Below are 259,711 nucleotides of genomic sequence, written 5' to 3' on the forward strand. Positions count from 1 at the left end.
GTAAATAAGTGCCAAAGAAAATAAAGAAGAGAGTGCCATCTAGTGGCCTTCCAAGTATCATGAAGACATATTATTACATTAGACTACTGCTTATTGATGGTGACTTATTTTCTTGATACATTTTTTTTATTCTCTCATCGTATGACTCATCAAAGTGATCCCTTTATGGTTGATTCTATGCCGAGCATCTCCTTTGTTCTTAAAAAACCTGCCTCCTATTTACTAGCACTGCTCTTCTATGGCAATCTCTGAGGGCTGGGTGTTTTGGTTCTATTTTAACCACATGTTTCCACACCCAGCCACAAGGGCCCTTGATCACTCTAAATATGCTTATCTGTTAGGAATTAAATGACATTTTTAAAAGTAAGAACTAGATCACCTTCGACCAGAGTGACCATTTTTGCTGAGAGTTAGTGTAGAACCTTCATGCTCAAATAACAATCAGATAATTTACATTCTTATTTCCTTTCTAAAGGACAACCAGTTATACACTGTATCGTCATATTTTATGTACTATCGTATACATTTTAGCCACTTTGTTATACATTTTAGTTTTAACATTGGAGTTCAAATCAATTATGCTACTAATTTTATCCAGAATAGAACGTATTCGAATTTTCCGGCTTCCGAATTTAGTTCTGAAGACACTTTATTTTTAAATAATATATAAACTATTTAAATATATTTAAGATTTGAGTGGAACAGAAGAAATTGTCAATATAGGGGTAATTTCCTCCAGAGGGATCTATCCATCCATCCATCCATCCATCCATCCATCCATCCAACAATCGATCATTTACCGTGTATGTAATTAGTCCTCCAAGTCAACAGGTGGCGCTGCCGCTTCGGAGAGGGACGTAAACTGAGGAAGCAACAGCGCGCGGAAAACAAAAAAAAGAGTCGGAAGAAGACGAAGAGCGATGAAGTCTAAAAACAAACGTCAGGAAGAGGATGCAGACGTTTTGCCTTTCTCTCGTGTCACTACAGTGGCTACGGGATGGGTGCTGGATTTCCTCTTCGTGAGTCTCTGTCGCCACTTTAAGGAAGGAAACGTGGAGGCGTTTAGTGAAATTCTTTCATCCTTTGAGTGTAAGTACATGCTAATGTGGAAGTAGATGCTAATGCTAGGCTAGCTCCGTAAACAAAAACAATCACCCGGGAGACGTTTATCTTTAGCCGTTATTTACGTAACTGGAATGGGGTTTTTAACTTAAAATAAACACTGAGTAAATACACTGTATGGGTGAGATTATGCTGGACCGAATCAGTTTTCACACGAAATCTACCTAAAGTTTAATTTTGTTTAATGGCTAGATTTAACGATTTGTCCAGAAGATTGTCTGTAGCCGATTTTAAACATTGTTTCCGTACTTCTTTAAATTGTCTGAAGACAATAAACAATACTTCTCACACATTTTACAAACATGCCCAACTACCAAGGCCCAAAACAATAGACTTTAAATTTCAAAATGTCCACTGCATTTGTGACTCTCTTTTTCAATTAACTCATTTACACCTGAAAAATACAACAACGTAAACACAAAATAGTGTCAGTGTTAAATTGTAGTTTTTTGCCTGTTTTGTAGTCTGTTAGTGCAGGGCAATGTGATGCCAAGCTGTCCAGGGTGTCCTCCACCTCTCACCTAATTTATCAGAGAAATGTTTCAGTTTTCTGCATCCTTATTTTTTTTAGAATATACGGAATGAAGTGATTGATTGTGTTTCTAAGTGGATCTGCAATATCTAAAGTTGTCTTGTTGTTTTTAAACTTAACAGCCATCTCCAAAAGTGCCTCGCTCAAAGGAGACATTTTTGATAAGAAGTTCCTGATAAGTGCCATGCTGGCCCGTGTCATGCATGCCAAACAGCTGGGTAAGAAATATCTCAAAGGCACCAGATGTTAATGCAACATTACTGGACCACCCTCAAAACATTTACATGTCTTTTCGGGTGTTACAATTTCCCTTAATGTCTTCTAGATGTTCTCTTTGAGGAAGACGATAAAGTGATGCCTCTGATGTCTGCTGCCCAAGTATGGTCACAGCTCAAAGGAACTGCATCAGATGACTATGAAAATATAATGACACTCCTGATAGTCCAGGTACGTGGATGTTATGTTCCTTCAATAAAGACTTTGTATTTACGTTTGGCTTTAGTAGATAGATCCAAATACTGATGATTTTTATTCCTACCTTCTCAGTCTGTGGCGGTGTGTCTGACCAATGGTGAAAAATCGTCGGCTAAATCTGCTCTAGAGTGGTTTGAAAATGGATCTTATTTTCCAAAGGTACGTTTAGTTTTTTATCTGATGTTTTATTTAATTTGAACTGCTGATTTTTTTATCATTGCCTGTAAACAGAACCTAAGAGTGAAGCTGACGACAGTTGTGGAGAAAGCCGATGCCTACCACCCCTTACTCCAGAGCTTCAGCTTCAATCGAATGATGGAGGCAGTTCAGTCCTTCGTGGACTCGTATTTGAGGAGGGATCCCTGCGACTTTATTATTAAGGTGAGAGGCCACCAAACACAATATGACGTATGTCTTCTTTTGTGAGCATTTTATCATGCCGGGTATAGAGCACATGTGTCAAACTGTGCTCAAAGTAGGTCAAATTTCAAATCAAAGTAGATTGAATTTCATGTTTATATTTTGACCTGAATTTAAGAAAGCAGTGTCAAATTCTGTTCAACCATCACATTGACTAAACTTAAAGTTTTGCACATCTTTCAATTCTCCATTGATAATCTTACAATTTAAATTTGTATGTGCGTGTCAAGATGAATACTTTTCAGTCAGTCTGTCCAATTGTAAATTCAGTTTATTTATTTTAAAAGGACAATGTGCAGTTCCATCAAAAAGATGGCTGCACCAGATTTGGCACAATGCTACTTTCCATCTGTAGTCCTCAACAAAGATGCAGACTGTTAGTACATAATAATAATAATAATAATAATCTCTGTTTATATAGCGCCTTTCTAGACCAGGGTCACAAAGCGCTTTGACAGCCATACATCACATACATAGTTGTTTGTAAAGCACCTTGTGTCAGGCGATCGTTTGATCTGTTTGTTGTTAAATCTAGTCATCATTTAAAAGTTAAAAATCAGACATGGTGAATTAATCTACTGCTTATCATGCCCTGTTGGTCATTCAATATATTCTTCCAAAACATCCTCAAATTAAAAAATTTGGCAAAATGCTGACCTTCTAGAAAAATGTTTCACACACTGTGTCCAACCTTTGTAGGTTTTAAAATGCAGCTATTATATACTGTATATGTATATATATATATATCAGTGGCGGGCCTTCTCTGCTGGCCAAAACATAATCAGAAAATAAATTCAATTGTATCTGTCTGTGTTTGTGTGTGTGTTTCACTGCAATTTAATGAGATTTTGTTTCCTAACTTAAGACATTTATTCTGGTTGATTTCATCGGGCTGTTGTGTGTCGATCATTCATATATTCGCGACTCTCAACTTGACGTTGCTGCTGAATAAATTCTAGATGCTGTTGTTCCTCCGTGTGTTGTTGTGTTACTAAGTTTCGATGCAGAGCGTGTGTGTGTGTGTCGTGGCCATGAAAACCACACAGACTGTAGTAGGAGATATGTTTTAAAATAATACACTGATGTTGTGTTCATTTGATGATAAACGTATTATTGACCTTTAACAGTACACACTCAGATCCCTCTGGTGTATAAAGAACCTTAAAGTAGTTATTGTGAGGTGTAATTATTCAAACGTGCGCCACTGAAGACCTATGTGTGAAATGCACGGCCCGCCACTGATATATATAAGTTACACATAGTGTAGCTTGGTACAAAGATACATAAACACTAATTGATTTTATCTCGTGCTGCTCACACACACACCTTGAAAGTGCAGCACTGACCAAACTTGAGTGCTTTGCAGGAGCTCATCACAGTTAAAGGGGTCAATATCCTACATTTAGTTGCACGTTCATACAATTTCACTTGATGTCATTTTAAGCCTTCTTTATTATACCTTTCTGCATGAAAGAAAATGTCTTATTTAGCACAGCCCTTTGACTGATACAATGTCTCGCTCTCTTATAAAAGGAAACTATCTTTATATCAGACACATCATTCTTAACTCTCTTAGCACAAGATGTAAGGCGTTCGTCCCCACTTCACCCTTCAGAGGGTTCTTCATCAAACACATCGTGGAGATTTAGGTCTGATTATGGCCGACCTGTTCAGTTCTTTCATTTGAGTAATGAAAAAAACGTTTAGCTTGTGTGTTCAGTCCAGTTCGTGTCCCTCTGTTCCTTGACTGATGATGTCTTGACCAACCTTAAGTGCTCACCTGACATTATCATTCAAAGTTAACGGACGATTCTTCATCAGAATTAGCCACAAGGGCAAATGAGCCGGTGCCGAGGCTTTCAAATACCTGCCCGTAGTGAAGGTTTGAAAAATGACTAGAGAGCGAGCAGTGAAGGTCAAACGCCGACAGGTCAGCGGCGACGAGCCTCATTTCTCACACTTCTGTCTCCATAACAACGCAGTAATCTGTCCTCTTTTAAGAAGCTCTCTTTTCAAAGAGGTGATGGTCGTACGCTCACGGTGCTTCTGGATCTCTCTCCACTAGGAAGCCACAAAAATGGTGCAGCAGTCACGACCCACAGAAGCCAGTGGAGACACGAGCACACACGACTCTGAGGCGGAGGATTGGGAAAATGGCGACGCAGAGTTGCCGGGACAAACTTCCAGGACGGCAGAAACGACAACTGTGGTGAAGTAAGTTCATTTTCGGGTCACTTTTCTCCTCAAATATAAATTCAAACTAATTCCAGATTATTAGGTTTGTTTTTTTCAGACGACTCACTTAGACTCAAGATTCTTATTTTGACAATCCACATCAAACAAGGTGGTTTTTCATTTGATAGTTGACTTGAACAGACAGATTTTTAAACCTTTTTTCTGTGATTTTTGTTTTTCACATGCTATTGAACACACCGTTACTGTTCCTTTAATATTGAACGCACCACACTAGTCATGATGCAGCAAAAGCCAAAAAATTTGCTGAAAAGTAGTTCAGTTCAGTTTAGTTTATTTTAAAAGGACAATGTGCAGTTCCATTAAAAAGATGACTGCACCAGATTTAGCACAATGCTACTTTCCATATGTAGTTTACATAATACATCACATACAAATAAAGCAAAAACACAAAAATATACAAAAAACACAGTACAATCTAATAATGTCAATGATGGTCAAATACCTGTCTGGGACTATTGGTGCGAGCAGGACTGTTGGTTTAAAAGCCAGTCTTTGACAGCCTGTGAGAAACGATGAAAATCTGCTTTGTTCCTTACAGTGTCTGAGAGCCTGTTGAACTAGTAGATACTACTTTTTGTCTTGTTTTTGTTTTGTTTTTTTTACCATCATTTTATACATAAAATCCTGTCTTGTTTTTTCTCACATGATAAAGGCTTGTTATGAAAATATTTTGTCGAGAATTTGGTCGACAAAAGGGGTTCAGGAGGGAATGTTAATGAACATTCCGTGGAAATCTGCGTGGTCCTTGATTCTCTGTCTGCCATGTTTTTATGTTAACCTGAGTCAGACTAAAAGTGTCGTCGACTAACGGAGTATGTTAGTCGTGTAGAACACAAATCATCGATTTTTTTTTTTTAATGTCTCGTGGTTAAAATCACAAACTATTACAGCGTTCTAGGAAAGGGTTTTGTTGTCTGTTAAGAGGAAATCCGTTTGTGTCAAGTTGAAATACAAGTTTGTCCTGTGATAAGATGGTTCTCTTTAAAAGCTCCCAGTTTTTAATTGTGTTCGATTTCAACTCAGTATAAATAGCAGCAGACAAAGTGTCCAATGTGATCAAGTATGATGAGTATGACATCATGTATGGAAAATACCTCACTAAGAAGTATCCTAGATCTGAGAAAGATAAAAACTTGATCCACTGATTATCTTTTGGCGTCACTTATTTCTAAATCAAGTTAGTAAAAGTCTGTTCAACTGTACATTATTGTGACTGAGTTCAATGGACTGAAACGATTGGTTGAATAAAAAGTGAAATAATTCCTAGTCGTTTAGATTCATTCTTTTTCGATTATCGACTCGTATTTTTTCTCATTGAAACACAAAATGATTTAATTGTAATAAGAACGTCTGTCATTTAACTTATATTGATGCCCTTCAGTGTTTAGACTCCGATATACCGTTCAAATGTTTCTGAACTCTTCCCCCGCAGAGGCAAACGGACACTCTCGTCCAAAACGCAAGAGCTGTGGAATCCTGCCTCGGCCAAGAAGCTGCATGTCCGTCTGAGTCGAGTCCCTGCGGCCGGTACGTCCAAGAACTTCTCTCTTTTTTTTTTATAAAAGACAAGTCAGTCGTTACTGTAGCCGTCGCTGTCGCTCTGTTCCTCAGTGTTAATGCAGAAGCTCAAGTCTTCGTCCCCGGAGAAGAGAAGAAAGCCTCAGGTGTGTGGAAGGAAAGATGGAGAGAGCTTTAGTTGAATCGCACTGATCAGGAACTGTCGTTTCTCTCTACAGAAGTGGACTTGGGAGCAGGACCAGAAGTTGAAGAATGGCGTTAAACGCTTCGGTGCAGGAAAGTGGGCTCGTATTCTCACGGAGTACGAATTCAGCGGTCGGACCAGTGTCATGCTGAAGGATCGATGGCGGGTTCTGGCCAAACATCAATGAGGTGAAAGAGAAAAACCTCCTGTCAAAAGAACTGAAAACACCAAGATTTTTTTTTTCTGCTTTTGCGTCTTTTTGCTACTCCTTCCTGCAGGGGGCGCCTTAGACAAAGAATACAGTTTAAGAAGATTTCATTTAAACAAGTAAAGTCTTTAAAAGTTGTTTTTTTTAAGAAAAATTGAATGTATATAAATGCTTTTTTTGGAATACATTAAAAACTCAGACATGTCCGTCCTTTATTCATGAACAAATTAAAAAAAAAATTTTTAGTCATGCTTTATTAGTTTGCATTTGTTATTTTTGTGACGTTAAACACACGGGTTGTCAGGAGCATCTATGTAATGAAAGCTTTTGACTCTATACATGTGTTTGGATTGATTTGTTTCCACGGTGATTAGATCTGAGCTGGTCATGAAGTAACTCGTCAAAGTGACACTTGGAATGTTCGCGATGGCTCTCGGTTAAATCTTTTAACCACGATGGCTGTAGGACGTTCATCTCCGCCGCCTCAGAGATTCATCCTGGTGGTTGTAAAGTGCAGCTGGTTTGATTCTCCACACGAGTCTCTCCAGACGCTCAGATGAAGACGAAGCTGTGTTGGGCGGGACAGTCGCACCGTTGTGTTCTCTGGATCTTCCTCCAGGTGCCACTGCATCGGGGGTTTCCCACCGCCTGCCAGTGCAGCAGGTCCTCCCTGTAACACATCGGCCTCATGTTTACTCTTCGCTTCACGCCCCGTCGGGCGGAGAACAGCGCGGGCGCTTCATACCCGTCTGACCCTTGACCGTCTCCCCGGCAGCGGCCGCTGTCGTTCCTCAAGGCCGGAGGTTCGCACGCCACGCACACCTTGAAGCCCTCCGTCACGTAACGCATCCACAGAGTGTGAGGCCGGTTCTCCACCGTGCAGTGGGGGGAGCGAGACTCCAGCGTGAATTCCACACAGAACCTGTGGAGGGCGGGGGTCAAGAGGTCAAGGGGAAATATCGGGGGGCGATATGAAAGCATCTCGGGGGGGAAAGGAATGTTTAATCTGGAGCTGGTGATCCATCTTTGTTCCTGAAACTGTTGTGAAAAGTCGCTCATGATCCGTGTGCAGTTGAATTTTCAGTGTTGTGGCAAGAAATATTGTGGGGGTTTTTAAGATGTTTAACCCTTGTGTTGTATCAGACCTCCCTGGCTTCTATAAATACATATGCAGTGGTCGAGGTCGTGCACCTTGACCCAGACAACACAAGGGATACCACAAACACATTTGTTTTCGGGCCTTTGGGTCACCTTGACCCTGAGACAACACAAGGGATTCCACAAACACATTTGTTTTCGGGCCTTTGGGTCACCTTGACCCTGAGACAACACAAGGGATACCACAAACACATTTATTTTCGGGCCTTTGGGTCACCTTGACCCTGAGACAACACAAGGGATTCCACAAACACATTTGTTTTCGGGCCTTTGGGTCACCTTGACCCTGAGACAACACAAGAGAACGACACAAAAATATTTATTTTAGTGCGTCCGGGTCACCTTGACCCAGAGGTAACACAAGGGTTAATTTAAATTGGCATAATTTTAGAAATAAAATAAAAATGAATTTATGAATAAAGGAATTTATTCTACATTCATTCCTATATAAGATGAAAATAAAAATGTTAAATATGTATATATTTATATTCAAAATACATAATGAAGAAAATATTGATATATCATGATATTCCTTTTCACGTTCACATCGGGTTTTCAAATTATGTTTTATCTTTATCTTATTGTTATCATTTTCGTGGCATTATTATTATTATTATTATTTGTTCATGTTTGTGTTGCAATGTAACTTCCTGCCGCTAGATGGCAGCATTCATTACATCCTGCACAGCCAAAGGAAGAATGAAGTCCGGCAAGATCCCGTCTATGACTGAGGACGAGAGGATACAGTCGACTTCAGCATCGTTGAGAATCATGTAGTCTTTGAATTCAAGTGCTCGACAATACTACAAATATATCATTGTTCCTGCAGTATCACAATATATTGTATTGTTGCCCCAGTGTCGTAGAACGTATCTCCAGATTCTTGTCAATACACAGTCATTATTAATCAGATAAAATTGCTAAATAATTTCCCCAAAATGACTAAACGCCGTTGAAACTCATCCGAAAAATCAAATTCCAAAAACCAGATTGAAACTTTTTAGAATGAAGCAACAACTTGGAAACTTTTTCATCCATCCAGAGAAAAAACATTTGAGTCAAAACGACTAAGAAACTAATATATTTGGTGACTGTGAAACGATGCTACAGCAGACTAACATGATGTCATCACATACTCACTGGAACAAGAAACTTCCAACACAAGTCTTGTTGGTTTAAGAAGATAAGAGCGTGAATCACCGCTGACGTCAACTCGTCTACTTCCGACACTGTATTTGCTTTTGTGTGTCCACGACGTTTGACATGAATGGAGGGCGGTCTCTTGTCTGTGGTGTTGTCTGCAGGTGAGCAAACACCTGCTGATGAAAGGAGCTTTTTTCTCTTCCCGTCTGTTGACCGGAACCATATGTAGGGAAGCCTTCTGTGGAAGTGATGAACTCTTCAACTCGTACTTGGCTGAACTGTAGCGACACAGTCATGTGACCAAGACCTTTTATCAAAGGAAGCTTTAGCTGTTCTATCTCTGGCCATTATACAGTAACAATTCACAATTAATTGAATGTATTTTAGTTCTACTAGTTTTCTTTTTTAAATTGAATGACTCTTTTTCAATATTTTTTCCCCATGTAAACAACAATTCTTTAATTTTTATGCATTCTCTCGCAAACTATTTGTTTTTTACACATGAAGTCAAATTCAAGAATCATTTGAATAGTAGTTTCAGTTTTTTATCTTTAGTTAAACCCTTCCCTTACGCCTTAAATGCTTTATATATAATATTTGATCTTAAAATATTAAGTCCACTTCCTTTATATTATTTAAAATATTTTCTAATTACATCTTTTCAGAAAATGTAAAAACACGTTTTTACATTTAAAGATTATATATCTCTTCTATCTTTTGAATTAGTGTATTTTTTTTCCTCTTAGGTTTTCAGTATTTCAGTACTTTTGAATCCTTCTGTTTTGTTTAGATTATATCACTTTAAATGTGATTATTTTTCTCTGCATCCTGTTTAATTAAATAAATATTTCTTATTTTTCCCCCCCTTAATATAAGGTTCAAGGAGTTATTTCCGAAAAACCTAAATATTTTTATTTTATATATTACTAAGAAAGTATTAACCATTGCGTTATCTCAGGGTCAAGGTGACCCTAAGGCGCAACCAAATGTGTTTGAGGTATCCCTTGTATTATCTCTTGAAAAAGGTGAACCACCTCCACCACTGCATATGTATTTATGGAAGTTTGACCCAGAGACAACACAAGGGATACCTCAAACTCATTTGTTTTCGGTGCCTTAGGGTCACCTTGACCCTGAGATTAAACAAGGGATGCCTAAAACACATTTGTTTTCTGGCTTTAGGGTCACCTTTACCCTGATATTACACAAGGGATACCTCAAATACATTAGTTTTCGGGCTTTATGGTCACCTTGATCCTGGGATTACACAAGCGTTAAGAATGGGTGCCTCTCAGTTGGACCTACCCAGGATTCAGCGGTGCTCCATAATGGTCGAGCTTTGGTCTGCCTTTGCTGAACTCCATGCTGGTGATGAAGGCCGGACCTGGAGAGACACGAGCCACAAACTTGACTTTTGATTCTCTTTAAGAAAAAAAAGGATCTTTCAATACTTTCTACCTGCGTCGTGTCCACACTGCTGCCCCCGGTGGTCTCTGTAGTCGCGACACCCGGCCCGCTGCTCCAGGCCCGGACACAGCTTCCCACTGTTCCCCGGCTGCCGGGTCACGTGACGGACCCTGACCCTGTGCGACGGCCGACATGGGCTGGCGCAGCCGCTCCAGAAACTCCAGTCGCCCACATAACAGTCGTGACCTGCGGACCTCCCGTCACCATCGCAGGGAGAAACGGAACACGTGAGAGGATTTCGAAAGAAAAAAAAACGTCCTCTTCAGGATCTTGAGCTCGAGCAGAGAGTGAACCCCTCACTGCACTGATGCGGGGTGACGACCAGGATTCCTTATTTGCTGTGAGCTCCAGTCAAGTGAGCGACTGATCAAGTCCTGTGATTCTTCCCGGCTCTTGAGCTCGGTTTTTGTTAATCCCACAGATTCAGATTACTGGCGTAGGAAGTACTGCTCCCTCTACTTCTTAGGAGTCTAAAAAACGTATCTGGATCAGGCTGATCTAATCCGATCTTGCAGGGAAAAGCCGGCATGAAAGCAAAAACTGAAGGATTATCTGATCCTGGTTTGCCAAAAAATGGGATTTCCAAAATCCGATCACTTTGATCCAGATTACATTTCTTGAGCCACTGGAGACAGATCAAGTCCTCAACCCTTACTTAGTTAGTTCAACCAAAATTCAAACTTCACTCATTTTCTACTCACCCTCATGTCCATTTGGGATTATTTTCAGAGTAATCTGTTCCTTTTTTAGAGTTATAGACAACATTTTTGTTCATTTTAATGTAGCGACTGGAGCTCAGTTGTCTTTGTCTTTGTCCAAAAAGACACATTTTAAACATCCAAATACCTCCATACTTCCCGTCTGTAACGTCCATCTTGTATTGAAGCCTCGACGAGAACAATTGTTCCAGAAAATACATTTAAAAGTCTAAATTTTACGTTTGTTTTTGGCAGCCGTTTTAAGAATAGCAAGCATTATAAACAGGAAGTACTCTAGATAGATATGCAAGCGCATCCACATGTTTGTCATTTTGGTCATTTTGGTCATTTTGGTCATTCGCTACATTAAAATGAACAAACAGTTTTGTCTATAACTCTAAAAAGTTAACGGATTACTTATCAACTCTGACCTAACAAAGTGGTATCATTAGCTCAAATTCAAATATGATACTAATGTCAAGTGAAACGAGAAGATTGTTGCTAGCGGTTCGCTAACATGATATTCTGCAGCCCTCCATTTATTTACTACGTTTTAATCAAGACTCCATTTGTGTTCAACGTTGTTTAAATAAAAAATATCATCACATCAAATGTTATCAATTGTATAGCTTTGGTTGTATAGTTAAGATGCGACTGAAGAATTGACCTCAGGTGACCCCTGCTAGTTTAGTTCGAGACCCCTGTTGTATTCTTGTTTTCTTCGTTCAAAATCTTGGATCCTCGTTTCTGCTAAAACATACTCGTATAAAACGTCAATTATTTTGTTATTATTTCGACCATGTTCTACTAAAGGGGTTTAAACTAGTTCTATTGGAGTCTATTCAACGGGTCATTTGAGGTCTCTGTGGATTTTAGCATCAATTTGTAGCTTGTAAGCTTTTGCTCAGACGGAATTTTCAACATGAAGGATAAACTCAACGCTTCGTTTTGCCCAAATCTTAATGATTTATTAGTCAATAGTCTGATCTGTCGGCACAGAAATAGAAGAACGGTCAATGAGACAGTGGGTTTGTCTGCTGAGTTTTGACTTTCATTTATTATTTCCCTCGTGTATTTAGGTTAGCTTCTATGCTAACTAGTGCGATCAACAGCGCCTTCTATGGGCCAGCCGTCCTTCAACTACAGCTTTTTGTTTATTTATTTTATATAATAGCACATTTTGATTCGAAAATAATCACCAAAAGACATTTTGAATGAATTTCATACATGAATTTGTATGTTGTTCACACTGATATTTGCATTGATTCACGGTCTGTTTATAATGTTTTTGTCATCATTAGTCAGATCTAGTTGCGTTTTGAAGAACCCATCGGTGACGTCACGTTTATGTAGCTCAGCCAATCATACATAAGGTTAAGGAGAAGCGTCGTCTCTAAATATGATTTTGTTGCGCTGAAAAAGGTGACCCTGATAGTATCAACACACAACGATGCACGTTCATACTATGTTACTAGCTTGTATATCTCACTTTGTAGCGCCGTTTTTGAACTTCGACCGGTTTTGTTTAGTTTAGACATTTTATTTTTACAAGTTTTTTTTTATACATATTTTTCTTTTATTAGCTGGGTGTGTGTGATGAGTGTGTAGAAAGTATTTCTGATGCCCCTGGTTCAGTCGGTTGATAATAGTTTTCATTAAGTTTTTAATATTAATTTGGTTTATTCTGTATAGTGTATATCATAGTATAATTTAATGAGTTTTCATTTAAATCTAAAACTGCATAATAAACATTATTATTCATTATCATCTGTCAAAGTGTTGATTTTCACTTGTAGTTAATATCATCTAAGTTAAGACTATGTTCGACTGATTCTTTCAATGGCAGGAAATGTCCTGGAAAAGAGCCTCACCTGGAATATTTCTCAGCAGCGTTACTGTCGTTACTGAGTTGAATCAAATCAGTTAATGGATCACAAATTAGAGCCTCAGGAACATTCACTTCAAGAAATGGAGACGGAACCGGATCAACTTATTCTGCCGTCGTCTCTAAACCAGCAGGTTTAAGAAATAAACATAATAAGCATAAGGCTTCAAAATTTAGGTTCGAAACCACCTCGGTTGAAGACTTTCTGCTCTGAGGATGAAAAAGTTCCTCACTTAAGTTTAAATAAAAGTTCCTGGTAAACAACTTTAATCTTTCCAACCCTTGCGGTTCTAGTGTAATCATCCTCTGGACTGGTATCTTTAGTGTCAAGAGTTGCCAGATAAACCTCCTCCAGGTCACATCGTGCAACACGTTATCTAACGTTGTGTAGCTGAGGTGTGCGCACACATCACACAATAGGCTGCATTCATCCTTCACCTGGGCACTCCGTGAAGTAGTCGAAGCAGCAGTCTTTGGTCTTCACGCAGCCTTCGTCGCAGTGGCAGCTCCCGAACACTCGGTCCATCCTCCAGTCGGTGGCGCCGCAGCTGGAATCCCTGCCGCGGCAACACTTCCCCGAACAGCCTCCGACCACCAGGAGGTCCCGGGTCAGAGCCGAGAGCAGCACCAGCAGCAGGAGCGTCACCTCATGAGTTCTCATCTTGGGTCCTGATAAGCTCCTACTCCACCTCTGGCATGGTCGGAAGAGGTTGGAATACCAGCCCTGCCCAAAAAAAAAAAAAAACGATCCCTTGTGACCCCGGGAATTCCTGTGCCCGTCTCCTGTGTCCAGCCCAGCCTGGAGAAGCAGGTCTGCAGCTCAGACTCCCATGTGTGCGGTGTTGTTGTGTCTCCTCACGGAGCACCTCCCTCCAGGAGATCAGATAAAGACCAGGAGGGGTGTGTCCTTCTCCTCTGCCTCCATGTAACTGATGACACTTTCCCCAACTTGTGTCCCACAAAAGGAGGCAGGAATGTGAGTCGCCTGGCAGGAGTCCAGGGTATTGTGCAAGAGGCCCAGCTGAGCGAGGGCCACCCTTTGATTCTCACCTCCGTGTTTTCATCTTTCTAATAGGCCGTTAATAATCCCCCCCTCACCTGAGGGGAGACCTGAAGGACAAATATGCGGAAGACAAAAAGTAAGTTCCAGTTTTAAGTAGTTGTTACTGTGAGAAAGACCTGGCTTTTTTATTTGTGTGTGTTTTTTTTAAAATTATATACAACATTGTGGGCTTGTGAGCCAATTAACGACCAGGTGAATTTATGATTGAGGAGATTTATTTTTATTTATTTAGGATCACAAACTAAACAGAACATTAGCACCGATGAGTTTTTCAAATATGCTACGTGGTCAAAATGTAAAAATGAATAAATAATAATAATAAATACATATTTAAATGGTTGAAAATCAGGATGTTGTGTGAACTATATATATTTTTAATAGAAACCAGAGCTAATGTTACAAACAAGATAAGTGATATTATTGAAGTTGTTCACAGGTTCTGATGAAAAGACTAAAATGAAGGAAAAACACTTGATGTCAACCTAGTTGTGAAAGACAGAAAAAAGATTTATACGATACCAGTTGGAAAACAACACCGGTCATCAAACTGTCCACTAAAACACAGATGAACCCTTGTGTTATCTACAGGGTCAACGTGACCTGAAGGCCCGGAAACAAATGTGTTTGTGATACCCCTTGTGTTGTTTCTGGGTCAAGGTGAACGACCTCCCTGGCTTCTATAAATTCATAAGCAGTGGTGGAGGTCATTCACCTTGACCCAGAGAAAACACAAGGGATATCACAAACACATTTGTTTTCAGGAGTTCAATTAAGATGAGATGGTGTGCAGGCTGAGTTCTGATTGTGATTGTGAAGTGTAACATCGTTTCTGTGGATCTCATGATCTATTTTAAATTCTACATTTCTCAGGTTTCTAAGAATAGATCAATGGCTTTTACAACTTAATATAAAACTAGGTCAAACTGGACTAATCTGTTTTTAGAATTTCCTATCAAGATTTGCTACAGCAAGTCGGTCTTCTTCACTTCCCTTCCTCTCAAGTCACACCTGTTCTCTTCATGTCCACATTAACCACATTTATGAACCTTATTGGTTCTGTAGAAAACTGAGTTTAAAAATAAAAGCTGACAGACACCATTAACTAGTGATGTTCTGGTGAAGCTTCATGAAGCAGTGTCATTATTTTTCAGAGTCCACCAGATGGCGGTCTCTGCACTACTTTCCTTTGTCTTGAACAACTGTTCTAATGAAACATCATTTTTGAACTGATGGCGCCACCTACTGACCTCTAAACAACACGACACTGTTTCATGAAGCTTCGTCGGCCCATCACTGCCATTCATTGCCATTTTTTAAAAGACATGTTGAAGACTCTTTAGATTTGGTTCTTTTTGGGAAAATGTGTTTGTATTAACCAAAACTTCCATACATTTTAAGTTTGACAGATAGTATCAATTATCCTGTGTGTTTATTTAAAGCAATGGAACATAGACGTTATATTAATAAAATAAGTCATTTATAGTTTTTGATAGTAAAGTATCCTATTACAAATATTAACTTTTGTTTTAACTGTCATATTTATTAGATTTAAATTTCATGGAACCTCAATTGAACCCGACATTCTATAGTCAAACATAAATAAATTAGATAAATGAAGTGTTGAAGCAAATCAATAAGAATAGAAGATTTTATTTTGTCTAACTTTCTTCAGGGATGTAAAATATTAAAGAATCAAATAAAAGATTACACACACACACACACTCAGGACTTGATGATGTGACGTGTGTAGTGATCCAGGACTTACGGCTGCATCACTCTGCTGTGGCCTGGGCTGCGAGAGTCGACATCAAAGCTTGTGTGTTTTACATCTGACGGACCCCCGGCCCGGACCTCCTGCCCTCACTGTGCACTTGTCAGACACAATCAGAGCCGCCGCGCTAACAAACCTGCTCGGGAGTTTTCAGAGCGTGTGCGTGAGAGGAATGAGAGTGAAACGTTCGACAACAAGTGTGTGTTTGTCTCTGGTCCAATGTTGGATCGTCTCAGAAACCGGGTTTGTTTGTGAAGAGGCCGAACCAGCAGGTGCGAGCAGGACCCGGTCGGATGTCAGAATCGATCTTCAGGGACACGAGAATGAACCGTCGCAGAGAAAAATCCGCCACAAATTGGATTTGTTTGATTCATTTATCAAAGTGTCGAAGAATAGCTGAAGAATTAATTGACTTCCTGGAGTTCCATTATTGTAGCAGAATTAAAGAGCTCGTATTACGCACGTGGAATGAAGTAAAAATGTCCTTGAGTTTGATACAGATTTGCAAAACTCCTGAGAAGTTTAATTTGATTTTATTCGGTGTCTGAAATCATTTGTTGGAACATTTCAGTCCGATTGAAAATGATCCGGTTTCAAAAGAGAAACCATCCCTAGTAAGTAAGTAAGTAATATATTTATATTACAGAGCGCTTTTCCAGACCAGGGTCACAAAGCGCTTAAGCATTCTAAATAATACTCAATAAAATATATACTTAAAAGGTCTAGATAACGCCGAGAATAACACAGGAGTTCCAGAAAATCAAGGAAAATCCTGCACGAATAAAAATGTCTTAAGATGTTTCTTAAAGTCAGTGTCTATCTGGTAGTGATGTGCTGATGAAGCTTCATGAAACAGTGTCATGTTGTTTAGAGGTCAGTAGGTGGCGCCATCAGTTTAAAAAGGATGTGATGTTTCATTAGAACAGTTTTTCAAAACAAAGGAAAACAGCGCAGAAAGTAGCACCATCTAGTGGACTCTGAAAATAGTGACACTGCTTCATGAAGCTTCATCAGACCATCGCTACTATCTTGTCCTTAAATAGATGTTTAAAAGACCTCAACGATTAGAATATTGTAGCATTAAAAATATATATTTGTAGTGTATTTTAAACCTCTAAAATACATCCATGCTTAGACGTCGAAGTCTATAGTAATCAGGTTGTTTTTTTATAGAAGTTTAAATTTATACATCATAACGAACCTACACTAAAATGGAATTAATATTTATTTAAAAGTGGACTTCTGATCCTTACCTTGATGCACTTGGAGTATGTGATTTAAATATATTTACATTGTCTTTTTTAAATCTTTTGACTAGGTTTGAGAAACACCATCACACTCATTTTAATCACCACTGGATATAAAAACATGATGTGAATGAACTAGCAAAGAAATCTATATAAATTTCATGCAAAAATAAAAGAGATCAATGTATAAATGGCTTGAATATATATGACATAAACAACAATATTATAATGTAATTTATACATAATTATTATTAAATAAACGTTTTTTCCAGATTCTCTGGTCACTCATATATTTCTTTGAATATATATTTGTCATTATGGTAATTGATTAATACTATTTTTTATTTGATTTATTTTGTTTTATTTTATTAATTTTTGTGGGTTTTCGTGTGGTTTAACTGTGAATTTAGGCCATGTTTTTTTTAGTTTATCCTAACTATATAAGAGCTATATAAATGATTTGATGTTTTTTATTAATTAACCATCTGACATTGAGAAAAGATTCAGTCTCTTGCTTGGCCTACACGCATTAAAATTATTAATCCTGGTGTTATCTCCGGGTCAAGGTGACCCTGTGGCCCGAAAACAAATGTGTTTAAGGTATCCCTTGTGTTACCTCTTGATCAAGGTGAACGACCTCCACCACTGCATATGTATTTCTTGAAGCCAGGGAGGTCCTTCACCTTGACCCAGAGACAACACAAGGGATACCACAAACACATTTGTTTACAAGGGTCAAAGAGGTTTTCAAATAAGCCACGTTTTCCGTTGTGAGTGTATTTCCGTCGCCCACTGTGCGACATTTCCTGAACTTACTTGCGCCAATCAGGTCAAGTTTGTTCCCGTCCAACGAGTGCAGCCAGTCGGCGTCTCATGAATAAAAAACTTTGTTTGCTCGCCCATGAATCTACCGCTCAGATGTCTCCTGTTTCCATCCATGTGTACATTATCTGGCCAAGGTTAGTCTGAGGGCACATTTCTCCGGGCGGGAGAGCATGTGTTCAGACATCAAAAACAAACGGCTCACATGAGTTGAAGGAGGATGTTTGACTTCGTCCAGAAATCCTTCCTAAAACAACAGGTGAACAAGGAAGGATCTATTTTCTCGCTGACCTCTTAGCGATAGCGCGCTAATGATGCGTCGTCACGGTTCGATGGTCGAAAGGCGGCGTGGACGTCTTGGAGCGGCGCCAGTGCGCTGACAGCGATCGACAGAGTTATGGATGTAAGTTTTTCCTCTCGGCTCTTACATCATCTCCGGTAATTGTCCTCTCATCGCTCTCCTGTCCGGGCGTGTCGTTTCATATCCATGTAAATGAGCTGGACGTGGAGTCGGCCTGACCCCCCGTCTCCCGGGAGACGAGAACCTCAGGTGAAGATAATGACCGGCGGAGACGTTGCATCCATCACAGCCACTTTCATAAATCAACGCGTGAAATGCCAGCGAGCGACATAAAGGGTTTGTTTCTGCTGCGGTCGCCGTGCCAAGGGCGACGTCTATTAATATCCCCCCAAAAAAAAAATCTTCACGTCAATCTCTGTCGAGTTGAACCGTCATCCTTCCCCTGCTGTGTTGTCGACGATAACCAGGAAAGATAAAAGTTGGGATTTTTTACGACACAAAGATATGTCAAATATGTTAACCTTGTGGCTGTAAAGGCTTGTTAGCAAATACTTTCTACGATAAAAAAACGTTATCTTGATGTGGTGGCAGATTGTACGAACAAAAAGGGGCTACATGTGTAGTTCACTAGATTCCACCCTCGGATTCACCCCAGTGTTTTTTTTTTAAACAACTCACTAAGAAGTTGGATCAAGTTTTCGAGAGGGTACACAAGAGTTACAAAACTTTTTTTAGTGGAAATCTCTCTTATTTATGGTTATATCCACATGGCATAAAACATTTTGAATGGAGGTCTTTTCAGTCCCCATTCTTCCCCCTTTCTTTTGACCTTATCGAGCCTTTGTTTTGGCCGGGAGATTCCAAAATAATTTAACATAACATAGAATATACGTTGCAGGTTAGTGTTTATGTTTCAGGAATATTTAGACCAAGATAAGAACATAAAAGCCCTTAAATCATACTCAAAGTTCGCCTGTTGAAAATAGAAATTTTCAACAGGGATTTTTGTTTTTTTTTATGTGTAAACTATAAAGTTCAGTTGCTGCTTATGTTGAGTCAGTGTCAGAAGTCTCCAAAAACCAAATGCTATAACTTTCTTTATCTTAATCAGGAGAATGTTATGTTTTTAACTGTTAGCTTTTACAAAACACTGAGTTTCTTACTTTGTGCAATAAAATAACGGAGAAGGGGTTTGTTTTGTTTGATGGTGGTTCTGTGACGTCACTCGTCTGTTGAACCCCAATCTGCGGCCATCTTGGTTTAGTCCGACTCTGGTTAAGACGAGGGCAGTTTGAAATTATGGTGCGTATTTATTTTATGTTATGTCGGCTAATAGACTCGCACTTTAAGTTAAAGTAATGGTTCACCCAAAATTCAAACTTCACTCATTTTCTACTCATGTCGACTAAGGGTTGAGATTATTTTCAGAGTAATCTGTTCCTTTTTTAGAGTTATAGACAAATGTTTGTTCATTTTAATGTAGCGACTTGAGTTTAGTGGACGAACTTCTTCCAAAAAGAAGCTTAAAAACATCCAAATTCATCCGTGGTGTTTGTCTGTAAAGCCATCTTGTATTGAAGCCTCGTTATAAAAAAAAAAAGTAATTACTCTATATTTATTAACCTGAAGTACCTCCGATTTATATCCCTGTTGTAAACAGATTACTCTGAAAATAATTTCAACCCTTAGTCGACATGAGTAGAAAATGAGTGAAGTTTGAATTTTGGGTGAACCATTACTTTAACTTAAAGTGCGAGTCTATTAGCCGACATAACATAAAATAAATACGCACAATAATTTCAAACTGCCCCTCGTCTTAACCAGAGTCTGAAAGAAAAGAAAGAAAATTTGGGTGAAGTTTGAATTTTTGGTGAACCATAACTAGAAATGTTTACTTGAAACTTTACTGTTTAAAACCCAAGCCGTGTTTTAAAATACGCTCTTAATGTGTTTTTTATACTGTTAAAGGGTGTGTACGTGTACACAGCCAGCCTCAAGTGGACAGTCTGTGAACTACAACTTTTTGGCTCCACTTCCCACCCTCTTGTTCCTTTAGACTTCCTGGCATCGCATCAGTAATCTACAATAGTTTGAGCCACTGTTGCTGAGTTCTGACCATCATGTTTCCACCGATATCTTCACAACAGACATCGAGTTGTGAGATCAGTGTGTGTGTGAAGGACGCCTGAGAGCAGCAACATGGCTAACAACGTTAAATTATTCTCCTCAGACTCTTCTGGGATCGTGTTTCCCTTTCGGTCTGGCCGACACGTTTAAGGAATTCGGGATTTTGAGACGAAAGTATAATCCTGCGAACTGATCCCTCGCTGGTTGGATTCACTGGCAGGACGTCAAGTCAGGTGAAACTTTATCAGGACTCTTCAGGACGAGACACGTTTACATGCTTCTGGGGGGAAAAACACGGCGATCACTTCCGAAGTCGTGCCACGCCATCTGCGCCGAACTGTTGAATCAGCAGCCGGACAATGAAGGCTTCCGGTTCAGCGGAGACGGAGTGAGAGCATAAACCACTTGTGTGCAGGCTCTTATTAAAGACCTCATTGTTGACTGGTTATTCCAGCTCATTTGGTCTGAGCTTGAAAGGGACGGAGAAACCCTTCGGCGGAGAGCGAGACCCTGAGTACGTGTGATTCTAGGTCAGCACATGTTTCCGAAACACACACCTGAGTGTGAGCAGAGAGCGAAGGCGGGACCCTCGCTGTAGATAAGTGACCGTTTCATGTCTCTGCAAATACAAACAACACAGAGATTTGTCACTTTGAACAACTTGTTTATGCTGTTACTGTTGTGTTAAACACAGGTTTAAACTAGTTATTGATATGATCAATGGTTTTGGCTCCACAAATATTTATCTTATCTACAGATTAAACAGATTCAAACTAATAGGCGGAAACTTCCTCGATGAAACATGCATGACGACGGTGAGACATGAGTTTATTGATTACTGTATTTTTAAGATATTAAAGCTTAGTTTATCTTGTGCCAAAAATATATATTTTGAAAGAATTCTACAGCCATAAAAAACACCCACAAACTGTGAAACAAATGTACAAACCTGTTCAACAATTTCTACAAAATTTGTTCATTTGATTCAATTGTTTTTCATTTTTTAAAGAGTTTATTAGTTTACTTCAGAGTTTGTTCATTTGTTTTAGAATTTGTTCAATTGTTTGTAAATATGTTTCAGCTTTTGTTCATTTGCTTCAGAGTTTGTTCGTTTACTTCAGAGTTTTAAATGTGTTTCAGAGTTTGTTCAATTGTTTCAGAGTTTGCAAATGTGTTTCAGAGTTTGTTCATTTGTGTCAGAGTTTTAAATGTGTTTCAGAGTTTGTTCATTTGTTTCAGAGTTTGCAAATGTGTTTCAGAGCTTGTTCATTTGTTTCAGAGTTTGCAAATGTGTTTCAGAGCTTGTTCATTTGTTTCAGAGTTTGCAAATGTGTTTCAGAGCTTGTTCATTTGTTTCAGAGTTTGCAAATGTGTTTCAGAGTTTGTTCATTTGTGTCAGAGTTTTAAATGTGTTTCAGAGTTTGTTCATTTGTTTCAGAGTTTGCAAATGTGTTTCAGAGCTTGTTCATTTGTTTCTGAGTTTGCAAATGTGTTTCAGACTTTGTTCATTTGTGTCAGAGTTTTAAATGTGTTTCAGAGTTTGTTCATTTGTGTCAGAGTTTTAAATGTGTTTCAGAGTTTGTTCATTTGTTTCAGAGTTTGCAAATGTGTTTCAGAGCTTGTTCATTTGTTTCAGAGTTTGCAAATGTGTTTCAGAGTTTGTTCATTTGTGTCAGAGTTTGCAAATGTGTTTCAGAGCTTGTTCATTTGTTTCTGAGTTTGCAAATGTGTTTCAGACTTCTTGAATTGTTCAGTGACAATAATCACGTCTCAATAGTTTAGTCATTTGTTTTAAGTAAACTTTATTAACCTCTTTTTATTGTTTTAGTAAAAGGGTTAAATATAGTTTTTTTCCTGTCAGATGAAAGAAGAACAAGTTGGTATTTAAGATGACAAAAGAAAACTTCATTTACTTCTTCTGAACAGAATTATATTCTATCTTCAAATCAGACGTTTAGAATGAGAGTGCTTTGTCCTACAGACCTTCATGGGTTCTTGGTTACTGACATTAACTGACAATTATGAAAGTTATTTTGCTCAACCATCTCACTCTTCCCTCTAGAAGCCCAGAAAAAAAAACACCTTGACCTCCAACTTGAAAGTCCTTTAGAGGATTAAACGGCCTCGATCTGGTACTTTCAGGCCCAGAATCCTCGGCGGACCACGACCGTGGCGACTGACTGCAGGTCACTGTCATCCTTCAGATGACACTGAGGCAGCAGTGTTTGACTGCAGCGCTCTGATTAGCTCTGAGTGAGAGTGATGGCAGCTGAGGAGCCGACACGAGTAGAGCGATAACTTTATCTCGCTCACAAACACTCTGGAATTAATGGATCTTAGCAGAAGGACCGAGATATCGGCTAATTACGTGTCGTGGCCTTCAGGTGTCACCACTGACATTTTTATTTATTTTCAAAACTCTGGTGATCTTACCTCGCAACCACAAAGATGGATGAAAGTCAAGTCAAAGTATTGAATAACTTTACGGTAAAATCAACAGAACAAAATACGACATTGTTTAATTTCAGTTTTAAAAAGACGACAAAAGCTTTCAGATTCCAATAAAATATTTTCTAATAAAAGATGGCCTAAACTTGCACACTCCAAGTTGAGCTGGTCAATTTATCTCATCTTGTTGTTTTACTGCTGTGTTACAGGTACTTCTCAGAATTTTCTTTTTATTATATAATCTTTAAAAACAGATATGTGTACCATCTTAATATCTCAGCTAAAATTCAGGTGATCTATTTTTGATTGCATCAACAGAATTATTTATCAGATAACCTCCTTGGCAGGGGTAATTATTTGAGGAAATGTACATTCTCCGCATATCAGTGTTCGGGTCGCGGGGGCAGCAGCTTCAGCAGGGGGACCCAGACTTCTCTCGCCTCAGCTACATTGTCTAGCTCTTCCCAGTAGGAGACCTAGTCATAATCTCTCCAGCATGTCCTGGGTCTGACCCCTGGTCCACTACCGGTGGGACACACGTGTCCCGAACACCTACCTAACCATCATTCTTTATTGATTGATGCCTTTGTTTCCGGGTGGTTACCGATATTTTTGTGGCTATAGTTTTCATCTGTGATACTTTTTTATTGCAGAAATATAAAGTTCCATCCATTTAGATATAAGTCGTCTATATGAATTTTTTCATTTTTACAAGACACTAAAGTTTATGACTCAATTCAGAATGAGATTTCCAAGTTTCACCAGGTTGTTAAACACTTTGAGCAGAGAACTGAATAGCTTATTTAAAGTCATAGTGGTTATTGTGTTGGATGTAAACTGTTGTTCTCTCTGTGCCGACTGGCATCCTTGTGGCTCCTGCTCCTGTTGTTTGCACAGCTTGATCACTCGCTACCTCTGGTGCCGTCTGTGCTGCAGCTGTGGCGTCCAGCTCAAGGCTTGGCTCGCCTCATAATGGACAGCAAGATGTTCTTTTTTTATTACTTAAATTAATGATAAACCAGGAGTATCCGGAAGATACAGCCCACCTACAATTTCAGCTCACATATAAGAAAGTTAGTAATAGTTATTTGTAAAGCGCCTTTTTCTAGACCAGTGTCACAAAGGCTTGAACAATCAAATCCAATACACAGATAAAAATACCTATAAATTGAAAAACTCTTAATTGCCAAGACAACATAAGACAACCACTGGAGTCCCAAAACAATCGGGGGAAAGCCTGCACAAATAAGAATGTCTTAAGATGTTTCTTGAAGGAAATGTAGATCCATGAAAACAGAGGGAGAGGAAGATCGTTCCAAAGCTTAGAAGCGTGTTCAGGAACCATCAGTAGATTCTGATCCACAGACCTCAGAGCCCGAGCTGGGGTGTAAGGCTGGATCATATCAGTGATTTAAGGAGGAGCCTGACCATTAATAGTTCTTAAAGTAAGAACCAGAATTTAAAAATTGATCCTGAAAGAAACTGGCAGCCAGTGAAGAGTTTTAAGGATCGGGGAAATGTGAGTTCTTCTACCAGAGCATGGTCAGAATTCTGGCTGCAGAGTTTTGTATCAACTGCAGGCGACACAGCTCCTTCTTGTTTAGACACCAAAATAAACTATTACAATAGTCTTAACGAGAAGACAGAAACACATGGATTATAAGCTCCAGATAGTGTTGTGACATAATTTTCCTAAGATTAGAGATTTTCAGTACGTTTTTTGTCTTGTCAAGTTTAGCACAGATGCTCATTTCAGTGATCATTTTAAGGTTGGGCGTGAAAACATTCAGATGTCCATCATTAGAGAAACAACAGAGTGGATTGGAGTTTCAGGAATGAAAGTTCTGTGACCACAAACACACATTTATTGCCTCCACTGACGCCACTCCTGCCATCTATTCCGACCTCACACAGCTTGATCTGCTCTGACCCCGTCATGGGTGAGTTGACGCCTCAATTGAAAGAAGGTCAAAGTAAACTCTAGATGTCATGCTGGCGAGAGAAAGTCCAAAGCTAGACTGTTCAAATATAGTTATTTTCCCATTCTCTAGACTTCTCGGAAGGTTTCATTGTTACATGTCAATGACAATAAAGAACTGAACATGAAAATGAACATGAAACTGAACGTTTTAAGACGTCCTTTGTTCCTCTGCCATAAGGTGCCACAACAGATCTTTCTCTCATGCTTAACATGCAATTTTTACTTTTTGTTGGCCATTTTGGAATGATTTCTTTATGCCTCATTATGTTTTAAATGTATTTATTGTATATATGCATTTATTTGATCTTGATTGTTTTCACATGTTTCTATGGATCCATCCATCCATCTATCATCTCTATCTTACTTGATAACTTTCTTCAGTATGAGTTTTTATCACCTTTTTGTTTGGTAATCTTTTTCTATTGTAAGATTTAACTTGGTTTTAAATTGTTGAGTATTTTCCTCAGTTTTTTTCGATAAGAGAAACACACGATGAAAGAGGTATTTTTTGACAAATAAATACATTTTATTGAGTCTAAGCTAAGGTCAGGTGACGGGGGAACAGTCGGAGAAATGACATCTTCATTAGTGATGGGCTGATGAAGCTTCATGAAGCAGTGTCATTATTTTAGAAGTCCACTAGATGGGGTCTCTGCACTAGCATTCTTTGTTTTGAACAACTATTCCAATGAAACATCACATAAATTTTAAACTGATAGCGCCACCTACTGACTTCTAAACAACATGACACTGCTTCATTGGCGCATCAGTAATCTTCAGCTCACTTGGTGGAATACAATTGTCTTCTCTTGCCAACCTAGAGACATGTTTTGGGTCCGTCCTGGGGCCTCCTCCCATTTTGATATGCCTGAAGTACCTCAGAAGGAATCCTTCAAGGATCACATGCCTCCCTGTGGAGGAGCAGTGATCTTCAAATCTTCCATTGTTGGAATGACAGCAGACGTTCTTGAAACCTTGAATCGGTGGAAACGAAGTTCCTTCCATTATTGCTGCGAGAGGAACTTTCATCAACTGCTCATGTGGGTTTGATCTCCTTCCTCTGAGCAAAGCTACAGTGTCGCAACATTTAAACATGAGCCGTAATATCGTCATTAAATCTCAGTAAACGTAATGACGAGCCACGTGAGGCAGAAAATTAGGACGACTGAAGACAGAAAGGCAGAGAGAACGAGCCACCGGGAAGCTCTGGGCGTCCAGAAGAAATCCTGCTCAGCTCTTGGCACAAATCCAAAAGTGTGAACTCCTGAGCACCGGGTCGGAGAAGTGGGTGATTGTCAGGAGGGGTTCCGTCGACACTTCTTCGCTTTGGAGACTTTTTCGTGCCTCACAGTCTCACACTCCAGAGTGGAAAGTTCAGAAATCCTCTGGATGAAAGAGCGTGAAGCTCCCAGCACCGGGTCCCGATACATCTCACCTACGACACACAAGTTACACGAGAAGTTCCTTCACTGGCAGCAGATGTTTCTGTTGTCGTCACTCGTTGACCTTCAGTCACTGACGATTAGAAACCAACGCCGTGTTCCCTCATTTTTCTACGGAGTAACATTTTTTATTTGTACTTGTAAACTGAAAATTGCATACGAGGTTCCATCACTCTCAGTAACGCTGACCTGCACAGCCCCGGTTATGCTTTGCCGCCCAGCCGACCGAGCACCGCCGCGATCAGTTTTGAAATTTAAACATAGACATATGATTGAAATACAGTATTATAGCGACCAATCAGCCTTCACTAAATTGTGTAGAGAGGCATCATGGGAGTTCACTGTTGTAGTTTGTGCCTCAGACTCAGTTAAGGGATTGTGTTGAAATGAATCTGCTGTTTTATAAAATGACAAATATCTTTGATGTTCCTGACTTCAGTTTGCAACAATATATTTAAATATTCAATAATTTGTACAAAAACAAATAGTACAACAGCCAGACCACAGAAGGTGAATTTATTTTTATTTAATTTCATGTTTATTATTTTTGAGGAGTCGCAGAACTCGGTTTCTCTCTCGATCTAATATGAGATCCAGAGCAGCACTTATGAAACTACACTAAACTTAATTTGGAAAAAAAGACTTTAATGTGTCGTCAGCTCCCGAGTGAGTGTAAGTATTCAATAACAATCATTTATGAAATATTAAAAACTAGTTTTGAAGATTTGTCGTCTGTTATTTCTGTTTGAGAATCTCCTCAAGATTCTCATCTATAGAGAGGGTTCAGCTGCAAACACCCATCGTCACTTTGTTAATCCATACAAAGTGAAGAAACGCTCACATTTTCGGTAATATCTCCTCTATTTAGTAAGGAAGGAGCTCAAAAACAGTTGCTTCACCTGCACTTTGGAATGTGTTAGAATCCAAAAAACATTAATTTATTAAATCTGAATCATTAAGCCATAAAGGTAGTGATGGACCGATGAAGCGTCATGAAGCAGTGTCATGCTGTTTACAGGTCAGTAGGTGGCGCAATCAGTTTCAAAATGATGTGGCGTTTCATTAGAAGAGTTGTTCAAAACAATGGAAAATAGCGCAGAGAATAGCGCCATCTAGTGGACTCTGAAAATAATGACAAAGTTTCATCAGACCATCACTACATAGAGGTCTGGAGTAAGAATCAGATCAGAGGCTGATCCAACTCTGGGAGAATTTATTTATTTTGTAACTTGTTTGAAGATATAAAGACATGAAGGCGTTTATACATTGTATTACTTAAGTTGACCATTAAAATTAGATTAAAATGTGGAACTGAATGTTTAAGCAGTGAAGCTAAAACTTATTTTTCCTGTTCAGAACCTGCAGATGTGCCTCCTTTCACCTACATGAGCCATGTTCATGTTGGAGAGCTCGACAGTACATGAGAGCAGTGCATGCGTTTAAGCGACAGGTAAGAGTGTTGAAATAACTCACCTTTTTGGTCGTCCTTCACAGCAGGTGCGCTGTAGGCCGGAGGGTTGACTCTAGGCCTGCGGGGGAGAATCGCGAGTATTTATTGGTAGTTTCTCAACACAAGATCATGTGGACGGACGGGATACCTGCTGGTTTTGCCGTGATCTACTGGAAAGGTATTTCGGCCTTTCAGCACCAACGTGGTCAGCGACAGGATGTGTGGATTGGTGTTCAGCTGGCATCCCTCGTGATTCCTGAAGGGCAATCATCAAGAACATTGAGGCGGACACGTGTTTAGTGTTTTAAACAGTACTTTAACTCATCCTTCACTTTCTAATCCAGTCACAACAGCGAGTATCAGCTGCTTCACCTTCCTACTGTGCCACCATTGGTGATCTATAATCTGACTGATGTGTGCTATGAGCGGATCCGCTCCAGCTACTGATGTGAGCACTTTAATCCAGTGGTTACCCGAGGGTGAAAGGCCGAGCCGGGGGGCTGTGGGAAAGCTCTTTGGGAAAGGTGAAGGGCTGCAGATTCCCTGCTCTGGTCACGAGGTAGTCTTTTGGCCGCCGGGGCATCGCAGGTCTGCTGCTCTCCATCACTGTGCGGACACATTGTTTATCTTTATATTTATACACGGGTCAAATGAAGAAAAGATGAAACAATTTAAGAAATTAGAGACGATTCGACCTCATGGTCATAACAGGTGATAGACCACCACCTAGCGGCTGAGATGATGTACTACAGATCTCTGCACTGACTTTTCTCTTTAGATAAACACACCAACTAAATACCCTTTTCTTTTCTTTTTCTTTTCTTTTTTACCAAAAACATTTACACGACATCGAGTGTTGAAATTCCTGTCTTACATTTGTTGTAGAAGAGAAAGTGCCTCCCGCAAATGTTCTCCTGGGGTTCACTCGTCTGCAGTCTTTCATAAGCAGATACATTAGGTGACCTACGACACACCGGAGGGAAATGACACCGTTATTCCAGATGCTCATGATGATAACATCACCACAACTAATCTAAATTCCTATATGATACATATATTGGAAATTATATTATATTATTTATTATATTATAATAAATTATATTATAATATTGGTATAGGGATCAATAAAGTTCTATCTATCCATAGTATATATATATATAACGTCTTTTTTGCCATTGACAAAAACGCAAAACTTTATTGGACAGTAATGAAAGTATTAAGTTTAATTAACTCCGATTTCCGTGTCAACAGATGTTAACATTTTCTCTATATTGTAAGAATGAAACAATATCGTCTGACTGGCAACTACATGTGGCGCAGCACGTCAGGGGTCGCAATTCTCGCGAGATCGTTTGGGAAACCTTACCGGAAGTATGAAAAAGTTTATGTCGAAACGTTTTTTTTATTTTTTTAAATAGCTTTTATTCCGTTTGACATTGGAAGGAATCAGGGAAACAGGGAATTTGAAGATACACAATTACTATTAATAAGTATAAAGAACCCACCGATCGGTGAGTTGACGTCTTACCGGCTGATAGTGAAGGACTTCCCGTCCGTGGACTCTATAAAGAAGTGACCATCAGGTAACATTCAGAGTATCGTTCCACATCAACACTTCTGCACTCACTGCTCAAGGATTCAATGGTCGGGTGTTTTCTCATGTTCGGCCTGAATCCTGCGCGTCCTCCTCCCATCTTCAGGCAGTCTGCGGGCTCATGGAGGCCGGAGAAGCGCTCACCGGGTAACGGTGCTACATTGACGGTGAAGGGTACTGGAGCACCGAGCCGGAGACTCATCGCAGAACCGTTTCCACGCGTACATGGATGCTCGGTGGATCCCGCGAGGGCATGATACAGTCGGGTACATCCGGGTGGGGAAGCTTGGCTGCAGTGTCAGTGAGAACACGTTGCCATGGAAACACGTGGACTCCGTTCAGCCTAGAATAACCGGAGTTTGGTCGCTTTAAGAACTTGTCTCCAAAAAAAAGATAAAAGAAAAGTATCCGTTATTCTATCTGATGCTGGCAGGAGTTTTAGAATAAGGATTACCGAAGTGTATAGGAATGACTAGGTACCAGTTTCAGGCACAAATAAAATATAAAGCCTTCAAAATTAATTTTTGGATAAAACATAGGCTTGTAAATAAGGTAGTTTGAACCATCAATTCCATGTGAGCCTTGACTGACTAAAAACTAGATACTTTTCTGGTTGGACACTTGGATGCGTTTATGTTCTTGAGTTTGTTTATTTTACATACTTCTTGACAGCCATTCTTTCAAGGTGACCAAATGTACTTTTGTGAGAGATATTGAGGTGAAACGAATGAATATAAAACAGGAGACGAAGACATTTTTTAACATTTTTATTGAACAGTCCATCTCTTTTGAAAACCTGCAAGACAAAACAAGGTCATCAGTTTATGCAACAAGACCAGGTTCACTAGAGGAGGAGGGCAACAGATGTGGCTTCAGTCAACTTTGGCTTATTTTCAAAGAGTACTCATCATAGTCGATAAGACGGGGAAAGAATATCGCATCATCAGCCACACCTGAAGCCTCGGTCACTTTCTTATCAACTCACCATTTCTTCAGTTCATTCTCCGGATCATTCTGTTGATCTGATCCTCACGGTTGCCGGCATCTCCACCCTCCACGAAGTGTGTCGTCTTCTTCTTCATGCCACCACGTGGTGAGGACAGCTTGAAGGGCCACACGAAGTTGTTGGCGGACTTGAAGTTCTTTCCCACTGTGTAGATCTCATGGATGAGGTCCTCCATACAGATGATTCCATATTTGCCTGCAAGTAAATACTTTCATAAATTCCAATATACTGATAATTTAACTACATTAGTAACAAATTAAATGGCTGAGAAAATAGGTTTTATTCTAACTGTCCTTTACAGTGTTTGTGGTTTCAGATACAACTGGCTAAAGTTACGATTTCAATCACCATAGTCGTTAAGACGGGGAAAAAAGTGAACATCATTAACCACTTTGAGTCTAAACCCTTTCATTAGCATGAATAAGATACTGAAGTATTTTTACCAAGAGCCTTCTCCACCAGGGCGTTCTCAGTCAGGGCGATGCGCTGCTTCTTGATTCTGCCATGTCCACGTTTGTAGATGAGCTCACGCACAGACTTCAGGTTGGGGTATCTGGGAAGGGCAGAGCAATATTTTAATCTTGGCTGCTCAACTTATAAAACACGAGGATTCAGAAATGATAGTTGCAAAGTGGTTTCAGACAAAACTGGCAATGTTACAGTCAATAGTCACCATGGTCGATAAGACGGGGAAAAAAGTTTACCATCATTAAACACTTTCCAGAGCATTAACACTTGACCATATATTACACTTTCAAAGAGCAGTCTTACCCCCAAGCAATGTAAGGCTCTGCGATTCTCAGCATGTTGATGGAAGCCTTGTTCAGCTTGACGAAGACTCCGTTGAAGATCTGACGAAGTCGCATGAGCTGCAAAACCTTGCGGACCTTGGGAGGAACACCGTTGATACTAGGAGGAAGAAAGAAACCGTCAGCATGTTCTTCGTCCACAGGATTATTCTCAACTCTGCTCATGTGTGTGGATTCAGACATCATTGGCTTATTTAAGACATTTGTATCAGCATAGTCGATAAGTCGGGGAAAGAATGTTCATCATTAACCACACAAGCTCTATATGGGTTGCAATGTTTTTCAATCAGAAATTAAAATTTGTTAAGGTCAGGATGTAAGCAAGGTTTTGATAGTTCACCCAAAATGAACTCATCTTCATGTGGATAAAGGCTTGTGATTATTTTCAGAGTAATCGGTTCCTTTAAAGTCTTATGCAAAAATGTAGATACATTTGAATGAAGCAACTGATGCACAAAGTGCAGTCTATCGTCTACGTGAGTAATCTCTGTCTGTGTTGCTTGTTATAGCTTAACAGACTATTTCCAGAACACTCATTGAAGCTTCAATTCAAGAGGGTAATTACAGACGAGCACCACAGAGGTATTTGGACATTTTAAAGCGCATCATTTTGGAAGAATATTTTAATTTTGAATTAAGACATCCGAGCTCCAGTAACTTCATTCAAATGAAACGAATTACTCAAAAATGTTAACCCTTAGTCAACATGTAGAATGAGTAGAAAATTCAAAGTGAACTTTGGGTGAACCACCAATTTAAGCCAACAGCTTTACATATCATCCAACAGTTAAGTCAAATATTAACAGATTTAATCAAATTACACAAAACTACAAAATAGGCATCTTAAAAATGACAGTCATGACTTTGTTGAGCGATGACTTATTTAATATTTTACGAACAGAAAACCTTAAGTATATTGCAACCCATGTAAATGACAAATCTGACAGTGATGCTGTGGAAACTCACCCTCTGATCCTGACGACAAAGGCCAATTTGGGCTCAGCTGGAACATAGAAGTTCCCCACCTTGCGAGCCATTCGGGACATGCGGATCTCACGCCTGTACATCTGCCTGTACTCGGCATGGTACTTCTCAGCCCTCTGGTAGATCAGCTTTCTGGTCACCTTGCGAGCCTTGAAGGAAAACACACGCAAACATAAGTTAGCAAAGAGGTCGGTTGCTCGCGTCACCAGGTGCGACGTGGTAGTTCAACTTGGAAAACGTACCTTCTTCTCAGCGATTCTCTTTTTGATGAGCCTGTTTTGCAAGGCGGCGTAGGCCTTTCGCCTTTTGAGAAGGCTCTCAGGGACCGGAGGAACTTTTCTGAAAAAAAGAGTAACGTACGTTTAGTCCAGTGGCTTGTGGTTCACTCGACAATGTGGGATTTCATTTCGACAAGCTATCCGTTAGCTAGTTAGCAAGCTAGTTACCGGCACGTTAAATTCACACGCTTGACGCTCATCGTAAAACAACATTTAACAGCAAACGTGCGATGAACGAGTACTTGTTCTCCGTGACAGTTGAAATACAACTCATTTTAGGAAAAACAGCCATGTTGTTCTCGGCTAACATGCTAGCGGCCATCTAGTCAGAATAAAAAACACTTTTTACCGATTGTGCTCTACAATACACACCGCGTTACATTGTCACACATTTAAACAACCACAATTATGAGAACCCTAGCTGATAACGACGGTTTTATTCAAGGATGGTGTTAGATTTGTCATGAGGAATATACACTCACTCTGCGTCCGCCATTGTGTCCGCCGAGTAAGAGGAATTTTTCAAGGCGCATGCGCGACTTAAAGACACAAAGTTGTGGCGCTGGCCTCGTTCGCGCCTGCATAGAAATAATCAGTATAAAGTGATAATCAATAAAACAGTTCGAAGCAGAGCCGAAAAATATCTGGCGTTATTCAAATCTGTGAAAATATTTACTTTTGCAGTTACTGTCTGATTAAGTTTTAAAGGGTACGATTTTCTGTAATTCCTGCTTCTATTACAAATAGAATTGACGAAATAAGTATTTGATTGCTTACTGTTTTTATCAATTTCACCAGTAACAAAGAAACCAATGCTCCATGCTTAAAAAACAAACAAAATAAAAGTACAAAAATATTGTAATTTTTTTTAAATTATTATTTCATTTACGGAAATATGTTTTTGATTATTCAGATTAACTTCAAAAACTATGCTCATGGAGTTGCCTAGTGGGTTTCTGGACCTAATTTCTATGAATAATCTGTAAACTGAATTTAAGCTTGTAGTTGTTGAGCGACATCCTAAAAAACCCAAAGGATTTGAAGTGGATCTGCAAAGACTAGTGGTCCAAAATCCTCCCGAGATGCGTGTTCATCATCTCCAGGGAACATCTAACCCCTGATCTTAAGGTTTTGTCCACAAAGTACTAAAGTAATGTTTTAATTAAACACTTGTTTCACTTGGAACATTAAATAATTTAAATCCATTTTTATCCATCAAATTCTGTCTTTCACTATTTCAGAAAGGGTGCCATCAAAGTGCATCCTTTATTTATTTGTCACAGGTCCAACTGGCAGAGGGGCAGTCATGTTGGAAAAACCCATTTGTTTCTGCCATAGAGCAGATAATGCATCACACTGTTGTGAACTTACATATGAGAATTTAGTAAAGACACGAGTTATCTTTCATTCATTTTCCTGACATTACAACCCTTTCTATAGGGTAGATGTTCGACAGGTCTCACAAGTAAATAATAACATAGCATGGAACGTACGGGTGGAAAAGCCTGGCTACAGTGTCAGAGACCCGGTCGCCATGGAAACATAGATTTTGGTCAAACTAGAATGACCCCGGCTTGGCCACATTTCTTCTCAAAATACACGCAGTACAGTGGAACCATCGTTGGTCGCTGATGCTGGCAGAGAAGACGTTTCACGAGAGGCCGTTGAATATAGGTATGTTTTAATGATGGAACAACTCATGAGAAAACCTTAATGTGTTTTTAGTGGCAACATAAAATTACGTATAAATAATGAATACAATTGAATACAAAATACAATTTAATTAAACAATGTTTGGGAATCTCAAACCAAAACAGCCTTTAACCTTTAAATAAATACATTTAAATAACCTTTAATAATATTAAAGTACATCAAAAGCGTTTATGAAAAATATACAGGACTAGTGAATACTATTATGGGGTTATTGAGGCCTCATAATACAGCATTGAAGTAAAGACACTATATCATGATACGTGTCATTTTGAATGGCCACTAGATGGCACACCGTGTTTGGCTCCAACCTGCTATTTATATTAATAATGTTCATACACAAGCACACAGTGAAGGCACAATTCATCTTCCACTTCCAACATTCTAAAGTTTGGTTGAACAGATCGTTGAGTATGGGCATATTTTAATGAAACAAAAATGTTGGCAATGAAAAGCAAAACAGCCTCAAAAATCGTCAAATACGAATTTTGTCTCAAGTACACAAGTTTTTTTTCCCCCACAAACGTACAGGACTTAGTTCAAGGAGAGAACATGTAAAGGTGATTCCTCAGTAAGACGCATAATGGCTCCTAGACGGCACCACTTTGGCTGCAACCAAATTATATTGAACCTTTTGATTTTTCTTCCTTTAAACTTGGTGATATCTAGTGCCCTTTACCGAGACACTTGATCATAAGCTAGTTTGGAACATTTCATGTTGAAAAAAAAAACCCAAATGTTCTGGTTGGCATTTTATGTTCTTATCGGAGTTTATTTTTGGACAGACTAGAAGTGCATCTAAAACCCAAGTCTGATCTTGAGCTTAAATTCACTGGTAGAATTACTTTTCTCAGTGTTCTGCAATGTTGCAGAATGTCAAAAATGCAAATACAAACCTCCCTACTACCACCTATTCAACCCAATGTTTACATTGAAGCTTTGTAACCCTTTACATTACTGAAACTCCCTTTACTTTGAATGTGCTTCACAGATCCTCCTCTGCAGCCATGTTATAGTAACCTGATCTTTCATCCACCTCTCCCTTGTGTCACCACAACTACAAGTATAACCAATTTAAAAATGTACTCACACTACCAGAAAACACAACTACCCTATCATTCAAGAAACTAGCCTAATTTTTTCCCTTATCTTGAAAAATGAATGTGCAATTTGAAGACAGGCATTTTTTTAATACTGAATAATTATAAAACAGAAGACAAAGACATGTTTTAACATTTTTATTGAACAGTCCATCTCTTCTGAAAACCTGCAAGACAAACAAAGTCATCAGTTTATGCAACAAGACCACGTTCACTACACGAGGAGGGCAACAGATGTGGTTTCAGTCAACTTTGGCTTATTTTCAAAGAGTACTCATCATAGTCGATAAGACGGGGAAAGAATATCGCATCATCAACCACACCTGAAGCCTCCAGTCACCTTATCAACTCACCATTTCTTCAATTCATTCTTTTGATCTGATCCACAAGCGTATCTTCTTCATGCCGCCATGTGGTGAGGACAGCTTGAAGGGCCACACCATGTATATAGGACTTCATCCATGAGATTCACAGATGATCCCACCTTTACCTGGAAGTAAATACTTGAATTAATTCCAATTTAACTAAAGTAAAAAATAAATTACTGAGAAATCAAGTTTTATCTTTTACAATGTTTGTGGTTTCAGATACAACTGGCTAAAGTTACGATTTCAATCACCATAGTCGTTAAGACGGGGAAAAAAGTGAACATCATTAACCACTTTGAGTCTAAACACCTTGCATTAGCATGAATAAGATACTGAAGTATTTTTTACCAAGAGCCTTCTCCACCAGGGCGTTCTCAGTCAGGGCGATGCTTCTTGATTCTGCAATGTCCACGTTTGTAGATGAGCTCACGCACAGACTTCAGGTTGGGGTATCTGGGAAGGGCAGAGTAATGATTTTAATCTTGGCTGCTCAACTTATAAAACATGAGGATTCAGAAATTATAGTTGCAAAGTGGTTTCAGACAAAACTGGCAATGTTACAGTCAATAGTCACCATGGTCGATAAGACGGGGAAAAAAGTTTACCATCATTAAACACTTTCCAGAGCATTAACACTTGACCATATATTACACTTTCAAAGATCAGTCTTACCCCCAAGCAATGTAAGGCTCTGCGATTCTCAGCATGTTGAGCTTGACGAAGACTCCGTTGAAGATCCGACAAAGACTTTGCGGACCTTGGGAGGAACACCGTTGATACTAGGAGGAAGAAAGAAACCATCAGCATGTTCTTCGTCCACAGGATTATTCTCAACTCTGCTCATGTGTGTGGATTCAGACACCATTGGCTTATTTAAGACATTTGTATCAGCATAGTCGATAAGTCGGGGAAAGAATGTTCATCATTAACCACACAAGGTTTAGTCTGTTATAGTCAGAATGTAAATGTTTTATTTGAATATTAAAACATCTTCATCGATAGTCTATATTAATGAACACATTTTTTAAACCCACCTTTCATAGTGATCATATTTTTTTCTCAAGAGTCCGGTTTCAAGGCGACGTTGGTTTTTCGCCTTATGAGAAGCCTCTCAGGAACCGGCGGAACTTTCCTGAAAAATATAAATGTTCATTAAGTACTGAGACTTTTTCGATCGCAAACATTTAATTTCACTTTAACTAATGGTTAACACACATAGTTAGCAAGCACGTGACGTTGCCCTGACGCTCCTTACACACGTTTTTTAATAAATACATAATTGTAACTATTAATGTACAACTGCAGTAAAGTTCATTTGTGGCATTTACCATTAAAACACAAACAATCTCAGGAAAAAACAGCCATGTTGGTCAATGCTAACATGCTAGAGGTCAAAGATCACACTTTATAACGAGTATGCTCTACGAAACAATGCCACACATATAAACACCTACATATACAAGTATGTTATTGCACAACATCTGCCTTTTTAAAGGCTGGTGTTGAATTTGTCGTGCGATGAACACTCACTCTGCGTCCGCCATCGTGTCTGTTTCGAGTCAGAGGGAAAGAGTGAAGAGGAAGCTTTCACTGCGCACGTGCGATATAAATACGCGAGTTGTAGAGCTGGCCTTGTACGCGCCTGTATAGAAATAAATAATAATAAATAAAAAAAACCGTAAGTAATGTTAACTTGTAAAGCATCTTTCTAGACCAGGGTCACAAATCGCTTTAACAATCAGAAACGATACACAGTTAAAATATATACTTTAAAAGGCCAAGACACGACAAGACAAACACAGGAATCCCAGAAAACCAGAGAAAAGCCTGTACAAAAAGAAAGTCTTAAGATGTTTCTTGAAGGAGTCAGTAGATCATCAAACACAGAGGTAGAAGAAGATCGTTCCAAAGCTTAGGAGCAACAGCCTGGAAGGATTTCTCTCCTCTGGTCCGGAAGTGTGTTCAGGAACCATCAGTAGATTCTGATCCACAGACCTCAGAGCCCGAGCTGGGGTGTAAGGCTGGATAAGATCATTGATGTAAGGTCTGAACATGAATAGTTCTGAAAGTAAGAACCGGAATTTAAAAATAAAAGAAACTGGCAGCCAATGCAGTTTTGAGGATCGGAGAATTGTGAGTTCTTCTACCAGAGCGGGTTGCTGCAGAGCTGAAAAATGATTATATGGTTCATTTCAGATCCGTATGTTTATTTAATTTTGTAATTACTCTGATTTAAAGGGTTCTTATACTTGGGATAATATTTTCAGTATGTACTTCTTCTCAAGTATTACAAATAGAATGGAGGTAGTATTTGACTCCTCACTGTTTTGGTTACAATAAAGTTTGACCACTTACAGAGAAACGAATGGTCCATGCTTTAAAAAAAACAACATAAAATCATTATACATGCATTTAAAAATATAATTCACTTTATTTCATGAAGTGAAATGTTATTTGATCCCATACTTTCACCATTAATCTGTATAAATACATCTGTCTCAAACTGTTACTTCTACAGGTAAGTCTCAGACTCATTAATTTAATGACCACCCTTTCCATCATGGACAAGACCAAAGAACTGTTTAAGGACATCAGGGACAAGAACATACACCTTTGCAAGAAGCTGGATGAGAAGAAAACAACTGTTGGTGATATTGTTCGAAAAAAGGGAGAAACACAACTTCACTGCACTGAGGGAAAGATGGAATCTACCGTAAAATCCTGGGTGACAAACCCCCTTCTTAAAGTGGAGTAGAGGGTCTCTGGACCTCATTTCTATAAATAATCTGTAAACTGGACTGAAGCTTTGAGTTGTTGAGCGACATCCTGGAATCCTGGAGGATTTGAAGTTGTTCTGCAAAGAGTGGAGGTCCAAGAGCTCATGAGAGGCATGTAAACATGTTTATCGTTTAAAGTAACATCTAACCTCTTTTTTTCATTCTCTTAGAATGTCACTGTTATAAAAAAGGATGTCATTAATAATACAGATTTAAGAGCTCAACTATTTAAGTATCAGATTGTAAAGACAGTCCATTTGTAAGTTATTTGAGACTGAATTTAGCATCCTTGTCTCCATCGACAATGGGTTCCTACATCCATTTTTCATCAACATAAAAACATAAACTAAAGAAAGTACGTAAGCAATAGTGATTTGTAAAGTGCCTTTCTAGACAAGGCTCATACAAAAATAACAAAATTTGTATTTTGTTAGGTGTATTTCAAAAGTATAAATATGAACAGGGTTCTCTCATTTTTAATCTTAAAAAAAATAATAATCTTCTTTGATCAGTTAAACATTGTTTATTCCAGCCTCTAGTTGGATTCTTGTGGCAAGTTGTTTGATTATAAATAAAAATTGGTGGATTTTAGTGGTAAATTGTTCAAATAAACTCAATAAATGTTTGATTGTAGTTTTAAATTCTACTATTGTAGTCTAAGCTGTAAACTAAACAGAAATTGTTTATAAACAAATGTATAACCTTTACATATTAACTGTAAACATTCTTTTTACATCGGACAAGGTGAGACTGAAGTCAACAATACAAATAAATATCAATGAACACAAACTTAATGCATAGCTGCCTGAATACTTTCGGCACAGCCTGCACTTCATGACCAGCAGGTGGCGCCAGAACTTTGCTTTACAAAGCGCTAGGTTCACTCGTGGCAAAGTTATTTGAATCCGCATTCCAACGAAGACTATTTAAAAAAATGTAATTTCATTCATTCGGTTTATTGCAAGAGTGCAAGTTTATTGTAAGAACCTCGACATGTTCGACTACAGATAAATATCGTATCGATCACATTCCATTTTATCAATTTAATTTTAGGTCCCGTTCGATCATTTAAGATCAGTCTACTACACATTAAACTCACTTTTTTTTATGAATCGTTTGCATCTCGTCGGATCTCGGGGATGGATCCACACTGTCACGGACACGCCCACCTCTGCTGCATACCGTTGCACAACCGCCGCGCGCGTGTTAAATAATAAGAAGATAAAACGTCTTTGCACTTTGAACAGGTGGAACAGAACAGTTTTTTTTATTATATGTGGCGAACACAACAGAAAGGTGTGATTTTATGAATGTGACGATACAACATGTAAAGAGAAATAAATTAAATTTAAAAAAAAAGCGATCAGGTGAAGTCCAGGGAATAAAAATAAATAATTAAAATCTTATTGATTAACTTCCCGCATTGCGTCCACAGAACACGGTCAGTGTCGTCTCGTGAATGTCACCGTGTTCCTTTATTTATTTAAGATGTTGAAAGACTTCATGATCAGAGAAAAAAAAAAAAGAAAAAAAAGGGGGGGTAGGTGGGGTGTCATGCACACATGATAGATGGAATCTCCCGGGTGAGCCCACATCCATCCTGACGGGCGCTCCAGTGCGATTGGACCCGGCGTGGATGGGTGGACTGAATAAATAGCGAGCGAGAAGCGGCTCAGGATGACATGAAGAGCAGCAGAGGAAGTGGGAGGACGATCTGAGGCACGAAAACTTCCAACTCTCAACTTCTGCTGCTGCTTTTTTTTTTTTCTTCTTCCATCTCCTCCTCCTCCTTCTTTCCGCGTCTTTTCTTTTTAAAAAAAAAAACAACTCAAGATGGTGATCATCATCGCGGAGTTCTTCGTGGTGATCCTGAAGGTCCTCTGGGCGTTCGTGACCGCCGGGGCGAAGTGGGTCGTGCGGCCCAAGGAGAAGAGCGTGGCCGGACAGGTGTGCGTGATCACCGGCGCCGGCAGCGGCCTCGGCCGGCTCTTCGCCAAGGAGTTCGCCCGGAGAAGAGCCATCCTGGTGCTGTGGGACATAAACAGCCAGAGCAACGAGGAGACCGCAGAGATGGTCCGGCAGATCTACCACGAGACGGACTCACCGATCAGCAAAGACGGTAAAAAATATTCATCTACTTATTTAACTGAAAAACGTTTTTTTTTTATTTTCCATTAAATCCATCCTCTGATCTGATCCCTCCAGGTCCATTAGGAGGTGTGGAGGAGGTCCCTCCTTTCCAGCCACAGGTCTACACCTTTGTGTGTGATGTGGGCAAGAGGGAGAGTGTGTATTCCACGGCGGAGAAGGTTCGGAGAGAGGTGGGCGAGGTGGACATACTGATCAACAATGCCGGCGTCGTCTCCGGCCATCACCTCCTGGAGTGTCCGGACGAGCTCATTGAACGCACCATGGTGGTCAACTGCCACGCGCACTTCTGGGTGAGTGGACCAAGCATCCCGGCATTATTTATGACCTTAAATGGCCTGTTGAGTTTTTGTTTTGTTTTTAAAAAAAAGTGTTTTCTGTTGCACTCATGTTGGGAAATCAAATTGATCAATTTTAAGGGTTTTCCTGCAATGTCTTCCCTAAAATAATCCACATTCATACATAATTCCTAATAAAAACAAACTTATCTTCTGTTTTACAATCACTAACTCTGGGTTTTAGTGAATAAAAACAAGTCTAGCAGTGAGTAATAAATCATAAATATCTTGATCACATTGGTGTCTTTTAGTGAAAAATCCCTAATGTTGTTGTAAAGATGAATCTATGCTCAAAACTTCTATTTAAATAATGAACAAAACTGTGCCTCCCTGAGTGTGTTTGGCGCCACTTTAAAAGCTGAACTTACACTTTCCAACTGAAATGTTTAACTTTTAATTCAGTGTTCTACCTCTGTGTTTATCCTAAAGAGTAAAAAAAAAGACTATTTGGGAAAATAAATCTAGTGGAAAAGAAAGCCAAGAATTTTAACACCCTAAGGAGATCTCCCCTCCAAAAAAAAAAAGAGAAAAATATTTTGTTAAATAATTGTAACTTTAAGTAAGCATGATAAATTCAGCTTGTTGGTTGTTTTATTTGTGTGTGACTTGTATATAAAATGGCTAACTCTTGCACATATCATTTTTAAATCTGTTATTGTATGATTTTAAAGTTTCTGAATTATTTTATTGCGAGAATAGAGTACATAAACATTTTAAAATAATGAACACCCTCCTTAAAATTGCAAACGTGTCGTGTTGGTGTGACTAGAAAGGGACACTTTCTTCGTCTTTATGAAGTAATTCTACTTTCATACCATTTGGATAAAGTCTATAAATAGCTACACATGAGCCTCTAAGTAGTTGTGGGTAAAATTGAAGAGGAGTTGTGACCATATATAGTTGCGTAAAGATGTTCTGGCTCATCCCGCCAGTCAAGGGTCCTTCATATCGTTTTTGTCTGCTTGGCCTCTTGGCAGCTTCACCTGCGACGATCTGCTCAGTGTTTTCGAGCTTTTTTTTTTCTCGTCAAGTCTGTGCAATTGGGCTCCGCATGAGTTCTGTGCGTGAGTTGGAATCGCTCCCATGTCAGCGCGCCACTTTTTTTTTTTTTTTTCCTCCTTTTTTATTTGGCAGTGGCTGTTCTTGTTGTGTGTTGCTCTGGCCGAGCGTCTCAGGTCTCGTCAGCCCGGACCTGCTGGAGTTAAGTGTTTGCTCTTGATGAGCCCGATCTGTGGTCTGCAAATGCATGGCGAGGCGTGTTTCAGAAGCCATTACAAAATCCAGTTAGGAGAAGGAGCTGGTGGGGCTCTTGGGATTCGCACGAAAACCCACTCTTTTCCTATCTGGCTGATCCTTAAATATCCGCTCAGCAGAATCGATTTCGAGCACAAATTGGTTTTCTGCAAGGCTTGTGTGCGTCTTCAGGTCTTTTCCTTGGTAACGTGAAATCAAGCTCCGTTTGTTTCCTTCTCCAAGGATCCTGTAATTTAGTAATTGGACATTGTAATAGTCAATCAGCTCAGACTCCGACGGACGTCTCATGGTTTCCTAGGATTAAGCATCAGGACGGGAGGTGGATTTAAAGATTCTGTAATGGCTGTCTGTGTTTGTCTTCTCCAGTATTCTGCGGCGGGCGTGCTTTCTTAAGGGGTGGGCCGGTGGTAGGGGGGGCGGGGGGGCTTAAGATGAAAGGAGGGCTTAATGAATGCTGACTGTTAGATTGAGAGGATGTGGTTCATTAGAGACACAAGCTGTGTGGACCTGTCCGCTCTCCTTTTCTTACAGAAGCTTCAGCGCCGGCCAAAGCTGATGTCACTCTTCTTGGTCGTCTCTGAACCAAGTCTTGGTTGGAAGCTTCCAGTTCAATACATCTCACTGATGTTGCAGTCAAGTTGACGCTCTGAAGGTGCATCAAGTAGAATAGCAAAGATTGGGTCACGTGACTTCTTATGAGATACCATGACAGACATCTTGTTACGATGCAGTTTTCTTACCAATATATGAAGGCTATAGGCAACGGTACCAGTTTCAAAGGTATCACCACATGTCCCTTCTTTAGTCATAATGGTGTCGACCTCTGTGGAAGAAAAGTAGCACAATGATCAGGTGCGTTGTGCGCTAGCTAGGTTAAAACCAAATTCTATTTTGACGCTAATCGACTATTTTTATAAGAAGTACCCCGCTTTCCTCTTACACTCCAAAAACACAAGTGGGTTCATTGATAAATTGACCTGTTCAAGTTTCTCCCTGCCTTCGGCCCCAGTTAGCTGGGAGAGGTACAGTTAGGACCTAGTTGTGATTGAGTTGAAAAAAAAATGAATGTTCTTTAAAACAAATGAATCCTTTTCATTTCAGCCAAATTTTAAAAACATAAAATATGTCCAATGTGGAGCAAATAGTTGAGTGGCATTGAACATGTTCAACATCGGGGGAAAATGAATGTATCTCACACAAAAACTCAAGAACAGAAACATTAAAGACTGATAATTGTATAGAAGAATCTAAAACCAGGGAAAAAAACATTAGAAAACATTGAAGTTATGAGTTTGAATTAAAACAATGACAGTGGTCTGTAGAACACATTATTTAGTTAGAAATGTAACATCAAATGCACACACATCTGGTAAGAATGGTGCTTTGGATCCATTGGTAAATGTTGGATTCATAGACCATCGTCACCTTGTCTTCCTCATGCAGTTTAATTTCAAAGAGAAGAGTGTTCAGGTTGTGTATCGTTGAGGCGGCAGGTTCTTCACTCGGATTGTTCGCTGGGAACGAGACCGGAACTGACATGCGATGGAAAATGATAGTCATGCTTTTGGTGGTGTCGCTGCCAGGAGGGCTGCAGACCCCACACTTCCATCCTCCTTCCTCAGGCCCCACAAGTCCTCCTCAGTGCAGCTGCTCCACCGTCGTGCAGGCCAACTCCGTTCCACCGCACACGGACACACACATGGATGCACGGCTGTGATTCAGGTTTATGAGGCAGGGGACCGTCGCTTTTAATTTGCCTGATGCCTCTTTAACTAGTCCGGCTGGAGACGTCTTGAGCGGTGACTGGAAATCGCCTTCAGTCTAAACCGGGGGGGATCGTCGACTCTTATTCGGAAGTCAATTAGACGAGTTCTTGCTAGCGTCGTGGCGGGAAAAGAGCAGAGGGGAAGAAGGCAGTGCCGGTCCGTCCACACAGCGTAATGGTAAGCTGCTACTGACCCACTTTATTTGACAATTGGTTTCTTGTCTGTGGATCAGCTTGACAAGATGCCAGTCGACAGGAGCCAAGTTGCGCAGGCTGCATTCCTGCTGTATCCACAGAAAGGAGGCAGCCAGGCAGAAGGGTCCTACTTGACTGGTTTTATACCGGCCCCTCCTCGGGCCCGCTGCACCTGTACTTGAGGCGGATCCTCCCGTGTCACCCTAGAAGAGAGTATCAGTTGATGATGGTCTTCAATGTCCTGAACTTGTCGGGGGGGGGGGGGGAACCTTTGATCCTCTGGTTAAAAAAAAAAGTTGTTGCTAGTTTACTTTTGTCCTCAACAGACATTTCTGTACAATTTAAAAACTTCTATTGTAGGTTTTATATTTGGTGGAAAAACTGGAGGCTGGTATGAAAATGAGTCTTGCATCAGAGGTTAACTTTTGCCACTGTGGTTGCCATGACAGCGAAACACACAGGACACAAGATATTTCCCATGAATGGATGTCTTATGGAGGGAGTCGGCTCTTAAATGGTGTTTTTAAAAAAAATCTATTTCATGTCATGGCCGGATGTCGGATAAGTTAACAAACATGTTTTATTGATGGAAGTTGTGTATTGTTTGAAGGAGAAGGAATATAGTTGAGATCAACTGGGCCTCAAGGATTGAAAATACAATGTCCTACGTTCTGTTTAGAGAACATACATTTTGTTTATCTTTAGGTTTTGGCCATGTTTGTGATTGAGTTCCACACCCCTGATCTATATGATGAAGCGCCAGTGTGACATGTAATGTTCCGGAAACATCCAGCGTGTAGTCTTGTGATCTTCACTCCATCACAACATGACCGGTCTTAAAACCCCCCCCCCCCCACTAAATCCAACCCACTGGAATTCCTGCTGCAGCATCTGACGAGTTCTTTGTGGAGTCCCTCTCTCGGCTCTTCCTCCCGTTCCCTGATTCATTCTCCAGTCCAGGGGGAAGTTTGTCTAATTAAACGGCCATCTGGTGCCGCGCAAAGGCCAATATTTTGTTCATATTCCTGATGGTCAGGCGCTTGCACTAATGCAGCCTGACACCACAGGTGCAGGAGGCTTTGTGTGGCTTAAACGCTCCTCAAATTAGGAGCTGGTCGCGGGCAGAGCGGCTCGGCGAAGGCCAAGGAGGCCTCGGCGATGTCAGCGGGTCATTTAGCGGAACAAGGGAGCGTCAAGAACCAATTACAACGGCTCTGATGTAAGACACGAGCCTCTGGTTTGCCTTCACACATTTCGTGTCGGACGGGTCAAGAGGGGTCGCACCCACGTGGAGAAACCGCCATGAGAATCAGGGCATCCGCCGAGGGGAGACGGTTCTGAATCTGGGGCTCGACCGATCCTCGTGCCAGGTGAAATGGTCTTCTCTGACGGCTGCTGTGGGAGTTTTTGAAACTTTCTTTTTTGTTTTAAAATGCCTTATTCGACTTCTTTTCCATCCTGGCTCATTGAGTGCTTCTCGTTCCACTACTCCCTTTTCCTCTGAAGACCTTGTTGATAGACTCATGTTCCCGTATACACCGGGCCAGACTTGTGGAGGCTGAGGGTGATTTGAAAGTCGACTTTCTGCTAAATGATGGGGGGAAAACATAATATTCAAGATTATCTGCTTAAATATGATGTAGAATCAATTTAGAGCCAGAATACAGCAACACAAACATAAAAATAATATTTTGGGCTGAAAAAAAACGTAACCAATTCTAAGGATTTCTGGGGGTTTTCTTGTTTGTTGAAGTCTCGGGCCAAGATCAAGATGGAAGGAATTTGATACTCCCCAGTTTGGTAAATATAAAAAAAATAGTTTGGCCTGCGATAAAGACAGATAAAAGATGTTGCCCTCTGTGTTATTAAGTTGACACCCCTGGTCTTTACCCATCATAACTAGTCTCCTGGGTAACTAAAAAGTTTCACACGCGACCGCGAAGTAGGACATCTTACTGAGCAATTTTTAATTGGAGAAGTTGATATATTTTGACCTGTGAAAACACCCTCTCAATATACATTTTTTAACCACAGTACCCGAGGAAAAAGAGATTTATTTAGCTTCATTGTAGTCCAACATGGGAGTTAAAAGGCTGTTTAAAGCAGTTTGAAAATGGACTTATAAGTTCTCAAGTTCTGTCTCACAGTTGCTTATCGTCTCTGTCAGACTCTGATAAATGTTCCCAGATACTAAATCTGTCCAGGATCTCTGAGGGTAGGTCTACATTTTTAATGAGCTTCTCCTCCCCTGGCCCGGCGGTTTCATGACTCGTACTACCTGGTACCGAGCGTGCACGGCGGCGCCGCTCCAGCTCATATCTCTACGGAGAGTGAATCGCAGCCCGAGCCGTTGCTTTATTACGACCGTCTGAAACCGTCAAAGCCGAACGAGAAACTTTCCACGGCCCCAGATCCAGAGGTACCAACTTGATTTCCCGACGAAAACCCCGGTGCTATGGGAATGTAGATTTGTTTGCACAGCACTTTTGATGAAAGCAAAAGGAGCAGGCGGCTTTCATTGTTCCTCCCCGCGGCGGCATCGCTCCCAACAAAAGGCCTGCTGGTTGTTTGTCGACCTCCCAGTGGGAGAGTGATTGGTCAGTTCCTGTCACATGTCACACCTGCTGATTTGCTCCCGCTGCTCTCTGTAGATGACACATGTGAGAAAAAGATCAAGTTAATTAAGGCTGGGGCCAGAGTTTCAGGTCAAAATCCCCGTTCTTTTGTGCCTTTTACTTGCACAACACCCAACTAGAAATGTCTTTAAGAACCTCAAGTATACATGAAAACGTTAAACTAGTGTCAGAGGAATTAAATAAACACAACAACAAACACGAAGCTGGTCTTTACTTCATGCCCTTGAATGCATCATTAAATAAAAATTAAAACCATAGAGTTGGGCTTACTTTAAATCTGTAGAATAAACTCTTGGAAAAAGTACAAGCTTATTCAAAAATAAAGTCTAGAGATTTTCTTTTCTTGATGTTCGTCCAAATCACGAGAGAATTTCATGCAGATGTGAGATAAGATGTGTTTTTATCATCAGTAATTTTTGATTTTCTTTGCTTGTTGTACTTCAACAGATTTATCCGCATATGTACTAGATGTGCTTTTCTTAAGCACGATTTATTTTTACAGATTTCAATGATCAATTCACTTGTCTGCCAAAACACAAGAATGAAAAACAATGAAAAAACAAAAAAGTTTAAGGACTCGAGTGAATGAGTGTTTTGGGTACATTTCTCAAGCGTTAGTAAACCAGTAACAAGAGTTTAAAACAGGGTCAAGGTGATGCAAAGGCCCAAAAAGAAATGTGTTTGAGGTATCCCTTGTGTTATCTCGGGGTCACGGTGACGCGAAGGCTCGGAAACTTCATCTTGAGCCAGAGACGACACAATGGATACCTCAAACACATTTGTTTTCGGGCCTTCGGGTCACCTTGACCCTGAGATAACACAGGGGTTAAAATGTCATGAAATTAAATGGTTTATAGTCAATATTTAATAATTTTACTAAGTGGATTTCTTTGTGAATTTTGAAATAATTTGTTATGACATTAATTATCAAGTGAAGATTTTTAAAGTCCAGCATTAATGTGTAAATTCTTAAAACAAAAAGATTCGAAAGCGGATGATGTTGGTATTAAACCGGTAACAAGAGATTACAACTCATCCTGGGAAAAGGCAGAAGATCTTTAAAATGGATCGACACCTCATCCAGTCTTGCTACTAGAGCTAGTTTGTTTCAAGATAACATGAAATAAGATGTAGAATTAAAAAGTGGAAATTATTAACCTCATGTTCAGGTCATTCTATTTGAATTCATCAACTTGTAACTTGGACTTAAAAGACGTAACAAACACAAATATGGTGCTGCAGTCTAGATGACTATAAATCTTAAAATGAAGCCAATGGGGGATAAAAAAAAAAAAATCTCTTTAATCTCCCGACTGATCTCTGACGGGACGTTGAGTTGTATTGTCGGAGGCGCTGAGTGAACAGAGGCCAGCTGTTGGTGTTTTCACCAGCTCTTCAGTTACGTGCACCAGATCCGTGTGGGAAAAGCGTCTACCTGCGAACCAGCACTCCTGCGCTCTCCTTTCACCCGCTCCTCCATGTTACAGTCGCAGACGTCTTCCTGCTTATGGATTCTCGATCGGACACTTCTGTCACCATGGAGAGCGGGTCGAGGAGGGGAAGGGGGTGTTTGGTGGGGATCAAAGGGGTTTGGCTCGACTAACCTTCCTCTCGTTTAAAAAAAAAAATTCTTGTGTTTTTCCCCCGCAGACCACCAAGGCGTTTCTCCCAAAGATGCTGGAGCTGAATCACGGCCACATTGTGACAGTTGCCAGCTCTCTGGGTTTATTCAGCACAGCTGGTGTGGAGGTTAGTATCACACACACACACTCGCACACACACTCATTCCCACCATCCAAAAACCAGTCCTTCACTCTGCCAGTTAGCGCTCGGAGCCAGGGGAGGTGAGGCCCCGTCCACTGGTTCTCTCTGCACCCATTAAACGAAGGGACACAGATGAGCGTCGGGGAGTCTCTTATAGAATCCTCTCTTTGCGCCAGTAGGGGTTGGGGGGGGGGTAGTGTTGCAGGCCCTACTGGGCTTGGGCCCCGGGGCCAGAATAAGCTGACAGCTCCCTCAGGGACAGAGACATCTTCATCACGGCTTTGTTTGGCTCCCGCATTCAGTTCTCAGCAGATTTCCACGCTTGGATTTTTGGATTCTCCCCCTAAAGCCCCCCCACTCGCCTTTCTACCCGCCCCCCCCCACCCCCGGAGCTGTTGTGTTATTTTAACGCATATTATAATATTTATGGGCCCATTTATCTCCTGGAACACAGAGGGGGAGTCAATGGAGAAGGTTTTGTTTTGATTTTTTTTTTTCCAGAACACAGTTTCTTGGTTCGTCCCTTTTTGATGGCGGCGATGGCGGTGTCACGTTCTCTCTTCGGGGAGCGCTTCGCCATTTCCCCCCCCCCCCCCGCTTTTGTTTTTTACCGAGCCGCGTGCTTGTCGTACAAGTGTCCCTTTCACAATGACCGGGTCCCCACTTCAAAGTGTTCCAGGCTTGCGGGTGCGACCCATGAAGGAACCCGAGTCTCTTATCTCTTAATGCGGGCGGCTGTCGGTTTGCAAAAGATGGCCTCGGCGGTCGAGACCACATCAGAAAAACGGTTCCGAGCACGGATCTGATGCAGCGCGTAAGAATGCTAATGAAACCGTAGATGACTTTGTGAGGGTTTTTTTTTTTTTTTTTTCCCGGTGGTGTCATTAACAGCAAGGAGAGTGCAGGGTGCCCGCGGGGCAGGTCTGATGATGTGGTCTGGGTTTTTACAGAGAACCTGTTCTCCCTCTCTCTCTCTCTCAGGATTACTGTGCCAGCAAGTTCGGAGCTATCGGCTTCCACGAGTCCCTGAGCCACGAGCTGAAGGCCTCGGAGAAGGACGGCATCAACATGACCCTGGTGTGTCCGTACCTGGTGGACACGGGGATGTTCAAAGGCTGCAGGATAAGGTTCGTGTCGCTCATAAAGGCTCCTTTTTTTTCTTTTTTTTTTGTTGCACCTGGTAACGGTTTTTGTCATCTGTAATTTTCACCGCATTAAAATGGCCACGCAAACACAATTTGATCTTCAAAGAAGGGGTTTGTGTTGTTTTGCGGAGACGTTGCGGTCGCTTGTGTGCCATTAGTCAGCGCAGGCCCTGGAACAAAGACCGCCACTTTCCCAGGAGGAGTCCTCGGACAGGTGCGCCGGGGCTCCGACTTTGCCACGAAAAAGAAGTCCCTACTTTGTCTGATGTTTGCGATTTCCGCGGCTGGAATGTCATTGTTGCCGGCGCTCCGGAGGGAATTAATCATTGTGTGTTGACAACTCCCTGAAATCGCTCTCAATCAAACACGTTTAATAAAACCACGGCAGGAACAATGGGATCCGCCGTCGACAGGTGTGTGTAAAAACCCAGAGACTTAAACAAACTCCACCTGATTTTAAATGACTTTGAATTTAAGTTTGAAATCAACAAATGATCTTTAACCTCGGATCATATTTCCTCCCCTTAAATCAAAGTGCCCCCCCCCCACCCCTTACCTTTGTAGTTTGGCTGCACTGAGAATTAAATTCACTAAGAAATAATGACAAAACTATTAGTTGCAGTTATATATAAGTCACATTTTGATGAATATGTTGAATCCTTTTATGGGAGAAAAAGACATATTTAAAAAAACACCTTTTCCAAATGATCTTAACACTTTTCTCAGGGTCAATGTGACCCAAAGGCCTGAAAACAAATGTGGTTGAGGTATCCCTTGTTATCTCAGGGTCAACGTGACCGGAAGGCCTGAAAAGAAATGTGGTTGAGGTATCCCTTGTGTTATCTCAGGGTCAAGGTGACCTGAAGGCCTGAAAATAAATGTGGTTGAGGTATCCCTTGTGTTATCTAAAGGATCAACGTGACCCAAAGGTCTTAAAACACATGTGGTTGAGGTATCCCTTAATATCTCAGAGTCAACGTGACCGGAAGGCCTGAAAAAAAATGTGGTTCGGGTATCCCTTGTGTTATCTCAGGGTCAAGGTGACCCGAAGGCCTGAAAATAAATATGGTTTAGGTATTCCTTGTGTTATCTCAGGGTGAAGGTGACCCAAAGGCTTGAAAACTTCACCTTGACCCAGAGACAACACAAAGGATACCACAAACACATTTTTGAGACATCGGGTCACCTTGACCCTGTGATAAAACAAGGGTTAAAATATGTTGACATTAAATAGTTGAAGGTCAATATTGAATTGTTTTATTTTATTTAGGAAAACTTCTCTGTGTATGTTGATGTAATCTGTGAGATTTTAAAAGTCTGCCATTAATCTGTAAATTCTCAAAACAAAAAGATTTGGATTTAAGGAAAACCAAAGAACGGAAAGCGAGTGTGTCATCTGTTAGGCGATGTTATGACACAAACCATATTTTATGCTCAAATAATTTAAACAGATTTTTCCGCTTGGACTTCCTGTTAAAGTCGAGCCCATTACAGGTCATTCAATGTGGAAACATCCCTGCCTTGCATCATCTCAAACCAAACCGCTTTTCACGTAGAAACAGAGCTCAGATTAAAAGACAGTCGGGCAAGTCTCACCAACGTCAAGCTATTTTCAACCGTATCTTTGTAACAAGCTGTTGGGATTGATCTTGCATCGTATCGACGCGTCCTAACCTCATGATCTTCTTCTTCTCAGGAAGGAGATCGAGCCGTTCCTGCCTCCACTGAAGCCCGAGTTCTGCGTCAAACAGTCCATGAGGGCGATCCTCACCGACCAGCCCATGATCTGCACGCCGCGCATCGTCTACATGGTCAACTTCATGAAAAGGTGAAGCTCCTTGCAAGTCTGTTTAAACCCATGACCTCTCGCTAACACACGCGTGTGTGTGCGCGTCCTCTCCTCAGCATCCTCCCCTTCGAGGCCATCGTCTGCATGTATCGGTTCCTGGGCGCCGACAAGTGCATGTACCCCTTCCTGGCCCAGAGGAAGGAGGCCATGAACAACAACGAGGCCAAGAACGGGATCTAGGACGGCGCCGGTGGAACCAGGAACCTAGGGCACATAAACCTGCCAGGAATCAACCACTGAGGCTGGAGCGGGAGGAAGGACGGCGGAGCAGACGGAGGGAAGGAAGGACTGACTCTAGACTGGTTGCATCGAAGAAGTGCAACGGTTTTACCATATTGTTCCTCTGGGACAAAGAAAGCTGTGTACTACACAAAGGATTCTATTTTGACTTTTTTGTCGTCTTTTTGTTGTTGTTACCAACGTCTATATACTGTGTCACTAGTTTTTAAAAATCATACAGAAGAGATATTCCAGTAACTATTTACGTCATGTAGTCACCAGCCTTATCTAGTGTCCTCGTGGAAGTATACAGTATGTTACTGTACAGGCAGTAAAACACCTTCTTTTTGTATTTTCTTGTAGACATGCACTGTAATTGTAAAGATTGTTCTCCACACGCACCGACACTCAACTTGTACATTCGACCCCCCCAGCCCCCCAAAATGTGGAGCTTGTCCCGGTGACCACTTCAGACAAGCTTCGACTCCCCCAATGCTCAACAACAAGAAGAAAAAAAAAAACAACCTGAGATTGTTTGTCCAGAGAGAAACTAAAGAAGAAGAAGAAGAATGTAAAAGAAAGAATTTTAATATTTGTCTCGTAGCGGTTCGTCGACTCGGTGAAATCGCGGGTCCGTCCCGACGCTGATGTCGTCTTGTGAAACTGTGTTTAAATGTAAAACTGTTGTGACCCAAACAAACAAAAAAAAAAATCTATTTTTATTTTTAGCAACATTCCAGCAGGCGTCATTCCGCCGGTCGCAGCGATGAGCCGAAGTTCTCTACCTCTACTTTATTTTTGACAGTAAATCTCCATTATCTTTTCTTTTTTGTAATGTTTTGAACACTTGCTCCGTCACTGAGCGACTATGGTTCCGATGTTTAGTGTCTCTGCCTAACTTAAATTAATAAAGTGATTTAGATTATTACATGGAGTCTCGTGTTTTGTCCGCCGCGGAATTGACTTTGATCTCGTGAATTTCGACATCTGTTCCGCTTTATTAAATCATCTTCCATGTCCCGACGTTTATTAACGTCTATCAAAGGTTTCAGTTGAAAACAAAGCTTGTTTTTGTTGGTTTGGATTTGATTTTTCCGATTATTGTGACTTGTTTTTGACAGAATTCATTATATTTCTATCCTCTGACGCACGTTCCGAGGCCGAGGAGAAATTTTAGATTCCAATCCCAGTGTGAGCTCTTGTTGCTACTTGCTGATCTTTTAGGAGTCACTGTGGGTAAAAGTTGTGATAAATAACATGGATTTGATTGCACTAAAAGAATATAGATCCACAATAGTTTTTTATTTAAATTGAATATTTGATTTAGGTTTGTATTTGTGTCTAATGGTTGTGATCCAGTGTTGGCTCACGATCTACTGGTGCAATTTCCACTTATTTTAACTTCTTTGAACCTGGTTCCAGATCAGTTGTGTCAAACTTGATCACTCAAGGGGCAGAAAATATATCAAAGTTTTAGGGAAAAAAAAGGATTTTTAGCCAACATTCTGACTGGCTAACTAAAGGATCTGGCGACAGATCACGCGTTCTAAATAATTAGAGACACATTCTTGTCATTTTGAGATCAATTCATTTTAATTCTTTTAACATTAAAATGTCCTGATTCTGTCGCTTTGCTATTTATTTGGAGATGAACAGGATTTAAGGTTTTAATCTAAAGAAAGTTGTAAGGATACAGTGTTTTTAAGGTTATTTTGACCTCAGAGTGATGCGGCTAGAAAGTTAGCATTCGGCTAAAATCACCTTTTATTTTTTTACCTACTTTAACAGTTAACACGTTATTCAAAGTTACAGGATGCCTAAGAATCTGGAGTTAAGATTAATTTTCTATTTAAAATGGGCAAATAAATCATCGAGTTAAGTGGGAAGTTGCCTGTTTGAGACCTCGGCTCCTGCACCGACACGATAAAAATGGAAGTCGAGTTGTTGTTTTGACTATTTGACAGAGAAAGTCATGAGAAACCAGCGAAAAAAGCTCACACCACAAAAGCAAAAAGATCAACTCTCAAAACCCTTCTCACTGTTGATTGACATGTTACGAGGGTCATGTGACACAGTGAAAGTTGACATCACAATATGTGATCTGCCATGATGTCATCAGCTGTACTGGAGGAAATCTGAGCTGAATTTATCTTACATAACCACACGTGAGTTGAGTGTAGCTGTTAGAAGACGTTAATGCTGAATATGATCCACCCTGTAATGATGTTTTTTGTAAAAAACAACATGTTTTTACTTTATTTTGGAAAACAATTGTGATAAACTGGTACTTCTTTTGTTATCCAAATCATAAATATAAATTATTCTTAATCACACAACTGACTGTTTCTTTTATTATCTAATTAAAAAATATAAATACAAACAATATTAACTACTAAATCAATTTAATTTAATTTAAAAAAAACTCTTATTTCATTAAAGTAAATTTCAAGTAAAAAAAATGCAATGACAGGAGAGGTCTGGTGCAGAACGTTCTCTGACAAAAGATGCCAAAAACATGTGGAGGTGAAAAGTGTTTTGAGACATTTAAAAAAACGACCATTAACTTATTCTCCAAACATTTAAAAATAAGGATAACTGTTTAAAAAAACGATTAAAAAAAAACCTAAAAGGTCAGGACTAATCACTGCATGGGAACACAAAGAACTGTCTGTAAATGCAGGTTAACTTAGGTTGATGGTTCAGTTCCAATGATTTCATGGTGAAAAAGAAACAGTCAATTCAAAAATCTTTTCCAAATGCTTGCATTTATGATCCTCAGTTTCATACGGTGCTTCAACAACATCGATAAATTCAACAAATAAACTCAGAATCTCCAGAGACTGAACACAGAATCACATGTTCCAACTGCTGACGAGAGACACTGACGACGTTAACCGGTAACAACGAGTTTGTCACAGAAATATTGCAGTCGATTTGACCTTTTGTTGACGTGTGTCGCCTTCATTGTTGTGTGTGTTGTCGTCGTAAACACACGACATGCTACGTCGTGTAACATAAACGCACTCACGTAATCACGGGGAATATCTAAAGCCGACCGCGACATCACACGTCTCCATCTAAAGTATTTACGACCTTTATGTCTTCTTCGCAATCACGGTTTCACTCTGTGGATTCTCTCCCGTCGACCTTTGACCGGGCCTGAAGCCGTACGAGCCTCTTCACGTGTCGCTGCTGCTAATGAAGGGGTCGGGAGGAGTCGATGTTTGATGATCAATGATTGGTTCTGCCGCCGGTTTCTCATCCGACGCATTGATTGCTGTTCTATTCTGAGGCTCGCGGGAGAACTCTTCATCTGGAGTCGCTACACTTCCTGACAAGATTTGAGAAAATAGATCAGCTGCCGATGAGAGCGAGCTCATCGATCAGAGCTCGGATGGATCAGCCGAGTCACCCTGCTCGAGGTGGATCCTGCAGGATGAAGGTGATGAAGGTGATGATGGATGAGGAAGATCTATTAAATAGAACGTTTAGGACAGTTTATTCCTTAGTTGGGACTTTAAATAATTCAACAACTCTTACAACAGAAGTGTTGTGTATGTGACCCTGGGGCTGCTTGAGTTTTACACTGTATTCCCAGAATGCACCAGGGTATTGTCCCTCAGGATTGTTTTAAAATGTTTACTTTAATTTTCCTGAGCCAATCAGCATCCAGGCAATCTCTGATTCTTGAACCTCCCCACATTAAATAAGCAGCAAATTTAATTTATATTTTGTTGTATATTATTTTGAGTTTCCTGTGAATTTGGGCCATTTAGTCCAATTCCTTTTATAAAAATAATCTTTAAAAAAAAAAAGCAATCTCCAATTGTACCAACAACTTAATAAAAGCAGTTTTTATCCTCTGTATTCCCACTGCCTTTCATTCGAGGTACATCTTTTGATTGCAGAAAGTGCCATCACGCTCTAGATAGAAGGCAGTTATAGTCGACAACCTTTTCTTCACGGGTCAGAAGTGACAACTCAGTTTTCACACTGGCTTGTACGACAAAAGATCTGTGATCGCAGAATGGAATGGAATTGAAAATCTGAAATGATGGAAGATGAAATGTGAAGTCGCCGAGTTCACTTTACATGGTCATTTTGCAGGCTAGCAGAAAATACACACGTCATAGATGGATGGATGGATGGATAGATTGATGGTTGGATAAATGGATGGATAGATGGCTGGATAGATGGATGGATTGGTGATGGACAGATTGTTTGATGGATGGATGATTGATGGATGGATGGATAGCTGGATAGATGTTAGATAAATGGTTAGATGGATGATAGATAGATGTTAGATGGATAGATGGATAGATGGATGGATGGATAGATGGTTGGATGGATGGTTGGATGGATGGATTGATAGATAGATAGATTGATGGCTGGATAAATGGATGGATAGATGGTTGGATTGGTGATGGACAGATTGTTAGATGGATGGATGGATGGATGGACAGATGAATAAATAGATGGATAAATAGATGGTTGGATGAATGGATAGATTGTTGGTTGGATGGAAAGATGGATGGATAATTGATGGATAGATGATAGATGGTTCATGGATAGATGGTTGGAAAGATAGATGGATGGATGAATGGATAGATGGTTGAAAAGATAGATGGATGGATGGATGAATGGATAGATGGTTGGAAAGATGGATGGATGGATGGATGAATGGATAGATGGTTGGGTAGATGGATGGATGGATGGATGGATGAATGAATGGATAGATGGTTGGAAAGATAGATGGATGGATGGTCGAATGGATAGATGGTTGGAAAGATAGATGGATGGATGGATGAATGAATAGATGGTTGGAAAGATAGATGGATGGATGGATAGATGGTTAGAAAGATAGATGGATGGATGGATGGATGGTTAGAAAGATAGATGGATGGATGTATAGATATGTAGAGAAGTCTTTCATAAAGTTCTTGAACCATCTAAAGTCATGATCGTCAGGAACCGACTGGACGTGGAAGAAAAAACCAAGAGTCAGATGTTCGTTTCCCACATGAACTGGTTGTTTTTACTGCGTGTCAGTCACACAAACTGCTTACATTAATACACAAAGCGCTCACTGCGAAGACAAGCCGAACATCCTCAGCATGGGCGACCGAGCGAGCGGAGGCGGAGGCGACGACAGCGACCCCTGCACGACGGACGCAGGCTTCGCTCCACTCCCCCCCCCCCCTCTAACCTTGCGCTTCCAAGCATTAAAAGCACCCAGTTGACGCCCGGGGCGGGTCAATACAACACTCACAATGGGTGTAGATGTGATCGACGAAACTGTGGCAGGAGAGACAGAGAGAGTACGACCCGCTGACATGGCGTCGCCCCGGAAAGACTTCACGTCGCTCCGGGGCGACGCCACGCCACGCATTCAAACGGGAGTTGAGAGGAAGTAATCGCTCCACCGGTGACTGCTACCGACAGCTTTTTTTTCCCAAACTTTTTTGTCATCCACGAGTTGGAGTGCGACGCTCGTTGCGTCCAATAGATAGATGATATTTTTTCTTTTCTTTTTAAATGTCAGCGAACAAGGTAAGCTGGTGACTATATATGAAGACAACAACTACAACTTCCACAGCACTGGCGTCGGTTAATTTTTTTAAATACAGTACTCAAGCATTGGTTAGATTCAGTAAAAATTAACGGAAAAAAAGGAACGAAAATAGAGAAACATAGTCGCCATCACACCCCCCCGGCCCACGAAATAAGCTACTGTGTTGTCCCCGTTTCTTTTGTTTCACGACGTTAGCCCCCCCCCCCCCCCACCCCACCCGGGCTTTGACTCCTGGAGACCTCATCCGCCGAACCCTCCTTTTCGTTTTGGATAGTGTTGTCTTCACATAGACTCAGTAAAATGTTCTTATAAAGTCGGTCATTTCTCGTGCACATCCACCCTATTGCATGTTGACAGGTTTTTGCAGGATACAGTGGCGATCGTGAAGGCAGGCCGCGGGAGGGAGGGATGGGAGGGAGGGATGGGAGGGGGGGGACACGGTGGGTGGTAGGTCGGGAGGGGGGATCAGGGGGGTGAAGAGGTTTGTCAGGTGTGTGTGTGCTGAAGAGGGGTCTGGGTTGTTGTCAGCTCCTTGACGACGGCCTTTGAATCCGTGCAGACCTGAGTGGTGGTGCCTGAGTTAGTCTGTTCAGTGTCCGTCCTCCCTCCCGCAGGCCTCGCTGCTCTGAGGAGACAAATTAAAGACCGTCAAGGTCAAGGGGAAAACATTTTTTTTTAAAAACTCTCCTGGATCCTTAATCGTTTAAGTGTTTCAGTGACAATCGAACACGGCTGGAACACGTCTAAGGAGACGTCTTACCAACCCATAGAGGGCACCAGTGAGCTTGGGTCGGCTCACTGGTGCCCTCTATGGTCTTTACATTCAGATCAGACAACTGTGACAAGATCCTGAGGGGAGACCGGTCTACTGAGGACAAGAGGAGGCTGACACATTTGATTCTTGTGAGGGTTTGAATTTGATTCTGATAAAAAGTAGTGTCAGAAAACCTACAAGTTATTTCAGCGTAATGAGGTTTCGTTTTACTCCTATCCTATCTATTAGAGATGATACGTCTTGTAATTGTGTCTCTTCAAGCTCTGGTTTCAAGCTCATCATCACCCCTCGCCGTGAGTCATCCATGATGGCGGCTCAGATTGTTATGAATATGCAGCCGTGACTCAGTGTGTGAGAACTCCAACACCAGGGCCTTCTTCAACGTCACGAGACCCTGAGTCCTCATATGAGCAGGGATGGATATTAATCGCCTGCAGTTAATACAAAACTTTGCAGTGAGAATTCTGACCCGCTCTAGTAGAAGAACTCACATTTCTCCGATCCTTAAAACTCTTCACTGGCTGCCAGTTTCTTTCAGGATCAATTTTAAAATTCTGGTTCTTACTTTCAGATCTATTCATGGTCAGACTCCTCCTTACATCAGTGATCTTACACCCCAGCTCGGGCTCTGAGGTCTGTGGATCAGAATCTACTGATGGTTCCTGAACACACTTCTGGACCAGAGGAGAGAAATCCTTCCAGACTGTTGCTCCTAAGCTTTGGAAGGATCTTCGTCTCCCTCTGTGTTTGATGATCTACTGACTCCTTCAAGAAACATCTTAAGACATTTTTCTTTGTGCTTTTCCTTGATTTTCTGGGACTCCTGTGTCTGTCTCATGTGTCTTGACCTTTTAAAGCATGTATTTTAACTGTATATTGTTTTTGATTGTTAAAGCGCTTTGTGACCCTGGTCTAGAAAGGTGCTTTACAAATAACTATTACTTACTTACTTACTTTACTTACTACTAGTGATGATGAGTTGATGAGGCCTCATGATACAGCATTGTGGTGAAGAACTTTATTTTAAAAGGCCACTAGATGGTCCTCTAAGTTTAAAAAAAAAATGATGCCAGGTTTCATTGAATTAGTAGTTTAGCGCCAAACATTATAAAGCAGAGAGTGCCATCTAGTGGTCATTCAAAATAAAGAAACTGTATCATGATACATTGGGAAGGACATCTTTAAATAATATTTTTCAAGTCAAGAAGACTGAACAAGAAAATAGAAATAAAACCCAGACAAGATTAGATGAAATGAAGAGGATTTAAGTCTCTGATTGAACCGGTAGAACTGACTCTGCATTCAAACTCGCCACTCATGGACACAAATACAATTTAAATTTCACAGACGGCCAATTTAAAAACTTACATAACGTAACTCTGAAGAGTTTTTATCCAAGTATTATCAATTCTAAGTTAGATTACACATTTTCATCCGGGTTTTTCTGACAAATGAACGGTTTTGGGAACCATTTAACGGCATAATTATTTAAAAAAAATACATGTTTTATGTTCATATTAGCCACATTTATGGACTGCACCATCTTGTAGGGACATTGTTACATTGGAACACAATGTCAGCAAAAGACTTCTACAGCTGCTGCCAAATGGAACCATGATGTTCATATTGTTCACACAAGAAAAAAACGGTACGTTCGTAAAATAAAGTCTACAGTTATTATATATTTTAGGTCCTTCTTATGGTGGATGCTGAGAGAAATAAAAGACCTGACCAAAATCTAAATGGGACTGAGATATGAAAAAAGAGGTCATGTTGAAACTCTCTTAATATTATCCGAGGGTCCGCCAGACAGCGTTGACCACTGGGTGCGTTTCCGAGCGTCACCGTGGAGCGATAATTGCTCAGGTGAAAGTGTAATTGCAACCATATTTCCACCTCTAATGGTGATGTAATTACGACGTTCAATTTAGGACGCTTGTCTTTCATCAGCTCCTTTTCGCTGAGAGAGAACAGGGGCAGAGCCAGAGCAGCCCGAGAAGGTTCTGTTCCCACGGCACACCTACTATGAAAATACTGTGGAAACACTGCACCGCGCAGTGATTTCCTCTCCGGTGACGAGACGTTAAGCCTAATATTTCCTTCCTCGTAGGACAGAGGGGTGTCTGCTTTTAGATGATGTCATCATTAAGAGAAAAATGTGTGGCGTAATAGACCATCCGTTTTATTTCGTATGACATTATGCGTTAAGAATGAGTCGTGAAACAGCTTGTTCGACTCCAGTGTAGCTTTGTATTATCGGATGAAAAACGATGATATTCACTTCTTGAGAAACTCATGTTTTCGCTTCCTTTTTTTTTTTACTGAGAATCACAGCCACCATTTGTTAAAGGAGGAAAAAAGAATACAATGATTGAGTCACTGTTGACGACAAGACCACATCCCACATCACAAGCAGAAGAATAAACAAGAGAAAAAGAGGGATATTTATTGGATCTTAAAAAGAATAAGATCCGAGAGATTATGAAAACTTTTTTTTGTCAGATGACACCGGAGGTCGATAAACGACATTCAATGTTCTCTGACTTTTTAAAATCGCCTCCACGAGGGGTCTATCTTGCACAAGTGTGTTCTTTCGTGAAGTGTCGATTCCAGAACCAGAGCGTGGATCGAGTCTCCCGCGACGGAGCGCCAGTCTCCGGGCGATGCTCATACCTTGATGGGGCCGTCCACCGGGTCCAGTCCCTGCTCCGACAGCTGTTTCAAGGCACTTAGAGCAGCCTGAGAAGAGAGACAAGAACAGATGGCGGAGTGAGGGAGCGAGGCAGGCAGGGGAGGAAGAGATGGATTGAGTGGGAGGAGAATGAGTGTCACCCTTCAGCTGCTTTTCAAATAACACTTACTCTGGGAAACACGATGCCAGCGGGACACTTTCCCTTTCGTCTCCCTGTTGTCTTTGGCCGCTCTCTCCGCTGACCGTTTGGTCTAAAGCCGGCGTTCCAGCTCCTCTACATTGACTTCGACGTGAGCGACGTCGTGGAACCCGGAGCGCCAGCTGCACGAGTCCGTTCAATTACAATGCCAAGCGTATGGAGATATACATCTCTCAGACTCCGAGTATTCAGGGGAATACTTATTTTCAATTGCTGCTAATCACAACCAGGCACGCGGCAATCTGCCCCTCGCAGAAATTCTGTATCATCCGCATTTTCACACACTTTCCTTTGACAATTTTTTTTTTTTTTTACAGTGTAGCATAAATAATTGTTTCCTTATGCCAAAAATAATATGACGCAATTTCCTCACTTCTCATATCTTGCCTGTCTGTGCCAGCAGCAGTAATGTAATAAATGAAGAATGTGAACAGTTGGGAGGTTTTTTATGAGCACACGCTGAAGAGTTCCACGTCGCTGTCATTGGGAAGAACCGTGTGGAGGCTTTGGAAGCACATCTTGAACTCCAACTAACAAGATCTTTTTTTTTTGTTTTGAGTCAAGACAACAAGGGTTTTTTCAAGAGACAAGGACAAAAAACAGTCCATGTCATCAGCAAGAAAAGAGGATTTTCAATGAATAAGAAGTTAAGTCTAAATCAGCCACTGTTGCTTAAAGGGACAGTTTAACCAAAATTCAAACTCATTTTCGACTCATGTCGACTAAGGTTTGGTAGTAATCTGTTCCTTTTAAGAGTTATAGGCAAGAATGTTTTTTCATTTTATTCTCATGTAGCGGCTGAAGCTTCATTTTCGTCCAAAAACATCCAAATACCTTCATACTGCACGTCTGTAACGTCCCTATTGAAGACTCAACGGGAAGAATTATTCCGATAAAACAATTAACAATTATACATTTTAAGATCGTTCGTAGCAGACGTTTAATAAAACAATTCATATACAGACAGGAAGTACTCCGGGTAAATAGCGAGGCCACTTGAGTGTAGACAGTAGACTGCATGAGCTATGAACATACATTCTTGCCTATAACTCTAAAAAGGAACATATTAATAATCCAAACCCTTAGTCGCCATGAGGGTGAGTAGAAAATGAGTGAAGTTGGGTTGAAATATCACTTTAAGCAGGCATATTAAAAATGAAATTTTAGACCCTTCTATATCTTTTTTCTTAAAACAATTAAGCTTTAAACAGTATTCTCTCTAGGTTGCATTTCCAACACCATCTAGTTTTTGATGCGCTTGAATGTATTTATGAACTCACTGGACGTAAAAAAAAAGATTGTTTTGGCTTTTGACACATGTTCTACAACACATAGTATCATCATCATTAGTTTAACAATGCAGAACAAAAAATAAAATGATATCAAGGCTCATCGCTATGTCTCCACCTCTATGCTCAGAAGACGGTTTAGCGCTACAATTAAAGCAGTGACATTGAGTCATGTTGCAACAGATGCATCAGAGAAGCCGATGTCTTTAGTGAGCAGATAAAAGTGAACCAAAATACTTGAGAATATTGGCTTTGAAGACCCACTGTTGGCAGTGAATGTCTGGTGATCTAGGCTATTCAGCGTGTAATAAGTTCCGTTCCACTGCTTTGGTCGGCATTAAAGGTTTTGCAAACACGATCCAGTGTCTTTTTAAGGTGTATCTGAACAATTATTATTCAAACCTGTTTAACATTATCAACTGAGTCTACGATAATATAGGATAAAACAGTTGTAAATAAGGTGTAAAAAAACAGAGGAAAATGGATAAATTGTGCTTTCAGATACATCTTTAAGACGACTGTGAAGACTGGCTCGTGAGAGATTTTAGAGCAGGAACTCAATCTGGCCCGCAGACAATTTATGACCCGTTAGATAATATTCTATTTCCATGCGAAGTTTTCAAGAGTAAGTTTGGGCAGAACAAGCAACTCCATATTTGTACAAAAGTCAGATGGTTAAGGAATAAAAATGACCAAAAATGTTAGTATTATTATAACTTTGATTATATAGTTAGAATGCAGCAGATTTAAAAAAAACATCTAGGGACTAAATATAAATCAAATTGGAATCAAAAACTGATTATTTTAAACTGATTATTTTTATTCTTCAAGGATTAATCGTTGTTTGTGATGTATATTCTATAAGGAAACTCATCAAGATACCAAACCAAAGGCTTTTCCAGATAAAGAAAATTCTTAGATTAGCAACAAACCATTAACCTGCGAGATTAGAAGTCGTTTTTGTAAAATTGTATTGGAATTTACTGTTACATGTCATTTAGAATACTACCATCTACCCCTGAAGATTATCCAACCACTACATTATCTATGTATTTAAATAATTTAACTGTATTTTCTTTTACATCAAGAGAAACTGTTACAAAACAAAACTAAATGAATAAGAAAATATTTAAAAATGCTACGCTGTGACCAAACCGAATGAACCGAAACAAATGAAAATATACAAATATACAAAGAGTACAACACATGATTACTTCATCTACCTGTGTCAAGGGTGAACTTAAAAACTATTTAACTTTCTTAATTTGCCAATAAAAAAAACCCAACAACTTGAACTCAAGCAACAAGATCATAAGAAATGACGACAGGTTTTTCTTCACGGGACTCCACCACGAGAAAACAGAGATAAATCACGAAAGACTCAAGGAAACTCGTACATCACGCAGGGCTCACACTGACAAGAGGCCTTCCACACGTTCTCAGGTTGAAGAGGCAATTGAGATAAGACCAATCAGGTCGGATTCATCAGGGGCTACAAGATGGCCGTCGCACGCCACAATGTGCAGGGATCGAAATACTCTTATGAGCAATAAATTGTAAACAACTTCTTCACAACGGCTGCTTGTTTGTTGTATTTATTCAATCTATTTTGGGATGATTCTCCTCCCTGAGTAAATAACAGACTCCCATCTGTTGAAGGAGGGATGTGACTGCTGATAAACAACCATAAATCAGAGACTTCGACAGTGGCCGCTGCTGATATACGACAGGCAGGCGTAAGACTCGGGAGCCCCATGCCGGACAACAGAGTAAAGGGGGGAATACTGAGGCTATCTGTGGGAATGGCAGGCAGTGAAAACATTATTTTTTTAACCAGATAAGTGGGCCATCGTTAAAGGCCGCCTCTACATTGATGCATCAACACCAGAAGAGTGTGTTTAGTCTGAAGCTGTGACATGCAAAGTGCTGGCGTTCCATCTATGTCACGTTATTAAGTGGAATAGAGATGAGTCAGAGGATGACATGATGGGAAGACACTTCCTTTAGAAGCTCTTAATGGAAAGAACAACATTATCGAAGGCAGAAAAAAAAGATTTTGGTTCATGTTACTTATTCAAACAGTCAATGTTAAGACTGCACAGGAACATGGCATCGACAAGCCTCTGAGATTGGCTTGAAATTTGAAAGTCTATCCATGATTTGCGCCAAAATATCCAAGGTTTTGCCAACACCTATCCTCCAGAAAACATACAAAGGTTTAACTCTATTGAAGCACATACATACTATGACGTTATCTATCATCCAATCGCATTCTTTCTAGATAAGGCATGTACTAAGTGAGCCTTTCCATTATTATAGTGCAATTAATGTGAAAACCCAACTCTCCTGACTCACTCACATGTTTCAAATGTTGAATCTTCCTCTCCAAGATGCATTAAGTCTCTCATCATGACCATGTTTTGAACTTATTACTTTATAAAGTTCTCCCCCATCTGAAATCTCGGCAAAGAAGAGGTTACGAGAGTCCATTATGATGTAATAATCACCTCCTCCATCCAGCTGTAATCACACCCACTTTGTTTTTTTATACAATGAGTCCAATGGAGGTGGAGACTTCCTGGATTGATGACACGTGGTCACAAACCTCGTCGTTTTTTGACAAATCACAGCAGAGTGGGTGTGGTTTATGGTAACAAGATTTTAGCTTGAGAAAGTGTTTTCAGTGGGCGGGGCTTAAGATCATTTTCTAATGTAAATATTTCAATAAACAGAGTATTTTACAAACGGACACGTACTGATGATACAATAGAGGTCTAAGATCAATCACTTTGAAATCTAAATTCATTTAACTATTTGGACAGAATTGTTAAGTCGAAATATTGCTGCTAAAAGATTATTAGTAATGTTTAGAGAATGTTTTATATCAGACTTAATTCATAAAAACATGCAATAATAAATTGGAATCTATCTTATCTAATAAACTGTTGCAGCAGGTACATTTATTTTGACCTGAATACTCTTAATTAGCACAAAAACCTCAACGTGTTCACCAGATGAAACGGCTCAGATCTTATCACCAGCTGCAGTGACACCCATTTATTTCTGCTTAGGTTTAGTTCAAAGGCTTGACAGCGCTCATTTAGCGGTGCATTCTGTGTACATGGCCGAGCTCCTGATGTGGACTGACAAGGCTGACTCATTTTTCTTGGCCTGCTGGGACCCTAATGGTTCCACCAACAGAGGTTTTGCTTCCATCAACGCCACCGCCAGACAAAGAAGCAGTTTCTCAGGAGTCGGTGGCAGAAACCTGAAGGATCTGATGGATCGGTGGATCACAACCACCATGACAAATCAAACCGCAGTGACAGCTCAAGCTGCTGGACTGCGGAAGTCTGGTCAGACATTTTGCTGGGAACAGGAGACATCATGACGGAGCGAGATAAACTGGGAGAACAAAGCGAGTTTGGCTTAAGTCTTGACAAGAAACAGATCGCTGAGAAAAAATAAATAATAGGTAAAGAAAGTTAAGAAATGCTGAGATTTCAAGGCTTCATTCGGCCTCTTTGACCATCTTGACCTTTGTCAACCATCAAAGACAACAGGCCTGTCATGAGAAAAGACCACCAGCACAAGATTTACTCCCCGCAACATGTTTTCTTCCAGGATAAGTAGACGTATGAGGTGAGCCTGGGTTAATCCGATCTATCCAACATTAGGAGGAGAACACTTTGATCTGTGCAGACATAAACCTAATGTTTAATTAAACACTACCTTAAAATAAGGATCATATTTAAACTCATGATCCCGGGCAGATATTAAAGAAAATATTTGACTTACAACAGAGTCTTGATGATCTTGTATATGGACTTTACCACACTTTGATACAAGATTTAAGTCAGTAAATTCTTATTTTTTCCAGACTAAATCAACTTCTTGTTTCTACTCAGTATTAATCAATATGAATATAGACCCACAAATATGGATGAAGTTACGTTAGAAATTACAATTCCTTTGAAAGCACTGAGACAAAAACATCTGTCAAAAGAGTATTGGCCATAAATTGAGTCTCCAATCACCTACAGAGGATGATTTATTAAAGCGTTTCAAATGCATGTCGTGTTTTTCCACCTTGTTCTGGTTCTGGTTCTGGATGGAGCATAATTCATCAGTTCACAGCCAGACAAGTGGATTAGAATTTATTGATAAAACCTTCCAAAATCTAGGTTTAACTTAAAAACACTGCCAAAAATTAACCACCTGTTGCTTGCTCCATTGTTATTTAGCTGATTTCAGTCACAAAAACATTCACAAAATGATTCATTTATTCTGAAATTGGTTCAACTTCCCTAAATCGTGATTGACATTCATATTAAAAAATAATTTTCTGGGAACTAATGACTAATAATTCTAATTATTATTTTTAGAAACTTCTAAACGTATGACTCTCCAGTTGACAAATGTGCAATGGCATTGATCAATGAAAGCATCTTTGAAATGGTTTTATTATAACTTCAAAGGAGGATCTGTTTAAAATGTGAGTCAGTTTTAGTGTCGTTTTCAACAGTCAAAGAATTTAAAGTCGTAATAGGGAACGGGTGTGGCTCGTGATGTTTGCAGTTATTTTGTTTCCACGTCCAAGCCATTAAATTACATTTATTTCTTAACAAGAGAAGATAAATTCTGTATCATCTTAACTGTAGCTACAGTCGAAACACTGTTTAACTTTCCATAATTCTATTTCAACGTTAAGTGTGTGGATGGCCTGTTACCAAAACATATTTTGGCTCAACTATAAAGTGACCAATCATCCCGCTGAAAAATAGGATAACATGGAACATAAGCAGGATCAGTTCTAATGAAGATGATCTAAGGGAGGGCCACTAGACTAAACAATGACCCGAGTGGATTTCAAACAGGGTGTTTTATAGGCAGCAGGCAGGAGCTGGGAAGTTGGAAAATGAGTGTCTTGTTGTCAGGGCTGGATATATTGTTCTGCAGAGGGCTTGTTCTGTTTTCAAAAGGCCACATAAAACCTTGACTGTGCTCCCTCTTTTGCGCCCACTCCCAGAATCACAAAGAAACATGAGATACCAGAGAAGAGAAAATCCCCGTCATCTTTCCTTCTGTGTTAACCCTCTTGGCACCCCCATGCCAGCATATCACATCACTCCGACGCTCTTTAGATGCTTTTAAAATGTTATCTTTTGTGGATTTTTTCCCCCTTGTATCATATACTCTCTAGCTTCCTCTCATCTACCGGCTTTCATATCCTGGAAATTCTTTTCCTCTATCCACATCAAACCCCTGGATCGGGATAACAGGCACATTCCCGCGCAGCTCCAGAAGAACACCTGTGCAGGCATAAGTGCTGGCAGTGTATGCATCAATCTGTTAATGTGGTGCAATATGTACATGGATTCTTCAGGAACGGCAAGAGAAAATGTATTCAGAGCCTCTCTCCAAATCTATTCCTCACTCCGTCTCCAGATTTCACATCCTCTTCAACATCAGAGGCATTGATAAAAGAGGCAGTGTGTGCCTGGCAATGGCATAGCTGTAGCCTGACATGACGTTAATTCCTCTGAAGTAGCCTTTCATATCTGCCGCCGCACTTCTTGTGCAACAGTGGATTAACTGTAGCTTGCGAACAGCTGGGAGAGCTCACGTAGTTGATACAGGCGTGCAGATGCTGCCATGAGATGGCCATCAGAAACCCCGGTCTGTGTGCATAATTGGCTGGAGACGAGCACTGACGTATAGTTAAGAGTGGAACGTCCATGACGCTCCCCAGGGGAGCGGGCCTTCTCTGACATGGGAAGCCATAAATAAGGGCCCGGGGCGCAGCGCCATGTTATGCGTCATTTGGGCCGGAGAGGCCTGCTTTATCCCCTCCTATCACCGCACGGCCGAGCATGGCACCTCCTAGGGCGTAATTCAAAACACATGGGCAAAGGCCGAGGGGCAGAAGCATCCCGGCATACCAAAGTCCTACGGTGTCAGCAGAGCATCTCAGAGGAAACACAGATACAGCTGCAGACAGCTGCTTAGATAAAAAACAAATAAGTCATCGTCGATAACGCACTCAACCGAGTTGGTGAGAAGGAATTTATAAAGGTAAAATAGAATACACAGAGTCTTTTCTGAACCTTCCACTGATCTGTTGCCAGATCAAGATCGTAAACAATTCATAAAGAGTGGGCAGAGTGGAGAGAAATGACTTGGTGACAATAGTACACGTTTGTTTAGACTGCCTCAACTGCATCAATCATCCAAATGATTCAAATGTAGTCACTCCAGCATGCAGGACAAAGTGTCTACTAAGACAAAACATGAACATTTCAACCACAGTCCAAGCTATTGAACACACAAACATTGGCAGAATAAGTAGTTTTATTCAACAGACTTCTATTTCATTCCCTCTCTTCGCCAGGGCATAGTGACAACTACAAAAACGGAGAGCGTATATCTGGGAGTAACTTTCAATGTGACTGCGAGGGGCATTTGTGGACCAGAGGAATAACTTGTTTCATTAGTGTCGACATGAAACCAAACAATTTTTTTAACCACAACACTGACTTTTATATCTCTTTGAATATATGTGGATTATGCTTATGCTTTTTTTTTAATAAGAAAACCTTACCCAAAGAAATCAAAGCAAAATATTAAAGATAAGGTTAGATTTGTCTCAACATGACTCATTATTTTATTAATAGCCCAAACCTTGACATCCCAGTATGACGCGGTCTAAGGAGAAGCAACAACCCACGGATAGAAAGTTTACCAAAGAGTATTTACAACTCATTATCTCTACAGATATACGCAGATATGATGGAATAGAAACGGTGAGTCAATGCTATGACCACAGTTCAATGTCATCTTGGTGACGAAATATATACAACTCATTTAAGACTCATGCACCAAACTTTTGTTCTAGAGTCAGGACCACCAACGGTAGTAAGTGTAGCAAACTTACAGTATATGAAAGATGACTCATGGTCGGACACTGTCCCGACACAGTCATGTTTCATCAGGTTTTTCCAGAGTTCAGAGCAGCGTAATTGCTTAATGTTCTTCTGAGATGATAAACCTTTTAATGCCCACTCGGAGAATCTTATTGAATTGTACTTAAATAGCCCCCGGGAGGAACAAACCACTGTGGGAAGAAAAGCCTGCCTTCAGACACTCGCCCTCTTATTAGCCAAGTGATACCGATCAGTCCCGCGGGGTGGCTAACTTCTCCTTTGGTGATTTTTTTTTCCAACTGTTGCATTTGTTTCCAAGATAATGATTAAACAGTTTCACTAGCCTTGCTTTTTTTTGCCAACTCTGATTGCGGAACCTAACGATGATTTGACTTTTGTTCAAATGAAGCTGACTTTGTGATGAAGTGTAAAGCCTCGTACAACTGATGACTTGTTCACCGTGTGCCTGGGAAACAAAGCACAACTCTTGTGTAACACAAAGCTTTTACTTCCAGGGACCAGTGGCCAGGTTTCTCCGAGACTCTTGCTGATAATGATAAACATCTTTAAAAGAGAGCCGCTGATCCTAATCCAGATTAAATCAAGCTTTAGAAATTGGATTAGGTGATGATTAAAAACAGGCCTTTTCCATTGATAACCCGAGTGCCTACGTGACTCTGGTTTATCTTGACCGGCTCAAATGGTTTTGACTGTCTTTTTGAATGGATGAGGCGAGACCAAATTTGTCCCTTCACCGAAGACAAAAGAAAATAAGAGACAAATCTTTTCGGCATTTTTCGCCAAGGGTTCGCAACAGTCAACATCCTCCATCCTCTTGTACTCCATAGTCAGACCTACAATCTTTATGTCCTCGTTGATTGTGTTAAACTTCTTCTACTTTATAGCTTCATTGCCAACATTATTTAGCAAACACCCCTCCTTATTATATGATATATCCATTATAATATTATCTTCCTTGTCACTCAAAATGAGTACAAGGAAATAATTTACATTTCTGTCAATGGTACTTTGTCTTAGAGAAGTGAGGGGGGAAAGTAGGTATAATTGATATATATAATATTTTATTATAGTTATTTGTGGTTTGTATTTCAAGTGTGTGTAGAATAAACCGTTCCAACAACTTAGCCGTCTTTACATCCTGCTAAACAAAAATTAAATCCTGCAAGATCCCCGCGACAACTGAGGACGAGAGGATAGTATAGAGTTTGCTCCAACAGCTTTTAAAGATGATATTTGGACATAATACATTTTTTTAGTAATATCAATTTAGCCAAAAGGGAGTGGAAAAATCAAATATTACTAAAATGCTGTGCCCCCAAAAATAATTCCAAAATCCATGAAAGTGTATCAAAGTATATGGAACCGTGTCAGATGTGAGCTGAATAAATCATATTGAATCGTATTGTGAGAATAGCGTATCGCTACAGCCACAAACAATATGGCAGGTCTTACTACTCAACTTTGATCTACCCTTTTAACTTTTCTGTCTATCATGACAGTCATATCCACCTATCTCACCGTTTCTGCGCTCTCCTCTACACCTCCCTTGATCTCTGTCCAAAGTTCAAAGCTGTTGTCGATCAATGAACTGTAATGACATCACTTTTGTCCAAATAGGTAACCAACCTTTCAGTATACAGCCTAGTTCCTACACACCATTACAACCACTAAGATCCAGTAAACTTGTGTGGGAGAAGCATAGTTAGAAACAGGCATTTTTCAGGCTCAGCTATCACGTCATTCATCTCTGCCTTCTTGTATTATAAATAACCTCTTTTTAAAATGTCATTCCGGGAAGAAGTGCAATAATTGTGAGCAAGCATTGTAGGATTTTCATCAGCCAACAACTGCCTCACAGTTGAGTCCTAGACACGGGCCAAAATCATGTTCCTAATAAACACTGTGTGATCAAATTAGGGGAACGTCTTTGGCAATAAAGACATCGGGACATAATTTGCGTGTTAAAAAAGCACATCAGACATGACAAGAAAAAGTAAACTAGAGCCGAGGAAAGCTGTAGAAACAGGGATGTAAAGGGTTAAGAGCGAGGTGAGTGTCTTACAGTTAGAAACACCAGCTGTGTGCAATAATTCCTGACAATTACCATCACAAGTATTCCTCTTGTCAAATTTAATAGTGTGTTTTTGAGTGTGTGTCGAATAGGCAATAATATCCAGGAACTCGAGAGGACACACAGTTACACAGCATTTCAGAGCTTCCTCTTCTTCTGCCGTTTGATCACCTGGAACATACCAGTGGGGTATCCTGTGAAATATGCTGCTCCGTGTTATAATTTGTTTTGGATTTTAAAAAAAAGAGATCAAGCCGAGATTGCCTCAAGCCTCACTCTGCGACTTGAGCCAACTCAATCCAATGTGCCCAGGGGAGCCCCTCAAGTGTTATGAAAACCCTACCATGTTTCCATGACGACTGGAAATGTGTGCTACAGGGACAGATTATGTCTTAAGCATGTTTACTAAAAACAATAAATTCCTGTGCTCTTATATCAAGAGGCATGCCTGGCTGAAAAAACTCCTCTTGCCAGGATTGACTCCATGAAAGAGTCCAGGGGCCACACTAACTAGCCATAGATGGTAATTCGTACTGAAAAACACATGTCTTTCTTTAAATGTTACTACCACACCATTAAGCTGGCTTGAAGAAAGCAGAGCTGTCACACAACCTTCATAAACAATTGGAAGAAACCTCCAGAGGAACAAAGTGCGTGCTTATGTGACGAGCCAAAACAGACTGATGTGAGCATGAAGGGCCCTTAAGTATGAGGAAACATTTTTTTAGGATTAACATTTAAACCTTAAAGAAATAGATAAGATTGTTTTGGAGCTTAGGTTCATTGTGAGAAAAAAACAAACACATATAAGGTTGGATATTGATGAGGTAATGAATATGATACGATATGAGTTATGACAGCTTTGTAAATAACTTTAACTTTGTTTTTGTACCGTAATTCGTAATTAATCCTGTTATCTATCCAACTTTCTATCCATCCATTCTGCTATCTATCCAGGTATCTAACCATCCAACCATCTATCCAACTATCTATACATTCACCCACCTATCACGCCATCTACCCACCCAACTATCCATCCATTCACCTATTTATCCATCCATCCAGCTATATATCTATTTATCCAAGTCCCTGTCCATCCATCAACAAATCTAACTATCTATCCATCAATCCAGCTCTTTACCCATCCATCAAGCTATCCATCCATCCAGCTATATATCCATGTATCTAGCTATCTATCCATCCTACCACATATCCATCCATCCATCCAGCTATATATCTATCTTTCTCTACAGTCAAAGACAAAACAAATTCTGATAGATTTCCAAGTATCAAATCATTAAACAATATTAAAAGTCAAACTTATGTTGTATAACTTAATCTTAGATCTTCTTAGAGCCTTGTTTGAACAACTCGACTTCCCCCCATTAATGCTGACTGCAGGTGACCTGAGGTCGTCTTACGAGGGAAGATTCTTATGTGATTCTTGCGAGTAAATCTGAAAGTGCGAGTGAGTACTTAATCCTTTGTGGGCCCTTTTTACGAGCCACCTCACACATTTTACAACACGGCCAACAGACAGTAAACACCAGCTAAGCGCTGTGCTTTAACACGTGATTAAGACACAGCTAATTAGACTGTGGCCTGTAAAACTGTGAGAAGAACCATAAAAAAAGGGAGTAGACACAGTCCTGAGAAACTGAGCTATGGCATAGCCAGGAGATGTTTAGGAAACCGCAGGCCACTGACAAATGACCAAGCTTTGGTTTCTCATTTCTGTTGCCTGCCTCCCATGAAAATGTAAATAGCAGACTTTCTCCGGTAAAAAAGTGCAACCCCCCCCTGACCACCATCCATCCATGCCTTCATTCTTCTCACTGTCTTCCTATGCAGTGGATGGTCTCATGAAAACAGAGGTCAGGGTACTAATGGAGGACCTCATGGCCTGTGAGCCTCTGGAAACAACACCCCTACTCGCTGCTCTCTTATAAATCAAGGAAGGCTTCATTGAGAGTGGCGGAGTCCTCAGATGTCCCGGCCATTTCTCAATTCAAAGTCCTCTTGAAGACTCACACGGTTCCACATTTCCCTGAGAGGTTGGGAGACGGTGTAGAATAGGAAATGTGAAACATGGAAAAGAAGAAAGACAAACGGGCTACTTGACAAGAACAGAGATCCTTTCTCGGGGACGGGTTAAATGTTGGGATTGGATTCAATCTGACGTTGGACTGACATTCGGATAGAAAAAAAGTGAAAATACAATAGCACGACCAGCAAAAAGTGCATGAAAAAACATCTCACCATAACGCTGAATCAGCAACTGCTCTGGAGTGGTTACAACAGTATATTTGCATCTATGTTTATTTGATTGTATGCAGACGATGGTGTTCTGTGTATGTGTGTCTAGTAGCTTTTATAGACTTTGTGCCAATGTGTGAGTTTGTGTTTTAGCATTATTTATATGGAATGAGGACTCTGAAACAGAAGATGTGTTTCTAAAAAGAGTTAAATATCACTAGTCAAGAGTCACGCCTCACATGCTGAAAATAAAACTTTCAGACAATAATAATCATTCAAACAGAAATTATATTTTTTCAGTGTGGCCCCATGACAAATGTCTCAGGGACCAGCATCTGTATAGATGTACTTAGACATAACTCTGCCAAGTAGATTATTTTACCTGACTTACAAAAAGTAACTAAATTTTGCCTGCCAAAAAATCAAAGTAATGGACACTTCTGACAATGTATTAATTTATTTATTGATTTTGTGTTGTCAGATTTTCCTGGTTTTCACCCGAGTTAGCAACAATGAAAAGACAAAATGAAACATGTTTTAATAATTTCTACATGTACACTTTTGTACCCAGTTCTATTCATTCACTACTTTTTCAGGCGTGTCGTGAAAGCTTTATCTTCTAAATTTAAACTTTATTGTTTTATTAAGTCTGCTAAAGATAAAACAAATATATATATATATATATTACTTTCTCTTAAAATAAATTACCAAACCAATGAAAGACTTAACTTTACAAATGAGGAGTTTATGCTTGTAAAAATATAGATAATATGATCAATAATCAAGTCTAGAAACATGGAGTACAAAGGTACTACACCTAGTACTTTTATTTATTTGAGTTCACACATGCACTCACTCACACACACACACTATTTGCTTTAACAGTTGACCGTGTGACACCTCAGTCGTAACTGGTGTTAACTCCTCTTGTGGCTGTTGTTTTGAGCGTTACAAAATGTCTGCTGAGAATGTGTTAACATCCAGATGAGAGGATGGTGGAAGCCGGCCGGGTGGAAGAGCAGGAGGAAGAGTGGGGGGTCTCAGACAGACAGAAAAACATTCCCCAGTCGTTACGCTCATCTCCATAACTCAGTACACAGAGCCACAAAGGCCTGATCCTGACATGGGACATTAATGACCCGACTCCTATGGCTAGGAGCGACGCTACGTACGGCTGAACAATGAGGGTCACTTGGTGCAAGATTCATGACCGAGACTGACCACGTATTACCTCGAAGATTTAAACACGAAGGAAGAGTTTCTATTAGGGTTTAAAAAATAAAAGGTGTTTCAACAAGTTAAGATTCTGGAGGATCTAATTTCATCGAGTCAAAAAGACAAAACAAAAAGGACACAATAGCTGCTTCTTGTGAAGACAAGTCTATACCTAAAGTTACAACGTAAGCGGTTTGGAACACTCGCCCTGTGATTATCTTCTTCTTTTTTTTTAACCACAAGATGTATCGGTTTAGTTTAATTAAAATGAGTGTTTTCAGTGAGATTCCAGAGAAGAACACAATTCAATAGTGTTTTGAAGAAATAAGAGAACATTAAATGCAAAATTATTTTATTCAAGCACTCAGTGCAAAAAGAAACTATAAATCTTTATTAATAAGGTAAAAAAAACACTGTCTGAATTATTATTTAGGAGCTGAATCACCAACAGTTTTACTTTACTTGACACAATCATCCTTTGAAGAGCCAGGGAATTAGATCTAAGTAAGTAAGTAATTTTTATTTGTATAGCGCTTTTCCAGACCAGGGTCACAAAGCGCTTAAACAATCAAAACAATATTCAATAAAGTATATATTTTAAAGATCAAGATAAAACTGATAACACAACAGGAGTTCCAGAAAATCAAGGAAAAGCCTGAACAAATAGAAGAAACATTGTTGTTTGCATTAGTTTGTAGTGCGAATATTGATCCTAGAGTTTATGCATTAATAGTTTGCAAAAATATACCTTAAGAATCGAGCAGAAAAAGCATATTCCACGTTGTTTCCAACAGGCATGTTAATTCATTGACCTTTAAAGACACAATAGGTGATAAAGTCAAAGGGTGATGTAAAAAAAAAACAGATAAAAATAAAAGTTTTTTAAAAGTACTACTTTCAAATCATCACAAAAACATGAGAAAACTCCCACAAACTGATTCGGGTTTAATTAAAACATCAAACCCATTTTACATTCGCCGATTATGAAACCTTTGTCAACGGCGAAACACATTGTGAGGTTTGGACGAAAAGGTGTTTCTCTGCAGAGGTGTCTCACATCACACATTGTCACGGCACACAGAGCTGTGGAAGAGAATAGAGCCTTATCTCTCAGACCTTTTCAGCAAGTCCAACTATCACCCGGTATCAAATGACATTAACGAACCACAGACGCCACAAAGAGGCAGGCAGCAGATTATTTGACTGCCTCGCATATGTTTCCCATTGAGGTGTGAAGTGTGATGGTTTAGAGACCTGTATCTACGACATATTTGTGTGTGTTGTAAATCACACTTAGCATAATGAGAGTGAAGATACTGGGCCACTGCCTAAACATCTTCCTCTCCTTAGCATGGAGGTGATAATTAATGTAACACCTTTGTCGAGTAACACTAGCAGGGTGTACTGAAACAACAAAGAGGGGGAATCACAATGAAAATGCCTATAAGGGCTATACATAAGAATGAATGTGGACTCTATAGGAACGGATGCACCATATGTAAAGGTGCAGTAAGTGCTTCACCAGACTGATTGAGTTTAATATGTTGTGTATATATACTGTATTAGAGCAAAAATTACTCAGGAATAATACACATCCTTTGTTTCTTCTGCCATTAGATGTTACATCAGATCTCTTCCTCATGCTTGACGTGCACTTTTTACTTTTTGTGGGCATGTTTTGGAAAGTTTATTTATGTCTTGTTGAATGTTTTGTATGTATTCATTGTATTTATGTAATTATTTGATTGTTTTCACATGTATTTGTTCATGGATGTGTGTACAGATGGATGTGTTATTGCTGCTGCTTCTCCTCTGTGGGTTTAATAAGACATCTATCTATCCATCCATTCACTTACTTATAATCTACTTTCTCATCTCTTTAATTATAAAATATATTCAATTGATACATGGTCAAACTTCATTCAGGTGAAAAAAACACATACAATATAACGTTCAAAGGTTTAAATGTACATATTAAAGAAGATAAAGTGTGTTTGCCTATAAAAAAAACTTTTTTTCCCAATAAACGTTTTACTGCAAAAGTGTGATAATACCACATCAAATTAACCGTAAAAAAACGACAACTTGGTTCTAAGAGTCCACTTGGAGCTTTCAACACGTCTCATGTGGCAAGTCCATGTTTATCCGGGCCCCACTCATCTCCGTTAAAAAGGACAGTGAGTCGTATCTCCTCTTGTCTCATTCTTCACCGTCGACAATCTTCAATCCATCAGTTTCTCCTCAGCTCGCTCTCATTTCACCAACTATCAGCTGCCTCCTCCATCATTCTTTCACTGCTCCTATCCAGTCCCATCTCACTCCGATCTACGGCACTGAAAGGTGTTTCCTGAAGAGGCCTTCGCAGGGAGATTAATGGGACGGATCGCTCCGCACATGCCTCCATCTTCAGAGGCCAAGAGTTGGACAAAGTCACACAAGTCTTTGACAAGATGGCTTTGGACGGAAAGATTAGGTTGACTCTTGCACAATGCATTCAATATTAAACATGGTCATAGAGCAGAGGTTGGTCGCATTAAAGGTATGCATTACCGCTGAATAAAGGGATCATACATCAAAAAACTAAGCACATTTTATTATTTCTTCTTATGACATAAACCCACCACCAAGGGACTCCAACATATCATTGTATCTCCAGCAAGGAATCTGATCGTCTCTGAGCGAGAATATTTGGTTTCACAACAATGACATATGAAGACGAGACGGACACGACGGACAAGAAGGGAGGAGAAGCTGTCTGACAGCTGCGATTGCAGCTTGGGTAACACTGCAGCGAGACCCCCTGAGTAGCACTGAATGTGGAAACGTCTGTGTCGAGTCAGGAAGGAGGACTTCAAACGCAACCCTATGCAGCTCCCTCTCCCGTGGTGTTCCCTAACTACATAGAGGATCCTGGTCCGCTGTCCCGCTAGTTATCTGGGGCATGAAAATATGCTTCTTGCAACCCAACAATGTGTTTTCAAGCTTCTTCATGACAACGTATGCATTTCGTTATCCGTGCCATTTCACAAATGATTGTTTACTCAACGTAGGGTACTGTTGTTATGCAAACAATCGAACAAAGATGGTCATAGATGACAACAATATTGAGTAGAAACAAAGGCGATGGTTAAAAGTGCATCAGAGTAACTACATTCTGAATTTTTACTTTCATTTTCTCTATTCAAGTCACTATCTTTGCTCATTTGTTGCCCCATCAGGCTTTTAACAGATGTAGTGAATCCATTCAATCGCTTCATATGCAATAATAAATGGCCCAGAATACACTTATCTCTTTCATACATGCATTATGTGACTGTAATACTGGGCCACACAGCTGAGAACAATGAGGTTTCTCTACCAGTAATGATCCAACTTGGAGAGATATTGAATCAATTTCTGTTGAATGTCAGCTCCCAGCATAGGATTGATGTACGGCAGAAAGTCCAGAAACATCTGAATGAGACCCCCACTTTGTCACAATATAGCCCAATTTGGGGCAATCATCTCTTTGTTCCGGGAAGAAAAGACGGGGGATTTAAGTCGTGGAATAAGTCAAATTAAAGGTTTGTACGCATCAGGAAACAATCATATTAAAACATTTGAGGAACTGAAATGAGACACGAAATCCCACGACAACAATTTTTTTAAAGTATTTACAGTTGGTGCATTTTATTCGATCTAACCAGGTGGGAACCAGAAAACTTAAGCTATCCTTTTTGGACGAAATAACAATCAAAGAACCTTCTAAGGGGAATTATTTCAGAAATCTATGATATTTTTAACTGTTATTCATCAGAATCTGCAGAGACCAAATTAAGGGCATGGAATGAGGACCTACCAGTGGAAGTGTCTGTTGAAAACTGTGAAAATACATGTAAAAGGGCCCATAAACTCTCAGCTAACACACTTTGGAAATTCATTTAATATAAATGGCTAATAAGAGTGTGTATAACTCCGGAGAAACTAAATAATTTCAGCCCAAATATCCCAGACTTAGGCAACAGATGCCAACTAGAAAAAGGACATTTTTTTATTGTGTATGGGAGTGTTCAAAGATTCTTAAATTCTTATAGAACTGTATATTTTACAAGCCAAAAAATGTATCGTTCTGACGTGGAACAGTTGCTGGTTGCAAGGACTGTCTCATTTGTTTCTGTATGAAAAGATCACCTATTCATTGAAGGACAAAGAAAAGCATTTTGGAAATATTTGGGGACATTTTCTTGAATATCTCACAGAAAAAGACGTATCGCATATAATGGAGGTACCAGATTAAAGACAATTTTTTTTTATAAATGCGTATACTTATTGTACTGAATGCAAAATGCAGCGCTTTGTGTTTTATTTTACTTCTTTATCGATTTTATTTGTATTTATTTTGTGTGTGTGTAGGGGGAGTGGGGTGGGGTCTGTTTGTTATAGTATTTTTTTGTTTTGTTTTATGTTTGTTTGTTGTTTGAATGTTTTGCAATAACTCAAAAATATAATTAAAAAGATGTTTAAAAAAAAAAAAAGTAAAGTAAAACTATCTATCTAGTACTGTGACACCTCCAATCACAATTTCACAATTTATTCAAGATTTCAACCGATTTCAGTCCTCAAACTTTTTAGTAAAATGTATTTCTTATACAAATTAATAGACTATCCAATACTATATTTTTTTAATCATTATTATTTCAACTCAACTGAGTGCACGAGTTGGGCTTTGCCTCCATCAGACAAATATTATTTTTCAACGATACATTATCAAGAAATGACGGGAGATCTGTCGGTTCTAAAAGGCAAATGAACGGTAAGGAAACTTGAATTCTCTGCTGGGATCTAATGTCAATGTTAAAAAAAAACAGCATATGGAGATGTTGTCTCTCTGACTGAGACTGAGATATCGTTTTTGGTTTGTTCACAATAGAATAGTACTTGCTGTACCAAACTGGAAACCCAATTTCCTGCAGGAGATCTCCAAAGGGATTAATAAAATCAATCTATCCATCTATCCTAAAAAAAAAAAATATTATCTATGAATTACGTCAATACATTCTCATTATTTGAAATAATAAAGTCCGTGTAGCAAAATCCGATCAGCTAGATCCGACCTTGATTTTGCAGTCCTGGACCGACCCAGCTGACAGGGAGGTCGAGCTCCTGGGACTGTGTGGCAGCTCAGCTGAGGACATTAATGCACGCAAGCTTTCGTCATCACACGCCCAAACACACAGCAGCACACAAGAGTCCAGTGGTGGACAACAGTCACCCTGTCATCTTCGATTGCAGGCCGCTCATGTCGCACCAGTGACACCTCACATACAGCTCAGTGGGCCTCGGCCCCCCTGGTGTCCCACTGCCGCCACAGACGGACGGTCAGACAGTTACTTCAGCTCTGGAGAACAAACACAGAAATCAGCTTGTCTCGGAAGCGTGCAGTCCAGTTGGAAATGAAGACTAAAAATGCCTTGCACCGGAGGGCTTTCCACTGAGCAGCATTGACGGAACAGAATGGATGTGACCTTGAAGGTGTCGGAGCAGACAGAGAGACTGGACTCTGAAATGTCCAGCTATAAAAAGATCTATTGAAAACCTTGAGAGATTCGCGAGGAAAGGCAGGAGTAATGCACTGAGAGCTGCAGCGGTTCGACAAAACCATATTATATAAACATGAAGATTTTCAAATTGAATACAGAAAGACACGAGTTCAGAGCTGTGAACGCAAAGGTTCATCCCTGGCCTTGGGTGGGTCACAGCTTACTGCCCTAAACACATGTGTGGCAGATGGTACGGAGAAGATGGCACACGGGATCAAGACGGCAATGATGTGAGCTTCTCCCACGCATACTTTCCCTCCAGGAATGTGAACGATGGCAGCTGAGCCCGGAGTTAAGGTGGAGACCTAGAGCATGATGATGTTAAAGATGCCGAACACACAGACTACATGTATTTATATTAGAGTTCACACTGAAAATACAAGGGTCATGCAGTCTGGCTTTTTAATCTTGACTCTGTGTGGCTTATATTATGACCTTACAAAGCTCAGTACAACATCTGAAGGATAACCAGGAGAAAAACAAGTCAAGAATCTCAATTTGTGCCAAAATAATAAATCAATTTCGTCCTTGGACATTATTATTTTCAAATTGGAAACTAGAAAAGCTAATACCAGAGTGACTCGGCAGGCTAGTCGGTTCAATCTACCAAAATATTTATTTTCTTTTTGTTGAATACTGTATGATGGGTGTACATTTATTTAATCTATTAAATTGGACACCCTTTTTTAGCATTTGAAATGCCATCGAAATCAATGAGCTTAATTGCAGTCGTCAGAGTTATTCAGAGTAAACTACAGCGGGCTATGAAAACAGTAGATTTGTTTAATCCGTAATAATATTGAAATAAAGGAATCCAAGTTTTGGAGGTTAAAATACAACCATATGCGGGATTCTATAAGAAGACGTAAGGTAGTAAAGATTAAATATAAGGGAAGGAGAGACGTAGCTATATATACTCTTTCAGATAAAAGTGGGTTTCTTTGCCAAAGCCAACATGTGGAATAAGAAACACATTAACTGGCGACTCACGTTGGATTTTATCAGTATTACAGGATATGTGACAACATTTAAACAGTCTTCTTCTATTAATTTAGCACCTGTTGCTTTTTTGTGTAAAACGCAGAGTTGGAATTTAATGCAATGTAATTATTTTGTGAGTCTTCAACGCACCAATGCAACCCAATTATGTGCATGAAAAATATTTTGTTTGCATTTGTAATGATAGTATGTGATGATAACGGAATTGTCATCGACATGACGTCAAGACAGGCTGTAAGGTTTGAGTTTACATCAAACAATTTCCATTAACAGTTTGAGTTGTTTTAGGGCTAAAACGCTAACTTGACCAACTGAATATTAGATCAGAGATTAAGAGGGGTTAACAAGGACTAAAATAGGGTGCACACTTACAGTGTAAGTCCGTGAAAAACCGATTGATTTGAAGACATCTGTGCGAGTTATTGTTAACTACCAGACCAATTCTCACCATGACGATCAACCGAACCAAATGTGTGACCCTTCAGACCTACTTTGTTCAAGTGTCAGTTTTCGGGGGCTGCTGATGCTGACCCTGCATTGTTAGGTACTCCCTTTGTGGCCACACTCCACACTGTACCGAGATGAGGCATAAAAAAAAAAAGACCTCCTCCAACAGTCGGTCATGCCCCAATGCTCCTGGCAACAACAGGTCCAGAGGACGCAGACCTGCATGGCCTACATCGGATGGACTCTCAGTTAGTAGCGGAGGCGCTAGCCCCCTGTCAGCTGTCCCACTCAGGACAGAGCTGACCCTTTATTAAGAGCTTTGAAGAGTGCTGAACAAAGACGCGTCCAATGTTTAGATGATAGAATGTAAGCAACTGCTTTTCTGCTTGGGCAACAGTAGACAAAGAGCCTCCGTTTGAATACATTGAGTAAGCGCGAGCGAGTGAGTGAGAAAGTGGGAGGGAGCTCCAGGAAAACACCATTAGAAAAGAGCTTTATTCACGGGTTTTCACCAACAATATCAAGGTAAACGAAAAGATGTCGGCAAAATAAAGGCAAAAAGAAGAATGAAAGTGACTCACACTGACTTTGTTCCAGTGGAGTTACAGTGCAAGAGAACATAGCCCTTGTCATGATGCTATCTGGCTAGAAGTGGCCATTATAATAATACATCATAAAGTCATAAACTGGAGCAATAAATGTTTTATTGGCAGTATAACTTTATTCATTTTGACTTTTCCAAATTTGTGTTTTTGAGTCATTTCTATGAAAGGGAGTTTTTGTTTTGTTTATTGGCAAGCGGTCTCCTAGAGAATGGACGCACAAATATTGATAAGCATTGTGTCGTTATTATGCTTCGGAGTTGTGGCAACGCAATAAGATGCTGACTTTGCGCTTTTCTAGGATATTTCAAGACGTTTTTCTCAAAGTTGAGTCGGTAGAAAAGTAGCCTGAAATAGGAATACAGCGGTACGGAGCAGGGAAAATTCACCTGAGATTCCTTGAAAAAAGTAGTTTAAAAGCATCAAGTATTAGTCGCCAATGACTGATGCTAAGACCTTAAATAAGTTAAATAAAGATACTTCTACAAGTCCAATAGACCAATATAAAGGTAAAACATTACTATAAACCCACTCAGCTTCATACTAGATGCAATAAGACGACAATTCTCAAAAGGTTGTTCCAAATTTAGGTGCATTTACATGCAGGGAAAGGAAAACATTTAAAAATATTACAATTTCCCCTCAAGTTAATGTAAAAAGGTGAATTCATGCAAGAAGTACTTGATCTTCAACAGTTTATATACCTCAACTTTGACATTATGATGGACAAATACAGTCAAAGTTGTGTCTCCAGTTATAGTTGAGTCCCTACTACTAACAATAGTTTTGAAGTGGGATTGTATGTGCGGTGTTAGCGAGACATTTACCTGGTCATGGCTGGCTTGTAGGGTGCTCCCAGTGCCGTGGAAAGTCATTTGCACCGGGGAGAGAGTCAGGTAGGTCACAAAATCTTTACCACTTTGTGCATCACTGTACTGCACCTAAAAAAAAAAACAACACAAAACAATAAATGAAAGTACCGAGCTTCATTGTAAGCATGGTTCCATGTTTGATGACTTAATAGGAAGGTATTAAATTGAACAAACACCAAAGATTAAACGGTTAATATGTATTTTTCCAAGGTATAAATGAAGATATATCCATTTATCTAATTTCAGCTGCACAAGGCACGACTCAGAAACGTCTGAGAGCTTCCCACATCAGCGTTCTTTGTATCCTCAAGTTGTTGGTCAAACACACATAATTCAAATACATCTAAGCGTCTACACGCAGACATTTTAAAGGCTTATATGATCTGTGACTGAGAGCTTCCAGAATGGCTCGAGTGTGCTTTTCAAAAGTGAATTATGCGAGGAGGAGCCAGATATAAGACAATATGCATACGAGTTACCATGGTAACCAACACACGTACATTAAAAAAACACATGTTGAGGCCCGACCAATCACCCTCTGAGCAGATCCTACCGAGGAGGATATGGGTCCGCGGTGATAAAGTGTGGAATGTTATCTGTTATGTGTAAGAATTATGAATGCAGTAAAGTGAGCTGTGCAGAAAGCATTCTCTGACAACTTAATCTCTAATAAATTTTCCAGGCTTCAGATGCTCTGAGAGGAGGAATGAGAGGAGGGGGAGTAGTTTAACTAAATACATCAGAGCGTTCTTGGCGTTTGAGTGCCGAAGAACACATTTTCTGGAGGATCTCACAAGTGCCGTTCCAGACCAGCGTGTGCATGAAGATGTTGCTTAGAAAAAAAAGGCAAGAGCCGGCGAACGCGAGTCTGTGATGTATGTCGCAATAACGCTCTCCGATCAGCAGGCACGCCACTGGCTCAATCAATTGTAAGCTGTCGGGCCTCCAGCTGAGGGTGAGGCCCGGAGATGGTGCTGAAGGAAACTTATGTGTGGTTTTAACTCTCTTTCCTTTACTTACAGGGAGATTTACGCCAGCTTCCATCACATACAGTGGGTCATCATTCTTGAGTTGTCCTAACTTCATTTGTAGGCGTCTTAGCTTCATGAAGGCTAAAATGTGCATCTACACTAAAATGTATCAATGAAAAGGCGAAAACATTGAAGAACTTGCGACAAAAGAGGTGATTTTTTAGCAGCAGACTCTGTCAAAAATCACAGTTTTACTCTTTACTTTACCCGACATAAAGGGATTCATAGATTATGCTTTAATTATATCCAGGAATTCTGTTCCACAGACACATACACAAGGATATTATTGACTTAGTCTTAGTTATATTTGTTAAAATAAGTTTGACATATTTGAGGTTAGTGTCAAACAAGCATGTTAAGGTTGAGCGTTCAGGCTTTTCAGAAAATACAAATTCATAATAGAGCTGTTCATTATACTGTATTAAATCTTTTTTTTTTGTATTTTCGCCTCGCCTGGAGTTATATTTGTATATACTGTATGTTTTCATTGCCTCACAACAAGAAGGTTGCAGGTTCAACTCCAGTTTAAAAATATGTATTTGTGGATCTTGTACTGCATTGGTTTCCTCTGAACCCTTTTTTTTACTCCCACATTCGGAATAAAGTGTTAACTAACCAATATATTCATTAAATGTTTTTGTTTCTATGCATCATATGTGAACCAGAGGAGGGAAGGTAAAGATTTATCGAGTCATTTTGTAATCAATCATCCAGAGCAATGATCATAAGTAGTGATCGGTGGATGAGGCCTCATGATACAGCATTGTAGTAAAGACACCGTATCATGATCCAGTGTCTTCAATTTGAAAGGCCAATAGATGGCGCTCCCAGATTAAAAATGATGCCACGTTTATTTCAATCCGTAGATCATGGCCAAACATTACGAAGCAGAGATTACAAGATGAAGACACTGTATCATGACACCTCATCAGCTGCTTCATGAAGCCTCATCAAACCCATCACTAACTATAGAGTAGGCAAAGGGAAGTGAAGAAGAAAGTGCAGGCAGGGTGGAACAGGTGGAGATGATGTGTGGGCTATACAGGGCATTAGCTAGATCTGTCATGGTGTTGGTTTGGAGAAGTTTAAAATAATAAAATAAGTCAAGCTAGACTTACACATGGACAGAAAACGATGTTGCCAAAAAACAATGACAGTTATTTGCATCAATTCTTCTATATTCAAAGGTTTACTTTTGCAGTTTCCACGATGTGACTGCGAACGATTGAGTTTTTACAGACTTAAATATGAAACACATCGCTGATGGAAACTGAAACATGTGATTCTCTTTCCTCGGATGCCAACTGACACACTGGTTAGACGACAACATAAACCAGCACCAGCTGCAAGCAGCCGGTAAAAAAGACAACGATTGTTTAAATGAGCGGGTTTGGCAGCTCCCCAATTATCACCTGGAGGTCTCTCTTGTGGTAAGAAAGAAAAAAAACATGATTATAGTTTGATAATCAAGCAGCAACACAGGGAAACAAAGTCATCATCACAGAGCGCCGCGGCATCATCCCGTCCCGAGATGATTGGCCGACGTGAAGCGTAATAATAACGAGTGTCTTAAAAACAAACCGTCTTTTCTTTCCGCACAGGCCCGTCTGCTCGGAGAGCATGTTTGTATGCATCTGTGAGCGTATGCATTCTAAACAGGCCTAACTAATTATCCCAGGTCCCAACTCGGGAAAACAGCCTCTAATCCACTTCCTTTAGAGACAAAGGAGCAGGAGAGTTACGCAAGGCCTGCAATTGATCGGTGGCACTAATGTGGAACGACCTTTGACATCTGTGCTCAAAAGCTCGATGGCTCTTCTTCAAATGATTCTCTTCATCTGAACAAACATGAACATGCACAAACTAAAAAGCAATCAGAGCATCAGAATATAAATGCTCGCTACGAAGAGTAGATGCTGTTTTGCATCTGGTTGATCAGTTTTCTGTTTCTGAAAACACCGTCGGCTGCAGAAAAGAGCAAACTGGTCACTTTTCCTGTAGACTGATGTAAGATCATGGGTTTTACATTTTACTACTAGTTTTTTCATACACATACTGAGAATACAAACATTTTTTTAATATAAAAACGTGTAATAAAACCTCATTATTTGCATTAATGAGTACAGTTTCAGGGCAGTGGGGTTTTGTTTTGAGGATCCAATGCACACCAACTTTGAAAAAAAAAGGAAATAGAAAAATGGATTAAAAAATAAAGAGTGAATGTTTAAGATTTTGGGAGAGATAAAATGATCAATCATTTTGTGACTGTTGCTGTGCATAGTTACTGCTATAAACTGACATCGGCGAGCACAACAGTGCTGCAAAGAAATCCACTTTTAAATTCTAGGAGAGAGAAAAAAAATGTATAAAAAAATCAGTTAAACCAATTGTAACCTTCATTTATTTTTTTACCTAAAAAAAACAAGACCAATACTGGGTGTAACTTAAACATAAAGAATCATCCTTATATTGTGCTCACTTGACACAAAGTGGGAACATTTAAAACAATTAAATAACTTTATTTTCTAAGGTTTTATATGATATCATCTGACTTAAGCAGCAAACTTTGGGAAAGGGAAAATAAAATGAAAACATTTGGAATTTGTTGGGTGAAATTATCTAATAACCAGAAAAAATGTATGGAAAAAAACCAGAACATTAAAAAAACAGAAATTAAGAATTGAACTAATGGTTTCCTGATATAAGGTGTGACTAGATAAACATCAATCAACACGCAGAGAAATCTAAGAAAATTGGAGTCGGTTTTGACATAATATTCCAGTGTTGTTTCTTGTTTCATATAATATTTCATGTCAAATTTACATTTTAACTAATTTTTAAAATCTGTATAATGGGTTTGAGGTAGTGTGACATCATTCAGTTAATGTGATTTTTTGTATGTTTGTTCTTTTCACTAATAAGTTTTCACTGATGCTTGACTGCTGCTCCAATTTTGCACCGAGAATTCAAATGTCTTTATTTATTTAGTTTATTTCTTTGACAAAATACAATAATCTGACTAAAGGGTAGTTCATTAAAACAGCTTCTTTGTAAAAGTTATCTATTGCAGGTTTGATTCTCACTTTTTTAAAGAAATTAAAATCTCCGTGACCCAACAAGTTCAAAACTAAAATAGTTTTCAAAATAAAACAATTTGTTTTCTAATATAAACGGATACTGTAACTAACTTGTATAATTTCACATTTTTATATCAAAATGTGGATTTCTTTTTTATTTTACCCAAATTGTATTAACCCTTGTGTTGTCTATGACTTAAGGTGACCACAAGGAGTGAGTCATATGCAGTGGTGGAGGTCGTTCAGCTAGACCCAGAGACAACACAAGGGATACCACAAACACATTTGCTTTCTGTCCTTCGGGTCACCTTGACCCTGAGACAACACAAGGGTTCAGAATAATACTAAAGATGCCAACGTTTAGCTCAAATATTACATAAAGAAATGTCTTTAATTTTCTATTTTTGTCTTGACGTTCATTTTTTAAAGTAAACAGTTTCACAGATAATCATCCTCAAGCAACACTAAAGCTACTGAGGATAAGAAGAAAAAAAATGGAATTTTGTTTTTAAGTTAATCTATAGAGAAGATTCTGATAAACCAAAGTGAAAACTTTGATATATTACCTTGTTTGTTGAACAATGTTTGAACAGATCAATCAACAGAAAAACCTGCGGAACCACGATTTTTCCAACAAAATTAAGATCAACTTACATCACATTTTCAGCCATTTCAGATAAATACGCCAGTGAAAGTATGTTTAACCCCATTATCGATCCAACACTGTTGCTGGTCCACTTCTTCTCTGTTCAAAGACCTCTGGTACTTGTCATTGCACAGTCTACACCGTCTACAGGTCTTTCAAAAAGCAAGTATTAACAACAAAAATATGTGCCGTCTGACAAAAAGACTATCGTCATCATAGAGCTTTTTTAATTTCCACATCTCATTCTCGGAGTCGGATTAAAAAGTTTCAAACCGGGAGGATTGTGGTGCAGAAACATGATTATTTGGACAAATGCGAGAGCACCACCACACACACTGAAGGCCACCATGCAAGCAGGATGGCTGTACAACCCCGCACACCCAAAGGCATTTATTTTGATTTATACAGCCGGGGAAAAAAAAAACTTGTTTTCAAAGATTGCTGTTCACACAAATATGCTACAGAGCACAGCTGGAAGCCATCAGCCACACTGGGGAAAACGTGGTATTAGTCTTACCGAAATGTATTTGCTGATGCAAATCCTTAAATAAACAGAGAGTTAAGAATTAAAATGATGACAAGAATTTGGACCAGATGAAGTCTTTGATGTTAATGCAGACAGCTGAGACTCGGGATGAGGAAGGGAGGAGAGAATGAAAAAAGGTGGAAAAAAAAAAGAATAAAAACAGGGAGGGTTGAAACTGCCACTCAGAGCAGATTCGGCTTACAAGTGTTTTTTTTTTTCCGACTCACAGCCGAAGAAGGAAGCAGACGGACCGACGAACAGACGGGGAGAAAGTGTGAGAAATCCTGGATCGCCGCTGATATCAACACCTGCCACCCGCCAAGGATGGTGTTTTTATGAACATGGGATTTTAAACTTATTCCAGTTCTCAGACTTCCTTCATCCCTCAATATGTTTCCCTGAGATAGATTGCAATAACCAGATAACATCGAACTGAAGATTACAATCTCCTCGTCGTTATTGCGCACAGATTTCGCAGGTGGACAGAACTGATGGACTTGATAAATCAACATGGGAACACTACAGTAGAGAGGGGCTGTATATTGCTGCCAAAAGAACATTTATCTTTTAAGTTTCCAATTTCCTGAGCCTTTAAAAGTAAAGAGAAAAAAAAACAAAAAACATACCAGTTATTATCCAAGATTTTCAGAAAAAAAAGTGAAGGCATTATTAAATATGTAATAAACAAACTTGATAAATGGTTTTGTTATATTTTCCCTAATAAAACTCATAATGAGAGGAATGGGTGTTTTTTTTTTGGTGAAAAGGTGTTACTGTTAAGACACGTGCCAGATGCTTAGAGATCTGGATTACTCTCCAAAACAGAAATAATGAGGCAATTACTTCATATTTTCCCCATGAATATCCTCTTTCCATAACTAGTGTGCAGCGTTAGGTAGCTATCAAACGTGGTTATCAATGTTCATTGTTTAAGTGATAGTTCACCCAACTTTTTAGAGGTATAGGCAAAAATGTTTGTTCATTTTAATGTAACAACTGGAGCTCAGGTATCTTCGTCTTCATCTTTGTCCAAAAATAAACTTACAAACATCCAAATACCTCAGTGGTGCTTGTTTGTAACGTCCATCTTGTATTGAAAAACCGGAAAAACTAGTAAATATTTTGAGCTTGTTTGTGGCAGGAGTTTAAATGATAACAAGCGATAAAGCGGTAAATATTACTAGCACTTCTAGAGCGCCTACAGTCTGATGTTTACAATAATTTTTTTTCCAGAATTATTCATATCCCTGAGGCTTTAATACAAGATGGACGTTATAGACGAGCAACACAGAGGTATTTGGATGTTTTTAAGTGTTTTTTTTTACGACAAAGATAAAGACGAAGACCACCGAGTATCAGTCACTCCAATAAATGGAACATACATTTTTGTCTACAACTCCAAAAATGAAGAGATTACTCTGAAAATAATCCCAACCCTTAGTCAACATGAGGGTGAGCAGAAAATGAGTGAAGTTTGACTTTTTAAACTTTAAACCATCACTTTAATATGCACGACTTTCCAACAATAAGGAGAAACCTCAACTTCATTATTTCATTAAATGCGATTATATATTTGCTAACATAGTGAGCGACTGGCATCCGTCAAAAGCGTCACGTTGACGGCAGCTAACTGGAGGAAACAGACTCAAACATGACAATTGTAGAACGAGAGGAAGAGGCTGGATCTGTTGTGTTACTCTTGCAGGGGGACCTCGTCCCCGATCCATGTGTTGTCTATTACCTCCTGCTCTTTTGTTTCTGCCCTACTTCCAGCGCACACACACCCCGTGCCAAAAACAAGCCAGCCAAATTAATAGGAAATACACACACACATACAAACACACCGGAGTGGGTGCCAGCATCTTTGCTCCCAGCTGGCGTGAGGACAACATCCAGTCAGAGCTTCCACCAGAGGCCATTTTCCAATCAAATCAAAAAGAGGGGCTTAGCAGGTAGGCCTGGGCTTTCGGTCTGTGGAGCTGCGTGGATGAAACGGACATTATGAGAATGTCCTCGGTGCTTCGGAGTCGTAATCCGACGGCGTTCTCAAAACAAAGTCACTCATGAGACCATGACTGAGTCATCAAATGACCACAAACATCTCTTGGTAGGTGTGAGCGATGAGGCGAGTGCAGCCAAGAGGAAGTTGTCATAAAACAAAGTGGTGCCTCGCATGTTAGGCGAAGAGTAAAAAGGGGGAAAATCTGCTGTGATTTATCCCACCAAAACATATAAGCCTTAAAAGGACTCCCCGAGAAGGCTGTGTAAAACAACCCGGGGTTCTCTTGAAGACCACATGATGTCAAACATCCCCTCAATGAAACACACATTGCCAGCATGTCTCATGTAAAGCCTTGATTCATTACGTGTTACATCAACAGAGGAAGGCTACACTGCATGTATCAATAGAATGTGGCAATGATTTGAGCATTTATTGGAGAATGATAACAAGGATTGTTTATTAAACACGTTGATGCCAACTCTTCTATTCCTCTAAACAGAACCTGGTGGTTGTGTGTGTGTGTGTGTGTGTTAGGGCTCGGTCGATCCGTGCTGCTCTCTCAGGTTATACAAACAGGAAGCCTCAAAGCAACAACAAAGGCATTTTAAAAGACGCCTCAGATGGTTAAGATCAAATGTTTTCTTCAAAAACTGATTGAACAAAAGCAGCTTAAATTCTGGTATCTGCAGCAGGATATGCAGGGATTGGAGATATATCAGTCCCTGATAAGTACAGGCGAAGCTTTACTTCAGAAACGTCGGAAGCATCCGTGGGATTACGCTCTCAATTCATAGTTTGTCGACGATGATATGAGCACGTCCTGTGTTTAAATCTCTAGCCACACCTACAAATGCACTCCACACCAAACAAGGCACTTTAGATGCCGCCTGGGTTCAATGACTGTGATTCAGGATAAATTATCATTATTTACATATTATAATCACTATTATTTATCATAATTATTCATTATCTTGGGGAAATCATCTGTATTTCTTATTGTATTAGAAAAGCATTATTAAAACAGCCCTGAGTTACCAATGACACTAGATGATAAAAAATACATTAATTAAATGTATAACTGAATTTTTATGCTATAAAAACAACATTTGAAATCTGTGTTAAATGAACGTTGAGGCCAAAAAACTGTGGTTACGATAAAATTTGTTGATGGAATAATGAACTTCATTCATTTTAAACCGAAACCAGTGTACACCGTTTCATGCATTTAAAGACTCATACCCCTGCTTTTATTTAGAAATCAAAACTCCTGTCTATGACTATGTTATATCCTGAGGTACTTTGTCTTACCTGGAAGCCTTGGATGTGAGCAAGGTATTCCAGCTGCTGGGCAGGTTGCACTGTGGTGCTTTTTCCCTTTACAGGTAAAGTTGCATCAGCCGTGGGCGACTGTCCATTTAGCAGCAGGTCTCTGGCCATGGTGGCGGTGGGAGTGGGTGACGATGAGCCGCTGTAATATGGAGTGTGTCCCGGGGGCAGCGGAGCAGAGCAGGAGCCCGCATCTTTGGAAGTGATGTAGTTGGATGAGCTACTGCCGGTCGCCGTCGTGCCACCTCCCTGTTTTCTACTGGCCTCCATCTCCTGGTACACATCTGGGCTGAGGTGCAGCAGACCTTTAGGGCCTGCGAAGATGGGAAGAAAACAGCCATTAGATGTATAGCAATGTAAGGGAAAAAGGAGTGGGTTGAGGTGGGGCTCTGGTATTGAGAACGTTCTAGGGTGTGTGCTGCATCCACGTCCATGGACATAGATGGCAGATTCATGTGGTTTGGCACTTTCTCAGCTCCATCAAAGACTTCCACTGGGCCTTCTTTTTTTTTCTCTTATTCACAGTGAAACACAAACACAGAGACAAATGGAGCGTCGACCAATATCAACACAAGAGCCGTGATTTCATCACTGATGGGAAACAGCAGCGTCAGAGAGCTGGAATCCTGGTTCACTTCAAACATCTCTTGGAAAACAGCTCAAGCGAAGCAGGAGGATGTTTCTGCATCCGATTAGAGTTCTTGTGAGGAAATTCTGGAATTTATTCGAATATTTTTAAGAGGAGTATCGTGGCCAATTTACTTTTTTTTTATTTTAAATTTGGAGTGGATTGTAAAAGTGTCTGCAGTACTAGAGAACTGAGGGTTATTAGGAAAGCTCAAATATTTAGCAGAATTGACAGCAGGGGAGCCGTGAGCCACGTCACACCATAGACAAGGTTAGGATGAGTGAGTTTCAAAACCATGAATAGCTTCCAAAGCCCAGTCAGGGTAGCCAGAGGGAAGATGACCAGCTGCATTTGTGTCTACACCACGTCTGGGAGCTTGTTTGTGTGAGTGCAGCAGCTGTGAGAAAGTGTTGGAATAAATACATTATTGACAGGCTGCTTCCTGTTTGATAAACACTGAGACACACACTCACCTCAAAACAAAACTCTTTTTTTTCTTTTACAATATTAAAAACCATTGCACTAAAAATGGACCAATTTCTGCATTATAATGTACAACTTTATTAAAAGACCATGTTCAGAAATCGTTAAAAGACGCTAAAAATACATTTTCTAATAACCATTATAAGAATTATACGAATTTCTACCACAAGTAAATATGTGGAACTCACCAACAGCTGAATTTAAGAAACCCAACTAGAGTGTGGGTGTAAAAAAAAAAAAATGTGACAAAGAAAACTTACAATTCACTGTGAATATATGAATATATTTTTTCACATTGATAGCAAAGAAATAAACTTCTGATTTTAACTTGTGATCTTCACTTGTCGAAGCGTCGAAGAGAATCGTAATAGTTTTACTCTGCAAACTGCGCACAATAATAAACAAAATGAGAAAAGAAAACAGCACTCAACAGGCCCAATGAGACACATCCATCAACACTTAAGGAAAAACCTAAAAGATCAACTTAAAGTCACAAAAACAATCTCCTTATGAAAGAAATCTTAAAACAACAAAAGCTGTTCTTTTAATCTGCTCCATTTAAATCTCTCCCTTATGTTTGATATACTGTTACTTATTTTGTGTCAGGTACTGTAGATAATAATGGAACTTCCTGTTTACGAATGGGATGATATTAATTAAATAAATAGTAATTATTAAATATATAAATAAAGGATTAGTCTCGACTGACTTGTTATTAAGAAATAACAAAGACTCGAGTAACTGCATTGTTTTCAAAAAAGGTTGTAGGTTGTTGTTGTTTAGAATCATCACCAGCTCTATACTCCATCAAAAATGCCAGAAAATGTCAACTTTTCTGCTAACTCTCTATCCTAACTCTTTGTCGATTTTACGATTTAAAAAAAAAAAAAAGAAGAACCTATACGCTGATAGGATCCTTATGTAGCAAAATAAATAAATACAAGGTGATCGCCAACATGACATCAGCTGTGCGTGGACTATAATGGGTTGGGGAGCCGAGAGGGCTGTGAATGTAATCCATGCGAGTCTGTGTGTTAGTTTGCCAAAGTGGGTGTGAATGTGAGGATGTTTGCATGTGACTGAGTACTTGAAGCTGGTGTCAGATGCTGTAAGAGGCGAGCAGAGCGTGAGAGCAAAAAGAGCTAAAAGCTGCACAAGTGAAGAGGAGTCATAATGGAGAGGATCTGTGTGCAGGGCAGACACACACACACACACACACACACACACACGGTTTAATTAAATCAAGTTTGAGATTAAAGAGTTGAAAAGTAAGCAACAGTGTTTGTGGTGTTTATTGCAAAGCATTTTAAAGGGGGACCCACCCATGGTCTGCGTCCAGTGGGCCAGGGGAGTTTTGGAGGGAAGCCAGAACCAAGCATGAGACTGATCGAAAACAGATAGGGCCAGAGCCCACCGCTATAAATCACCACAGTGGAGCAGGACCTTCACATAGTTCACAAATGCGCACAATGCACGGACACGCAAGCATGCACAAGCACACACATATGCACAGCAGGAAATGAAATGTGGCAACTCCAGTGAAAAGCCTGGCTGCGGTACCCATGGGAATAGAGGAAAGAAAAATAACTTCTTGATTTCTTTCTCTTTACCATTCCTGTCTTTAGGACAATTTATTTCTTGAAGAGAGTGTGTCCTGAATATGCAAGAGGAAGAGGAAACGAGGAAAACTACGTTTGTAAATTGGCTTGGATGCTAAAGAAAATTCAACTTGGCACAAGTCCTGCTTCAAGAAGCGACGCCTCAATGAAAACTGAGGATTAAAAGCTGTTATATTTGAATATGTTTTAATGACTGGAGAGAAAGAAACTCTCGTGGTACATATTCGCATACGAGACTATAGTTGTCTGAGGTTCTGAGTCGTCCTTGTAAAAAAAGAGTTTTCAAAGGAAGAAGCAGATTATATAAAAGAAGTGGAGAATTAATCAGCGCCCATGGAAGACTCCATAAAACACAGACGGATCAGAATAACTAAGTCCTGAAAGGTCATAAGTAAAAACATGTGCAAGGCTAAAATACATGTAATTTCCAATTAGTACAAACGCGTAACTCTGTGCTGAAATAAGAACTTCTCAGAAGGCTGTGTTCTAGGATCATTAGTTAACATAGGGAGCATTCACAATATAACAGTTTAAAGAGCTGTAATTCTATTGAGATTCGCTCATTTGAATCTGATAAGTCCACGTGTTTGTTTCCAACATGAAAAAATAGAGTTTATCTCCCATATACTTATATCCACAACAGTGACGGTGTTTATTTATGGTGAGAAGAGCAAAAGACTTTTGGGCTCAAGGCGCGCCTCCGAGGCATCGCAAGGAATACGATGCAGATTCAGTGCATGTGGATCCTGTTATGCAAAACCTAGTATTGAGACATTTGTTTTCTGTAAAACACTTCAAAACTTTGCTCTTCAGTAAAACAAAATGAGATGGAATGACTTGCAAAACTGCCATTATATAGGGTGAGGTTAAAAATAAAGGCATTTCTGTTTTAAGGTGGAACTAGAAACCTGATAACAGAATCAAGCTACAACAATGATGATGATGATGATAATGAGGAAGAAAGGGGAAATTAAAACATTGGACATGACTGAAGTGACCCAAGTCGAAATTCTTTGATTTTAGGGTCAATGCATTTTAATGAAACCAGCCAGACAGAGAGAAACCAACATTGCAGGACAAGTAGACGAAATTAAACCAAGAAAAGGGGAAAAAAACAGTGTATTCCAGTGAATTTTACACCAACTGAAGGCAACACTGGGATGAGAGGATCTGATTCTATCACTCTGAAATATATTCCAAAAAGATGAGTCAACTTTTAAGCAGTTGTTGTGTTTTCTGTCTGGACCAGCCCTTTATTTTGTTTTAGAAAATGCCATTAGGTCAAATAATAACAGCTGATTTGACATTTCAAAGAACGCTGGATTCAACTATTCAAAAGTTCCGATCGCATCGACCCAAATGATTCCATTCAGTGCCAGTCATCGAATATTGACACAAAATGTAAAGGAAGTCACATCTGTTGTTCAATACTGGATCGTTAGGTTAGGTGCAACAACATACATTGTAAAAATACCTTTCATTTTAACTGAACGTTTTCTATGATAGCATATCATGGCGTCATCAAACGTTAAGGGGGAACTGATGAAAGATCCGTTGGCTATTTTATTAACACAAACTCAAGTCAAACAAATGCCAGTGTCAATGGAACAGGGACACCATCACATCAAGTGAGGTTTCAAACCATCAGAAATGTTTAAAATATGTGTAAAGGTGATGTAGATGTTCTTCAAAACAGTCTGAGCAAGAAGTATTCTGAGTTCAAATGTCTAACCTCCTCTCCTCTTAGAGTTTTACTTGAAACCACACCATTTTAATGGGCTTTTTTTTTAAATAATCTTTTCAGTACTGTATGTTCCACAGGTGAGGAAAAGGTTTTTGTGTAAAAGAATTTCATTTATTGACATCAAGCGAGTTGTGAAGTGGATTCTATGCAATATAGTAAAGTAGTTAGGGAAACAGACTGAACTAAGTAAAGCATCAAATTTAGGACATTTTTAGATGCTTTGGTCAAACATTTAATTTAAAATGTGTTATTTAATGTTATGTAGATTTTCATCTAATTTGATCATATTGTTTTTATTAATCTGTTCCAACTATTTAAACACTTATATAAGTTACAACATTTTTCGTGATGATCTTCATTCCTATTCCTGAACAAAGAGCCACTGCTCAGACTGAACTCATAAAACTTGGACGCTAACACACACATCAAGTTACGACACTGAACCCAACCGCAAGTCAGGGTTGTGTAAGTGTAACTTCGGTAAACGTGGCTGTATCTTTGATGAGCCTTTTTACGTTAATCCTGACTGAAAGACTATGATTTTTTTTTTTTTTTTTTGCACAGGAAGGCCACGTCGGGGAGGAGGAGGTGGGGGGGCGGGGGACTCCCCGGTGGGCCTCAGTGTGCCGGCTCTGTAAGCCTTCGTGAATGAGCCTCAATTCGCAGGCTCCCCACGAGGACGCACGGCCAATTAAGCTGACAGTCAGAAGCCCATTGACCAGTCTCAGAGATTAAACGGCAGGCCTTCTCGGCAGCTTAAACCACCTGCAGATGGAGGGAGTGATGAAGAGAACCAGAGGAGGAGGAGAAGGAAATAGAAAGAGACGTGCGGATACTCACTGTTACTTGTTGCTTCGGTAAAAGACGCCTTTTGTCCGTTCCAGCCTTTGTTGTCCATCTGTGGAGAAACAGAGAACGTTGGAGAGGGAGGGCGACGCTAAGAGAGATGTAGATTCTTCAACAGACAGCTTTTCCACGCATGTCAGACAAGTTCCTTCCTTCTGTTTGGACCACAAAAAGACAAGTGCTCACAGGAGGGGTTGCTTAAGGAATCTGGTGTCTAAGCAGGCCCGCTACTTAATGAAGGAGCTTGTCAATGACTCGTAACTTTAAACGACTCTTTGAATGAGTTCTGTCCTGGTTTGAGAAAATGCACACGTTTAACAAACCCCAAGAAATCCCACTTAAGCATAGATCCGCCGCAATCCCATGGTCGGAGAATGGACAGAAAAGGAGGCATTAGTGGCACTCGGTGTGAAGAGAGGGATCTAAAGAGTGGGAACTATTGAACGAGGCAAACACTTTGTAGCGATTCACAGAGATAGAGGTTGTCTGAGGAGAAGAGAGAGAGAGGTAGGCAGTCAACATGGCCTTGAAAAGAAAGTTTGTTTACAGTCAAAGTGTTGCCAGAAGATCACCTACAGTGTTGTCTTCTCTTCTATTGGATTAACAACACACGTACTAAGACATTTTCAAAGTATTGATCAGAATTAAGTCAAGTATTTCATACATTTTCACTGGGGCAAAAAGGAATTTTCCCCCCTTAAAAAAAAGAGATTTTCTTACTCAATGCTTTCAGTAATGAAAGCAGGCGTTAACCCAAAACCTCAAGATATATAAACGCATTCATCCTTTCTTCAATACGGACCACTCGTTCTATCTTTGCAGAAAAGTAGCTCCAAAGCATAATTTTTTCGCTCACACGCGTCAATGTAAAAATATTTTGACGACGGATGAAAACTGTTTTACAATTTTGTTGCTATAGTTGAAAATGTCTTATTGTAGCTGAGAATTCTACGATTTATACACAAAAAAATGTGTATGACTTGTAGGATGGTTGAATTTTTTTTTAATAAAACTCACAGTTTATGTTTGATTCCAAGTGCAGGAAGTTAGGAGCTCATTTTTGCCTTGAGACAACACAATTCTTCAATCAAGGAAGTTGTTAAGATACGTTAATCAAACAATAATCTACAAATAAAATAGTTTCTTGAGGACTTAAGTAGTAGTGACTTGTTTGAACGTTAAAAATAACTTGACATATACATATTAAAACCAAGCTATTGAAACAAAGCACATCATTCAAGGAGCGTTTCTTCGTCAACATTTATCGCGCAAGGAAAACTAGACAATGTAAACGGTTGTCATGTGACAAGAAGAAGAAAACGAACCAATTCAGAGGAAAGCTTTTGGAAAACTCAAGACATTCCATGATTTAAATGACATTTCAAAATATTTTATTCATTTTTAGACCATAGAGCTCCTGACGACTTATAAGGGTTTGAGGTTGTAATTCATGTAAATTAAAATCTAATTGTCTCAAGGCGAAGTACAGTATTTTTGAATCAAGTAACAATAAAACAAAAAATTGGGAGTTGTTAAATGGGTTTGGTTAACAAGAAACAATACAATACCAATGACTACAATTTCATCAGTTTTCTTTAACAAGACTTGCACTCAAGTTTGACTAGACCAGGAAATGGTATGGGCTAAAATGACTACAAATTAAAATGAGTTAAAGAAAAGTAGACTGGAAATAAAAGGCAGCATCAGAGAGTTCGAAGAAATACATGAGCAACATGGACACATCTTGTAACTATTTCCACCCACAGAAGAAGCAAAAGGGTTGGGATTTACTGATGAACCAAAGCCCCGTCATTCAGATAAGAGCAGCAAGTCATCTTTTAGCCGTGCAATGTGTTCGCTGGAAAATATGCAGAAGAACATATCAAACTAATGAGACACCAGGGGGATGATGAACGCTCTCCAGCGAGCCCAGTTATGTAACGTCATCTCTATCTAGCTCTGCTCGCTCGAGCTTGAAAATCGTTGAAGTGTAAAGAAAAACGATGGTCAATCAATGATTGCTTGCAGAAAACAATGGGGTCAGATATAGGGATGACATTACTAGACTAGCACAGGAGCACTAAGATTCACCTGTGCATGAGTATTTTTTTTGCTCATGCCACGCTGGTCTCAGAGCCTCAGGGAAGATGATGCCGGTCGATAGGTGCATCGACCGGCATCATCTTCCCTGAGGCTCTGCGACCAGTGTGGTCAGAATAGCAATACACAGTTAACTAGTCGCACCAAGACAAAAAAGGACTTTTACGCCATTAAAAATAAGTCTTTGGCATCGTCAGGAACTGGTGATTGAATTTTTTCAAACAAATCCCTGCTTGACATGACTGTCAATTCAGAAAATATAAGCCCTAAACAAAATGCCTGTGTTTTCATTAGCCAATCATAATTCAGACAAAAAAAACCCTCTGCCTTTTGGACATAGTCTGGCGAAACCAAAAGACTTAATTTCTAATACGGCCGCGACCGCAGATTGGCTTTCAAACCGTTGCTAAGTCACGGTCACTTTCTTCCCACATCAAACAGACTTTTAAGCTTCTACTAATGACAATATAATTTGTTTACAAAATAGTTCATGTTTGTCGTCATGAATTCCTTCTCGTGTTCTTTGCTCTTTAATCTTTGGGATTTATGTCAATACAGAGTTGAATTGACACGCTGACATCACACGGTCTTGGCAGATCCAGATTTAACAATCCAAACATGTTGATCCTTGTTTTTGAATTGTCTTTTGAAATCCAGTCAAGTTGACTTATTGAATGTAATGGGAGTCCACAAAAATACAATAAATTAGACAATAACTTCAATGTTAAATCAAACTTCCAATTTGCTTTAACAGTAAGTTCCTTGATAGAGTTTTGATCTCTCTAGCTTTCCTGCCTCCATAACCACTATCTGATGGAAGCTGTGATGTTTTAGAATCGTGTCCTTCATGGAAGCTCATAATGACACGACAAAACTGACATGATTTTTCCTTTCGGGGCAATTGTGAGAGCAAAGCACAGAGTTGAAGTGCACTTGAAGGCCACATCAGAAAGACATCAACAGAGAGAGCAGCAATGCAGCAGGCGTTTGAAGGGCTTTAGAGGACGAGACAGAAAGCATCTTTATGAAAGGGAAGGTCGTACCTCAGTGGGACTCTGCGAGACTGTCGATGCTTTGTAACCCAGTTGCAGCAGCAATGCCTCTGCGGCGTTTCGCTTGGCCACCTTCTTGTTAGGTCCTGTTCCCGTGGCAACCTCATTATTCACCTTTACCTGAATGAACACGGACACGAAAAAAAAAGACTTGAATTCCGACGACACACATTCCCATGTGTGACACATAACAATGCCTCACGGCTCTCAGTGCTGCCACTCTAATGACGCACTAAAAAAGGGATGAAAGGAATACATTTTTCAACAGTGTCTGTAGACAGTATAAGTAAGGACATACGTACTAACAAGTCATTTCTGGCTTTGTTCTGTCATCCAAACAGACAATTACGTTGTACAAATAATGTTCTGCTGGCCAAAGTTGTCATTGTGCTCAAACACGCAAGCTTACTGAATATTTAGACAGGCGAGATGGTTCCAAAACATGAGCTTTAACAATCACAATGGATCTAATATTTCAATTTTACAGGCGCGGGGGATTAGTGAGACAGGATGGAACATTTTCTGTACCCAGTGATGAGTTGTGACAAAGGAATAGCAAACAGAGACTCATCTCAGCTCCATTGCTCACAAAAGCGAAACAATGTGGAAATTTTAGAAGAGCGAGTGGACGGCACAAAAGGGAACAGACATTGATTTCCCGAGTCTGATGACCATATCAAAGAGGCCCTGAGAATAGGTCTAAGGCTGAATTACCGCTGGATGCACTTTTTAAAAGAGGATTATCTCTGTGGTCATAGAGAAATATTCAACAATATGTCATTTGTTAATACTTTTGTTTTTGTAGGAACCAAACTAAGGAGGACCTCCATAAATGAAGGCTAACATTACGTTAAATTTTTCACATGAATGAAGGTGAAGGACAACACACTTTAAAAAAAAGTAATTTAAACTCCCTCACAGCAAACACACAATGCCTTTTACCTTACTTTAACACAAGGTTGAGGATGACAATAAAACTAATTCTGTTCTGGTTTGTCGGAGCTGTGCATCTTCATCGCAATAAAATAAATGCAGCCTCTCATTAACACTGGAACTTTGGAAAGGGTGAAGTGTTTATTACCTGCATGATGAACTCCCTCCGCCGGGGCAGACCTCGCTCTGAAAGCAACAGGTACTCAGGTTCCTTTTCTTTTTTGGCCTGCTGGATCTGGGCCAGTCGGCTGATGGGGTTCATGCCCTGACCATAGTCCGGCCCAGTCTGAGGAACAAATAAGAACTAAACATTGGTGAAACGGTAGCTCATCAGTCCCACTTACTGTGATACAGATTTATTGCCATTAATGACTCAATAAAAAATAGTTCAGTACAAGCAGTGGATCTGTCTAGACAATGGATAAGGTTTTTTTTTGTACCAATAAATGTAAGGATTATATTAATGGGCCGACGTTCATATAGAAGTAAAAATAAATTAGCATGACCTGCAAAAAACTACAATTAAGAGCATAGAAAACATCAGCAAGAGCTTGAGACTGGTTACAACAGGACGTTTGTGTATTTCCGTCTATGCATGTTTTGATTGTATGCTGACGATGGTGTTCTGTATGTGTGTGTCTTCTAATTTTAAGTGACTTTGTTCAAATTTGTGGGCATGTTTTTGTTTAAGCATTATTCATTTACAATGATGACTCTAAAACAGATATTTTGTATCTAGAGTTTGAGTGTTTTGCTCATTTTCACTAGTCGAGAATCACACGCTAATGTTCTTTTAGAGAAAATACATTTTCTTTTTCTAAATGAAACACCTTTATCGGGGGAAAAACAGAATAAAGACTGACACGTGTCTCTTTTCTGTGGCTGCTGTCCCTGAGAAACTGACATTGAGTAAGTTTCGTAAAATAAAGGGATGGATCTCTATATAATGTGTTAAAGGTTGAAGGTAAAGATGCTGGTTGCAAGGTCATAGTTTAATATTACTCAGAAGAGATTTGAGCTTTGATTAAAAATGAATGAATAAATACAAGAGTATTCCACACGCAATGATAATAAAAGTCATCGACCAAAACTAAGATTATTATTTCAAAAAATGCACAACCATGGATTTAGCTTTTGAGCACTTAAAACGTTGACTTACATCACATTGTCATCTTGGTCGAGCATTGAGGAAATACCTTAAGGATGGTCTTGGTGCGTTTCTTATAGTGTGTCTTGGGTTTGTCCACGGCAGGAATAAATGGCAGCTTCTTCAAGTCTTGCAGGACAGACAGGGCAGCACGTTTCTTCGACAGCTTCTTGCTGTTGCCCTCCCCTTCAGCAGAAAACTCTCCTACACTGACCCGTGTGAGGAAACTTTTCATGTGCGGCGGCCCACTCTCTTTCAACACCTAGAAACAATAACACGGGAACAAAATAATAAACATCCTCATTATTGAGTACAGACTGGTTTATCAAAGGTAATTGACTGCACATCTTTCATGTGGTTGCATTTGTACACAGTATGTAGAATGTGGTGGCAGGTGAAAATTGGTGTTGAAGTCCAAAGTGCATGATATACAGAACGTCAAGCAGTGTGTAAATCTGAAAGGCTGTCTGCAGCAGGTGGCCTCAAACATCTGTTTTCGATGGTCAGGCCGCTACCCACCCATGTGTGCTATATACATATACAAATCACACACACACACACACACACACACAGTGACGTGAGACGCACATTTGAAGAGTAACATGACAGTCTCTAGCGATAAAGGCTCAGTTTCCTTCCTCTAGACTCGGGTCACCTGGGAGATTTAAAACAAACACCGGCTGGTGTTAGGTCATGCTTCTGCAATCACAATGACTTCCTGTGAAGTCCAAGTACAGTTTCTAAGTGTGTACATGTGTGTGTGGGTGCAGCAGGTGGGGTGCACTCCTATACAAACAGTGAACACACATAGACGGTGGAGATTTCTGTTCCTTACGTGTAACAAGTATATGTTCAATCAATTTTGTTGTCTTTACTTATTCTGCCTGTTGAGATTCTGACACACAAACCCTCTACACTATTTCAGCAGAGCATAATTCCAGGTGAGGACAGCAAACACTACACAAAAATACACAAAATTATGCATTCTAGTAAGTAAGTAAGTAAGTATTTTAGATTTGTAAAGTAACTTTCACAGACCAATCTATATTTATAAAGGGTTCTTGAATCAGTTTATTACCATCTCAGAGCTCAAAATGAGCGCCATGAATTGAGCGGCCTAAGCCTGATTTTTAAGTTTTTGGCCTTCGTCTACGAAAGCCACAAAAAAGTCGTCTGCGAAATACTCCCTGAATAGGCTCCTTATTCGTATCATTCCAAATATGTTTTTATACTCAATTCTAGAAAGTTACAGCCTTTTAAAAGCCGCAAGTCAGCCAACGTTTTTCTAAATCTGTCGCGATCGTCCGAAAAAATTACGCTGCCGTCCTTTTAAGTCCATGCAATCATGTAAAAGTTACAACCAAATATTTAAAACTAAATGATATGACCTTTGAATTTGTCTTTTAAAATGTTTTTTCAGCTAGTTGTCCATGTGCATTCTTGGAGCACAATATTTCCAAATAATAAATCATTATTTTTCTCCTTATTTAATTGGATTAATAAATGATCGGCATGAAAACAAGATCAGACCTAAACCCGTCCATCTGGCAGACATGGTACATCATCAGGTTATGTAAACAGAAATAGATGCATCAGTGTTTAACAAGGGGTTTATTTGCTCATTTGTGACGCATAAAAAGATTAAGAACCTCGGTTTGTGTTTGTGTTGCTCTCTTGACTATGGCATGGAAGGTGCTTCAATAAAACTTTAGCTTGTGTCACTCATTTCTGACCCAGTGTTTGCAAAAGTCAGTCAGCGGTTCCTATAAAGAATGATGTGTGTTCAGGGGAGGATCGGAGTGCACACTATCCAAATTGGACAGCAAAGCCTCCACCAGGGGATGTCCTGGTCTCACTCATCACAATAAACTGGAAATAGAACATGGCAGCTTCTTAAGCATTACAGCACTTTGTGTGACAAGGTATTCCAAGTTTAATCTTCCCATTTCTATCCGAGGGACGTTGAGTAACATGGCTCAATCCATCATGGACGTCAACGCTGGAAGCAATTTGTTAGTGTGTATGCAATAAAGGTTGCTTCATTATTTAAGAGTATACTGGGATTCAGAGACGTGTTTGTGTATCACAGATAGATGTTCATGCGTGGGGGGGGGGGGGGGGGGGGCGTCCCTCAAAAGGTGAAACAGAGCCCTGGTATTTTTTTGTATTGGAAAAATGGACTGAATGACATTAAAGCATCTACGGACATATCAGACACTCTCTGTCCTGGATGGCGGCACAGGAGAAGCAGCGTCTCTTGGCAGACAACACAAAATCTGTGCCACCAGTATGGGATTTCAACACTTCACACACACACACATCAACATACCGTCTCCCACCCAGTGACAAGGATCAAGTTTTATGCAGGAAACGCTTTTTTTCTTCTATCTTATCTCATCTCTGTTTTTTTTTTCTTCTTTTAGATGGCAGACGGTCTAGTTGGCTTCTAATCCAGACATTAATACCCAGAGCAGTCTAGGGATACAAGCATTCAAGACCTCAGGTAATCTGGAAGAGGACGCTCTGGGAGCGGGACACTACAATAGTAGGGTCTGGATGAGAGAAAGGTTCTTTTGTGAAGTGCAGTGGATGGACAAGCCCAGAGGGAATCCACTTCTTGTAAGATGGGTGGTTCTTGGCCCAGACCGTACTACTCCTGTGTCCGCCCCAGAAAAGGAGCCTCTAATCCAACACACAAGCTGTGATTTATAGATTGGTTCCTCTTTGATGCAGACATCTGCCTGACGGGGGATTTAATGAGACAACTGGCTTTCCAGACTGGTGATGGTCTTCAACATGATGGGAGTGATGGGAAAGGAAGACAATCTTGATCATTTCTGCGAGGACTATAATGGGATGAAAAAAAAGCGGGAGTCTCCCAATCTCTAACAAGTCTTACCTTCTATCTACCTTAACAATGTTGCATTAAAAATAAAAAAAACAGTTGCCCCGACTCTCATAGAAAAGTTGAAGTCATTTTTTTATTAAGCTCAATTCAATTCAAATTCATTTGTACACATTATTGAAAAAAGTACTACAAAATAATTCAAATAGGAAACACTAACTGATCATATTCCACTAGAGTAGGTTTTAAGAGATAAAAAATAATCGAATAAAAGGAGGACGTTCGTCGATAGTTCATCAGAGGAATGCAGTCAAAGAGTTCATAGAACTTCTTCCACTGACATTAGGATCATCCTAATTGGTGAAGGTGATAAAAAAACATTGCGGTCAATAAATCACAGGGTAGATTTAGCAGACATTAATAATAGCTTTTCCAGGAAAAAACGGCTCCGTCATGCTCCGACGAGCAAATATGTGTTATAGAGTGTAGTGGGAGGGTCGGAAAGGAAAGACACTGAGCATACCAGACACATTTCCAACTTAGGATGACAACACAGCGAGGAGTGGTGCCTAAAAACCTGATTTCCTGCAACATCCGAAAACAAACGCCACATGATTTAACAAGATGATGTGGCAGGAAAGCATAACTTTTAAGGAAAAGGCGTGTGCAGAGCGGAAACATGGCTTTCATTGTCTTTGGCACTCAGCAGAGCATTGGTCAAATAATGAGGTTAATCACATTAAAAATACAACACTAAACTGATGCGAGTCACAAGCAGAAAGCCTCAAACAATTCATTTACTATTCAGGCTTTAAGCTGCACACAAGGATGTTTTTGATTCGTGACGTGACGCTACAGATATTGATCGTTTTTTCTTTGACGCATTCATGTGGAATCCAAACATGAACAAGTAGCACTGCAGCACTAAGCCGAGATCAGATTGATACAAATGAAGAAGAAGAAAAAAAAAAACAGCTGCTGGTTTCATTTTTATGTGTAATGTTTTCAAATGAAGTCATTTGATTCTTGATACAGCTGCTGGACATTTTATTATCAACAGCTTCAACTCATCTTCAGACCAAAGGGAATTGCCAGGATCAACACGACACTATTACAGTTAGCGAGAAAACACTGGTGTTTCATTCTCACTACTTTTCTTTTCTGTTCAATTCTTTTGGGTGTGGACGTGCGTGATTCTTTGAAGATGTTTGACAAAGATATAATGTACGTGTGTTCTTAATTTGATTTTATTATTATTATTATTCACAATCTTACATCAAAGTAAATATTGAAATCTTTCTAAAGTAAATCAAGTTTGTAGAATTAAGTAAATCATTATAACTGCTTAAAGGAATTACCAATGATGCATCTATGAATTCTATATTAAGGCAGAAAAACAGAGTCACATGACTGAAGGACTCGCATGTGTGCAGCAGACATCTTACGACATCAAGGCTCAAGTGTGATGAATGGATTTACGGCTTATGAGATTATCTGTCAACTGAGACAATCTAATAAAATGTAAATGAAGATCAAATAAAGCCATCCAATCTGGAACATCACCCCTTTATTTTGTTTACTGTTCACAACGTGTGGGACACACAAAGAACTACAAAGTACTTGCCACTTGTACTTGCCAGAGACGCCGACATTGATGGTCCTAATCAAGTTTCTCTCACCTCAAAGTTGACGGACAGGTTCCTCTTCAGGGCGATTTCGTAGACAAGACTGATCTCCGATTTGCTCGCATCAGCACCTTCTTCGGTTTCTTCGTCTTCCTCTGGGCTCTTGAAGAATAGAATACAAGGAGATTTTTTAGAAAAAGAGCTGGTGTGTAATTGGCCGTATAAACATGTCGTGCTCATCGTGTGAGCCACCTCTTAACCAACATCCCCACCCTCTGTGTTCCCACGGTGCACTGATGCAGTGGTTGTTAAAAAAAACACTTTCCAAGATCACAAAAACTATTGTAAACAATACGCACCAAATTGAAAACCTAAAGATCGAGCCATCTGTGAAGAAAATAGAAAAATAGACAACCAACTGTTGTTTTTTTTACGTTTGGTGAACATCTGGCTTGTTGAACAATTTTGGCCAGAGTTTACAGCATTGTCTGTCAATGGTAATAACAACCATATCCAATTTCACCCTTGCATGTGTAGCTTTTCAAAAACATGTCATAACTTTCTAACATGGGCTATCTTTCATAGCTTTTATGAAAATAGGATTTGGTGATAAACGTTTACCATGCTTGCCAAAAGTTGAAATTGTCAAGTCAAGTGTCGTCATACATTTACAAAACCAGGATGTTATTTTAACACCATAATCCTCAACCCCTTCACTAAAACGAGAAGCAACATACAATTCTGTTTACTGTGGTACTGATATGTTCAATACAAAGTATATATGTAGATTTATATTGTGTTATTTTGTCTGTTTAAGTTAGAATATTGTGAAACGATCACAGCTGTGCAAACTTTATTTCATTAACTTCTTGCAGTTTTCCATAACCTTGTAGGTTTCATCTAAAAAGGTAAAAAAAAAATGGAAATGGCTTGAATAATGTTTATATAACAGGTAAACGCTCTGAAAGAACCTTGAACATAAATGATAAAGCACATTAACCCTGTCTTGACAATGATGAATAGAGGTCTACCATGAAAGGTCTCGGGTGAATAGATGGTTTTTCCGCAACAATGTTGCTCGGATAGAAACAAGCTAGATATAGAAAATGTGTTTCCTGAAGGTTGTGCTCATTCCAGTAGAAAAATACTGCCTGAAACAGCGTTAATAAGTATTTTAGTGCAAACTGCAAACAGAGATCGTAGGATTTAATATATTTTCTTTGTCACGTTTAAATGTATGTACACACTCTATTCTGTGTACAAAGAAATGATGCATAAACATTCAAGCCAGGATCTACTGTTTATTGTCATTCTATTTGGCAGTTTAGCAGAAACTCTAAGCATAGAATTGCAAACAAATCCTACAAGTATGAATCACTTTTCCTTGCACAAGCAAACTTTTTTCATTCGCTGTCAGCAAATAAAGGTTAGACAACTTGTTGAAAATTAAAACGCTACCTCAATGTGTTGATTCATTTTCAGCATGTAGCTGCACACACTCATATGAGACAGGATGACAGGGCTGGAGACACAATGTGCTGTAATTTGTAAAGCAAGACTCAGAAGAATCGACAAACAAAGAGCTCATTTATGGAAGAAGACGCCGCAAGAAAGCGAGTCAGGCAACTGAGGAGAGCCAAAGCGTTTTGAATAACCACAGCCGATGCCAGGCGCTGAGGATATGGGGTAATTTGATTTCCGGTGGGAGATGATAACAACAGTTAGGAGCGATGCCTGGAGGGTAACTATGGAGAGGTACAGTGGCAACCAAGTAAATCCCTGACTGGAACAAACTCAAACCAGAAAGATAGCAAGGCTTAAGTTTTACATCAGAGTAATTAAACCTGCATGGATTTAGATTCAATCCCACGATAGCACACCAGGCATTCTACATATTGAAACTGAAATTCTGTCCTCGAAGACTGTCTCCATGAAGAAGGACACTAGAGCTGCTGCTTTTGAAAAAGGGATTTGATTTAAAGTCCACTAAGTTGGTTAAATTGAATGTTGGGAACTAATACTTTTAGTAAATGAAGTGAAGAGCAATAAATAAAAGGTACAAGAGGGAAGCTCGGGCCTCATGACGGAGCAGGCAGAATAGTTGGACAGCAACTGAGAGGTTCGAGTTCCTCTATCTGCTCTACTGCAGGGTCACGCTGTGTTGTGCAAGTCTCTGAACTCCTAATTACGTCTGGCAACATTGAAGCAGCGAGAATTAATTTCATGAAAAGAAATTGATACAGTGTAACCTTTCCTTTTTCTCTTTACTGCCTGTCATAGTCTGGACTTCCCTCAGGGTCTGGAACATCCATCAAATCAATTCAGAACCAGCTCACTTCTGATATTACAACAACCCTGCAGGGACACGATAAAATAGCAAAGCAAACGCCTAATTAATGCTCTTGCGAGAAAAGTCCTGTTGCATTCAGCACATGGAGAAAAAAAAAAACAGCAGATGTCTTCGAGCCTGCAATATTGTGCAATCTGTCAACCTTGCATACACCCAAACATATTTTCATCAGTAGTCACTTAACACAAATCCACAGTGTGCTGCATAAACATGAACGCTCTCTGTCGCTCTAAGCTCAGCAACAAATTTGACATGTATTTTTGTAAGCGGGTGACAAGTTTATGAAGCTTCTATTAACCACATTGAATGAATATATGAACTGGAAACAGTTACCAAACAGCTATTTGCACATTTGTTTAAAAAACACATCATACAAAAAGACAAATTAATAAAAGAAACTTCCATGATTCAATAATTGTATTGACTGAATCATTGATCTATAGCTGCACAGTTGACAGCACTGACTTAATACTTATTACTATTCTAATATCACCCAACTTTCCTGTTTTACTCGCATGTTTCAAATGTTGAAATCTTCCTCATGTCGATTGAAGTTATTACTTTATAAAGTTCTCCCCCCATCTGAAATCCCGGCGAATGAGAGGTTACGTGAGTGGAGTCCATTATAACGTAATAATGTCTTCACTCCTCCTCCAGCCAGCTGTAATCACATCTTACACATTCTTTCTCCAGATAAACATGTTTGAAAAGGGCGGGGCTTAAGAACATTTTCTAATGTGAATTTAATAAAAAAAAGTTTTATATAAACAGACACATACTGATGATACAATAGAGGTCAAAGATCTAGTTAAGAGGCACTTAAATCAACACATTAGATGCCCTTTAACTTTGCCCTAGTATCTAACGCTTGACAAGTGTTGTTTGGATACCTGTGGCGGTCGCTCGGGGATGGGTTCATCGCGGAGGGCTTGCAGGGCCTTCATAGCCGCGTTGTGTCTGGCTGCCTGGCGGGTCCGTCCCTCTCCAATAAACTCATGACTCCCAACTGAGAGTTGGACAAAAAAGATCTTAGGAACAGGATAGTGATACCTGTGGGGGAAAAGAAAACGTTAACAAAAATGACGACAGATGACAAATGTTTACTTGAAAAAATGATTTAAGAAACCAAACAAACAAATAGCACTTCATTTCATTCCAAAACAGAGAAGTAATGGGCAATATTCACATCATTTTTTGGAGTGGAACCTCCTCAATGCGAGCATAACAGAGTGCTGGCTTACCCCCCCCCACAAAGACCAGATTCCCATTTTTCTGGCCTTTTTTGTCAGAAGCAAACATATATTTTCTTTTCTTTATCCGACTCCAGACACAGATGTACTGAACTGCTACCATGGTTAATATATACAGTGTCTGCATGTCTTTGTGTGTGCACACGATACTCAGGACAAGCAAATATTCAATTTGCAAAAAAATGAATGTGTGTTTTTCGATGTATATATTTGGTTTGATTTATTTTAGGAAATCACATATTTTCCCATAATGTGAAGGTTTCAGTGGTTGTAACTGAGCTCGCATGTAGAAAATGTTTATCCACATTGTGATACATGTTATAAGGAATCAAAACAAACTTCCCTGGAGTTGAGCAATTCCCTTTCTACATGTTTACTTCGGATTAATTTCCTGTGACCTCCGATTATCCTAGTTGGCACTGAGACAGCTGTGTGATTCCAGACTTAATACTTTTGGGTGTGTGTGGTCAATTTGAGAGCCAGACAAGTAAAAATGAAAAATAGACAAAAGGCGTCTGGTCATGATGGTTAACCCTTAATCCGATGTTGTTTTATCTAATCAAGGCAGCGTGTAAAGAGAAGCTGGGAGGAAACTTGAGCTGGATGGATGGATCGGGACGACACTAACACTACAAGGGCCGAGTTGACAGAATCGTCATTTCATACAATGGAGGAGATCAGCGATAAAATTTAATTACACGTCCGGCATGTGCGGAAACACATCCCACGAGGAGAGTCTGGCCTCTAATGCTTAGTACTATGGATGAAGAAGGTTCATTGCAAGAGTTCTCAATTCTGCCGGACTAGGAATCAAGGGCCGTAACAGATTTTGAACTAGAGACTAACAGACTAACAGAACTATAAACACAAATAGTTGACTAATGTATATTCATATACATATGCATACACACAACAACAACAGCTTAATAGTGCCATAAACATTTAAACATGTGTAAAAAAAAAATTAAAAAAAATTCTATTAACATCTGTCCTTCACATCTTGACTTTCAATTCTACCCTGCGGTCCAAACTGTGAGTCAGCATTTTCACAGAAGGTCCTTCCTCAACGCTGAGCCCTCTTTTCATCCATCTGTGTTCAGCTCCCCATGGCCATGGGAGTCTTTCTTGGGCGGAGGTCTGCCTGGCCATTGCATGTCAAGCATGGCCTCAGGGTCTCAGAGGACATGCCAAGTGAAACACTTGTGTCCAGCCAACAGCACCGAGCAGAGCGAGGAGCAGCTGGAACCGAACCCCCCAGTACAGGTGCAGGGAGGAAGAGATAAGACATAAGGAGAGAGGCGAGGCGAGGATTACGTTAGACCCCACCAGAAATGATGGGAAAAGAATGACTTATACAAAAGTGTGAACACACACTACGAAAGAAATGTTTCTGAAAAAACAACCACGTGGTTTGATCCCCGAGATTTAGAGAAACGGCGCGAGCATGTAAAGTTTAATTAAATGATAACTCGTCGGCCTTTGAGCAGCAGAGAATGAAGCTCCGCTGTCGATAACGTTGGCTCTGAGGGAAAGGTTAGCATTTCATCTGTGAGTCATTTTAACATCAGTCGAATCAGACACAAACTTTCATTCCAGGAGATGGATGAAACAGAATGTCAATATAATCAAAAAACTAAATGACATTTTGCTCTGATATCTTGATGTTGAATAAAAACTTCCTCTCGCAGTAAGTCTCTCATCATGACCATGTTTGGAATTTATTACTTTGTAATGTTCTCCCCCGTCTGAAATCTCGGCGAAAGAGAGGTTACGATGATATTTCTCTAGGGTTTTGTCATAAATGAAGCGGAGTGAAGGGATGATGTTATTCTATGTTGATCTTTGTATCCTTTTCTTTGCATTATTCCCTTTGATATATGTTCTTTATATTTGCACTTTGTTATCCCTTGACCTTGTCCTTTTTAATTTGCGCTTTGTTCTTGTTTTTAATGAAACTATCATCTGCTGTGTTAGGTTAGGTTAGGTAGAACTTTATTGGAAATTGTTTTTTTCCAATTAGACACAGCAATACAGCAATTATTCATACATTAAAAATAAAAATAAAATAAGAACAAGAACAAGAACAAGAACAAAGAGAAATAAAGAGAAAGAACAAGATGATACAATCTAAGTCTAAAGATAAAGAACATAGATCAAAAATAATAACGAAGACAAAGGATACAAAGATTAACATAGAACAGAACATCATGATACCTTTACTCCACTCCTGCCCCCAAACCAAGAATTAAACAGTCTAATAACCCGAGGAAAGAATGAGTCCTTGAGTCTATTTGTATTGCACCTCGGAAGGATCATCTGCTTCTCTACTCACTGATGACGGTGTTCAGAGGATGACTGTCATCATCCATGATTGACATGATTGAATAGTTTGTTCAATGATCTCCTCTCAGCAACTGTCACCAGTGAGTCCAGCTTCATGCCAACCACAGAGCCAGCCCTTCTGATGGAAACCCAATTTCCCAAATAATGTCTCCAGAGGAATTATTAAAGTAAATCTAAATCTGAAAGTTGACTTCTCTATTCCAACAAATTCATGCCAGTTTGAAGCAAAAACACTTCACATTTGAATTGTTATTATTTTACAATATTATTCTTGTATTTTTAACATGAAATGTAAATCTAAAATGTACCCTTCAGGGTTTGGATTGAACGGGAAATGTAAATCGATAAGGAACTTGTGGTTAAATTAAAGTAACTATAAATACAAATGACTAATCTGAGCCAACAGATTACAGCTGTAAGCCAATTCAAAGATATATTTGTATCACAACAAAAAACTTCATCCATGTTAAAACCCTATTCTTACATGTGCAGCAGAAACAGAAGGAAACACAAGAACAAGGATCGGTTGGCCTGGTCTCCTTTTCAGTGTTAATGAGCTTGACCACCAAAACATCTTTTGCCAAATAAACAATTACACAGAAACAAAAACACACTGTGATTTGAAAAAGCGGACTTGGCTGCCCCTTGAGGGTAAAAAGAGTGACAGAGCTTTTGAGCGACAAAATTTGTAGCAACTTGGGCAGTCTTGCTCTCCCACCAGCTGCACACTCTCACTCTTGCCAGACTTCTTTTTTCCATCCAGCCCGTCATTCAGAAATGTATTCCTTGTGTCCGCCGCCATTGCTTTTCTTCTTTTCATCCTCACGCAACTGCAAGTGTGATGCAGCGTTGAGGTGACGAAACGGCTCATGGAGCCAACTAAACATTAACAGTTGTGGTGAGGATGTAGTGAAATTTCTTCGGACAAGTTATGACAATTGAAACCACACAGGATTTCCTGGTGACTCCCTTAGAAATTAATCATTCTCCAGAATGTTACTTGGCCAGCATGAAAAATAACATTGAATCAAATTGCAAACAATGTTCTGGTTTTCCGTGTAAAGAAACGTTGGTGGTCGATATGTGGGCATCTGCACAAACAAACATGATAACAGACAGAAACTAAACTTGCCAAGGAAACTGCTTTGTTGCTATTTTGTTTAAATGAATGTACAAAAACACAGAGTGAGATGAACATTAAGGGCAAAACTATCTTTATATAATAATCTATGACTGTAGAACAATATGTTAGCAGCACATACAAAGTAAGTAAGTAAGTAAACGTTACTTGTAAAGCGCCTTTCTAGACCAGGGTCACAAAGCACTTTAACAAACAAAAACAATATACAGCTAAAATATATACTTTAAAAGGCCGAGACACATAAGACAAACACAGGATTTACAGAAAACCAGAGAAAAGCCTGCACAAATAAGAACATCTTAAGATTTTTCTTGATGGAGTCAGTAGATCAATCAAACACAGAGGGAGAAGAAGATCGTTCCAAAGCTTAGGAGCAACAGCCTGGAAGGATTTCTCTCCTCTGGTCCTGAACCGTGTGCGAGGAACCATCAGTAGATTCTGATCCACAGACCTCAGAGCCCGAGCTGGGGTGTAAGTCTGGATCAGATCAATGATATTAGGTCTGACCATGAATTGCTCTGAAAGTAAGAACCAGAATTTTAAAACTGATCCTGAAAGAAACTGGCAGCCAGTGAAGAGTTTTAAGGATCGGAGAAATGTGAGTTCTCCTACTAGAGCAGTTCAGAATTCTCGCTGCAGAGTTTTGTATCAACTGCAGGCGAGACAGCTCCTTCTTGTTAAGACAAGAACAAAAACTGTTTATAGTAACAATAGTCTAAACGAAAAGACACAAACGCATGGATTATAAGATCCAGATCGTGTTGTGACATCACAGCCTAAGTTTAGAGATATTTCTCAGTTGAAGGAAACAGTTTCTGGTCAGTTTTCTGCAGTGTTGTACTAGAGACATGTCTTTGTCAAATACAACACCCAAAATTTTGAGGCTCAGTTTGACAGACTGGCCTAAGACGAACAAGTACTGACTCAACCCTGGAACCTTATCTTCAGGAGCAATAACCAGAGTTTTGTCCACATTTAGCGTAATCTCATTGTATGAAGACATCAGTACCCTGAAGTGAAATATGTGCACCTCAAGTTTAGTGGACTTCCAGAGACGCTCAGGAGATCTTCATTTGTCCAGGGGAACCTTTTTTTTCTGAATTTTTCAATTTCAATTTAACAGGTACTTGATAGAGTATCTCAACACAATGAGCAGTGAAACAGTGAATCAAACTGTCCACGTTAAGGCAATCATTGGAGAAAATCGGGTCAAACATAGCAGAAAAACGGTCTGCAGTATCGGCTGAGATGACACAACTCTGAGAACCTTTAAGGGTTTAGGTTCAGGGATGAAGTCCAGGTTAAACAAGACAAGAGAATGATCACTCAGATGGACATCATGTACAGATACATTAGAAATGTCCAGGCCAAGAGTAAAAACTCTAAAGTGATGCCTTTTTGATGAGTGGGTTCAGAAACATGTTGCTTAAAATTAAATTCTTCACTTAAAGTTAAAAGTTCTTTAGCAGAGCAAGATGTGACGTCATCAACATGAAGATTAAAGTCTCCAAGAATAAGAACAGATTCCATTTGAATAATGGAAGATAAAAAGTCACTAAAGTCCTGTCACTTGACCAGGCGGACAATAGATTGAAACACAATAGAAAGGTCTTGTAGAACCAACTAAGATCATCCGAGACTCAAAAGAAGTGAATTCCTGTGTCTGAATCACTTTGCATGAACAACTATCTCTATTAACAACAGCCAAACCACCACGACAGGGGCGGGGCTTCCCTTCAACAGTGCAGCCAGCAGGACAAAGTTCATTAAGACGAATAAACTCTTCCATGTGGGTAGCTCCGGAGTAAACACCGAATTAAAAAAGAGGAAATGAAAACATCTGACCACCACTCCTGCGCTTTGAAGGCTCCAAGATCTCCGTTGAGGTCCAGGCAAACGAAGGCGCTGTCGTGCTGTCATAGACTCAGACTCGAGTCTTCTCTTGACTTAGACACCAAAATGTGAACCTCTTCTTGATCTTTTTCGGAACTCACCCGGTGTCCGACAGGGCAGCAGATAATCCGGAGAGTTCGTGTCGATGACAAACAGAGGAAACGCTTGATCACAACTGTCCCGTATGTAAAAGTCTGCCATCGACTTTCTGATGCTAAACAGAGAGTCACGATCATAGATACGTAAGGTTTGATGCATATCCTTGGAGAGATAGTTATAATAATAGCGAAGTTGTGAAAACAACGTTGTTAGCACTCGAAAACAGGAGCCAAGCAAGCATTGACCAAATGTATTAAGTGTCATTATTAAAGATACATTTTGGTTCAATTAATAGTACAATGCGTTGATTTATAAAGATTTTAAAGTTTCTTCATTCACTTGTGTGGTTACAAGCTGCCACTCGAGTGTCTTGCTCAACTGACAGAAATCTATGCTTACGAATCACAAACAAATTACTAAAAGAAATCATCTTTAAGTGACGGTTTTGACAAACTCACTGGTTATTGTTGCTAGGTAAGATCACCCTTGAAAGTTGTTTTTATTCATATGATTGTTTTCTGTATGATAGATATGAACTCTTTTTAATTCTTTTATTTTTAATGTTTACATTTATTGATCAGCAAATATTATTTTGGCAATGCTTACCGATGTGAATTGAATACAGATAAAACCGTTTTAAAATAATAAACCACCAGAAAGGTTTTTTTTAATAATATTTTGTTGAGGAATTTTCTTCAAAGGCATTTAAAAAAGCTACTTATATACCAACTAGTGCAGCAAAGATTTCCCCAACAACAAGTTCAAATCATCAGGCTCCGGGAGATACGGAACATTAAACACGCGTTTTATAAGGTATTATAATTAAGCGGTTGAAACCTGATAGAGGTCATTGTTTTGAGAGTTTGTTGTGGTTTCATTTCTGTGCACGAGATTAAAGCGCTCCCTCCGTGCGAGCTCTGTAATCATTTCTCGGAGCTCTCCTTCCGAGCCGGGCTCGCCAAAAGTCCGGGTCTCATAAGCTCACCTGCTGTCTCCTGTTTCAGATTATTGCTGACTTACAGCGCTTCACTCAACATTATTACCATGTCAAACACAGTTAGAACACTGAAGCCTGAAGCCAAATGATAATGAGGTGATTTTACAAAGACTTGAGGCTAAATTGTGTCAACCAAAGACGATACTACAGAAAACTTTCACAACACAAGCGGGAAAAGATACGTCAGACAATAGACTATTTTAAAATGCTCCGTTTTTAATGTAGATTCACCAGTTCTATTACAAATAATCTTCTGAATTCTTTATAATCTATTAGTAGTTTCACATTCTATAGTTTAGATTTGAATGTGTTGACAAACACGGATGACTCTGGACCAACAATGTCCAATACTTTTCTGCACAGCTAGTATTCTACGGTAGGTAATAACTTATACTTAATTACTTAAAACTAAATGATCAACTGGACTAAACTATTTAAAAGGGCCCCTCATACTCTGTAAAAAATTTTTTCCTTCTAATGGCTAAATTAAATATGTGACCTTAAATTTAATTTGTAATCCACATTATAAGTTAATAGTTTCTGTTGCTAGTCAGTCATCGGCAAACACCTTTCCGGAGTAGTTGGCTGTCTTGGTGTAAAATAGAACCTGCTGACCTCGTTATGTTTATTTCACCACAGTCTGTCGCTTCCCCTAATTTAAAAAATACCCCAATAAAAGACAAGTTTTTACTTCATCACAGTGTGAAAACTGTGTGGAGAGTATTCGACCTGCATTCTAACTTGTTTTTCCCAGGTCAACATCATTAATTCATTGACCAATTAAACATTTGAACATGCCGACTTAATCTGGTTGGCATGAAAAACAAAGCCAGCATAGATTACTCGTTGTTTAAAAGGTCTTTTTATAGAAACGCAAAAAAAAACCCAAAAAACCATTAAAAACAAACACCTTTGAAAAGAAATTAGATGCAGATGCTTAACCTAATGTGATGACGCCGTCATTTAATGTCACATTATGGGATGCTCTCTGGCAGTTTCCGATGCTCTCTGGCAGCTTGAGTTATGTGAACTAAAATGTTAATTTATTTAGATAATTAGACAGAAGATACTGAGCGGGAGAAGCAGGAGTCAAACACTGACAGCCATACATCATATAACTTTTTACTGGACGACAACTTCGTATCATATGTTTAAAATAATCAACTAATTTAACAGACAGGAAGGCTCAGTGCTAAAGGTTACTGATAAAAATCAATGACCCTGCAGGGGTCAAAAAGCAATAGACAATTTGTTTAAATAAATAAAGGACCACTGGAATCGAATCATACCTGAACATAGAGTTGAAATTAAACAAAGGGTTATCATGTGGAGCCAATCCCAGCTACTTGAGCAGGTTAGCAGCCTATAGCAATGCCCTCATTCACCCGCTGTTCAGTCCAAAATCTTGAGCACGATACTTGACCCGTCAATGGAAGGAGCAGTGAAAATATTTAGAGCAAAAGACAATGGAGGCGAGGGCAGACCGAAGCGCCATCGAGTCGTTTTGAGCCTGAATCCATTGTTTTTGTTGGAGTTGAGTTCCACTCCTCCACCCCCGTCCTATCACCCAAAACTGTTTTTGCTCCACAAGTTTACACCCAGTTGGACAAATTATTCTTTAGACTGGCCTGTCGCCTATAGTAATTTATTTGGTCTGCAAACGGAGTCATCTGATTTACTATTCGACACAGACATGTGAGGATATTTAACGCACACACAAAAAATGGAGCGCAACAATAAAAGGTTGCTCCTCTGATGTGTTCAGCCTGTGGGCTTTGGCAGCTACCTTTGGCAACAGTGATGATGTGACGTACAAGAGAAACCATATCTCCAGTGGAAGAAAGTGCACAGCATGTCCCCGTCGAGCTTTTGAAACATGCAAATCACAGAAAGTTTTAATAAGGGAATATATATGATAGAGTAAGAGGGAAGTGTGTAGCAGGTTGTACAGTACAATACCTGTGGGTTAACACACAGATACAGGTGGAAAGGGTTCACTATAGAAAAGAATCATGGGAAGATTGTGCTTTGGTTGAGCTAATGGAAGAAGTACAAACAGACCCGTAAGCATTTGCGCTTACCTGCTACAGTCCCTATCTGATTATTCGGCTAATGCCCTACAGCAGAGGTCGGTATTCACAGTCAAAGGGTTTTTGTGTTGCAGCAAACTCTTTGCATTTCTCACATTCATACAGAGAATTCCAGGATCACGCAAAAACGCCATTGAGTCGCACAACGACAAATTATTCCGGATAAAACAAAATAACTTTGAGAGTTTTGTGCAAACATATTGAACATGATACTTCAATGTTTAAATCTGAACATTTAGCATTTACATTAGTGTTCATCAGTCATCACTTGAATTCACAACGTATTTACTTGATGATATACGGTTTTAAAGATGTGTTGTTCGAAACTGTGTCGTTCTAATTCCTACATAGAATTGACTTCAACGATAAAATAGTTCTAATTAGGATAAACGTATTGTCGCAAATCCCATGACTGGAATTAAGTGTCTCGTCTCGCAGCCATCATTGTAAAAAGTCTGTTCAACACTTTATCCAAGACCGTGAAACAATGGCTGAACAAGTATTTGATCATTTACTGGAAAGAGGTGTTGAAAAAATCCTTGAAGAAACTGGTAATTCTTGAAATTAATGACGAAACTTTACTTAAAAAAAAAAGAAAAACGTATTTTGGCTGCAAAAGAATTCTCATCATTCTAAATAGCCACTTGGAATTATGGAACGTCATCAAAAACGTTCCTAAATTTAGTTTGGAAAATGAACAATTGCATCCAAAAGTCTACGTGAGAACAGAGATGGATGGCAAGATCTAAATGTGAGCACGAATGGTAAGAAATTACTCCCGGGCTTTTGGCCATAAATAAGATTCATTGGGACACAGATTAATGCACGTCACATATTATCGCCATATTTTGTCATCGGAGCACTTTCTGAACGAATCAATACTGGTCTCGGCTGGTGATTAGAGCGCTGATGGATCAGAGCCAGGCTGCCCTTTTAATGGCTCGATGTTCCATCAACACGATCCCAGATCACTCTTATTCATCATAATAGGTAAGGACATGGGCATATGGAAACCTTAGTTTCACTATGGCGCCGTTATGATGAGGGATTATGGATATGGCCTGTCATTCTGCCACATAGTCAGTCAACTAATGAAGAGAATTCATATTGGGAAGGTCTTACTTTCATTAATTCAGAGCTCAAATACATTGATAGAGAGACCTTATGAAAACATAAGTGACCTTGAGATAATGGATGCTCTTATTTCTTTTCATGTTTCTGACACCACCACCCACCATCCTCCTCCTCCTCCTCCTCCCATGAGCCTTCACATCCACCATCATTAGCATTTCTACTGATGAAGTCGCTTCAGGAAACTAAATACAGCAGGAAGGTATAAAGCTTGTCTCTTTGAAACTTATCTCTGTGAATGACATTGACAGACAGATAGTTAAAGACAGATTTCCTTCCCCACCTCAAAAACATTTGTCTTTCACCCCCTGTTCGCTGCTGCATGGGTCAACGAGCAGAAGATGTGAGCCAGATGCTAGACTGTCTGCTGACTAGACTCCTGTTATCCAACGTTGCAGCCGAGATTCCCTTAAAGGGCAACTAACGCGTTGATGTAAGTGTGTCTTAAATAGATGTTGGACTCTTTTGTACTCATCAGAATGTCTGTTTGTTCAAAACTCTCTTTTCATTGAAATATTTACATTAGAAAATGTGCTTAAGCCCCGCCCACTGAAATAAATTAGTTTTTCTGGAGATTGTATCTTGTTTACCATAACCACACGCACCCTGCTGTGATTTGTCAAACATTCAACATTGTAAATACTGGAAGTCTCCACCTCCAAGGGACGCGTTGTATAAACAAAGCGGGGCGTGATCACAGCTGGCTGGAGGAGGAATGAAGCCATTATCATGTCATAATGGCTCTTGTAACCTCTTGTTCGCCCACATTTCAGACGGGAGAGAACTTTAAAAAGTAATAAATTCAAAACATGGTCATGATGAGAGACTTACTGCATCTTGGAGAGGAAGACTTCATTTTAAACATGCGAGTCAGGAGAGTTGGGTTTTCACATTAGTTGCCCTTTAATAATCTAAAGTGATTTAAATCTATGTGAATATGTAAGAAGCACCAACAACACACACCAAGAGAGTCGTCTGAACGTCAATGTTCTGAGAAGTAGAATCTTTGTAATCGCCTCACAATTGTTCAGGTGATGAGCTTTACTCAAGCTCTAAAGACGGGACTGAGTTTTCTGGTAAAAAAAACATGGTCATTGTTCAAAGTTTCCCAATTGTTTTGCCACAATTTAATTTCAAACGGTTGACAATCAAGTCCATAACAGATCCTTCTGCTTAATCTCACTAATCAATGCATAATAAATAACATTAACACCATGGTGTGTAAACATCCAGGTGGAAAAGGGATCTTATTAAAAGGTTTTTTATTTAGCTGCAGATGTTGGGTCACTATGAGAAACACACTGAGTTAGTTTAACGGAGACACAGCTTAAAAGAGAGAACAAAACAAGTCTCCTTGTTTGTTTCTATATCACGTGTTACTTTGAAACGTTAACTACAAATGAAAACTTGCTTAAGGTTAAATAAACTGTATTAAATCGCCTTTTGTGATCGAGGATTTGTTTTGATTCAATGTACACATAATGTATGTACATGTACATGTTGCGATGGTTAGTAAAAGGCTCTGATGTTGACAAGAACATACAAAGGGAAGACAAATGGTTTATCTGAAACTCAACATAGCAAAGACTAGGTTTAGGTAAAGCGTCATGAGAGACACATTAACTAGATTTAGAATAAACAGGCTTCAAATTAAAACATATGTTGTTATTACACTGTACAGCGCTGAGTGTGTGAACATTATATAGGAACTATTACAAGACAAAGAGAGACGGCGAATGAACTGACCATCACTGAATTAAAAGACTTTAAATTAAATGGAAGCCCCTGTCAACAGAAAACTATTCTTTTTTTCCCTCATGAGCACTTAAGTACTCACATCAAAAATGTTTTAACGAAACAAAGCAAGTCTCATCTACTCCATTTTTCGAGAATGAAAACGTCATGCATGACACTCTAGTCTTGTGTAACAGCGGACAGTTCAATCACTGTGGACAGGTCTGGGTGTTATAAAAGCGTATTACACGAGGACATACTGCCACCTGGAGGACAATTTAATTACTTCACCCAAAATTCAAACCACTCATTTTCTACTCAACCTCATGTCGACAGTGGGTTGTTTTCAAAGTAATCTGTTCCTTTTTAGAGTTATAGGCTGAAATGTTTGTAGCGACTGGAGCTTAGTTGGATCCAAAAATACACTTAAAAACATCCGAATACCTCCATGGTACTCGTCTGTAACTCTTGTATAGAAGCCTCAACGTGATGAATTGTTCCAGAAACACTTAAAATAAGTTTATATTTTCAGCTTGATCGTAGCAGAAATTTAAGGAATAACAAGCGACACATACAGGGAGTACTCTGGGTAATTATCGCGGGCACGTCCAGTGTAGACAGTATAACTGGATGTGCTTTGTTTTTGCCTATAAATCTAAAAATAAACAGATCACTCTGAAAATAATCCCAACCTTTAGTCGACATGAGGGGTGAACTGTCAGTTTTGATTTAAGATATATTTGTACACGTTGATGATGCATTTGTGAATGGTTGACAAAAAAAAGTACTATACAAGAAGAGTTAAAAGCCTTTATAATATTTAATTTTAAAAAATGCTACCAGGAACTTTACATTATATAGTAGTTATTTCAATTTACAAAAACATCATCAATAATAAAAGTAATCCAAACCTCCCAATCTCACCTTTGGTTGAACATCCCTCTGAAGTTGTAGTTGGCTCTGTAGTTGGGAATGGGTTTGGGATCCAAAGGTCTGTAGATGGCCGGTTCCCCTCTTTTCATAGCCAGACCGTTCAGCTCCACCGTGGGTGTAATACTTCCTATAACACGTCAATATTCATCATCAATAACTTATAGTGTGTATCACATCAACAGAGATGCTGCTTCTCGCCAGAGCGTCAACACCATTTCTCAGTATCAGTCGCGGGAAGAGTCGTTAATACGGCGTTGGATTTGTCGCCATGGTTACCTGGGTTGCTGTTGATGTCAACTTTAGGGGATCGAGGTGCTGGTCTGGGAAGGACACTTTCATCCAGGGCTCTGGCCGCGGTGGAATGCTGGGCCTTTTTGATGCTGGTTCCCTCTGCCTCCCACTGCTGCTCCCCCAACGTCAGCTGCACGGTGAAGATCTGCAACAGCGCCACACAGTGGACAACATTTTGTATTGTCTTTTACACTTAAAAAAAAAAGAAAACAACCCAACAACAAACCAAAAAATCTCAATAATATATAACAATGGTTGACAATGTTTGCGCCATTATTTTAGCTCAAGAAATACTCCACACATCTATTTTAAAATATACAACCCATGAATAATGTTTCAAAATGATTTGCAAAAAAACATTTGATGTTAAAAAAAAAAGAAAACTAAAAATCTAAACAGAAATCTCCCCCCGACCTTAGAATGTGCCGGGCCTCTCTCGTTGAGCAGCTTATACTGAGGCTGGATCCTGTTGAAACGGGCTAACTCATTCACCAAACACATTGGAGTTTTCTCTTTAGGGTTTGCCATGTCTTCCTGGGGCAGGCCTGAAGGAAAAAAGGAAAACGTTATTATTTATAATGAACACAAAATTGACAAAGAAAATTATAAAAATATTGATCTCCAATATTCACAAGGCACCTAACCTGATGGTTTTTTTTAACTACCACTAGTAACAACAGATCTTCAGCCAGTTTTACATTAAATGGATCCCAACACATTCTGCAGACAAACATTAACTTGTGTGTTGAGCCTTTTTTTTACAGATTAAACTGGATTGAAGTGTCAGCACTGGACAATCTTTGAATGGTTTTGAAAAAATCATAAGTCTTAGGCTGATGTCAGGGAGGCAATAATAAAAGTGGGAGGAGGGGGCAGTGTTGTCTCAAATCTGGGTTCTTAAATCCATCTATGGAATATAAATAACCTGGATTAAGAATGAACGAGATCAGTGGGTGTGTGAGGTTTCTAAGGTTGGAAGAAAATTGTTGGTTCAGAGCTCGTACCGGTCATAAAAGAAGTCAGAGAGTCTTTTACTTCCCTCTCTTTCTTGTGTTTTTATATCTCATCAGCTGCATCATGTTGACGGACAAGTGCTGGAGACGCTGCTCTGCTATTTATACACCCAGATTTAATAATCACCCTGAAGTTCATTGAAACGTTCTCTGTTGTCTGCACCAAATGTTAACATATCAAGGCATGTTTGGGGATTATTTTATTATCTGTTTATTTGCTGCTATATTCGGTATTTACATTATTATGTAGTATTTATTTTTTATTCGACATATATTTATATAATCCTCTACATGTAAATCATATAAATTGAGTATGTAAATAGTGAGAGTCGGAGCAAATAAATATATTGTTATATATATATATATATATATATAAAACAACTTTTTAATTCACTCTGTTGTATTAAAACATATCTAAATCAGATCTTTCTGTGTGTGTGTGTGTGTGTGTGTTAAATATTCCATATTAAATATGTATGATAATAACAAAAGCAGTTTAAGATATTACGTGTATTTCCATTTTAAAAAATATACCACAACTATATTAAATATTATTTTGACCCAATGAATGATCCATAAAGTAAGTTGAGAAAACAACTCCAGCAGCACTTTAAGCATCAATCTTAATAAGCCAGGAGGTTCTGAGCAGAAGGTGGTTTACCTGGTAGAACAGGTGACAGAGGGGTCTCCCCATATCCGACTGCTGGAGCGGGGCAGGCAGGTGTGGGGGCCGCGACTGTGCCGTTGACAGACGGCTGCAGACTCATGGAGCCGGGGCTGGACATGGCCGTAACACTGGTGGCGAGGCCAGGACCAGCCAGGGGTGCCGACGTCTGTACTTTCACTTGAGCCATGTTCTATCCTGCAAACACGGTGAGAAAACCATCATTAAGCTAATGTGCTGAAGAAATTAAATTCCATCTCTAGAGGGGACACACTTGTGGGAGCGAAGGCCTTCCAAATGTGCAGCCTGAAGGCCTGTCTCGGATTCTGATGCACCGAGTGCCAACACTTCCAGACAATGGAGCTTTATTATTAGACAGATCTTCGCTGATGATACTGTTGCTCGGCAGCAAGAATCCAGAGAAGTCTCATAAATGCTTAATAATCAACTACATAAATAAGGACATGTCGGACTTTACTTGCATTAAAGTGAACTGTAACAGTTGAAATGATGGGTAGAGATAAAGAGTAAATACACAAATGCACCAGAGATCAATATGATCATCATTTAGACGTGTGTTTTAGCACAGAGAGAGGAAGCCAAAGGGGTCCCAGAGGAAAACCTGCACAGGTGTGAGCGTTACCTTATGCTTTAAAAGAAATTAAAGAACATTATCCTCACAGCGAGCAGAAAGACCCAAATAATAAATCACAGTTGTGGGAGTTGAGTGGCTGAATAAAATAGGTCAGATCACAGGCTTGATTTGCAGTCTGGATTTGAAGTTGACTTAATATGCAACTTAAGTCAATAAAACATCTTTAGATCTTTTAAATAGGTCACCTGGCATCTTTCTTATGTTTCCCCCTTTAATCGAAAGAAGCTTTGGAAAATATTTGAAATCAAAATCACCATGCTATCTATATTGAAAACAAAAATCAAGGCCAGCTGACCCAATCTGTAATATGATGTATCGTCTATTGCAACAGCAAATTGTAATCATTTATATGTTAGAAGTATATATAATAGTTTGTTTGGAATCCAACATGTAAATACGATTTAATAAAATGCTACAGTGACGAGTGCAGAACTATTTTACCTTAGCTGCTAAAGAATTTTTTTTATGTATCAGAAACAAAAACATCGAGTTAAACCTGTAAAAGGAATCGTCATTATCATAATGAAATACAGTGTTCTTTTCAATAATGTCGACGGGTTAAATGTTAGAAGGCCGCTTGTATGTTTAGCAGGGATTTACAAAATAAATCTATAAATCTATGCATGATTATTGTTTTGATTATGGTTTTTCCCATGTACTACCATTAAATAACATACAGGACCGCACGCAAAATATTTGATTCATCTTGCAATAGTTAAATGAGAATGAATTTAAGGACCTTTTTAACTGAGCTCCCAGGAAACCCAACAAAAAAAAAAAAAGTTTAATCAAAATAAGTCTGGTTGTCGTTGCTCTTATCAATCAAAGGTATAAACCATTACAATTTTTTGATTTTTAAAGCTGAAAGAATGTACATTCATGATGGCAATAGTCAAATTAGTTTATAAATACTGACCCTGACTATTATCGATGTAACACGTAATGTGTTGCGTTCTCTATGAGAAGCACATCTGCATATCTGGTGGACACGTGTCAAGTCAGCTGATATGCATTTATCAGTCCGACAAATTAAAAACTTTATTATACAAGAAAGCTTGTTGGTCTCTCGCTGCACTGCATTTTGAACTATCCCTTGCTGTAATAATAATGGTTGACAATGTTTGCACCATTATTTTAGCTCAAGAAATACTACACATATCTATTTAAAATATACAACCCATGAATAATGTTTCAAAAATATTTGCAAAAAAACATTTGATGTTAAAGTTAAGTACAGAAGAATGAAAGAAATGGACGAGTGAGGGCTTATGCTTTTACTAGGAATGATAAATCTAGTTTTTTTTTCAGGATACTGTATCGATATTCGACAGCAGTGTATCGATTAAAAAAAAAATCATAACAATAATTATTTATGGTTAACAGTTCAATAAGGGGTGTTTTAAATAAAATAGTTAAAACATTTTCATTTACAATTAACACGCAGATGTCCACGACATTTTTGTGTACTTTTCGGGGACGCTAGATGGCAGCGGCCAATACATCCACCGCAGCTATAGGAATGATGACATCCTGCAAGATCCTGGCGATGACTGAGGACCAGAGGATACAGTTGACTCAAGCATCTTTTGAAGCTGATGTTTGGACATATTGTGATTTAAAACACGGGTTAAAAGATGAATCGCATTTAATCACGATATTCAAAAATGCGATTATTATACTGCAGAGGTTGCGATTTTATTTAATGTTCATTTAATTTTCAAGTAGCCAAGCGGAGAGAGACGCTTTAACCCGATGATCAGTGACGTCTAGAGAAGCTAAAGAGCAGCATAAGAAACAAACTACAGTGTTTTTCAACAACTTTACATCCTGACATCGGTTCATACATTTGAATCGAGATGTATGTCTGCGGATATTTCTGTCTGTGTGTGTGCACCCCCGGCGTGTTTGTGTGTGCTCATCAAATTACCTTATGCAATCACACAATTCAAGTTGTGTAAATGATAATATGTTATTGTGTATGACAGGAAATGCACCTAAACACACGAGACATTGTGCAACAATAGCAGGAAGAAAAAATATAATGACTGACTAGTGTTTTCTTTACTCTGCACTGAAGTTTGTAGGATTTATTAATGACTCATAAATATAAATGTTTAAATCACACTTTAAGCACATTTTTATAGTAGTTTTTAGTATTTGCAGTGAGTATTTTATGATTGTTTACAAGTGTAATAAGAGTAACTAAATAAACCTTTTCCCTTTATTTTAAGGTATGCTTATTAACCTTTATCATAAAAAAAAACAACTTAACTTTATCTTGAGAATCAAAGAGAAATACATTTTAATGTAGAGTTAATCATTTGTTGTATTAGATTAAAAAATGCATTAAAAAAAGACATGTCATAAATAATAGCAATATTTCGGGAAAATAATCGCAATTATATTTTTTCCAATAATCCTTCAGCAAACAATACCACAAATATATCCTTGCTCATACAGTACTGCAATACAACTCATCATTGTACCTCTATGGTGATACAGATTGTATCCCCAGATTATTACCAATACACATCCCATCATCTACTAATACAGCAGTATTTCTTGGGGGGGTGAGTACCACGGTTAGGTGTGTATTTTGTGAAGCTTTATTTTGGTTTAAAGGTCGATGGATTCAACCCTATAAATGGAGCTCGGGGGGTCAGACATGATAAGAGTAGAAATCAAAGCTGACACTCATGTGTATGTGGGTCGAGCCTCAGCCAGGATTCGAACCTGCAACTGTGCCTGAGAACTGTTATCTTTAGCTGCGAGCTAACGTTCTCTCCAGCAGCAGCAGCAGCAGACGACGACTGTCAGCTCCTCCAAACACACGCACAACACGCACACGCGTGCACACCGGCCGGATCCGTCTCGATCCGGACCAGACCCTGCTCTCAGAGCCGTGTGTCAGGCCGGTGTCTCGGGACTTTTTGACGGGTTTTTTAAAGCTCCAGCCATGGCTGCTCGGCCGATCAACCCCCTCAAGCTAGCATCCGAGCCGCATCCGCACAACTCTGTGCCCCCTTTTTTCAGCGCCGACACGGACCCACACTACGAATAAAGCGTAGTAGACACGCAGGACCCCTTGTGGCACCGAACCGGGAGATATTTGAGTGAATATTTTACCTTTGTCCAGGGCCAGACCCCAGTTACAGCACCAACATTGGCAAACACTAAAGAGAACTGGATGGAAGCAGGAACACACCAAGTCAATTTTGCAACTGGTCTATACGAAAATAAATCGATCGTGAGATGAATGAATTGCTTTTTTTTAATAGTTGTTTAATAAAACGAGGGAGTTGAGGTTTGATCGAAACCCGCGATTAAAAAGACGGATATTCGAAAAGGGATTTCTCATTTTTGGGACTTTGGTGAATGAATCGACCACCCCCGCTGTGTCGTAAAAATGGTTCAACCCAGGTCGACTTTCTAGTCTTACGTTTTCAAGTTGTTGAGAGACACATTTGGATTTAAATAAAAACATTACATATATTAAGTAAATATCCAAGCCACAGCAAAGGGTGTAATGTCTCTCAAATGTCATTTTCCGAAATACACAGGAGCATTACATTTTTGGATTTCCTCATATAATTTTATAATTAAACATTGTGTATTGTGGATGTGTTTAACGACATTCATTACAAAAGTAGATCTATTAATACATTTTTTCAGGGCAACATTGCAGCTAAAGGTTTAAAATTCAGTGTTATGTTTTTGGAATTTTGTTTTCATTAATCATCAAGATATTGATGACAGCGATACAAATTAAAAATACTCATAAACTCAAACCAGTGATGGTCTGATGAAGCTTCATGAAGCAGTGTCATTATTTCCGAGTCCACTAGATGGCATTCTCTGCACAATTTTCCTTAATTTAAAAAAAAACATTCCAATGAAACATCACATCATTTTTTAAGCTGATGGCGCCACCTTTAGATCACTAAACAAAATGACACTGCTTGGTGAAGCTTCATGAGCCCATCACTACAAAAAACATACCAGAAAATCATTTTGGAAATGTTTAAAAGATACTACTAGTGATGTGTTGACAAGGCCTCATGTTACAGCATTGAAGTGAGAACACTGAAGACACTGTATCATGATACAGTGGATATATTGAATAGCCACTAGATGGCAGTCTAAGTTTGAAAACTATGCCAGGTTTCATTGAATAGAACTTAGGAGCCAAACGATAAAAAGCAGTGTCATGAGGCGTCATCAATCACCGGATACTACACAGAGAACACGATACAGGGAGATAGATGAAACCTTTAGAGGAAACTGTGTGCATCAAACATTATTATTATGACATTGAACGCCACACATCCATGCTCCAGTCAAGTTGAATAAAAGTGAATCTTTGCCTTTATTACCGATTGTGAAAATGAACAGGCACCTATTACATGGAGCTTGTACATCCCAAAACAAATCTTTAAATATAATTACACCCTCAGACTTGGTCCCTCTTCCAAGTCACGATTTCAAACCACATTGAAAAGGAGAGAATCACTATATGGAAAATAAAGAAAAAAAAACAATAGTTTTCCAAAACTAAAAACAATTTAGCCTCGCTGAACAATCTCCCAACTTCTCTTAACTACTGAATTTGTTTCACAGCAGCTAGTTTAGCAAATGGGCTCAATTTGTTGGTTAAATATTTAGTACACATTATATATCATCAGTAGATCGGTGCGCTGTGCTCATCTCCTCTACAATATAATCACATTCACTGAAGTTAATTTAAAACAAAACTCAGGTAAAGAAAACGTAAATGCATGTGAAGCAACAAAAAAAGAAAAAAAAAAAGAAAGTAAAATTCAAGTATCGATTACCGGATTAATGTCGAATGAAGAAATAACATGGTCGGTCACAGGATTGTAGGTGTTACAACTGTTACATCAACCGTTACACATTTATGGAGAGTGATGGCGGTGAAAATAACGGCAATAAGAAAAGGGTCGTGGGTTTAAACTCGCATGCGTCCCACGTCACTCAAATGTTATATGCAACAGTAGCGCTTCCATGACAACCGTACGTGGTCCTAATATGAGAAAGATGCCGAACTAAACCGCTGTAAACCCCTGCTAGTGTCTGTAACAATATCCTTAAAATAATTATTTACAATAAATTGTAGACATGTAGGCCCTTTCAACGCAACAGTCTTTTTCTTCTTTTTTTTTTGGTGAAAATATAGTTGAACATTTGATCCTTTCAGAGGCGATCACTTTATTGAAAAGTACCTGAGCCAATACTCTGACCAGGGGACTCACGAAAGCGTGAATGTAAGAAGACTCTTTTCATCATTCACCGAAGAAAGTTTAAATAGCATGAAGAAAATAATATATATAGATATTTATAGACATACTGACCCAGCAACCAGTTCAACGGTTGAAAAAACTGCACCGAAAACCCAAGACATAAAAAAAAAAAAAAAAAAAAAAATCAACAGTTTTGAAGCATATATTAAAGCACAAAATAGAAAAAAAAAACTCTCATAAAAATAAAGTATATGCGACACTGCCCTCTAGCAGACATTCTTTAAATGGAAGCGAGGCCACCGGACATCAGGGCCTTTAGCAGACGTGTATTAAATATGATAACTGTTCCGTACCAACATTCCATTGAACAGCAGGCAGTATCGTGGTCTCGTGACGGAAGCTGAGGAGTTGCGTAACCTCCAAGTAAAATCATCAACTAAAATCATGTGAAAAGTAGTGGTCTGCAGTACAACTGCAGGCAGGAAAATAATCTTGTAATAGTGCTTTGAGCTTGACCTTCACAGTGCATACAATTTAATTATTGGGAAAACAAAACAAACAAAAAATAGATGAGGCATCTTATCCCGGGGGTCAAAGTGGTCCGACCCATTCCAGATATGGTGCGATTTGGATTTTCTCTGTGTAGGCCCAAGCATGCATCCATGAGATTTTATTGCACAACACAAGGAGCTAAAATGCAGCCGCACGCGAAAAAAACAAACAAAAAAACAATAGTAATCTTCAAACAGGAAACATAATAACTACAAATCCACCCTGCCAGCTCACCGCTAGCTTCCTGGACCGAAGCCGATCCATCTTGGATGCACTCAAATGTTCCAATATATTCGTTCTTGAGTTAGACTAACACATGCATCCAACAGTCCGAGGGAGGGGGCGGGGCTAGAGGGGCGGGGGGACTGCAGTCAAGAGCCTCCGACGCATGGTGTCCATAGTTCCAGTCAAAGGTCAGAGACTGAATGATTTAAAAAGTGCTTTACGTAGGTCAGTAGGACTTCTTTCCTCTACGATAACTACAAAATCTGTACATTAGCACGTATCATCTGTGGAAGACACAAAAGACAGTTCAGAAATATTGTTTTCACTAAAAGTCACTCTTAACTTCGCCAACATATACTCCATTGTTCTGGTTAAGAGGAACATTGTGACCCTGGTCTAGAAAGGCGCTATATAAATAGAGATTATTATTATTATTATTATTATTACTATTTTAAGAGTGAGTTATAGGAACGATCCGCCATTATTTCTGTCAGAGAACCAAATGGATCAAAATTAAATACTCCTGGTACTTGGAAGTAAAATAAACAAGTGACATTATTAAATCTTTACCACGTATTGCGTACAGTCTTAAAAATACAGTTTTCAGACAAATCTATTTCTTCTCAAAGTTTTATCATCACATATTTAAATATCCTACAATTATTTCTGACACATAAACATTACATTGTCGAAAACACAGGTATGTTATTACAATATCATCGCATTCTGTGAACATACAATGTGTTCAGGTGATGTACTCAAAAGGTACAAAATAGTACTTTAAAACATCTCAAGAATACTAGCTTTACTTAATCACGTGCTTTTATATTAAAGGTCCAACGTTGTATGCATCAAGTCCTCATAAAAAATGCATTATTTTTTATATCTCGATTGTACAGTATGTATAAATAATAATTGGAAATACTTCCGCGATACATTTCTACATGATGAATATTTTAGTTTTACAGTTAATTAAAAAAGTTAATTAATGTATTTTAAGGGCTTTTGATTTTCTTTCCACGATTGCTCAATAAAAGAGGTACTCACCGTGATACCACCATTTTGTCTTCTTTGGATTTTTGTTACACGTTCTTACGTAAAAAGAGTTATCGGGTGGTCGTCTCTGTGAACACAACGGGACGCCATGTAAAAAAAAACAACAACAACAACAACCAAACAGTTTGTTTGTCACAGTGTTCAGTTAAGTTCTGGCAGACATCAACTTACCTTCTCTTTGCAGCTGGACAACATGCTAATAATGCTAAGACAAACTGATTGAACGGAGAGGGCCGGCGACCAATCTTCCGTTAGGATGGACAGACAGATGTGACCGTTGCTATACACGTGAGGGTGAACTGGAATATTCTCTCCTGTGAACATTACCTGGAACAAATAAACACACAAACGTATCACAAAACAGCTCCTTGTTTGACGTCAAATGAATACATTTGAATACATCGGTGCATGAATTGGTGTTTGTGATGAGCGACGTCGATGAAATATAGTCCCTTTGTTACAAAAGTGTCTCGTAATGAACAACGAAGTACGACTTATTCGACCTGCAATACGAGTTGGAACCTGACGCTTGGAAAAGTGAACCCAACCACCTGTAGCATATCCTGCATCCTGCACGTCCAATTGTCCCTGACACGAGCTCACCCTCTATTTTAAGTTGAGCTGGCTTCTGATGAGGGAAATAAGAAGTAATCCATTTAAACACGGCTTTGGTGGCACATCTCTATCGGCGCATCAGCTTCCACAATAGACACTCGTTAAACTACCTCGCGTGCATCATTAAAAGGGAAAAGATCAAGACATCATTTTTGACGTTGAAACCAGGATCATCCGAAATGTTAAAATGTACTTAACCCTATTTTACAATATTATTTTTGATAATTCTAAAAATATCTTACAATCATGTTTCAATCAGGGTCAAGAACTCTTGTAATAAAAAAAGTGTTGATGGTATTAGTTTTACCAGATAACGATCAAGGTTTTATTAGTCATTTGAGCCTATGGATTAAATATGAAATACAATATTGAGTGGCAGTGCTGCTTACCTGAGGGGAGTCAAAGGGATATCGACTACTAAATTTGAACAGCAGTTGAAACTTCTCTCCTTCATACAGTGTGCCGGGGGCTCCCTCCATGTCTACAATCCACCTGAAAGAAAAGTTACAATATATCAGAGTATGATCGATATCGAGTAAGAACCAAGGACCTCAACAATTCTACTTGTAAAAATTGTGTCACAGACGTCGGTGTCATCGTACAGAGAAATAAAAAGACGCCTGGCTCATTCCATTGTCACAAAAATGCATCCCAAAACCTATTCAAATTCCAGTTTTAACCAACTGATGCTACAAAATACTACTATATGTTTTATTTACAATAAAAAAAGGTAAAAGGAGGAATTATTTAACTCATTATGTAGCTCTTTTTTCCATTTTACCCTTTCCAATGAAGAAATAAATTATGAATATCTTATTCTGCTGACTCTACTGATCAGATTCTATCCTCAGGCGTTCACTGACTCAAGTCAGTGAAATTCGATATTCTCCAGGGTTATAACACCAGATTGGCAACAGTTTGAAAGTGTATGGATCAAGAGACAAATATTTGTTCCACTGCGGCTGCACTGCTGCAAAAGTGAAGAAGCCAGTGGCTAAATTCGACAATATCACTCAGGTCAGAGTGACAGGAGCTACAGTAGATTACAAATAAAGCTCTCGGATGGACTTTTTTGCCATCACCAAGAATATCTGGGTTTACAAGCCATCTCCTACTCCAGCTAAATTAAAAAAAAAGTAGAATATTGCATTTGTATATTAAGGACTGAGTCATAGGGAACTATACTAGATAAATACTGTACATCCAATATCGAAAGGGCTGGAACCATAATGGACAAAAAAGGAAGCACTTACAGGTCAGTCACTGACCCAATTTTCTTGGAGAGACGTAGTAGAAAAAGAAGAGCAAGTGGACATGTAGGTTACGGTTTAGCACCGCGTGCCTTTTGTAAACACAGCCTGAGGCAGGCGGTCATACTGGCTGAACATGAGGTCAATCTCAACCATCCAGCATAAATGGCTTTATAGAAGCAAACATTGATTAAGATATCTTGTTTTCTCAAGTTGGTTTTAAACAAGAGTATAAAGTACATTACATTGAAAAATCAGTAAAAAACAAAATCAAAACAAATTGCTGTACCTATATTGGCCACAGAAATAATGACCAACCTGCCAATCCAAATTTCAAACACCCCAATTCCCTTCTGCTAGCAGTTTCTTCAAATGATAAGTTTCCATGCCGGGTGATTAAGTGTTTATAAGGGGCCTCATGGTGCATTTCCCCCTCTAATAAACTAATTGACCATCGAAATATCACTTACTCAAGCTTTTTAGAAGTTTTAAAATACACTTATAGTTAAAAAAAGAAAAACCCAAAACAAAGCATGTTTAAAGATTTTTGATTCATTTGCCAGGAAGTGTGTCATTGATTTCATATTCTTATGAAATGCTCGAACAAACTAGATTTTCTTACTTACACTACTTACTCTATTCCACACAGATAAGGTAAAACCAAGCCTAATGGGCATTGTCATTTTCTAAATGACATTTCTTTTTTTTTTTACATTCTAAACCTGTGAGTAGAAAAATCACTGTAGTCAATTTACATATAGGTAATGTTACTAATAAACTATCGCTTCAGCCACTTCACATAGTTGTGATAGTAGTCAACATTAATTATTAATTTAATATATAGCAATAATTTAGCATCACTGCTTTTACATGACATAATGACAAATTAACATAATGAATGCTATGTTTCACCTAAAGAACATCAGGCAAAGTATTGCAATGTTGCAATCAGTTAATGCTAAAAGTCCTTTCCTGACAAAAATACCATCGCAAAAGTCATCATCATGCTAATATAAAGCTTGTGCATCAATGCATCAAATGTCTGCCCACATTGGGAAAGAGGTGAGGAACATTGATTTATAAAAATACATTTAAAACAATACATAGTTGAGTATAACCCACTGATGCTCATTTAAGAAAGTAATAAAAATAATTATGAGCAAATGTGTTGCCTTGCACATAAAGTGATTGTTCACCCAAAATATACTATTCAACAATGTTCTCATCATAACGTCGACGAAGGGTTGGAAATATTTTCAGAGTAATTCATGTAATTTTGATAAAGGAAGAAATTAATTTCCATATAAAGGTCACAACCAGAGAGCTCTTTTCTCAAAAAGGCAAACTAAAACAAATATCTAAATACCTCCAGGCTCCTTGTCTGTAATGTCCCTCTAATATTGAAGCTTTGACATGAGGAAAAAATTAGTTCCAAGTTCCAAGTGTAGATAGTATACACTGGGAGCTTTCATGATATTTACCCAGTAGTTTTCCTTTCTGTATTGTATTTCAGAATTTTAGTTTGTTTACAAGTGTAATTAGAGTAACTAAATAAACCTTCTCCCTTTATTTTAAGGTATGCTTAAATTGCCTTTATCATACAAAATAATAAATAACTTTATCTTGAGAATCAAAGAGAAATACATTTTAATATAAAGTTAATCATCTATTGTATTATATTAAAAAAAAGAGGACATTGAAAAAAAGAATCGCAATCGCAACATTTCGGAAAATAATTGCAATTATATTTTTTTCAATAATCATTCAGCCCTTGTATGGAGTGAAATTTGAAGTTTGTTTGCACTACCCTTTTAAATGTAAGCTAACAATTAGCCAAAAAAAGGAGCTTAACTCAAACCTTCAAGTGTAGGAAATATAGAGAATCAAAACAAAAGTCATCGACCAATCCCAACACTGCTGAAGTCATACATGTCAGACAGAATGACACACCCTGACATACCATTATAAACAGAATGGCAGAAAACGCACTTGAGCCAGTTTAACAGGTTGGGAGACTTTTGCAAACGAATGCCGTCTCCATCCGATGTGGGGAAAGTCATGTCGGTAATGACCCCATTACCAGAAACAACAACAAGCGCACCAGGACAGAAGAGCACTCGAGAGAATGCACAGAAACCTAGACGCTTTAAGGTCACGTAAACAGCTCAATTCCTTGTCATCCCAAGAGAACCTGCTTCAATATTTCCTTGTGATGGTTAGTGACACTGCATTAAGGACTCCCTGCAGAGGGGACACACTCGGTTGAATGACCCCAATCCCTTTTATAAGTCAAAGCTGAAGCTTAAACTAGCGCTCCATCTTAATATCTTACATTATATGTATTGTTAAAAGCATTATTTAAAATGTCAGAAGGCTATTTTTAGGACCACTGGTACGCTGACGATTAATAACAAATAATCATAATAAAACTATAACTCTAAAATTTTATTTTATTTAATCCAATGTTTCATTACCCGAGTCTGGGACTCCTGTGTTTGTCTTATGTATCTTTGCCTTTTATAGTATATAGTTTTAACTATGTATTGTTTTTGATTGTTAAAGCGCTTCGTGACCCTGGTCTAATTAATTAAATAATTCCTCCTTTTCCCTTTTTTTTATTGCAAATAAAACGTATAGTAGTATTTTGCAGCATCAGTTGGTTAAAACTGGAATTGGAATAGGTTTTGGGACGCATTTTTGTCACAATGGAATGAGCCAGGCGTCTTTTCATTTCTCTGTACGATTTTATTTAATTTAAAGTGTAATATCATAACCACGTTATATCCAGACAGTTAACAGTTTGGTTGCAAACAGAAGATCACAAAAAAAGATATTGTAATACTTACTGAGTGATGGTGTTCTGTACACTTTTTTCATTTAGCGTCATTCCTTGGGGTGGATCATTTTGCAGAGCTAATAATTCCTTTTGTAATCTTTTCTGTTGAAGACACACACACACACACACACAAAAAAGGTTTGTAAGCGTTTGGTTGTTAGAATAGAAACGACTGAAACATTTAAAACCCCTTCTGTCGCGACACCAGACGTGCGTTTACGACTTACGTCACAAGCCCTAACGCCACCGAAATACTACACAAGGACACAACATGAATAAACAACTAGTCAGTGAGACTAACTTGCTAGTTGACGTTTGATCGACGTGTGTGTTTGTAGTTGACGTAGGAACAAACATTTTTACTCGACAAGCTAGCATTTCTGTTTAATGCACCTGTTCAGCCTCACGTACCCGGAACACTTTAAATCCAGCAGTTACGACCCCGAACACTTTACACTTGAGACACAATAATGGTTGCGTTTCTAGTCCATTCACGACGTTTGTCTCAGCGATAAATCCAGAAGAAGCTGGTTTGTGTCGTTGTGTGTGTGTGTGTGTGTGTGTAAGCTAGTAGTGTTGCTAGCGCTGGACGCGTCACACTTTAAATGTAAATGTCACCGCTTTCACGAACAAGACACGGTCACTTCGGATAAAAGATAGGTCGACGAAGAAGAGGAGGTGAACGATAGCGGGTCAAAGGCGGGTTTGAGCGCCAACATCCACGTCAAAACTTGCCCTGGCTATCAATTGTGCTCTTACCTGCATCGACGCCATGATGGAACCCCCCCCTCCTGCATCAGCGCGCGGCGAAGGACGTCAGCGGGTCACGTGACGACACTTGTTTTGACACAAGAGAGACGGAGGAGGAAACTCGTTTTTTCTTTCTCGTTTATTTTTAATATTTGCCTATCTTTCGCTCTTAAAAAAAATAATAATGGTGGCGAATGGTATCGGTCTCTTTAAAATGGTCAATAACAAAATGAGAGTTGACGTAAACATTTTCGCTGACGTCACTGCCCTCGTAAGTATTAATCGCGGATGCGGTAATATCCTGTGTTATAAACATCCAGATACAAATAATGAGAATTTTATGGATCTTTTCATAATTCTCGTGAAATATCACATACATAAATCAACATTAAAAAAAATCAAAAATATGAAAAAGTCGTTTGTGAATTTAAAAAGTCTAATGGAAATATTTAAAAGATTAAATTTAATAAAGCAAATTATTCATGTGATTTACTCGAGGAACCGTAAAGGAACTTGTGTCTTGTTTTTTTAAGTTGAACCTTTTTTTTTATTTACTCCAGGCACACAGTCAAAAAACATGCATATTGGGAACTTCTACAGACTGGTGTCCTGTCCAGGGTGTCCCCTGCCTCTCGCCCAGCCCTCCAGAAAATGGATGGATACATTTAAGTGTGTCCAATATTTAATTATACTATGTATTTAATGTCGTCTTATCCCTTTGTTTAAATATGCTGCGAGTGCACTATTCTCAGCTTGTACAAGACCAAAGTATAAGGGGAAAAAAAATAAGGACGTTTGATTTGTAAGGTCTTGTTTCAAATTAAAACAAAAAAGGATGTATCTAAAAGTGAAACTGACCAGAAATTGTTAAATGGATCAAAACCATTTCGGTAAAAACCGTGTTAACACATTTTATGATGGGAATTCCAGTTGATTTTACCACTGCCTAAATAATACAGCAAATGATTCTCGTGTGTCAGCAAAGTTTATTTCATCCATTTTTTTCAAAGTTGATGGCACAAAAAAGGAGCAAATAGCAGTGACCATCCAGGTGAGCAATCATCACTTTTCATATCCAGAATCCCACAGTATCACATTGTACAGAAACATTTCAGTGCACAAGTTACTCTCATGGTCTTAAGTCTGAAAGATCGTTCAGGTTGGATAGGTCGTTCTTTGAAGTATTTTACTGGGGCATCACAAAATTAACAGCAGGAGCGGTTGCGTGATCAATTTCACCGGTTGCACAAACGCGCTACAATGAAAAAAAATGTTGTAAAATCAAGAAGTCTTTTCATACAGTTTTTATTGGGCAGACAAGGAAAGGGACATTTGGAGGAGGAGGGATAACAGTTTTCTTATTCAAGTGATGCAGTCTGCCATTTTCACACATACTAAAATGAAATTGTTTAATACGCAAAGTTATGACAAAAACTTAATGTGGTGTCATACACATTTTAAATAGTCAAAACAGCTAAAAGTGTTAAAGCAGCTACATCATCTCCGTAACCTTAGCAATCCAAGAAGTTTGCAGCCATGAGCAGTTCCAGTGCGATCTCTGGAGCGATGGGGAATTCCGGGATTTCTGTGGAGCTGTTGGTGTAACGGACCTTGTAGGTGAAGTACATGCAGACCTTGGACAGGACGTGAGACGGGATCTCCCTAAAGTTCACTTCATTGGTTTCGTTCTCAGCAAACTGACCTGCAAGTTGTGGCAAAACGTATAGTTAGTGAGGGAGTAAAAAAAAAAAAAGAAGGTCAATTTAATATCCTAGTTCGGCACAAGCGTTTGATTGGTTGGTGTCCAAGGAGCAATCGATAGTTAAAGGGAGTCCGTCAGGAACAGATAGAAATAATTAGATGAACATACAAATATCTTTTAGCACACGTTTTTAAATTGTTAGACTGCAATTAAAGTTGTTTTTTTTTACATTTTATTACGATAACAGGATAAGGAAAAACATGATACTATTCATATCTTCCAAAAATCTGAATATTCAGGACTCTGTCAATTCACATTTATATCAGGCCTTGTTGGAAAATCTGTTCATTTCACCATTTTGTTTCACAATTATTACAATACTTAAAATGCAAAATATGAGGACCACTAACTGTTTAAACTACAACATTTTAACTATTTACAAGCTGCAACTCAAGCTGAAGAATCCATTTAAAAATAGCTTTTGCAAATTCTTGGAATTTTTAAATGAACTGAAGTAATTCATACTGACTTGCAGATCTTGTTTTGCTTGGAATTAGGTCAGTTTTAAAAAAAAAACGAAAACAAGCTGCTGGGGAAGCTTAAGGTCACCCTCAATCTAATGACGGAAGTCCTCATATTTTTTTCTTGAAAGCATTAAAAATGCAGTAGGTAGTAAGTAAGTAGTTACTCTGAACACTGTCATCAGTGAGCAGAGAAGCAGAATGAGTGCACGAATGCTCCTACCCAGGTGCAAAACAAATAGACTCAGGGACTCATTCATTCCTCAGGCTATTAAATTGTACAATTCTGAGTTCGGGGGCAGGAATGGAGTGAGAGTATCTGGATGATGTTCTATGTTAGTCTTTGTATCCTTTGTCTTTGTCGTTTTTCTTTGACCTATGTTCTTTGTTTTTATCTTTATACTTAGATTGTGTCATCTTGTTCTTTCTCCTTATGTTCTTCTTATTTTATTTTTTATTTATTATTTTTTATTGTTTATGAAAAATTGCTGGCTATTGTAAAAAAACAATTTCCCGAAGGAGACCTCCTGAGGGATCAATAAAGTTTTACCTTACCTTAAGTAAGTAAGTAAGTAATGGACATTCCCAAAATGCCTTTCTAGACCAGGGTCACAAAGCGCTTTAACAATCAAAAACAATACAGTTAAAACTATATACTATAAAAGGCCAAGATACATAAAACAAACACAGGAGTCCCAGAATCAGGGGCCATGAAAAATTGGATTAAATTAATTCACGTCACACTAAACAATGTTGTAGTGAATCTATGCCGTCATCAAAGTTAAAGGCAACAAAGCAAAATATGAAAGTGTGGACTTTTTAAAGACATTTCTGGCACAGTCATGGAAAAAAAAACTATGACACCTCCTCACTTAGAACAGTACTGTTGCAATCAAGTGGTTTGGCAATAGAACATCATCACTAGTGATGTAGAAACTTTGTGTTTTTGTTGGTTATAACATTTCTAGGTTTCAGCTCTGAAAGTTTTATGAGCCATGCGTGTCATCATTGTTGTAAAAGTCTAAACAAATGTGCCTTTAGTTTGCCATGTAATTTTTTCCATGACTGCATCTTTCAGAATTTTTGTTTTGCATTTAGGATAAAGTGTAAACTGTATTATTAAATGTAAATGGAATCCTCACCTGGTCCACTTAACATGGCTTTGATAGTCCCAGAAGTCAAGGCGTGTTCCCTTTTCACAATAAATTCATGACCATCTGAAGAAATCAACTTCACATACATGGCATCTGGCCCCTCGCAGCCACCGTAGGTTCTCTCTTCGCCATCTATGAATAAAAACAATTAAAAAAAGACCTTTTGGATCTGATGCATTGGTTGAAATGATTTCGGTTGAGATGTTACATTTAGCTATAAACGACATCTGTACTTGCATAATAGAAAAAAAGTATTTTCATAATCCCTTTTTAAGCATCATTGAGAGGTGCATTGATGTCTTAAATAAATACTCATTTTATAGAAATGATTTCAACACTAGACCCTTTTCAGGCAGGTGTAAAGACTCAAAGTGCATTTACTTTGTCCAGGGAACCATTTTCCTCATATAATGATTCATCATCTTGCTGCGCACTTGGCTGCAGCCTCAGTCTGTCTGATCCAGTTTATGTTTATACGCGTTTCATGTACTCCTGGAAGGGCATCTATGGAATAGAAGTTCTCTTTGGAGATTCAAAGAGTTTTAATCAATATTTATTTTTTATTGAATTCTCTTTCTCAAACTTTGCGTTCAGAGTGGCTCAGCTTTTCTTTGACTATGTTTCTCTCCCTTTATTACACCAAACATGTTTCAAAGAACCTTATCCTACCATCTTCACAACAAATGTGCCTTAATTTCAATCGTTCCCCCCCTGACGTCATATGACAAGTTTACTTAGACCTTGCTGGCTTATCTTAAAACAGCTGAACCTGTGACAATAAGACGAGCACCAGCTGTTGGTCTGGAATGTAGGAGCTGCGACAAAGCAACCAAGAACCGAGGCCTTCATTTAACAAGTCTTTGCTATAATACATTTTTAGATGATCATATATCAAGTATACAGGAGGATGACAGTCATCCTCTGAACACTGTCATCAGTGAGCAGAGAAGCAGAATGAGTGCACGAATGCTCCTACCCAGGTGCAAAACAAATAGACTCAGGGACTCATTCATTCCTCGGGCTATTAAATTGTACAATTCTGAGTTCGGGGGCAGGAGTGCAGTGAGAGTATCTGGATGTTCTGTTCTATGTTAGTCTTTGAATCCTTTGTCTTTGTCGTTTTTCTTTGACCTATGTTCTTTGTCTTTATCTTTAGACTTAGATTGTGTCATCTTGTTCTTTCTCTTCATGTTCTTATTATTATTTTATTTTTTATGTATTATTTTTTATTGTGTATGAAAAATTGCTGGCTATTGGAAAAAAAACAATTTCCCGAAGGAGACCTCCTGAGGGATCAATTAAGTTTTACCTTACCTTATACTGTTCAATTTCAAAAACTGACATGGTGAAGTTGTTAAATGGCATTGAATGTCTCCTTTCACACACAAGACAAACAAGAATAAAGCCAAAGACTTACCCATCTTCATTCAGAATCTCTTGTCCTTGGAAAACAAAACAAATGAGAAGATAAGATGAGACGTTAAATAAACCGACAAACTGAAAAATGTATTCGTCAATGAAGAGATTCTTTAAGCAAGTCTTTAAAAAAACAAAAGTATGAATCATGGACGCATGCTAACCAAGTATGCTCATTTCATCTCGACCCTTTGATTCATCTTTAATTAATCGCTGGCATAAATGTAAATAAACATGTAAATAATCCTATTATTCAACGAATATGAAGTAAGAAGCCGGTGTTAATTCACTGAACGTACCAAACCGTGTTGCTAACTGCTGCTAACCAAAAGCTAGCACACCAGACGTCGATTGACACCGATATTTTCAAAGTGTCGGTGATTTAAACACAGGTGAGAAAACAGTCGAGTCATTATACGCAGATGTAAACAGGAAAAGAGGATAAAAAAACGCGGATTCTTACCACTCTTCGACAGAATGTGGAGTTCGTGTCTTGGCTAACGATTAGCTACCAGGTTGCTGACACCCGGAAACAGTTAGCATGGACACCAGCTGGTAAATGGAAAATAACTTCCGGTAGTAGAATGTTCTATTTATAATAAATCCATGAATTCGTTGTTAAAAACGTGTATCCATACTTCGGTGTGATACTTCAATTTTACTATTATTCACAGTTCAGCAAATAATAGAATTCAGTTCAGCAATTAAATTAATTTGAGACGAAGCCAATCTTGCAAAATTGTTTTACTTTCTTTTTTGATTTGACGTCAGGAAACTACAACATTAAAATGTCAAACAATAAGGATGATCTATGGTCTTTTAAAAAAATATATTTACTGAAAAGATCCCCTGTGTCATGTCTTGTCTATAGAGGGCGCCCGCGTCTGAGAAATGTCCTCCTGTCGTCTCTCGTTGTGATGCGGGTCGACAGGTGCTCCTTAAATATGACTTCGTTTCCATAATAAAAAAATAAAAAAATAGATAAAAGAGAAGTCTTAGACATTGTCACAATCATAATGATGACATCACAAAGTCAATATGTTACAGTTGAAAGAAAAAAAAACAAAGAGGGAAAATGTCATTTGAATTTTTTAATAAAAATCATATGAAAATGATCAGAAGTGGAATAACCAGCAGGGAAGAAGTCTTTGCTACATTCATGACACGGCACCGATCGTAGCTGGACTTCTTTCATGCGGGAAAAGTGATGACTGTTGAAATGTGAGGTGCCTAAAGGGACTCAGGCATCTGAGCCCTGACTTGAATAACTGCTTGTAAATCACTGTGTTTGACTCAGGTGTGCCTATTCTGTCGATGAATACTTTCTGCTCCAAAATGAGTGACACGCATGACATTTAGGACAAAGGTGAGTCCAGAGTTCATCCAGTCTAACAGGGGGGGGGTGCTCTGACCGATGACCTCTGCAGGGGTCGTGCACGTGCGGCTACAGTAACACCAGCTCCAGGTTTTGATTTTCACAGAATGTTCTGGTAGCTTCTTGTTGCCTGTTAACAGCAGCATGACGCCCCCACAAGCCACACACATACACACACCATAAAAAACAATCACTGACCTTCCAGTCCCCCATTACACCATTAGTGCTTATAATCAGAGCAGGCGGGTGGCGGCGGCCACTTTGATGTCCCTCTGATATGACTGACCCACCCTGCTGCAGCTGCTCGCAGCTCTATTTTGGGGGGAGGCTGTAGTGGGCCCTCAGAACAGGGCTTCCTTGACACAATATATATGTCAGAAACTTTTGTCATGCTAGTTGATATCAAACATCCCTTTTTTGTTTAAGCATTGAAATGGAAACTGAAATTAAAAGAATGGTCAATATTGTTTATTTGTAAAGTGGTTGTTAACTGTTAGTTTGTAGTGTATATTGTCAAGCAAATTGTTTAAATCCGGGCAATGGTGCCATCACTGTGGAGCAGACACGCCTGTGTTTATGTGGCCCTCATGGGGTCATAGATAATATAGAAAGAAAGAATGTTACTTTGTATTTATTTCTAGTATTCATTACTAGCCTCTAGATATGACTATGGGATTCGAATGTATTCCCTGTTTTAAGTGAATATTTAAAATTGGAGTTAAAAGGTGCTTTTATATGAGATTAAACAAATATTTATTAATTACAATACAATGATATTTTATGGCATATTTAGCTTGATTTTATTACTTGATTCTTATACGTTTCCCTCATCTATCTAAGCTTGATGGCCCCTCAAAACAGCCACTGTAAAATTTGACCCCTAAAGAAAATAAATAGGCACCACTGATAGGATTTCATAATGTTGTTTCTCTTTTCATTTCCTGTCTGGAATATTCTTCATTGCTTTTCAAGGGGAAAATGATCATTAACTTTGTTTTGTGTATTTTTTTCGGTTGTCACAGGCAACAGGTTTGTGTACTGAATACCGGTCAACACAGATGTCGACAAAAGACCTGAGGACAAAAACAGCAGCTTAATAACAACTCTTGAAGTTGATCTTAGTTTCTTCCAAAGGATTTTACACTTGACACTTGAATTAAGTTTTTTTTTTTGGTTTCAGAGCTATGAGCTTATGGAGTCTTGAAGTTTTGTTGGATTCCAGGTAAACAACTAATTTATTTCGTGTTTAGGTCAAATAAAATGCAGAAAAAAGTCTAAATGAATGAGGAGACTCGGGTCCTTTCTTCAAAGGTGGTCACTGAAGGAATCATTTCACAACTTACACCAAGAATTCTGACCCGCTCTAGTAGAAGAACTCACATTTCCCCAATCCTTAAAACTATCTTTTCAGGACGAATTTAAAAATTCTGGTTCTTACTTCCATATTTATTCATGGTCAGACTCCTCCTTACATCAGTGATCTGATACAGCCTTACACCCCCGCTCGGGCTCTTAGGTCTGTGCATCAGAACCTGAACACCTTTCCGGACCAGAGGAGAGAAATCCTTCCAGACTGTTGCTCCTAAGCTTATGAACGATCTTCTTCTCCCTCTGTGTTTGATGATCTACTAACTCCTTCAAGAAACATCTTAAGACATTTTTATTTGTGCTTTTCCCTGACATTCTGGGACTCCGGTGTTTGTCTTATGTGTCTCGGCCTTTTAAAGTATATCGTTTTTGATTGTTAAAGCGCTTTGTGACCCTGGTCTAGAAAGGCTCTTTACAAATAACCTTTACTTACTTACTTACTTACAACAGATGAAAGGAATAGACTCAATAAACGGATGAGTATGGAAATCAAAATGGAACTATAGTTGAGGTGCTTCAGGACAAGTTTGATGAATAACCTGTGCGACTAACATAACTTTTCCAACGGAAACATATCACTGTTTAAACATTGTTAAATAACTTAAATGTATATTTTTTCATAATATATTTATAGGTAGGCAGGATATCTAATTGTATAATGTCATTTTAACAGTCGCCAACATATAAATAAAAATCACTATGTAGTTGTACAGCTGAATTGAATCAATTTAAAAAAAAAAAAATTCTTGTAAAATAATGTTTTTATCATTAGAATTCAAGAATAAAAAGTATGTTGGTTATTGTCAGTGTTAATGCTACTTTATGAACACCTCAGTGACTTTATGACACAGAACCAGGTCAGTATTTGAGGGGTAAGTCAGAGAAAGTGGGGGAGGAATGTCTGTGGGCATTGCATCTCTGAAAAGGAGGAAAAGGCCTGTCACAATGGATTTGAGGATACGTTCTCCTTTCGCCTCCAGCAAGTTACTGTGACCTGCAACTCCGCTGCCGGGCCGGGGATAGTATGTCCATATTTTTAATTGATGTTTCCATTGTGTATTCGAATGAGCACTGGAGTCGGATGAGATAAAAAGTTAGACATTTAAAAAGAAAATCAAGCAATCCATCCCCGAAACAAACAAGTAAATTAAATATATGTTAATTTATATTAAAATAAATGATTTATAATGATATAATGAGGCATCAGTCACTGTTGTTTTGCATAGTTTAAACACATTTTGGCCAGAAGCAGGTTTTATGATTCAGAAATTTAGTATAACAATATATTGTTATTATTTTCCTAGTGAACCTACAAACTCAGGCTACTTTTTCTTTTAAAAGTGATTTTTTAAATTCATTCATGAGCACAAATTAAAAAGTTTGAATGATTACATTGCAATCTTACTTTACCTTTGAGAATTATGACTAAACCAGCAAAGAGTTTACTATTTGAAAATTATTTCTTAACATCAGAAATAATACAAAATTTAAAAATATATCATTTGCATTTTTCAGATACTTAGCATTTTGTGCAAAACATATATTTCAAGGCTATTTTTGTGATTATTTAATATCAAATTAAAGCCAGCATTTAGGTAATATAAAAACCCTCCAATAAATAGGAGTGTTAAAAACCTGTACATAGATCTTGGACCTCTATTGTACTCATCAGTATGTGGTTATTTGTACAAAACTCTATTCTAATATATGAATTAATTAATAAATATTTACATTAGAAAATGATCTTAAGCCCCGCCCACTGAAAACACGAAACTTGAAATCCTGTTAACCATAACAACACCCACTCTTCTGTGATCAATCATTGAGGTTTGTCAGCATGTGTCATCAATCCCGGAAGTCTCCACCTCCAAGGGACTTGTTGTATAAACAAAGCGAGGCGTGATTACATTTGGCTGGAGGAGGACTGAAGCCATTACTACGTCGTAATGGACTCTGCTCTCGTAACCTCTTGTTCACCCTGATTTCAGACGAACTTTATAAAGTAATAAGTTCAAAACATGGTCAGGATGAGAGACTTACTAAATCTTGGAGAGGAAGATTCAACATTTGAAACATGTGAGTGAGTCAGGAAAGGTTTTCACATTTAAAATCATAATGGAAGTAATTTTACAGGACAGGTTTTTCTCAGTCCTGAGGACACTATGAGTTGGTCGTAGTGAAGAAAGAGCTGAACCGAAAAGGTGACGTATCCTGCTCTTCCTCATGAATTTAAGTGCATTGTGGGAATACACCTGCGTCGAGCAGCCGGACTCACCCCTGGGTGTTAAGTTGAGGAGCTGAGTCATTTGGAGAGACTCGAAGTAGAGCCAAGGACTCATTGTGTCAACTTAATAAGGTAAGGTAAGGTAAGGTAAAACTTTATTGAAATTGTTTTTTTGCCAATAGCCAGCAATTTTTCATAAACAATAAAAAATAATACATAAAAAATTAAATAAGAAGAAGAACATAAAGAGAAAGAACAAGATGACACAATCTAAGTCTAAAGATAAAGATAAATAACATAGGTCAAAGAAAAACAACAAAGACAAAGGATACAAAGACTAACATAGAACAGAACATCCAGATACTCTCACTCCACTCCTGCCCCCGAACTCAGAATTGTACATTTTAATAGCCCGAGGATAATAATAATAGGTAATAAAATGCTTTTTATAAAAATGAATTTCAACGTAAATGATGACCAATTTGTGGTCTGGTTATACATGTATATATATATATATATATATATACAGCAGTCGTACATTAGTGTGATCTGAACAGGGTTGAACAAAAAAAAAAGCTGAACAGGTGAAAAAACCTAAACGTCTCAAGCAGCAGTTCTTCAAGCTCTCTGGGCGACTGCCAAGTGACGGCTTGTTTGTTTTAATGACTCACCCTACAGGGACCCCTGGGAATTCATTTGTCATCATATTGCTCGTGTCACCTGACAAATCAAGCCTGAACTCTCTCTCTCTGGGGAGCACATCGACAAAAAAAACCTATTGAATCAAACGGTAGTTGTGTTTGAATGACGGGCGCACGGTTTGATGAGATTTGTTTAAGCCAATATAACAGATGAAGACACGCACTGGGAAGTCTGCTATTCCAAGCACGGAAAGAGGATCCAAGTGATAGCAATGTCTGAGCAACAGTTTTGAAAAAAACAAAAACACAAAAACATGGCTGTGATATCCCCTGACTGCTTACTAGACTTAATCCAATTTTAGAAGCAAGCTGCATTTTAGTCAGAAGGTAGAGGCCCAGGCTCACAGGGAAGTTAAATATAAATAAGGACATTTTAACGACTGGTTTTGGTTTGAAAGCGCAAATAGGTTTTGTTTTACCAGCATTTATTTGTCTTTTACACAAACAAAGTTGTCTGAAAATAGTAAAGCAAAGACTGCAACTCCCCCCCCCAAAGCAGTAGTAGTTTGATCTCCAAGTCGACCGTGACAACGTGAAAGATCAGTCAGGAAAAGTAAACATGTTAATGTGACAGAAATGGCTACAAGCTCAGCAAATGATATAAATAAAACAAATACCACGTTGGCTGAATGTGACTCGAGGGGTTCTTTACTTTTGGTAAGTTTCTTTTATTCTTCTCCTCCGTCGATTTACTTTAACTCTTATGTATGTTTTACTTTTGCTCTTTTAGCTGTTGCTCGTTGTCTTTTTTAAAACAATATATAACTCTAATCACATGAGAACCCCCCCAGATCTAAAGAAATGAGAGCAAAACTTAAACTGTAAATATTAAACATAAATAAATGATTTAACTTAAGAAACAAAACAACAAAGTATTTATGTAAAAAGTATAATAACCGCAGCTACAAAGATATGCAAAAATTATATTAAAAATGTATTAAAAGTTATATATATATGTGGGAATGAGAAAACAGAAGCCAACTTACCTCTTGGAAAAAATATAAATAATGTTATTTTCGATGTTTCAAGATCCTATGAGGTCCGCAGTTCATAAGACAGACAGACAGACAGACAGACAGACAGACAGACAGACATTTCATGGAAATGGAATCTGTTAAATGGTGTCTTCTGAGGTGTGATACACTTATAAGGTTTTGGTTTATATTTGTCCGGAGCTGCTGTGCAATCAAATGTTTTCTTGGTGCTGCACCACATCAGAATAGTAACAGAGATATTCTATACTATTCCCGACGAGCGTCCTCCAACATTAAGGTGCCGGTGGTACAGCGTCAGGGACACACGAAGAGACTCATTATGAAAACCTAGTGTTAACGGTCCAAACAACTGCTGAAAGTGAGAGGGCCAGAGTTGGAGCGCCTCGGCCTGCGTCACCAGGCGTGACTTTGGCGTGTGCTGACCGCGGGCAGGTGCGGCGTGTGTAACCCGAGACTAATCCGGCGCTGATCGGCATTGGGGGGGGAGGACAGTATCACTCGAGACAAACTGGCCTGCTCTGATTCCACTAATGTGGGACACTCTGATGAAGACGCTTTCATTTGATGCCGAGTCTCTTCTCCCCCCGGATCTCATTATGAGAAGGTCAGCAGGAGGTCACGCGTGTCGAGGGAGAACACCCGGACCGGATGACGAGCCAACATGAGAGCGGAATTCAAAGCATTATTATTCAGACTGGAGGATAAAACTTTGGGGCGAGAACTTGACTTTGTCAGTAAGAAGCCTTATAAAGTTCATATATTGATTGATTTTTTTGGGCAGATCTCCAATTTTTAAAGGTACTCAATGTTTTTAAGTGTCTCCAGATTAACAGTTTAAAATGTTTGCAAAAATACATTTTTAATTTTCACTTAACACAGGTCTATAATTTATATTTAAGACTTAAAGCCCTATTCGTGTAGAATGTCTTCTGCTTACTTTTGTTCCCCAGGAGTTACAAGCTTCCTGTGGTCAAGGGGACACCCTGGAAAGGTGGTCAGTTTATTTCCAGGGCAGTCGATTTAAATAGAGGCTAATGTATAAAAGTTATTTTTAGCACAAGAAGAACAAATTCAACACAATATAAATCCTGGTTCAACCCATCGTTTTGACATTTTAAGTGCACAAAGCTCGTGTCAAAGCTAATATAAGATAAGGAACTGAGATTATGGAAGTCAACAATTATAGGGAGAGATCCAATAAGAGTTAGGCTGCGTCCCATTAATCTCCTTATTCCTCAAGCTCGTTCCTCAAGCTCAGAATCCAGGCTCCCGTGAGGAGCGAGGGCTGTCCCGATACTTAAAAGACGAGCAATAAAGAACTAGTGTAAAGGTTATTTTACACATTACATACCTCTTTGTAGCTTAACTTTTATTTCAATTTTCGAATCTTTAGCTGGGTGCAAACAATTGACTGCTGATTTTTAAAATGTATTTTTTCTCTGGTGTTAGGTTGTTTCATCAGGATACAGGCGACATGCACCAACATTTATATAAGATCTAATAATATGCCGTAACATGTAGCGTTAACGATAGCTACGGCTGTTTTTCACTTTAACATTTGCGATCTTTATGGCCATGTTATGATGCGATTTCCACTGAATATCTATCTGTAGTTGTGCTATTTTTTTTACATGTTATTTGGTTGAATATCTGCTTATAATGTGACTAATGTGTCAACTAATGTGTATGCTACAGAAAGAAACACACTATTTTATATAGTATACAGTATATTCACACACAGAGCAGACAACCCCTAAAAAATGATGTTGTAGGAAAGGCATTTGATGTAGAAAATGTACAGAGAAAGTTAGGCTAGATCAAGCCTCCAAGAATGTAACTAATAAGGTTAGTAAGTAAGTAAAGGTTATTTGTAAAGCACCTTTCTAGACCAGGGTCACAAAGCGCTTTAAAAAACAAAAAAAACAATATACAGCTAAAATACCTGCTTTACAAGGCCAAGGGATATAAGACAAACAAAAAATGTCTTAAGATGTTTCTAGAAGGAGTCAGAAGATCATCAAACACAGAGGGAGAGGAAGATCGTTCCAAAGCTATGGAGCAACAGCCTGGAAGGATTTCTCTCCTCTGGTCCTGAACCGTGTGCATGGAACCATAAGTAGATTCTGATCCACAGACCTCAGAGCCCGAGCTGGGGTGTAAGTCTGGATCAGATCAGTGATGTAAAGAGGAGCCTGACCATGAATAGATATGAAAGTAAGAACCAGAATTTAAAAATTGATCCTGAAAGAAACTGGCAGCCAATGCAGAGTTTTAAGGATCGGGGAAATGTGAGTTCTTCTACTAGAGCGGGTCAGAATTTTCGCTTCAGACTTTTGTATTAACTGCAGGCGACACAGCTCCTTCTTGTTTAGACACAATACAAAACTGTTAAAATAGTCTAAACAAGAAGACACAAATGCATGGATTATAAGATCCAGATCATGTTGCGACAACATTTTCCTAAATCGAGGAAGAGATTATTTTCAGTCGAAGTTGAATGGAATGTTGTAGGATTACATTTTCTTGTGCGATTGAAGTTTGAGACTCGTGCTGTTAAAAAAAATCAGAGAAAGTCAAAAATGAATTTACCAAGGCATAACATCTTTATTGTTATACATAGAACTTCATCTCCAAAGACTTTGCACAAATCAATGGGGCAACATGAACTTTGAGATATCAAAAGTTTCCCGCAGTTCCTCCATTTCCAAAAATACTCACACCAGTACATCCTCCTTCCACATCTCCGAGTGGTACATACAGTGCACCAAATTACAAAGTTTTTTTTTTTTTTCAACCAAGTATCAGATGTGCATTACATTACCGCTTACAAACAGATTCATTGTCAAAATACAGGTGCGCAAATTGATAGAAAAATACCAACTCATACCAGATTTTGGATTGTGCTCTGTAAAAACCTTTACAAATATTATAATATAATCTATATATAAATGTCTCCAACATGCAAGGTTGCAGTTTAAAAATATCTCAGGACCACTGGAACCCTCTGGTTTTCATCATTCTCGTGTAGAAGAAAGCTAAAACAATAAAAAGAGGGCGTGATGCCTAACTGTGATGTGGTTCATCTTATAGATTCTTAAATATAATTCTTCATATATTCCATCTTTCGCCTGTGAAATAATAAATATCTTTCAGTAGTATCGGGGAGTTTGCAAACATGTAGGCCAAAGCATCAAAGATATGCTGCACAGACAACCTAAACTCTAACTTGCAGCATTTATAAAGCCCTTTTTTTTTCAGGATGATTCATCTTCACAAACACGTATACTGTCAGCTGTATAATGAATAAATATATTTTTTGTTGATAAAGACAATTAACTTTCATCTAAATAATCACTAGAAATCAAAGAAAAATCATGCCATACCCGCACAGCTACATTAATGCAAAAGCATGATTCAGGTGATAACAACAGTCAGAGTCTCACGTGACGAAAATTAAGACAAGGATGGCAACGAAACCCCCCCTCCCTCGAACCCCCCCCCCCCCACCGCCTCATTTCATCTGAGGTAAACAGTTAAAGACTTTGAAAAAAAAAAGAAAAAGGCATCTCCTTCCATCTCGCCACATTTCCAACGGCTGATTAAACCCCCGATAAACGCCCACAAAATCCAGTCACAAGGTCATGCAAGCACGTGTGGACTGAAGACGCAGGTCTGCCGAATTTGCATTTGCGGTGGATTTTCCACCATCACAGAATTGAGAAAGGGAGAAGAGAACCTTTAAGAAAATCCTCTGAACTCGTGCCGTCTCTGCCTGTACGTTCAATAAATAACATTTGACTTGGACGGATTAACCACCTCACTCCCTTTTGTTTTGGCAAAAAAAAAAGAATATATATATATATTAAAAGCTCTTTATAGACAAAACAAAAAAAAAACATATTGCACTTCATCATCATCATTTAATGACATCTTCATTTCAATGAGTAAAATTTAAACAATAAATGGGAAATAGTACTCATTTCGGAAGGTAACCGGCAGAAGTGCAAGAATAGATGAAAGAAACCTACACTATAGCAAAATAACTTGAACCACACACGGGGAGGGTTTTTGACGGACAGGAGGGTCGGAGCTGTGATTGGTGATTGGTTCGCGGAGTAAGACTGGACAGTGACCGTGCGAGCACCGACTGCTGGCGACGGTCTCGTCCAGCTCCTCTGTTGACAGACCGGTGTGAAACCCGAAAAGATGCTCACTAACACTTGAGCACTCTCGGGCTACGACCGCCCACCCCCCTTCCCACCCCCACCCCGGACCCCCCTCTTCTCTCCCAGCGGCCAGGCTCACATCTCCTCATCAAAACGTCAGATGACAAAATAGATGGCAGCTGTTTGCTCCCGTCATCTAAAAGTGCATCTCCGCTCGTCATCTCATCGCCATCTTGGCCAAGCCAGCGAGCTCCAGAGCTCCACTGCTTGGATCAGCACACCTGGGTTTCAATTACTTCAGATTTGTTTTTTTTTTGTTTTTTTTTTATCTCCGGACATCATATTGATTGGTTTGCATTTTTTAAAACTTTTTTTATCTTTTAAGTTTTTGAAACTCACTAGACACAACATTTCGTTTTTCGGCTCGTCCCAGAAGCCAAAAAAGAGTGCTAAATCACCAGCCGGCCTCGTCCCGGACCAAAACTGGTCGTCGGTAGTGATGACATCATCGTGATTCTTTTCGGTGTCACGCTGTTTTCCAAACACCTACAGATGCCCAGAATCTCACTGGTGCCAGTGGCGGTCTCCAAGCCCAGTGATGCAACAGAACCGGTTGCCATGGTAACACTGCAACAGAAACGGGTAGTTTAGAAAAATGTGGTTTGTTACAGAAATTAAAGTAATGAACTAGAATTTACATTCCTTTGAATTAGAGCTTTTTTGATTTCAGTTTATGAGCGTTAAGTGTTACATGATGTCGTAGGAATGTTTTTGTAGACATTATCTGTACGTTTTTAGTGATTTTCTATATCTATATATCTATATCTATATATAGATATATAGATATATATCTTTATATATATATATATATATATATATATATATATATATAAACATACATACATGGGACTATTGTTTTGGATTCAAATTTCGCCTTATAGCACGAAAAATACAGTAAAACTAAATAGATTTCCTTCCGTGCAAGTTTTACTGTATTTTTCATTGTAATGAAAGAAAATTTGACACATGTTTTGATAGTATGCATTATAAGGTGTGTCATGTGATCTGAAAAATATGTTATATAACAGTTTAATGCAGTGGCAGGAAGGTGTCCCATTATTTACTATGAGTTTCATGAGGTGTTGTTAAGCTAAAAGAAAGGAGGGAACAATATAAAGAGTCTTAACAGGATTGGAAAACTTTACAATTTCCATCGGGGAAGTAAGATAATCAATAAAAAATGTATATTTAGAGATGTTTCCTGCTTTACTCTGAGCTCAGAGGACTCATAAATACTGTCATCTGGGTCACACTTTGTCAAGGTCTGATTCTATAACTTAGTATATTATATGTTCTGACAATTACGTGGACACCGTTGCCATAATAAGACGCCACAGACAAGGAAATTCAAACCGTTGCCAAGTCTCAAGGAGGATACTTGCTAGCGATGCTACAAATGACTTATGAAAGGGATCCATAGCTGAGGACATAGATATAAACAAGGGGTCAGGATGAGGCACGACTCACCTGAGATTCAGACTCATCATGTTAGAAAGTGGACAAATATAATAGCAAGCCCAATATTCAACAGCATTACCATGGCCACGAGGATTGAGTTTGGACCCTGCAAAAAACAACAAAACACGTTGAGCTTCAGCAGGATTCCATCCATGTATACGTTCTTGTAAATGACTTACTGTTTCTTCCGTGTTGTCAGCGATCTCCATACTTGCTTTCTTCGTGTCTGCAAGGCTCTTTGGCTTTAGTGAATCCTGCTTCCTGAGTTTCGGGTCACTTTTGTTCTCCCGTATAGAGGCTGGCTTAGGAGGAGTTGGGGTACTACATGATTTCGGGGGCATGCGTGCCAGTTCCAGCACGCTAGGTTCTTCTTCTATATCTTCCCCGGGGTCCGGCGGCGGGGGTCCCCTCGTCGGAGCTTTGACGTAGTAACTGTGGTACTGGGTGTGAAGCTGCCCGTTGACGGGGACGGTGGGCGGCTGTGAAGGTGGGGGGGCTGAGGTGGGGTCTGGTTGTGGAGGTTTTGCAGGTTTAGGAGGAGCCTCGATTTGCACGTGGGAACTTTGAGAGGATTCGACGACGGCCGTCTTCTCTTCTTTACTCGTCTTCCTGTGAGCTCGCTCGTCGCTTTTGTGACTGGACTTCTCTTCTTTGCTTGTTTTCCGGGAGCTCTTCTCCTCTTTGCTGGACTTGTGGGAGGTGCTGTTGTGGAAATGATGACCTTTCTTCTTGCTGGAGTGAGGCGAGGGGGGCGGCGTGGTTCCGGTGCTGGTCACTGGGGAGTGCGGCGGTGTGGTGCCTTTACGGTAAAAGTGTGGGGAATTTTTCTCAGAGTTTTCTTTCTTTTCTACAGGCGGGGGCTCTTTGATTTCCACCGGCTCCTTCGACTGTTGATTTACGTAATCAGGACCTGGTCAAGACAAAGAAAAGCAGATATTTTAAAACCCTTAACACATTATGTTCATTATTTAATCAGGAACATCAGTTTAGGCAGAGATTATTGAGATTAGTGGCTACTAATTTACATTATAAGTACTTTACTGTAGCTTTTGATTGATCACATAATAACTACAGGTTAAAATGATCAACTCTTTTTGGCTTATAGGAAATTAAGTTGAGTAAGTTACAACAATAAAGCTAGCCTAGCATTTTCAATCGTTAAAGATGGAACACGAATTAGAAAATGTAGTGCAAGCTAATCATTTTTCCTTGATAGCAAGTTAGATAATTACCTTTTTGATTAGGAATGATTTATATACGAGTTAAGTTTTGGATTTGGTTTCCTGCCTCTTTTATTTTTTCAGTAGACTTCCTGTTTCTGAGAGCCTATATGTCGTATTGTTATGGTAAAAAAAACTTTTAGCTGAACCGCTATTTGTGATCACCTGCAACATTATAAAATTGGCGTCTTATATCTCTAGAAGACTCCAGAATCTACTTAAATTAATAAATAATTAATATTCAAATTTATTTTTTTATGACAGTGATCGCTTATTGACTTCGCTTTGAACTGCAAACTTATTTTTCAGTGTATTGTCTTTTAACTTCAGCCCTGGGACTTCTCTGCTCCTCCTGTCATAGGTTCAATCGACAAAAAAGTGCATAAGTGAAATAAAAACTGTTTAAACCCATTCGTCTGCAGGAAAACAAAGCAAGTTTTTAAACGAACAATGTCAATATTTGAACTAATGACGATGCGTCTGCAGTTTAATGAAGAAAACTGTCATGTTAATTCCAGGAAGGAATTTCTAGGTTTGCAGTTTGACAACAACATTACCAGCTAGTGAATGCTATTCCAGACACTTCCTGGAACATTAAAACTATTGTCATATTTTATATACATTGTATATATCAGTTTTAAATACATTTAATGAGACTTTTCAAAGTGTTTTCTTCAACTGTGGGCTTAAACAAACTAAGTGAGTTCAAGTAGATTTTAATTTGGTGCAGAACAGACATAATATTAACAGATTACTCTAGGCCAAACGTCAAATTAAGACATGTTTAATTCATTGTCTGCATTTTAAACTGAACATACTGGCAAAAGAAAAGGAAAAATCCTGAATCTTTGCTCTTAAACCGGTCAAAGCGGCAGGCCGTCAACAATGAGTCTGGTTCCGCTCGAGGTTTCTGCCTTCAAAAAGGAAGTTTTTCCTCGCCATTGCTCACTGTACAGCTCACTGTACAGTGTTTTGTTTCTTGCTCTTTGTTGAATTGCTGGGATCTATTTTTCCTTAATCAACTGTAGTCTTATTTCAACTGTATAGTGTCTTGAGATAACTTTGTTATGATAAGACACTTTAAATAAAATTGAATTTAATTGAATTAAACCGATGTATTGATTCAGTCTTAGAAACTAATTGTTAGAAAAAGCTTCTCATTTTAATTATAGAGCTACAGTTTTTTTTTAATGGATCGATTGTGTATATTAATTCATTTCCACTTGTAGAGCACTTGTAAATCTACTCGTAAAGACATCTGTAAGATGATGTAGATCTAGTAAGTACGCGGCCATTGAGTGAGAATATAGGTTAATCCTTGAGATCAATCAAATGGGTTTTAAAGAGCTTCTTTATATGCATGCAACCAAGGAACAAACGTCTAATCCCGCTGACATACGTTGCTCTTCTCTAGGAATCTCATTTCAAAGCCTTTTTTTGTCATTGACCCAGAGTATTTTTGACTTTGCGACGTCCCTAATTTATTAGCCAACTGTCACAGCCACGACCGACCAGAGAAGATCGTCTAAAGTGCTGACCTTGATTTCACACCATACCAGTGTTAGGTCCAAAGACCTTTAACTATTTTCCCCAGTAATTATTCCCAAATCCTGGCATTAGCAAGCGAATCAAACTGTTGCAGCAAAGTTTCAATTCTCTGTCAGATTCTACAGTTCATTGACGGGGTGGATTTTATTAGAAGGAATTCTGCCTGTTCAGCTGGTACAAGTTTGGCACTTAATTACTTAAGCAACTGCTCTCAGTCCATCGCCAAACCTAATTTAAAAAGCATTCCACGAAGTGGATTAAGCAGACACTAAAAAACAAAACGCTTGTTGGTAAAAAGTGAAGAAATAAGTTCAAATAATGTCCTGTGTTGGACACTATGTGCAGCTGAAGCCGGTTTGAAGCTTTCAGAGAGAATACTAGGCCATTTGTTTAATTAAAGTGACTACATGTCACCCTGTGGTTCTATTAAAGTCAGAGTTAACGGATGCTTGACCCGTTTATCTGTGAGGGTCTTCGAAAAATCTGATGGAAGTCAAAGCAATTCTGTTTTTCTGTCCCTTTTTGTCACAAGTTATTCCTTGTTACTGGAGTTTCACTAATACAAAATACAGACTTTAATGTCATAGCATCAAAATAAAGGTTCATATAACCAAGAAATCAATTCCATGTCTTAATATCTAATTCAATTTAAACTAAAGCTAAATTCAAAGCGCACGTGACGCTCTGACATACAGACATAAATCTTGATGGATGGACTGTTAAACCCTGGCCTAACCCTGCATGACCCTAATATGAGATGACCAACTGTAACTGGACGAGGGCCCCAACGAGGCCAAGCGACATGTGTGCATGTATGAATCTGGGTACATTTAAAGGAGGGGGGGGGGGTACAGTAGATGTTAGCATACCAACTGTGTTTGTCTGAGTGTGACTGACTTACACATTCAAATCTAGATATTACTCAAACATCATGAAGACATTTGTTTTACTAATAAGGCCAATGAAACGTATCTTACGATCCAGTTCCACTCGACTTGCAGTTTGTGAGTGTTTTCTTTTTTTTAAACTTCCAGATCCATGACTCAATTTGTAGCTTTTCAGATTTTCACTTTCGTCCGCCCACTCACACTGGCAGATGGGCAGGGGGAGCTGTCATACTTTGGCTGGGCGGCATGGACCACACAGGGACACACAATATACGGCATTCATTTGAACAGCTTTAAAATGATCAATATTTGCTATTTTGCACTTTTCTAAAGAACACAAACTATTTTATGCTTTCTTGCTAACTTTCTCCCTGTAAGCAGGATCGATGAGTAAACATGTATTTTCCATGTGACCCTAGTCATCAACTCAAACGAAAAAACCTACAGTGGTTGATAAACTAAACTTGTGTCACATCTTGTTAGACTGAATACAGAGGCGTGGCCACTGCAGCCAAGTGTCAGCGTCAACAAGCTCACAGTTCATTTCTGCGCCAGATTCAAGTGCACATTCGACAAGCAACTGCTCATCTGAAGGAAGGGACAGCTGGTCAGCGCGCCAGGGTTGAAGAGTGGCCGGTCCGAGCTCCTCTCAGTGCACAGGGATCTCAGCAATGTCTCCATTAGACTCCGCTGAGGACGCGTTGGCCACAAATATAGCCCAATTAACGTCACAACACAGGCTCCGCCCAGAAATCCCCCTCCAGGGTGCTGTGTGTGAACCAATCATAAAGGTCAGGGTCTCGTTCCCTGTGACCCGGCCTTCCCTTTTGAAGTGCACACTTCCAATCTGGGTGATAATCTGTAATGAGTCTGACATGCAGGTTACAAACAACAAGGGGTTTAGGACTCATGTTGTTGCCCTCGAGGACTTAGTGAAAGTAAAGGAGAAGTGACAATAATTGAGGTTGCTAACCTTTTGGCAAAAAGCTGAATGTGGGTTACCTTGTGTAGCGTCTCACACATTAGGTCTGAGTGGGCGCTGAACCTATGGCTATCCAGAGATCTATCCAATATTCTCATAATCCATAGTGTTCGACGTTCAATGCAGAATCACTTCTGGTAAAACATGAAATTAATCTCAGGCAGGAACTTTATTTTAACATCATAGTAGAAGTGTGACCTCAATAATTTAAGGCTTAAAGTAATATTTATGAGATCCGGCTATTTCAGGTTCACCATTCGTTTTCGTCAAGCACTTGCGCAAGTGAACGACTAAATATTGCAGCTCGTATGTCTGCCCGGGCAACACGTTAAAATGACATCAGCCACTCGCTCATTCATGATCCAACTTAAAAGGCAAGGACGCGCTCCCCTCACACCTCGGCCGCCCGGCCAAACCATGACCACTGGTTTCCACAACACAAACAAACCACAGTCTTTCTGGCCCTCGCAGCCATTTCTACGGCTTAGTGATAGGACATGCTGGGATGAGTCCCATTGTCGATCGGTTTGTCACCAACTATTTTGTGTTGCCTTTGGGCAAAGGCCCAAGGTGAGCTGGCTCATATAACTAAATATACAACACACAGAAAGACAGGTCGCACACCATGAGATGAGAACAAAAAACACAAAGCAACTATTATATATATGAATACATTGTCAAAAATGCTAAAGAGTTCAATAGTTTGAAGTTAGTTTAGTGACAAAATAAGCTCAATTTTACGGTATTTAGTAGCTGAAGTACCCGGCCTTGCCCAGGGATTTTTACAATACCGCAAATTATATTTTTAATGAAAAAATACAAAGGCCATGTTATTTAGATTTCGTTATTTCAATTGTCCCTTTAACATGCTTGCATGGACTTAAAAGGATCCTAGCGTCATTTTCTGCCTTTCAGGACAAATTCCAAAAGAGTTACGCAGAAACTGTCAAGGGCTAAAAGAATGCAAAAAAACAACTCTAGAGGTTTGCCACTTTTAAAAGTAGGCTGTAACTAAAATATCATTTAAAACATTCCTTTGAATGAGAAGAAGAAAATGTGCCAATTTTTTTTGTAGCAATAATAATCAGAAATCTTGAGTCTCTCGGGAGTTTAAAACCCTCACACTACTTTGGCTAAATATAAAGTGTTTCCACCTTTTATTTTGACATCTTCAGCATTTACAAACACCTCAATCCAGTTATTAAAACAGATGATTTCAAGTTTTATGAGGTCTTTAAGAACCACCTCACATCAGACCTCTACACATGAATGTTTGTACTGAAGTCATGTAAATAATGAATTCTTATTATATTAAGATATGGATTATTGCTACTGAAAAACCTTTTTAAAAGACCAATTCTATTCTCAATGCACAGAATCTGTATTGTTTATTGATGCTCTCGCTCATAAAACATTCATTGTAAATCCACTAAACACAGTGTTGTTTGGCAGCCAGCTAATAAAGAACCCACTCATTTCCTCAACAATGGGAATTTAAGAATAGCTTTGAATGGCAGCTTTGTTAGGTTTTTACTTAAATACATGCCTCGAACAAGTGATCTACTCCACAAGAATTCTACTCAGGGTTCCCCTTTCCTTTCATAAAGATACTGTTTGAAGCTTTCTATGACCGGATAAGACCTGAGATTGTAGTTGATGGCACGTCTTCTATACAATAATGATTCTGTTACTACCTCACCAACAGGCCGCAGTATGTGAGGCTGCAGGACTGCAGGTCTGAGGTGACCATCTGCAGCACCGGGGTGCCTCAAGGGACAGTGCTGTCACCTTTCCTTTTTTCCCTCTACACGGCGGACTTTACCTATGACTCCAGCAGCTGTCACCTCCAGAAGTTTTCTGACGACTCGGCCATTGTGGGCTGCGTGTCTGTGGGGGGCGAGCTGGAGTACAGGTCAGTCATCAAGGACTTTGTTGACTGGTGTGAGAGCAACTACCTCTGCTTAAACATCGGCAAGACAAGGGAGATGGTGATTGACTTCAGGAAAAAGTCCCCACCACATCAACCGGTGAGCATCCAGGGCTCGGACATTAAGCTGGTGGACAGCTTCAAATACCTGGGTGTTCACCTCAACAATAAACTGAACTGGTCCACACATATCAACGCCGTGTACAAGAAGGGCCGAAGTCGCCTCCACCTCCTGGGGAGACTGAGGTCCTTCGGAGTGTGCAGACCACTTTTACTCGGTGGAGGAGGTGGGAGAGAGGAGGACACTTTCCAGACTATCCTCCATCAGGGACAACACTCTCCACCCACTGCACCTGACTGTGGAGGAGCTGGCCAGCTCCTTCAGTGGCAGGCTCAGGCACCCCCAGTGTAGGACGGAGCGTTATAGAAGGTCCTTCATCCCAACTGGTGTCAGGATATTTAACTCTCTACTTTAAATATCCTGATGCTAATCCGTAGTGTGTTTTTTCTTCTCGTGTGTTTTATTTTATTTGTTGTTTTTATTTTTATTTTATTTTATTTTATTTTATTTTATTTTATTTTATTTTATTTTATTTTATTTTATTTTATTTTATTTTTATTTTTATTTTATTGTATTTTATTTTATTTTATTCTATTTTATTTTGTTAATAGTGTTAAATTTCTAATTTTGTAAATAATTTGTATATTTTTAAGATCGTTTTTATTTTATTTTGTATTATCTCTTCTATTATTCTTTTTTCCCTGCACTTTTTTTTTTTTTCTCAACTATGCTGTTGTAAAAGTGTGTTTCCCCTCTGGGGATGAATAAAGAGTTTCTATTCTATTCTATTCTAAATTATGTTATTAATGTTGTATAAAGTACTTTTATTTCCATAGCTCTTGTATTGTGTTGAAAGCCAAATAAATCTGATTCATCCACAATAAGTTTATCGGTCTCTATTTTAAGTTTGTGTGTCAGCAGATACACAAAGAAAAGATGTTGTGTCAGAGACCACAGGCATTCTAATATGATTTTGGAAAGCTGAGACGCACGACTGTGAATTACCACCAGCAGCAGACTTGTAAAAGAGGGAGGAGGCCAGATAAGAGGGAGGTCGGTTCATAGGACGAAAAAGGAGGAAAATCTCCTGGGAGGTGTGAAAGAATATCGAGATGATGTCTGTCATCAGCAGTGGAATTAGTTAAAGTGATGGTTCACCCCAAAATTCTCCCCATATCTGTTCTTTTTTAGAATTATACACAAAAATGCATGTTCATTTCTGGAGGTCAAGGATCTCTTTCTTTATCTTCGTCCAAGAATAACACTTAAATACCTCTGTGGTGCTTGTCTGTTACGTCCATCTTCTATTGAATATAAATATTGATGAACCTGAGCTCCAGTCGCTACGTTATTCTCTTTGTGTGCAAGAAATGTGATGTTTTATGTTGGTTGCATGATGGTCCACGCTTAAGATCAAATGAAAACCAATCAATGTTTTATTGTTTCGAGTGTGTGTTGTCATCTTACCAGGTTGATAGAAGTTGGGGGAAAGCTCTCTAGCAACCGCCCTTGCGATCTCAGAGTCATGCACAGCAGAGAGAGCCGCCTGGTCCGCAGCCTCACTCTTGGTTCTGGCATGTGCCGTTCTGAGGAGGGAGGATGAAGAAAAAGAAGAAAAATCAGTAAACATCGACTCATATCAGATAAGAGAACACTTCATCAAGTTCACCGGGGCAACATGGAACATTATGTTTTTAAGGCGAAATATTTCCAACATTACTTATTCTTGACTTTCCCTTCTACCTCGTGCCTGCTCTTTCATGCGCCGCATCCCTTTCAACACAACATTCGTCTCGCTCAAATTTTCTCATTTACATCTGGAGCCAGGTCATGCATGTCAAGGAGAACATTCAATCTGGATTCCTGTGCTCTTCTTGGAGAGAGATGCCGGAAAAGGTTTGCAACGTCAAATAAATGTGAATTTAAATTTTTTTTAATTTCAAGGTCTCCTTGATACCTTATTATAAAGCTATTATACTTATGGTATGTTAGTGCATATTCTTAAGATCATTGATCCATCAGATCAGATCTAACCATTGATTTTCATTACCACTTAAAGGGGTATTTAAGCTGACTAGAAATAATATTTCACATCACAATTTATCTTTTCAACTGTATATTTTTTATGGACAACAGCACAGCCAAAAAACCCCAACAACAATCAAAAACATCCACATAATGAACAATATCAACACATCAAGTATGAAGGAAATATTTTGATTGGCTAAAAAGAAAAGTATGCAAAAGGGTCAGGAACTATAAAATAATTCTCCCTTAGCTAAAGAAATATCAATAACTACAGTTGAAAATGTGGGTTTACTTTTAGTAATAATTTCAGCCACATAGAGATAGAATTTGGGGAAACCCTGGACAGATCCCCGGATCATCAGAGAAGATACATCAGACAGCCTCTAACCTACATTCAATTTGTAACTTTAGTCAAGTTATGCATGTTAGGAGTAAAACAAAGAGCCTTCGAAAAATACACTAAAAGTCAAATGGAGTATTTCATCAGTGAATAATGAAATCAGCGTTCATTTGTCAGTTGTTGCCACATAATCATAGGCTTGTGGCTCGATAGACTGGGCTAAAAATAAAGAAGCATGAAAAATAGAGGAACTAATCCAAAAGTAATAGGCATAAAAAACAAGTGGCGTGGAGTCTAGAGCATCACTTGATGGATGCTCGCATCAGCACCATGGATGCTGGAAAAACCAAAAGGCGGAAGAGTAATGCGGTTTTGGATCATAGAGAGCTTAGCATAAGCACTGGGAGGTATTATGGAAGCGCACCGTGGTTAGACAGAGTGAAGCCGGGGCTGACCTGTTTAACAAATCCCTCTATACTAAACCACGAGTTACTACGTGTAAAACACATGTGAAAACATATAAACACCGACAACCAGACCTCCATTAGGTACCATTAGCATGTATTATGTAACTGTATCCATCACAGCAACACGTGAACTGAAGGAATACGCGTGTTTGCTTATCGTAACCTCATTTTATCTTTCCCTGTTTTCCCCAATATGTGTACGCTCAGATGCTACTTTAAGTCGCTGCCTCGCTCACTCTGGTATTTCCTCGTCCTTCCCGACAGACACAAGTCCTTCACACTGTCCTTGCTCCGACAAGTTGAGACACTAACTTATTAAAATGCATGAGGAACCACAGAGAATGAGGCATCATTTCCTCTCCAAAAATAAATCAGAGGAGACAAAGGAAACATTGTGTGTTCAGGCACTAAAAAAGTGTTGGAGTTACAACATAGCGTCTTTGTGTACCAGGGCTGTAAATGTAAAGAAAGGGCCTTCATTTGGTGAAAAGTAATACTGTTACTGGGTTGGGTTGTGTGACACTACTACAGACACACTCTGTTCAAATGTGAATTTTTGATTATTTTCCATTTTGTCAGTTCAGTTCTGCATAATAAGGGGTCATGGTTTACCTGTTAAGTGAGCGTGTAGTAGCTTCAGTTGCCAAAGTTGCAAATTGCCACAGTTCATTTCGGCCAATGACATTTCAGCCGGTCCGAAAATGGTGATGGAGTCAAAACTAATTCAGAAAGAGGCGGATGATGATGTTCGTATCATATACAGTCTATGGTTAATACCAGGGATGGGTTGATGAGGCCTCATGATACAGCATTGTCGTGAAGAAAATGGATCATGATACAGTGTCTTAATTTTGAATGGCCACTAGATGGCACTCTTTATAATGTTTGGCTTTAATCTACTTATACAATGAAACCTGGCATCATTTTAAAACGTAGAGAGCGCCATCTAGTGGCATTTCAAAATAAAGACACTGTATCATGATACAACATAGTCCACAATACAACAATTAACAAAAACTTGGTTAAAAGAAATGCAGTTGAAAATCCATCCCATCGTATCAAATATAAAGTCCAGACTGGGGGAGTCAGTCCAGCAACGTTGAGCAACGCTTAGCTGCGATGGCGTCCGTCAGTAGATCTGGCTCCTTCTTGTCTATACAATGGAGTGGCAGTCAGTTACTGTAATCGGCGCGAATGATGTCATGGCCGACAACCAATCAGGCGCTTCGCCATACAGACCATGTCAGTGACTTTAAAGCATTCCAGTTGCATAACTCCGCGGGCCAGCTGACTCAACCCCACATTCCCGCGCTTGGCCCAAACGCAAACTCAAGAACAAACGTGGCTATTTGTGAAATGTGCGAATGTGCGACCGAGAGAAAGGAGACGAGGACGTGTCATGGCGTGTTTTACAGTGTGGTCACGACACGTCCTTAGGATCTCGGGCGGTCCGGTTTTGAGGTAGAGCGGCTTGTCACGACCGAATACAGGAAGCCACTGTTCCGAGACAGGATGTCTGGATGTGGGAGGTGACAGGCGGCAAGTGGAGGGAGTGGAAGTGTGATGGGATAAGAGGAGCGACAAATGCAAGGTGAGAAAACATGGGCATGTTGAGCAGAAAGACGAGTTTGTTTTTAGTCCTCTTATACTGTATTGTTTAGTCGCAGGAAAGTGTACTGAGCTTTAAAAAGTCTTGGTAATCCAAATGAAACCAAGCTCAATGCAACTAAATAAGGTAAATGAAGCACTTTCAGTCGATGTTACATTTTAACACCACATTAGTGAAAGTGAATAATATAATATAATGTTAATGACCATTTTATCAGTGACTGTCATCTCTGCTGGCCTAAACATAATCAGAAAATAAATTAAATTTAAATGTAATTCAATTTGTTTTATTGTTTATTATTCATAAATATGTATTTATCAATTATTCATTTCATAGCTTTCCTCTTGCTTGCACTGCTTCCTGGATTGTACGTTCATGTTGGAGCTTTCATCCAACCATATTTGAGCTTTCATGTGTTACCAGAAGAAATCTACCCGAGGCCTTCAGAATTTACGGAAGTGGCTCTTGTGCACTGAAATAAACGGCAGCCGAATGATTGTGTTAACCAATCAGATTTGAGTTGGCAACATCTGCAACAGCGTCTTGGCAGCTACCCTTCTGATAGCTGCCAACACACTGAATGCTTTAAGCATGTTGCAAAGCAGAGCGTGTGTGTGGTGGCCATGGAAACCACACAGACTGTAGTTGGAGTGATATTTTAATATAATGCACTGATGTGTTCATCTAAACGTCTTATTGACCTTTATCAGTACACACTCAGATCCCTGTGGTGTATAAATAACCCTAAAGTAGTTATTGAGAGGTGGATTCATTCAAACGTGTGTGAAATGCACGGCCCGCCACAGAATTGTATTATTTATACTGTATAATAAATGTTGCTAAGTTAAATTGTGTTTGCTTTTACAAAAAAAAGAAAACACAATCAATCTGGGTATGAATTTATCTTCTTGGGTAGATTTTTTAATCAACATTGCAGGTAAACAAAAGCAACAATAGGGCAAGTTCACACCTGTTCACAAAAACACTATTTTGTATAATATTGAGTCAAAGCCACACACGTCCTCCGTCGGATTGGTCTTTGTTTTTGTGAAATCTTGATCTAGTTGGATTAATACTTGGTTTCAGAGCACTTTTTAAAAGATGCAATGTAATAAGGACACAGTATTGGACAGGATATTTTGAGTTTTAGCAACGAAAACACATCAATTTGGCAACACAGTATGTTTTCTACACATATTTTTAAAACCAAGATAAAATAGTATAGTATACTTTGGGAAGGTTGTGGGTTCAAACCGACATGTACAACTTGACTCGTCAGTAAAAGTGTAACATGATGCTGTTCTGTGTATTTAATTTTAGTTTCCAAATATTTTTGTGTGTCGATGCTATTTAAACAAATTCTGGCGTTTGAATTTGGCAAACACACACATGCACAGACACACACACACACACAGACACACATGCAAATGTGGCTCACACTGGCTCTGCGACTACAGCAGCAGCTCCTTCTTTTTTGAAGAGGAAATTGATTTGATGCTTTGATGCGAGTTACTGCTGTTTTTACGACTCTGACAAATAAATGGTGTCAGCTCGGCAGAGACTTTCTCTCTCTCTCTCTCCGAGTATCACTTTGGTGTCTGAGATCCAAAGACCGTGAGACATTAAGAGGCAGCGCATAAAGACAAGTGCAGCAACAAGAGATTCAGCTTCTACAGGACTTGAACCTGTTTTGTTAAAAGCCTGATCGACGACGACGAGCAAAACACTTGCCGTCAGACAATCTGCTGTTTAACAACTGCACGGGTGTGTTTAATGGAGTCTGGTTCGCTAAGTGTACATGACAACGGATTAAAGTGTATTTTGTTAGGTCTATTGACCCATGACCTTCAGCTCTTCACTCGTTTGGTCAAAGGTTTAGACCAGACCTGGGCAAAGTGCGGCATACTGTATTTATGCGACCCTCCAAGTATGATCATGTATAAATGTTTCTAATGCATTAACAAATGTATTTTGTATTTATTATTCATTTAAACACTTATTAAACAGGGAAAAAGGACCCTCCTTTTTGTGTGTAACTTTTTGCATATACTGTATATAAATCCCTCAAAATATTGATTTAAAGTTGGTGAAGAAATGTTTTGAAAAAAACTCATATATACAAGAAAAAAATTGCAGTTTATTTAGCTTAATACATGTCACAGCCTAATGACGAATGTCCTTTTTTTTTCTTTAGGGATTTTCTCGTATTACTTTTTGCGTAACGGCCCCTAACAACATTCACAGAATTTAATGTGGCCCTTGAATAATTTTAATTGCCCACCCCTGGTGTAGACTGAGGTCAATAGGTTCTCTTTTGGATTATAATGAGTGAAAATCTATAAAACAGTCAAATATTTTCTCCACTTTTCTATAACATGACCACTAACATCACTGGTTACCAAATATTCACACCATAGAGATCAATGTTTCTCTCATCATGACAACAGGGTTTCAAGTTCAACATACACAAAGATATTGTTTTCATTTCTTTAGATGTTTCCAGTATTGATGGCGATCATCCCGGAAACACTTGTACGATGCATTCAGAATGAAATACCTTGAGACTCCGTGACTCGATAAAGCTTTTCATCATGCCCGCGACAGCCTCATTAGAGGTGAAATTATTTAAGGGGCTCATGAGTCTGAAAGCAATTCGCTCCCCAGGCTATGGCCTATTTGAGGACTCCCCCTCATGCTGACACAGATCTCATCTCTTTTTGCCTCTTGTCACCCCCCCGTCCTCCCGACCCCCCAGCCCCTCCTTTAGCGGGGTAAATGGAATGCTGACGGGTGCAGACTATAGTGGGACAGAGTATCAGTCTTGACCTTGTCTTGTGTGAGAATCAAGACTCAACGATCTTAACTCCATACATCACTTTCATCACTTCCTTTCTAGAACCAAAATCTAATTTAAGGAAATTTAATTTACGACGGCATGAAGGCAGTTTAAAAAAAAAAAAAAAAACCCTCTTACAACGACACAAAACGGATCACGTCAGCACAAATTTCAATCCAGACGTGGAAAAAAAAAGAGTCTTGTTTTAATTCAGGATTACCCAAGCATGACTTATAACTGTGGAGAAGGGATGATTCCTAAATCCTCCTCTGGCTGTACAATACTGTGGGGAAAGGTGGTGACAACAACAAGTGCAGTGGCTGTTAGCGTTAGATAAACTAGCTGTATTTTGAAGGACATGAACTTAAATATCACAATATTTTTTCAGTATTCAACAGCACTGTGTTGACTATCTTTTTGCTTTCAAAATCACTACTAATAAAACTACATTCATGATTGTTATTGAATAAAGTTTGTATAAAATAAAATAATTTGAATTGTTTATTCAACAATTAACATGAAAATATTAACAGCGTTAGTTCATTTTTGTGATGCAACTACACTTCTGCCAGCTAGATGGCAGCAGTCATTACGTCCTCCACAGCGAAAAGAACAATCCTATTGGATCCCGGCGACGACTGAGGACGAGAGGATACAGTCGACTCCAGCAGTTTTTAAAGCTGATTTTTGGACATATTTTGATTTCAAAATAAATTAGAGCAGTTACGACTATGTCAACAGTCATGTGGTCTGTAAATTCTGCAAAACCAGAGTCAAATATCACTAGAGTGTCGCACAATATCATATCATTGCCTCTGAATTGTGATACATATTGTATCACCAGATCGTTGCCAATTAACAACACTATTTATTTCACCATATTATATACTGCTAGAGACAAAAATGTATTCCAAAAAATGTTGTTTCAGGACCAAACACCAAATGCAACACTGCATCGATATAATAACATCAGTACTGTTTAATTAAAAGTCATATATGTTGTTTCTTTTGGTCTAAATTGGGGGCTGTCCTGGACACACAGACTCACAAATTTAAGAGAAATTTCAATTATTAAATAGTGTTTTTGCATGTCACACAAAGAACTTAAGTTTTTTACACAAACACAGGTTTGCCTCTCACTTTATTTGCTATCACAAATTGTAACGTGAAGAAATCTAACCGTGGGTTGCGGTTAACATTGATGTTTGCGTGTGTTTGTCCAGTTTCTTAAACAAACAATGACCACATGACTCAAGTTCCATCTACTGCGTTCACATATGGGTTCCACATCTCCAGGGCCCTTTTACGCTGAGGCTCCAGTACACGCTCTTCCTCATGAGTGTGTTGAGAGATTGACACTGAATCCCTGGCAGAGATGATCCCTCTGGTTCTGGTGAAGGGCAGATTCATGGATACGGACCTCGGTTCTCACTCCTAGTGTCAACACCACCCGTGAAAGATGACCACAGCTGATGCAGCTAATGACCCACGTAGGGTGGCTGGGGGGGGCTATAGTGGAGAGGACCAGGACAAACAATAAAAAAAACACTGAATGAAGTTTGTTCTTGTCGATCATTTAACGGTTGTCGTGTCGGTTTTTATCTGATACCGGTCCAAAATAAAAAACATCGAAACAGAAAGAGTCCCTGAAAATTTGTTAATAATTTAACTTAAACAAGAATGTTTTTAATACAATTTTAAAAAGCGATAACTTATTTAGTATATTCGGTCATTATTATTTTGAGTCTTCACTTTGTCAACTGGAACACACTGAGCTACTTTAACTTCTGCGGGCTAAAAATCAAACCCACGATACGCTGTAGGTACCATTTCCATCAGGATGCTTTCAGCGTGATGACGTCACACCCTGCAAACATCCTTTAAAAATATTTTTTACTAATCAACTAAAATTTTACGCTTTGAAGGCACTTTGTACTACTTGAGAAAATATTTATAATACCAAAGATACACCTGTGACATTGATTGGTGGAACCGTGTGTCATCGTAGTTCTTCAAACTCATTAGTGATCAATACATTTGAGCATTTTATCCTTTAAAAAAACAATCTGGTCATCCCTTTTAGTCACAGGACTTTTTTGTTTTGCATGGTACAGTCACAAATGAATTATTTCGATCAATAATCGGCGTCACATCCAGCCCAGACATTCTGTTGGGGGTGAAAGTCATGTGCGTCGTCAGACCAGGAAGTGACAGAGCAGGAAGAAGCTTGGAAAATGATTCAGTATATAAGTATGTAAGTAAGTAAGTAAGTAAGTAAAGTAATTAAGTAAGTAAGTCATTTTTATTTGTATAGCGCTTTTCTATACCAGGGTCACAAAGGTTATTTGTAAAGCGCCTTTAAGATCATCGTTTCATTTACATTTGGTACAAATATGGCGTTTGTATCAACAGAATATTTTTTAATACTGGTACTGATACTTTCACTTTAATACTGGTTCTTGAACGATACATTATACACCAATTTTATAAGGTCAATTATATAAAAAAGAACATCAAACAAAGTACAAATCTCAAGTGTAATTAACATTTTAAATGCAAGTTGAAAGTTCACATTTAGAAAAAATATTTGTGGAAAATAACATTTTATTTTCAGTCTGGTTACACATTGATGGCACTAAAACTGTCATGTAAAAATGGCACACTGCAATTCATAGGATTTCAACAAAAAATCTTTAATTTGCCTTGACGTTGACGTTTGTACGGGTAGATGTTGTAGCATTTTGTCTGGAGTTGATCGTGACACAGAAGACGTAACTACAATGTAATGCCGTTGTTCCAATTCCCTTTAAGAATACACTGGGTAGAGTGGAAAAGCTTTCAGGCATGTTGGACAATTGGATGAGGTCAGAGGTCAATTCAAGGATGATGATGATGAAGGATCAACTCAGCTCAATGGTCAGGGAGTCGACCAGTGTGCACAGCAAGACGCTTGCGAGGAAGAGAGGTCAAAGAGTTAAGCTGTACCACAACTCTACATTATTTGAGGATCTATCCATTTTCCCCTCTTGACTTTCTCCTTCTGTAGCTGGAACGGGTGACCAGTCCGGGGATAAGGTTCCCAGGTAAGATCCCAGTTTAGGGAATGTTGTCAATCTTTCTCACTGTTGCCATCAGTGTTATTGGAGCATATTGTGACCAATATTATAGTATTTTTAGAAGAATATATATATCTTCTTGCGTTTGTGTGTGTGTGCTAATCCAAAGTCTGTTACCTTGTACAATCACACATTTCAATTTGTGTAAATTATAATATATGAATGTGTTTGACAGGATATGCACTTCAATGCAAGAGAAACTGTTTAAAAATGTGCTGGAATAAAAGGACTGACCAGGGTTTGTACTTTTCTTTACTCCGCACTGAAATTTGTGTGATTTATTATTTATAATAAATATAAATGTTTGAATCCCACTTTTAGCACGTTTTCTTTGAGTTTTTTAAAAGTATTTACAGTGAATATATTATATCTGTTTACACGTGTAATTAAAGTAACTTAATTTACCTTCTCCTTTTATTCCTATGTATAATTATTTTTGCCTTTATCTTAAAAATGGCTTAATCACTTTATCTGAACAAAAAAATACATTTTACTGTAAAGTTAATTATTTATTGCATTAGAGAAAAAAATGCATAAAAAACGTGTACATTGAAATAATAGCGCATATTTAATCGCAATATTCAGGAAGATAATCGCAATTTGATTATTTTCAATAATCGTTCAGCCCTAGTCCAATAACATAAATAGAATATCTGTACCATTCAATATTAAAACAGGCTTACAAACCGACTGTAAATATACATGTGATTCTCCAACAGTTTAACAATATGTAACTGAAACGCAATAACAATGATCAAATTTAGATGTAGATTTTAATTTAGAGTGTTTGGTTCGCGAGGAAAAAGCAAGCATTACCTATTGAACCTCACAATTACTCTCGGCCTGTGCCTCTTCAAGCAGCTAATTTGAAGAGAAAAGGAACAAGCGGCTGGCACGGTGATGACGAGTGTGATGCAGTATCCATAGTAACCACCAGAGACACTTGAGGAAACCGTCCAACTGGGCATCTGGGCTGTATTTATGAATTTACAAGCGAACAAATCCCATACAACAGCTTACGCTGTGCGTATAATCTTAGACGTCTGTGCATCGACACATATTGACACAAGGAATGATACGAAGCTGCTGCATTGTTTAGTACTATAATTATATATTTAAAAAAGCACTTACAAGACAGAAGGGTTTTTGCATAAAACAGGCGCACGGAGACACACATCTCAATGTTGTGTTCCATTTGACTGCAGAGCTCCACAGATGAACCTGTCAGAGTAAAGGTCACATTGCTTGGCAACCACTTAAGCTTAAGGAATAGTTTTAATCATGGTCTGTGCTCTCTCCTCCAATCTCCTGCCACCGTTCGGCACATACACACAAACACACACACCCACCCATTCATTTCCTCTTCAAAACCAAAGGAAGCATTAGGTTACATCTGCCCGCAATATTGTGATGTACAGCACAGCAGCGAGGACGCAACAGATGGAAGAATAAATACAGAATTAATCACTTATATGCAAAACTTTATGTCCCAAAACACACACACACACACACACACATGCAGCGTCATGACTTGTGTGCGATTACAAGGACGGTCACAGGCTTCACAAAGAAGATTCCCAGAGGAAAATTAATACTCCATATCAACGTGAGAAGTCATAATCTAATCCAGCAACATCTGGAGCGGGCAGCAGGGTAGCAAGCCAATCAGCCTCTTGACAGAATCCACAGAGGTACAGTCATATTTCGGAGGTTGAAAGTACACAGTGTGGTAGCAGGTTTTCAGAAGCATTATGTAAGAGATGATTCACGGATCAAACGTTATTGTCCAAATGTTTGTTCCGCTGTCGGCGAACTGTTTAGATTGGGCTGCGATTGACTCTGTAAGGCTGAATTATATGGACTCTTATATTGTTAGCGTTAAATCAAATGATCGCTGACAGCAATACAGTCCATGTACACTAGGGTGGTCCGACGCTGTTCGTGTTTGTTGAACTGGCAGTTTTCTTGGCTCTTCCTGAACAAACATGAGCCCAAGAAATGGATATGAGGGAACTAATTCCAGGAGGTCATAATGTTATGAGTGGAAGAAAAGGATATACATGCATGTATTAAATATAACGACGCTCATTCCTGGGATGCCGAGCTACTTCTGGCTAAAATCAGGGGACACCCTGGAAAGTTGCCAGTCACATATGGAAAGACAGCTCACTAAAGTATGGTTTGTGCCACATGTCGCCCATATTTATTTGGTATATAATGTTATTGTCATTACACTACAATAACCACTAGATTGCCATCCCACCTTTGAGTTTACTATCTATCTATCTATCTATCTATCTATCTATCTATCTATCTATCTATCTATCTATCTATCTATCTATCTATCTATCTATCTATCTATCTATCTATCTATCTATCTATCTATCTATCTATCTATCTATTAAATGAACCGTTCTAGCTCGCTGTGTTTTCTCTATGAAAGAAATCAACTTATTTTCAAAGTACAACCAAGAAAAAGACGATGGAATCGTGGAACACGTATTCAGGAAATATAACTACATTTGCAATCAAACGCTGCTGGTTCCTGCACTTCACGACAGTCCATATGACCCCCGTCCCTGCCAGTCTGCCTGCCCCGAGTGGCGCCCGCCTCGACGTCCTGACTCATCTTGAGAAGTTGCAGAATTGTGTGTCATTCTTGAAGAGATTACAAGCGGCAGCATCACAGTGGAGCAGGCAAGTCGGTGAAACACAATCCTTCTGCTGTGGCCAACCACAGTGCAATACCTCTGTCATAAAAAAACTTTTATTGTCAACACTGTCTAGATGTGCGTTTGCAGGTCAAAGAGTTTGCCATGTCACGAAAAACAATACCATACTTTTTCCATATCGTTATTGTTATATTTCTGGGTCTATTATTAATGTTTTAACAAAGAGTAATTACACGTTAAAACGAGCCACCTAGCTTTCTCCTAGTGGACATGAATTCCTAATAAGGCTTAGAGGAAGTTACTGGAAAAGTCCAAGTTTGATTTAGCATAGACGCGGCAGATAGCATCTCATGCTAGGATTATTAATGGTGTTTGTGGAAACTGGCCGGTCGTGAACCCTGATATAGAAAATATAGTTTCCAGTGAAGACTTAACAATCATTTTTACTTAAACCCACGTCTTAAAATTGAGTACGCTTCACGTATTGACATTTTACTTTCGCTCCTGGCTAGACATTAAGGCAACTTCGAGCAAGAATTTGTCACGTTGTAAAGCTGTTGCAGGCATGTGAGATGTGTGAGACTGCACCTTAAAAAACAAATCATAAACTCTGAAGTATCAAAATCACACACACACACACACACACACTAGAGGAGCGACAAAACATAATCCACCGTGGACACGCACCTCTATTTGGAGATGTAAACTGAATCTTAAATGACGAACTGACGGTTAAAATAATTCCCAACAACATGTTGAGATGCGGAACGCTCTGGTTTCTAAAAGTGGGCAGGTGAAGAACAGACCATCCTGGAATCAGACCCGCGTCGTTTCTGCAGAGTCTCACTTTCAATGAAAAAAAAAACCCTTTTCTCCGTTCGTACGGACACATAAGCATCCTTGAGAGATGATAGTTGCAGTGGGATGCTATATCAGTGGTAGGACAGATATATATTCTTGGCTGGTGCTGATAAGCCACTGATGCCTTGCCTTATTTAGTCAGAACTCACTGTGCTGACACACTAGCAGAGGAGACATCACAGGCACACTCACTGTACGTTTGTCTCACTCTGCATGTGTGTGTGTGTGTGTGTGTGTGTGTGTGTGTGTGTGAGAGAAGGTTTCCTTAAATACAAGTTTAGATCAAGGACACACACACACACACACACACACACACACACACACACACACACACACACACACACACACACACACACACACACACACACACACACACACACACACACACACACACACACACACACACACACACACGGGTTTAATTAACTTTTAGTTTGATTAACTGTGCATTAATTAATTATTACCTACATTTTTCTTAGCCTGTGGTTATAATTAAAGGTTAGAAAAAAGCTCACTGGTCTATGAACAGCATAGCATGTGTACGGAGGTGAAAAGCATTAAAACCCATTTAGAATTATAAGAAAAAGGTTCTAATAATAAAGACTTGTTTTGTATGAATGTCACCTCAAAATATCTTTGTTGATCCATAACCATCGTTTCTAGAAAAGGCTGTCGATGGATAACAGTTGCTGCCCTCAGGAAGTGGAAAGTAAAAAGCAACATGAAAAATGATTGAACATTTGATTTCATGTCTTCAGACGTGATGCCGGAGCTGCACAATATGAATGCAGCATGAATAAAGGTCTTGTCAAGTGACTGACAAAGAGGAACGTAGCCATGGAGATGTTTTCTTTGTTCCACAGTTTACTCTTTTTAAATATAATTTTTTTTTTGACTTCAGAAATGAGCATGGATTTGTTAGAAGGATTGACCTCATATTTGTCAGAACCAAACATTTGCGTTTCCCTGTAAAGAGTTGTCAAAAACAAGAAGTGGTACAGTCATCTTATACCTTTAAATAGTCTGAAACTGTCACTTCTTCCACTAAAGAAGTAATAAGGAAAGTTTTTAGTTACTTATATTGTCCTTCTGTGCTCATCAGTGACACCAACTTCACCATCTTTCAACTTCCTGCTTCTGCATGAACCTTTGGATCATTTATGTTCTTTGTTTATATTTATAATCTATACTTTTGATTAGAAACAGATTAAATCTTTGCTATTAAACACTGTGTGAGCTACAATATTATCGTGCCTTGACGACAATCTTTTGAGCAATATGTACTCAGAGTGATAGTTCACCCAAAATTCAAACTCCACTCATTTTCTACTCACCCTCATGTCAACTAATGGTTGGTATTATTTCCAGAGTAATCCGTTCCATTTTGTTACAGGCAGAAATGTATGTCCACACTTATGTCCAAATACCTGCTTGTCTGTATCGTCCATCTTGTATTGAAGCCTCGACAAGAGGAATTTATCTGAAAAAACGTATACAAAAAATCTGTATATTTTTAGCTTGTTTGTAGCGAAAGCTCCCAATCTCTCAGCTCCAGCTACAAGTTTATCCTCATTCAAATATATCGCAGGTGTCACTACACGTTCACAATATTTTGGATGATGGCCTGTTTAACTTCTGTTTATCAATCCTAATATATACAGTATTATTTAAGTTTTTCGTATCAATTCCTCATGTTGAGACTTCAATACAAGAGATACGAGATGCTTTTGGATGTTTTTTAAGGTTGTCTTTTTAGTATAAGCTCAAGAAAACTGAGCTGTGGTCGCTACATTAAAATGAACAAACATTTTTGCCTATAACTGACTAGAACTACTAGAAAATGAGTGAAGTTTGAATTTTGGGTGAACTATCACTTTAAAGATCTTGTAGATCATATAGATAATAATAATAAGAGCTTTAACAAAATAAATAATATTTATTGAACATTTCCTTAATCCAACAACACCTGAATGTTCAAATTCCAATAAATAATTCAAACATAATAATAATTATAATAATCATAATAATAATCATAATAATAATCATAATAATAATAATAATAATAATAATAAAATAATAATGATATATTTTATTTATAATGCACATGACCTCAAAATGCTACAGTAGAGTTATAAAAAATAAATGAAAAAAGATTAAAAGTCATCCCACTTTTGCACTGTTATCTCAGTCCCCTCCCCCATCCATTAACAACATGACACACACTGGAGTGTATTGAATAACTGGTGTGTGACTCCATGTTCTGTAGATAAAGGGTGAATGGGGCGGGGGACTGAGGGGGGGCCTGACTGTCAATTTGTTTATCAGCGGCACTAAGAACAGCAGCTCCACCCCACCAGCAGATCTCAGGCCGTTTTCTTCTTCTGGATCCAAGCCTTCGTTTCTGTCGTTGCCCCCACATAACCTCGACTGTGCATCATCTGATGTTTTTTTCTTGTCTCACATCCTTCCTTCTTCTTTTTCATCCCGGCTAGCAGGTTCCCCCGGTGCATCCTCGCGGTCCGGGCGAGACATGTGACCACAAACGGATCGATAAGAGTGCATCTTTTGCATGCGCTGTATAATGAGACTTACGTAACTGGCTTGCTGGCATTTTAAAGCAACAGTACTTTTTTTTTTTTTTTCCAGGCAGAGCATAACCGGGTATTGAGCAGGAATAGATAATGAAGTGACACATACCAGACAGTTATTTGATCACTGACAGAACCAGCAGTCTTGTTTAGAGGCATCGACACCAGCTCTATTGGGTTTTGTTGCTCCATTACTGTAGCAGGTAATGGTTTGCGCCATTGTAAGTTGTTGCCATGGCGTTCTCTGGACGAGGAGCTCTATTCATGCATTATCATTTATTTGATCCTTCCTTTGATGATGCACACACACACACACACACACACACACACATGCACACAGATGAGGTTGAACAGAGGCGTATCCGTCGCGTCCACTTTATGTAAACATGTTCTAATACCATTTTCCTTCAGAACTGCAGGTGGATACGAATAAAGCAACTCTTTAGTCACATTAGGTAAATAACTGTCTGGTCGCGACACAACATCAAAGGCAGAGAGGAAAAAAAACTACTGAACTAAAGAAAGTATGGTTGTTATATTTCATATAAAAAGGCTTTCAAAGATTAGCCTCTACTTACTATATTACTCAAAATGTATTCCACACTAACAACACATTGTTTGAATAAGCACAAACACACAGAGAACTACCTAAATGTTTTATCTGACCCACTGTAATGAGTGGACGCTGATATGCCTTCTAAACTCAACTGCTTTTTTTGTCCTTTTTCGACGCTAATCGCCTTCAGTCTCACTACAATCTACATGAAGATCGCTTGGACAACATAAAAAAAAACGAGTCATTTCTCCAATCCAAGTACTAACCAGGTGCGACACTGCTTAGCTTTCGAGATCGCACTAAAGAAAGACTAACTTCTAATACAACATACTGATATCCAATATAAAACTATAATCATGTTTTCCTTTAAAGCTCGCTACGGTATGTTCTTCAAATAAGCAGTGTAAAGTAAGGGAAAAAAAACAAAAAAACATTGTGCAGCTCAAGTGAGAGTCTAAAGAAAGGGGGTTGGACTTTTCAAATTAAAAGTGCAGATTTATCAAACCGTTATTTCCAAGATTGGACATTAACTTTATTATGTCAACAAAAACAAGTTTATTAAAGGTTTACTTAAATCGAAGTCGAGCGACGCCAGTGGACTACAGTGGTAGTGTTTAGCCCGACGAGAGACCACATTTCCCATGAGCACTCGCTAAACGTCGCAAAAGTTGCCATGTCCAGGTTTGCAGCAGTTGGACAAATTTTCTGTTTCCAGACTTCGATTGTCTGAATAAAGGATGGATACCGATGAGGTAATGAATGAGATTGTGGATAATGATATATGATTTGTGTTATGAAGCCTTTGTAAATAAAATAACTTTAACTCATCACAACTTAATTTAGCACAAAAATATTAAGGTAAGAGGCTCAATTTTACTTTGTCCATATAGACAATAATACTTGCAATGCCCTGTAATATCCCTCTTGATGTGAAACCTCGACAACAGGAATTTTTCTGGAAAAACAGACGTTTAAAGGCTATACAAACGGGAAATACTTCGGGTAAATACTGCAAGCGCTACAAATGTAGACAGTAGACTGGAAGTAGCCTTATTGGCGCCCATCAAATGACAAACGTTTTTCTCTATAACAATAAAGAACAGATTTGTTTGAAAATAATCCGAGCCCGTAGTCGGCATGAGGTAGAAAATGAATGACATAAACTGTATCCTGCCTCTTCCTCCCGATATTCATGCTGAGCAGCTTTGTATTTGGTTGCAGATCCTTTGACCTTATCCTTCCCAACGGTCCAATATTTGCAACAGATTATTTTAACTTTTTTACTGCGGAAATTCACAAAAGAAAGAATCATTTTATTGTATTTGTGAAAAGTGATTATCTTTAAAATGGAAGAATCTATTAATCAGTTGAAAAATAGAAATAATTTGAATTAATTTCATGTCATAAGGACGGCAATTGCTGTGGTCTTTACCATTAAGCCATCAAGCTCGTCCGACACGAAGCAACCAACAGATGTCAAAGCAACGTTGTGTTCCCCTGAATTGCGTCCCGGTTGGGAGGAAAGGTTTAAAAGGAAAAGGGCAGGGCGGCATCCACCTGTTAAAGAGCAGATGCCACATCAGAGCAAGACTTGGCAGGCGGCGAAAGAGATCGTCTCCGGCCGGACCAGATGGCAACGATACGTATGGATATGCGGTTCACACGCGCCCCTAAAGACCGCTCTTATCCATCAACAATGACCGCCGAAACACTGATGTCGAAAGTTTCACTCGGGACTGGACCCCTATCTGACCGGGTCAGTTGCTAAAATAAACACTAATAACCTGTTGCCAAAAGGTTTGATGAAAGTAAACAGTGTTTTGAACTCTGACCCAAAGCCAAATAGACCTGGTGATTTTTAGGTGTTGGTCCGTTCATGTTTACACACTACACACCCTCATCTAGGCAGGAAAGAGTGAACACAAACACACACACACACACACACTACCTGGAAGCTGCTATTTCCACTTTACTCCTGGCGATGGCTGCTGCCCTCTGCGCTCCCTCCACAGCTCGATCCACCTTCTCTTTAGTTTTGGGGTTCTTAAGCGGAATCAACTGCTTCCGTATTCCACGCACCAACATGTTGTTTTTGTACTTCCCTTCTTCTTTGGTGCTGTCGGGAAAAACCGTGCACCCGTAACCGTGCCTCTTGTTGTTCAGCCACTCGCCCTCGTACTTCATCCCGTTGGATCTTTCTGAAACACCAAATCCGTTGCGCTTGTCGTTCTTCCATTCGCCCATGTAGGTTTCTGTGGTGGTGGCGTCCACATGGTCCTCCAGGAGCAAGTCCTCGTCCGGCATCTCGCCGTCGCCGATGGAGATGGTGGAGTTGGCGTCGCTGGAGCTGATGCGGCTCATGGTGGCGTCGCTCCGGGCCGAGCTGCGCTTGCTGGAGATGGAGGTCCGGGAGTCGGATTTCCGCAACTGCCGAAGGCTCCCGAAGAGGGAACCTCTGCGGAACAAGCCCTTCTTCTTGCCCGTGACGACCTCGCTGTCCGAGTGGAAGTTGAGCACGAAGCCGCCGCGGCTGCCCGTCGGCGCGTCGGCGTGGGAAGACAGGTCCTGCAGGACGGTGCCGTTGCTTTGCTCGGAGCGCAGCGAGGCCATGGACGTGCGCAGGGGCGAGCGGATGACGGTGGCCATGCCGTACGGGACGCTCTGGCGCACGCCGTAGCCGTGACGCATCCCGCCCATCCACTGACCTTGATAGGTACCTGAGAAAAAGACGGAGATTCAATAATGAGTCTGAAACTGTACAGAAACCATCACTATTGTCCTGCTACAGACAAACTTAGGGATTTTCCGATTCACACAATTAAAGTAACGTTTTATATCGATGGTAAAAGGACTGATCTGCATTCAGAATCCTGTTGCTGCCAACATTTTAAATTGCTGCTTGGAAATTACAACACCATTCAAAAGAAGGGATCCAGGGTTTGCTGGTTGTTGCGTCGCAAGATTTCTTCAATATGCAGTTTCCTACAAAGTGCAGTTTATTCTCAATAGTTTAAAAGAGTCTTGTCCATGATGTTCATTTAAGATGTGAAGAACGATATTGTTGTCTTCAATGTCAGGTCGGTTTCAATGCCTGGTAATAGTAACGGTAAAATTGTTTGGACAAATAAAAGGATAATAATAATAATTGTAAGAGTTTATTTGATAATAACCACTTAAGCGAGTTCACAGAGGAGGCCGGCTGAAGGGACAGCTGGAAAATATGTTTGGAGAAAATGTGTGTTAATGATGGTTAATGATAGAGAACAAAATAAGTAAGAAAATATCTTTATAGATTTAGTAAGTGTTTTAAAAAGACAACATTTTAAGCATGATTTCACTTGAAACTATGCAGAAAAAAAGGGATTAGTTACAGTAAGAAACAGTAGCCAGTCGTACTAAATCACCGAAATAAAAACAACAAAACGCCAGGTACTTTTGGCAGGGTTCCAGTGAAAACTGTGGAGTTGGACATTGTATAACAGTTTGACTCAACATTTATTTGAAGGACCACTGATTGAAGTTACCCATTAATTCATGGATAATAATTGAAGTATTTTTATGCTTAGCCTAAGCAAGTTGTTTTACAATCTCGCCCTGGCTCCAGTAATACACGCTATGATAACGCTTTCACTTATTGTGATTGGCCAGTGGTGATATTTGTTATTGTGAATATTTCAAATGTATGATCTCATCCTACTTATACATATGGTAACGAAGATATATTCAGTATTCTGTTTTTTACAGTTATAAGATACCGCTACATAAAAATACACATTAAAAATTCAGTTTAACTTGGAAAAATAGACGGAAGTGCTTAATTATAGCACTTTAACAATTATACAGTGACAAGAAAAAAAATACAACAAGCAAACTGTATTTAATACGAGTAAGTACATCAGTACATTAGAAGTACAACAAATACATGTAGTTATTGGATTAAGGTGCATAGAATTAGTCTTTTTTTTTAGTTCAGTTTTCAGTTACAAGGTGGAAATCTGCGCCATGGTACTAAACAGTAAAACAATTAAAAATATAATTCCAAGCCGGAAATAAGTAGGTGGTCACGGAGAAGATGTTTTGCACAGTGTTCACCTGGACAAACAAAGAAGCCTTTAAGCAACAAAACTCTTTCACAAACTGAGGAATGTTAACTCAATCGGGGAATTTGATTTAGGCACCGAGGATCGCTTGGGAAAAAACGTGAATCACTCAGCCAGGATCCTATTTTTAAGACAGTGTGCAACACCCCCACTGACAGTAGGCACATTCACCATCATCCGTTTGTGTCTGAAGATCAGGATCCGCTATGAGTCACATAATGAGAGGATCATTAATCCTGGCTGTCGCTGAGCTCCATCAACACATGCTAGCCTCCCGCCGCATCATCTAACCACCGTCCTCTCGCCATTAAACACCACTCCGTTGGCCCAACACTGGCATCTAATTGAACCAAATCACTGGAATGAACCACTATGTCAGCGTCCTGTGCGAGAGATCGCGCACTTGACTGGGCAGGAATTTAGGTGGATAAACAGTGTGAGATTAACAGGCTGGCATCCGTGCCGCATTTCAATTTGGTGACCCCGCTGTACAAGTTCTCAGGATGTTGCTGGGTCAGACGGCCAGATGTTCCGTATATCCCCTTGGATCAGCTGATTTTCCGAGCCCATCTACCCCCCCCCCCCTCGTCCCCTCGGCGGCCATCATATGTGACACATTATCTCCGTTCAATAAGCCATCGGTCAGTGGCGATGACGAGCGAGATAAAATGTTTTCATTCTTTTTTATTTTTTTTCTTCTTTAGGCTCAACAACTTGTGTCTATTTTGTCACAAGCACACACTCGTCCCTCCAGGAAGCTTTCTCCTTGATCAAACGGCTCTCTGGACAAACACAATCTGCAAACACAGCAGCTATTAGTGAGATGAAAGCTCGGAGAGAGGTCTTAAATTGACCACTCACTTTCAGCACGACCCCGAGGACTCTCCGTGTGACCGAGTGCGTCGACTTCTACGTGACGACTCACCGCACGCTCGGTCGGGCCTCGGGTCGGGAGCGAAAACAGACCTAAAATATGGTGGACCACACAACGTGTCCTCAAGTCACACACCCGGGGTCGGCCAGGATCAGGGATGTTGGAAACTATTGATATTCGATACATCACAAAATATTTGACAGCAGTCATTTTTCTGGTGCAATTAAACCACGTTGCCACTGGATGGCAGCAGTCATTATTTATCCTAAATGAACATTGGAATCCTGAGAGATCCCGGCGATGACTGAGGACGAGAGGATACAGTCGACAAGTGATTTTTGGACATGTTTTTGTTTCAAAACAAATAAAGGCAGTTGCAAAAGTGGTCTTTAATATTCTGCAACACCAAAGTCAAGTACTCGACAATACTTCAAATATATCGTTTAATATCGTATCGCTTCCCCTGTATTGTAAGTAAGTAAGTAAGTAAGAAAGTAACAGTTATTTCTAAAGCGCCTTGTATCGCCAGATACTTGCCAATACACAGCCCCAGTAAAGATGGGTAAAGACTATCTAAATATTCAAAAGGGTTACGTTGCTAATGATGGTAGTCTTTAGAAAAAGAGGTAACTTTGAAGCTATGCTTGGAGTTTTCAGTGGCTAACACATCGTAGTTTGGAGGTTTATTTATGAAAAAGACATGGATTGAACAATGACAAATGCTTCACCATAATCTAGTAACTGTTATTGTCATTTTATTTTGCTTGTATAGAGTGAATGGATACGAAAATAACAAGCACAATTACCGTTCTGATGTCAACATATGCTAGATGCTATTGCTAACATGACCTGGTCTGATAATAAAACTCTCAAAACAAAACCACACCTCCTCTGTGAGTTTATGAAAACTACAAACACCTTTTTCAAACACAATCGTAAACCTTGTCCTGGCAATGAAGGACTTATCTTTAAAAGTGAGTTTTTATGACCATGAGTAAGCAGTTATATCAAACACATGCTACAAATGTTAAATATTAAAGATCGGATTTTTTTTATACAATACAGTTTTAATGGAAGGATTTTTCATTATTATTTTGCACGTTTGTTGTTGAAGAGGAGCAGTACTTTTAGGAAGAAAACAATAAAAGGCATCACAAATTCAAAGTCATTTTCTTATTCAATTATCTCACAAGTATATGTTAAAAAAAAAAGTTTTCATTAATCATTGGATTTGTGGCCCTTTGGTATTTAATTATTCTTATTTATTTCCTGGTCACCGATTGGCTCCACAAAGCTGCATCAAAGACCCACCGATCTCAGCTTTCACCGTCGCGCCTTCACTTTCGCTTCCATATGCGACGGCAGCATCTGTTTCCATGATTTTATGAGTTTCAATTTATTTCAAGTGCTACGAAACGACAGGTGCTGCGTCTCCAACGTGCGCACGAGGACGAGAGGAAGTCCAACTGTAACAGCAAGACATGCGGACGGTGATTCAGAAGATGGTGGGGGCATTAAATATATAGTAAAAATAATGAAGTAAATATATTATTTATCTCAGGGAAAATCTATTAATATTACATGAAAAGATTTGATACATGACGAGGTGCTAAACCTGATACATACCTGGTCGTGTGTGTGTGTGTGTGTGTCAGGGACACTAGTACAGGTGAGAAATATGGACACTATATATCTCGGGTTAGTCTCTGACTTGGATAACTTTTCTAAATATGAAATATGAGCCCCCTCCTCCCCCCACATGAAACACCAGCGCTGACTAGCCAATAAACCAACATGGTGAAATGTTAAAGTCATTTTCTACTCACCCTCATGTCGACTAAAGGGTTGGGATTATTTTTTAAGATGAATATGTTGCTTATAAACAAAAAAGGTTTGTTCATTTTAATGTAGCGACTGGAGCCTAGCGGTCTTCGTCTTCGTCCAACAAGACACTTGCTGTGTCTCAAATCGCATACTTCTCTTAGTATACTAGAAGTTAGTATGCATCAGGATAGTGTGCATACTATCCTGAAAAAATATGATCGAATTATTCGCGAGATATTTAAGCTGGTATCAGCACCAAAGACCATCCTCCTACTGCTGCTGAAAATGCACCTGTAAGTAAATGCATATATATATGCATTTATATATGACGTAACTTCCATTTAAAACGTCACTAAGATGGAGCCGTTTAGGGTAGATAGTGTACATCGAACCATACTCAGTTTTGTGGGTGTTTTAGTACGCCAATTTAGTGTGCATGGCGTACTAATTTTCGCATACTAAGAATTGAGACGCACTTACTCACTAAAAATACTAACTTTGAGTACGCAAGTATGCGATTTGAGACACAGCAACTGCATACTGCTCGTCTGTAACGTCCATCTTGAATTGTTCCAGAAAAACTAAAACAAGTGAAGAATAACAAGCGATAACAGGAAGTACTCAGGTAAATATCGCGAGCGCTTCCAGACCCCATGCAATCTACACTGTACGGTTATGATATCTATCTGGAGTACTTTGTGTCTGTATTGCTTGTTATTCTACTATATATACAAGCTTAAAATATAGACTTGTTTAAGTTTTTTTCCAGAACAATTCCTCTGTATTGAAACATTGAGGCTTCAATACAAGATGGACGTTACAGACGAGCAGTATTTGGATGTTTTTAAATGTGCTTTTTTGGTGATCTTTATTTACTTCATTATAATGAACATATAGTTTGCCTATGACTCTAAAAAAGCAACAGATTACTACTGAAAATAATTCCAACCCTTAGTCGACATGAGGGTGAGTAGACAATAAGTGAAGTGACTATCAATCAACAAAATCCTGCAGCAGGTCTTATGCTGTGTCTCAAATCGCATACTTGCGTACTCAAAGTAAGTATTTTTAGTGAGTAAGTGCGTCTCAATTCTTAGTATGCAAAATTTAGTGCGCCATGCACACTAAATTGTCGTACAAACACGCCCACAAAACTGAGTATGGTTCGATGGTCACTATCTACCCTAAACAACTGCCATCTTCGTGATGTTTTAAACGGAAGTTACGTCATAAATATATCCATATATATACATTTACTTACAGGTGCATTTTCAGCAGCAGTAGAAGGATAAACATGTCTTCGGTGCTGATACCAGCTTAAATATTTGCGAATAATTCGATTCTCATATTTTTTCTTAATTCTTTTTCCAAACTTGCAAAACGTGCTGCCAGCAGGTGTCGGTGATAGAGTTCCTACATCTGGTTGCAACATCGTTAAATAGTAGTAGAAGAAGAAGCTGTCTAGTCATTTCCTGTTAGTGCGTAGCGTCAGTGTTTGATTTGATACATACAATCTGTGGAGAATTTGCGTACTAGTTAGTATGCACACTATCCTGATGCATACTAACTTCTAGTATACTGAAGAGAAGTATGCGAGTGTCTTGTTGGAGGAAGACGAAGACCGCTAGGCTCCAGTCGCTACATTAAAATGAACAAACATTTTTTGTTTATAACTAAAAAAGCAACATATTCATTTAAAAAAAATAATCCCAACCCTTAGTCGACATGAGGGCGAGTAGAAAATGACTTTCATGCAACTGCTTAGTTCGCCAAGTGGGAGTGCAGGCCCTGCAGGCTCTTCCATATATCTTTGATGGTGGTGCAGGTTCTGTGAGCCCCCCCAAAAAAGTTGAGTGTGCCAGGGGTAATAAATCAAGGGTGGAGGTAGGAGGAGGGGGGGGGGGGTGCGTGCTTGGATCTCAGACTTCACATCATATCAGATGCATCTCCATCACCCATCAGTCACTCACGCGCACGCGCTTTCTTACCGCCGTCCCCGTAGGTCTCGATCCCGTAGCCGTCCTGCAGCCCGTTGCTCCAGGTGCCGTCGTACCTGGCAGGTGTGTTGTGACTCTGCCGGACACCGTAGCGCCCTTTGAAGCCATGACTCCACTCGCCGCGGTACATCCACCTGCCTTTATTCTCCACGCCCAGCCCGTGCCTCTTGCCCTGCGACCAGTACCCCCGGTAGGTGTTCCCGCTGGGCCAGGTGTACACCCCGACTATCTCGAAGCCGTGGGACCAGGAGCCGGCGTACTCGCCCTGGCCCTTCGGCCCGGTGCAGATGCCGTGTCCGTGGGCTTTGCCATCCTCCCACCCCCCGCAGTAAGTGCCGCCGTCGTCGAAATCGAACCGTCCGCCCGTCATTCAGAGTCAGAACCAGAGAGGGGGTGAGGGAGCTGCGGGTGGGGGGGGGATGGGGGGGACGAGGGGGGGGGGGGGGGGTCCAGGAGCGTTGACAGGTCGCGCCGATGATGGTGACGACTAGAGGGAGAAGATGTCGGAGGATGAGGACGGTCCGCTTCCACGCAGGGGTGTCATTTAAAGAAGAAGAAGAAGAAGAAGGGTCGCTCTCGGTGTGGAGGTATGGCAGGTGGGCGTCATTCGCCGGAGCCGTCCGCTGTGCGCTCGTCTCCCCCTCTCTCACCCACTGATCCAGGAGGGAGAGAGAAAGACGTCGAGGCTCTGCTGACGAGCGAACACGCAGCCAATCAACGCGTCAGAGGCCAAGCCCCGCCCACACGCTCTCTCTCTCCCGCTCTCTCTCTCTCTCTCTCTCTCTCTCTCTCTCTCTCTCTCTCTCTCTCTCCAGAAATATCCTCTGCTTCTGCTGCCATACAATAATATTAACCCTTCTTACTGAATGATGCTTTTAGAAAGCAATAAATATACACTTATCTTCATGGAGTAAATATACAGTATATTTAAACATATACAGTATGTATAGTTAAAAATAACATTCTGTGGAGTAAGATTTAGAGGTACCAGGTAAATTTAAGCATCCAACAAGCTCACACATATATATACATACTGTATGTATGTATGTATGTATGTATGTATATATATACACAAACATGTACATTTATATGTACATATATATTGTATGTATGTATGTATGTATGTATATATATATAAACAAACATACATATATACATACAGTATGTATGTATATATACATATATATATATATATATATATACATACATATATACATACATACATACATATATACTCCAACAAGCTCACACACATATATACATACTGTATATATGTATGTATGTATGTATGTAGGTATGTATGTATATATGTATATATATATATATACACATACAGTATATATATACATATATAAATACATATACATTTGTGAGCTTGTTGGATGCTTAATTTTACCTGGTACCTCTATATCTTTCTCACTCCACATAATATACATACTGCAGGTCTCAGTACTGTGTTATGCAGTCCAGATATTTATTATATTATATTATTATATTAGTATATTATAACGGAAAAGCGATCAATCTCGATCATTTCATAAACGTGTTTACACAAAAATTCAATTGCCGCTCCATTAGCAGTGCATCTTCAATGTAAACACTAGAAAATAAGATGTGAGCGTCTGAAGAGCACGATCAGTCTGGTTATGTAAGGTTGCTGGTCGTGTAGAACTTACTAAAATTTTTGCATGTTGAAGATGTTTATATAATGAAAGCTAATTTGAAGGTGGTAAGAACAATCAATCTAGCTTATTTTTCTGCTTTTGTGGAGAAATTAAGGTCCCCATGTGCCAACCATAACGCTGTGCGTTTGTGGTGACTTTCTCTTTTACTTTTTCTTTCACTCATTCTCTTCCTTTAAAGACCACCTCTGTCATCTCCACTCCCGCTAGCACTCTCTTCTTCACCTCCCTTGTGTGTTTCTTTACTCTGGTTTTACTTTCCTGTTGTACTCCCCCTTTAACTTGTATTATCTTTGGCAGAGTTCTCACTGCTTCAGCCAACACTCGATGATTCAACTAGACTCACACGGTGCTGACTTATATGAGTTCAAAAGGAGATGACGCTACAGTACAAATGAGCAATGACTGGAAACTGCACATTAACTCAAAAATGTAAAATAAATAATTTCTACATCTTATAGGAGAATCATATGTTAAAAACCCCTTCCCACATACACTGACATGTACAAGAGAATTCTATCAATATGATTGTCATTTTGGTTTTCCATTAAGTTATTTATTATTTTACTAGTATTCCACTGCACCATATTTTTTGTTTTAGGTGCACATCATCTCACCTAAAAAATACAGGATATTATATATGTCAATGAAACACATAAGCCAGAGACGAGGATGCCTTTGATATTAGTTTCCAAAATTAAAAATATGAAAAATACCATCTACGCTTTCAACCATTTTCTAAAACAATATAGGTTTTCATGTGTAACTATCTTGGGGGTTAATACTTGGATTAATAGCAGTTTGTAGCATATACCTGGGGGAGATCTTGTGACCGAATTAAGGGAGTCAGTGTAAGATAGTTGATGAAAATAATAAATCACAAAAGTAAAAACGTTTGAGTTTTTGATTTTTATATTTGATTGGATACGTGATTTGTAATACACAGTAAAGTTAGTAGTAGTTAAACATATGCAGTATACCGTAGTTCTAAATCACTTAAACCATTTTTGATTCATGCTATGATAACGTATGTTTTTACTAACCCAAAAGACGAAAATAAGAGATAACAGTGACCTCTGCTGGTCAGTGTTGAACTCAACACGTCCTCAAAGACAAAAACAAGGACAATAAAATGAAATAGAAAAACATAAATTCCGTGTTAAAAAATAACGGTGAAACGTGTGAGCATTTATGGACCTTTCGTGAAAAATAAAAAATCAAGAATTGCAATAAAAGCATTAAGACCAAAAATGTGCTTTGTTCAGTTATCCAAATGTGTTCTTCTTGCTAAAGTATTTCAGTTAAAGGAAAGAGAAGATTTTCAATCATGACTTAATCTGTTGATTTAATTGAAATTGTTTTGTCCAATTCGCAATTATTACAATCTTGTATCAACATCTATTAATTGGAGATTTTCCCAAACACAAATCTTGACACGAATAGACAACAATACTGAGAGCATCAAACTCCATAAATAGTAAGAAACAGATTGAAGTCTATGCTGGGATTATATTTACAGATTTTACTGAAAAAAAAGGAAATATTCAGGGATGTTTGCGGAGCCTTGTAGATCCATGTGGGGTTAGAACACAGTAAATGTTGCGCAAACTCCACAGGAAATGCTATGGCAAGGATAACTATTATTAATTTGGGTATGATAGGAAAAATAGGGGAACCCTGCTGTGATAGCTCACAACCAAAGCAACACTGACCTCTAATGGCTAACTATCCACATCGCGCTTTTCTTTTACTTTCTTTTGTCCTTTTTTATTTTTTCACTTTATTTTCTTCACTGTACTGTTCGTAAACGGTTCAAATGACTTACCTGCTAATCCTTAATACTCTATTGTTATAAAAGATGCAGTTTTAAGTCAAAAAACATTTTTGTTAATTATTATTAAAAACGGACGTTTCAATAAGAAAATCCATACTTCCAATCGAGAATCGTAACGTGAGGAAAATCACAATTTTATATATAACATATATATGACATATTCTTACATGAGAAGTTCCTTTTTGTTCTGTACATACCTGACAATAAAGCTGATTTCTATATGAAAAATGTTCAATTTACTCTTCAATGAACCACTAGAGAGCAGTGTTGCGCAGAGAAAAGACTGGCGGAACCCAATTTGGCGCTGCATCTTTCTTTCTTTTTTTTCCAACACTATCCGATTTTCAATACAATAAAGTATTAAAGCAGCACTGGGTAGTTTTGGGTACCTTAATATTTATGTACTTAAATAACTTGTGATGACAAATCAACTTAAAACTAGTTGAATGACTCATATAACGTGACGGTGTTTTGTGTGATTTTTATTTTCACTGTAACATTTCTTGGGGATGGTGTGAACATGACACATATCGTGCTGGTTGCTGTTAACAAAGATAAAGTTATGTTATTTACAAAGCCATAATTACGCATATCATATTTCATTATCCACAATCTGATTCATTACCTCATCAATATCCGTCCTTCATTCAGACAATGGAAGTCTGGAAACAAAAAGTTCGTACAACTGCTGCAAACTTTTGCGACATTTAGCGAGTGCTCATGGGAAATGTGGTCTCCTGTCGGGCTAAACACTACCACTTTAGTCCACTGGCGTTGCATAGAGCGGCTTTAAGTTAAATATAATTGAAGAATAATGTTGTTGAACAGATCATAGACCAAAGAAATACCTGCATTACAAATGATTCTAACTGTTTCAAAAAGTAATTTATTTGATGTTTCAATCTTCAGATGGATTCAATTGGACAGTAGACTGTCTTAGTCGTGTTGCAGTCAAGATGACGATGCACTCCAACAGGTCGCTGAATGATGGATCCGTCCATAAACACTCAATTCATCATCGTGGAAGAACTCGGGTTCAAAATAAACATTGACAAGTGGCGGTAAAACCCAAAGCTGTGTCTTGGTGAAGTGTACGAAATGGGTTTTCGCTGAGACAGCATGTACAGTGGACGGTGGTGTGATGATGTGTGTGAGCTGGTTGGATGTTCACAGACAGACAGACTGGGCAAACACAAACCCACACAGCAGTAGCTGACAGCAGGACTTGCTTGATGTGGCTGTTTGCCTGGCAACTGGGTGAACCTGCAAAACTTCCAAACACTACTTGCAATCTGCACAGTTGGCTCTGGAAGGTTTTGGGACGGGTGTGCGAAAAGCTTCCACTAGTGGCAGGAAAGTTATTGTTAGAAGAAAAACAAGTTAATTATGAAATAAAAGGATCGTGCCGGTGGCGTCAGGATGAGGATAGTATTACAGTATAAGTCAGTTGGAAGATGTTTTTATCCAAAGAGAACCTGCTCATGGAGAAAACCACTATGATGAATCCTAGTTAATTACCTTGTACAAGCAGTGTGTGAGGCGAAGACCACAGAGTTGTCAAGGACGCCGAAACAGACCTTCAGTGAAAGAGACAGCAACTCAGTCTTGGTCGAGCTCGGACAGCCTTTCAACATTCACCTGGACAGTTAATCACTGATCTGATCAAGGTTGACCGAGTATTATTTTCTAGACTACATACAGAACGTGGTTTTGCAACTACACTGAATAAAACATACTCTTGTTTTTGCTCCCATTTTTCTCCTCAATGTTTTCTTTATTCACACAAAAGAGATTTCCGTCCAATATTGTTCACAATTATGCATAAATGTGTGTAAAGACTCCATATCATTATTGCACTAAGGTGTCTTAGGCCACAATAAAAGGCCACTGCGAAATGTGCAGTTGGCCTCACACGCTCCGATATACTTATATAACTTATCATCCAGGATAAATAGGGAAGTTTTAAATAAAAATAATAAGACCTGAAACCTGAAAGCTATGATCAATCATGCTTTTGAATCTGGCCAATGGGCATTACCTGATCTAGAAGTCAGCCCATAAGAGGATATATTTGATGTTCCAGATATGTAAAGCTCTTCAGTTATGTCTATATGTGTATATACGATGGGGACCCATCCACAAGGTTTACATATGCTTGACCAAAGATAAACCTTTTTTTGCTTAGAACTGCGAGCAGGAAGTGAACCAACAATCATACATTATTGATGGTTGGATGGATGGATGGATGGATGGATGGATGGATGGATGGATGGATGGATGGATGGATGGATGGATGGATGGATGGATGGATGGATGGATGGATGGATGGATGGATGGATGGATGGATGGATGGATGGATGGATGGATGGATGGATGGATGGATGGATGGATGGATGGATGGATGGATGGATGGATGGATGGGTGGGTGGATGGATGGATGGATGGATGGGTGGGTGGATGGATAGATGGTTGGGTAGACTTCATTAATCCCTCTCAATATCTCCTTCGGGAAATTGGGTTTCCAGTACACAGCAGACGATAGTTTCATAAAAACAAGAACAAAGTGCAAAAAAAGGAACAAACGGCAAGGGATGACAAAGTGCAAATATTAAGACAAAGCAGATTTCCAGGATTTTCTTTGATCATGATGGAAATATTAAACCATGGGTTCTAGCAAAACACCTAAAAGGAACAGCAAAATAACATTTTGGTGACAAATGAGTTGAAGGACAGGGACTTTAGACAATGGAGTATTTGCCTACTGTAAAAAAAGGTGAGATCATCTGCTTTAATGACTGGTCGTTTACTCTTTAACAGCATCACGCTGTATCCATTTCCCCCCCTCTTCAAATATTTAACAGAGCCTTTACAAACATGGCACGGCAATTTATGTTCCAATGAACAGACATGGAGTCAAGCATGTCGTGGTTCTGTGCCAGTTCTCGTCCAGACCCTGAGTTATGTGGATGGAGGGAACTTGTTTCTCAACCTCTCGTGTTGTTCTCTGGCAGGTGTTGTTCATTTTGAGGAATAAGAGATGGAGATACAATGTAATTTCAGCTCATTTGATTTCTGTTTTCTCTCAAAACAAAGGTAAGATCTTGGGAGATCGTGAAGCTTCAAAGAGCAGGGATAGGTTGGCGTGTGAGTATATATATACTGTATATATTTCTTACTTGCTAGCACAAATTAAGTTGACACAGATTAATGGTCCTGTTATTCTATTCCGACCTGTCCAACTGGAAAGTTCATTTCGGGTCGACGTACTGGTATTTTTTCTTGGGTGAAGACGACGTTGAAGAGAAACTGATACTCCTGAGGCGATTGAGAGTTAGATCCATCAAACCACACATTCAGAAAGGTTTAAATCTATGTAAGGGAAATTTCAATCAGTGTACCAGATCATTCCATCTGTTGGTGCTAATCCTAGCTGACAAATGCTGTTCTTCAGACTGAAGGTACAGTAGGCACCGTCCTACCCTCAACACAATCCCATGGTACCATTGCGTCACATAACACACAATCTTTTCTAACCACAATTTAACTTTTATAAGTCAGGTTCTGCTTGAGGTTTCTGCCTTCTAAAAGGAAGTTTTTCCTCGCCATAGCTCACTGCACAGTGCTTCGCTTATTGCTCATTGTTGAATTGCAGGGATCTGTTTTTCCTTAATCAACTATAGTCTTACTTCAACTGTAAAGTGTCTTGAGATAACTTTGTTATGATAAGACACTTTAAATAAAATTGAATTGAATTGAATTGAATTGAATTGAATTGAATTGAATTGAATTGAATTGAATTGAATTGAATTGAATTGAATTGAATTGAATTGAATTGAACTTCTCTAAACCAACTTTATGAATAGATTTGCAACTATTTTTTTCCTGGTTCTGTGATTAGATCTGACCTTTCATGGTCAATAGATTCAACATATTTATTTCAAAAACCTTTAAAGAGCATGGATCAATGTAACAAATTCAACACCACCATCAAGTTTCTTTTCTAAAACAACTCAAAGAAAAACTAAAAAGGTGCAATATTCTTCTGGAGCAGTACCATTGACCGTATCTCTTGCTGAACCTTGGGTTTGTCTATGTTCTTTACCTGCGTTATATCCAAACATACTTTCCAATTACATTTCCATAGGTATGCATATCTTTGGAAGACTTGCAATGGACCACTGTTCTTGCCTTATGTTTGACGAACCATGTGAAATTAATCTAGATACCTTTAGGACTTTGCCTTCTTCAGCCCACATTTTGGGGTCATTTTGTCGTCGAAGTTTCAAAGTAAAGCTTTTATTTCATGTTATTAGTCAGTAATATCAATTCAATTTAAACATTGAGTTAGACTAGCATCAGCATCCAACCAGGTCCATCATCATTCCTGTCTTCTTTTTATCATTCATTTCTTCTGTACTTGTACTGGTTTATGTTCCTACTATTACCTATAGTGGACTTGGGGGGCGGGGGGGTTACCAATAGCAGCCAAAATTATATATCTCTCTTGATTCTACGTTGGAGATACGATAAGAAGCTCATCCGGGAGAGACTCAAAATAGACCAGCTCCTCCTTTATCGTGTGCCTGGCATGCTCTTGTGTTCTACATGAAAAAAAAGGTTTTGGGAAGAATAAAGTTGTTTTTCTCCTGCAATCTGACTTTGGACTAAAAGTTGTGAAATGGATGCATAGTAGCTGCAATGAGAGCATCTTCTTTTTGTGCCTTCTATTTTCTACTGTTATTTTCAAAATTAAATGCCCCTTTTTTTGAGATGATAAAAAGCGAAACTTTAAATAAAATGTAATGAAAGAGGTGCTGATAAAGTGTAGCTGCTGAGCTCTATCTGGTGATTCAGGTATATCGAGGACGCCTAATGTTAGCTAGAGACAGATTTCTTGACATGTTTTTAACAAGCTAATCTCATGAATATGGTTTTCTAACATTAAGCATTTCGTCCCAGAATGATGTGAAAAAAAATGGATAAAGTTGTCAAATGAAGTTCAAAGTTACGACATGGGAACTTTGCAAGGGTTTTCTCTAACAATGTCGAGTGCATTTGTAAAATGGGTCTATTTAATTGACAACAGTGACTTGGACGATTAGAAGGCATCAGCGGGACAGCAGAAACTGCACTGAATGCAGCATTTGAAGTTGGGAAGGAAAAAGTCAATTCGACCTTGGCAAATAGTCCACAAAATTCCCGCCAAGCACAATACTCCATGTGATTGGAAACACTTGTAAAGAATATTCACGAGCAACGTAGAGTAAAATAATCCATTAGTAAAATAACATATGAAAGACATGATATTTTAATGTGATCCAAGATGTACGTTTGTGCATTTGGATTATAATTCAACTTCAAATCTGCGAGTGGAAAATTGGACAACTCCTTAGAGCTCACTCAACCCCAGCAATCCTCTCCTGATTTGAATTTATTCTGCCTGACATGAACATGATGAACAATGTGCATTTATCCAATTAGAACCTGAATTGTTTGTACCATAAGTAAGCCGTGGCTATTGATAAATATTGCTAAAATAATCACAGGGGCTTTCCAAAACCAAAAGGTTGTTCAGTTCTTGCAGCGATTTTCCTAATTCATTCCAACTCTGGGAGTAAGTGAATGAAATTAGCTCATTTTATGAACAAACAAAGAGTTCCTCACAAAAAACCTTTTGTGCTTTGGTCCAAATTTGATTCTCTTGTTTATGTCAGAAATGATGTCACTACTTAAAATAATAGCATGGGCTGAGATTCAGGCTAACAAAGAGTCCTTTTGACCAGATTTTATTGATCCAGCTGAATCCATTAACGATTAAACAGCTCATGAGAAGGTGAAAACTTGTCCCATTTATCTTTTCTGGCGAATAAAAATGATGAGGCTTTACATCTGCTTCGGTTTAAGTATTAAAAAAGATTCCAGTTTATATATCTAATATTATTCATTTACAATTTGAGTAAAACAAAAAAAATCTACACAATAGTTAACCATAAAATATACAAACAGAATATAATATATAAAAACATTTTTACTAATCTTCCTCATCTTTGGTGCAATCGATCGGCCCTTTGGCTGAGCTACTTCCAATTTCAATTCAATTCATTTGGAAAATTGGGGATTGAAACTGCCCAAACCCACAGGATGTTGAATTGGCATTTAAAATGGAATTACTGGAAAATAAATTAAATTAGATTTTCGTTTAGCCAAGACTTTTTATTTTTGCACGGACACTAAAAATACAATTCATTATTTTCAATGGAATCTGGATTCCTGAGAAATCTGTCTCTACTCCATCGTTTCCTCGACAAGAGCTTGAGCATATTCCAAAAGTGTTGGGTGGATCTTAAACCCTTCTATGTTTGGGAACCATGGTCTTGGATTTAGATATATTCAACACATATGCCTCACAGTGACAATCGAAGATGTCAGCTGGATGGGAAAGTACTGAGCAAAAAAAGATTTCGCTCAGCTGGTGATGCAACAACAAGTTGAATTTAAAGTGTTCTTGATAGGAATGACCAACTGTAGTCACAGTCAAAACCACGACAACTGGAGTGATGGAAGCCAAAAACACTTGAAGTGCAGTAATGGACTTGACTAGATGCTGTAATGGAGTTCACGACGTACATCTGATGTTGTTGTGTTGGTCGTAACAGCACTGACACAATGAGAACATCTGGTCTACATAAAGTCAATAACAAGCAAAAACAAAAGGCTAATGAATACCCTAACAATGTTAAAATGACAATAAATCTGAAAACATAAATGAAAAGCATATTCAAATCTCCTGTTTTCTTTTAACCTCAAAACTCAATTCAAATCAAACTCTTTTTTTTTTTCTTCGGGGACTGGACCATGACTCAATGTTTGGCTCTGTTAGTATTACCATGGCATCAAGAGGAGAAGAAGAAAGCCATATCATGAGTTTAATGCTTTTGGAGGTTTGGTGCGAGGGCTCCATTTTTGGATGACAGGGCGGTATTAACAAACATTTGCACTGATATGAAATTGCATCGAAACAAACTCAGAGTCAGAAGTTTTACTCTGATTTATGACTCTTGAGATCATGTGAAGTGTTTGTTTCAGACCAGCTAAGTGGATTATGTAACGATGCATAAGTGAAGAAGGTTTGGGATTCCTCAATAAAAAGAAAATACCCATTTACCCATCATTTCATTGGTTTTTGAGTTTGTGCCAAAAGTTGATCCCTCATTTTTTTTTCTGGCCCTGAACAGAGGTGTTAAATGGAGTATGTTCTTCTGGATGACATCAATGGGCTGATTTACTAAGATCACTAATTGTACAGCATTAAAAGCATAAGATGATTTGGAGTTTATAATCCATGTGTTTGTGTCTTCTTGCTTGGACTATAGTAACAGTTTATTTCAGTATCTAAACAAGAAGCAGCTGTCTCGCCTGCAGTCAATACAAAACTCTGCAGCGAGAATTCTGAATTTCTCTGGTAGGAGGACTCACATTTCCCAGATCCTTAAAACTCTGCATTGGCTGCCAGTTTCTTTCAGGATTTTAAAGTTTTTAAATTTGTTTTTTATTGTTTTAGTGCTTTGTGACCCTGTGTATATACATATATATATATACACAGCATCTGCATTCATTTAAACAGCATCTGTTTAAAAACTGGTTTAATCTCCGCGTTGATGTACATAATGAGCGTGACATGAATTTAAAGATGAAAAGAGTTCTTCATCTTGCACAGAAATACTCAAAAAGCAGACAGCTCGGGCTCCAAAAAAAACAGCCTTTATTGACACATCCATCCAAGCGTTCCGAACTGAACTTCTACAGAGGAGCTCAGTTTTTGGAATATTTTGGCCATGTTTTCACTCAAACCAATGTGGACTGCAAATGCTATCCCCATGCCAACCACGGAAATTCACAAGTCCTCAAATGGACTTAAGGTCATGAAGGCGAGCACAAGGGCACAAGCCAAAGCAAAAATAAATCCCATCACTAACTGTGAACAGAAGAAAACCAACCCAAAGCTACACTGCCTGACGGTATATTTTGGTCTAAAAGTGGGGAATCCACATCTTATTGAGGGAAAGCAAAAGGGAATATACGCAGGGTAAAATGGGGCAAAGGACAGATCGTGTGTCAGGTAATTAAATTTGTGTTTGGCTTTATTTGGCTTAAACTGTGGTTAGCCAGTGTTTTGATTTTTTGGGTTGGATGATGTATCGTGCCGGATAATTATATTTCCCCTTGCTGAAGCTTGCTAAATGGATTATGGTAAGAATACACAAAGATATTCAAGTGTTTTTAAGGTCTCTTCAGTTCAGACTGGGTCTGAGGAACGAGTCATCTGGGTCAAAACTTAGAAAAATAGATTTCTTATTTATCAGAAGAGATAACGTGTGTGTTATTCCTCAACATCTCTGTGAGTTCCGTGGTTTTGGTATTTGAACAGTTCTTGATATACTACGCTGAAATTGGTGGTTTACCTCACACTTTCTACCACAGGCGGCCCAACGAAAATAGTTTTTTTTTGTCTTTCGCTTTTCAGATGTGCTCATCTCATCGTCGTATCCATTTCCTTTAAATCTCGGTGGACTGGATTTCATTGGCCAGTCTGTCTGTTTAGTTAAAATAGCTCCACTATGCCATGCTAATTGATACTTTATTTTGACAAAAGCTTTATCCATATTTATTCCCTATTTAGATTTATTTTTAATTAGGGTTTCCAAAAGTCAGAGTCTCAACGTTCCATCTATGAGATGTATTAGCGTGGTTGTAAAGCCTGACCGGTCACATCTTAACAAGTCTTGGTATTAGTTGGTTTAGATGCAACGCTTTCCCCAGAAGCAGATGTCAGTGGATCCATATCAACCAACGGAGAAAAGCACGTTTCTTTCTGTCTGCTCGCTTAAATACGAGCTCTTGCACTCGCACTAAAGACGAGTATTATGTTCTACCTGCATGGCAGTGAGGAACGTGGAAGCAATGAAGAAGGGAATGTTGTTTTGGGGGTCTTAATAGTAGTTCTTTGAGTGTGTTTTACGTCACTACCACCCACTGCTTTTCCTCCACATGTGGTTCAGTTCCAGGAATGTGTTTCCTCAGCCTGTTCTTGATGACATGGGTCACTTCACTGGCACTCAACGTTCTGAGGCGTAATGGACCAACAACTTGCTAAGAGAAGCTGAAGGAAACATCGTGATTCCAATGTCTTTGTGTGCTGAGCACGGATCCATAACACGACGGGCAGAGAGTCTCTGAGAGATTAGACCAACTTCACAGATCGTCTTTTTCTCAGAGTGAACGAGGCCACATTTAAGTGCAGAAAAGGACAGGCTGCCCCGTTACTAGGACACATTGTGCAACCCCATTATAAACGGAACATCTCTTCTGAGAACGACTGAGTACGAAATAAAAGCATGTAGTACATTATAAAAAAAAAAATCAAAGGAGCGTGCTTTTGCGGTTAACCAGAAAATGACATGTTCACCAATGTTATTTTCTAAAAAGATGGAGAAGTCCTGGCTCAGAAAGTTCACTTTATTTATTTATCTTTACGCATTTTTGTTAATAATTTTAGCCCAAGAACTTTCAGCCTGGGCAGAACACACTTTTTTTAAACTTTCTTAATTATTCTCTTTAAATAATATTTAAAGTCTTATTAAATTTTTCTTCCAAGCATTAAAATCAAAGATCTTTTAGTTAACAGGAGGATATATGTATTCAACACAGTCCATTCAAAATGAATGTGATTGCTGGTGAAAAGCGAGACTAAAATAAATTCTCTTGTTAATGGACTTCACAGTTAAGTTCCTCCATTGTCTACATTATAGTTCAGCTACTTATCAATCTATTACAAAATGAAGAGCCTCGTCCACATTTGTTTATAAAGTTGAATGTACTGCGAAGTGGATTGGTTGATGTTTTTGGGTGAACACCAGCTTGGTGTTGACACAAGATAAAAACTTGACTGAAACTCTTTAAGTTTCAGGAACCAATGTTTAAAGTTAAGATCTCAGACGCTAACTTTGGGATTAAACTGTGGGTTTCATCCCCTGGTCTAGTTGAACATTGCATGGAGCTTTTGAAAAGCATAATACAGTTGTGACTAATCAACCAATAGATACATAAACGTATATGTTTCTAAGGGAAATGTTAATATTGGTCATTAAAATATTATGTGCCGAGTCAGAAAAAGGTTTCAAAGAGAGTCATACCAAGTGCAGTCGGTCGACTTGTGAAGAGCAAGTATTGAGGTTGGTTGATGGATGGCTGAAGCATGTTGTGTGGCGGGTATAGAAGGGTTAGTGCCAGGGTTAGAAAACCATTTGGAAGATGAATCGTTTGTGGAACACTAGGTAACGTTGCTCATTTCCCTTCACACGTGGTAGTCCGAACAATACGACTCTCAATCCAGTCCAAGAACAGGCGTCACTTTAACAGAATGATCGTTTTCTGAAAGTGGTTTGAAGGTAACTTACGTTTCTTTTGGATACAACTTCCCAGACAAACACTTTCCTTCAGTCACGGCAGTGGATCCTGACACAGTCTGCAGTCACAAGAGCAGCTGTTTTTCTTATTCGTGGTCCTGCTTAAATCATTATTCAACCTGCGCTTGGACTGGGCTGGCGAGAGCGACCGTTGTTACTGGTACCAGTAAAAATCTAACTGGGTGAGAAGTCATGTGATACTGTAGACTCACCAGGTTTGCTTATTAATTGAATTCTAACAATGCACAAGGATTGATTTTTTGATTGATGTGGGACTGCAGCATATGAAGCACCTGGTACTGTTCTGAGCGATGTCCAGCTGCTCTCAGAGCTCACATCAATCACGGCCATTACAGATGTGAGTACTGGGCTGCGATCCAGAGCGATTGAAACATGAAATTATAGTGATGAGACTGAAAGAACAACATCCGTCCGACCGCAGACTTCCAACATCTGGAATCTCTTGCTACTGTGCGTCTACAGACTCATCTCTTGAGGTCAAAGGTCAGGGAAAGGTTTGTAAAGACTACGAGTGAGAAGTCGTGCAAAGGACTTTCTTTTCTTTTTTGGGGGCCAATCTCTTGTTCTCCCATTAATAACAGCTGAGAAAGAAAAGACTGGTGAGTTCAAAAACACATCTGGGTGCCAAATTTGAGGGGAAAAAAGTTTATCTTGATGGATAAGCTGCCTCAATTTACAGAGCTTTTCATATTCATTTGCACATTTCCACATTCAAAATAAACACATGCAAGATTGATTTGTATAGAGAAGAGCTAAGGGGGTAACAAGTAAAAAAAAGCAAGTTCAAATCAACATTTAATTTCCTCTGCAAAGGAGATTATGTGATCGTGTTTATGTTTTTGTCTGCCCGGTTGTTAGCTGGTTAAGTTTAGTTAAAGGTCAACTAATGTCAAACTCCAACTTTCCTGTTTTACTCAATCTTTCAAATGTTGAAGTCTTCCTCTCCAAGATGCATTAAGTCCCTAATCATGATCATGTTTTAAACTTAAACTTAAATTACTTTTCTTCCTTGTCTGAAATCTCGGCAAACGAGAGGTTACGAGAGCGGAGTCCATTATGACGTAGTAACGGCTTCACTCCTCCTCCAGCCAGCTTTAAGCATGCCCCGTTTTGTTTATACAACGAGTCCCATTGGAGACTTCCGGGATTGATGGCACGTGGTAATAAACCTCAATGTTTGACCTGTCCCAGGAGAGTGGGTGTGGTTATGGTAAACACGATTTAATCTCCAGAAATGAGAAGTGTTTTCATTGGGCGGAGCTTAAGAACATTTTCTAATGTAAATATTTCAATGAAAAGAGAGGTTTGTACAAACAGACACTGATGATACAATAGAGTCCAACGTCTATTTAAGACATACTTTCATCAATACATTGTGATGCAGTTCTCATGCTCCTATATTGTGTATCAGTTTTTGAAGACCTAACATCTCACCCAGATGAAGCCTTTATAAGTAAAAGTGCTCATAAGCTGCTGTCTTTTGTCTGTTCATGCAGTCAGTCTAAAATATGTGTTGATTCAACTCGTCTGTTATTCTACTTTGTAAATGCATTAACTCAGTGGCTTAAACCAGCAAACGTCACAGTATGACATATGAAAACGGAAAGGTATTCTATACAGCAGAAATGTTATTCAACAGAGTTTCCAAGAACTAAAGAAAATATAAATCAAACATAAGAAGTCAAACGCTGCAGTTTGATGAGCTGGAAAATTAGGGCCATATATTTGTGCAACGTCTGAGGTCACGAGGATGATTTCTAGCTCCAGAGCCAGAAGATCCCTGTTTCACGTCTGTCGACAAGATTGCTATTATTCTAAACTTCCCTTCTGTCAGTTTTGGAGCGACATCGGGCTATAAAATGACAGGCAGATTTTAATTTAACGCTTATTATAACGTAGATAGTTTTGAAAAGACCCTGCTGGCGTAAACCTTCTGTCGTCCGTCGGGCAGCTGTAGGTTCTCGAGGCTTGACAAGAGTTGATCCAAAGGCTACCGAGTCTTTTGTTTCATGAGTAAACGCCAACATGAGGGTCGGTTCAGATCAGCTAAGGTGAGACTCATCTGTTTAAAACACAAAGACCACTAAATATGCAGCGAGTGGGGTTAAATGAGTTTCTATATCACTTTGATATCTAGGGAAACAGGGACAGGAAATGTGTGTCGGCTCCTGGTGTTTGGAAACATCAGACTCACTCAACCAGCCAAGGTGGGAGCAACAGCTGGTTGGATATGTTTTGGCCGAGGGCAGCCCCGACCAGAGTCTAGCAAGACCCAGACAAATTTCCTGGTGACTAACAAGCAATTTCTGTCGCAGCAAGCCGCCTAGTATTAAGGCAACAGACCACTTACGTCTACTTTTCCAAGCAGGTTCTTTCAAAGTATTTCATATCACAGACCTCCGAGTTGACCCTCCATGTACTCCGGACCCCCACAAAGCCCTCTTTCAGGTGGGAAACAAATGTCCTGATTTATGACGTAGACTTTGTTGGATCAGGAATTTGCAAAAAAAACGCCATCAGTATTGAAAAAAAACAAATATTTAAATTTAATTGAAAATACCAATTTATATTAATTACGACTAAATAAATGAATAGACAACAATTGATCAATTAGAATTACAAATTGACAATCAACATCTAAGCAATCACATGACATGAACAAAGTTATTATGAAGTATCATTATTAAAATTAAAAAGCAGGAAGTAAAATATATTATGTTCACTAGGATAGAAACGTTTGAAAAAGATTCAAAAATTAAATATAATTTACATAGTAAAAAAAACCATCAGTTTAAAATTGTACCATTGCATATGTGTTGTTTATTTTGTGAACGCACCATTATATGTAAATCACAGATACAGTATCTATAAACTGATGTAGAAGACAAGATTGAAATGAATGATACAAAAGATGCACAAGGTTTTTAAGGGAGAAAGTTACATAACAGCAAATATTTAATCATTCTAGGGTTTATAATTAAAATAAAAGACACTGATTTTTACTTCATTTTTTCTGTGAATGGATATGAATCAATGTCCATTTCTTTAAATAAATATATTTTATATTGTAATGAACATCAATCATAGTATTAATATAAAATACTTAATTTATTTTTTTTTATATTAAGATTTCTCTCTAAATATTTACACACATTTAATTGAAAATCTAATTCTCAATTGATTCAATCTTGGATGTGCAGGATATACACAGATGGTTCGAACGCAGGATACATTAAGTCACGTTTATCTTACATGGTACAGTTAAAGAGTGGAGCCGTTGACCTCTCAGTGTTTGCCTCATTAAACCCGGCTTGTTTGCTCTCAACCAGGAAAACTGAGCTGTAAATTCTTACAAGAGATGCCACCTGCTGCAGCGGGTTCAAGGCTGACAAAAGGGGGGGCAGTGCAAAACATCTGAGGTCACCTTGTTTGGTGAAAAACAGACGGTGAGAACGAAAGCGTTCTTGAAGTTGGACTTGGACGGCGTAACCCAAAGATTAGCAGGTCATTAATTGTACAATAATAGAGACAACGGGGAATCAAGATCGACTCAGAAGCAAACCAAACCTCTTTTGTCATCAGCCATCATTTGTTTTTGTATATTTTCATTTTGTTTTGTGTTTCTGATGTTTTTTCGTTGTGACTTTAAATATTCACTTTAAATATACTTTTTTTATAAGTAGGTTTTTAGCAGAAATCATTTCAATTTCCAGCGTCTAATTAAAGATTAGTATAAATGATCTGCAATTTAAATCTAGTTCACGCTGAACTCTTCCATGTCAACAACGATGACACTCAAGACAAATAGAAAAGGCTTTTTTTGAATCAGGGGTCTTTTTAACGTCTTTGACAAATCAAATTGCCTCAGGGTTTGTACATTTTTATTCCATTTGTGGAGATAAAATTAAGTCAATTAAGTAATTCATTTCAGTTTATATAAGTCGAGGAAGGGACGTCATCTTTCTACAATGTCAGATGAAGAATAAAGATAATCTATTATTAATTAATTAATGAAAAAAAAAACACATGGAGAAATAAGATTAAAATTGACCAAATTCACAACAAGTTTGGATAAAAGATATAAAGTTAAGAAAGTTAAGATATAGACGGTTAAGAATATTTTTCGGCCTGTGACACAGTCCCGACCGTCATTTTCTCCCGTTCGACTCCGGATTCAATTCCACGGTTTACTTACTTACAGTAAGGGCAGCGATGCAATATTTGAACACCCAGTGGTGAGCTGATGAAATTGCATCTTGCAGTTGATAAAGGAATCTACTGTGTCTAACTATGTCTGAATACTGATGTGGAGATTTGCTAGAGGGTCACTCACGTTGTATGATGCATCTCATATGGAAGTTTTCTGACTTAATTATGAGTCGCTCCGAAGAGTTTGCAGTGTTGTAAAGTTTGTCAAGGACAATTCTGTTTGTACTTTAAGGATAAATAGAATGAACATGTGACCCGGAAAAGTTTGACATGTTTATTTGTGTGTTTCAACTTTGTTACAGGAGTGAAGGAGGACTCGAAGGTGAGACAAGGGAGGACGACGATGACGTGCTGTGGAAACCACTGACGGTAACGGCTGGAAACAAACAACAACAGCCGGATTCAACTTTGAATGACTTTAACTTTCGGGAAGACATCATGACACCATTTCCAGGCTTGACGTAAAACACAACTGTTCTGGCAGACTGTTTGGGAAACATCCACGCAACTATGGGATCTTTGACCCGCTTTACCAACAGCACTGGCTCAGACTTTGGGAAACCCGTTGTTTCCTCAAAAAGAAGGCAATACTGTAAATCTCAGCGCCGTCTCATCCAAGCTGGAATTCCATCTCTTTGATGGAGTCCAGCGAATCACAACACGCCGGCTCCTCTGATAAGTCCGCGCCAAGAGAAACACTGACGTCACCACAACAACGGCCTGGACCCAGTAATGACCCAGTAATGGTTATTGATGATTGATGTCACGGAGGATAGAAAAATCATCACGTTATCAGAAATGTTAACAGATTCACAAGCGATTCATCGTGAATCACAAACATGTGAAGAAGAAACATGTTCACAGATTAACATTATGACCACATAAACCACTTTGTTTAACTACGATTTTCAAAGTATGCTCAGTCTGTTTACCCGGCTGGTAACTTCTAGGACTATTTTCTTTTAAATGTTCGTCAATAAGAATAAAACATTGTGACATAAAAGGCACATGGCTTTTTAGCATTTGTTTTGTGTAGATATTTGTCAGGTTAGGAATCAGACTTGGAGCTGAAACTCAAAGGACAGATATCAATCATTTTACTTGTACAAGGAGAGGGCCAATACAGAACGTTCATTCTTATCTCAGTCCGATTTCTCTCTGAAGCAAGAACTGTTTCGGTTGCATCTTTATGCTCTATCGTTATTGATTATCCTAGAGACGTAAAATAAAGTAACAATTGGATAAAAAACATTTTGTTTTCTGCTCAAACCAAGCAATGCTTGAAAGAAAGGCAATAATGGAATGTGTTAAAATATGTTGTCAGGTAAACGTGATTACACAGTTCAGTAATTTTTATCAGTATTAACGCAAAAAAATGCCATGAAGTCAAACTAAAGTTTTATCTGTTTTTTGTTAACGCATTCATTATTTGGGGTTAATTGGCCATCTTACATAAAGGGCCAGATCTTTTCCACAGTAGCATTTTCTACCAATTTCTCTATTTATTTGTAATAAATTAAGTTACATTAACATCAGATAGTGTTACAAACCTTTTTTGCATGATTTAAATTATATTTATTTGGAATGGAAATTTGATTTTTGTAGTGCGGAAATTAACCAATCGACATTGAATTAGAACTGTAGCGATTTATTCTTACATTTAGTTCCAAAAGAATCCTGAAAACTGAAGTGCAAAGCTCATTGTTTTCCATAAGAATTACGTCAAGATGAATCTTTTGTAGTTATTTTCACAAACTGTATGGAGCAGAACTCAGGTGAGAGGCTCAAGCAAAATTCAGAAGTGGTGATATAAAAGTACAATTTAATTCATCAAAGTCCAAACACAAACAAGAGTCCAAAAATCTCACAAGAAATGTCCAAAACCAAATACTCCACCAACACTAGGAATAAATGGGAAAAAGGAAAAACCAGAAAAGGTGTTTTGAAAACTAAACAGAAAAGAGAGGTCAAAAACAGTCTCAAAGGACAACGAGTGCAAATGGCAAAAGCCCAATAGAAGTGAAGAAACACGTGCGTAGGAATAACTGACATTTACCAATGTTTGGAAACGTTTTGTCCTGCACACTGGTCTGGAGGCAGGTGGTAGAACTACAGCAGCCAATTGCATGATCAGATCAGGCCGTGTGCCGTCACTCAAGCCCCACCGGAGACTGAAGGAGAAAAGAGGAAGTCACCAAACAAATTAAAACAACAATAAAAGTAAAACATCAAAACTATCACAACAAAAACACCTTGGACACCTTCTACCAGTTCACAGGCGAGATCTGAACTGCTATATCTTCGTGACGGTGTCAGGTCCTCTCACATATCACTACGATAATATTTTGTTATATTTCTCTTTGAATGTGAGCAATGACTTTAACAATCGTCGTTTGTTCTCTCCATTTGGCAGATTAATGGTGATCTAATAGGATCAAGGAAAGCAGACATAAAGGGTAATCCAACACAACAGTCGCTGTATCGGTTAACAACCGCTTGTACGTTTCACCAGATGTCACCGCTGTGCTCTGAAGCCTTCTGTGAGCTTCTCAGCTTCACGAAAGCTCTTAAACAAATGTGCAAAGTCAGCGCGGATCAAATCGAACAACACCCGCATTTGGCAGCCGCCGCTGGATTTTTCAGAACTCCAGTGGGTGTTTAATTAATGGGACATTCCGAGCGATCGATGGCGGGTCTCACTATCACACAGGTGGCGGGACCCGGAGCTGCTCGAACTTCTGTGTCACTGGATCTGTTTGTCTGCGGACGCTTGAAAGTATTCTGTCCAGTTGCAAGCTTATAAATAACTGTTCCTGTGTGCCTGGATCCTCCAGAGCGGCTTTGTCATTCTCTGCCTCATAAAGAGGTTTTGAGGTGCTTGACTGTCACCTGGATTTAAGTATGGAAACTCATAAATTCCAAACTTCCCTTTCCGAAAACACTTTTGCCAGCTCCTGCTGAGGGACCCGGAGACTCTCGGGAAGGATTGCTCCACTCCAAACATTTTGCTCCTCCTGAATGCAGGAAACAAAGAGCGACATCAGGAGTGAAAATATGCTTTTTAGCAGCTCCTTGATCTTTCTTTCTTTTTTTTTTTTTTACAGCAATCCATTTTTTATTTTGTTGGCAGTTTCAGTTTCTGTGTAAATAAACTGTTGATTCAGCTTATTCTTCCCAAAAGCCTCTCATTATCCCTCCAAAAATCCACCCGGTATGAAAAATTCTGTCAGATACCAAGAGGTTGATCCAACTTCCTTCTCTCTAGAAAATATAAGAATGTGTTTAGAAGGATGGAAGCTGTTATTTGCTTGTTATGAATCCTATAATGAGAGTTTCAGTTTCACACTGTAAGACAGTACACTTACTTACGCAGTGCTCAAATTTCAACAGGGTAGTACTGTCTCAAATCAAACTCTGCTGCTACACACTTACTGGAAATGACTCGACAGCTTCTTCTTCTACTACTTTGCAACGCTGATTGTAACCAGCCATTGGAACGCTATCGCTGACACTTGACGGCGGTTTTAACCAATTGAAACGTTATTAAGTTGTGTTTCATTGTGTTGTTATTGTTGCTGTGTTGTTTTTTCTCACACTGCTCAATGTAGATGCACTCGTGTACTCAAAATTTTGAGCGTGATTTGGGACACACTGGGTTTCTTAAGGAGCCAAGGTCTCAAGCACACATTATGATATGATTTCTGTTTAAAGGATTCAAATGAGGTACTTTGATATTGTTTTCCACTAAATTATGTTAAGTAATGGACAGTTTAACAAAATGTTTTATTTGCTAGCAACCCTAGCCACACTCATTACTAGAAAGTACTTCAGATACTTTTTATACTTTAGAAGATTTGAAAAATTTAGGACAGAAAAACACTGAATGAGTTAAAACACTGAGTTAAATGTATGAATTGTCTGTTGTGATGCGGTAAAGTTGGATTAATCCACTCCGTCTTCATATTAATTTGCAACAGATGATTTTTAGAAAATGTTCTGAAATTAAAAGTGGAAATTATACTGGTCTAATAGAAATATCCCGTAGTGATCAGGTTCAGGTTTTTACTGAATTTAAACATGAAATAATCATCTTATTATATCAATGTGATCTTTAAACGTGAATTACACTTCTGTACAGTCTATGCTATTCATCTTAAATTAAATTTAAAAAAGTAAAACGCTAACAGTTATATAACAAGCAGGCAAGTGTAAGATCCATGCAGCGCTCAGAGAAAGTTGTTTTGGCTCCAGCAGGTCACACCTGAGGCTCAGGTGATAGTTTTTCTTCCCCTTCTGTCACAGAGATACATCATAAAGCTTCTGAACACCAGTTTTAGCTCGAGCTGGATTTTTCATGTTTGCCTGTCTCTCTGTCAGCTGACATCTGAACCTGAGAAATGTCTGTGAGCGGCCGCAAGCTGGTCTCTGCACAGACTTACAAGGGCCCAGCATCAAAGATGGTTGTAAATATCTTATAGATGAGCGAGAATATGTGGGGGGCAAAGGAATGTCACATGTCAAAAATAGATGCACGAGCTGAGCCACTTATTCCTGAAGAAGAACCCCTCCTGCTCACGATCCCTCAGGCTTTTTTTTTTCCCACACTCCGCAGAACCTTACTGGAAGATGGCTTTTTAATTGTGTGTGTTCTTCAAACAATGTTTGTTAAGACTCTCTAAAGAACTTTACAGGTCTGAGCTTGAACCTCTCTGTGCTCCTGAGCTCTTATACTAAACTTTCACAAACCATCCATCACGACTGATTGTACACTCTCCAGGTCATTCTTCATATATCTCGTAATCTTTATTATTTTGATGTTTATTTTCAAGCTGTCATCACCAGTGGTCAGGTGGAGTATTTTTAGATGGAATCCTCCAGACAAGTTTCCAGACAACACATTGAAGAATTTCCACCGCCAGTGTTTGGAGAGGTTGTTGTTGGGTAAACCCACATGTAGAGTTAGGTTGTGTTGGACAATCTTATAACAGGAAGCTCAGTAGATACAGTGTTGACTGAGCTGCATCGTATAATTCAAGACAAAACTAAAATCCCTTGTTTCAACAGCGTTTGTTTTGGGCAAAATCAAATAAATATTTTAAAAAATAGAAGTTTGCCATTAAAGGTAGTTTTGGTCATAAAATCATTGCACCATGTTTTCTAGTATTGAAAAGTAAATTAAAAATATCTTGATGAAAGCATAAACACGTATATTAAATATATTTGAGAGGTTTTTTCCATATTTTTCCCTAAGATGTTATGGTAACCCAGCTTTGATCTTTTCTCATAAAATCATCATTCTTTCTTGGATATCTGCCGCATAAACAGTAGATTTGTGTGTGAAAGGTACAGTATTTGCTATGTAACTCTATATTCTTCTGATAGACCAGCTGCCCGTGTAAAAGAAAAGCAGCCTGGACAGCTTAAAGTTAAGAGACTGGGCTTCTGACCAATGTAAACCACTCATGAAATGTCACAATTTATTTTCGCCCCTCTGCGAAAAAAAAAAAAAACCAAGCGGTGACATCACAACTTCCCAAGCCCTAAGCTGCCCCCAACACAATCGCCTTTCTTAAAGAAACATCTTGGCACTTGTGGAATATTGGAACTACCATGCATGTGTTTATTCCAGAAGAAATTTCTTAAAGTTTGGGTTTTATTTGTTATCTTTGTACAATGAGAAATGGTGTAGAAAAACTGATGTATCACAATAAATTGCATTATTTATGTAGCTTTACATTGGAAAAAAAAATAAAATTGAGAAAACTGGTCGTATTTACAGTGAAACCTCAGTGAAAACCCCCAGAATTACCTCTGGTGACCCCCTGCCAATTAAGTTCAAATTATGTCTGGGTCAAAGTGACCCGGAGGCCGTACAAAAAATGGAAAACGACCTTCGCCACTGCATATTTATTTCTTGAATTCAACAAGGGTTAACACAAACACATTTGTTTTGGGGCCTCCGGCCTCCTGTTTATCTTTAGGTTTATTATTTATTATTTCATATGATTTGAACAATGCTGCGAAGTTGCATTGCACCTCATTTAATATGGACACCTCAACGATGTATCGATGATTAGGGATTGTAGCACTGTACTCTACAATCACCCAAACTCAAACCAACAATGAACGTATATAACTGCTTAAATATTACAAATATTTACAGTATATGATTCATTTGTTGTATGTGCGATAGTGTGAATTCTACTAAAAGTAATACCTTGTCATTATTATAAGTCAATTATATTTTATGTATAAATGTAAACTAGTAAGTCCATTTAATATGATCAATTAACATCTATCTATTTGTCATCGGAAGATGTATCAGCGGTCAATCCATGAATTACCCTTCTCTATGCCCACATGTTCACAAATGAAACGGTTTACAAATGTATATACAAGTATATATTTGCTCAGTAATCAAGAAAAGAGACTCAATAGGACGGAAGGTCTCTGGTAACAACACATGTCAGCACCAATCAACAACCTGATCATGAATGAAATGAATACATTAAAGATAAATTCGATTTCTAGATTCAAGGGGATCAAATGAGACATGAAGTCTGTGAAAAGCTTTGAAAATCTGTGCTCTCTTTTTGGTCTATGATGAGAAAAGGTCCCATGTGTGCAGTAAATTGAAATATTAATAATCTTGAACAGAGCTCATATGTTGTAAGAACACAAGGACAAACTGACCCAGGGATCTCCCACCTTGTTTTTGGGATGTAGAGACAGATGTGAGGCTTTATCTTTACTTGCCAACAGCGACCTCAGATCATCAGGAGACACAACTGTATAGATAAAGGGAATCGGGCCCACAAAAGAGCCTTGTGGAACACCCCTGCTCCCCAAGCCTCACGTAAAAGTCTCAGCAGTTGACTAACGGGATTTACACGGCGCTGCTCTCTCGCTCACTTTCCCATGAAGACCGGTGTCTGCCAGGACAGTAACAAAAACTTTTGCTTGAGTGCACAGCTGTGCTGCCGTCACGTGCTTTGATTACTGGAAAAGCAGACACAGCCGAGCGCAGACTCAGAGAAATTTCATTTATTAAATTGTCTTGGTGGATGAAAATGCATTCAATACGGCTCCCTTGAAGAGCTCCTAAACGGTTTGGGCTCTTGTTTGTGTCGTCCAGGTACAGAAATGCAGCAAGTCTTTTTATTTGATCTCTGTCTGTCTCTTGTCTGCAGGTGTATTGTGTTTTATTATTTCTTGACCTCGCTCCCGCTCTAGTTGTGCACCTCTGTCTGTCTGCAGCGCTGACATCAGCGCCGGTCCTTGTGAGGCCTTGTGAAAGGGGGGAACTGCAGAGGGAAACTTGGAACAATATCTGGGAGGTAAATAAATGCTGAAATCTTTAAAAGAATGTCTTTGCCAAACAGACCCACGACCCTCAGTGCACTGCACGAAGCAAATGAAGCCACAATTATAACAAATAATATGATAAGACTGCTGAGATCTCTGCACAAGTCATTGGGTTCACACTGAAAAGAAGGAGAAGCACTTGGAGAATTCTCAGGTTCTGAAGAGAGTGCTCTGGGAAAAATGAAACTGTGTGTTTGTGTGCGAGTGGAGGGCAGAGCATACTGTAGAATTACAGTATTACACTGCTACACGTGTTATTCATCTCTTCTGATTGTGCCTGATAAAGACGAGCCGAGCTTTGTTTTTTTACTTCTGTGGTCTTGAAGCAGTTGTGGAGCGTAATTCTAATAAATGGAGTGTGGAAGACAAGCATGCATCGAGGTCTGGAAGCCAGCGACCGCAAATCTGCATCAAAATACATTGATGTATTACGGAAATTTGGCCGGACTTTTAATCCGCACACATATTTCGGTTGTTAAGCATAGAGAAGTGATACTGAGAAAATAAAAGATTCAGAATAAGAAGAACGGTGAAGACAGTTGAACTCATACCACGGTATTCTGTGGCCGGGACCACACAAGAAATATTGACAAGTATCAAGAGTATGGACGAGTTCAGGACATATTTTAGTCTAGATACAAGAGGACTGAAGCTCTGACCTGAAGACGAGAGGGTGAGGTTTTCTTAAAGGGAAAAAAGACAAGTTCTGAAATGTTGTGTTTGGCTCCACCCTTTGTCAGAACAGTGTAACTGCAGTATCCTAAATACTTAGCTCTCTAACATTGCATGTACTTTTGTTATCAAAACAAGATAATAATAATCGTTTTACTTATATAGCACATTTTATACATACAACAACGTGATTCATTCAGTTAAGACATCATCTTGTTATGTCAGTTTCTGGTTTTCTCTTACTGGTTAGTTCTAAAAGTCTCTCAGTACTTCATATGAAAACTCTCTCTCTGACCCACAGGTGGTCATGTGACACTCACAGACAATTAATCCGATCTATTATTGTTGGACATTGACAAAATTTAAAAGGGCAAACAAAGAAGTGACTAAATATCTAGGTAAAACTCAAAAATATAAAGTGTTTAAATGTTTTCGCACTTTCATTAGAGGATGTTGAGATGTATCAATACAGAGATATATACCGAATTGCAATGGAAACACTTTTTTAGGCAATTATACGTAGTAAAGTGTCGCACAGCTCCTTGAATGTTGACCGTGTCAATCTGAAATTCTTCTTTTTACGACCTTTCCCCAAATTCCCTTACGAAAGGCTTTCGCCACACAAACATAGTTTCTAGTGAAATATGGTTTATTCAGAACTGTTGACATAAATATGTATCAGGTTTTGAGTTTCAATTTTAGTTCAATGACGTCTTGTGGAACCACATTTCTTGAGAATATCATGCTTCTTTCCCCAGACAACCTTTTATTTACACTTGTTCGTATTGAAATCCAAGGAATATCACTTTTATTTCCGTGACACACTTTCATTGAAACCCATCTATTGACATTAGATTTCAAAACAATCCACTCAGCCTTGAGGGGAATAATAAGAACACATCTTTGATTAAAATTTCCCTCAGATAAATTCACGTCAAGCTCTTAATGTTTTGCATTTTAATGCAACATTTTAACTTTTATCGCACATGGAGGGTTAACAACCTGTAGCTCTTGAGATAACACAAGATTAAAAATCAATACAACAATCAAGAACATTCATCAAATCACAATCATCAAAAGTTTAAGGAGATAAAATTGGTACATTATAGTAAAAACATATACTGTATTCAGTCTCAAAGTCTGGATATATGTTTATAAGATATATATTTTATAAATTGGCACATGGGGTTATTGCTAGGACTTAGGCAAACATGATAAATAGTGACTTATTGATTATCTACCACCGTTATCAACAAAAGCTTTCTTGAAGCAACAGATATGTTCCCTTTAGCTAGCTAATGGACACCTGTATGGACAAGACACTACCTGGGAAAGGTTCTAAGCATGTAAGAGTCATTCCTGTCTTCTTAAATTCTTTATTTTAATTGGATCTGTTCACAAAAAACACAGCAGTATTTCTGCCATGCCTTGAATCTTCTGACATATTATGCAAGAGTCGAACTCAGTGGCTCCTTGTGCTTGAAGAGGACACCCTTAAGCCTCCCTGCATTAGAACTACCAGCATGGACTGAACACCGCTGCCCAAATAAGCATCAGCCACGGTGCACAAAGCTTCGAAACACCACTGTGTCAATTCTGAGGACTGGGATAATAGGACGGGTATAAACTGGGGAATAGGATTTGGGCTGTGTACTAATCTGTGTCTTGGGTTGGCAGGCGGCGCTGGCAGAGGAGTAGCGTGAATACTGAGAAGATGAGTCAAAAACTCTGAGCAGATGTGATGGTACAGTGATTAAAGGGAAACAGAAAACAAATCTCAAAATATGGATTCAGCAGGCACAGCTCCAGCTTACTCTCTACGTCTATCTTACGACTCTACAGAAAACAATAGCTTCATGTGTGAAGACTGCAGCAGCTGCTTCTGGACATGCATGTATATTAGATCGTGATCAATGTTTTGTTCGGTCTGATAATCTCTGTGTCGTCATTTCGACGTGGAAGTGCAAATCTTAGGGTCGATTGTGTTCCCTCCGGTACGGCTGCACCTGAAAAGTCCATCATTTCCAAGAAGATATTAAGGGGTTGTGCTCAGCCCGAGAAGTGGGGGTAGAAAAGGAACGGCATGGTTCGGGAGGGAGTGTTCCTGCGTCACGTCGTTTTAATTTGTTCAACAGCTGGCAATGAAAATGATGACCTGCGGTAGTTTTGTGTGCGCTTGTGTGTGTGTGTGTGTGTGTGTGTGTTCACTTGGCTTTGCATCTGCCCTGCAAAAACCGCACAGCTGGAACACACAGTGAAGTGTAGAGCTTTTTAGGATTGTGAAAATAACAAAAGCCGCCCGGCAGGACACAATGGAACCAGCTTTTACTCTCGGAGGACTTTTAAAACGTGTCTGATGACCAGTGGCCATGGGGAGTGCAAACTTAATGACCTGTATGTGGAAGTGACATGACAGCTTTATTGTAAAGAGCTTTTTAACAGTAATTTAAGATGTTCGGCTACCTGCGAATATAATAGCTCATGAAACGCACCAAAGGTTCATACATGTGTTGCCACACCTTTAAAAAAAAAAAATTAAAGGCACATTAAAACATGTGGTTTCACTGTAATTCAGAGTAATTGTAAATATATATCAACTTTATTAAGCATTTTTTGGGGAAGGAGACAATCTTAGATACTACTGAGAAGGGACACCCTGGATAGAAAGCCAGCTCGTCACTGACCAGTGTTGATGGGTTGATGAGACCTCATGATACAGCATTGTAGTGAAGACAATTTATCATGATACAGTGTCTTAATTTAAAACGGCCACTAGATGGCACCATTTTGAAAGTTGTGCCCAGTCTCTTTGAATTAGAGGGACTCGGTTTAGATAAAAGAAGTTCTGGTTTCTGTCAAGCTTGGACAAACCCTCAGGCTATTCACGGTCATTGAAACTATTATACTAATTTTTCCGGATGCAATATTTGTTTTGACTCCCACAAAAGTAAAGTTCCTGGATGTGAAATTGCACTCACACCTATTGAGTGAAAGCAAAACTGTGCAGGTTTCTGTACTTATCTCAACTTAATTATTGAACTTTATCCATCCATATTATCCTGTTACGTTTATAACCCATGTTAGCATATTTAAAGCAAAAATATACATGGAAGCCGACTTTGCGATATTGTACTTGGTTCTAGATGCAACATAGAAACCTTTTTCTTAAGATTATTGGATTTATTTTGGTGTAATGAAGGTCCCATTTTTTCAATATAGTGGCTGTTCATCGTTTTTTTTTTAATTCACTGTATTAAAAGAGAGGATTGTTAAAGACTAATAACATTATACAAGTTAAATGTCACTGTTTCTTTCAGTTTTTATCTATTATTTCTAATAAAATGTGTTGTACTAACCAGACAAAATGTTGATGATAATAATGTTTTTAAAGCAGCTGACGTTTGTTTAAATCTTTTAAAAAAGAAGATTATTTGTACAGATATGGCTGACCTCAAGTAATATTTGGATCTGAAGTTGAGTTCAGGTCAGGTCTCGGAACCAAAACAAATCTTCATCAAGTGATGCTGGAGTCCAGGTGCCAGAGAGAAGAAGCTGCACCTCTTTACCTTCGAGGCAAACGCACTTCCTGCATCCTCCTCTGCAATATAAAAACCCACGCAGAGGGACTTGCTGCTGAAGCTTTCACTAAGTCTGCAAAGCCCCCAAAGTCCTGACCAGCCAACCCTCCTCCCTCCCTCCCTCCACCAGCGAGGACTCAACAGCAGCGCCGCGCAAAGGTAAGACGCGGGTCTGGCCACCGGGTCACTCGCCATTCTCATCCCTTCATTTCATCCTCATTCTAGATCCACGACTTCATCCAAAAGGAAGAAAAAAAAAATGAAGCCTCTGATCGTCGTCCTGTGCTGCGTGTTTCTGTGCGCGTCGTGCCGAGCAAGTGCGCTGGCAGACAGCAGTGCGCCAGCGTCGAACCTGAGCCACTTTGGCGCAGCGCGCAGCCCTGGAGAGGACGCGTCCAGGAGCAGGAGGAAGCGCTACATTAGTCAGAACGACATGCTCGCCATCCTCGATTACCACAACAAAGTGAGAGGAAAAGTCTTTCCACCCGCGTCCAACATGGAGTACATGGTGAGTACCCGCGGTTTTCCATTCATTGCCGGATCACTGTGTAAAGATCAAGAACCTGTTTGGTGAGATCTTCATGATTCATTCAAGAGATGTTCGTTTTCAACTCAAGTGAAATGACTTAAAAAGACCAGCAAAGTCAGATTTCCAAAATGAAGAGCAGCTCGTGTGTCCTATTTCACTGTAGGCATGACGTCATAAGGCTTATTATATAGTGTTATTTTTGTAACAATATATTTGAAGTAAGTCAATCAGATCAGAGGCGGAAGTTGTCATGTTACAAGTAACCAAAAAAAGACATGACTGTTGCCATGCCGACGTTGGGTAAAAGCGACAAGTTTTAAAAAAGCATCTCTTCTTATGCAACTTTGTTTTGAGGGTTGACTCCATGCTTGTCGCCATGGCAACACGCTCTTTACCCCCCTCTTATCTCGCCCCTCTGGATGAGATGAAGGCTCTATATTTCCAAAAAAGTTATGTAATATGGTTTCCATGCTCTCACCGTGTCCATGTGTGTGTTTAGGTGTGGGATGACACTCTGGCTAAAACAGCTGAGGACTGGGCTCATGCTTGCATGTGGGAGCATGGACCACCTCATCTTCTCAGGTTTCTGGGTCAGAACCTCTCAGTGAGGACAGGACGGTGAGTGACCTTTGGCTCCCCCAACCCCCACGCCGACATCTGCTGCTCTTCTCAGGGACGTGTCTCCCCCAGCAGTCATGGTCGTTGCCTCGTAGCCCCCTTCGTTTTTTCCTCTTAAAAGTTTTTGCACTGTGACCTAGTGACTGCTTCAGGAATGCTTGTCTCAAATAAACAAAAAAAAAAAACTGTTTTAAACCGAAACCCATGAGGACAAATGCCTTTAATACCCTTCCGTGGGTCTTGACTTTCCTCTGGAAAAAGAAGGTACTTCGAACGAGTATCTCGAGGGAATTGAGCTGTGAAATGTTTGAGGTTGTCGGTTTGGTGTCGATGCATTCTTAAATCTTAGGTACTGAGGAGATAGTTAATGTAAGACTTATTTCTGATATCTGTCAATCTGAGTCAAACTCATGCAAGAGGCCACTAATCTAATATAAAGTGACAGGCCAGACAAATCTCATGAAACAAGTCTCTAGCAGTTCCTCCTGCTTATTAATCCTGCTTCGAACTTTCAGTACACAATCGTGCAACAACTTACACTTCTTGTGTACAAAGAACAGTCATAGGTACTTTTGATGCTTACAAGTTCAAGCGAGCTAGAAACTGTCAGCTGTCAAACTGCAGAGCTCAAACAATAGGATATAACATTACTTTTTTACGTTTGAATCAGATTTAGCCACTGGACCTTACCTTTAATTTACGGTATTATGTTGGCATTGCATTCACGGACCGACCTTCAGATAAAAATGATAAAAATAAAACATATAGAGTTTGTTTTTCACTCATTTTCACTAGTTAAAATGTTTTTGTTTTTTTAAACGAGCGTCTTGATGTGTCAAGAGCCACAAGCTAATTTAACTTTGGAGAAAATGCCGTATTTTTGTCAAAACAAAACACATTTTAGACAATAATAATCAATAACACAAATAGTTATTCTTTCTATGCAGCCCGGTAACAAATGCCTCAGGGACCGGTACTGGGGTTGTGGACCACTGATCTGTATAAGAAATATCTCTTGACCGACACTTCTGTGACAAAACAATTGGATAAACTTCAAACAACTCAAGTTATTGTTAATGTTTGTCGCAGGTACCGCTCCATTCTTCAGCTGGTGAAACCCTGGTATGACGAGGTCAAGGATTACTCCTTCCCATACCCCCGCGACTGTAACCCCAGATGCCCCCTGAGGTGCTACGGACCCATGTGTACCCACTACACACAGGTGGGTGGACAGAAGCGGAGACACGACTCATTTGAACTGGACTGACGGCGACGTTTGTGTTTCCGTAGATGGCGTGGGCGACAACAAACAAAGTGGGCTGCGCGGTTCACACGTGTCACAACATGAACGTGTGGGGCTCGGTGTGGAAGAGGGCAACATATCTCGTCTGCAACTACTCACCGAAGTAAGTAACAGAAGGATGGAGGTTCTAATATGATATAATAGGATGAACCCGTTGACCTAATGACGCCGGCGATAATCCCCACAAAGTCGGCCTCTCTTGTGAAATCGGTCAATGTGGCTTAAAAATTCTGATTATCTCGATATAAGATTGTGAACTATGACGACGGCGCTAAACCCTTCAGACGCTAAAGAAGAAAGAATTAAGAATTCCAACGTAATTTCTACATGTGACTTAAGGTTGGCCAGTGTGAGATAAACTGATACTTTATGATGGAAAAATGTGGCCTTCAGGGGTCATCGTTTCCAAAAGTCTGGTCTGTTTATAACTTCTGAAAACCAGTGTCAGAACAAAGAGCACCAACTTTTACTAGCTTTATTTATAGCACTGGAGCGGAGGTGAAGATTTCTACCTGCACAAACATACTTCTTACCAAGGCTGGCGTCTCTGTTATCTCTCTCGTTTGTTTTTATGAGAGTTTCATTGTCTCCTTTTAATTATTTTCGATTGTCTGAGACAGTGCACAGATAATCAGAGGCTGGAATCTACACACTGGTGAAGCCCAGATTTGGCTGCTGACCCAACGACTTCTGGCTTACTAATAGAGTAGACTCAAAACAAATCAAGTCACGCAAATGGACTATAGAGCATTTAAAACCCGTTTAGATCACTTGTGTCAAGGCCGAATTCAGCCCTTATGTCTAAGTAGATTAATGTTGATGTTGATATGGCATGAATCTGGACTCACTGCTGACAGTTGCTGAGAGGAGATCTCTGGAGAAATTACTGTCAATCATGGATGATGACAGTCATCCCCTGAACACTGTCATCAGTGAGCAGAGATGGAGTGTACGAATGCGCCTCCCATGTTGCAACACTAATAGACTCAGGGACTCATTTATTCCTTTACCTATTACACTGTTTAATTCCAAGTTTTGGGGCAGGAGAGGAGTGAAAGTATGATTCTATTCTATGTTAATCTTTGGATCCTTTTCTTTACGTTATTTCCTTTGATCTGTGGTTTTTATTAGAAAAATAGAGTAAGGGTATTAACAATAAAACATAGACTTCCAATTGGAGTTAAACCAATACAGTTCTCTTTACAGTTCTCTTTAAAGTTAAATATACAAGTTGCTTCGCTTACAACCTTGTTTGCCAAAAGATTGTGGCCCCTTGTATGTTTTAGTTACAAGATAGTTTACATTGTACTTCAGAGGTGATAGAATCTTAAGAATTAAATACTCACAACCACATGTAGTTGATATTTTTACACTCTTAGTTAAAAGCTTTCATATTTCTTCATCACCGGAGACAGACATTAAGCTGCGATACTTTCATTTGTTGACATTGTATAAAGAATGTCAGTACTGATTATTGGCTTCATATTTTTGAAACATGCATTTTAGTCTTACTTCCAATGTAACAATGTATTAATCTGATCTGCAATTATTCTTAATCTGTCTATGGGGCTCTAATCTGATTCTCTGACAAAAGACAACCTTTTTTAGGTTATCTCAGGTGGATTTGACGACTATTATATAAGATCATAATGTAGAAGCCAAGAAAGTTGAACTGTTCTTGATTGGTCTTAGTAATGGTCACTGAGGCCTCATGATACAGCATAGTAGTGAAGACACTGTATCATGATAGAGCGTAGTGATTTTGAAAAGCCACTAGATGGCAATCTAAATTTGAAAATGATGTCAGGTTTTATTGAATTAGTAGATCAGAGACAGACATTCTAAAGCCTAGAGTGACATCTGTATCATGATACAGTGTCTTCACTACAATGCTCTATCATGAGGCCTTGTCAACACATCCCAAGTTGGACCCATTGAGGCAGTTTAATCCTGATTCAAAAGCTCACCAGCTCTTAACATTAAAAAAACGTTTTTTAATTCATTAAAAAAGTGATTTGGCCTCGAGTGACGTGAATTAAAAGCCTACACAAGCTGGATGTGTAGTTGAATTGCTCTGTTGGCTTCACGATCAGCAGCGCGATGTAGTTGCTGAAGGTCATGCTTACACAAGGGTGTACATTTTCATCTCCACACAGTATCTCTGACATGTCTGCATTGTTTTACATGCGATTATCATCTATAGACTTAACGCTACGACCCCCTCAAGGTTTTCCCCGCTGGCTCCAGATCGACATGTTTGAATTGGAACGTTGTGGCTCACCAAACGTTTTGTGGTTTGCAGAGGTAACTGGATCGGAGAAGCTCCGTACAAAGTGGGGGTCCCCTGCTCCGCCTGCCCCCCCAGCTATGGCGGCTCCTGCAGCAACAACATGTGTTTCCCGGCTCTGAAGACAAACTACCTGCACTGGTTCAAATAAGCTCCTCCTCTGCCACACAGAGACATTACGCTCATGCCGATAGAAATTTGCACAACAGTCTTGGACCACGTTCTTTTTGTATATATGGCTTATTTAAAGACACAACCACACATTGATGGCAGCAACTATTTAGAGTGATCATTTGTAAATAGCCTGTAAATCTTCTGTATTGTTATATTGAATATAATTTATCTTTTTAAAGGATCTTTTCGACAGATTAAATGCAGGGTGCTAGTTTTACTCCTCATACATCAGTGTTACTTTGCCACCAACTACGTGGCAATTAAGAATAAAACACCATCTTAGCTGCTCATGTTTGCTCACTGTGGTTCTATCGGCGTCGCACCTCCGTGTTGTGTGCTCTGTCGATGTTGGAATGTAGTGATATAAAGATCAAAACTTTGAACCTCACGGTGAAAAACCTACACTGGGACAGTCGGCACGTAGGCACAAACTGCACACTCAGGCCGAGGTGGTTTCTATTTCTCAATTTGGTTCAACAAAAGTGCACTTAACTTGATTTACAAATGGACGTCATCTTCACACAGAGCATGTGCAGGCAACACACACACACCTCTTTGATACTGTTTCTTGTAGTGTTTTCTACCAACATTTTTGTACGATTTCATTGTTCATATTTTTGCTATAATCACTGATCTGTATTTGAGGCTGCAGGCACTTGAGTGCACCTTATTCGTTTGTTCGTTTCCGAAATACAAGGAAATGATTTTGTATTTTTTATATACCTTGGATGTACCAAAAAAACTACCATTATTCATTAAGTTAATCATTTTATACCGGATATCTTAATCATATAGTTTTGAAATGAAGGATCTTTTGCATGTCAGAAAAAAATACTTAATAATATGCTTTGTTTTTTTTTAAATGTTTTCTTTCAGCGATGATGAAATACTTTTAAATTATGATTTTAAACAAAACTTTAATAGATGCTAAATTTGCAAACCATACTCGGTCCACAATAAAACAGGGATTTGATTTCACTTTTTGGTTTCATGTTAATTAATTAAAATTCAGAATATTCTTATTTTTCTTTGTTTTTCTTTGTTCAGATGTGACAAATAATACTTAGTAATAGGGAAATATCCGCACTGACTGTATTTATATCGACAAGATATTTATGGATTTTCTTTTTGTGATATGTATTTTTAATAAAATGGTTTATTTTCATTTGGTTTCAATCGCCTCATTACTATTTGTGTTTAATCGACTTTGATTTGATTCCTGGAGTTTCCTCAAGTTTCAGTCTGTATTTTACTTTGCAGGCTCCAATTTCACGTTAAAAAAAAAAAAAGAAAAGTAAAACAACCTTCCTACCCAGAGAAAAAGAAACATGGCTGGCCTTCAAGCTGATCCCAATAAGGAAGGTTGATCTTGGCACCGAAGCTAGCATCAACAAAGACGACCAGCCAAGGATTGGAGGACCTTCCATATTGGGTTTGATAAATCAAAGCATGGGCAAGAGGGCAGACAACTGTGGCTGAAAAAAAAACATGTTCTTCCAGCCTTCCTTGCTTTAAGACATGCTACATCTCCACTGGTGTTTGGAAGTGAATAAGCACGTTCTCCCCAAACAACCAAGAGTAAATAAACTTCCACTAAGTAGTGGTTAGTGTGGCCGCCTCACAGCGAGAAGGCTTCTGTGTGCAGTTTGTATGCGCTTCCCCGGTTGTGAGTGTGTGAATGTGTTGTTTGTCTTTCTGTGCCCTGTCACAGGTTATTGACCTGTTGAGGTCTCAGCCTCTGACCCTAACTAGCTGGGAAAGGCTCCAGCCGAATGTCATTCAAGGACTTCTCTTCTTAGTCCTTGTGCGGCCCTCCATTTGTTGTCTAAGTTTTTGCGAGCGCAGGAAGAGCAACTTTTTTGAAAGGTCAGATGGTTAGCTCTTGTGTTATCTCAGGTGACCCTTGGCCTGAAAACAAACGTGTTTGTGGTATCCCTTGTGTTGTCTCTGTGTCAAGGCTTCCAGAAATACATATGCAGTGTTGGAGGTCATTCACCTTGACCCAGAGACAACATGAGGGATACTGTAAACACATTTGTTTTTGGGCCTTGGGGTCATCTTGACCCTGATATAACACAAGGATTAAGGTTCATCACAAATGTAAGCATTTATATAGCTTTGATTATATAGTAAAGATGGTACAGATAGCTAAAATAGAATGAGACTAAAAAGGCCCAAATTCACAGTGAAACTATTAAACAGCAAAACATAAAAAACAGATTTGTCTGGTGCCCTTCCTGCTGGTTGAGTTTGAAACTGCTTTACTTTTAGCCTGTACCTCTTCGACCAATCCGGACTACTCGTACCCAAGAGGTCGTTCTTGCTAACAAAATTACCTTCCGCCGCCTTAAGAGGAGGTAAGTACAGCATTGTGGAGATGTATCTACGGGAAGTATAGAAAAACCAGAAAAATAAATACATCATTTAGAGGCTACCATCTCTGGGTTCAACACATCCTTGCCTTTCATCGGATCATTTCAAAATACAACTGTCACTGTTCTTCACACCGCACCTGCCATGGTTATGTAAAACTTTAACTTTTGAAACTTTATAGTCCCCAGCTGCTCAAGCTCACTGGCTGGAATCGAGACTTTGCACACAAGATCGCGCCAAAAGACAATTAGCATAAGTCCAAAAGCAACGTTCGTGATATGATTAGTGAGAAGAGTCGATGTTGACGTTTACCACGCTCGTCTGTCAGCGGAGGATCGTGAGAAAATGTTGAGGACGACTATTAAAGAAAATAGGAAATCGTAAAAGAAAAATCAAAACAGAAACTGCATGACAGACATTGATCACTTTGCTTTTCTAAGATGAATCGCCAAGTGTAGACGACCCAACACAAAGAAAAGGTAGACAAAAAGGAATATATTTCTGACGGTGCTTTGGTTAGTGATTAAACCCACTTTAAAACACCTGCTGAAACCACTATGACGTATCGGGGAGATTCCAGTGGCCAACAACAGATTCAAATTGTCAGGGAATCTGTGACTATTGAGCGAGCGCGTTCAATGTCTTTTAAGTTTGAAGGACGATTTAATCGAAGACAACAGAGCACAGGCCTGAGATGCTCTATAAACAAGTGATTGATATCAAAGGTTCACCTTAACCTCTTCTGTGGAGTTGTACTATTACATCTTCCAATGACAGACCTGGCCCCGGGAAAACGTCCTTCCAGATGTTTAATTTCGGAAAAATCTTTCTCTGACTGAAAAAAAAAAGCAAACGACATACTATTCTTGAAAATAATAATAATAATAGTTGAATAGTTACTTCCCTGTGTAGTAATACAGACAGGAGATATACATTAAAGGAGCATATTGTTATCCGTCCGTCCTCCCATCCATCCATCCATCCATCCATCCATCCGTCCATCCGTGCATCTATGTCTATATCTATAATAATAAGAATTATTTTTTTTTCAAAATTTGTTTTGTCTTCTTCGTACCCTTTCTCAGTAATGGGCGGACGAAGATCCATGAAGCAGTGTCATTTTGTTTAGAGGTCAGTAGGTGGCACCATCAGTTAAAAAAATGATGTGATTTTTAATTGTTAAAAAGTTGTTCAAAATAAAAGGAAAATAGCCCAAAACCGCCCTCTAGTGGACTCTAAACATAATGACACTGCTTTATGAAGCTTCATCAGACCATCACTACACTTTCTAGGTATTTATTTGGTTGATTAAATGTATTTTTTTCACAGTTACTTCAGTATACTCTTTTGAAACTATTTATTTTGCGCACTTTCAGATTGACTCTGTGGTGGTCCGAACAAAGTCAGGATCAATCCGATCCCGCAGCGTGGCCTGGTGGACGTAAATTAAAAGGTTCAGGTGTCAAAAGGGTGTTGGATTGGACATTAAAGCGGCAAGATGGAGTATGATTTATGGGCAATGCTTGTGGATTTTTAGAGGTGAGAGTAAATCTCTCTGTAAATGTGAAGACAATTTGGACAAGAAATAAACACTGCACCCTGATGCATCAAAGAGATCTTTGAAATTAGAACAATTTTTGATAAACTCTACAACAGTGTTGTAGAAAGTGGGGATGTTGCGTGTATTTGCTTCTTATCTACAATTAGTAACATACTGTAAATATAAACCTGGTCTCCGTCCATGGCCCTTGCATCTTTCCAAGCACAGAAGTTTATTTTTCTCGAGTTAGAAATTCAGCTCAAGCGTCAAGTTGATCAGAACATTTCAGCTGAAGCCACATTATCTTAACTGAAGCTTTGTCTTTGCAAATGTGGCAGGAAAATACAAACCTACGACAGAGGAAAGGAAGAGTTGTGGTTTAGAACAACAACAAAAAAAACCCCTCAGGGCTGGAAACAGAGCCTTGAGGCATCCCAAATGTCCAAAATACACAAGTATGTTTGTATTACACTACATTTTAATATATTCACGTATATTCCCATCACGCCTTGACCGTTTCTTGTGAACTCGCACCCAGGTGATGTCAGTAAAGTTGCCATTTGCAATCATCTGAAGTCACAAACTAGTATGAGGTTACGCTCGAACAGCTCGGCTCACATGTGGTTTTAGCACGTGTGAGGCATTTCTTTGACAGGAACACTAGGCAGCCCTCTGGACAGTGAAACTGAAAGGCCAGCCAGCCTCCGTTGAAAGATTCAGCATGTGTCTGTTTTATGTGCAGCTGAGCTCACGTGAGGAGGAGCTGGGAGTCGAACCAGTGCCCAGTGTTAGTGTTGGTCTGGACTGCTGACTGCAGACAAATGTGTGTAATTTAGTCTTTTTTTTTTTTTTTGCTCATTGTTTCATCAAAGGCGATGTTTTTTTTGTCATAAATTTTCAAAAATGATTGAGGGTTTGCTTTTCTTTAAACAAACAACCATCATATTCAACTCTTACAACCAATTTTGTGATGTTTGGCACGAAACAACGCTGACCTAATAAGCCAACTGTTTCGATGGATGATTTGGGAGAACCTTAAATGGAAGCACACAAGAGTAAAACTGTGTTCTGGCTTATTTTCGAACATGGAGTCTTTTCAACGTTCTGTTGTCCATTTTGTACACTTGCCTTTCCAAAACGTTTGTATCCTAATCCCAATACACAATGTGGATATTTTAATTCAAACTAGCACCAATTCAGTTTCTTTATTATGAACTGACCTTTATTGCAAAGACAAATAATAATATAAGTAGTCTTTTTCTGAATTCAAATAGTTTTCATAAAAATCATTTTTTCAGCTTCTAAAGTCATTGATCAGCGCGTACATGTTGAAGTTACCCCAGTTAAATATCTACTGTACAACACTGACACCTGCTGGTGAACTGAATAATGCACCACGTTCTTAGAACTATTTTAACACAAATAAAGTGTCGAATTTTATTGGCTTATGATCTGAAAATAAATCAAGCGAAGGAAAATTAATTGATAAAATCCTTTTCAGGGAAAAGACGGGTTAATATTAATATGTATTTCTATGCATCTTCCATCAATAAACTTTATATTAATCGTTTTCACGTACAAAAACAAACAAAAAAACCACCACTTTAATTTTAATTTAATGTTATTTTTATTTATTCATTTTTTCAGGAAAAAGAAAATGTAATAATATTGATGTCAAATGATTAATCTTGCCAACAGCATCGTTCAGAATTGAAGGTTGCGAGTTCGACTACAGCTTTGTAATGTATAGATAATATAGATAATGTATATCTACCGTATGACCTGAAGTTAAAATTGTGAATTTCATTCAGAAAATATATAATATATAATAATAGAATATCATCGTTAATTAAACAAAAAAAAAATCATGATTAAAAAAGTCGTTTCTTGTGTGGAAAAAAAAAAAATACTCAGAAGATGAAAAAAACAAAGACATGACGAGGCCAGAACGCTTTCTTTAAGTTGCGTTGTCCTCTTTTGACCACTAGGGGGTACATACCCACTTCCATTATCTGCTGCAGCAGCTTCTGCTGATACTGTCACATAGCAATGATGTGCTAAATCACCTTGATGCCCTTTGATACTCTCATTCACCTCAAAGCCGCTCAGATTCGCCTCACCCGGCACCATTAGAGAGGAAATGTGCGGCTAGATAACGTGCAGCGAAAAGAAGAGTATTTATGTGGGTTTGCTGTTTGATCCAGAGGATACTGTTTGAGTGGAAGAAAAACTCTGGCACGCCTGGTGCATTCTGCCGGGTTCACAGAGTTTCTCACAGGCTGGATGAAGTTACTTATCAAAAAATCTGGACCTGTGTGTGGGTCTGCATGGACCAGAGGTTGCAGCATCTGTGGTACAGGTTTTTTAAGAAGCCGTTATGGGACAAGAAAATCATGCAGAAAAGTGGTTATTTTGATAACTCAACAACTGCATCATTGTTTATTTGGTCGGTTATAAACAACACCAGCTAATCCAACTATTACAAATGGACCGACTTCTCTTAGTCGTCCCTTTCTTCTGGGTTCTAGTCTGGTTGACTTGTTGGTGCGAATGATAACTTGTGTTGAAGCAGTTAAAAAATGTAAAGTTCAAAAGACCAACAATGACGAAGACAGATTTATTGTGTTTTATATAATGTTGTGTTTATGACTCCTTGACTGGATTCGATGGATGATTCTTATTGTTTTTTTGTTAGAGCTTCTCTTCCAGAGGTTTACAGCCATGCAAGAGTGGTGGAAGTGTTAGAGGAGGGGTGAGCGATTCAATTTCCGCAGGGGCCACATTGTATACTGTCACTCTTGTAAGGGGCCATCATGCCACTGTAAGAAAAAAAGGGGAAACATGGCTGACCTTCAGAGCAGACCGAAAACATTGTACTGACTGCACAAATAGCTCATATTTGAATAATCTTTTCTTACTGAATTTCCTGTCAGGGTGAACAGTAAGTCAACCTCCTTGACCTTCCTTCTTGATCTCCTAGATCATTGCTGCTCACCCACCAGTGTCAGTACCAGTACTTGAAATTATTGTTAAGAATATAAAACATCTTGAAAATGTTCCAATGATTATTATTATTTGGATAAAATAGACTGAACACATACTGAAGCCCCAAACAGTGGACACTGTTACAAGGAGCGGGTAGAAGAGGACATGTCCCGGTATAAAAGGACATGTACGGTTAAAAGTAAGAAGGTAGGTAAGTAAGTAAGTTTTATTTGTAAAGCGCCTTGGTCACAAAGGGACATGCTTCACGGGTATATGAGGACATCACCCGGCATATGAGAACATGTCTGAATAAAAGAGGACATGTCCAGGTATATGAGGACATGTCTGAGTAAAAGAGGACATGTCCGGGTATATGAGGACAGGTCTGAGTAAAAGAGGACATGTCCGGGTATATGAGGACAGGTCTGAGTAAAAGAGGACATGTCCGGGTATATGAGGACAGGTCTGAGTAAAAGAGGACATGTCCGGGTATATGAGGACAGGTCTGAGTAAAAGAGGACATGTCCGGGTATATGAGGACAGGTCTGAGTAAAAGAGGACATGTCCGGGTATATGAGGACAGGTCTGAGTAAAAGAGGACATGTCCGGGTATATGAGGACAGGTCTGAGTAAAAGAGGACATGTCCGGGTATATGAGGACAGCTCAACTGGTTGGCATCTGCTATACATGTACTCATTCATCAGATATTTAGTTGTGTTCTTATCCACCATACTGCTATTTATTACATGTTTTGCTGTCACACATCACCCCGTCAGCCTCCACCTGTTCCACCCTGCCTGCACTCCCTTCGTCACCTTCCTTCTCCTTTGTTCATTGCTCTGGTTGATTGAACTCAAGTCCCTGAACACATCTCGTCATCGGTCCATCATCAAACTTTCCCTCGACTCCTCTTCTGTACAAGTCAATATATCATCAGAAAACATCATTGTCAAATCGTTCCCTAGCCTCGTCCGCCTTAATGGCAAACAATAATGGACCGAGAGCTACTCTCCCCTAGAATCCATCCGTCACTCCTACATACCTCAACACTGTCCTTGCACATCTCCTTCACAACCCTCACACACTTCTCTGGCACATTTCTTCTCTTGTCTTAGGCTGTCTGCCGATGTCCAGATGCTTCTGAGTCCAACTGTGAGGAAGAATATTGTGGAGATGTGTATATTGGACCTGGAATCTGTTGGAGAACATTTTGAGAGGGAAGTTTAGGCCTCTTTACTTGGGCCGCTGCCCCCACGACATGGAAGTACCGAACAAAATGAACTGGACGAATGTGCTGCACATATGGTGTAGAAAGATTTACGAGAGATCCCCGGAGGTGACCGCCAGGGTTGTACAGTGTTAGGTTTAAATACGTTTGTCAGGTAAATCACGAGGTGATTTTGTCTCTGGAAAGTATGAACACACACACTTACACACACACACACTCGCACCAGGTGATTAGCTTCTGTTTCCACACGTGCAGCTAACAGTGAAAATGACCAGACGACAAAGACAAAAACTGCCTGTTTCCATTATGGAACTTGCACTGTGTCGGCGCAGGAAGGGAAACGGTGACTGCACATTTGGGAACTAACAAAGAGTGTGTTTGTGTTTTAATCTCTCTCAGGAATCACCTTTGAATGGTTCAACACAAGCGCAGGGGGCCACTTTTGCTGGAACTGTATCTGGATCGCATTAGTCTAACACGTTTCCAGGTAGAGGAGGCAAAAACATCTTTTTTTTTCTTTTACTCTAATGATTGAAAACCTACTTGGACAATATTGACATTACTAGTCAATGGACGGATGGCTAGAGGATATGGAAGACAACAGATTTGGCTTGATCAACATTTTTTGGATGGATCAGAAGATGAATTTATTGAAGCCAAACTGGTTCCATTTATGTGGATTCTTTTAGAATCAGAATCAAAAAAATGTATCGCTGGAAATTTGTGGTGGCATTAAATGAAATAAAATGAAATAATACGAATTGAATAAAATACAATAAATGAAAATACATTACCATACAATTCCATAACAATAAATAATTGTTATATTGTAAAATAATGATAAAATGACCAATATGTTTTTTGATTCATGTTCTTTTTATTTAATGTTTTTTAAATGTTAAATATAGTTTACAACCAAATATATTTCACCCAAACTCAATATAAATCTGTTCAACTCACTGATGTTTCTTTGCTTCTTCTTCCAAAGTGACAGACCAGACACTTTGTGATGAGTAAAATTAACCCCTGCACTCCAGGCAGAGAGAAAGACGAGTCAAGTTGAAGTTTTGACCACAACATTCGTCATTCGTCTTGCTGGTATTTCAGTACTCGCTGACCTCTGGGGTTTGGCTCCGTCCAGGGGGCGGAGCTGAAGCGGAAAGGGGGCGTGTCCTGCGCCTTTGCAGCCAAATTCAGAATAAAATGTTGGTCGGAGATGAGTTTGCGGCACTCGTGCATAAATCACGCAAGAAGAAGAAGAAGAAGAAGGAGACTTCTGAGAGGGAGAGAGTTTTTTTTTTCTTGCGCTGTGGAGAGTTTTCATGTGAACTCGCGTCACTGTGAGAAAACTCTGCTCTTCAGGTTTAACGACGCGTCTGTCAAGGTAAAAATACATTTTTATTTTCTTTACCAGTGATATTCTAAAGTGATATTTTTTTATTTTGTGGCGACTTAAGCCTGTTGTGACAAGATACATACATAAGATACACAAAATAAATGCATTTTATTAACATAACGAGGTTTAAATTGAACTGTTAAAAAGTATTTTAGGTCTTCATGTGTTATCTTTTCATAAATGGATTGGTTATTTTAGTCCAGTTACATACATGTACATAATTAATACATTTTTGTAAATGAATTGCAGTTTTTTATTTTCTGAAAATATTAATATTCGATTTTTACATAAATAAATAAAAAAATCGGGAAAAAGATAATGATTATAGTTTATATGTTCATGATACACATTTTTAAAATATAATAACTATTTTTATGTCATCTGTAAATATAATCTCTTCTTATTTGAGGTACTCTTTGAAGAGACAAATATTTTTTATTGCAACACTATTAAAAAAAACTTTTATTTAAAAAAAGTAGTGATCCATACACCTTATAGTATCTTCACTGACCCCACTTATCTCTCACGTATTTCCCTCCACTAGACCAGTGCTTTGTGGTCCATCCTCTACCCGGGTCCTACAAGATCATCATCACCACCACCGACCAGGATGAAAGTCCTCCTGCTGGGCGTGTCCCTGCTCCTGCTGCTCCAGGCGGCAACATCCATGGCGATGCCACAGAACTCCAGCAGCTGGCAGCAGATTCTGGACAAGTACCTGGATGAGAACGGCGAGGCGTGGCAGGCCAGGCAGAGGGGGAAGAGGGCCATTACGGACACGGATGCCCAGCTCATCCTGGACCTGCATAACAAGCTCCGGGGCCAGGTCTACCCGCCCGCTTCCAACATGGAGTACATGGTGAGTAGCATGTGACCCGTGTTTGAACCTCTTGGAGGAGTGTACCCCGTGGTACTACTTGAGCTCAGAACCAGGCACCAGACTAGCTGGCACTCGTGTCTCTCGGCTCGAACACAGTCCCAACTGTACTGGTTACGTCAATATTCTTATCCAACCTTATGATAATATTCTTATCAAACATTTCACACTGACTGAAGATGGAGTCATGATATTTTTCTCAGTTTCTACCAATAGTATAGTTAGTTTTTGTATCCCCCCCTCCCCCAATAATATGACTATGGAATTAAGCCAAATTATTAAATCAGATCAAAAGCAGATCTTATTGAATATCTTGTTTGGGAATAAGCTTTTCAACAGCTCAGAACTGTGTTTTGAGTTAAATACGGCTGTAATATTTAACCAAATTATGACACCAAGAAAGGTTACTTTTTTCAGTCGCCATGTCATTTTGAAAAAAGGGTTTCCACCGAACTTCAATCTACAACCTTGTGAAAATGTCTTTATCTATATTTGAGATTTTTAAAAAAAAAAGTATTATTTACTCTTGCAATCAATGGAAAGTATTTGTGTGACTTAAGGCTAAAGTAAGGAGAGTAGTTATTTATTTCCCTTTTGGGGATGACAAAATTATATAATTAACCCTTGTGTTATCTCAGGGTCAAGGTGACCCGTGCTTGAAAACAAACATGTTTGTGGTATCCCTTTTGTTGTGTCTGGGTCAAGGTGAACGACCTTTACCACTGCATATGTATTCATGAAATCCAGGGAGGTCGTTCACCTTGACCCAGAGGCAACACAAGGGTTAAGAAATCCAGACACTGAACCTGTCTCTGAACATGAATCTGTTGGCATGACAACGGTAAAGAGTCTTACAATATCTTAGATAGTTTCCTAATAGTTTGACTGAAATTGGGACCTTGAGTTCAAGGAGTATCCAAACACATCGTCACCTGAACAATGATTCAATTTAAATTTTTAAAAATGAAAAAAGTTGATTCTGTTGAAAACATGGCCAGATGTATTTTCAAATCTCCACGTCCGTGATCCAGGAAAACTAAGCCAGATGTTTTGTGAGCAAGCGAGGATCACGAATCTCAAAAGTTAAACTGGCTTCAAACCTTCACGCTAAAAACACAAACCCCGCACTTAAATGATTCTGTAAACACTTTGGATGTTTCTAAACTCTGCTCCGGCAACCATGCTAAAATATTTGTTTGACTTGATCCCGCGCGTGTGTACACTGCCAGTTCACGTTACACAGTGCAATTAGAATCAGAGCACAGGCCGGCCATGTTTTACCAGCTGTCCCACCACCCTCCGAAAAGTCAAGTGCTTCCCCGTCCAACACCTGGATCTTGTCCAAAAATGTACAGCGCTCGTTGCACATTGACCCAAATTATATCAGGAGGGAAAGTCTGTGTACCACACGAAAGGGTTTTATCATCTCTCTATCTCCAGCTTTAGGAGTGACCACGAACATGCCAGTGTTTTTCTTCAGTGAAGGCAAATAAACACTTCCTGCTGGGGACCGTTGCCTGGACTGTGTAATTGTGTAATTGAGAGGTTGAATTCGAGGACCCCCTGTGTGCGACTCACGGGTGTGTGTGTGTTTTTCTGCCTGGTTTGTAGAATCGCTGAGCCAGCAGTGCTCAGCTCCTTTCTACTGTCTCCTGTTACACTTGTGTCTGTATTTTGTTTTTAGTTCAGGGGCACTCTGGGGTGAAGTGTGGGGAGGCAGGCCACATGTTCAATTACAAGAGGAGTGAAAGGAAGTACTGAATATGCATGTACACGGCACATGTGTGGGACACACAAGAGTAGGCGATGGTCTTGTGCATCTTCATACGAGTGCCTGACGAGTAGTTCTCGTGTTAATCCAGACATTTGATGGACACTAAGAAATGTTTGTCAAAGTGTATCTTTCAAGATAAAAAATGAATTAATGTGAATCATATTTCAACTCCATCATGAATATAAGAACATGCAGGATACGAAGATCGTTACCAAACATACTCATTGTAAGTCCACTACTTCACTTATTAAGTATAATGAAATTCAACTATTGTAGCCTTTGGCATTATTTACTTTTTTTTTTTTAATCAAATTATTTTTATTGATTATCACAAAAATAATCATACAAAGCAACATTGCACATACAAGTCAATATTTTAGATATTAAGTCAACAAATTAAACTATAGACAATAAATAAATATACTATTTTTTTAGAGAAAAGAGAAAAAACTCTTGGAAAAAAAACACCATCATTTATGCTCATCCTACACTTTGACCTACTAACCAATGTAATGTTTTGTACATCATAAAGACACTGTTTCTTTAAATAACAATAATTACAGGAGATTACATTATTCAAACCTTTGCAGGAGCCAAGGCCAAGGTTGGAAGTTTCCAAAGAGATTGGTATCTTAAATCAATTTACAACATGGTAACTATAGCATATTCCTTTTTTGGGTTGCTACAGATATTCCCAGCTAACATATAACACTTTATACATTCTGAAGATAAGAAAATGAATTGTGTCATATCTTCAAATAAACAATGGATTATGTCTCAAATGGAGAATATATTTTATTTAACGCAGTGGTAAAGATAAATAAACCCTGACACCTGGGTCGTGATAAAATGAAGAATAAATAAGAACCAATTACATTTAAAATGGAATTTATATTTTCTGTGGAGAAGCAGAATGTAAATATTAAAGAAAAAGTTACCCCAGAAGGTTTTAAAAGTGGAAATTTGAGCTGCATAGAATGACCTATATATGACTTCATGTATTCACTGCTGCCAATATAGACTCAATGTACGAGAGTGTATAAGTTATTAGTGTAAACGACATGGATAACATTAAAAAGGATGTTTCTGTCCTAAGGAAGGCAGTACACTGAATTACATTATCTCCATTACCTTGAGGCCTCAGCTCAGGAACATGTAGGGCATTCTAGAAGAATTGACTCATTCAAACCATATAATGATGTTAAACAACAACATAACCAGGTGAGTTTAAGATAATCTGCCTTTTTTCAAAGGGAATGAAGAATCAAAAACAAGAAGTCATTTGTCAATACATCAATTGAAATCACATGGCACCGTCACTCAAAGTACTGTTCATAAATCCAATGAACCTGTTAATCCAGAGCATCATGTTCTTCACTACATTGAATCTGTGACGTAGAATTACCAGGAGATAACCAAAGACCCTCGTACTTGGTCTGGTTATCATTTCCCTTCTATCACTTTCTCCGACTCCCTTATCCCTGTGTTTTCTTTCTCACTTCGTCAAGGCACAACATGGAAGCTCAGTGAACATTATCACTCGAGTGTGGTGGACAAATATTTGGAGCAGCTTGATAACAGAAAGTTTTACTTCTTCGTGTGGAGGATACGAGAAATTTAAGAGAGCGACCTTGGAAGGTTTAAGATTATACTTGTACATTTACATAGTCAACCCGTCCATAGAGTCTGTGAGTGTCAGAGGGAGTGTTTTCATATGATGTCCTGAGCATTTTTTAAGTTACTTTTAAAGTAAAACTAATAGTCAAATAGTCTATTTATTACTAATCCTAAAAGACGATGATGTAATTCCATTCAAACATTTTTCACACAAACAACTGAAAACATACCCTCCAGTCTCCAACACTCCTTCAAGACATCAGTCCATTTGACCAGGTCCAAATCATCTGCAAGAATACGAGTTGAGATCCTGAGGTCATTGAACTGAAAACCCTCTTCGCCCGTGGCTTCGATTCCATACCTGGAGTAACACCCGACTGATTAGTTTGAATTATTAATGTTATACTTTAAACAGAGAATACTCCAAGTACTGCATCCACAAAAACACATGTCAACTGGTGTAGGCAGTTGTCCACGATCCTTTGATAATGCTGGTGATGATAGAGAGTCTACCCAAAATTCCTGTCCTTCACTTCATTATATATCCTCAAACATTATAACTAGAAGAAAGACAATTAATTTCCTGACGCATATTTAAATACTTTGTGCCTGTTTTTTGTCATCTTTCATTCAGTTGCAACGACCGAAATGTATAACTTCTTCAGTCATTTTTATTGACAATGTTTCTTCGAACCCTACAATTTATTCACCCAGTAAGTTGTGGTTGTTATCTATACGTGTCCATGTGTGTCGCTTTCAACATGGTAGATGTGAAACGACTTTCACAGCTGTTCACTGGAGTGACCATTACTTTTTGAAACAGTAATTCCGTCCTGACCTCCTCGCTATGAACTAAAGGTACACGTCAATTTAAGCTAAATTAAACCATGAACCAGTTTGAATTTGTTAACTCCTAGAAAACTTTAAAGCCAGTTCTCACGTTTTTTCTTTTGAAACCGGGCCCCTAAACTTGCAAAGAAATCACTGGTCTACACTCGGTGGATCGCAACCAGATGACCGTGGTCGAAAAAAAAGAGAAAGAACCCGAGTTGCTAATGAAGTGTTAAGCGAAATAAACAATGAAGCGTGCACAGTGTTGAGGGACATTGACAGGGCAGTTGTTTTCTTAACAGGCCCCTCTTGAATAGGGAACTGGGTGGTGGGTAACACAGCTGGTGACTACGGCTCCTCTGCTGGAGGAAGTTTACAGTAAAAACGACGTAAGTCTCTTTACATCTACATATGTTTTAATACTATGAATAATTATTAAATAAATAACACAAAACAATAGAACATATCAGGGGCTACATTCGTATAGTTGTTGGATAGATACTGGTCAAGGTGTGGTCCCTGGGGCCCCATTTTTCATGTCTAGATTTAAAGATAATGAATCATATAACTTTATGAAAATATATAAAAAAAAGAAATCTTCTGATTTTTTTATTTGAGATTATATCTTTATGACAAAAAAGACAATTTCTTAAATATCTCATTAACTATGTTAGTAAAACCTCATAAGAATAATTGAGCGATGTTTCTATACCTTAAGCCGATTGCCGACTAACATGTGACACGGTTTACTGTTCACCCGAGTCACTATTTCACATGTTCATTCGCCGCCTTTCCAGACATCCTGTTGTTGGGGTGGCACGTGTTTCCGAGGTCCCTGCTGGTGTGTAAGTGGGTGACTGTGGACGGACTAGGTGGCGCTGACTGTGGGCTGCTCATTTCTGTTTCTGTTATTGGATGAGATTTCAGTGAGGTCAGGCTATAACTTCCAGGCGCCCCCCTATGTGTGAAGTGCAAAAAGTTTTGACACCTCCACAAGTGTACACATAAACACACATGCACACCCCTGTAAACACACACTGCCTAATTGAGTTTCCTAGAAAGGCCCATTGCCCTGATAGAGAGTGTAAAGGTGTGTAATAACATTCAGCATTCTTCGGAGGAATTACAGCTGGTGTTATTTTTGACTCTTTTTTTTTCTTCCCATGGTAGAATGTAGGTCAGAGCAGAGGAAGGACACGTTTTGCATTCCTAAAAAAAAAAAGAAAAAAAGCCAGAATGGGAGTGTGATGGCTGACGAACTTAACCAAGAGGGGAATTCACAGAGTGGTATCATAAAACAGAAGCATTAACCGAGACACCCGAGACATGTGGAAGGTATTACCAAAGGAAAAACACTGAATGTGGGAAAATGTATCTGGGTCGTCTGCTGATTTAAGTAAAATTTCTCATCAGATCACTGGTTTATTCTTTAGTATCTTATAGTATGATCATGTAACGCCAACGGAAGCCTGTTCTGACCAAACCCTTTCCACAGCTGAGTAAATTCTGCTCAGCTATGAAACATCCGTTCTGTGACCTGACATGTTTTTGTTTTTTTTGATGGGGCCTCGCTCAGGTTTATTTTTTTTTATTTATATCTAAATAATCGGAACAATTGATCTGCTCTTCAGGAATGGGACACGGAACTGGAGCGCACAGCCGAAGAGTGGGCTGAGACCTGTCTGTGGGAGCACGGTCCCGCCGGTTTGCTTCCTCAGATCGGTCAGAATCTTGGAGCTCACTGGGGAAGGTGAGAATTCAGTGAAAATGATCTACAATGTTATTTATTCAACATTGTCTCAGGGTCACACATATGCAGTGATGGAGGGCGTTCAACTTGACCCAGAGACAACACAAGGGATACCACATACACATTTGTTTTTTTCAGGTCACCTTGACCCAGAGATAACACAAGGATTAAAGGGTCCCTACCCAGTGTGTCAATGCAACATCACAAGGTTGCTCCAAATAAGTTGGGACAAGACTTTCTTAAAACTTTATTCTATTGCGTTCTATTCAATAACTTGCTACTTATAAAACAAACATTGCAACCCAACCAGGATATTTGAAACATTTAAACAGTGGTTTTCAACTCAATTGGCTCAGGGGTCACAAGGGGTACATTCTTGTCAAGACTTGGCTGTTGATTAAAGCATCTGTAACCTGAGAGGGCAACTAATGTGGTTCTTAACTTGAACCTTGACCTCCATTGTATCATCAGTATGTGTTTGTTTGTACAAAACTCTCTTTACATTTAAATATTTACATTAGAAAATGAGCTTAAGCCCCGCCCACTGAAAACACCAAGTGTTTCTAGAGATACAATCTTGTTTACCATAACTGCTTACACTCTATGATTGGTCAAACATCCAGGTTTGTCACCACACGTCATCAATCCTAGAAGTCTCCACCTCTAAGGGACTCATTGTATAATCAAAGCAGGACGTGATTACAGCTGGCTGGAGGAGGAGTGAAGCTATTATTATGTCATTTTTGACTCTTATCTCGTTACCTTTTCTTCGCTGAGATTTCGAACAGTGGAGAACTTTATAAAGTAATAAGTTCAAAACATGGTCATGATGAGAGACTTACTGCATCTTGGAGAGGAAGATTCAACTTTTGAAACTTGTGAGTGAGTCAGGAGAGTTGGGTTTTAACATTAGTTGCCCTTTAAATTGAATGTAAATCGATTAATATTTTCTTTTTGTTGAAAAAAAAAATGTCTTGCTCAGCCCAAACTAAAATCCTAGACATCAGATGGAGGGGCGGAGTCAAACAAACTGCTCGCTGGGTAGCAGTTACACAAGCTAATAACAAATTATTTTAGTTAAATTAGTTTAGATTTATTTATCCCTCTGGAGACCTCCTCCGGTAAATCGGGTTTCCAGTACACAGCAGATGACAGAACAAGGTGCAAAAAAACAAACAAATTGCAAAGGATGACAAAGTGCAAATATAAAGAACATAGATTAGTTGCAATCTGTTACAAAAAGATGTGGATTCTGTCTATATCAGCAAAGTGTCGTTGAATGTTTAGCTGTGAAAATTTGCTCAGGAATAAAAACAAAGGTTTGATTTCATGTCAGAAGATATAGATTCTTATGTGACCAAAAGTCATGGCTCAGAGTCAAACCAGCAACATGAAGCGAGACATTATATGGGATGACATTAAATTGTACGTTTTGTCCTCTTCAGGTACCGTCCGCCCACATTCCACGTCCAGGCCTGGTACGATGAAGTCAAAGATTTCTCCTTCCCGTACCCTCAGGAGTGTAACCCGTACTGCCCTTACAGATGTTCTGGTCCGGTGTGCACCCACTACACTCAGGTTTGTAGGACTTTAAGATAAGTATTAAATTAAAGTGCATTTCGTGAGCCTATCTCTGTCCCTGCAGCTGGTGTGGGCCACAAGCAGCCGGATAGGATGTGCGGTGAATGTGTGCTACAACATGAATGTGTGGGGCCAGATCTGGGCCAAAGCTGTTTATCTTGTCTGCAACTACTCTCCCAAGTAAGACTTTTTCAATTCTAAAAAAAAGGAAAAATATGGAGAAGATGTTTCTAAAGTTTTGTTTCGACAGGGGAAACTGGTGGGGCCACGCTCCATACAAACATGGGACCCCCTGCTCCGCCTGTCCCCCCAGCTACGGAGGTGGTTGCAAGGACAATCTCTGCTACAAAGGTATGTGTCGAGGAAAATATAAAGTAAAATAAATGTTTAATTTATGTCCCTTTTTGTTGCAAAGATGACAACCCGAACCGCCCTCCAGAGGAAAAAGAAGAAAACAACTTCATTGAACAAGAGCCTCCCCGCGCCCCGCAGAGGTTCCGGCCTCAGGCCCCCAAACCAGAGCCTCCAGCTATCCCCACCCGGGCCCCCACTGTGCCCCCCACAGAGGACCAGAACAAGAATGAAGTGGTCAACACAGAGCAGATGTGTAAGCTGCCATTTCACTATTTATTTTGGATCTAGTTTCATCTCCGCGAGGGAGAAAGAACTGTTTTAGGGGCGGGAAGTATTGAATCGGATGAGCTGGAGCCAGTGCCAGAATCTGGTCAAAACCAAAAGAATTTCTGGATCTGCTGCTTGTTTGGTGCTGAACAAGCAGCACAGAGTAATGAGCGTGAAAGAAGGCCTTGGCCGGAACTGTTTTCTTTACAAGTCGTCTGGAATTGTCTTGATGTTCTGTGGCGTTTATCTGTCACTCTCCAGATTAAGCCTGACAGCTCCTGGAGTGGTTTTAATACGGCCAGTCTCTCCTTTGAGCAGGGAGCTGTTTTCAAGCGTGATCCATGTAGTGTGTATTTGCTTTTGGTTGCCGAAGAGGGGCGAGAAGGGCTCGCTGTGGTTTCTAAATGGCTTCCACTCTTCTTTGGAAGGGGGCCTGCGCTTGAAAGCTGAGACACATCCCTCGGTTCTGCTGACCACCCTGAACTATGTTGCGGGGTTTGTCTTCAGGATTGTCACAATGTAAGATTTAGATACAATGCAGTCAGGATTACATGATTTTAAATATATCATAATTGATGTAAAGATTCTGGCTCCAACCACCTTTTACCTAGTCATTTTTTGTAGGTCATAGGTTCACACAAACAAGAACAGTTTGAGGAAATGGTGTTAACTGGAGCTAGTGTTAGTAATGTTGCCTACTAGTAGAGTAGTCTTGCATCATCACGCTAAACTATGTTTCTAGTTATGATTATTATTCATTCTAAGTTTTAACACAAAATAGCACAAAATAAAAGAATGCAAAAATATAAATGATATAATAATAATAATTTATGTAATTTATAATAAAACATATATTAATATAATAAAAAACATAATGAATTAAAATAAAATAAAAATAGATTAACGTTAAATGACATTCATAATATATAAAAGAAATTACAATTTAAATAATATTCATGATCCAGACAGAAGATGGAGAGAAAGAGTTCTTGTATTCTTGTTCTACCCTGATGATGCCATGATGAACGGGAAGGACTCGCAAGTTTCTCACTAAGTAATAATATCACTATTTGCAAACTAAAGTTGGAAAGGAGCTTTTCAAAGCAATGTCCAGATGACTCATGGAAAAGGAACTTAAACCACACAAGACAAAACCACAAGTCTTGTCCACTCCTGCACACTCAACAAATCCACTAGACTAGAGAGAAGATTGACTTAGGGATGATGCTGTACAGATATGTGAACATTTTTTTCCTTTTCTGAAGTTATTTAACATTCTAAAGATTATTTAAATGCTGTGTTTCGACTTAAATCTGTCACTTACATTCTTTACGCCACACATGTCATGATTGAAATCGCCTTTTTTTTCAGCCCAGCTCGTGACTTGTGACACCAAACTACGTGACCAATGTAAAGGAACGCCATGCAACAGGTGAAAAACAGTGAATTTAAAAAGAAACATAAAGTTTATGACATGCTTTATTTTATTATACATCAATTTAGATACGAGTGTCCAGCTGGATGTTTGGATGCTACAGGAAAAGTGGTTGGGACTGTCTACTATGAAATGGTATGTTTGCTCTGCAGGTCTAAATTGATCTTTTCTGTCCTCCGTTTCTATGTTTATTATTGGATAAAGATATTTATTCAACGACAAATTAATGTTCTTTTTTTCGGGAGGTCTTTTCAATGATCATCACATCAAATTTTTATATTATTATTTGATTCAATTGTTAAGAGGGAACCGATTTCTTAAACCTTGTGTTTTCTCAGGGTCAAGGTGACCCGGTCGCCCCAAAAACAAAAGTGTTTGTTTTATCCCTTGTGTTGTCTCTGGGTCAAGGTGAATGACATCCATGGCTTCCACAAATACATATGAGGTGGTAGAAGTGGTTCACCTTGACCCTGAGGCGACCCAACACATTTGTTTTTTCGGAGGCTTCGGGTTACTTTGAAACTGAGATAAAAAGATGACAGGATGATCTCTCAAAACTTTTCAAAAATGTCCCCTAATTCACAGTTAGACCAAACAAAAATCAATGAAAAAAGAAATCAAATTTGGCTCAAACATAAAAACAGCGTAAAAACTCACCAGCCCTCGCACCAGCCTTGAAAAAAAAGACCTCTGGTGCCCCCCAGTTGTGTCTAAGACCCCTGATCTAAACATTATAACATGTCCCCTCAAGACTGAGCATTAAATACGTATTTTCTGTTGTGTAGCAATCGAGTGTGTGTCGCGCTGGTCTGCACGCCGGCATCATCGACAACGACGGAGGATGGATGGACGTGACGAGGCAAGGAAGAAAAGACTATTTCATCAAGTCCAACAAGAATGGCATCCAGACTGTTGGGTGAGAACCGTCTGAACCAACTCACGATTCATCAGTAAAAAAAAATACCAGTTTGTGTGACTTTTGTTTCTCTCTGGACAGAAAGTATCAGAGCGCAAATTCCTTCACAGTTTCCAGAGTAGCAGGTGCGTCAATTGTAAATGATAGAAAATAATTGGGAATTATAATCCTTTTTTTTTTTTAATCTCCTGCAGTAACTGCTGTGACGTGCGAGACGACAGTTGCGCAGCTGTGTCCGTACCAGAAGCCGACAAGACACTGTCCGAGGTTTGAATCTCTCTTATAGACAATCTCCACTTTTGAAATCATGTTTTTTTGACGTCAGTCATCTTCCCTAGACTGTACTGCCCGGGAGGTTGTTTAGAAGAGAGCTCCAGCGTCATTGGCTCTGGTATCTACTATGATGTAAGTTGCTCCACTTATTGACATGTTAGCAGCATGTAACGGATGATAACTGTTTCCTGACGACCTCGCAGAGTTCCAGCATATGTCGAGCGGCGATACATGCTGGCGTCGTCAGGAGCCATGTGGGAGGATACATCGATGTGATGCCCGTGGACAAGAGGAGACATTATAGTTCCTCGTTTCAAAATGGAATTTACTCTGAGAGGTAAGACATTTGAGAATTTAGTAGAATGAAAGTTAGAGTTCAAGCCGCAAAAACTGACAAAAATACCTTATTTTATTGGTAGAATTTTCTAAAATATTGTTAAATCTGCCTTCTTCTGATATGGAAGCTTTTCATGTTGATTTTTTTTTTTTATCCAATTTTAGTACATGGTAACATATTGGTTCTGAAATAATATCATATTTAAGCTAAATATTTATTGTAGGTTATAATTTGGGACGCAGTCAAGCAAAAAATACATTTTAACAGAGAGTTTTTGCTTAGAAGTAAGTAAGTAAGTAAGTAAGTAATATTTATTTATATAGCGCTTTTCGAGACCAGGGTCACAAAGCGCTTTAACAATCAAAACAATACTCAAAACAGTACATACTTCAAAGATCAAGACAACACCGAGAACAACACAGGAGTTCGAGAAATTCAAGGAAAAGCCTGAACAAATAGTGTGTTAAACAGGGTTGTTGAGGTTTCATGAAACAGTGTCCTGGTTTTCAAAAGCCACTAGATGGCGCCATTTGCTCGATAATCTTTGCATCTGAGCCATTGATCTGATGAAACTTAAGTCGTTTTCTAGTTGAGATAGAGAAGGTGACGACAGTGTATCATGAAACCTCGTGAACACATCACTAGTTGCTACAGACGAATAATGGAACGTGAATCACGACACCACACACACACAATCTATCCCTAAAATAATAGTAAACCGTCTTTTAAGAATTAGAATTCTTAAGAAATAAGATTTCTATCCATGAAAAACAGAATTAAATGAGACAAAGTTAATGAATAATTCAGTTTTTGACTCATTCTTCTTGTTTTATCTTTTTATAAAACGGTTTCAAAAGTACAGGTTTGGCTCAAACCTGTACTTATTACACTGGAAGTGAAACAAAAGAATATAAATATTTTTTTTATTATTATCTACTATAATATTTGTTAACTGCCTCTCCCAGCAACAAGAAAACCTCAAGCTGTAGAAGTGATCTGGGCACACATTAGCGACACTGATAATGAGCTAACGATAAAGTCCGGTGAGAAAAGCAAGTGCTGACAACCGAGTGTGTTTTCTCGTGCCAACGTAGGGAGATCAGAGCCTTCGCAGGTTTGTACAGAAGCAGCTGGAATGTTAAGAAGCTTAGATCAACAATTAGGATCTTAACTCAATTCAAACGTATAATGAAAAAAACTCTCGCACACTGGAGAAATGACGAGGGTTTATATTTGTCTTCAGTAAGTTGAACTCGCAGAAGACTGACCCGGTTTTAAGCCCGTGGCTTCCCCTGCGCAGAGACATGACGTCTGTTGGTGTCTATCTAAGCTTCACAGAATTAGTGACAAATCTCCAAGCCTTTATCTGTCAACGTTGTGTTAGACAACAAGCTGGTGTTAACAATTCTCCCACAGAGTGTATCGGTTTGTGTGTGTCCGTCATCTCCACTTCTTAAGGGAGAGACCAAGAAAGGTTTCGTAGGTGAGACAAACTGACTTGTTTCTCTTTCACCCTCAGCCTTCAAAACCCCCCCGGAGGGAAGGCATTCCGGGTGTTTGCTGTGATTTGAGTGACCCCACAACACGGCTTCAACAGAAGCCTCAACGGTGCCGATGAATAGGCCTTGATCAAAAAAAAAACCCGCCGTCAAACTCAACGACTGAAATGTTTCTGCCTTTGCTCTGCCGCGCGGGTCAGAGGTCATCTCCATGACAGCATAAACACAAACTTGACACCTGCATGAAGAGAAGCTGTCTGGAATTCGCGGGACATTTATGAACTGTAAATACTTTTTGCCGATGTTTTCGAAAACGGAGCGGTTTGAGTCGAGTATTGATCATGTAAACCCTTTGCTATAGCAATGTGTAATGGCACTTCATTGATAGGTTATTTCATGGCACATTTTTTACAAGTGCTTTAGTACAGGGTTTTGTATTTTAAGGAGCTCCGAAACAGATTCTTACACAACTATTTTTGTCAGTATGATTTACTAAAAAGAAAAAAGCTGCTACAGGAGTCAATACTTTAATTTGAACAATGTAGGAGTTGTTGTTTTTGTTTTTAGAAAACTCCCTGCAGGCAGGAAGTATGCCCAAGTATTAGTTTCCAAGTATGAAAAACTACAATTTAAGCATCATATGTATTTTATCTAGGAAGTCTTAGCAGGAAAGATATAAAAGCAATGATTATAATGAAAAAAGCAGAGACCTCATTCAGGGCTTTTTGTTTTTTTTAAATAAAAATATATTTTTTATAAAGTTAACTGATACATAAAACAATTTTCACAGTGAAGAACTGTGCTGACTTACAGCCGAAAACCTACTCCAGGAATCATACCCATGCTGCTGTGACTAGTCAAATGTATTTAAGTCAGTGTCGTTTCATTGGATGTTGTGTTTAATATAGCTGCACTTAGAAGTCTTAAATATATGATCGGTTTGATCAAATCAGAGTACACCATCTGTTACCATCTGTCTCTCAAACCATTATCATTTATATGAAACAACTTCACCCTTTTCTTTCCATTTCTTTTCTTTTTTGATGTGAACCATGACACACACACACACACAAAGGAATCACCATTTGGGAAAACACAGCCTCCTTGTCAGGGGTTATGTTTGTTTGATGTCCTACAATCAAAAATCACAATATTTCTGTTTGAATTTCTCTTGTATATTTTCCTACCTCAGAATATATGTAAGGTTTTTTGCAATAAAGTTTTACGTGTCAGATACTATGTTGTGGCCTAAATGCTGAGCGGTGATGAGTAGAGTCGACCAAAGAGTCTGAAGAAGTCCATGTCGGCAAAAATCCGAGCATGGAATCATGAAAACTTCTTAGATCACATTGTTTCTTGACGATGTGGTTCCTGGACGCTAGTAACGGTCTGAGGAGGCCTCATGATACATCGTTGTAGTGAAGATACTGCTTCTTAATTTTCAAAGGCCACTAGATGGCACACTCTGCTTTATATTGTTCGTCTCAAACGTGCTAATTGTATGAAACCTGGCATAATTTTCAAACTTGAAGCGCCATCTAGTGGCATTTCAAAAATGAAGACACTGTATCGTGATACTTCATTGCTGTATCATGAGGCCTTATCGACCCATCACTACAAGACGCTACGATTTATTCGTCACCTCAAAGGATATCAAAGTAGCTGCATCAAATCTTTATGTTAAAAACAATAAAAAACATATTTTAAATACCCTACATTTCATTCTCATATCAAAGGTGAGGGTTGCGAACAAAAAAAAAAAAAGGGAAAAATCTCCGAGTCATTTGAGCAGTTTCTGGCCCATTAAGACCAAGACGAAGTGCCGGGAAGACAGATGGGATATAAGTCCAGCCCACAGCGAGCAGAACCCACATGGTGCCACCGATGTTTTCGTACTGTCGTCTAAAATAAAGAAAGTCATTAATAACCTCCTCACTCTGCTCTTCTGCAGTCTGGCGCTTCTTTTCGCCCGAGCTAAAAGTGGCGATGCGTGGCGGCCCGACTGGCAGATGTGTCAAATGCAGCGTGTGCACCTGAGGAGTGTGAAAGGCAGAGCGAGCGAAAGTGTTGACTCGACTGGAGTCGGTTGGCAATCTCTTGAGCAAGTCACCTGTTTGTTTATGTGCTGTATGTGTGCTGCCAGAAATCAGATCACAATGTTGCACTCTGGGTAGCTGTCAGCACCGAGGTGACAAGTTATGGTTGCCAGTAGTAATGACTGTGTTCCTTCTTGTCAAACCTTTACTTTGGCCAATGAACTCCACATAAAATTTGACAGCCAGTGGACTTTTTTTTTCTTCTCCCTCGTGATCCAAAAATATTACGCACACAGCCACAGTGTGCGCGTGTTTATGTATAGATGGAGTGGGTGCTTTCTGGTGGAGAAAGAGAAAAATGTATCTTTTCCCTGAGTGGCAGAATGACTCATATAATTATTGAGTTATTTTAAGGCTCTTGTGTTTTTAAAACAAACCTGACAAATTGTTGACGTTTGATTCATAATGAGTACTCATTACTGCTGCAGCGAGTGACCCCGACAACTTCAAATATGTCAGCCAATTTAAAATTGTGGCTTGTGTCAGAGCGAGGAACAATACTGGCATGCCAGACATTTCTTCTCTCCCCCCCCCCTTAAAAAGGCAAGTTTTGATTGTTGGTAATAGAGAAGTCTGAATATAGTTTCTCATACTTCTTCTTCTCAAATGACTCATCATTCATTAATCATCCATTCATGACATGTTGCTTTTAACATGTTCTTTCCAGACTTACAAGGATTATTCTGGCTACAATAAAACATTAACTCAGAGCGGGCAGACCTTCCTCAAGTCACTCATTTACACTTGCTTTTTGTAATAAAAAAAACAATGTAAACACATATTATTGACCCATAGTTATTGCACTGATATAAGCCTGATATTTATCAAGCAGATTAACTAATAATAATAATGAGAGCAATGATCTTGGTAGGTGTTTCTGAACTGGCATGGTAGGAGTGAGCAAGAAAGGGAGCTCGTACTGTAGCTTCCTAGTGTCAACCCAAGATATTATTTGCTACAGATGTTTATCCAGAAGACCAAAATATAATAATGATTTTTATGATTAATGCCAACAATACCGTAGACTTTTTCAACAATAGTACAATAACATTTACTTTCTAGAGCTTTGTTTTGTAAATTCAATTTTATTGAATTTATAATTCAATGTATTTATATTTTCTTTATATTTTCTTACAATTTGGTCAAAACCTTTTTTTTTAATTAAATTGATGAAGTCGATGCGATCGAGGACCAAATAGTGACATCATACCGAGGTTATCTTAAAACTATATATCTTATATCATCCAGTTTAACACAAAAATAAGACAGGAAAATAGTATTTAGTGTTTATAAAGCAATATTACTTTGTGGAGTTTTCCTTTGACTTGAGGGATCTTAACTTTTTAAATTTCAAAATAGTTTATAATTTTAATTTCCATATAGTGGGCCGCATGGAATCTGCCCAAGGACCGCAAATGGCCCTCAAGCCAGACTAACCTAAAGGTACTAAATATGTGTGAAACAACAGCAACAGTTATGTCATATATTAACAATGATGTGAGCGTTCTACTCATGTGTTCTGTGACCTAATACTGTCAAACCTCTTTCTTCCCGTGACTGTTGCTGTTTGTTGCTATAATCTATAACGTGAAGCCCGAGCTGTGCAAATATCCTGCCGGCACTAGCCTAGTGGCATTTGAAAGCGCTGAGGTTGCAGCGACTACACACCAACACAGATGTGTTTTACTCAGCAGGTTGATTGAGGTGGATCAGTTGAGTGAAGCCATTTATCATCTCCCGCAAGTGAGACGAATGAAACTTTCCTTCTGTGCTGCGTTTTAATGTGACGCTCGAAGTTTTCTATTACCTCCCCCAAGGAGATTGAGTTGCCCTCTGTCTTTTAGCAAGATAACTAAGGAAGGATTGGCCTTTTTTTTTTTTTAGAAAATTAGCAAACGTGGGACAAGAAACATGAAAAATCACCATCAATACATCAGCATAATTTGATGTTTTTAAGTACGATCAGGATCCATGACTCATTTGAAGATTATTCTCTGAGTGGTACAGAACTCCTTACATTGTATCAGGCAGTTCTGGATTGCTACTGCCACCTGCTGGTTCATTGATCTCATACTTATCAATGATATTTCAAATGCTTAAAGAAATTACCATATCGTACAATCTAAAAAAACAATGCTTGTTAAAACAAAAACCACGGACTGTTTGAGTGGAAATAAGCTTCTGAATGCATCACTAGATTGTAAATAAGAACATCAAGTTAAAAGTTAAAGGGCAACTAATGTGTTTAGTCTCTTAAATGGATCTTGGACTCTATTGTACTCATCAGTATGTGTCTGTTTGTACAAAACTCTTTTTTCATTTAAATATTTACATAAGAAAATGATCTTGAGCCCCGCCTGCTGAAAAAACTTTTAAATCAGATACAATCTTGTTTACTATAACCACACCCACTCTGCTGTGATTGGTCAATCCGTAAAGTCTCCAACTCCAAGGGACTCATTGTATAAACAAAGCAGGGTGTGATTACAGCTGCCTGGAGGAGGAGTGAAGCCATTGTCATAATGGACTCTACTCTCGTAACATCTTGTTTGCCAAGATTTCAGACGGGGAAGAACTTTATAAAGTAATAAGTTCAAAACATGGTCATGATGAGGGATTTACTGCATCTTGGAAAGGAAGACTTTAACATATGAAACATGGGAGTGAGTCAGGAGAGTTGGGTTTCCACATTAGTTACCCATTAAGATAGAATTTGTACAACAATAATGCATCAAAATGCAGTTTGAAATATGATTTGATCAGATCTATATATAGACCCAGGTTTTTTCCTGAATCTTTCTGCTTCTGCTCATTTCAAATGTTGACATGTCAGTGTTTAAGTGTAACCGTGTGTTTAACGCCTACTAACGATTTTGTATTTTGTTGTGTAAACAGGTGTTGTGCTGTCGAGTAGCTCTGCTGTACGATCCGTGCAGAAGAGAAAAGTCTTGCTTCTTCTCTGTATGACAGATGTTAGACAGAGCCGAGTGTTTCTGAGAGACGAGGCATGCTGACCAGAGGAGAGACTGGAGACTGAATAAAATCTGAGAGCGGCAACAAGAAGCTGATAAACATCACAAATTCAGATTGAAATAGAAAAAAATAAATACCTATATAAAATCATATATAGATAAATGTCTAGAATATTGCAGATTTATGTTACTGGAATGATCTATGCTTTAATTTTATATTTTGATTTACTGGTATAATGTAAGTAAATTCTAAATTCCGTAATTTAGGGATCACTCTTAAAAGAACAGAGATTATAACCTCTAAACTGTTTCTTGTCTGTATCAGTCCCAAAAATAGCTTTGAATTTCATTGCTAGAAAAATTTAAGCTGCTGTCAATGGAACTACCGGCTTGAGACTCTCGCTGTGTTTTGTCCGGAATTTGACCGAAACCTATAGTCTTAAAAGAGATACTTTTCCAAAAACTTTTTCGGATTCAGATCCTTTTTCATGTATCCAGCCGACAGCTGTCTAAATGGGCCGAGATTTCCTGTTTACCCTCTCAATATGGGTCAGAAGATAACAACAATAACAGTTTGGGAATGTGGCATGGGTTTTAACAAACAAAGCCAAGGATAATATGGGAGATGGGCAGCGTTTCAGAGAGCGCTGCCTATCCAAGGAACAATCAGACATCCTGTCTGTTAACCAAGCACTTGTGTGGAAAGTTAAATAAATCAAGACAGAGGTAGAACTGGGTTTAAGACGCTTGGCAGAAAACAAAGGAACAGTCAGACGCCCAACAATGAGTCCGACCCAGCAGATGGACACGCACAGGCGCTCATAATACAATCTGAGAGTTTTGGGCCGAAATCCAGATGAATAGCAAGAAGGAATGAAAAATGAATTCTGCAAATGAAAAACCTGTAATTTGACTACCGAGTGGTGTCCCAAAAAGTTTATTTCCAGACCTTTCTATTTCTTCTGTGGCTGCGTGCAGCTCCAAAACAGTCAACAGACTTATAAGCAGTGGGCGACGCACCAAACACTCCCATGTGTGAAAAGAGTGCTACCATATTTATACTGGGATCAAGGCCTGGGAGCAGAGGGTTTAAAATATGAATAGTTACAGCCAATCAGGTGGCGGCAAAAGGCCACAGAATCATAAAGGACGCTGCTCCTGGAATATGACGTCATGGCTGACCTTTGGTGTATTTACAGAGGTGGTTTGATTTCCACTCTTTTTCCATGCTTACACTTGAGCTGTTGTGAAGTCGGCCCTGGAGGTAAAAGAGTGGCTTTGTCCCGACCTGGTAGCTGAGCGCCGGAGTCGTGTTTCTGCCAATCCCAAAGCCTAGACCTCTGAGCGAAGCACAAGAATCACCTGTTTTATATTAAATCTGTCAGATTAAATTGGGAAGCCAATAACCTGCAGTATTCGAGGTGACGCTTCAGCCAAATTTTTAACAACATCCTCTATTGTGCAGGCGAGTCAAATGCACCTGACCAACACTTTCTCCTTTTATCCACGCTCTAATTCATGAAAATTAGGATTTTAATAGTGATAGATTGTTTTTAGGAAGTCATATTTACACCTGATTTTAATTTTAATTGCTTGATAAAATATTGGATATTTTAAAAGCCGCTTTTTTTTTTTAAATGAATGTTTGTTATTTCTGCCAACTCCATATTCAGAATAACCCTTCAGTACTACTCAACCGAGCCACTCGTCTTCAAACTTCAGACAACAGTGCCCTCTAGAGGAGGCACTTCTAATCCTCGTTTTCTTCAACGATACAATTAAATCGGTCAAGTACTCAAGTTTATCAGGTTATTTGTGTAAAATACGAATATAAAAATGTAAATAAACTACATTTGAACGGAACTTTCATTACAAAAATATACTTTCAAACAGGAGTCAACTATATTGCATTTGAAATTCTATATTTCATACTGGAACACAGTGAAAGCTCAGACACTTGCAACCATATTTAAAGAAGTAAATGTTTCTTTAAGCATCTCCCTTTTGAGGTTGCCACGGCAGCTCAGCCTCCTCCACGTTAACCGAGCTTGATCATCCTCCTACCTTTACAATTCACGCTCTCATTTAGCTCTTTGTTCATATTCCTTTTCACCTTTTACATCACATTACTCACATTCTTGATCAGAAATGTCTCTTAAACCTCATGAGCTCTGGCTTCAAAGCATCTCCACTTGAACTGTATATCTTATATACTCATTTATGATCTTGTGTGTTGCTATAAATATATAATATATAGCTATCTTGCTTAACACTTTAGTATCTTCACTTCTAACTCCACCTAAACATGCCGCTGCTCAATATATCCAAGTTTAAGACAAGAGAGAGAAAGGTAGCGTCAAGAGTCGGGAGGTCGCACCGACATTATGAATACAACCTGGCTTTTGTTGTTGTTTTATTTTACATCTCTTTGTTGCCACGTGTGGTTGGAGAACAAGTGGAAGTGAAAGGGAAAAGAGGCGTCTCATCACTCTTAAGGGAGCGGAAGGAGGTAACTATTTACTCCTCAATCTCCTGGGAGGACATGAGTGTGATGAACTGTGGATTCAGCCTCCCCCGGTCGTCTCAGTGGAGAAGCGCCACAGCAGCAGAATAGTAAACTCCTGGGAGACTCGGCAGAGTTCAGCCTCTCAGTGACACAACATGGACCTCAATTTAGGAGACAAAGCCTGGGTTACGTTGGCGAAGGTGAGGCCGCTCTTCCCTGGGAATGATTTTCTATTTTCTTTCCGCTCATCAATTGTGTTTTTCGTACTTGTTTTCCTGACACGCTCCTTCATCAACTTGCTCCTGACCTTGACCGTGCAGCGATTGTTAGAGAGGAGATTATTATTTGGGTTCATTATCAAACTCATTATAATGATGAATGTATACCTGAGAATGTTTCAGAGGGTTTTGCAACAAAACAAGTTTCACTGAGAAGATTCACATCATTAAAATCGAATCTATTCTCCAAGAGCTTTCTTTCTGCTCTGTTTAAGTTCCGAAATTTGTTTGTTTTTATCAGAAGAAAATGTGATACAAGGCGTTTATACCATCTGTAAACCAACAATGACTCCGGATCGATCCGAGTTTCAAAGCAGTCTTCGAGGGCAGACTCCAGTCATTCACCTTCCACAGAAGGACATGGTAGCCCTCCAACCACAGTTACTTTCGGATATGAAGTAAATTACAAACACGTCAGGAAAGCATCCTTTGGGACTACGTACAACCTTTGCTGTCCTATATTGTCAAATGAACCAATGTCCTCCTTGCAGGGCCCAGGGCCCACTCTCAGCTCCAAACAGCCCTTTTTTCTTTCTTTTTTTTTTGAGGGGGGGGGGGTAATACGCGTCTATTTCTCTTCCCAACATAAGCTCTTCTCCTCCAGGCATTGACATTTAATCAAACCCAAATCCCATTATGCCTATTAACATATCAGGCAGAAAACTGCTGGAAAAAAAAGCTCCAGTACAGAAACCCTGAGCAGAGCATTAACATAACTCTGCCTGTGTGATCTCGTCTTCTCTCCTCCGCCTACATGTAAAAATGCTTAGTTGGCAAACAGCTGAGCATGTCGTTGCATCTTGCTCCCCGCACTCTCTCCTCCTCTTTCCACTGATTCACCACTGCTTATCTTTTTTAAGAACGTCTTAATTATTCAGTGGTTTGTGCCCATGTTTGCCAAAAGGTATTAAGATAACTTAAGCTTCAATCTGAAGGACCACTTAGATGTCAGGTGCATTTTCCTCTCTTCACTGTACAACCTTAAACCCTATAACATGTGCACGCCATGAAACTTGCAGTCATTTATCAACTTGTTGTGTTTTCAGGCAATTATTGACAGTAGGAAGTGCAGGTGTTTGTAAAAAACCCTGAAGCGATTGTAGTGAGAAGTACAAAACCTGGTTTAACAAGTACTTTGACTATACATTAAGTTGACACAGAATATTTGTCGTTCGTATGCGTCATAAAGCAACTTGTCTGTGACTGTGTGCAGACAAGTTGCTGGTTAGCAAACTTTAACAATGTTCAAATGCCTGATCGACCATCCCTCCATCAGTAAGATCAACCCCTCACACTTTACATTTTTTATATAACTCCGAATGGGATAATCATGTAATTAGTGTTTTTCATGAAAGTTACTGGTTTAATAAGAGAGGCAGAGTCTTTAAAATGTTATAGCATCCATGTCGGTTTGGGGAATCTTTAGAAGATTCCATGTGAACTTTATAAATGCATGCAGAGTATTGCCAGATACACAATATTAATACTTTTAGAAGGTCAAACAAGATCCAATTAGTCACATGAAAACACCCAAAAAAACAAGTGTTAATGCTAATTCATAAACACTAAGGACATTTTTATGATGAACTGGTAGAAGAAAGTAGCTCTTGTTTTAAGGTTCTGTAGGAGTATCATGACAATGTTCACTTTGCCAATAATTTGGTCCTCCATGAAAAGATTTTAGTAACCCATGTTACAAGTGGTATTCGCTGACATCTCTTTATTAATCTCACAATCGTTGAAGGCAGATTGATACAAAGGTCATTTTGATTGAAGAACCCAAAACAAGTTTGAGCTTGCGCACTGGCCTGGGGTACAATGATGTTTGCTCCTGCCACACATAAAAGTTTAAGGGGAGACAAAAGAAATGCAGCTGAACGGAACCAGGTATGGACCACTACTGTCATAAACAGCCCATACTGTAGTTTGCCAAAATGACATACAGTACATGGCAAAGATACAATCATTCGGTGGATAGATGCGACAAAAGCATGCTTCGTGGTGGGAGTTCAAAGATGTTTTCAGATTGCTTTGCTGCATAAGGCAAAGGAATACTAAACTCTGTTAACAGTTTCATGTAAACTTAAGGTTGTCAATTAGTTATAGACAGTACTGTACTGCCTGGTGTCAGAAAGCTGCTTCTACACCGAAATGTCATAGGTCTTCAGGCCTGCAAAGTACAGGTCCTTGGTTCTGAGAAAGGGGGATGTTACTATGACACTGGTTGTTTGCAGATGGCTGTCACAAGGCATACGCAACATTGGACTGAATTGAAACACCAAAAAAGCTCAGGCTCCCTTTCAGCTCTCTCAGGAAGGAGTTTATTGTTGAACGACCATGGGAACACCTGCAGTACTTGAGATCCAATGATGCCAAAGAGTCCAGGGCTGGAACTGTGGTAGAGAAGGCCAGGAAGTGGAGGGCAGCGGAGGCAGTCAAGCAAGTGAGAAACACGGCAAAAGTGCAATGCTACCATAGCCACAGTTGGGCAATGCAAAGCTGGATTTGGATGCCTATCACCAACGCTGTACAAGTCTGCCATTGTTAGGGAGAAACTGGTGAAGGAGATGTGTATACCAAGGTTGGGGAAGAACGAACCTGCAGGGTAGTGGCCATGAAGCACTTGAAGATACAGCCAGCAATGTAGGAACAAGTTCTAGTCCAAGGGGTCTACGCAGTCCTCCAAAGCCCTTTTAATCTTTGCACTTGGGGTAAAATAGAAACCCTATTATGCCCTCTGTGTTATAAGACAGGGACACTAAAACAAACAAAAGCCAAATATCGGCTACGCGGTTTTGCACCCGGCAACCAGGTCCGGTTCAGATGATCGCCTGGAAGAGAGTACCTTTTGTGAGACCCAAAACATCCATGGACTCCAGGAAACAACACCGATTATGTGTCTAAGAGAGTGCATCAGAAGATGCAGATAAAGTTCACAAATGTACAGGATTTAATTGCAAGACGCTAAAGAGCAAAAGACTAACAGCAAGAGTTTTCTGTCAAAAACCAACATTGCTCATTTGTGGAGGAACAACCCGTTGTTATTTTGTGAAGGATGTTTTTGTGCCAAACATGCTGTCCGAGGCATGCTTTGGGATTTTTGATTGTCAAATTGTCCTGCTGTTCAAATGCAGGAGGAAGAAATAATCATGTCACCACCAAAACCATTTCGTTTTAGAGCAATTTTCCTTTATAGTATTCTGCTTCCATTTTATTATTTCCTTTTCTTTGTGATGTACCGCCTGGTGCACACATCTAACAATGCGTGCCTGTCTACTAAACAGAGCTTCGATCAAAGACCAAAGGTTGGACGTCAGAACAAGCAATTGTCGGCGCAAAAATGAGTCAAATCGTTTAAGCGTTGACATTTACAAGGATGTTATCAAATTCAATTTTTAAAGAGCAATGCTGTTGTCGTCTTTGTTTTCCTGGGGAGAGGATGACGAGGTGGTGGGAATAGAGGAGGGCCAAGTCGCACAAAGAGGATGATGAAGACAAAACAGCTTTGACAAGTCTGAAATTTGAGGACACTTCCAGCGAGATATGAAGTCTGTCAACGTCTAGCTGTTTGTTCCAAATGGTGGCAGTTATGAAGCCCTTGTGAATATGTCAAACAATGAAAGAGACAGGAACTACATTTTACCTCTGGACTGAAAGTACTTGACAGGAAAGCAATTTTCAAAGTGCGAACCATGTAAGCCATCAGTCGCTAGGAAACAATATTTCATTTTCCCACAAAATAAACGAGTGTTGGTACGAGCATTGTGCAAATCTCTGTTGCGCCTGAACAGATTTGTCCTCTTTAATAAATATGTTTTGCTGATCCTTTTTCCACGCGAGATAGAAAGGTGTAAACAAAACCAATCCATAGATGAAAGATTTTTAATATTCACTTCATCATCCCATTGTTTACCTCAGCCTTTTCTGTGCACCACATTTTAATCAATGTAAGTAATGACAGCCGCTCCTATCAATATACCCGAGCCATCTGCTGCGTAATACCAATGAATTTACTTTCACCGCCCCGGAACCCACGCTCACGACACCCTGATCAGGATTAGAGCTTTGCCAGTAATCTCTTTTTTTTATCCTGCGATCTTATTTCGTGCGCTGTGTGGTTGTCAATCTTCGGCATTGAAAATAAACAAGTGACTACAAGGAAACGCTGATGTTTGATTTAGTCATCCTCGACGAGACATTTTTTTTTAATCAAGAACTCGCCTGTTTTAAGATAAAATGGCTAATTAAACAAACATTTATATCTGAACTAACAGCACTTGATTGGCCTTCATCATGAAACAACATAAAAAGAACATGAATCAAAGCGTAATTTGACTTGTCTAACATTATAAACAACGATGCTTTTAAAGAAAAAGAGAAGACGCTGGATCACGTGCAGTAGTTTAATTATCTTCTACAATGAGCAGTCAATCGATTAGGAATTGAATCAGTAATCTTAAGGTCATCTTTTAATTGTATCTTATTGTGAGCGCCCGAGATATTCTCACAGAAGGTGTTGCAGTGAAATCTCTAGTGAAATAATAACAAATTATTTTGTTTTTAATGTTTTACTTTTCTGACATTATATTCACATAATAACTTTCAAGGTTTCGTTGGTAAAAATTAAAGATAAAATAGATTGGTTAGGTACCGCATAAAATATCTGTAAACTATGCAAGTAGATCAGTAAAAAAACAAAACAAAACAATCAATTATTATTATTTTAATTAGAATATCAAACTACTGTACAAATAATGTAATTGAATTTCGACTTTTAAAAATGTAATTATACAAAAAAGCCAACAAATTTAACCTTTTTTTTCAATTGATCAATTAATAATTAAATAAAAATCAATTCAACCTTTCAATTTAAAAACCTTTTTGAACCCTTTTTTTTGTAAAAAAATGTTCTTCACATGAAAATAAATGGCCTATCCATAGCGTAACCCAATTGCAGCTGAGAGTAATCAGAAGACAACTTTACATTCAAAAACACAAACATTAAGAGGTCAAACTAATACGATCACAAAAATAAACCAAAACAAACAAATAAATAAACAAAGTAAATCAGAGTCGCCATCTTTAAATGTCCAAAAACCAAATAATGAACACGATGAACGATCGGGGAACCTATAAAACATAACACTAGCGAATAAACCAGAACAAACAGGTACAAATAATAGAAGACACACGGATAGAATGACAGAAAACTATTACAAACCAGTGCAAAGGAATCCACTGACCAGGTGGTGGAATTGGTGAGGCTTCTGCTGTTAGTTCCAGCCAACTCACGTGCTGTGTCTCAAATCGCATGCTTCTCTTAGTATACTAGAAGTTAGTATGCATCAGGATAGTGTACATACTAACTAGTACGCAAATTCTCAACAGATAGTATGTCTCAAATCAAACACTACAGGAAATGACCCGACAGCTTCTTCTTCTACTACTATTTAACGATGATTTCAACCAGCTGTTGGAACGCTATCGCCGACACCTGCTGACAATACGTTTTGCAAGTTTGGAAAAAGAAATAAAGAAAAAATATGAGAATCGAAATATTCGCAAGATATTTAAGCTGGTATCAGCACCGAAGACGTGTCATCCTTCTACTGCTGGCTAAAAAATGCACCTGTAAGTATATTAATATATATGTATATATATATGACGTAACTTCCGTTTACAACGTCACTAAGATGGAGCCGTTTAGGGTAGATAGTGTCCATAGAACCATACTCAGTTTTGTGGACGTTTTAGTACGCCAATTTTGTGTACATGGCGCACTAAATTTAGCATACTAAGAATTGAGACGCACTTACGCACTAAAAATACTAACTTTGAGTACGCAAGTACGTGATTTGAGACACAGCAATGGAAATGGTAAAGGGGAGGAACAGGAAGTGAGAATACAAATAACAAAAAAAAAAAAAAATTAAAGTGGAACATGACAGGCCCGGAACCTCTATTCCCAACAAAAACACTCACTTTTCACATTATATTGTGCTGTGTCTCAAATCGCATACTAGCGTACTAAAAGTTAGTATTTTTAGTACGTTAGTGTGTCTCAATTCTTAGTATGCGAAATTTAGTGCGCCATGCATACTAAATTGGCGTACTAACACGCCCACAAAACTAGCATGGTTCGATGGACACTAACCATACTAAACAGCTGCCATTTTAGTGACGTTTTAAACGGAAGTTACGTCATATATAAATGCATATATATGCATATACTTAAATGTGTATTTTCCGCAGCAGTAGAAGGATAAACATGTCTTCGCTGCTGATACCAGCTTAAATATCTCGCGATTATTTAGATTCTCATATTTTTTCTTTATTTCTTTTTCCAAAGTTGCAATACGTGCTGCCAGCAGGTGTCGGCGATAGCGTTCAAACAGCTGCTTGAAACATCGTTAAATAGAAGTAGAAGAAGAAGCTGTCATGTGATTTCCGGTTAGTGTGTAGCTTCAGGGTTTGATTTGAGACATACTATCTGCGGAGAATTTGCGTACTAGTTAGTATGCATACTAAAC

At 39.1% G+C, this 259,711-nt stretch overlaps 11 protein-coding genes, 1 long non-coding RNA gene and 8 other non-coding genes across 21 annotated transcripts; 4 read left to right on the top strand and 16 right to left on the bottom strand.

Annotated features, from left to right (window-relative positions):
- The first annotated feature begins 669 nt into the window (after positions 1 to 669).
- On the top strand, positions 670 to 7,050 carry terf1 (telomeric repeat binding factor (NIMA-interacting) 1). Its single transcript, XM_087788967.1, has 9 exons — positions 670 to 1,089; positions 1,777 to 1,872; positions 1,980 to 2,101; positions 2,201 to 2,287; positions 2,360 to 2,509; positions 4,614 to 4,762; positions 6,237 to 6,331; positions 6,416 to 6,468; positions 6,541 to 7,050. Exons 1-9 carry the CDS (start codon positions 921 to 923, stop codon positions 6,691 to 6,693), a joined length of 1,074 nt encoding a protein of 357 aa, XP_087645093.1. The 5' UTR covers positions 670 to 920; the 3' UTR covers positions 6,694 to 7,050.
- A 141-nt stretch (positions 7,051 to 7,191) lies between these two features.
- sbspon (somatomedin B and thrombospondin type 1 domain containing) lies at positions 7,192 to 13,954 on the bottom strand. The gene is made up of 5 exons (XM_087788968.1): positions 13,504 to 13,954; positions 10,474 to 10,668; positions 10,321 to 10,399; positions 7,460 to 7,636; positions 7,192 to 7,384 (listed from the first exon to the last, which is right to left on the bottom strand). The coding sequence occupies exons 1-5, from the start codon at positions 13,724 to 13,726 to the stop codon at positions 7,267 to 7,269; spliced, it is 792 nt and encodes a 263-aa protein (XP_087645094.1). The 5' UTR covers positions 13,727 to 13,954; the 3' UTR covers positions 7,192 to 7,266.
- An 11,451-nt stretch (positions 13,955 to 25,405) lies between these two features.
- c4h8orf89 (chromosome 4 C8orf89 homolog) lies at positions 25,406 to 29,788 on the bottom strand. Its single transcript, XM_087788086.1, has 7 exons — positions 29,345 to 29,788; positions 29,246 to 29,279; positions 28,592 to 28,680; positions 28,191 to 28,323; positions 27,866 to 27,973; positions 27,741 to 27,796; positions 25,406 to 26,260 (listed from the first exon to the last, which is right to left on the bottom strand). The coding sequence occupies exons 1-7, from the start codon at positions 29,511 to 29,513 to the stop codon at positions 26,121 to 26,123; spliced, it is 729 nt and encodes a 242-aa protein (XP_087644212.1). The 5' UTR covers positions 29,514 to 29,788; the 3' UTR covers positions 25,406 to 26,120.
- A 275-nt stretch (positions 29,789 to 30,063) lies between these two features.
- On the bottom strand, positions 30,064 to 32,937 carry rpl7 (ribosomal protein L7). Its single transcript, XM_087788986.1, has 7 exons — positions 32,871 to 32,937; positions 32,353 to 32,449; positions 32,093 to 32,259; positions 31,089 to 31,226; positions 30,761 to 30,870; positions 30,297 to 30,512; positions 30,064 to 30,107 (listed from the first exon to the last, which is right to left on the bottom strand). Exons 1-6 carry the CDS (start codon positions 32,882 to 32,884, stop codon positions 30,304 to 30,306), a joined length of 735 nt encoding a protein of 244 aa, XP_087645112.1. The 5' UTR covers positions 32,885 to 32,937; the 3' UTR covers positions 30,064 to 30,107; positions 30,297 to 30,303.
- Positions 30,175 to 30,265, bottom strand: LOC148081913 (small nucleolar SNORD12/SNORD106). Its single transcript, XR_015711288.1, has one exon. It is a non-coding gene; the product is annotated as a small nucleolar SNORD12/SNORD106 (small nucleolar RNA).
- LOC148081914 (small nucleolar SNORD12/SNORD106) lies at positions 30,624 to 30,708 on the bottom strand. Its single transcript, XR_015711282.1, has one exon. It is a non-coding gene; the product is annotated as a small nucleolar SNORD12/SNORD106 (small nucleolar RNA).
- On the bottom strand, positions 30,946 to 31,037 carry LOC148081915 (small nucleolar SNORD12/SNORD106). The gene has a single exon (XR_015711280.1). It is a non-coding gene; the product is annotated as a small nucleolar SNORD12/SNORD106 (small nucleolar RNA).
- On the bottom strand, positions 31,293 to 31,383 carry LOC148081916 (small nucleolar SNORD12/SNORD106). The gene has a single exon (XR_015711285.1). It is a non-coding gene; the product is annotated as a small nucleolar SNORD12/SNORD106 (small nucleolar RNA).
- A 2,384-nt stretch (positions 32,938 to 35,321) lies between the features above and the next one.
- Positions 35,322 to 37,141, bottom strand: LOC148081917 (uncharacterized). The gene is made up of 6 exons (XR_015710894.1): positions 37,097 to 37,141; positions 36,601 to 36,698; positions 36,239 to 36,345; positions 35,915 to 36,019; positions 35,552 to 35,688; positions 35,322 to 35,365 (listed from the first exon to the last, which is right to left on the bottom strand). It is a non-coding gene; the product is annotated as an uncharacterized LOC148081917 (long non-coding RNA).
- Positions 35,432 to 35,522, bottom strand: LOC148081918 (small nucleolar SNORD12/SNORD106). The gene has a single exon (XR_015711287.1). It is a non-coding gene; the product is annotated as a small nucleolar SNORD12/SNORD106 (small nucleolar RNA).
- Positions 35,776 to 35,860, bottom strand: LOC148081919 (small nucleolar SNORD12/SNORD106). Its single transcript, XR_015711283.1, has one exon. It is a non-coding gene; the product is annotated as a small nucleolar SNORD12/SNORD106 (small nucleolar RNA).
- On the bottom strand, positions 36,096 to 36,187 carry LOC148081920 (small nucleolar SNORD12/SNORD106). The gene has a single exon (XR_015711281.1). It is a non-coding gene; the product is annotated as a small nucleolar SNORD12/SNORD106 (small nucleolar RNA).
- Positions 36,412 to 36,502, bottom strand: LOC148081921 (small nucleolar SNORD12/SNORD106). Its single transcript, XR_015711286.1, has one exon. It is a non-coding gene; the product is annotated as a small nucleolar SNORD12/SNORD106 (small nucleolar RNA).
- Positions 37,142 to 40,054: 2,913 nt separating the features above from the next.
- LOC148081922 (retinol dehydrogenase 10-A) lies at positions 40,055 to 52,584 on the top strand. Its single transcript, XM_087788983.1, has 6 exons — positions 40,055 to 40,462; positions 40,549 to 40,784; positions 48,330 to 48,428; positions 49,425 to 49,570; positions 51,285 to 51,416; positions 51,494 to 52,584. Exons 1-6 carry the CDS (start codon positions 40,177 to 40,179, stop codon positions 51,615 to 51,617), a joined length of 1,023 nt encoding a protein of 340 aa, XP_087645109.1. The 5' UTR covers positions 40,055 to 40,176; the 3' UTR covers positions 51,618 to 52,584.
- Positions 52,585 to 57,531: 4,947 nt separating this feature from the next.
- On the bottom strand, positions 57,532 to 128,568 carry stau2 (staufen double-stranded RNA binding protein 2). Of its 2 annotated transcripts, none has more exons than XM_087788979.1 (15): positions 128,509 to 128,568; positions 124,725 to 124,925; positions 123,465 to 123,595; positions 123,036 to 123,195; positions 122,751 to 122,886; positions 110,039 to 110,198; positions 106,853 to 106,960; positions 102,378 to 102,590; positions 101,330 to 101,467; positions 100,240 to 100,368; positions 97,091 to 97,148; positions 91,759 to 92,090; positions 83,124 to 83,237; positions 60,677 to 60,742; positions 57,532 to 57,853 (listed from the first exon to the last, which is right to left on the bottom strand). In XM_087788979.1, the coding sequence occupies exons 2-15, from the start codon at positions 124,915 to 124,917 to the stop codon at positions 57,818 to 57,820; spliced, it is 1,974 nt and encodes a 657-aa protein (XP_087645105.1). In that variant the 5' UTR covers positions 124,918 to 124,925; positions 128,509 to 128,568; the 3' UTR covers positions 57,532 to 57,817. The 2 variants fall into 2 exon arrangements, with proteins under 2 accessions (XP_087645105.1, XP_087645104.1); XM_087788978.1 differs by having other exon boundaries at positions 101,330 to 101,485.
- Positions 128,569 to 129,729: 1,161 nt separating this feature from the next.
- On the bottom strand, positions 129,730 to 138,000 carry ube2wb (ubiquitin conjugating enzyme E2 Wb). The gene is made up of 6 exons (XM_087788984.1): positions 137,934 to 138,000; positions 137,185 to 137,276; positions 133,478 to 133,580; positions 132,645 to 132,800; positions 132,465 to 132,540; positions 129,730 to 131,701 (listed from the first exon to the last, which is right to left on the bottom strand). Exons 1-6 carry the CDS (start codon positions 137,946 to 137,948, stop codon positions 131,688 to 131,690), a joined length of 456 nt encoding a protein of 151 aa, XP_087645110.1. The 5' UTR covers positions 137,949 to 138,000; the 3' UTR covers positions 129,730 to 131,687.
- Positions 138,001 to 138,890: 890 nt separating this feature from the next.
- On the bottom strand, positions 138,891 to 143,555 carry eloca (elongin C paralog a). The gene is made up of 4 exons (XM_087788985.1): positions 143,181 to 143,555; positions 142,719 to 142,743; positions 141,290 to 141,433; positions 138,891 to 139,626 (listed from the first exon to the last, which is right to left on the bottom strand). Exons 2-4 carry the CDS (start codon positions 142,726 to 142,728, stop codon positions 139,436 to 139,438), a joined length of 345 nt encoding a protein of 114 aa, XP_087645111.1. The 5' UTR covers positions 142,729 to 142,743; positions 143,181 to 143,555; the 3' UTR covers positions 138,891 to 139,435.
- Positions 143,556 to 153,659: 10,104 nt separating this feature from the next.
- Positions 153,660 to 188,162, bottom strand: LOC148081926 (junctophilin-1-like). The gene is made up of 6 exons (XM_087788977.1): positions 187,549 to 188,162; positions 180,711 to 181,479; positions 163,157 to 163,275; positions 155,244 to 155,974; positions 155,074 to 155,170; positions 153,660 to 154,173 (listed from the first exon to the last, which is right to left on the bottom strand). Exons 1-5 carry the CDS (start codon positions 187,925 to 187,927, stop codon positions 155,090 to 155,092), a joined length of 2,079 nt encoding a protein of 692 aa, XP_087645103.1. The 5' UTR covers positions 187,928 to 188,162; the 3' UTR covers positions 153,660 to 154,173; positions 155,074 to 155,089.
- Positions 188,163 to 217,475: 29,313 nt separating this feature from the next.
- LOC148081927 (peptidase inhibitor 15-A-like) lies at positions 217,476 to 223,375 on the top strand. Its single transcript, XM_087788970.1, has 6 exons — positions 217,476 to 217,543; positions 217,610 to 217,892; positions 218,413 to 218,531; positions 219,621 to 219,753; positions 219,822 to 219,937; positions 222,137 to 223,375. Exons 2-6 carry the CDS (start codon positions 217,644 to 217,646, stop codon positions 222,270 to 222,272), a joined length of 753 nt encoding a protein of 250 aa, XP_087645096.1. The 5' UTR covers positions 217,476 to 217,543; positions 217,610 to 217,643; the 3' UTR covers positions 222,273 to 223,375.
- Positions 223,376 to 231,653: 8,278 nt separating this feature from the next.
- LOC148081928 (cysteine-rich secretory protein LCCL domain-containing 1-like) lies at positions 231,654 to 246,554 on the top strand. Its single transcript, XM_087788969.1, has 15 exons — positions 231,654 to 231,806; positions 232,363 to 232,677; positions 238,549 to 238,667; positions 240,113 to 240,245; positions 240,313 to 240,428; positions 240,499 to 240,599; positions 240,664 to 240,855; positions 242,241 to 242,301; positions 242,373 to 242,439; positions 243,090 to 243,220; positions 243,302 to 243,345; positions 243,415 to 243,487; positions 243,559 to 243,625; positions 243,697 to 243,830; positions 245,350 to 246,554. The coding sequence occupies exons 2-15, from the start codon at positions 232,429 to 232,431 to the stop codon at positions 245,399 to 245,401; spliced, it is 1,539 nt and encodes a 512-aa protein (XP_087645095.1). The 5' UTR covers positions 231,654 to 231,806; positions 232,363 to 232,428; the 3' UTR covers positions 245,402 to 246,554.
- The last annotated feature ends 13,157 nt before the right edge of the window (positions 246,555 to 259,711 follow it).

Source organism: Callionymus lyra, chromosome 4 (genome assembly GCF_982586985.1).
Source record: "Callionymus lyra chromosome 4, fCalLyr1.hap1.1, whole genome shotgun sequence".
NCBI classification, from domain to species: domain Eukaryota; kingdom Metazoa; phylum Chordata; class Actinopteri; order Syngnathiformes; family Callionymidae; genus Callionymus; species Callionymus lyra.

Coding starts and splice junctions, on each gene's coding strand:
- terf1 (XM_087788967.1), top strand. CDS start 921: ATGAAGTCTAAAAACAAACGTCAGGAAGAGGATGCAGACGTTTTGCCT. Junction 2,510..4,613: donor CCTGCGACTTTATTATTAAG/GTGAGAGGCCAC, acceptor TCTCTCCACTAG/GAAGCCACAAAAATGGTGCA. Junction 4,763..6,236: donor GAAACGACAACTGTGGTGAA/GTAAGTTCATTT, acceptor CTTCCCCCGCAG/AGGCAAACGGACACTCTCGT.
- sbspon (XM_087788968.1), bottom strand. CDS start 13,726: ATGAGAACTCATGAGGTGACGCTCCTGCTGCTGGTGCTGCTCTCGGCT. Junction 7,637..10,320: donor GGAGCACCGCTGAATCCTGG/GTAGGTCCAACT, acceptor CGCCCTCCACAG/GTTCTGTGTGGAATTCACGC. Junction 7,385..7,459: donor GACGGTCAAGGGTCAGACGG/GTATGAAGCGCC, acceptor GATGTGTTACAG/GGAGGACCTGCTGCACTGGC.
- c4h8orf89 (XM_087788086.1), bottom strand. CDS start 29,513: ATGAGTCTCCGGCTCGGTGCTCCAGTACCCTTCACCGTCAATGTAGCA. Junction 28,324..28,591: donor CTTTCTCTTCTACAACAAAT/GTAAGACAGGAA, acceptor GTGTCCGCACAG/TGATGGAGAGCAGCAGACCT. Junction 26,261..27,740: donor TGTGAAGGACGACCAAAAAG/GTGAGTTATTTC, acceptor TGTGTGTCGTAG/GTGAGATGTATCGGGACCCG.
- rpl7 (XM_087788986.1), bottom strand. Junction 30,871..31,088: donor GAGCCTTACATTGCTTGGGG/GTAAGACTGCTC, acceptor TGCCCTTCCCAG/ATACCCCAACCTGAAGTCTG. Junction 30,513..30,760: donor CCTGGTGGAGAAGGCTCTTG/GTAAAAATACTT, acceptor ATTTACTTGCAG/GCAAATATGGAATCATCTGT.
- LOC148081922 (XM_087788983.1), top strand. CDS start 40,177: ATGGTGATCATCATCGCGGAGTTCTTCGTGGTGATCCTGAAGGTCCTC. Junction 40,785..48,329: donor ACTGCCACGCGCACTTCTGG/GTGAGTGGACCA, acceptor TTTCCCCCGCAG/ACCACCAAGGCGTTTCTCCC. Junction 51,417..51,493: donor ATGGTCAACTTCATGAAAAG/GTGAAGCTCCTT, acceptor TCCTCTCCTCAG/CATCCTCCCCTTCGAGGCCA.
- stau2 (XM_087788978.1), bottom strand. CDS start 124,917: ATGGCTCAAGTGAAAGTACAGACGTCGGCACCCCTGGCTGGTCCTGGC. Junction 100,369..101,329: donor GGAGGGAGTTCATCATGCAG/GTAATAAACACT, acceptor GTGTTCATTCAG/GTAAAGGTGAATAATGAGGT. Junction 60,743..83,123: donor TACAAGCCAGCCATGACCAG/GTAAATGTCTCG, acceptor CTCTCTTCTCAG/GCTGCTCTAAGTGCCTTGAA.
- ube2wb (XM_087788984.1), bottom strand. Junction 132,801..133,477: donor ATCCCTTTGACTCCCCTCAG/GTAAGCAGCACT, acceptor TATTTGTTCCAG/GTAATGTTCACAGGAGAGAA. Junction 132,541..132,644: donor TGTCCAGCTGCAAAGAGAAG/GTAAGTTGATGT, acceptor TTGTGTTCACAG/AGACGACCACCCGATAACTC.
- eloca (XM_087788985.1), bottom strand. Junction 139,627..141,289: donor AGCCATGTTAAGTGGACCAG/GTGAGGATTCCA, acceptor CACAACTTGCAG/GTCAGTTTGCTGAGAACGAA.
- LOC148081926 (XM_087788977.1), bottom strand. CDS start 187,927: ATGACGGGCGGACGGTTCGATTTCGACGACGGCGGCACTTACTGCGGG. Junction 163,276..180,710: donor GTGGAAATAGCAGCTTCCAG/GTAGTGTGTGTG, acceptor CTCCCTCCTCAG/AACGGCACATGCCAGAACCA. Junction 155,975..163,156: donor CCCCAACTTCTATCAACCTG/GTAAGATGACAA, acceptor TGTCTTGACCAG/GTCCTGATTACGTAAATCAA.
- LOC148081927 (XM_087788970.1), top strand. CDS start 217,644: ATGAAGCCTCTGATCGTCGTCCTGTGCTGCGTGTTTCTGTGCGCGTCG. Junction 217,893..218,412: donor CGTCCAACATGGAGTACATG/GTGAGTACCCGC, acceptor GTGTGTGTTTAG/GTGTGGGATGACACTCTGGC. Junction 219,938..222,136: donor GTCTGCAACTACTCACCGAA/GTAAGTAACAGA, acceptor TGTGGTTTGCAG/AGGTAACTGGATCGGAGAAG.
- LOC148081928 (XM_087788969.1), top strand. CDS start 232,429: ATGAAAGTCCTCCTGCTGGGCGTGTCCCTGCTCCTGCTGCTCCAGGCG. Junction 242,302..242,372: donor AAAGGAACGCCATGCAACAG/GTGAAAAACAGT, acceptor ACATCAATTTAG/ATACGAGTGTCCAGCTGGAT. Junction 243,831..245,349: donor AATGGAATTTACTCTGAGAG/GTAAGACATTTG, acceptor TTTCACCCTCAG/CCTTCAAAACCCCCCCGGAG.